The sequence below is a fragment of the Leuciscus leuciscus genome, assembly GCF_965113295.1.
Source record: "Leuciscus leuciscus genome assembly, chromosome: 3".
Taxonomy (NCBI): Eukaryota; Metazoa; Chordata; class Actinopteri; order Cypriniformes; family Leuciscidae; genus Leuciscus; species Leuciscus leuciscus.
Window position 1 is genome coordinate 14,622,154 of NC_138727.1, and position 288,358 is coordinate 14,910,511.

Below are 288,358 nucleotides of genomic sequence, written 5' to 3' on the forward strand. Positions count from 1 at the left end.
GCTAACACGACACCATTTTAACAGAAAACTCTTAAGTTCTTTCTGCACAAACTTCAAAAACGTGAACCCGTAAGAACGCTGATGGCGTGCACATGCATATTACGAGTTCAGTCTATAGGTATGCACAGATTGAATATATGTGCGCAGGCATGTAGTCCTTCCCTACAAACCAAACTACTTGTCTGGCCTTAATTTATAATACAGAATTTTTATCTCTTCCGCGTAGCCACGCGAACCGGAATTATCCCAACAACGCTTTATCTGTAGAGAGGTAAAGGGAGGGGAGGGAGGCCTTCACAGGGGAGAGACTAGTTGACACTTCAGGACCGTGTTGTCGTCGCGTCCAGGCGCAGGTCCTTCATCAGATCTGGATACGCCCTGGATCCGGCAGACTGCGGTAAACCTCGGGATAAACAGAGGGACTAATATTAGCGTAGACGCCATTAAAATATTATCATTACTATTGTGGAACAAAACAAAATAGATAGTTTAGAACTTTTAATATTTATTGCACAGACCACAATTGGCCAACAAATAAGTCAAAAAATAAATTGTGCTTGAAATGTACCAAAGTAAATAAATAGTAATAAAAAATACACATACACTCTTTGTAGTGCAAATTAGAAATTTAAACACACACACCTTTATATACTGTATAGTAAGGTGGCCCTTATTTTTCAAGTTTTGATTTATAATTGTCTGACCCCCTCAAGTTGTTCCAATACATGAAAAAATTATTCAGGCAAAATATGAGCTCATTTGAACAATATTTAGAGGTGGCTCGATGACGTTGAAATTTTGTATAATCAGTTATTATGCTCAATTTGTGATAATTACCACTTGCATAATTTTATCTAAACTATTTAAATTACATACTTGCTTATTTAATGGCAATTCTGAATTTACACCTATTTTGCACAAAATATATTTTATGCATTTCTTGCAGAAGCATAAATTGTGTTAACGACGGGCTAACAAAGCCACTTTCACAGAAATGCGTGGTGTTAAGAAACTCTGAACTATTGACTTTGAACTGTGCAAACTTAGTCCAGGCAAAGTAGCATTTTACGACAGACTAACTGTAAAATAATTTTTTGCAGCTTAGATCATTTCTATGAGGTGTTCAGAACAACATACTAAGTCCTAAGAAATCCTAGTTGAGGAAATATGTTAAATTCTCACCAATCCGAGATGTGTGCCAATAAGGCCAGGCAACAATACACCCCAATGGGGCTATTTTTTCCTTTACTCCTATCAAAATGAAACTTTACACAATGAAAGTACCCACGAAAAGTATATATTTTTTGTATTACAAGTTTCTTTGAAAATTTATTTTAACATGCAAATGAGCTATACACTAATCGAATATGCCCAAAATACACCCAAATAGGCTTATTTTTTTTCCTTTACTCCTACCACAATAAAACTTTACATAGTAAAAGAAATGAATTTTTTTTATTTTTTTATTACAAGTTTCTTTTGAAATGAATTTGAATATGCACATGAGTGCCACACTTATTGAATATGTCCTAATTTGCATATAGGCAGAAACACCATTCATATGCTGGGGGCGCTGTAAGGGGGGGGGGGGGGGGGGGGGGGGGGGTAAACGATGACGATTCTCTGGGTCCATGACTAAGAGGGGGCCCAGAGAAGCCCCCAATAAAATTGTGGTGCTAAAAAAAATATTTGATAGTAAAAATTATTAACTTTAAATTATTCTATTTGCTGTTTCCTGGTGTCTAAAAAAATTTATTTGTTTAGGAAACACAAACATCCGTGGGCCCCTCTCCCCCTCTCGATAATCATAAAATGGTTCAGTCCGCCCAAATTGTATCCAGGCAACACAAACAGATTAGGCTTGTTTGAGATGAGCAAAATCTGCGCAGAATCGATCAGCGGTGATCAGCGCGACATGCATATGCCGGTTAGAAATGTGTCCGAGTGCGGTCCGCCTTGCTCTGATGTCATGCTGACGTCAGTGACCTGGATCAGATCCACCACGAGAAGAGAGAACTGTCCGTCTTGCCTGCGCTTTTTTCACTCCTCCCCTATGGAGTCAATATAGGGCCATATATATCTGCAAAATAAAACAATGTTTTGCAAAAAAAAAAAATGTTTTGCAAAAAAAAAATGTTTTGCAAATAAAAATAAGAGTATTGAGAATTTTTTTTGCTTTTTTGCAAGTAAAAAAAAAATTATTGCAAAAGAAAAGTTAACCACTGAGAGAAAAAATAAAGTTTAGCAAAGTAAAACTTCAGCAGCATTGACTTTGCAACACATATTTCCCTTTGCGCCGCTCCTTTAAATCCGCGTTTCAGTCATCTGTGCCTCTGCGGCGCAAGCTTTCCTTTGCGCTTCATTTTTCTTTGCGCCTCGCTTTGTGTCCCTGATTTGACGTGGGGGGAGGAGTCAAGAGGTTGGGGTGTGTACAAGGGACGAAGGCGCGTCCCTCTCGTAACGTCATCAGCGCGAGCCCCAGACTATTATTGTCAATAATACATACCTGTGATCCATCACCCGGGCTGCGTTCCAGTCCAAAGTTGTCATGCCCTTCACTTGCTAACTTCCCTCCGTCTCGTTCACTCGGATGTACGTCATTGCGAGTGCCCACTACTGGCGGAAACTGCAATGGGCTGAATTGGAACGTCCTAAGCCCTTGATCACTTGGAATCAGCTGTGGAGTTGATTTATTATTTACATTTTGTTTCCCTTTAAGAATTTGTTTAATGCAGCATCCAAATGTTTATAGGTGTGTTTGGGTTGTTTTAAATAAATAAATATATATATATATATATATATATATATATATAATATATCATAGAGTTGTCTGTTGTGGTGGTGATAAAACGAGATCTGTGGTGACGTCACAATCGTACTGCATTGTGGGACATATAGGTGCCTGAAGTGTACATATGAAGTAGACTCGCTCCCTCGGTCAAAATCGAGGGAACGAGGGTCTGTCCATCTAAACTTCCCTCGTCCACTTCACGAAGTGGAACGCACTTCAAAATGGCGGCAGGGATTCCCCCGAGGGGAAGTGCTTAGGGAAGTTCGCAAGTGCATGTCTAAAAGTGGACTGGAACGCAGCACCAGTCGGTCTGGGGCTCGCGCTGATGACGTTACGAGAGGGACGCGCCTTCGTCCCTTGTACACACCCCAACCTCTTGACCCCTCCCCCCACGTCAAATCAGGGACACAAAGCGAGGCGCAAAGAAAAATGAAGCGCAAAGGAAAGCTTGCGCCGCAGAGGCACAGATGACTGAAACGCGGATTTAAAGGAGCGGCGCAAAGGGAAATATGTGTTGCAAAGTCAATGCTGCTGAAGTTTTACTTTGCTAAACTTTATTTGTTCTCTCAGTGGTTAACTTTTCTTTTGCAATAATTTTTTTTTTTACTTGCAAAAAAGCAAAAAAAATTCTCAATACTCTTATTTTTATTTGCAAAACATTTTTTTGTTTGCAAAACATTTTTTTTGTTTGCAAAACATTGTTTTATTTTGCAGATATATATGGCCCTATATTGACTCCATACTCCCCTCACTGCAGCCGCCTACTCTCGCCTACATTTCAGGCGAGGCAAGGCGCATCTCAAACAAGCCTCATGACTTCACTTATTATAGCGCCGGTGTAATGAAGTATCATAGAACCGAACGGTTCGTTGGACCATTTTTCCTGCCGACCAAAATTTCATTATTTCAAATGTAGGCGCGTTGCGCGTGGCAAGCGCGCTCATAATGTAAGAGCGCATTACCACGGCGCGACCACAACATTGTCCAACATCAAATGTGCAAACGTAATGTAAGCAGAACAAAACTGGGCTACTCGTTATTGTGTTGTTGAAGGACCGCTTATCAGTTTGGACCAGTGCAGCGCGAGCGATCTTGATCAAGCGACACTGTTACACAGCGGGAATAAGAGATCCAGTAAATAAAGCATTTGAATTCGCCACAGAAGTAATAACATCGCTGTGAGATCTAGTGAGACACATTCACATTTCTCCGTTATTAACGGATCAAACAGCGCGTGCAAGCCAGGAAGAAACATTGTGCCATGAACTATCCAGTGTCCACAGATCAGCAACATTCACCATGGATTTACTGTAGTAACACTAACTGCAACCATGGAAGTTTTGCAGGAATAGTAGGCTATAATGCCTTCAAGTAACATTACGTCGGTTTTATTTTGACATTATGAATACAATTGCTGCCCTCAAATGTTAATCTGAACTAAAAATAGACCTTTATAACTACTACAATATTAGGTTACATTTCATTTTTTTCCAAGGAGCTGTTTTGTTTATGCTCCTAAGAAGAGTCTATTATAGCTCCATCATTGGTCAAAGTGTGTTAGTTTTAATAAATAAAATAATAATAATAAAAAAAAAATTCTCTGGCATTTATTTCTTTTTGCTGTATCGAAAACGTACCAAACCGTGACACAAGTGTATCGTATTGAACCGAACCGTGAATTTTGTGAACCGTTACACCCCCACTATCTATATCTCTCTTACCTATCTGTCTACCCCTCTGAAGCAATGGTTGAAGCAATTTGAATGCTGAGAAACTTTACTAAGAGGATTTGAAAAGTTAGTTTATCTGTTTATTGTTATGAATGTTTGATATTTACCAAAAACATCACTTTGCAGTGTGTTGTTGAATGAGTTTTTTTATAATAAATGTATTTTTAATTAAAACATTTGTTAGTAATAGTCATTATTGGGATTTGATCTGGTGTTTTACGACTGCATAATGGGTGCGATGTAGGTCTTAATTTTCATTAAAGTGGTCTTAAAAGGGTCTTAAAAAAGTCTTAAATTTGGGGTGATCAAACCTGGGGAAACCCTGGAAAGAGGCAAAGGGTCGACAGTATGTTACCCAATATTTCACAAGAAAAGGTGGGTTTGTAAGTAGGCCTAAATTGTTAGTGGACCGCCCGTGACAATGATCGTAGCCTATACGGCACTTTTCTGTGCATACGCACGCTTTGTACATGAAGCCCCAGGTCTCTACGGTAGCATTTTTCGACAAGTTAGCACGTTTCGATAGAGCAGGGTGCAGCGGGTGCACGGCTTTGCCTCACATACAAATATATGTGAATACACTATGGGTAACACTTTATAATAACTGCACGCTATTAATCATTAGTTAAGCATTAGTAAACAGTTAATTCATCATTTATAAAGCATTAATAGACATTAACAAGCAGTTTATAAATACAGTTATAAATGCAGTATTCTTAATTTATAAGCATAATATAATGTGTTTAATAATTGTGTTTTCATACAGTTAATGATCAATTTATCATTTCTAAATGAAGTATTTCATTATTTACAAACCGGTTATTTAGGAGTTGTCAGTGGTTCATAAGATCACTTAGAAAGTGTAAGTAAATTATTAATAAACTGTTTAAATACATATTATTATTCAGACATATAGTAATAGTTACTTAGTGTGTTAATAAATGGTTTATTAACATGTATTTCTACTGTAATTCAGGGTTAATTCGGGTAGTTATAAAGCATTTAGTAGTTGTCAGTTCACTATGTTTGTGAGCTAATCTAAAGTGAGGACTAGTTATGCTTTGTAAAGCGTTTATAAAGAAGATTTAAAGGCTGTTAATATTTTTATGTTCTGTATCGCCGTGTTGTATTTGTTTACTTTTTCTGTTTAGAAGAAAACTGAGTCTTTAAATCTCCTTTATAAATGCTTTACAAAGCATAACTAGTCCTCACTTTAGATTAGCTCACAAACATAGTTAACTGACCACTACTAAATGCTTTATAACTACCTGAATCTACTACATTTACTTACACTTTCTAAGTGATCTTATTAGCCACTGACAACTCGTGAGCTTAGAATTATAAGGTTCTATCTCCACTTTTGGTCGAAATTGAGTTTTTGACATAATCTGATCCATTAGGTGTTTATTAATGCCTTTGTGGTGTTATTTTTGTAAAACAATATTTTGTTAGTAGTTATTAATAAAATAAAAAGGTTCCATCTCTCCATTGCCAGCTGGGATGTAAAAACTTTGATGCTCAATATCTCGGAACTACCCTAAACGGAGATAGAACCTTATAATTCTAAGCTCACGAACTCCTAAATAACCGGTTTGTAAATAATGCAATACTTCATTTAAAAATGATAAAGTGATCATTAATAAATTAAGAAAATACAATTATTAAACACATTATAGACATGCTTATAAATCAAGAATACTGTAACGATCACCAGCTGGAGTGCCCTCCAGAGCCACCAGAGGGCGCTCCACAATAGACTAGGATCACTTCCTCACAAACTACATATCCCATCATGCCGCTTACCTGGGACTGATTACACAAACACCTGCAGCTCATCCACACTCACCCATATAAACCCTGTTCACTCTCAAGTTCACTGCGAAGTATTGCATTGCCCTGGCTTTCAATTCCGAGCGTTTATTCCTGTGTTTGCTGTTCTCATTTACTGACCTTGGACTGTGTATCTCGACTCCTGATTGTTCTCTGCCTGCCTTGACCTGGATTGTCTATTGATTCCTGATTCTTGCTGCCTGCCTCGACCCTTGCCTGTTCACCTGGTTTGTCTCTGCCTAGCCTGCTTTGCCCTGTCTGCTGTTGTTTAACCCTGCCTGTCTGACCACTCTAATAAAAGCTGCAAATGGATCCCTCCTCGTCCGCTGCATCCTAACAGAATACTTCGCCACTACAAGGATCCAGCGGCTTTCCCTGTGAATATCGGCCAGGTTTGGACAATTCACTAATGTTATTAACCCTTAAGCAGGGCTCTCGATCGCTTGAGGATTATATCCAAGAGTATTTAGATCTCGCCTACTGTTCTGATATGCCGGACTGTGTGCTCATAGATTTCTTTTGTGACGGCATTAATCAGCCGCTTAGATCACGTTTAATCCGTGAGGGTCCCCGTTCATCGCTCAGTCAGTTTATGGACTATGCCTTGTTGACTATTGGTTCAGTGTTCACCGTGGGGGGCGCGGAGGAATGCACCATTACTTCCGTGCCTATAATGGCAGCCGCACCAGAGTCTTGCCAGGCAGGACAACCTTCGACTCCTTCCTGAGATCGCCAAAACACCCGGGGCTATGCACTCTGCCCGGCCGGGCGGAAGTGCTCGCAGGCGGCGTCGAGATCGTAAACAAAGGCGGGGGAAGCGCGGAGGACTAAGAGCTAAGCTAAAGCTAACACCACACCGGCTCTCTTTACCCAGCATTTTCCTTGCCAATGTACGGTCGCTGTTGAACAAAATGGAGGAGATTCGACTCAACATCACATACAGCAAGAGACTTTTGAACTGTAATGTTCTAATTTTCACGGAAACATGGTTAAACAGCGGAATACCGGACAACGCTATTGAGCTAGCGGGACGCCATACATTCCGGGCGGATAGAACATTAGATGGCTCCGGTAAGACCAGAGGTGGTGGATTGTGCATTTACATTAACAAAGCTTGGTGCACAAACTCTGCTATTGTTGGGAGACATTGTTCAGCTAACCTTGAGTTTCTCATGGTTAAATGTAGACCGTTTTATCTACCGCGGGAGATCACTTCCACTATTATAACTGCAGCCTATATTCCCCCGGATGCTGATGCCAAGTTTGCTATGAAAGAACTTCACGCAGCCATCAGTAAACAACAGACCGTTCACCCGGAAGCTGCGTTTATTGTTGCGGGTGATTTTAATCATTCAAACTTAAAGTCAGTGCTACCGAAATTTCACCAGCATGTTTCCTGTCACACCAGAGGAAACAAAACCTTAGACCATGTTTACACAAACATGGCTGGAGCTTACGTCGCGACACCCCTCCCCCACCTGGGACAGTCAGATCACCTTTCTTTGTTCCTCACCCCCAAATATGCACCTCTCATCAATCGCGTGAAGCCATCAGTGAAGACCATCAAGGTGTGGCCTGCGGGGGCAGATTCCTCACTCCAGGAAAGGTTTCTACACACAGACTGGAGTATGTTTGCTTCTCAAGCCACCAGTGGCTCTCACACGGACATTGACTGCTACACCTCCTCTGTACTGGATTATATCAATACCACCATTGACAGTGTTACAACCCAGAAGCAGATCACCACATACCCAAATCAGAAGCCATGGATGAACAGGGAAGTGCGACTCCTATTGAAGACACGCAACACTGCCTTCAGATCAGGAGATGCACAAGCCTATAGCACATCCAGAGCAAATCTGAAAAGGGGCATCAAAGAGGCCAAGCACTGCTACAAGCTTAAGATAGAGGGACACTTTTCCAACGCTGACCCTCGGCGCATGTGGCAGGGCATTCAGGCCATCAGTGACTACAAACCCTCTCACTCCACCCCCGCAGCCACTGATGTCAACTTCCTGAACGAGCTAAATGACTTTTATGCTCGCTTTGAAAGAGACAACAGAGAAACTGCCACCAAGCTCAAATCCTCAGCTGACCACCCGCCGATCACACTCTCCTCCACAGATGTCTGCAATGCACTGAGCAGGATCAGCGCGCACAAGGCTGCTGGACCAGACAACATCCCTGGACGCGTACTCAGGGCATGTGCGGAGCAGCTCGCTGGGGTTTTTACAGACATTTTCAACCTGTCTCTTGCCCAAGCAGCTGTACCAACATGCTTTAAATGCACTTCCATTGTGCCAGTGCCAAAACACTCCAGCCCGAAGTGCCTTAACGACTACCGCCCTGTAGCACTCACACCCATCGTAATGAAGTGCTTTGAGCGGCTGGTCCTGGCACACCTAAAAGACTCTCTTCCATCCACATTGGACTCACACCAGTTTGCCTACCGTAGCAATAGGAGCACAGAGGATGCAGTTTCCATGGCACTGCACTCTGTGCTCACACATCTGGACAATAAGAACACTTATGCACGCATGCTGTTTGTTGACTTCAGCTCAGCATTCAACACTGTCATCCCAACTAAGTTAATAGCCAAACTTGGAGACCTGGGCATCAACACCTCCATGTGCAACTGGATTTTGGACTTTTTGACCAACAGACCCCAGAATGTTCGATCAGGCTCCAACTGCTCCACGTCCATCACACTCAACACTGGTGTACCACAGGGCTGTGTGCTAAGCCCGTTTCTCTACTCCCTCTTCACCTCCGACTGCAAGCCTGTGTACGGATCTAATTCCATCGTCAAGTTTGCGGACGACACTACGGTGATTGGTCTCATCAGCAACAACGATGAGACTGCCTATAGGGAGGAGATCAAGCACCTGGCCACATGGTGCACTGAAAATAACCAGCTCCTCAACACCACCAAAACGAAGGAGCTCATCGTGGACTTCAGGAAAGTGTCAAGAGGCACACACGACACCATCCACATCAATGGAATGGCTGTTGAGCGTGTCTCCAGTTTCAAGTTCCTGGGGACCCACATCTCGGCGGACATGACCTGGACAACCAACACCTCCAGCCTGGTCAAGAAGGCTCACCAGCGCCTTTTCTTCCTGAGGACACTGAGGAAGAATCAGCTTTCCTCCACTATCCTGGTGAACTTCTATCGCTGTGCAATAGAAAGCATCCTGACCAACTGTGCTACAGTGTGGTATGGGAGCTGTTCTGTTGCAGAGCGCAAGGCACTGCAGCGGGTGGTGAAAACCGCCCAGCGCATCACTGGGACTCCACTACCTGCCATCGAGCACATCCAGAGGAAACGCTGTCTGCATCGAGCTCGCAGCATCCTTAAGGACTCCTCTCACCCAGCCCACAGACTGTTTTCTCTCCTGCCCTCCGGCAGGCGTTTCAGGTGCCTCCGGACCAGGACCAGCAGACTAAAGAACAGTTTTTTCCCCAGAGCTGTCTCTTTATTAAACTCTAACCCTCATTGATCCCACTCCCCTCATATACTGATTGACTCTCCTCTCCCTCCTCACACCTGCCTCCATTTTGTTATTTGCAATACTATAATGTTCATTTGCACTGCTGACTGTTATTACAGAAACAACTGTTTACATATGCATCTTGCACTACTACCTTGACTGGAATATGCTCAATTTGCACTGCCGACTGTTTATTTACAGTACCGACTGTTTACATATACATTTGCAATACCGTACTTTAACTGTAATATGCAATTACTTCCACTGCACTTTCACTCGGATAGCTTCTGTCCAAACTTTATTTGCACTACTTTAAATCCATTGTTATACTGCTCATTTTAGCCTAACTTATACATATATCTATTTGTAAAATTCTGTTTATAGTAATAGCCATCTGTATATTATGCTCACATTCTGTTTATAGTAACACCCATCTGTATATATATATTCATAGTACATATCTATCTGTAAAATTCTGTTTATAGTAATAGCCATCTGTATATTATGCTCACATTCTGTTTATAGTAACACCCATCTGTATATATATTCAGTACATATCTATCTGTAAAAATTCTGTTTATAGTAATAGCCATCTGTATATTATATTCAGTACATATCTAGCTGTAAATTCTGTTCACAGTAATAGTTATCTGTATATTATATTCATAGGACAAATCTATCTGTAAATTTTTGTTTATAATAGTATTCAACTCTATATTTATTCAGTACATATCCATGTTCTGCACTTATGGAACCACTGTATATCCTGCACTTGCTGCTATTGCACTTCTGGTTAGACCTAAACTGCATTTCGTTGCCTTGTACCTGTACTTGTGTAATGACAATAAAGTTGAATCTAATCTAATCTAATCTTGTCACGTCTCAGCAGATCTTCCAGAGCCCTGTCACTTCTCAGCAGATCTTCCAGAGCCCCGTCACGTCTCAGCAGATCGTCCAGAGCCCCGTCACGTTTTAGCAGACCGTCCAGAGCCTCGTTACGTCTTAGCAGAATTCCCCGAGCCCTCTACTGTTGAGGGGGCGTTTCCAGAGACCGTCCCCGTCACGCCAGCCATCAAGCTAGTCACCGGATCGGTCTATTATCGTCCAGGACTGGTATCCAGTGTGGCTGATTCCCCGCTGAGGTCAGTACGTGTTGCCATAAGGGCCATCGTGCAGGAGTCTCGTCCCGCCGAGACTATCCTGCATAAATCATCTTTCACCGAGACCTTCCTGCCTGAGTATCTTCCTGCCGAGCCTGCACTTCACGCCAGTCCAGCCGAGCCTGCACTTCACGCCAGTCCAGTCGAGCCTGCACTTCACGCCAGTCCAGAGCTGTGTTCACCGCAGGACCTGCCCAGCACAAAGCCTTCACCGCTGGTCCAGCCCAGCACAAAGCCTTCACCGCTGGTCCTGCCCAGCACAAAGCCTTCACCGCTGGTCCTGCCCAGCTCAGAGCCCTCTTCGCCGCTGGTCCTGCCCAGCTCAGAGCCCTCTTCGCCGCTGGTCCTGCCCAGCTCAGAGCCCTCTTCGCCGCTGGTCCTGCCCAGCTCAGAGCCCTCTTCGCCGCTGGTCCTGCCCAGCTCAGAGCCCTCTTCGCCGCTGGTCCTGCCCAGCTCAGAGCCCTCTTCGCCGCTGGTCCTGCCCAGCTCAGAGCCCTCTTCGCCGCTGGTCCTGCCCAGTTCAGAGCCCTCTTCGCAGCTGGTCCTAACCAGTTCAGAGTCCTCTTCGCCGCTGGTCCTACCCAGTTCAAAGCCCTCGCTGCCGCTGGTCCCGTCAAGCTCAGAGCGCACTGATCCTGATCCAGAGCCCGAGCCAGAGCTTCACGTCAGTCCTGCCGAGCCCGAGCCAGAGCTTCACGTCAGTCCTGCCGAGCCCGAGCCAGAGCTTCACGTCAGTCCTGCCGAGCCCGAGCCAGAGCTTCACGTCAGTCCTGCCGAGCCAGAGCTTCACGTCAGTCCTGCCGAGCCAGAGCTTCACGTCAGTCCTGCCGAGCCAGAGCTTCACGTCAGTCCTGCCGAGCCAGAGCTTCACGTCAGTCCTGCCGAGCCAGAGCTTCACGTCAGTCCTGCCGAGCCAGAGCTTCACGTCACGTCCGCCCGTCCAGAGTCTCGTCCCGCCGAGACTGAATCTGTTCCTGAGCCTGAGCCTGAGCCTGAGCCTGATACTGAGCCTGAATCTGATCCTGATACTGAGCCTGAATCTGTTCCTCTTCCTCTTTCTGCGCCTGTGTCTTCGGACAAGATGGCCGACTCCACGCCTGTGTCTTCGGACAAGATGGCCGACTCCACGCCTGTGTCTTCGGACAAGATGGCCGACTCCACGCCTGTGTCTTCGGACAAGATGGCCGACTCCACGCCTGTGTCTTCGGACAAGATGGCCGAATCCACGCCTGTGTCTTCGGACAGGAGGGCCGCCGCCGAGCCAGTGTCTCCGGACGAGATGGCCGCTGCCACGTTGCCTGAGGCCTCAGCAGAGATAGCCGTTGCCACGGTGTCTGTTCCTGTTCCTGAGCCGGTGTCTGTTCCTGAGCCGGTGTCTGTTTCTGTTCCTGTTCCGGTGTCTGTTCCTGAGCGGGTGCCTGTTCTTTTCCCGTGGCCGCCCTGGTCGCCGGCACAGCCTGCTCCGCCCCAGCCTGCTCCGCCCCAGCCTGCTCCGCCCTGGTCGCCGGCACAGCCTGCTCCGCCCTGGCCTTCCGTCCTGCTGCAGTCTCTTGGTCCTCTTCTGCTCCAGGGACCTGGCCCACCATCCCGCCCCCAGATCCGCCTCCGTGCCACCTCCCACCCGGTCAGTTTTGGAGCGTCTGGAAGCCGCTCTTTGGGGGGGGGCTATGTAACGATCACCAGCTGGAGTGCCCTCCAGAGCCACCAGAGGGCGCTCCACAATAGACTAGGATCACTTCCTCACAAACTACATATCCCATCATGCCGCTTACCTGGGACTGATTACACAAACACCTGCAGCTCATCCACACTCACCCATATAAACCCTGTTCACTCTCAAGTTCACTGCGAAGTATTGCATTGCCCTGGCTTTCAATTCCGAGCGTTTATTCCTGTGTTTGCTGTTCTCATTTACTGACCTTGGACTGTGTATCTCGACTCCTGATTGTTCTCTGCCTGCCTTGACCTGGATTGTCTATTGATTCCTGATTCTTGCTGCCTGCCTCGACCCTTGCCTGTTCACCTGGTTTGTCTCTGCCTAGCCTGCTTTGCCCTGTCTGCTGTTGTTTAACCCTGCCTGTCTGACCACTCTAATAAAAGCTGCAAATGGATCCCTCCTCGTCCGCTGCATCATTACAAATACAGCATTTATAACTGTATTTATAAACTGCTTATTAATGTATATTAATGCTTTATAAATGATGAATTAACTGTTTACTAATGCTTAACTAATGATTAATAGCGTGCAGTTATTATAAAGTGTTACCGACACATGTACAGCTATGCACAGTGTATACATTATACAGTACTGAAGTAGTGCAGTATTACAGAGGACAAATTACGGGTGTGGAAATTGTCTGATTGACTTAAATATATGAGAATGATAAACCATGATTTTATGTAAATTAATATGAAAAAAGTCTCAGCTGTGTTGGGGGCCCTGTCAAGATTCTTTTCATGGGGCCCACAATCCTTAGCAGCGCCTCTATTCATATGTATGACAAATACATCGACCCGATCTTCATCCAATCATCCTACTGCCAATGGGTGATGGCAATGCTGCTTTTAGACTGGACTCTAACCTGAAAACTGCCTGGCTTGGTAGTACCTGCCAGGGGTATAACCCCCACTGGTATAGTCTTCAGGGTCGGTAACAACAGGTAACAACAACATGGGGAGTTTTTTTTTTTTTCTTTAACTAACCTAGATATTGCTTTTGCTAGCTTCTCATAACACTGCAAAGCTACTTTACAATCGTGGAAGTCTGATGTGTGGCTCGCCTGGTCTGAAATACTTGCTGATTACAAAAAGAGAAGCAGTTTTGGTGTCTGGCAAAATTATTTTAAAGAGCTGGAATGTCTGGAACGTGTGTCTATCCAGTTTTTCATCTGTCTTCTGTGTGAGAGTGAATCGTTTAGTTGGTAAGAATGACTTCTGCCTGTAATCTCGTAATCTTACCAACAATACCAATCATTTGTAAATATACCAGCCCAAAATTTAATCTCACCACGTTACTAATGACTAAGATGGCTATTCTGACTTTCTTCTGATGTTATCTGTGGGGGAATGTCATTAGGTAAGGCTTGTGCGCAAAAAACAAAGACAAAAAAAAAAATTAGAAAGCAACTGGAGGCAAGATTGTGCAATAAATTCTTAAGGTCAATATAAGTCTTTTTGTGGCAAGTGACCCAGGTAAGTGTGGCAAGTGACTTCAAATTGATCGTGTTTATGCATAGGTTAACTTACTGAATGGACATGAATGTGTTAGTTATTTGGCCCCTGTTTTTTCTACTTGTGACTTTATGGTTTCTTGGCCATAAGTCAATTAGGCCTAGTGTTGAGCTCATTTGCATATTTAAAATAGATTTTTCAAAGAAACTTGTAAAACAAAAATGTTACTTTTCATGTATACTTTCACGGTGTAAAGTTTTAGTGTGGTAGGAGTAAAGGAAAAAATTAAGCCTATGCGGGTATATTTTGGGTAGCCTATATTCGATTAGTGTACAGCTCATTTGCATATTCAAATTCATTTTCAAAGAAACTTGTAATACAAAAAATTTGACTCTTCATGGGTACTTTCATTGTGTAAAGTTTCATTTTGATAGGAGTAAAAGAAAAAAATAGGCCCATTGGGGTGTATTGTTGTCTGGCCTTATTGGCAAACATCTCGGATTGATGAGAATTTAACATATTTCCTCAACTAGGATTTCTTAGGACTTTTAGTATGTTGTTCTGGACACCTCATAGAAATGATCAAAGCTGCAAAAAATTATTTTACAATTAGTTCTATTTTTGGCTCCAAAATTAGTTACTTCGCCTGGACTAAATGTGAAAAGATGCGTATCATCAGTTATCTTACAATAGTCAAATGTATGTTGTGTAAGATATATTTGGTTAAATAATTAATATAGTACTCACACTGAACTGTGATCAAGTAATAGGCTACAGTATGTGATTTGATGCATTCTGCAAACTGTGTATAGTATTGAATACAATGCTCAATGCTAAACGTTTTAGAATGAAGAATTTTGCTGACTTGTAGTATTGCCTAAAAAAAACGTGAACTTTGATGTGCTTGAGCTACCTCTAAATATTAATATTTTTGCCCCATTTCTTTTCTGGGGTGTTTTTAGCATAAATGGAACAAACCTAGCGGGTCAGGCTGTAGAAAAACAACAACAACAAAAAAAAATCCGTACATTTAAGGGCCACCCTACTGTATAGCCTATTTGAAGTATTTTCCTCACAAAAGTAAACAGTTTAACAAAAAGTGTTCTCAATATAATACTGAACAATTTATCAACATAAATAATAATAATAAAATATTATATTTTTGGGTTTTATTTTTATAACCTACAGAGAATGTCATCATCAGAGGTTATTTAAGTCAAAATCTAGTCATGTTTGCCGCATTGTTCACAACCGGTCAAACAAAAATGTTTTCTTTGAACGTTCCCTGCAGGTTATTTCACAAACACACCTCATAAACACCGCCTCATAAACACACACACCAGAGAAAAAACTTTGCAGGTCCTATGGCTGAGAGAGAGAGAGAGAGCCTACTCAGATGAAAACCATTTCAGTGAGCTCAATTACAGTAATGCCACATTTTATTATCAATAACGGTAACAGCGTTGTAACGGAGGAAACAGTTATTAGTTTGATTAGTTTCAGTAATTGCTACTGAAAAAAATAACGCCGTTTATTTATAACGCCGTTATTCCCATCACTGATGGTTACATGACAATAAGGGCCCTATTTTAACGATCTAAGCGCATGGTCTAAAGCGCACGATGCAAGTGCACTTAGGTGGTGTCTAAATCCACTTTTGCAAGTTTAACGACAGGAAAAATGGTTGGCGTGCTCAGTGCATGGTCTAAAAGGGTTGTCCCTATATCTTAATGAGTAATGGGTGTGTTTTGGGCGTAACGTGCAATAAATTTGCAAACGGAAAGACTTGCAAATCACTGTCAAAACACCATGCATCTCAGGGGCAGGGGAAGAGATAACAGGATTAAGACGGGATCTAAACACAGGTTTGACCCCTGGATACATGAAAAACAGGGTGAACCCGACCAAGTGAGGGAGGGAGCTTGAGCCTAATCGCCACTGGACTCAGAACCTTGGTGATGCGGTTTGGGCCAATGAACCTGGGAGCCAATTTATGAGAGGCTACCCTGAGAGGCAGGTTCTTGGTAGATAGCAATACCCCTTGACCACACACATAGAGAGGTGAGGGAAACCGATGACGATCAGCTGCTGCCTTGGTCAATCTGGAAGTCTGGGCCAGGACCCCCTCGCCCTTCCTCTGAGCGGCGGCAGCGCTGCGTGAAGGCCAAGGCAGACGGGACCACAGCGTTGGGTTTCTGTGAAGGAAACAGACGAGGTTGGTACCCAATAGAACACAGAAATGGGGACATACCCATAGACGCTACCGGCAGGGAGTTGTGGGTGTATTCAACCCATGACAACTGTTGACTCCAGGAACTAGGATTCTGGGAGATCAGGCAGCAGAGAACTCTCTCGTGATCCTGATTGTCTCGCTCACACTGCCCGTTGGTCTGGGGGTGAAACCCTGAAGACAGACTCGTAGAGGCCCCGATCTGTCAACAAAACTGTCCAGAAATTGCCCTCGGCCCCGGAGTCCACTGGGGCCTGGCAGTGGTTGGAGGAGCCCTCATGCTGGATGGAGACAGTTAGCAGGGTGCGAGAACAGGGGGAATTCACAAAAGGAGAGGCACGCACCAGGATTCTCCAGTTCACTGGTGGGCTTTGACTTTTAAAGGGGCACTTTATGGCAAAGTGCCCAGGCTTCCAACAGTACAGAAAAAGCACTCGAACCAGGCGATCTTGTTTCTCCTGAGGCGTGAGGCGGAGATGCCCCAACTGCATGGGCTCGGGGTCTGTGGGAGTAGGTGATGACTGGACAGAGGTGGCTTCAGGGAAGGAGCTCTCCCCAACCTCCAAGATGGGCGACCAGGTTGATGCTGGCGCCGACGAAGGATCCACCCTTCAATATGAAGGGCCAGTTCGACCAAGGAATCCAGGTCATAAGGCAGCTCATGGGTGGCAATTTCATCCTGGATGTTGTTATCCAGCCCCTCAAGAAACCTGGAGCGCAGGGCCCACTCATTCCAGTTGCAGGTGGCACCAGCCTGGAAGCCGCCTCATCTCCCCTTGCTGATCGGTCAAATCGTTTGATCATCTCCTCACGGAAATCTTCAAAATAGCGACAAAAGGGTGCTTGTGCATCCCAGACAGCAATGCCCCACTCTTGAGCCTTACCAGTGAGTAGAGTTAGGACATAAGCCACCCTGGAATCCTCAGAGGCTTAACAGCGGGGCTGCAGTGCGAACACCAGAGAGCACCGTGACAGAAATGCCCGACAGGAGTTAGGGTCCCTGTCATAAGGTGGTGGGCTGTTGGCATGAGGTCTGGGCTCGTGGTGGGGAGAATATTGGACAGGAGGACAGACTAGTCTGGACCCTGGGACTCCTTGCTGAGACTCGTAAGCTGGGTGACTTGTTGGCCTAAGAGAGCGCCTTGCTGGCAAGCAATGTCCGAACCTGGTCTGTGCCTGCTGAATCCATAGTGGCCAGATTGTTCTGTTAGGGATCAGGAAGAGATTCAGTTGCAGGCACAACAAAACTCAGTTTATTACTTGAAATTCAACAGCACACAACTGTGCCAAAGCAGTCAACAAAAGAAATAATATAATCCAGCAGGGGGCGCAGGGAGCTCTATCCCAGGAAGCCTTCAGCAGAATGGGAGGAACAGACCGCAAAATGGATCGCGGCACCCGGGTGGGCGGGGCTATACATCCAGCGGAGAGATCACTGGTGGGTTAAGAATGGAAGTTGGGGCGAGAGAGGCCGAGTCCGGGGAACAGGAAGCAAGCCAGGCAGAGGTGGAGGGCGAAAGCAGCCTGGACGGCAAGGAGAAAGAGAAAAAAAAAAACCTAAAAGAAACAAAAACTGGCAATTGAGCCTAAAACGGACACAAAGCACAATCCTAACTTGACAAAACAGGACATTTAGGATGACCAGAGCACTGGGTAAGCATACACAACAAATCTGGCACAAGACAGCGAACACGAGAGGAATAAATAGGGGGATCATGAGGAAATCTAATCAGTGACAGGTGAGAGCGGTGAGTTATAATGCTGATGGGATAACAAGGGGGTGGGGAGAACGCCACAATGACAGCGGAGCACATGGTGAGCTGTCAAAACACCATGCACCTCAAAACAACACACAGACAAAGACACGAGAGACAACAGAACAGGGTAGATCAAACCTAAGACATGACACAGGGAAGTCATAAGCATATAAAATCAAGTGTATATACAGTGAATAATATGCAAAACAGTATATTTTTTGTATATTTAACATTATATATCATTGGTTCTTGTTTGTTTGGAAAAAATGTCCAGGGCATTTGACAAAACAGCTCCTTCCATGACCATAATGGAAAATGTATTTTAAGTAAAGTCAAGTTCATTCGCACTTTTCACAATATAAATAGTTGTTCAAAACAGTTAAAAAATAAAAAAATTTAATAAAAAAAATTCCCTTAATACCCCCCCGTGAGCAACCCAAAGACGAATGTGTTGAGGAAAAAAATCTTCATAGGGTGATTAGGTAGCAGCGTGAGATAAAATAAATACCAATGCTAATTTCCTTCCACTGAACTGATGCCACTGAGAGCTAAGCCTTATATTTAAATAAACATAATATGTATTTGCTGATTATTCCACTACAAGACTGCAGGAAATGCTTCATTATGGATTCCCTACACAGTTCTCTCAATCGTCTCTATAGTGATATTTTAATAGATGCTCTAATTTTATCAATTAAGGTTCAACATGGCTGAGCAATGGGTATTAGAATATCGATCTTGACATTTCACAAAGCAAAGACATGATACTTTGATAAATCGCACGTACTATTTTCATCATAGGAGGAGGTCAGTCCCACTTATCTTACCATATATTTGCCTTTATATTGACTGCTTTCTATTGACTGCTCAAAGAGTGAGCTGCTAAATGTCTTTGGAAATTAAATGCACTGTTAAATCCAATGGACTGTCAAATACTTTCCTGTTGTAGGAACAAAGGGGGAAAGATTTTTGTTCTTTCTGATCCTCTGTCTCTCCTTTCATTGAAAAATAAACGTCAGTCTAGGCGTCTAGAGTCAGACAGTGTGAATAATGAAATTCTTGGGCAGGAATGTCTGGGCAAAGAGGAACTACACATTCACACAACACAGTATAAATAATGTCTATGAGCACAGTATCTCTCTCTCTCTCTCTCTCTCTCTCTCTCTCTCTCTCTCTCTCTCTCTCAACATAAATACAGAAATGCCATGTAACTTATAATTACTGCACACAATTGGCTAAGTGTTTAGCTCTCAGCAACTGACATCAATCCCAATGTATTGTTTGTTATCCTGCTAAAATGACACTGTTGTTATAGAGCAAGTGTTATCAGCCCAGTTAAACAGACCTTATCCTACAGTTCTCTTACGAGAGGTCTCTCGTACTGCGTAAGTATCTTACTCTAGGGGAAAATCCCTTTTCCGCAAGATATTGAAGCCAAAAAATTATCCTTAATTTTGAATTATTGTAAAATGCGTTGCGGCAGCATACAGACATAGGCAAGACGGCTCGTGTGCCTATTGGCTGTTCTGCAGCAACTGCAGCAGCCTATCGAGCGAGGCCTAGCGTGACGTCAGACCCAATGAGGGTGCTTCGCACCCACTGCGTCATGTCCCGCCGAAACGGGCGTGGCTTAGGCCTATAAATACAGCTCGCAGGCAGCTGATATCTGATTTTTCATCTCTTCAGCGAAGCACACGCATCGCTGGATCCGGAGAGAAGCTGCGCCGTCTGAGGAAGCACTTGCAGCGGGACGAGTCGTCACTGAAGTCGCTGGCCGCTCCGCCTTCAATCGCCTTCCTGCTGCGCTATCCGGCGCCTATATCCTTTACACTCTCTGTTGTGTGTGTGTTCGCCGCCGCTACACACACTGTCTAAAAGAGCTTGCGTCTTTTTAAAGATGCCTTCCTGCGGCTCGTGCAGGGCCACACTCAGCGACGGGGACCGCCACGTTATCTGCGTTTCCTGCCTGGGTGAGGATCATGCAGCTCTCGTGCTCGCTGACGGCGGCTGCCATCACTGCGAGCTACTGCCTATGGCGACTCTGAGGACTCGCCTGGCATATTTCACTGAGACTGCACCTCCGCCCGCTGTAGTGCCGCGCCGTAAAAAGCGCCGTGCTCAGCGGGTCCCGGAACCTTCCCCCACCCGTCAAAGCTCGCCAGTTCGGCGAGGCAAGCCTCGGCCTGAGTGGTCTACGCCTGAACAGCCTGCTGTCACGACACACATGAGGGAGACAGTAGATCCAAGTGCAGTGAGATATTTATTGGGTAATCCGTGAAACGTAATCCAGTCCAGGCAAGTGTCAAATACCATACAAGCAATCTAAACAAGAACAATGAACACAAGGAACAAGCAGGAACAAACCAAGAAGTATGAAACATTAACAAGGACTCCGTAACAAACACTAACACAGACAGGGCATATATACACACAGAACTAACAAGGTGATGGGAACCAGCTGAGTGCAATAATCAGATAAGTGACAGAACAGAATGCTGGGAATTGTAGTCTAATGTGAATGACACCGTGAGAACGAGGACCTCTAGTGAACCCCAGGGAAACACAACCAGACACTGTGACACCTGCTCACAACCGGCTGGATGGATATTTTCTTCCCGGGGAGCGCGCTTCGCCTGCGTCCAGACCAGCGCCCTTTCTTCCTGAGTTACACGAAGAAGTCGCTAAGTCTTGGAACGCCCCCTTCTCAGCTAGAATGCGCACTTCTGTTTCGCTAGCATTCTCCGCTGTTGACGATGCTAAAAACAGAGGTTACCATTCGCTGCCACCGGTCGAAGAAGCGATAGCAGCCCACCTTTGCCCGCCCTCCGCTGGACGGTGCGCTAAGCTGGCTCTACCTTCAAAAGCTTGCCGCATGACGTCAACCCTGCTCGGTCGTGCTTTCTCCGCCGCTGGGCAGGCTGCGTCAGCGCTGCATACTATGGCCACACTGCAAATTTTCCAGGCCGATCTCCTCCGAAAGCTGGACGAGAATGGACCAGATGCAATTTGCGTGCCAGACTTGAGAAGTGCTACGGACCTCGCTCTCCGCGCTACTAAGTCTGCTGCACAGGCCATAGGACGGAGCATGGCCTCTCTCACTGTGACTGAGAGACACCTATGGCTAACGCTCTCTGAGATGTCTGAGTCTGAGCGCGCCGCGTTCCTCGACGCTCCGCTTTCTCCCACTGGCCTCTTCGGAACTTCCGTCAATGATTTCACGGAAAGATTCGCCGAGGTACAGAAAGCGTCACAGGCTATGAAGCACTTCCTGCCGAAGCGCTCCAGTTCTGCAGCAGGCCGTACGAAACCGTCTGCTCAGAGCTCACAGCCTCAGCCTCCGCCCACCGCCGCCACTTCGCAGCGCCGACAGGCCCGAAGCGCGAGACCGCGCTCCCGCTCATCTGGCCGCCGCCCCGCCCCGCGTGGGCCGCGGCCCAGGATTGCGGTAAAGCCAGAGGCCCCGATGTCGTCCTAGCACACCTAGGGAAATGACGGTGTCCAAGTCCCGCTGCGGCCGGACTTCCACCAAAACTCATCGCTCGTTCAGTTCCAAGAAATGTGACTGTTCCAGTGTATTTTGCAGTCAACAAGCCGGTTCCACTGCCCACTTGCCTGCACACAAATGCCGTTTTTACGGCTACCCAGATAAATCCCATAAAGAGTGTATTTTCTGGTGTCCCGGCCACGGCCGATGGTGTTATGAGTGTAGACAAAATGCCCACTGCCCAGTTCCCATTCCTACACACAAGCACAGCCCATCACACAGGGCTCGCGCACATAAAATCGACCCAGTTCGATTGCGCATTAAACGTAGCAGATGTGCCCACTGACCAGTGCCCACAATCACTACGTCCTGCATGTCTCGAGGTTTCTGTAAAAACGAAACCAACGTGCATTCGCTCTGCTCAGGCGGACAATGCTCTCGGTGTGGTAAATGTGCCCGCTATCCCGCGCCCACATCCACACACAGACATGACAAGTCCTACGGGACTCGCCCAGCCCTCCCCCTCTCGGTTAACCACCGCAGAGGAGCCAAGCGCGGGCAATCTGCCCGCTGTTATCAGCGCGCCCTCTGCCTCGAATGTCATAAGTGCGACGCTTGTGTTACAGCACACCGAAGCCCCTCTGTCGCTGGGCGACCAGAGCGCGCTTCGCATTCAACCCCTAGCCATTCATGCAGATGCATGGACGAGGCTACCCGGGGTTTCGAAGTGGGTGCTAGACATTATAAAAAGAGGCTATTCGCTACAGTTTCGCCGGCGCCCTCGTCGCTATGCGACGCACGTCGAGACCATGGTAAAAACAGAAGTAGCACACCTACTTCGAGCCGTAATTTCGAAACTATTGAGCAAAGGGGCCATAGAGCCGTTATCTCTAGCTCAGAGCGAAGGAGGGCTATACAGCAGATACTTCCTGGTACCGAAAAAAGACGGGGGGTCTCAGACCCATACTAGATCTAAGGCAACTGAACAGAGTGCTGGCAAAACGACAGTTCAGAATGCTCACGACCAGAAAAATCCTCGCGCAGATTCGCCGAGGAGATTGGTTTGTGTCAATAGATCTGAAAGACGCGTATTTTCAAATACAGATAGCGTCACGTCACAGGCGATATTTGAGATTCGCCTTCGAGGGCCAGGCATATCAGTACACAGTCCTACCGTTCGGCTTGTCCCTAGCACCCCGTACATTTACAATGTGCATGGACGCAGCGCTCGCACCCCTCAGGCTACAGGGCATGCGAGTATTGAACTACTTGGACGATTGGCTGATTCTAGCTCAATCTCACTCGATGCTCATAGAGCACAGGACCATTTTACTCGATCACCTCGAGAATCTGGGTCTCAGAGTCAATTGGGCGAAGAGTTCTCTGTCCCCCAGACAGAAAATATATTTTCTGGGCACAGAACTGAACTCGCTGTCTATGATAGCGCAACTGTCACCACAGCGCGTGCTAGACATTCAGCGCGAAGCGAGCTCTTTCCGCTGCGGCGCATCTGTCCCGCTCAAGAAATTTCAGAGGATGCTGGGTCTCATGGCCTCAGCATCATCAGTTCTTCAGCTGGGCTTGCTTCGCATGCGCCCGCTACAGTTCTGGCTGAAAGCGCGAGTGCCACGCCGAGCGTGGGCTTCCGGTCTGCTTCGTCTCAAGGTCAATCAGAAATGCATCGCAGCTCTGAAACCTTGGAAAGCAAATGACTGGTACCAATCAGGTGTAAGCCTGGGGACTTCCTCGAGTGTGAAGGTGGTGTCTACGGACGCATCCACCTCGGGATGGGGAGCGCTGCTCGAGGGCAGACCGTTCTTTGGCCAATGGTCAGAACGGGAGAAGCTTCTGCACATAAACTGCCTCGAAATGCTGGCAGTAGACAACGTGCTGACGCGTTTTTGTCCCCAAATACGAGGACACCACGTCCTGGTCCGTTCAGACAACATGTCAGTGGTGTCCTACATAAATCGCCAGGGCGGCCTCAGGTCCCGAAACCTGCACAGGTTGACAGAACGCCTCCTGGTGTGGGCTCAGCGCAACCTGCTCTCGCTGAGAGCAGCGCATGTGCCAGGGCTCCTAAACGTAGGACCGGACAGACTGACCAGGAACAATGTTCCGGCAGGCGAGTGGTCTCTACACCCACAGACAGTCCAGCTGCTGTGGAAGAAATTTGGCAGAGCGGAAGTAGACCTGTTCGCGTCTCAAGAAAACGCTCACTGTCTGGAATTTTTCTCCAAGAGCAGGGACGCGCTAGCTCATGTATGGCCCCGCCACCTGCTCTATGCCTTTCCTCCCGTCTCTCTCCTGCCTCAGGTGATAGAGCGGATCAGGGAAGAAGGATGCTCATTGCTACTCGTAGCGCCGTTCTGGAAAAACCAACCCTGGTTCCCAGTTCTGATGCAGCTAGCGAGCACTGCCCCATGGCCAGTGCCAGTGAGGAGGGACCTCCTCTCTCAGGCCAAGGGCTCGATTTGGCATCCACGCCCAGAGCTGTGGTCCCTTCATGTTTGGGCCATCAACGGGTACCCGCTGACCTCCCAAGCGGAGTGTTAACCCCCTGAGGTCTACGGTATCGCCGGCGATACCAGCTCGCTTTTTTTTTATCAATGTAAAAGAAACGAAATACTCTGTTGACTTTGATTTTCCATAGGAGTTTCATACATCAATCGATTCTGTTAAATGTGTATTATTTTTGTGTATACTCACAATAAAAACAAAGTGTTGTGCTTTTTGCCAAATAAAGAAAAATAAACACGAAGCGAGTTCTGCCTTCTCTCTGCCAGTGAAGTCCATTCTGAAACGCGTCCGAAAATGAACAATAACTGAGCGAATACTCAGTCAAACAGGCATACAGAGACACAGGCATGAAGCTTGAATTCTCTTCTTTTAAATGAAGTAATTTATATAAAAAACAAATATTTTCATCTTGTGAAATCTGTATTAAAAGAGAGCGATTCCAGTCGAGCTCATCTCATCTCATTACGTTATAATCGGCCACGCCCACGGAGAGCGCGCGCTATTCAAACGCAAATGACTGAGACGATCCCATACAAACTGTGAACGCCCACATATCAGCTCGAGAAAACACATCAAGTTTATTCAGATAAGTGTAGTTGTCTACACTGTCTCGCAGCGCTGTGAGGAATAATAATAATGGAAAACTTACCTCAGAAGTGCTGGTATTTCGAGGAGCAACGGATGGAATAATGTAGTAAGTTTTTTTTTTCATTCTCAAGTAAATCGCGTTTCTGTGTGAATGAATGAACGAAAGAGATGCGCTGTTTACCACAACTCGCAAAAAGACGGTTTAAATTTGAATTGCGTTTCTGTGTGTGAATAAATGATCTGCTTTTAGCAAACTATTTTGCTATACTGAGTAAAATCGATTGAAATATGTTGAAATAAAATGTATTTGTATAAGCAACGTATTAAACTGCAAATTAACATTTATATTCCTTATAATAAAAACGAAAGACCTATGTTACAGACATATGAAAGACAACATTTCGTTGATTAGTTTTGGATAGATTACACATTTTTACTGTAAAATATCTGCCACCTCAAATAAGCTTTTGTTTGGCAATTTTTGCTAATATGTTAAATATAGTATGTTTTGTCAATGTAGGCTATATTCGAAGTTTGAAATATGTATGATAAAATGTATACTTTAGTTTTTACAAAGAAAGATTACACTTCAATTGTTGTTGTAATTGTAACCTTTTTAATAAAAAAATATATATTTACAAGGTAGATGTAAACAAATTTTAAAAGGTAAATATAAGCATTTTCTTTAAATAATTTTTATTGTGTTTTATTATTGACAAATTTGGGGAGAGGATACATATTCCAAAACTGAAAATACAGTATGAGAATTAACTGCACAATTAATAGACATGTTTTCCTTGGATATTATACAATTTGCAAGCAAAATGTATGAAAAAAAAAACAATTGACATGCTTCCAACTGTGAACCAATTTGGTAGAATATATATATATATACTGTATATATATTGCTCTTGCATTCTTTCTTGTGGCTATAGGTGACACACCTGAATGAATGGCTCATTAAGTATGCGGGCCCCATTGTCTCCTAAGGTGTGAACCACTACATATGCATGATGCTGTTGAATGGTTGACGCCCCTTGCGCATATTGCCTTTACAAACAAAAAGTGTTTTACAAGATTTAAATCAATGTATTGTGTTATGTGAATAAGGGCAGGATGATTTTCACATCATTTTGAAGAAAAAACTCTAGGCAAAGACATCAATTAGTCAAAAGTCTTATTGACACATATTTAGTATGTGTTTTGTGGCCTAATTTCAGAAACTTTAGTTTTTTGTTTTTTCAATAACCATGCATAAACATTATTCTCTCAAAAATACAAACATGTACATGCATGTTGCTCACATATTATGGTAGCCCTGTTTGTGCTAAATAGAGTGTAATTATACCTTTGCCATTAATATGTTTATAAGCAACTGAAAAAAGCACAAATGTCAGGGCATGTCAGAACATCTCAAGGACCCCAAAAACCCCTCAGACCTCAGAGGGTTAAACACGATTAACGCAGGCCAGAGCTCCGTCTACGCGACGTCTCTATTCCTCAAAATGGTCAGTGTTCTCCAGCTGGTGCACAGCTCGTGGCGTGTCGCCCCCAGACTGTGGGGTGACGGAGGTTCTCTCCTTCCTACAAGAGCTGTTGGACAAGGGCAGGTCCCCTTCCATGCTCAAAGTTTATGTGGCGGCCATAGCAGCGTTCTCAAAAACAACGCTTGGTCAGTCAATAGGAAGGAACGATTTAGTCATCCGCTTCCTTAGAGGAGCTAAGAGACTGAATCCTCCCAGACCTCCCTGGGGAGTATGGGACCTTTCTGTGGTACTGGAGGCCATGAAAGGTGACCCATTCGAGCCTTTACAGACGATTGATCTTAAACACCTGTCTTTCAAGACAGTGTTTCTTCTGGCTCTCGCTTCGGTGAAGCGCATAGGGGACTTACACGCGACGTGTGTAACTCAGTCAGCGCGACGTGTATGGAGTTTGGGCCTAATGACTCAAGAGTTATACTCAAACCTAAGCACGGTTATGTTCCAAAATCCCTCAACACACCGTTTAGGGCGCAGGCCATTTCCCTGTCAGCCCTACCGGTCTCTGACGAGGAAGGAGACGCGAGCTTCCTTTGTCCAGTCAGGGCATTAAGAGCTTATGTGTCTCGCTCATCTGTCTTCAGACAGACGGAGCAGCTCTTCGTTTCGTTCAGCGGACGTTCCAAGGGACTAGCCGCGTCGAAACAGAGCCTATCCAGATGGATAGTTGACGCCATTGCGCTGGCGTACACTTCCAAGGGTATGCAGTGCCCGTTGTGTGTCAGAGCGCACTCCACGAGAAGCATGGCTTCGTCGTGGGCCTGGTCAAGTGGGATTGCCTTGCAAGATATATGTATGGCGGCAGGCTGGGCCTCCCCGTCTACATTTATAAGTTTTTATAACCTAGAGGTTCCCGCCTTACAGGCCAGGCTGTTGTCGGTCTAAATATACCAGTACTGTCTGTTCTGATGCTATCGGTTCAGAATACTGTGTCTGCTGAGCACTGCTCGATGAGCACTGCCCGCTAATCGACCGCAAAATGCTTATGGGCAAATTAATAAGACCCACAATTTCCCATCAGCTCAGGCCGTACTCCGCCCTGTCTGTATGATGTAATTTGCGTCTAAGGGACGCTGCTATATGTGGAAGAGCGCGGCTCCACCCCTCCCTCTTCCCGGACTCCCTGTGAGTTCCCCTGGTGATTATGCACTATATGAACCCCAGGCTTTCGCCCTTGGGTCTTTGGTGTCAGATCCCAGCACGCACGGCGTTTTACATTGGGTCCCCTAGCGTAAGATACTTACGCAGTACGAGAGACCTCTCGTAAGAGAACGTACTCGGTTACTAACGTAACCTCGGTTCTCTCTAGAAGAGAGAACGAGTACTGCGTATCTTTCCGTGCATGCACACGCTCTGGTTAGCTTCGGCGATGAAAAACCAGATATCAGCTGCCTGCGAGCTGTATTTATAGGCCTAAGCCACGCCTGTTTCGGCGGGACGTGACGCAGTGGGCGTGAAGCACCCTCATTGGGTCTGAGGTCACGCTAGGCCTCGCTCGATAGGCTGCTGCAGTTGCCGCAGAACAGCCAATAGGCACACGAGCCGTCTTGCCTATGTCTGTATGCTGCCGCAACGCGTTTTACAATAATACAAAATTAAGGATAATTTTTTGGCTTCAATATCTCGCGGAAAAGGGATTTTCCCCTAGCGTAAGATACTTACGCAGTACTCGTTCCCTCTTCTAGAGAGAACCGAGGTTACGTTAGTAGCCTAACCGAGTACGTTTTTTTTTTATTTTTTTTTTTTACTGCTGTGGAACTTGAGGCTCACTCAGGCTACGTCTACATTAATCCGGATACATTTGAAAACGGCGTTTTCGTTTAGAAACGCTCTCCGTCCACACTAGCGTTTTCAAGCGTTTTCGGACGTTTCAGTGTGGATGAGAAACTTTTGAAAAACGCCTGAAAACGCTCAATTCACCTTTACTGCGCATGTGTAAAACCCCACAAAAGCTCACTGATATGATTCAGATGGAAAAATAAATAATGAAGTTATCGCGCAATTCTTCTGACAGGATAATTTTATTTAGTAAAATATCTCACCATTCACTGATGCGTCCAGGTCGCACGCAGACACCATATGGTTGGTCTAAAACGCGACTGCTCTCATGTATCACCGCAGGACAGCAAATGTGAGTAGGCTAAATTCTGTCATCTTTGCAGGACTGTGATATGAAGAGTGTGCAATGTAGAATATTTTTTAGCAACAGTGTGAAAGTGAATAGCACATAACAGGCACAATACTGGTATAAACATGAATATCTATTGGTACAATATGCGTCACATGACTATTTACGTCATCGTTTTTAAATCCCTCCGGTTTCACAGTCCACACTACGACGCAAAAACGGCGTTTTTAAATGTATACGCTTTGGAGTGCGTTTTCAAAAAGCTTCGTTTTCATTAATAAAAACGCCGTCTCAGTGTGGACGGAAGGCCAAAACGGAGAGAAAAAGATGCGTTTTCAAACGAAAACGTATTAGTGTGGACATGGCCTCAGTGAAACCATTTACGTACCGAATCGTCAGACCAAGTCTACAAAACTACAAGCACTACGTTCTTTACACTCAGTTTGCTATTGTAAAATAAACTTTTTGCAGTTCTCTTTTTGCTAGTTCTCTACATTACACACAATTCAAACAGCTCTTTTGTTTCATTTGGGAAATACTGCCACTTAAATGCCACATTAATTTCCTGATGACCTACTGATGACCAATGATCATGTGTGAAAACACTGATACATAAATTGATCACTTAGAAATCAAAACTCAGTGTTTTGAGAAAGAAAGAAATTATTTTTATCGCCTTGAATTTCTGTTTTTATAATGTAAATATATATGTAGACTATATTTATATGTACACACACACACACACACACACACACACACACACACACACACACACACACACACACACACACACACACACTGTAAAGCAGCTCTAACAAGCCAGTATAGTGTCATTATTCAGCTCAAGTCAGTTCAGTATTTATTTAGTTTAGTTCCATAACTATGTAAAAATTCATCAGTTGTGCATATATACAGTATACAGTGTATTTGTGCTTATAAGTGTACGTGTGACAAACTCCTGTACACTCACTTCACATTGAACAAGCAAAATACACAAGATAGTAGTGTTTTACATTTTTCTGTAGTTTGGTGTGTATGTGGCTAATCATTTGTGTGTAGAGCTACTACTCAAAAAATAACATTAATGGAAGAGTTACTATAAAATAGTTTTGAATTACAGTAAGTGTTTGCTTTTGGAAGAGATGTTTTGCATGTTGTGTGTGTGTGTGTGTGTGTGTGTGTGTGTGTGTGTGTGTGTGTGTGTGTGTGTGTGTGTGTGTGTGTGTGTGTGTATAGAGTTTCAAGAAATGGAACCATAGTTTCAGAAATTGTATGTAAGCAAATTTGAAAAAACTGTAACATTATATACATACAAAAATATGTTCATTTTTTATTTTTATTTTAATTGTTTAATCTAAAATGTATATTGTTAAATTGTTAATATTGTTTATAAAAAAAAAATACTTTTATTCAGCAAGGATGTGTTAAATTGATAAAAAGTGATACTAAAGATTTACATTGTTAGAAAAGTTAGAAAACAAATATTTTCTAATACAAATAAATAAATCCTGATAATTTACTTCTATATCTCGATATATCTACATCTAAAAAGAGTAAATTCTCAGTTTTTAAAATTCTGAATGTTTGGCAAGGGGTCATGGCCAGCACATCCTGCAGACAGTCTCTGCCCTGCCAAGCAGACGACCACTTTGGATCAAAGCATGGCACTGCCAATCTGCCAGCCAAATGCTTTTGCTTCCAAATGTTGTTAGAGCCAAGATGGAGACCTTGTGGTCAGGCAGCAAATACTTGTTTCCACTGTAGGTGTGGTCGACCTACCAAGAAGCTCTGAAATTCTAGCGGATGTGAACATTCAGTCATGCCAGACAACTGTTTGTATTTAATCTCCAACTCAAAAGTGAAGTTACAGATCTCTCGTAGGAAGAGAACATCACTTTCTGATAGACATCAAATGTGAATAAGCCGAGATCAAATGGACACATTGTCTCAATCTGTACACAAATTAACTAAGAATGAAGTCTACAATTAAAAAAAAAAAACAAACACACAAAAAAAAACACTCAAAAAAAAACACACACATTCAAACACTTCCAAGTTACACTATCCACTCTCATTTGGACCTATATTTATTGTCCTTTTTAGGAGAAGTTTCATTTATCTAACTAATGAACTCTCATTTAGTCTCAGGAGCAATAAAGAGCAACCTCTTGAGGAAATTTACCTTTGGGCTTTTTTTGTCAGCAATATTTTGTATCATGTTATTAAAGGATATCATTACCTTATGCAGATGTTATAAAACCAAAAGTCAAGCTTTGCAAGAAGCAGATACTATACCTTTAAATAACTCTTAATTTTATAACCAGAAACGGACAAATCAATTGGGGATGTCTTTTTGCATCAGCAATCTTTGATTCTGTGAAGCAGTTCAGGGCAAACTATTACTTGTTTTTACTCTTTAACACACAGATGGACAGATTCAAAGATGGACACACACTGGTAAATGTTTACATGCACTCACGCAGGCGAACGCACAGAGAGTAATGTTCATGGACACTGTAATGTCCTCTGCGAGATGCCTTTTACTGCTCCATTTAAAGTCAATTTAAGATGAAAAAAGAAAGAAAAACATTGTACGCCTTTGGCAGAAATTACAGCATAAAATACACACTTTCAGACAGGACTAGTGTTTGAGAGGATAAGGAGGACAACCACTTACTCTAGATCTCTGTGACTTCTCTTAAAAGCCCAACATTACAGCCAAAGCCCTTGAAAGCCTTTTAGCATACATCGAGCACAATCACAGAGGTACGCCTTACATCAGCTTTCCATCTTTATATGGAACAATATAGTACAAATTAAATTAAATGTGTTGTCCATGCAAGAAAAGGAAAACATATATATATAGTGATAAGTGTTTATTGAGCAGAGTGGTGAGAAACAGTGGCAACCAGACGATGGTGACTTGTTGACTGATGATGGTGACTTAGCTGGTGAAAAAACTGATGTGGATCCTCTGTGCAGGTGACGAGTGAAAACAGGAGATCTGGAACAGGACAACGGATCGAAGACGGACAGAAAACTGGAAGCTGGACAAGACGACTCACAGGTAAGTAGTCAGCGGTTAGTCCGTGTACGTTTTGATAGTTTGTTTTCCAATTTGAAATGAAATAAGCAGAAACGAGAAAACGGGCCCTTTATTCATTCGTTTTCTACATGTGGGCGGCCTGACACGCCCCCTTCCGCCGATTGGTCAAGCAAATCTGAGCATGTGACATCATCAGTTGTCGCTCAGGTCAGGTCTGTTCAACAAAATAATATAGTCCTCTACTATGGCTACAGATTCTTAAACTGTACAGGGCAGGTCCTATTGGGCTTTTTTCTGTGCAACTTTACGCGTTTCACAGAAATCTTTATATCAGAAATATTAATTATTAGTCTGCCACCAGCCTGTTTTATTTAGCTGTGCGGTGTTAAATCTGTGTGGTGAAGCTGCGCTTGACAGCGCCGAACGGGAGAGGCTCACTGACCAATGTTCAGTCAGCAGTCAGAACTTTTCTTTTAGGGCGCTTTCACACTAGCACTTTTGGTGCGCACCCGGGTTCGAATGACGTCAGAGTTCGGTTCGTTTGGATGATGTGAACGCTGTTTTCCGAACTCGGGTGCGCACCCGCAAACCGTACTCGAGTCCGCTTAAAAAGGTGGTCTGGGGTACGGTTCATGTGAACTCGGGTACGGTTCGCTGCTGATGTATAATCTGGTGCGTGCCTGCGTTCGTGTGTGTTTAACAACTGTAAAAGGGTCTATATACACTTACCTTGACGAAAAGCGGGATTGACACACTGCAAGCAGAGATGATTTCGGCTTGCCTCCACAAAAATAGTCTTCGGCGGGCGGGCGGACATCCCGCTGTCTTTGGAACGGTTTTAATACTTTTGCGGCAGACAGACTCAAGTGTGTTTCTGTATCTTTTCTTTGAAAACAAAACCAAAGGTTCAAAAAAAGAAGAAAAAATGTGAAGCGAGCAATTCTATCCATTTTGACGCCTTTTCATAGCGGTTACCAAGCAACACGAGTACGCGCCAGCTGCAGCTTGATGACATAAGCGTACCGCGGTTCGGATACAAATAATATAATGTGAACACAGTCCATCGGGGGCAGGGGGAGGGGGGAGAAATCGAACTCGGGTTCGGAACAGGCAATCGAACCAAGTGTGAAAGCACCCTTAGACGCTCCGTTTTGCCACGGGATGGTGATTGCAAATACTGTAATGCCAATCGGCTGAGGGTGAGTACCGATGATGGTGAAATACATTTTTACTGAAACTGTAATCATATCCGCGACCCGCGAGAATGAGACAGATGATTGACAGGACGATAGCGAAGGCAAGTAAAGGCGCAAGATAACTTCTGTTAACAAAAAAAAAGGAAAAAAAAGTGTTTCATATAAGTGATTTTGTCTTTGTTTTATTGTTTTTGTTGTTTTTAATCAAATAATTGTGAACCACAAACTGAGCCTTCGTTTTAAAGGGCAATTTCCAAATATATTTTATTTATTTGTTATAATATGGGTATTTTATAATACAGCATAAATAAAAAACAAACACACGTAATATGTATGCCTATAGGCAAAACACCACAGTTTTTTGGTTTTGTTTGTGTGAACTTTTATCCCCAATCATATTTCTTCATGGGCTCCACTCCAGGGGTCACGCTCAGCACCCCTACTTCCCATGGTACTAACTGTAATTAACAGTATGCTGACCCAGTTTATATAAAATCTTTGGTATATGTAATCTATATGTAATATCTAAAAACACTTTACAGTGTGATGGAAATAAACTTTTCTTAAAGCATGTTGTATATCACCACAGATTTATTGACACCCTTCTATCTGTGTTGTATACTGTAATAGACAATTGTCCTGCAAAATCATGAGGTTTTTTTTTTTGTAAGAAAAACATTGCGAGCAAATGTCGAATTGTTGTTTGAAATATAAATCAACAGCGTAAGAGGCTTTAGGCTCTCTGATTAACTCTGTATGAACAAACACCCGACTTTGCAGTATAGGTGGCACAGAAGCAGCATCTGACCCTGCATTTAGATGTACATTACACACTGTCTAATGCAGCTCAAAGGAGGCACTGTGAATTTGCATAGCAATTTCATTCTAAGAGGCTATTAAATGTCAAGTGACAACATGAAACACTACTTTCAATATATATAAAAACACCAGTAGTTGGTGGCAAGTTAGCCTGATTGAATACCAATTTACTCATTTAGGCTCACAATAAGCAGATTACATAATTATACCATGAATTGTGGTATATATATATATATATATATCTTTCACATGCACATAGAGTAGACACTCACTTCTAGCCTGGGTTTCCCCATGCTGCCTTGCTCGCAGCGCGATTTTATTCACGCTGCTAGGCAGCCTGGACACCATGGACCAGATTTTCCCCTGAAAAAGGGAACCAATCACAGAACGGGGAGGGAGCAGCAAGACGATGACGACACCGAAGCAGTTTGTTTATATCTATGGATCCAACATGGCATCAGACTCGACATTACCTTCTACCCTCATGTTTATCTTGCACAAACGGTAATATTCGCTAAACGCCATCGTGTACAAATAAATCTTTGACCCATCGTCTTTTTCCTCGTCGAATTTCTGTCGCTCTACATAAGTCATCTGGTATAATTGAAGCGATTGGCTATGAGCTACGTACAGGCGCATTTGATAGACATTCATAGCGCCCAATAAACGGCTCTGGGCATTCGTAAACCACGCCTCAAATACGAGAAAATGAACATGTGGTTCCCAGACCAAGTCTCAAATGGCTAACTCACTTCCACATTACACTGAGAGAGAAGGAGAGAATGTCAGAAAGAAAACATATTGTTGTGGTGATACTTTTCATCTGCAGCAAAAATATACAACAAGATGCAATGATATAAGATACATTGTTTATTTTATTCATATCTATATTGTTATAATAAATTACTTTATTCTTATTAAATCACAATATTTCTGTAAAATCCAAGATATTTTGTTTACACCTAATGATACACACATTTTTTATTTAATTGTGCTCATATTTGAGTTTGTAATAAATGTTGCCAGTTAACAAAATAAATCAATTGACACTGAACCACATTTAAGATTTGCTTTATTTTCTCTATTAATTCAATCAGTTGTTTAAATGTTCTTTGTTAAGATAATACACTTTATCTTGAGAATGCTCAATTCGCTCTGCAGCTTTTTTCTCAGCATAGACCTTGGCACGTTCATGAGCCTCCTTCAGCCGTGTCTGATGCACCACTAACCAGTCATGAGTCGGCTTAGCCCCCGATTCTCGTCCCAACAGTGCATCCACAGGCAAATGAAGGTCCACACCGAACAACAGATAGAAAGGAGAATACCCTGCTGTCGAATGCGGGGTAACGTTGTACGCATAGACCAGCTCGGCTAGATGTTCAGGCCACCGTCTTTTAGTCTCGGGAGGAAGTGTTTGTAGCAGCTCATGTAGAGTGCGATTAAAACGCTCACACATGGCGTTTCCAGTCGGATGATGGGAAGTGGTACGGCTTTTCTTAACCCCATACAGCTTGCACAATTCTGAGATTACCTCGCTTTCAAAATTGCGCCCCTGGTCTGCATGTAGCCGTTCTGGGACTCTGAATTTCATGAACCACTCCCTCAAAAGAACTTTAGCTGTGGTGTCAGCTTTCTGGTCCCTCGTTACGAAAGCTTGCATGAACTTGGTGAACACATCAGTGACAACTAAGACGTTCTCCCTTCCATCAGTGGCTGGCTCCAGTAAAGTGAAATCTACGGCCACCACTTCTAAAGGCCGGCTAGCAAGGAATGACTTAATGGGCGGGTGTACTTTAGGCTGAGGCATTTTAGTGAGAACACAGCGCTGACAATTCTTTATCCACTGTTCAACATCCCATATATACCCACCCAGTAACATCTTGGCTTCAGCAGTTGCAGCGTCCTTTCAATTCCCTGATACCCCATACCAGCATGCACGGCCTCAAGCACCTGGGTTTTCAAGCAGGAGGGGACTAACAGTTGGAAGCACTCTCCATGACGCACATCCTCCACTACCCGGTACAACAATCCCTCCTTTTCCCTTAGGCGGCTCCACTGCTTCAGCAACGATTGTACGGATTTTGACAGGGTTTTTACTTCCAAGCCTACAGGTTTACGTTTCTGGTCCCAAAAGATCCTGAACTCCTTCAGCACTGGATCTTGAGTCTGAAACGTGGCCATCTGCTCCTTAGAAAAACCAGGCCAAACAGCAGTACTCCCCTGTGACTCAGTGCTCGCCAACCCATGTGTTTCCACGGCGCGTATCTGCCGGACCTCGCACCTCTCTATTCCAGCTTGAATCAAATCAGCGTCAAGCGCTGTCCCACAAGGTGCCAGGCTACAAATAGTCACACAGTCATCATATTCGGCATCTTCCATGTCTACCACGGGCTCCCCTGCCAAGGGCTGCCTAGACAATGCATCCGTGGCTTGATTACACCGACCAGGTCGGTATTGGACATTAAAATCAAATGCTGCTAACTGTGCCACCCATCTGTGCCAGCTCCTAATTTGGCAGTGTTTAGGTGACATAGTGGGTTATTATCCATGATTACGGTAAATTTGGAACCCAGCAAATAGCCCCTGAATTGATCAGTTACTGCCCACTTGAGGCTCAGCAGCTCCAACTTCATGCTGCTATCATTTTTGTCATTCCTTTCAGCATTCCGCAACCTTCGGCTCGCATAAGAGATCACTCTTTTCTTGCCCTCTTGCTGCTGCAGAAGAACGGTTCCTTAGCCCCGATTGCTTGCGTCAGTCTCAAGGATAAATGGGGCAGAGAAATCAGCAAATCTGAGCACGGGCGCACTAGTTAGTTTATCCTTCAAGGCATCAAAGGATGCCTGACACTCAGGACTCCACCCATTGATTACCTTTTGGTTAACTTTAGCTGGAGGTCCCTCGTTCAGACACTGGTTGACTAAATCATGCAGCGGCCCAGCGATTTTTGAAAAGCCAGGGACAAATCTCCTATAGTACCTGCAGAAACCGAGGAATGACCTCAGAGCTTTCAGAGTAGTGCGTACCACCCACTGCTTCACAGCAGAGATCTTGTTAGGCCTGGTGGCTATACCCTCAGCGGATATCTGATGTCCCAAAAACGTCACTAGACTGTAGGAAGTGACATTTCCCTACTTTGACTTTTAGTCCGGTCTCCTGCAGCCTTAACATCACAGTCCGCAACCTCTCCAAATGCTCGGGAAACGTTTTTGAGAACACCAAGATGTCATCCAAATATACGAGCATAATCTGAAAAATGAGATCACTCATGGTGGTTTGCATTAATCTTTGGAAAGTGGCGGGACCATTGCACACCCCCATTGGCATTCTCAGATGTTCGTACAGCCCAAATTGTGTGGTAAAGGCTGTCTTAGGCCGATCCTTTTCTGCAATAGCCACCTGGTGATAACCACTGGCCAGGTCGATGCTTGAGAAAAACTGGGCAGCATCGTAATACATCGAAACTCTCATCCACTCGTGGCAGTGGAAAAGTGTCCCATTTGGTTTTCAGATTTAGCTTGCGGTAGTCCACGCACAACCTAATACTACTGTCAATTTTTTTCACCAGCACCACTGGAGATGCAAAGGCGCTTGAACTCTCCTGGATAACACCCTTTCTTAATAGCTGCGCTATGTGTTCCCTGACCTCTTTGTACTGGTTTGGAACTCTGCGATATGGCAGGTTGATCGGTACATCATCCACCAGGTTAATCTCATGTTGTACTCTGTCTGTATATCCGAGCTCCTCGTCCCCTATGGCGAACACATCGGCATATTCATCGAGTAATGCTTTCAACTCGGCTTGCTGCTCCACCGTACCTCCAATGTCCAGCTGGGATATCACTTTAGACCACTGCTCTTGCCTTGCTGGTGATTTGACCCCCATAGAGATGTATTCTGCATTCACAGAGATACGTTGGAATGTTACCTTGTGTCCTGAGTCATTATCCACCACCTTCACTTTCGACAGAACACCAATGCGAGTCCTAGGGTGCAACCACACATCTTCATTAGACAGGTTAAGAACTTGCCACAGTCGGCATAACCAGCACACCTCCTGGCAAGGCTAAGTGTGCTGGCTCTAACAGCCACTGGCTTTCACCTTTCGCACTCACCGACCACCCTTTTGCCATCACTGTCGATATGGAGCCCGCTGGCACACGCACCATAGTTCTCCCTGCTACCCGGGCCACCCGACTCTTAGGAACATCACAGGTCTGTGCTAGCTGGAACACGTTCCTCCAATCAGTCTCTAGCCCCTCTTCCAATGGAGCCTCGAATTCAGACTGTACTATCTGCCGGCACTGACTAATGATGTTCATCCCCACAATACAGGAAACAGCTTTTGAAGAGATCAGAGGATCCTTTACCACCAAGAAACCGCAATTTGGAATTTCCCTGCCCATCGTCTCTACCTCTAACTCGAGATATCCTAAGTAGGGTTGCAAAGGGGCTGAACATTTCTGATAAATTTCGTGAAAATTTCCAAAATAATTCTGAAAAGTTTCTGAATATTTCCAAATAATCCTGAAAAGTTTCCAAAAATTCTGGAAACTTTGCAACCCTAATCCTAAATAAGGGATGTCCAGCCCGTTTGCGGCAGTAAGCTTGAGCCATCCAGCAGTTGAAAGCATGTCTTCATCATCACCCCCCAAAGGCTGTCAAAAGAAACTTTCAGATATCATACTCACTTGGCTGCCTGTGTCTAGGAGACAGGATACTTATATGCCCAAAACCTTAATATCTACTTGAGGACATGTCCCCACTGCCCGCTTCAACAGTTCTTCTTGACTTGAGTCTACAGGTTGCCCCCGGATTGCTTGACTCACAGCAACCCGGGCGTCACATTTCCCGACTCAATGGAACGGGATGCAGGTTTCTTAACCCCCTGAGGTCAGCTGTATCGCCGGCGATACCAGCTCGCTTTTTTTTTATCAGTGTAAAAGAAACTCATAAATACTCTGTTGACTTTGATTTTACATAGGAGTTTCATACATCAATGTGTATTCTTTTTGTGTATACTCACAATAAAAACAAAGTGTTGTGCTTTTTGCCAAATAAAGAAAAATAAACACGAAGCGAGTTCTGCCTTCTCTCTGCCAGTGAAGTCCATTCTGAAACGCGTCCGAAAATGAACAATAACTCAGCGAATACTCAGTCAAACAGGCATACAGACACACAGGCATGAAGCTTGAATTCTCTTCTTTTAAATGAAGTAATTTATATAAAAAACAAATATTCTCATCTTGTGAAATCTGTATTAAAAGAGAGTGATTCCAGTCGAGCTCATTACAGCTCATTCAAATGTAATGTGACCCCGCCCACGGAGAGCGCAAATGATTGAGGCAATCCACGCAAACCTGTGAACGCCCCCATATCAGCTCGAGAAAACACAAGTTTATTCAGATCATTACTTGTTTACACCGTCTCGCAGCACTGTGAGGAATAATAATAATGGAAAATGTACCTCAGAAGTGCGGGTATATCGAGGAGAGAGCTGAGGAATACTGTAGTAAGTTTTTTTCCTTCTCACGTGAATCGGGTTTCTGTTTATGAATGAATGAACGGCAGAGATGCGCGCTGTTTACCACAGCTCGCAAAAAGACCGTTTAAATTTAAATCGCGTGTGTGAATGAATGAATGATCTGCTTTTAGCAAACTATTTTGCTATACTGAGTAAAAATCGACTGAAATATGTTGAAATAAAATGTATTTGTATAAGCAACGTATTAAACTGCAAATTAACATTTATATTCCTTATAATAAAAACGAAAGACCTATGTTACAGACAAATGAAAGACAACATTTCGTTGATTAGTTTTGGATAGATTACACATTTTTACTGTAAAATATCTGCCACCTCAAATAAGTTTTTGTTTGCCAATTTTTGCTAATATGTTAAATATAGTATGTTTTGTCAATGTAGGCTATATTCGAAGTAATGAATCCTTAACTTTGAAATATGTATGATAAAATGTATACTTTAGTTTTTACAAAGAAAGATTACACTTCAATTGTTGTTGTAATTGTAACCTTTTTAATCAAAAATATATATATTTACAAGGTAGATGTAAACAAATTTTAAAAGGTAAATATAAGCCTTTTCTTTAAATAATTTTTATTGTGTTTTATTATTGACAAATTTGGGGGGAGGATACATATTCCAAAACTGAAAATACAGTATGAGAATTAACTGCACAATTACTAGACATGTTTTCCTTGGATATTATACAATTTGCAAGCAAAATTTGTAAAAAAAAAATAAAATAAAAAATAATAAATTGACATGCTTCCAACTGTGAACCATGTCAATTTTGGTTGACGAAACGGCTTAGCTCCAGTCTATTTAACGGATCTTTTATCACCCTATAATCCATCGCGCTCTTTAAGATCACTAAATTCAAGGCTTTTGGTCATACCTAGGATATCCAGAACCACCAAAGGAGGGAGAGCATTCTCACATTTGGCTCCAAAACTCTGGAATAGTCTTCCTGATACTGTTCGTTGCTCAGACTCGCTCTCCCAGTTTAAAACTAGATTAAAGTCGCATCTCTTCAGCCAGGCATTCATATAATCCTACAGTTCAAACTACAATCCGGCCTCTAGCTCATAAATGCCAGAGGAGAACTGGCCCCTGACTGAGCCTGGGTTCTCCCAAGGTTTTTTTTCTCCATTAGGTCACCTGATGGAGTTTTAGGACACCATTAGGTCACTTAATGGAGTTTTTCGGTTCCTTGCCACTGTTGCCTTTGGCTTGCTCAGTTGGGGATATTTTGGGGATATTTAATTTAATTTTATCAATCAATAAATTCCTCTTGAAACAAACTTTGTTGTATTATTTTAATTTAATACTGTGAAGCTGCTTTGATACAATCTGTATTGTGAAAAGCGCTATACAAATAAACTTGACTTGACTTGACTTGAACCAATTTGGTAGAATATATATATATATATATATATATATATATATTGCTCTTGCATTCTTTCTTGTGGCTATAGGTGACACACCTGAATGAATGGCTCATTAAGTATGCGGGCCCCATTGTCTCCTCAGGTGTGAACCACTACATATGCATGATGCTGTTGAATTGTTGACGCCCCTTGCACATATTGCCTTTACAAACAAAAAGTGTTTTACAAGATTTAAATCAATCTATTGTGGTATATAAGGGCAGGATGATTTTCACATCATTTTGAAGAAAAAACTCTAGGCAACGACATCCATTAGTCAAAAGTCTTATTGTCACATATTTAGTATGTGTTTTGTGGCCTTATTTCAGAAACTTTAGTTTTTTGTTTTTTCAATAACAGTGCATAAACATTATTCTCTCAAAAATACAAACATGTACATGCATGTTGCTCACATATTATGGTAGCCCTGTTTGTGCTAAATAGAGTGTAATTATACCTTTGCCATTAATATGTTTATAAGCAACTGAAAAAAACACAAATGTCAGGGCATGTCAGAACATCTCAAGGACCCCAAAAACCCCTCAGACCCCAGAGGGTTAAAGTTTCGTTTCTGGGGACAATTTCTCGCAATGTCCGCGGCTTCTTGACATTTCAAGCATATGGGCTTACCATCCTCAGTGAATCGTAACTGGGCTCGTGTGTTACTCACCCGCAGACCCCCAGCCCCCTGTTGTTTATATGGTTTATAATGGTTAATGTCATGGTGCAATGAGCAGAAACTGCTCTTTGTAAATAATTGGAATCTGTTTTGGGAGCGTCCTAGACTTTTCCGTGCTGATGGCTTACACCCAAGCAGATTCGGAGCGGATCTTCTGTCAGATAACATCTCCAAAATGTTAAATACCCTTTGACTAGTAACCAAAAGTCCAAATCAAAGTCTCTGCTGCACCAATTTAACTGATATAAATACTAGTGTAGAACATTGCATAGAAACCGTGTCTATTCCTCGTTTAGTGAGATCAAATAATAAATCTACTGCAGGATCTAGGAAAAATCTAATTGTTATTAAAACAGAAAATGTTGCTATTGGTAAACAAAAACTATTTCTAAAGCTAGGTCTTCTAAACATTAGATCACTCACACCTAAGGCAGTTATTGTAAATGAAATAGTCACAGATAATAGCTTCGATGCACTTTGCCTTACTGAAACCTGGCTTAAACCAAATTATTATTTCGGTATTAATGAGTCTACTCCTCCTGGATACTGTTATAAGCATGAGCCCCGTCTGATTGGTCGTGGCGGAGGTGTTGCAACCATTTATAAAGATATTCTAAATGTTAATCAGAAAACGGTTATACGTTTATTTCATTTGAAGTACTTGTACTAAATGTTACGCTCTTAGATGTTAGAAAAACATCCCTATTATCTCTAGCCTTGGCTACCGTATATAGACCGCCAGGGACTTACGCTGATTTCCTAAAAGAGTTTGCAGATTTTCTCTCAGACCTATTAGTCAATGTCGATAAAGCATTAATTGTTGGAGATTTTAACATACACGTAGGTAATCCAAATGATGCGTTAGGAGCTGCGTTTACAGATTTATTAAATTCATTTGGGGTCAAGCAAAACGTCACCGGACCAACACATCGTCTTAATCATACACTCGATTTAATTATATCACATGGAACCGAGCCAACCGATATAGTTATCATTCCACACAGTGATGATGTCACTGACCACTACATGGTAACTTGCATATTACGTACTGCTGTAATATGTCATGCGGCGCCGCGTTATCAACCAGGCAGAACAATCCTCCCATCCACCATAGATAATTTCTCAAATTGCTTATCTAATCTGTCTCAGCTGCTGCCTGAACCCAAACAAACAGATGAACTAGAAGAACTAACTAGCACTATGAGCACAATTCTCTCTAGAACATTGGATGTGGTTGCACCTATTAAATTAAAAAAGGTCAGAGAGAAAAATAAAGCACCATGGTATAACAATACTACGCATGTTTTAAAGAGAGAAACCCGTATTTTAGAGCGTAAATGGAAACAAACTAATTTAGAGGTCTTTAGAATCGCGTGGAAAGACAGTATGTCACGTTATAAAAAGGCCCTAAAAGCGGCCAGGGCTGAGCACCTCCGCAAACTAATAGAAAACAACCAAAACAATCCAAGGTTTTTATTTAACACCGTGGCTAGACTAACAAATAAACAGACGTCACCCGAACAAAATATCCCGTTACAGCATACCTGTCAAGTTTTGGATTTGAAAATAAGGGAATTATTCCCCCCCCCCCCCCCCCCAATATATTATAGCCTAAATGAAAACACAAAATGGTGTATATGAAGAGCATTTATTTAAAGGCTTATTTGCATATTTTCTCTTCATTGCTTGTCTTTACATTTACAATTTATTTTCAATCCACACAATTTTTTCATTTTTCATACTGCTTTTCTTTTACAGTTTTTCATTTCACATAGCCTAACTTTTCTTTACTCTTTTAGTGAGTTATTGTACAAATTTGTTGCAGACTTTGCATTCACGGTATTTACATGAGGGTTTTGTTTTTTGGCAGGAGTGCCTTCAGTCTTTTTTTTTTTCTTTTTTTTTTAACGAACTTTATTATGAACAATGCACAGGATAATAGGTACAGAGAACACTACAAATACTGTGCGTGCCATTCCGTCTCTGTAGCGTCCATCATCCGTCTCTGTTTTTTTTCTTCTGTTTTTTTCCCGCGTTGTCACCATAGACTGTAAGGGTTGTCACTCATCATCTGACCTCAGACACTAACCTCGCGACAACTGCCACCTACAGTACCTGTAGTAGGCTACTGCAGGTGGCAGTTATAGCGAGGCTACTGACAGACTCAGATTAGGAATGTTTTGTTTGTTTTTTTTTACTCCGTCCGGGCCCGTAGCTATTATTATTTTTAATAAGGTTAAAAACCGGGAGATTTACGGGAAAATACTAATACGGGAGGACGGCGGGAATGAAGGGTAAAATACGGGACTTTCCCGGCCAAAACGGGATACTTGACAGGTATGCGTTACAGTTCAGTAGTAATGATTTCATGAACTTCTTCACTGAGAAAATAGAAAGCATCAGAACCACAATTGTAAACGTTCAATCTTCAATCGCGCCTTATAATTCAGCTTCAATTATCACCCCGCAATAACAATTACAGTGCTTTACAACTATAGAACAAAAAGAGTTAAATAAACTTATCACTTCATCTAAAACAACAACATGTTTATTAGATCCTATACCAACTAAACTACTGAAAGAAGTGTTACCTGTAGTGGAAGAGCCTCTCCTCAATATTATTAACTCGTCTTTATCTTTAGGTCATGTTCCAAGAACATTTAAACTGGCAGTTATAAAACCTCTCATTAAGAAACCACAATTAGATCATAATAATCTAGCAAATTATAGACCCATTTCAAATCTTCCATTTATGTCTAAAATATTAGAAAAAGTGGTGTCCGCTCAACTGGGCTCTTTCTTGCAACAAAATGATATCTATGAAAAGTTTCAGTCTGGATTCAGACCGCATCATAGCACTGAAACTGCGCTCGTTAAAATCACAAATGATTTACTTTTAGCTTCTGACCAAGGCTGTATCTCAATACTAGTTTTGCTTGATCTTAGTGCTGCGTTCGATACTATAGATCATACATTACTCTTAGATCGACTACAAAATTATACTGGTGTTCAAGGACAAGCACTAAGCTGGTTCAAATCATACCTATCTGACCGCTACCATTTTGTCTATTTAAATGGAGAAAAATCGATCATAACTCCAGTAAACTATGGAGTGCCGCAGGGATCTGTATTAGGCCCTCTGTTATTTTCCATATATATGATGCCACTTGGAAATATTATAAGGAAACATGGAATTAGTTTCCATTGTTATGCTGATGACACTCAAATATATATTTCATCACGGCCGGATGAAAACGCTAAATTTTCCAAATTGACAGAGTGTGTTAAAGATATAAAAGATTGGATGACGCGTAATTTTCTTTTATTAAATCCAGACAAGACAGAGGTAATACTTATCGGTTCAAAAAACCGCCCACAAAACCTCGCACAATACAACTTTAACATCATAGGATGTCCTGTTACTTTATCCTCTACAGTAAAAGACCTGGGTGTTATACTGCAACCTGTCTTTTGAAAATCATATTTCATATGTTACAAAAACAGCCTTTTTCCACCTTAGAAACATTGCTAAGCTACGTAATATGCTATCAGTTTCTGATGCAGAAAAGTTAGTTCATGCATTCATGACCTCGAGATTGGATTACTGTAATGCTTTATTAGCTGGTTGTCCTGCATCCTCAATAAACAAGCTACAGTTAGTCCAAAATGCCGCCACTAGAGTTCTTACGAGATCAAGAAAATATGATCATATAACACCAATTTTATCATCACTGCATTGGTTACCTATAAAGTTCCGTATTAATTACAAGGTATTGCTACTGACTTATAAAGCCCTAAACGGCTTAGCTCCAGTCTATTTAACGGATCTTCTATCACCCTATAATCCATCGCGCTCTTTAAGATCACTAAATTCAAGGCTTTTGGTCATACCTAGGATATCCAGAACCACCAAAGGAGGGAGAGCATTTTCACATTTGGCTCCAAAACTCTGGAATAGTCTTCCTGATACTGTTCGTTGCTCAGACTCGCTCTCCCAGTTTAAAACTAGATTAAAGTCGCATCTCTTCAGCCAGGCATTCATATAATCCTACAGATCAAACTACAATCCGTCCTCTAGCTCATAAATGCCAGAGGAGAACTGGCCCCCGACTGAGCCTGGGTTCTCCCAAGGTTTTTTTTCTCCATTAGGTCACCTGATGGAGTTTTAGGACACCATTAGGTCACTTGATTGAGTTTTTCGGTTCCTTGCCACTGTTGCCCTTGGCTTGCTCAGTTGGGGATATTTTGGGGATATTTAATCTAATTTTATCAATCAATAAACTCCTCTTGAAACAAACTTTGTTGTATTATTTTAATTTAATACTGTGAAGCTGCTTTGATACAATCTGTATTGTGAAAAGCGCTATACAAATAAACTTGACTTGACTTGACTTGTTGTGTCATCAAGCTATTAACGGCCTGTGTTAGCTCATGGATCTGCCTGCCCTGTTCAGTGACTACATCCATTACTGTGGATAAAGTGACTGGGTTGTGGCCCATGGCTTTCACTTCTGCACAGTAGAATCGCGTGGAAAGACAGTATGTCACGTTATAAAAAGGCCCTAAAAGCTGCCAGGGCTGAGCACTTCCGCAAACTAATAGAAAACAACCAAAACAATCCAAGGTTTCTATTTAACACCGTGGCTAGACTAACAAATAAACAGACGTCACCCGAACAAAATATCCCGTTACAGTTCAGTAGTAATGATTTCATCAACTTCTTCACTGAGAAAATAGAAAGCATCAGAACCACAATTATAAACGTTCAATCTTCAATCGCGCCTTACAATTCAGCTTCAATTATCACCCCGAAAGAACAATTACAGTGCTTTACAACTATAGAACAAAAAGAGTTAAATAAACTTATCACTTCATCTAAAACAACAACATGTTTATTAGATCCTATACCAACTAAACTACTGAAAGAAGTGTTACCTGTAGTGGAAGAGCCTCTCCTCAATATTATTAACTCGTCTTTATCTTTAGGTCATGTTCCAAGAACATTTAAACTGGCAGTTATAAAACCTCTCATTAAGAAACCACAATTAGATCATAATAATCTAGCAAATTATAGACCCATTTCAAATCTTCCATTTATGTCTAAAATATTAGAAAAAGTGGTGTCCGCTCAACTGGGCTCTTTCTTGCAACAAAATGATATCTATGAAAAGTTTCAGTCTGGATTCAGACCGCATCATAGCACTGAAACTGCGCTCGTTAAAATCACAAATGATTTACTTTTAGCTTCTGAACAAGGCTGTATCTCAATACTAGTTTTACTTGATCTTAGTGCTGCGTTCGATACTATAGATCACACAATACTCTTAGATCGACTACAAAATTATACTGGTGTTCAAGGACAAGCACTAAGCTGGTTCAAATCATACCTATCTGACCGCTACCATTTTGTCTATTTAAATGGAGAAAAATCGATCATAACTCCAGTAAACTATGGAGTGCCGCAGGGATCTGTATTAGGCCCTCTGTTATTTTCAATATATATGATGCCACTTGGAAATATTATAAGGAAACATGGAATTAGTTTCCATTGTTATGCTGATGACACTCAAATATATATTTCATCACGGCCGGATGAAAACGCTACATTTTCCAAATTGACAGAGTGTGTTAAAGATATAAAAGATTGGATGACGCGTAATTTTCTTTTATTAAATCCAGACAAGACAGAGGTAATACTTATCGGTTCAAAAAACCGCCCACAAAACCTCGCACAATACAACTTTAACATCATAGGATGTCCTGTTACTTTATCCTCTACAGTAAAAGACCTGGGTGTTATACTCGATTGCAACCTGTCTTTTGAAAATCATATTTCTTATGTTACAAAAACAGCCTTTTTCCACCTTAGAAACATTGCTAAGCTACGTAATATGCTATCAGTTTCTGATGCAGAAAAGTTAGTTCATGCATTCATGACCTCGAGACTGGATTACTGTAATGCTTTATTAGCTGGTTGTCCTGCATCCTCAATAAACAAGCTACAGTTAGTCCAAAATGCCGCCGCTAGAGTTCTTACGAGATCAAGAAAATATGATCATATAACACCGATTTTATCATCACTGCATTGGTTACCTATAAAGTTCCGTATTAATTACAAGGTATTGCTACTGACTTATAAAGCCCTAAACGGCTTAGCTCCAGTCTATTTAACGGATCTTCTATCGCCCTATAATCCATCGCGCTCTTTAAGATCACTAAATTCAAGGCTTTTGGTCATACCTAGGATATCCAGAACCACCAAAGGAGGGAGAGCATTTTCACATTTGGCTCCAAAACTCTGGAATAGTCTTCCTGATACTGTTCGTTGCTCAGACTCGCTCTCCCAGTTTAAAACTAGATTAAAGTCGCATCTCTTCAGCCAGGCATTCATATAATCCTACAGTTCAAACTACAATCCGGCCTCTATCCAATGCCAGAGGAGAACTGGCCCCCGACTGAGCCTGGGTTCTCCCAAGGTTTTTTTTTTCTCCATTAAGGCACCTGATGGAGTTTTAGGACACCATTAGGTCACTTGATGGAGTTTTTCGGTTCCTTGCCACTGTTGCCTTTGGCTTGCTCAGTTGGGGATATTTTGGGGATATTTAATTTAATTTAATCAATCAATAAATTCCTCTTGAAACAAACTTTGTTGTATTATTTTAATTTAATACTGTGAAGCTGCTTTGATGCAATCTGTATTGTGAAAAGCGCTATACAAAAAAACTTGACTTGACTTGACTTGACAGTGTGCACTTTCACTGTAGGAGCCATAAGTACCACTTCGACTTTTAGTGGTCCGAACCCTCCCAGACTGCTCCTCCCAGCCCCATAGATAAGCTTCCTCCCTCACTTCCACCATAGAAGACTCAGGCTTGTCTCTTACATACCGTCAAAGTTCCCGTCTGAGAGCAGGGTCTCGGATGCCCTCTACAAACTGGTCTCTTAACATTGTCTTTTCATCTCCCACAGCCTCTGGTGCATGCTTAGTAATCTGACTGAGAGCTTGAGCGAGTGCATGAGAGAAATCACGAACATCCTCCCCCTCTTTCTGTTTACGACTATAAAAATTCTGGAGGAGTTGGGCACTGCTGCGCCTATCAGTGAAAGCCTCTCTAAGGTAGGTAAATATATCAGTGGCTGCATCTGTGTCTACATCGCTTCACAGTCTAACCTCTTCTAATGCAGCACCTTGCAGCAAAGACATAACAAAATCACACTCATCATTTGGTGTCAAGTTTCTGGCTCGTAAAGCATGCTCAACCTCATCTACAAACACATCTACTGTTCACCAATCTTTGTCGATGTCCCCTGTGAAAGGGCTGATGTGACGTTCTCGAGGTACATACACATAAGTCTTATTAAACCCACCCTTCAAAGACTCAAGTGTGGCCATTGCTTCGTTGTGCTTTTGACTCAGTTCTCTTAACTTCAGACGAATGTTGTCCTCTTCCCCATCTGAATGGTCAGACATGTTGCAAGTCAAAGTCTTGAGCGTGGCAACTAAAAGGGACAGTCCGTGCCTACTTCAGAAATCCGTGGGAAACGCACGTCACCACTCCGTCTGCTCCGTCACGTCCTGGCCAATTTCCACGACCCATCTCCATTCTGCGTCAAACACTCCGTCTGGCGATCGCTGGCTCCCTCTACGCTGGAGGCTTCTCTTCACCACTACCGTGTTTGCTCACCTGTGTGCCACTAACACTTAACTGACACTGGCAATATCGATTTATAAAAGGACCCCACTCCTGGTACCAACTTTTGTTGCCAGTTAACAAAATAAATCAGTTGACAATGAACCACGTTTAAGATTTGCTTTATTTTCTCTATTAATTCAATCAGTTGTTTAAATGTTCTTTGTTAAGATCTTCAATGCTTTGAACTGAATGTTTCAACAAATATCAGGTGATAATTTAGTATCACTCAGACTCAACCACTCAATCACACTACTCAAATTCTCCACACGGGGTCACTATAATTATATAACCAAGTGTATAAACTCAAAATGAATAATTCACAAAATATATCTTAACAGAAAATTCAGTAAAGCCTTAAAAAGTGTCAATTTCTCAGAATTTCCCATAATTACGAATGTTAGGGCACACTTTTGGGGTGAAACAATACACTTCGGAGGCAAACACAAACACGGTAGTGGCACCCTACACAAACACAAAACCATTGTCAGCATTTATCATGTGCATTCAATCACCATTTCACGAAAATCAAATATAACACACACATGATATTATGCATGTCATCCACATTTGTTATGCACATACACATTACATTAACGACTTACCGAACTCTTTTATAGAGACTTCGTAATGCCGTGACATGCATCGATCAAACATCTTCGATCATCTCGAACTCTAACCACAAAATACACATTATACTGTACATACACAGGATGAAACGAACACAGCCTATTACACAAGATTAAATGATGATCATCACATTTACTCACATAGAACATCTATTAAATCAAGGATGATACTCAACTTGACAAACAACTGCATTCGTCTCTCATGCACTGCTTTTGCCGTCTTTCTCTGAATCGCGCTATTAACACGTCATCATCAGGGCTCTCTTTCTTATAAGTTCAAATACCACCCAGCTACATAAATTTGTTATTAATGCCCAGTATGTGTCGTGTAGATGTGATTTGTGTGATGAGCAAAAAAAAAAAAAAAAAAAAAAAAAAAAAAAAAAAACATTATTTAGAAAAATCACATTTTATCGTATCGGTATCATTAAAAAGTAACAAAAAGTATCTCATTAAAAAAGTTTGGTATTGCCCATCCTTATAGTGTTTCATTCCTTAATGAATCACAGCTTTTGAACAAATTGATTGAATGAATGATTCAATGACTTGCCCATAAAGACAGAGGCTGCATCCAAAATTGCATACTTTCCTACTATATAGTAGGCAAAAATAGTATGTGACAAAAAAATTATGTCCGAATTCACAGTATACTCATAAAAGAGTAGGCAAAAAAGTACCTGGATGATCTACTAGTTCGGGCAAGATTCTGAAGTGCTCATACGATGGACACTTTTTTAGCGGTCATGAAGTAATTACTTATTCAAAATAAGTACCTACTCAAGAGAGTATGCAATTTCAGACGCAGCCATTAACTTTTTTTGTACATGAATGATTCAGAATTTGTTCAGAAAGACTTAGTCATAAAGACGGTAATTTGCCCCCACTTACTGGTGTAATGATGTAACATGCTGAAAGAGTAACAAAAGTTCCTAAACATTTATGCAAATACTGACAGTTTATCGCATATGTATTAATTCAAATGCAATGTAAATATCTTATCTTATCTGTTTTACAGAAAATGTTGGACAAAAAAGATCTGCCTGACCAGCTCTTTCTTGCCAATGTTATGTGCAATATGCATCAGAAAGCCAGTGAGCGGACTGCAATGTCAGGTCAGGGGTTCTCAAAGCATTGTGCATGGCCTAACTGGGATTCTGCGTTTAATCCAATAATCTGGCAGGAAATAAAATGTTATTGCTATTGTCAAGTAAAGCAGGTCATTCTTAATCTGCCCAGTATGTAGAAACATCCTCCGTCCCTGTTCCTATAATAATCCCCGATAATGACAGTCCTAACAAAGCCTACTATGTTTTGTTTTTTTTCGTTTTTTTCTGTATTTCTCAGTGCATCTGTATATGATTTTTAAGTGGTGTTGAGAGCTTCAGCTGGTTTCCTTACATCATCCTGCGTATTTGTGACGAGTATGACAGTATTACAAATTCATGTCTGTGTTCAAAGAGCTTGTATGGCTCAATGTGTTCTTTGTTACAGTCAGCATGAAACAGAAGTGGCAATAGTATTTTCTTCCCTAATGTGGCATACAAGTAACAATGCAACTGCATGTCAACTAATTGTCATTAGAGTATTAGTAGACTGTTATTGTCAGGGTTCTGCCCTGGCAGCTTTGTCTGTGTTGTCTTTGTTTCATGTCTCTATGTTTGTGTTGTGCTTGAACATATGGCTCTGTCTTTGTTTGTATTGGCCATGTGCTCCTCTATTCCTGCCTCCTCTTTTCCAAGTACCACGCCCTCTTGTCTAGTTGAGTCCTTGTTTGTCTGTGTTGTCACCTGTTCCTCATGTTCTCTGCTCCCTTGTTGAGTCCTCGTTTGCCTGAGTGTGTTCACTTGTTCCTTGTCTGAGTGTGCTCACCTGTTCCTCTTGTTCTCAGCTGCCTTTATGTGTTCGCTTGCCCTCCTGTTTTGCCAGTTTGTTATATACTTTCTATGTGCCATAAACTTTGTGTGCTACATTCAGTGGTGGACGAAGTACACATACCATGTACTTGAGTTAAAGTAAAGATACTCAAGGTAAAATATTACTCAAGTAAAAGTAGAAGTGCTGCCTTTAAACATTCACTTGAGTAAAAGTACAAAAGTATTTGCCTTCAAATGTACTTAAGTATCCAAGTACTATGATTTTTTTTATTGCTATAATGTCCTATTATAATTTTTGTCACAAGACTCTTGCTTAACTCAGTCTACGTGAAGACTCTGTCACTCTTGGCACATCAGTCTATTAATAAAATGACATTAATTAGTCTACAATATATATATTTGAATTGAATACATTTTTTTGTGTGTTTAATTTTGGACGGAAGGGGTCAGTATTTACCGATAATTGCTGCAATAATAGCTGCTGCTCTCTGCCCCGCTTAAAATTATTGGCAACACAAATTGTTTGGAACTATTGAGAGCTACACGAATCACGTGACCGCGCGGCGGCGAGATCACAGTAGGCTTGTTCGAGAAACGGCGCACTGCACAGACCAATCGGTGAATGACATTAAAATACCGCAAGAGTGATTAGAGAGTAGACGGCTCTGTAATGTATGCTTTTCAATCGCTCTCGCGATTTCGCTCTATACTTTGATGTCATAAACTGATCGGTCTGTGCAGCGCCGGTTCAAGTCGAACAAGCCGTGTGTGTCGCAACCTCTTATACTGTCTATGGTCGCAACTCTCATATTTAACGGCTCTGGTTCGCACTTAGTAAATACCACCAAGGCAAGTTCAAAACAAAGCGCGCACGTTGTAGGCTACTGTGATAGGTGGCTCTTTTGACCAGTTAAGGCTTTATCCACTCATAAATAAAAAGGAACGACTGATTTTGAAAATGTAGTAGAGTAAAAAGTAAGATATTTGACTTTGAAATGTAGTGGAGTTAAAGTAAAAGTCTTCCCAAATTTAAATACTTCAGTAAAGTACAGATACGCAAAAAAGCTACTTAAGTACAGTAACGAATTACATTTACTTCGTTACTGTCCACCACTGGCTACATTGTTTGTTTGACAGTCTACTGTAGTTTCTAGCCAGAGCGTACTTTAGTCTCACCTTGTCTAGTCTCGTCGTGTCTTGTGCTTGCTGTGTCTTTTGTCTTCCCTAGTTTGTCCTCCAAACTGAGCTTCCCTGCCAAGCAGCAAGACCGGTGCAGTAATTGTGCATGCCCTGAGAGTTGATCCCCTTGTACTATGCGATCCTGCCTGGCACTTACTGTTCTCCTTCATTCTCTTGCTGCCATTCTGTGTCTACCCTCCATCCTACAGTCATCATGGGTTGTATTCAGCGGTTGCTCTCTCAGCCTGCTTGTCTTTGTGCCTCATCCCTGCCTACTGTTTGGACTGTTCACTTCCTCTCCCTCACAGTATCCTGTCTTGTCTGCTGTCTTTCAAATAAACCCCATATCACTCATTTCTGCATTTGAGTCCTACCTCATAGATCCGTAACAGAATGAACTGGCCAGCTCAGGACTCAGCAGAATGAGCATCAGAATCCTTCCACCTGCTATCACCCGGGAGATACTGGTCCGTCATCGTGGTCTCACTGCTCTTCGCCAGGAGGTCTTTGAGGTGGGGGGTTTTGCCCTTTTTTTTGGGACCATATCTGTGGGGCTAGATTATAATGACGCTACTCTCAAGGACATCTTTAACTCTGCTTGGATGACCCTCTGCCTGCATGGGAGATGGATTCTCTCAGTTTTCTGGGGTTTCTCCATGTGCCTTGGTCATCGCAGTAAGTGGGGAATGCCAAGTCGACCAGAATCTGCTTGCAACAATCACCCTGCCCTTCATCGCCTGTCAAGTCAAGTTTATGATCCTCTTCTGGCTTCTACCAAAAAACTAAGATCCAGAAGGAAGAGGGCAGTCCAGGTCTCCACAGCTACCCCAGAGTCAGTCAAACCAACTGCCATCTTCTCCCAGGCATCCAGGTCAGTCTCAGTCACTTCAAAATCTGAGTCAATTTCTGTTATTCAAGAAGCAGTCAAGTCAACCGCTGTCATCTCTGAGACATTAAAGTCAGTTGCAGCCACCTCTGAGTCTGTTGCCTCTGTCTTCCCAGTAACTCCCAAGAGTATTCCCCTACTGAGTCTGCCAGGTCTGTTTCAGTCACTGCTGAGTCGACGAAGGTCACTGCTATTCTGCCTGGGTTGGCTGAGTTAGCTGTAGATAATACAGAGGCAGCCCAGCACACAGTATCAGCCCGCCAAAAGAGGAAGAAGAGAAAGGCCCGTGCAGAACAGTCTACGATTCTCCATTCTCAAACTCCAGGTCCAGTGGTTCCTGAGGTACTGTATCAAGTCCAGTGAAATCATTTTCTAAGCCATTGACTAGTAATGTCATGCCCTCAGAGACAATATCTGCCAGTCCTGTCATTCACAGAGGCCATTCCCAAGCTGCCTGTTGTCATTGTTGAAAAAGCCTTCTCTGAATTTCTTGCAAATCTTGTCAAGTCCCTAGAAATAATTTCTGCCAAACCTGTCGTGACCACAGAATGTGAGGCTGCTGTGAAGCTCCCCGAGCCCGCTGCTGTGAGCGTTGCTCCAGCTCCAGAGAGCACAGTCCCTGAGCACGCCAGCGCAGCCCAGGAGGGCACTCCCGAGTCAGTCCCTGTGCATGCCAGCGCAGCCCAGGAGGACGTTTTTGAGTCAGGACCCTGTGCATGCAAGTGCTGCCCAGGAGGGTGCTCCCGAGCACACCAGTGCAGCCCAGGAGGGTGCTCCCGAGTCAGTCCCTGTACCTGATTCCAAGACCTTCACCAATCCTGCCAGTTCTGTATTTGTCCCAAAGTCTGTCAAGCCCAGTTGGAAGTCCAGATCAGTTAGGCCAGATCCTGTGTCCAATAGTGCCTCAAATCAAGTTCCCATTCCTCCCATCCCACCCTATGTGTTTCCTGGTTATGGTTCCCCTAAGCCGGCACCTCCTTGGTCAGCCTCGAACTTTTTGGCCGGTTCTGCTCCCACCCGCCCCCGCCTGGAGGCGTCCAATAGGGGGGTTCTTCCCTGCCAGCTTTGTCTGTGTTGTCTTTGTTTCATGTCTCTATGTTTGTGTTATGCTTGAGGGCTTGTTAGGGCTCTGTCTTTGTTTGTGTTGGCCATGTTACCCTAACAGTTATGTTAGGGTTAAGTTTAATAGAATAAGTTGACTTGTACTGTAAAAGTTATTTATAATCAGTAGAATGTCTGTTGGGGGACCATCGAATATAGTGTTAGCAGACAGTCTACTAATACTTTAATGACTAGTCCTTGACTTTGAAGTTGCAAAGTTACTTACAGTTAGCAGAATGTCTAAAATGGACTATTGAAATAAAGTGCTACTAGAAAAATGTAGGGCGGGACTTGAATTTGTCCTTCTGAAATTGATTGGATCGTTGTCGTTCACTCATGAGTGACAGGTTGTCCTGCCTTTATGCCAAAAACACGTCATCAGAGAAGAGAGGGGAGATCAAGAGAAGTGATGTAATCTTTAACCAAAATTACTTGCAGTGACAAGAGCACATGAACAATGATGTGCACGGATGAATCATGTAAAATAATGCAATATTCTTTAAAAAGAATTGTCCATTTTGATTTTATGGTGACTTTAAGTCAGTTTAAGTCAAATCTCATGGTAATAGACAGAAAAGAAAGGCCAAGATGAAGTTCTCACAGATGGGTTGTCCTACTGACATGGTACAAATCCAACATTACACTGTTGGATTTCTGACAATTTTACGGTGGGTAATTTGATAGGTGGTCTCAGCCCCAGATGTGCAGACAGATGGTTTGGACTGTGAAGGGATGTGTGTTTGTGCACGTGCCTGTGTGTCTGAGAGGAACAAAATGTAGAGCCCAGCATTGGTTCAGTACATACTGTACAGGTAAAGACATGATCAGCAGATGTTTAGTTTACAGTGTGTGTGTGTGTGTGTGTGTGTGTGTGTGTGTGTGTGTGTGTGTGTGTGTGTGTGTGTGTTCAATAATTTTGTTTCCCCAAATGGTCTTTAACAGGTGCTGTGAATACAGGTGCCTGAATTTAGCTCTTAAGATTATGACTGCATGGACAATCTGTTTGAGTTTCCGTCCAAGGGCATTGCAACAGAATATGTCTTGAAGTTTACATACTACACTTCTTAGAGTCATTGGGCAATTCAGTTATAGCAGTGTATATTACTGATTATACATTTTTAGATGCAACTCCATTTAAAGTTTATATTGCCTATAGGAACATGTCTTGTATAATTCAAACAGCTATACATAAATTGACAACAAAAATCGAATATACATTATGTATGGTAAACATTAGATTATTATTCAAAACTCATACATTTTGCAGTCACTTTGTGGTGACTCGTTTTGTCTTCCTGTTTTATTTAGGATGAAATGAACACTGACAAATAATCTTTTGTTGATAAATGTACTTGACCCTAAAATCTTTTTTATACATATTTTATCTTAAGCAATATTGTTCCATTGTCTTTTTAAAAATTAATATATATACCTAAAACAAAGAAAATACCTGTGAGCTGCCAGATTATGACCTCAGGATATTAACGCATAATGGAAGTAAATAACATTTAACATTTGTTGGCACTTGCTTTTGTAAAAGTCCATTAATTTCTTCAGTGCTTTTAACAGTGAATGTCAATGAGGTCCTAATTATTTAATGTGTGCATGACATGAGGATAATTGTTCTAGGTGAAATTAAGGACCATAATTTGAATAAACAAAAATAAACACATAACTCTTACCTACGTGAGCCAGACACAGTACTAAGTGCACAGGCAAGCAGTTACACATAAACTTGAGGAAGCTTGCTAGCTGTTAATGAGCATTTTAATGTGAGATTTTGAGATTTTATATTTTATTGCTTGTGTTGTTTCAAATATAGTGCGTATCGTTGATCTGAATTAAATTAAGTTCAGTGAATTGAAAAGTTCAGGTTAATGTGAGTCGCATTGAATTTTAGGCCTCTGTATACATAGAACTTGAGAATGATTCGGTTACGACTGCAACCCTGGTTCGAAAGAGATGCTTGTGTCATTAGTTGACTTGATGGGAACGCATCTGCATGAAGCACATGTGAAATCAATCCAATGGTATGGTGGGACGTCATCCCATTGCGTGTGACGTCATGACCAGGAAGCTATAAAGCGCTCCAGGACCAAACAATGTCAGCTTCAATGTCAATGCAGCATCTCGTTCCCTTCTCAGGGAACCAGTGTTACAGTCGTAACGATGGGTGCTTCTGATTTCTTATTTGTGCATCCTCGTTTCCTTTCCTCGTGTCACAGCTCCACCCCCTGTAGGACGCGAGGGAAGACTGCAAGGAAAGAAAATGAGGACGGAGGAATCGAAGGAGGAATCTTCACTGCGTCATCAGCTGCACTCAAAGGATCTGCTCTTATGTTGTTAAAGTTTGGTTATTTAATAAATTAATGAGTGATATATTATTTATTTGATCTGCAAAGGTAAAGCATAAATTCAAATTATTGTGACAGATGTGAAGGGGGAGGATAATTTATACGTGCATCAGGTTTCTCGACAAGAAAGACTTCCGCATAGGACCTGTGCATCCTTGCTCAGAAACTCGTCTGGAAGCTTCCTCACTCCTCGTTCTCCCTCACGGTGAAAATAGAGAAATGAGATGTCCTTCAAGATGTCTGAACTTGATTGGTTTCCGGGTCATAGGATGGAGGATGGAGGAGCAAGGAAACGAGGAGGGATGTTGAGAAGCACCCAAAGTGTTCCGCACACGTCCTGAAAAGTATTTCGACCACCCACTTGTGGCTGACTGCAGTATAGGTCCTAAAACCGGCACTCTCCATGTAATTAAATGGGATGCGAGCCAAGGTAAAAAAAAAATTCAATTGTTACTTTTTTTTCCAAAGAAGGTTACGGTCATTTTAGGTAGTTCTAATCATGCAGATGTATGTTCAAGTGTTCAATTTTTCCATTAAGTTTGGTTAGTTAGTTATCTGATGTAATAAAAAAGGGAAGTAACGTCATGATTGATAGCTGTCCTTAAAGACATAATCGGCAAGGGATTTGGGACCGTTTCTGGGATATTTTGGCTTCATTTTTCTACTGTTAAAGAAAGTGTCTGAAAGTGAACTGTCCATCTTTTTTTACAGTCTGTGCTCGTAACCAAGACGTTGCCTTTCGAGAGAACTCCACACTGCATCAGAATTTGATGCTATGGGAATGTTAATACCCACAACGCCATACTGACTAGTACCTGTCCTAGTGTGAATCATGCCCAGGTTATAGAGCCTCACAAATCAAGTTTCAAGTTTATAGTTTTTTATTTATATAGCACATTTAAAAACAGCAAAAATGGCTGACCAAAGTGTTGAACAAAATACAAGATAAAGAGAAAAGGGCAAACCACACATTCATGACAGCAGCTCACAATGAATTAAAAGCTAAAGAAAAAAAGTAGGTTTTAAGAGAAGATTTAAAAAGAGTTAAAAGACTGTGCCGATCTGATGTAAACCGGAAGGCTGTTCCATAGCCTAAGGCCGGCAATAGCAAAGGCTCTATCTCCTCTATGCTTTAATCGTGATCTGGGGACAGATAAAACTTAAAAGTCTCATATCACCAGACCTCAGATTTCGTGTGGGATTGTATGGACAGAGTAGCTCAGACAAATAGCTCGGTGCCAGATTATTTAAAGGGGTGGTATAATGCCCTTTTCACGAGATGTAAAATAAGTCTCTGATGTCCCCAGAGTGTGTATGTGAAGTTTTAGCTCAAAATACCCCACAGATATTTTTATATAGCATGTTAAAGTTGTCCATTTTTGAAGGTGAGCAACTGTTCCTTTAAATGCAAATGAGCTGCTGCTCCCAACACAGAGGGCGGAGCTTCAAGAGCTTGTGTCCTTTTGCTTCACACAGACATGCACTGGAAATTTTGCATGTTCAAACCGAAGTCAGAAAGATGGAGAGACTCAAGAAGAAGTGACAACATGTAGACAACCTTTCTGAATGGTTAGTTGGTGAATTTATGTAGCTTATGTGTAGTTATCTTCTAGTCATTGATTAGCATATTCTGTCTTGATAATCTATAAATCACGTTCCTGGGGGCAGGGTTTATGTACATTTTAGGGTTAGTGATGTCACTAACCCGGGAGGAAGCTCCTGTAGTCCCTACCAGCCATTTGTTGTAGTCCTTAAAAAGCAATTTCTTTAAAATAAAATATCTCCCTTTGCTTTGAACTTTGAGCTTTGTAACTTTGGAGATGTTGTTTATGCTTAAACAGCAACATTACACAAAGTTAAAAAAGTGAAATCATATTCAACCACCCCTTTAAAGGCAGGGTAGGTAGGATTTAAAAAAAAAACCAAAAAAAACATTCCAAATTTGTTTAAACTGTCTTTATATACCAATACATAATTAAAATGTAAGTACTCTGAAAAAGAGAGTATACAAATCGAGTGTCTGTAGACCTCTCCCGACTGTTGTAAACACAGCTTATTATTTCCATTCACTCCCACCCCCTCCCTTCTGGGCTCCTTCCAAAGCCACGCCCCCACGCCCCCAAAACACATGAACGCGTGACGCCAAATGCTCAGGCTCAGCTGGAAGACGCATTTATTTACTTACTTATTTATTTACCTGAGACGAGTGGAGAGGAAGGAGCGCAGTGCATGCAGTGACATCATGTCAGAATCACATGTAATAAAATACCTAACTTTATCACTATAAATATAAACAAATAAGATGGCTTTTAGTACTCACTATCAAGCTAGCATATCGATACTGGTAAAGTTTAAAATATATTTTGTTTGATTCGATAACGAGCTATATTTATAAGGCAAAGCTAAAAACAGGTTGCATTGATACATGTTTTTCCATTACCATCAGTTAAACTGTGATGAAGGGGAATTTCGTGTAAGATTCATAAAATATACTGTGTCTTTGCATGTAAGAGATGAAAACATTGTTGACTCTGATCAGGACTAACGTTACACTCCGGTGACAAGTACCGCATCGTCGGTTCGAGGACAGGTCCGGGGTCGAGGGCGAAGCAGACGAGGTCGTTCAAGAGTGCGGGCAACCAGAGTCCGAGGAAGTCGTTTTTGCCTTGTTTGCCTTCGCTGGCTGCATATGCAGGTGCTTTGAATTTTGAATGCTCTTTCTCTGCCATATTTTTACTCTTCGTAGGTTCCGCGCCTCTCTTGCACTCCTCAAATCAAACGGGTGCGCGCGCATATGGGCAGATCTTGTAGCAACAGGGGTGGTAGCCATGGTTGCGAGAGTGAGTGACAGTCGCCCAAACCAATCAATTGTTTCGTCCCGAATGGAAATAATGAGCTGTGTTTATTACAGATTAAAAGGTCTACAGTCACTCGATTGTTATACTCTCTTTTTCAGAGCACTTACATTTTAATTATGTATTGGTATACAGTTTAAACAAATTTGAAAAAAAAGTTTTTTATAAAAATCCTACCTACCCTACCTTTAAGGATTTAAAAAACAAAGAGAAGAATTTTAAACTCAATTCTAAAATGCAGGTAGCCAATGCAGCGATTTCAAAATTGGAGAAACGTGATCAAATTTACGTCAAGGAACATTTTGTACTAATTGGAGACGAGCAATAGAGTATTTGGACATGCCATAGTAAAGAGAGTTGCAATGATCCTTAATGAGATGTAATGAGCCTATGTATAGCAATTTCTAAGGTTATCTCAGAGAGAGAGGATTTAATGTAATGCAATTTTATAGACCGTGCCACATTGGTGGGTACCTTTGGCACGTAACCTGCATGGTTTATATTTTAACTCCACAAAGATGTATTAAATTGATCAAAAGTGAGAGTAAAGATTTCTGTTTCAAATAAATGCTGTTCTTTTGAACTTTCTATTCATCAAAGAATCTTGAAAAAAATTGTATGGTTTCCACAAAAATATGAAGCAGCTTTTTCAACAGTTTTTAAAATTAATAATAATAAGATAAGTTTTTTTTAAGCATCAAGTCAACATAATAGAATAATCAGAATATTAGAATAATTATAATTATTTCTGAAGGATCATTTGGAGACTGGGGTAATGGCTGTTGAAAATTCAGCTTTGCCATCAAAGGAATAAATTACATTTGAAAATATATTCACATAGATTATACACTCTTTACTCTTCTCTATAGCATACTACCATACTATATGTAGGACTATACTGATCCATGCACCATGTCTAAATTGTCCTGAAGCCCAGATTCGGATGTTGATTTCACAAACCTTAAATCAGCTTTTACTAATAGCTCACATGCATGAACTATTTCAAGACATTTTGCTGCTAAATTTGTCAAGCAGCTGCTGAAGTCATTAGCACAGTGTGAATTCTGAAGTGGCATTTCTGTTAAACATAGCAACCAAAACAACCGGTCAACATCAAACAGAAATGCCACAGTAGCCGGACATCGCCCTCAGTCCTACTCTGACTATAGAATCAGAATAGAAACATCTGACAGTGAGAAATGTAAACCTAGAAACCCTGGTACTGGTAGTGAAGAGATGTGTGCAAAGGTACAAGGTCATAGACCCCCTTTTTTACAGGCATAGGCCTGTTGGGACAAAGCCATAAATCACTGACAGTGGTTTAGGTGCAGAGTATAGGTCTTTTCAAAAGAAGTCAAGATTAAGAACCAAGGAGCAGAACACTTTAAACTTTTGCTTGTGGCTGAAGAGGTGCTTCAGGCAAAAAACAAGGGCCAAGCCATATTTTAATGAGGATCTAGGGGTTACAGTCACAAACAGAAGAAAGAAGAAAAAAAAGTGCCAGGATGATAAGCAGCATGTTATTTTGCAGCACGGATGTGATACTTCACCTCTGCATGCTATAACCCAAAATATGTAACATTTAATAGATGAAAAAAGGCCATGCAGTTGCAAATTTATGGAGATACGAGATACGTTTCTTGTGAGCACGCGACTGTTTCTCTTGAGCACGCGATACGTTTCTTGTGAGCACGTGAAAGTCTGTTTTTTTTTTTTTTTCAAAGGTCCCTTTTAGGGGGCCGTACAAATTAGTACTTCCTGTTCAATTTCATTTTCACAATCACATTTTGAACTAAAATAGACTATAATAAGTGTAACTAGAATATTTGAAATGGACATTTCCAGACATGTCCAAATGGACATGGACAAATGGACATGGAGCCCACGCCCAACAGATTGGATGGCTGTTTTATGCCAGGACGCCGCTCTACACCTGTTTTGAGGCCCGCTCCCTTCCTCCCCGAGCTGCACGATGAGCTCTCCAGGTCGTGGCCAGGCTGAGGTACTCTGCCAGGCTGAGGTCCTCTGTCTATTCGACGCTCTCAACGGTCGACGGCGCGAAAGACAGGGGATATCTCTCTGTTCCTCCGGTGGAGGAAGCCGTAGCGACGCACTTGTGTCCGCCCTCTGCGGGATGGCGGGCCAAGTCGAGTCTGCCTACCAAAGCCTGCCGGACCACTTCAGCGTTGATCGGCCGCGCCTACGCTGCCGCCGGTCAAGCCGCATCTGCACTGCACACCATGGCTGTTCTGCAGATTTATCAGGCCAACCTCCTCCGTTCACTGGACGAGGCTGGACCAACGAAGGAGTGTGTGACGGACTTAAGGAGCGCGACGGACTTAGCTCTCAGAGCTACTAAAGCCGCCGCCCAGGCCATTGGCCACAACATGGCCTCCCTCACCGTCACAGAGCGTCACCTGTGGCTAACGCTGTCCGATATGTCTGAGTCTGACCGTGCCACCTTTCTAGACGCTCCCGTTTTACCAGCCGGTCTCTTCGGTCCCTCGGTGAAGGGCGACCCACATAAATCTCAAAAAAGAGCATTATGTCTGGTCATATTCCGGCTCAGGCCGAAGGTGTTTTGAATGTAGGAAAGGTGCCCACTGCCCAGTGCCCACCCCTGCACACAAACACTATCCTCTCTGTGTGTCACACTCATCCAGGGTCAAAAACAATAAAGCTGGCTCAGGCCGCTCGACCGCTAAGTGTAGGAAAAGTGCCCACTACCCAGTGTTCACCCCTACACACAAGCACTACCCATGACGTGTCTCACACCACCACAGGGTCCATATCATTCAATCCGGCTCATGCCGTTCATGTTTTAAGTGTAGGAAATGTGCCCGCTGTACAGCGCTCACCCCTGCCTATGAAAACGACTGTATCTGCACTACACACACACATAACGCCTCCGCGTATGAATCTAGCTTGAGCTGGCAGTGTTTCGAGTGGAGATCACGTGTCTGCCTCTCAGCGCACACACTTTGTGGAAAGCACTCTGTGCCTCGAGCCCACACAGCTGTGTCTGTAATACAACATTTCCCCGTTTCTACGGCCGAGACGCCAGTTACAGAGCCACCGCACGAAGTGCCGACTGCCCCATTCAAAATGAACATGGTGAACGAAGTACGTCATCATGGCTGGGTCTCCGGGTCCCCGAATACGAGCGACCGGAGCCCAGATTTCATTCTACCCCAGGCCATTCACGCGAAAGCATGGGAATTGATCCCAGGGGTTTCAAAATGGGTGCTAAAGATAGTGAAACAGGGCTACTCGCTACAATTCGCTCGCAGACCGCAGCGCTTCACAGCCCAACCTCTGTGAATCAGGAAGTAGCACACCTACTTTGCATCGAGATAGCGAATTTGCTGAGAAAAGGGGCGGTGGAAACCGTCCCCTTGGCCGAGAGCGAGTCAGGGTTTTACAGCCATTACTTCTTAGTACCAAAGAAGGATGGCGGGCTCCGCCCTATACTAGATCTCAGACATTTGAACAAAGCGCTGATGATACGCTCGTTCAAAATTATCACAACCAGACAAATCCTTGCTCCAATTCGACCGGGGGACTGGTTTATATCAGTGGATCTGAAAGAAGATTATTTTCAGATCCAAATAGCAGCCCGTCACAGGCCATTCTTGAGATTCGCCTTCGAGGGCCAGGCTTATCAGTACACCGTCCATCCATTCGGCCTGTCTTTAGCACCTCGTACATTTATGAAGTGCATGGATATGGCGCTCGCTCACGACAGGGCGTGAGAATCCTGAACTATCTGGACGACTGGCTAATTATAGCTCAGTCGAAGGAGGATCTGATCTTCCTTCGACAGAGGATCTGTTCCCCATCTGGAACAGCTGCGTCTCAGAGTCAACTGGGCCAAAAGTGTCCTATCCCCCAGCCAGGAAATATCCTTTCTGGGGATAGAGTTGGACTCCAGGACTATGGTGGCGCAGCTGACACGAGAACGCACGGCAGCGATCCAGCGCCTCGCAGCGACATTCACTGTAGGGAAGAATCTTCCCCTCAGAGTGTTTCAGAGGATGATGGGTCTCATGGCCTCAGCCTCGATGGTGCTGCGGCTGGTCTGCTACACATGCGCCCCTTTCAGCGTGTGCCAGTGCGAGCATGGACATCAGGTTTGCTTCGTCTCACGGTGAATCAGACATGCGCAGCAGCTCTGAAACCGTGGATGAGAATCGGCTGGTACCAGTCCGGCGTGAACCTGGGCATCGCCTCACAAATCAAAGTAGTCTCGACAGATGCTTCCAACACGGGTTGGGGCGCCCTTTACGAGGGGAGACATTCTATGGGCCTGTGGTCAGACGCGGAGAAGCGTCTACACATAAACTGTCTAGAGATGAAAGCGGTCGAAAACGCCCTTCAGTTTTTCCTCCCCGTGTTAAGGAACCACCACGTTCTGGTCAGAACAGACAACACGTCAGTGGTGTCCTATATAAATCGCCAGGGCGGCCTCAGGTCCCGGAGCCTTCTTGCAATAGTAAAAACGCCTCCTCATATGGGGCCAGCACAATTTGTGCTCGCTGAAAGCGGCTCATGTGCCGGGCGTCCTGAACGTGGGCCCAGCTATGCTATCCAGGGCCAAGCTTTCCCCAGGGAAGTGGTCTCTGCATCCCCTGACGGTGCAAAACATCTGGGACATTTTCGGCAGAGCGGAGGTAGACCTGTTCGCGTCACAAACCAACGCTCACTGCCCGATGTTCTTTTCAAAAGAAAGGGATGTGCTGGCCCTAAACTGGCCCAGGCGCCCTCTCTATGCGTTTCCCCCGGTCGCCTTGTTACCACAGGTAATCAAGCGAGTCAGGGAGAGCAAATGCTCGATACTCCTGATAGCCCCCCTATGGGATAATCAAGTTTGGTTCCCAGAACTGATGGAACTGGGGAACACAGCTCCATGGCCGATTCCGCTGAGGAAGTACCTGTTGTCCCAGGCCCAGGGCACAGTTTGGCACCCATACCCCGAGCTGTGGTCCCTACATGTGTGGGCGATCAATTATCATCATTTCACCTCCTGGAGGGAGTGCTGAACACGATCACAGAGGCTAGAGCTCCGTCTACTAGACGGCTCGATGCGTCTAAATGGTCAGTGTTCGCTGAATGGTGCTCAGCTCATGACTTAAACCCGCTAGATTGTGTGGTAACGGTGGTGCTTTCTTTCCTACAAGAGCTGTTGGACAGCGGGAGAACCCCATCCACGCTCAAGGTGTATGTGGCGGCTATAGCGGCTTTTACGAAGCCTGTGAATGGCCAGTCGCTTGGAAAGAATGACCTCATAATCCGTTTCCTCAGGGGGGCTAGGAGGCTGAACCCTCCTCGGCCACCCTCGGTTCCAGCTTGGGACCTTTCCACGGTCCTAGAGGCCATGAAAGGTGGACCATTCGAACCATTACACGCGGTTGAGCTAAAGTACCTGTCCTTCAAAACCGCTTTTCTGCTGACACTAGCCTCAGTAAAACGGGTGGGCGACCTACACGCGCTCTCAGTGAGCGCTACGTGCCTGGAATTTGGGCCTAATGACTCTAAGGTCATCCTCAAACCAAGGCATGGTTACGTCCCGAAGGTGCTTGCGACTCCGTTTAGAGCGCAAGTTATTTCCCTTTCGGCCCTCCCTGCGTCCGACAGTGAGGTTGGGGTTAACTTCCTTTGCCTCCAGTCCAGTAAGGGCTTTAAGGATTTATGTGTAGTGCTTTGCTGCCTTCAGGCAAACGGAGCAGCTTTTCATTTCATTCGGTGGCCGCGTCAAAGGGCTAGCCATCTCGAAACAGACCCTGTCCAGATGGATAGTAGACGCTATCACCTCGGCTTATGCGTCCAAGGGCCTGGATTGCCCCTTGGGGGTTAGGGCCCACTCGACTAGAGGCATGGCCTCATCGTGGGCATTGACAAGTGGGGTCTCACTTCATGACATTTGTATGGCAGCAGGCTGGGCCTCACTGTCTACATTTGTAAGGTTTTATAACCTAGAAGTGCCCGCCTTACAGCCCAGGCTGTTCTCAGTCTGATTATACCATATTAACATTGTCTACCCAACTCAGTTTGATTAGACTTGATATGCTGCAACGTCCTGTGGGCTTATGCAGTTTCAAGGTTGATATACTGCCTTAACTGTATATATGTGTGTGCACCTATCTCACATTACTGAGTCGTCCCGCCCTGTTTTGCTGTTGCGACCGTTCCACTGTAATATATATAAGATAATTGTAGTGATTCTGACAGGTCAATTTAGCTCAAAAGGAATTATTAATTAATTTATAGGGAATTCAAAAGAATCACTTATTACAACCGAGCAAATGTCTCGTTCAGGGTTCATTTTTTGAAGTGGTTGTAGCTATCAGCTCTGCAACGGATACAAATATCCAAACTATAGTTGAATACTATTTGTTAGCAAGGTAACTTAGATCAGCAGTTTAAGACATTAAATTCGTAAGCACATAACACAAGTAACACTTCTCTTTAAAATACAAACACGACTTTATTCATTATTCTAACACATAAAACTAATATCTGACACAAACACACGCACACACATTCATACGAGTTGCAGAAAGAAAGAGAGTGAGGAAAGAAATGAGTTTCAAGAGTGAGATGATGAAATCTCAAGATTCTATGCACTTATAAGACATGACCTGGAACGAACCATCAATCATTAAGTTAACCCTTCTATCGTTTCTTAGGGTTATTAAATTTATATCAATACACCAGTTCAGCTTAAGAGTCTGGAGGCTACTTGCGTATTTGCGTTCCTTTTGGGGTTCCTTTTTGTCGGCGTAAAAGGGGTTTCCTGAGTTCGTTCTGGGTGTCCTCGTGCTGGGATGGATGTCTGGGGCGGCCAGTCACGTGGTGTGCTGGCGGATGAATGAAAGTCTCTGAAGCTGGAAAGCAGGCTTTGCAAGTCGAATCGTGGCTGTGCCGCAAAACTTAACTTAGAACCGAGACTCACAACGGAAAAGAAAGGAAACTAAGAAAAGAAAGGAAATTGAGACGAGAGTAGATGATGACTTAAATGAAGCTGTTGAACCCGTTCTTCTGATCTTGATTTGGGTTATTTTGTCTCTGTGCGTCTACATGGTTACTAGTCTATTACTCCATCATGGCTTCTCCATGATGGTTTTGAATCTACTTTTTCTTCATCTGCTTCTGCCCTTCTAACAAAGCTTTGTTCAGGTTTAAGATTTTAAACTCAAAAGTTTGTCCAGCCTCCTGGATGAGTTCTGACCAATTAGACACTGTCTTTATTTGTCTCATCGTAAGTAATGCGTTATCTGTGATATCCTTGCTCTCCAACACTTACAGAGAGAACAGATGCCACAGTTTATCATTGTGTGGAATAAATATACATTTATTAAAATATTAAAATATAAATGCCAGTGTGGAATCATTAGTATTATAAGAATACAAAACATTTTACACAGATTCAATCAAGCCATCTTTTGAATCAAGAAATAACGATGATACCTATATGAAACAAGACACACTTTCATTCAAACATCTAACAGTTTTAACAAATCATGACTTATATATGGGATCTAAGCATATTAGACACACATATGTGGTAGAAACAACATAGAATTATGTAGTTGCATGATGTTTGATTATAAGTCCATTGAAAATTGTTCTGGGGTGATTTTATGTATTGTTATAGGTAAAATCTCAGTTTTCTGTGGCTTGAGGAGATTTTACACCCTGGGTCATTCAGAGGTCCTTAAGAAGAAGGGGTCTGTTTTGTATATCTGTCGTGGGGGTCAGCAGCTTCTGCTGTTATCTTGATCGAGCACTGAGTGGTAACATCTCTGAACCAATCAGTCTTCTCAAAACTATCAAACGCTGACAACGTTCTTCCTTTAGTTGGGCTCATCTCTTTGAAGCTTGCATGGCCATAAAGTTCTTAGCTGGGGGTTTTCGTTGGTTAGCGCCAGGGCCGGCGCTCCGCACACGCACATCACGCACTGCGCGTAGGGCACCAAAAAATCTGGGTCGTGAAAAATCATCACAATAGGCTACTAGTATAAATAACAAATAAAATATGTCTAAAGCATGTTAATATACAAAAGAAATACAAAAGTAATTTAGGCCTAGACCAAATTAGTCGAGAAAAAGGTGAATCTCCTGTGCCTAGTCTCCCTCTGGTGCCCCCCTTCCCCACCTCCCAGTGGTCTGTTCGATTATGCCTCAATCAATGTCAAATTTGGCAGACACCGACCTCAGACATGGCTTCGAAAAAGCACCAAGAGTCGGGGGCGGAAAAAAGAAAAAAGAAGAGACAGCGGGATGATGCTCGCGCGTCGCTTGCAGGTAAGACAATGTTTTAAATAAAAATGTTAGTTTTGTAGCCCTTGCGTGTATGCATGTCGGGACGTTGCTAGTAGTGCAAAAGATCCGGGGCTTTAGCCCTGCATGTTGAGTGTTTTATTTTAACGGGGGTCCAGAGGTTTCTCCCCCGGGAAATTTTGAAACTTGGGCTGTTAAAGATGCAGTTAGTTTGTTTGAGAAGGAAAGGAAGGCAAATCGTTGGGGTCCTCATCGTCATATTTGAATGACAAATAAAGCTAATTTTCCCCCTAGGTAGGCTATTACATGTGTGCATAGGCTATTAGTGCAGAACGTTCCCTATTGTAATTTCTTCGCTTCAATACAATGTCTATCTGCCTCTTGGTAAGGTGAACTTTAGAAAAACCCTGCAACTGAACGTGATGTGATTTTGCCAAATTAGACCGCTTAGATACGTTTTTTCGTTGTTGTTCTATGCGGTCATTTTCAAGAGGTTCATAGGCCAAGGGCGACATCTGTTGGTGAAACTGCAATGTAAGATATTTGTATTTGTAGTGATTCGTCAATTTAGCTCAAGGGAATTATTAATTAATTTATAGGGAATCCGAAAGAGTCACTTATTACAACCGAGCAAATGATTCGTTCGCGGTTCATTTGAACTGGCTGTAACTATCAACTCTGCAACGGATATAAATATCCGAACTATAGTGAAACACTATGGTTAGCAAGGTAACTTAGATCAGAAGTTTAAGACATTAAATTCGTAAGCACATAACACAAGTAATACTTCTCTTTAAAATACAAACATGACTTTATTGATTATTCTAACACATAAAATTAATATCTAACACAAACAAATCCCAAGTTTCTATATGCACTTATAAGACATGACCTGGAACGAACCATCAATCATTAATTTAACCCTTCTATCGTTTCTTAGACAGGTTATTAAATCTGTATCAAATACACCAGTTCAGCTTAAGAGTCTGGAGGCAGTACTTGCTTGTCTTTGCTTTTGGGGATTCCCTTTTGTTGCGAAAGGGGTTTTCCCGGTCCGTTCCTTGGCTGGTCTCCTCGTGCCTGATGTCTGGGGCGGCCAGTCACGTGGTGTGCTGGCGGAATTAATGTCTTTGTTTGAAGCTGGCTTTGCAGAAGAAACGTGGCCCGAAACGAAACGACGAAAAGAGAGGAAAACTTAGAAAAGAAAGGAAATTGAGACGAGAGTAGATGATGGCTTGAATGAAGTTGTTTAACCCATGTTCTTCTGATCTTGATTTGGGTTCTGTCTCTTCGTGTCTACGTGGTTACTTGTGTGATTGAGATCTTCATCTTTTTCTGCCCATCTCTCTTGAGAGTGATAGCAGAGCGTTTCTTGAGGGTGAACCCAGAGAGCGAGAGCACAGAGATAGAGAGAGACCTTGTTTTTGGGTCTAAGATTTTAAACTCAAAGTTTGTCCAACCTCCAGGATGAGTTCTGGCCAATTAGACACTGGCTAAATTTAGGAGGTGGCATTCTTTTCAGTTCTGATCGTAAATTATCTTATCTGGGGGGGTGTCTGTTCTCTAGCTCTTAAGCAGAGAGAACAGAGGCGACAGTTTAGACATGATTTCTAATTAAAAGAAGATCAAAACATATTACACAGATTTCATTCCAGCCAACTTACTAGTTTTGAACGGACAATCAACCAGCCATGAAACGAGACACACTTTCATTCAAACATCTAATAGTTAAAACAATTACATGACTTGTATGTGATCTAAGCATCCATAGACACATATATAGATTGTAGACAACAAAGAATGATGTAGATGTTTGATTATAGGTCAGCCAAGAATTGTTCTGGGATGAGTTTTATGGATTTTGATATGTAAAGTATTTTTGGTGTGTAAAGTTTATGGGGTTTAGACATTCCAATCTGAGGTCATGGATAGTTCCTGCTGACGTCTGTTTTGTTCATCTCCTTGGTCCTTAGAAAGATGGGGTCTGTTAGTCGCAGGGGTCATGTGACCTCTTGTTAGGGCCCTGAGCTGTGCCATCTCTGAGCCAATCATTATTTTCCAAGCTATCTCAGATTGACAAGTTCTTCCTTTAGTTGGGCTCATAAAAGTTCTTAGCTGGGGGGTTTCGTTGGTTAGGTAGACTGGCAGGAGCCGGGATGGGTGATTTTATGGCTCTGGATTGCTGATTTGGGGTCCTGGAATGTTGAGTTCTGTGTGGAGTTACGTTTGAACAAATCACCTGGAAGATTAATTTGTGTTTGATTCGCCCTCAATCCTACAGCAATAAAAAAAAAATAAAAAAAAACACAATCTCAGTGTTTGTATATTTTCATATTCACAGAGTTGTCAAATTATGTACAGAATTATTATATTGTGCCTCATCAGACCTCTTTTAAAGGTAAAATAGAGTTTTGAATTTTAAATGTTCCAGTGACACATAGGTAGGGGTGCAACGGATCAAAAAACTCACGGTTCGGATCGTTTCTCGGATCAGAGTCACGGATCGGATCATTTTTCGGATCAGCAAAAAAAATATTTTTTTTGTTTTTATTAACACTTTAAAATTATTAAATTAAAATATATAAAATCAACTTAAAGTGCACAAGGCATAATATCTTCTTTTTAACATAATTAATGAAAAACAACTTAAAGTGCAACATAAAAAGGCATATCTCCTTCCTTTAAACATGGACCAATGCTTGATGTGTTTCCACTGCCATATAGGGCTGTCATAATTGCTCAAAAATGACGTTCGAATATTTCCTCTAAAAAAAAACACATATATTCGAACTATTCGAACATCTCTGGTTGCGCATTTTGTCAATGACGCGCATTACGTCAACAACAGGACAAATTAATACAAAGAGACATACTTGTATTGGTAGTTTATTTAAGTTTAAACATATTTGACAACGTATTACCTACACAAAAACAAGTAAATCAGCTAATGGCCAAGACCGCAGACCTCTTTCTCTCTCTCGCCCTCACCCATGCTGCGTTCACACCAAAAGCGAATAGAGCGTCTGGCGCGAGTGATTTCAATGTTAAGTCAATGTAAAGACGCGTTTACGCGCGTCTGGAGGTCTTGCGGCGCGAATGAAGCCCCGTTCACACTGCCAGCGACATGCAGCGACAAAGCGACATGATCCCATTCATTTCAATGGAGCGCTGGCGACTTCCAGCGACACGAGCGACAGTGACCGTTGGCGACAGAATGTGGGCGTGTCAAGCGACACGAGACGCGCGACAAAAGTTCAGAAATTTCAACTTTATGCAAATGAGAAGCGATTTTCGCGAGCGACAACCAATAGGAAAGAAGACTTTCAGAGGAGCTCAGCTCACGTTACCGTCTCGAGTGCAGGCAAGACAGAAGAGTTCGAGGGCGATTTCACTGTTTTATATGATTTGACTGTAACCACATACATGGATATAATAAAATGATGCATGGAAAAGAAACTGTCGACAGTCTCAGTGAGTTTAATTCACACATTTAGTTCGAGTGTTGTAATTATGATGCAAGTTTAGCACTGCTGCAGATAATTTTACAGTTTCCCCTGCATTATGTTGACTATTAGGGACAAGAAAATTTATTATTTGTCAAATTCGAATGACGTTTTAGTAATTTATGACAGTATGAGTTAATCTGTTGATTGATCGATCGTTAATGATTTAATCCACTGAACACTGCTGTGGTAATATAAAAACACTCTCCCAACAGCATACTGTTTCTTTTGAGCCTAAATCCTAGTCAAATTAAAATGATATAGTTGTATATATCACTTGTGATGGTATTTTGTATAGATATGGCCAGACGTGCAGTCTACCAGTCACATTAGAGCGACAGCACTATGAACGCCCACAAGCGACTTCACAGTACAGAGACTAGCGACATACAGCGACAAAATCGCTGGCAGTGTGAACGGGGCTTGAGGCGTCACGCTCTCTGCGGTTCATAACGGTTTAAATGAACAACAAATATAAGCAAATGTTGAGTGCTGATCAAGAGTTTTGTGCAAGCAATTTAAAGTTGCGACTCTTGTCCCAAATATAGCAGGCTTCATTCAGTGATTGAAACAATTATTATTAACATTAATTGAAGTTTTACAGTATATAGAACCGACATTGAACGCTCCGAGCGAGCTGTGCTGTGGTAAACATGGAACTTTTCCTTGACATGAAACGGTAAATAATCAAAACAGTGGAAGCCTGCAGACAGTGCATAAAAATGCTGTATCTAACCTACCTTATTCATGCAATATCTATTCAGTCAGTACAGTAGCATACACTTTAGTAATGTTTCTGTTTAGCATTAAATAAAATGACCTGTCCCTGATCCCTTGGTCCACTAATTAGGCAGCGCGCCCACTCGCAAAGCAGAAAGCCGCGCCTCTGCTACCGCGGGCGTGTTTTTCCACATTCGAATATACATTTTCACCTTAGATATTCTGTTTTTTAAAACTATTCGAATATATATTCGAATTTAGAATATTCGTTGACAGCCCTACTGTCATTATGGCTTTCTTGTGCCACAGTGCCTACACACCGTCACGGTTTTATTCACTAACCTCTTTCCTTCATCATTATATTTGACAGGGAAGCCAAAATGCTCCCATACAGGGGATTTAAATGACGCGGGGTGTTCAAGCTCCTCCGTTCCTCCGCTCGCCATGACCACGCTGTGTGTGGACTGAACATGCGCACAACTTTCTTTCTTTTTTCATAAATCAATCCGCGGATCACATGTGTGCCGAACCGAAGATATTGATCCGAACGGATCACGGATCAATGATGATCCGTTGCACCACTACACATAGGCCTATATAATAGACTAATGTGTGCAATGTTTTTGTATGATGGTTGATGGTTCAATCAAAAATGCATTTCAGTAGAATCCCTGAATATTTTGTCTTGTATTTCTGAATGCAGGGTCAATGCTAAAATACATGCAAGGAGCAACTCAAGGCCAGGAGGAAGAACCATCAACATTTGGTTTACATTATTCAGTTCCAAATCTGTGTTTTTAGTAATTTTGGTGGTATTTGGTATTTATAATTTTAACCTTTATATTATTTCTTTCTTTTCATGTTTGGTGCCATTGTTAATGTAAAATTATTTATTTGCAGCAGTTATTTTGGAAGTAAAGATAACCTAACTAAGAAATTCTGAATGGTTGTTATTTCTGGTGGTGGTGGTGGGGGGGGGCACCGCCAAGCATTTGTGCTTAGGGCACCCAAATGGCTAGCGCCGGCCCTGGTTAGTGCAGTCTGGCTGGAGCCTGATTTTATGGCTCTGGATTGGTGATTTGGGGTCTGGAATGTTGAGTTCTGTGTGGAATTATGTTTGAACAAATCACCTGGAAGATTCATTTGTGTTTGTTTCACCCTCAAATCCTACACCACTTATACATGAGCCTCAGGAACCTCAGCATGCACAGCGCTTTACATAGGGTTCCCGTAGCGTAAGCTAAACTTACGCAACATGAGAGTACTCTCGTTAGAGAACGACACTCGGTTACTAACGTAACCTCGGTTCTCTCTAGAGAGGGAACGAGTATTGCATAGCTTGCTTGTGCTGCGCTATGGTTTCGCTTCCAGTTGACTGAAATCATTGTGCAACCTGAGCGATGGGTATTTATAGGCTGAGGCCACACCCATCTTGGCGGGCCATGACGTAGCGCGAGGCGAGCCTCTCATTGGCGCTGACGTCACGACCAATGAATTGATAGGTTGCAGCAGTTGCTGCAGAGCAGCCAATAGGCGTGCGAGTTGTCTCGCCTAGGTCTGCTTGCCGCAGCAAATGCGTTTTACATTCTAAAAATTAAGGATCATTTTTTGCTTTAGTATTCTCGAGAAAAGGAGTTTTCCCTTAGCGAAAAGCTAAACTTACGCAACACTCGTTCCCTCTCTAGAGAGAACCAAGGTTACGTTAGTAACCGAGTGTCGTTAAGCCTCAAGTGATTTCTGGACAAACCTGCAGAAAAGTTTCCATCTCCCTCCCTCATGAGAATATTTGACAGATTACCTTGGTGTGATAATAAAGCATGATGATGAAGATGCAATTGCAATTTCCCATATTGCTTTCTTGACCCATTTGGTATAGGTGACAGGCTTGTGAAAGTCATTATCCAATTGATGCTGTTCACATCAATATATTTTAACATCGTTTACAACTTTACAACATCTTTAAAAATCGTTTGACAAGTCTTCCAAAAAATTCAGAATTTTCAACAGTTTGTATCAAAGAAAACATTATGTGTGCATGTTAAAATGACCTTGAATGTTTAACAATGGAATGTTTTATTCTGAAAGTCCATTATAGGCTTTTCAGAGTGGTCTGTGCACAAAGAGGCTTTTAAGAAAACGTTTTTTTTTTTTTTTTACCACCTGGATGGAGCCACTGATTACCTCTATCCATGCAGAGCTAACAGCTGTATGTGCACTTACAAACACACTAAAGCATTTAGGAATCACTCATGGTCTTTTGATAAAAGCCAAAAAATACACCCTGTTCCTATTGTCTGTAAAAAAAAAAAAAAAAAAAAAAAATCACATAGTGTAACAGCGGAGCGCTTCTGTGTTGTACGTTGGTCGTGTGTGTGAAGCGTGAGCCTACGTAGTGATAACACAGAAGCGCTGCGCTGTTACACTACGTGAATTCACTCAGAAGAAAATGAATAGTTGAATAAAGTCATTATTTTTGTTTGTTTGTTTTTTTTGCGCAAAAAAAGTATTCTCGTCGCTTGATAAACTTATGGTTGAGCCACTGTAGTGACTTGGACTATTTTACTAACTTGTCTTTACTAACTTATCTGGGGCCGGCAAGTTTCGATCCCATAGAAGCCTATGGAGGAGTGATCCAGCTCTCAGATTTCATCAAAAATATCTTAATTTGTGTTCCGAAGATGAACGAAAGTCTTAAGGGGTTGGAACAACATGAGGGTGAGTAATTACTAACAGAATTTTCATTTTTGGGTGAACTAACCCTTTAAGCATGCACAACTGTTTTCAACATTAATAATAATACAAAATGTTTCTTGGGCGCAAAAGAATGATTTCTGAGTGAAAATTCCGTTTTCCATGACAGGAATAAATGACATTCTATTATGTTAAAACAGAAAACATTTATTTAATTTCCACAATATTTCTGCTTTTACTGTATTTTTAATAAATACAGTAATGAATTAATAAAATAAATAAAAATAAATGTATAGACTTGGTGAGCATAAGAGACTTCTAAAAAAACTAAAAAAAACATTAAAAACTCCTACCAACCTAAAAAAATGTAACGTATATATTTGTGTGTCTTTAACAGATATAGCACCTATTATTATTTATATCCTAAATATTGTGATATATTTGGATATAATGGCAGTAAGTGTAGTTTGAAGTAATGCATCTCATTCTTAGTGTGAGCCATACACATGCTGTCTGAACCGCAGCAAATGGGGCCATTTTAAGAAAAAATACATGGAATGTCACTATCTAGTAGCAAGACTTACGTATATTCTTTAAAAATGAGACAAAAAAAATCTTATTTTGACAAATAAATAATTAAATTCTAAGTATCCTATGTTGAGTGATGATTATCTTTGGAAGCAGCCACTATAGAAGGAAAATATACCTGTCAGTAGTAACACGACAATGAGCATTGCTTCAGGACAAAGGCCTCTGATTGGTCTGGGTTATCGTGTCTCCATGTGATTGGTTTGTTATTCTGATGTCTCCCTAGTGTTCTGGTCCATCTGCACAGACTTGGAAGAAGACCAAGAACCCCCAGAAGTACGTCTGTTCCCTTCCTCAAAGATCAGGCAGGCAAAACAAACAAATATTCAGTACTGTAACACTGTAACTGTCCCACTGTTTACCTGTCATTGAGTGTTTTTTCTTTTCTTTCTTTCTTTTTTTCCCTGTCATCGAGTGTCCAAATAATCTGATGTTCAGAAATGAACCCAAATGCTTCTATGCAGAACTGTGCAGTATATTTACCCATCTTTTGCAAGTGGAGGACCCTTATATTTGTCTACATCCCAATATAATATAGTTGCATTGTACAAAAGGAAATAGCAAACTAAAAATGACTGAATATGAATCTATAGCATTTCAACATTTCAAGCCATAGTAGATCTCAACTCTGCCAAACACACACACACACACACACACACACACACACACACACACACACACACACACACACACACACACACACACACACACACACACACACAGTGAGAGTGTGCAGAGATGCCTTGAGCAGGTTCACAGTTTCATTGATGTTGCAGCTGCTACGTGCTGATATCACACACACATACATACAATGCTGTTCTGGGACATTCAGCCTGCCAGTATAATTCAGTAGCCTACTTTCCGCATTACAAATGACCATCTAGTTCTGCTTTTGTGAGGCAATTGAACATCTATTGTAGCTATAGTATTCAATATGTGGTCGCATTGTCCACTGAATCAATAATCAGACAGAATGCAGAGAAAATGGCGACAGTTACTTTATTATCTCATGAAATAATGGCTAGGATATTTAAAAAAACATTTTTACTTTTCTTGCTTTCTTTTATCTGCTTTTTTGTAACATGTGGTGTCCAATTTAACTGATAATTAATAAACTCCATTTATGGAGACTCAAAACAGTTAGTAACTAAATTCACAAGACGTCTTGGAGCATGGCATGGCAAAAGCCATGCATTTTAATGTTATCAAGATTAAAAGATGATAACAACATAATTACAATAAGTCTGTGTGCAGCCCACGCAATTATCAGATGACTGAGAGAGTATGTTCTAACTCAATAACAAGAGCTCCCTTCAGCTATGTTCAATCAATCAACACAAACTGCCATGACAGAGAAATATGAGCTCCTTGATATCACACATTTTAATCACAATGTTTTGCATTTGCATTTCAGCTACACTCCAAATAGCAGTTCAGGCAGTTTCTATTGAATGTTTGCTCAAGTGCTGGCATGTAATAATATCCTTTTTTTTTTACTTTTAGCAGACATGACAGAGCTAAGGTAGGGCCTACACAATCTACAGTATAGCAGGAGGGAGCAAACTAACCAGAAAAGACTTTGTAATATCTATTAAAAAAATACAAAGAGAGAGAAGTAGCTTTAGCTACTTTTGGGCAAATGCAATGTTTGACGCAAAATCAGTGTCTTATTGTTATACACTAACCACCTGCAATCCAAGGTAAACTTCTATAGAGGTACATGGGAGAAGATTATGGAGACAAAATCACGCCAAATATATTAAAGTAGTTGTAGTAGTAGTAGTAGTGTTAGTAGTATCTATGGAGAAGACCATAACAAATATTTTTTTATTTTTTTAAAGAGGAAAAAAATCAACTTTTTTGTATGCATACCTTTCTAAAAGAGGAAAACAATATAAAGAGAAAGATGTACAAATTTACAGTCAATCCCACAGCAGAAAACCTGAGGTTACCTGGTTTTGTAATTTAATGCCAAGGTATAATGTATAACATACAAATATAAAAAAAAAAAAAAAAAACGTTGCTATACTTACTTATAATGTAAATTATTGAATAAATGCATCATTGGGCCAGAGACAATTTATATAAGAGACATGCCACTTCCTCAATCCTCAATACAACTATATAAGGAAACCCCGTAACGGCAAAGATGGCGGTTGTATGCACATGTCCCGCCCCTCCCGCTGGAAAGCCAATCATCTGCTTTTAAAAGTCAAGCCGGGAAACATTTAAGCCTATCGTCTGGTTCCACTGACGCATGCGCACAGTTGAGGTTTTGCAACAGCGGAGAGAGAGAGAGAGCCCCAGTCGCGCGTGCGCACACTCTCTCTCTTCGGAGCCAGGCGAAAGTGTAAACAAGACTTCACCGTCTCCAAATTAAGTGCGGTCTTCCTCTCTCTCCCGCATGCATATTAATCAAAATAAAACGACATTATGGTAAAAGGTCGGAAGACCAACGTTTCATGTGGAGCATTCGGAGATTTTTTTTTTCCTGAATTACCGCTGGGTGTGAATTGTGCTAAAATACGTTGCCTTACCTTCTCTGAAATGCGTTCCGCACATTCAGCTGACATAAAATTACTCTCTAAATAAACGAAAAAACCTATCCAGTGATGTAATGTTTTCTGTGTTGACACTAACCTTGTGGGATGTCCTTGTCCTAACTGCTGGGATAATCCAACCGTATGACACGTCCAATTCGCGAACTAATGACTCCTTTAAACCGATTCATGTTAATGAATAGTTAAAACAACTGATCTATACAATACATTGTTATTACTGATAAAGTGCAAAGTGCAAACCTGCTTATATTTAAATAATGGAGAACAATATTGACATTGATTATTGCACAACACCGGCATTCTGGATAGAGACGTAAATGAAGTTGGTGTCGTGAACCCTTGCGCATGCGTAGTAAAGTATAACCTGTGGGGAAAAAGGCGTTTTAAACCTTATTTTGGGGCAAAGTCATCAAACTTTTTCAGCGATTTTTATCATATTTTATCATATTCATATTTATATTTTATCTCTCCTCTCTTCCTTTTCTGTTGATATTCATGCTGCAAAATCTTCATACTTCCACAACAAGATCAACAGCTCCTCCAACATACGATCACTCTTCAAGACATTCAACTCTCTCCTCTGTCCACCTCCACCACCACCCATCTCCTCCTTAACTGCTGACGATTTTGCAAACTTCTTCACCAACAAAACAACAACTATCAGCAGTCAGTTCTCAGCTCCACACACACAGGAACCCAGACTGACCACTTCCACAGCCAATGTCCCTCTGTCCTCCTTTTCTCTGCTATCCGAGGAAGAAGTATCTACACTTCTCCTCTCCAGTCATCCTACCACCTGCCCTCTAGACCCCATCCCCTCACACCTTCTACAAGCCATCTCTCCCACACTTCTACCAGCACTCACACACATCATCAACTCATCCCTACATACTGGCACTTTCCCTACAGCATTCAAACAGGCTCGGGTTACTCCACTGCTTAAAAAACCAACACTAAACACATCATCTGTAGAGAATTACAGACCTATCTCTCTCCTACCATTCATTGCGAAAACACTCGAGAGAGCTGTGTTCAACCAAGTAACATCCTTCTTGTCTCAAAACAACCAGCTGGATGTCAACCAATCTGGCTTCAAGAAAGGCCATTCAACTGAGACTGCATTACTGTCGGTCACTGAAGCCCTACGGATCGCAAAAGCTGCTTCCAAATCTTCAGTCCTCATTCTCCTGGATCTGTCTGCTGCCTTTGACACTGTGAATCATCAGATCCTTATGTCCAGCCTCTCATCACTGGGCATCACAGGAACTTCCCTCCGCTGGTTCGAGGGCTATCTCACAGGTAGATCCTTCAGGGTCGCATGGAGAGGCGAGGTATCCAAAGCACATCAAATGACCACAGGGGTTCCCCAGGGTTCAGTTCTTGGTCCCCTCCTCTTCTCCATCTACACCACATCACTGGGACACATCATACAGGCACATGGTTTCTCATACCACTGCTATGCTGATGACACACAGCTCTTCCTCTCATTTCAACCAGATGATCCCACAGTAGCTGCACGGATCTCAAGCTGTCTGGCGAAAATCTCGACATGGATGAAGGAACATCACCTGCAGCTCAACCTGGCAAAGACTGAGCTTCTCGTCCTCCCTGCCAATCCGTCTCTACAGCACGACTTCACTATCCAGCTAGAATCATCATCAATCACTCCATCAAGGTCGGTCAGAAATCTTGGAGTAACGTTTGATGACCAGCTGACCTTCACAGATCACATTTCAAAGACAGCTCGATCATGCAGGTTTGCACTGCACAACATCAGGAAGATCAGGCCTTTCCTAACTGAGCATGCAACACAACTTCTCGTCCAGGCCCTGGTCATTTCTAGGCTTGAGTACTGCAATGCTCTTCTGGCCGGACTTCCATCATGTGCAACCAAACCTCTACAAATGATTCAGAATGCTGCAGCTCGTCTTATCTTCAACGAGCCCAAGAGGGCCCACGTCACTCCTCTGTTCATCTCTCTGCACTGGCTACCTCTCGCTGCTCGCATCAAGTTCAAGGCATTGACGCTTGCTTACAGATCTATCACAGGCTCAGCTCCTTCCTACTTTCACTCAATCCTACGGGTCTACATCCCTACCAGAAGCCTACGATCGGTCAAAGAGCGACGTCTCGTGGTTCCATCACAGAAAGCCACAAAATCACTTTCCAGAACATTCTCATTCACAGTTCCATGCTGGTGGAACGCTCTCCCCACCCTCATCCGGAATGCAGAATCCCTGACAACATTCAAAAAACAGCTGAAAACCCATCTCTTCCGTGAGCACTTAACCTTATAAAAAAATAAAAATAATAAAAAAAAATCCTTCCCCTTCCCTTTAAAACCTCACTTGTCGGGTTTATGCTACTCTGAATAATGCCTGAACTTTGTTTTTTGAGCACTACTTGCTTTGTTTTTGCCTCTTCATGATGACTCGCTTAATTTTGTCTTAATCTGTAAGTCGCTTTGGATAAAAGCGTCTGCTAAATGACTAAATGTAAATGTAAATGTAAAAGGTGTTTTAAACCTTATTTTGGGGCAAAGTCATCAAACTTTTTCAGCGATTTTTATCATATTTTACTGCTGTTTCTATACATGCAGTTTTTATGTCCTGGTGACCAGTGAAAGTGCAGTTCTGACTCTCTGCCCATTCATTTAGATAGGAGCCTGGTCTTGTTAGTCCGAAATAGCTGCCCGGAGGCGTTGCCAAGATGGCGGCCGAGTGGCACGACTTGCCTAAAAGGACTTTGATTGGGCCCATTACCAACAATGGAAAGAAGACTGTAAACACATTTGTTAAAAAATTTAAAAGAGCCAATTTAGTTAAATCTTTTAAAACCTAACCCAGCCTGCAAGAACCTGGGGGATTGCAGAGTGCAAAAAAACTTGCTTTCTGTGTGTGCAATTCGGTGCCGTTTTCGAATGATTTCATCTTTTATTGTGCTCAATTTATTGTGCTCACACTTAACCCAGGATATTTTTGCTCTCAGGTATCGAAAAGCAAGTCCTGCTGGTGTAAAGCAGGACAGGCTTTTAGACAGATATTGCTTTATATTCTGCATCAATATCCTTAGGTTCAGCTAGCCGGATAAGTTAGAAGAAGCTTTGGATGGATGAAAAAAATTAAATAAAAATAAACGGAGGAAACTACGCAGGAACATCACAGCGTAACAGAGGGAGGAAACTCAGCCACCAACATCCTGCGGGCTCATTACGCTGATGGTGGGTGGTAAGACCCTGGTGATGGAAGTCGAGAGAGTTTGTAATTTAGTCAGACCAGATGAAAGAGCAACATAAAGAAAATGGAAACACCAAAAAGGTAAACACCACCATCTCACTCGCTCTCTCCCTCTTTTGCGCTCTGTTTATTTGTCATTACTGGCATTTCACATTCAGATGTTGCAGCATTAACATCAAAAAGCAGCTCAGAATCTGTACTTTGTTTCTGGCAAATCATGAAAGGACACACAAAAATGTATATGTTATGATGATTCAAACACACTATAGATGTTGTTCCATTGCCTGGTGATCACAGTCTGAAGTTACATAGAGCTCCACTGATCCATTCTCCTAAGCTTAATGGAAGCTCTCAGAAAAGAAAGAAGAACAGAAGAAATACATGTATAATTTCCCTTATTTCGGCTACAGAGTAATAGACCAATATTAAATTTCTCCTAAATTCAGTATTTTTCTGGCTTTAATCTAAAATAATACACCGTTGTGATGTCTGTTGGAAATTCAGGAGGACAAAGTAAGTTGAGAAAAATATCTCTTTTATCACTGATCTAGGATTAGGTTTCTGAAACCTAGGAGGCTACTTTGCTACTTAGTCTCGGTTACTGAACAGGGCAATGTTTTGCTTATTTCTTAGTAGAAATTATAATTTCTTAATAAAATAAGCTGATACAAGTACTCCTTTCATCTCTGAAAAAATGTCAAACCACTGTAAAAGAGAAACAAATGACGCATGTGTATCTGTGCTGTATCAGAGCTTTATTTTGAGTACCTTTAATAACAGAAAATGTTGTAATAAGAAATAAAAAATAAAAATAAATAAGAAAAAAATATAAGCAATAATCATTTATAGTCATAGTCAACCAAAAGCGTCTATAGTTTAATTTTATATCATAGTTATCTCATAACTATAAACAAGCATAACAAAACACACAATTCATAAACAATGAAAAAGTATAATTTAGACCATAACACACTGCCACAACACATCAGGTGTTGATGTTGCTTTTATACAAAAGTTAAATTAAAAAGAAGTTAATCTTGAGCAAATTGCATTTTGACACAATATGACTGTAGTACGGTTCAGTATGTAGGGAAGGAAGAGGACAGGGTCAGCTTGGGAGACTGTGGGTTTTAAAAAAATAAAAAAATAAAATGACTCGCTCGTAAAGACAGTCATTTGCTATTTGCTATTGGCATAACAATGTAATTTGCAGAAGGAGTAGCGCTGTCCCCAGAGTCAATTAAATCTCAGTTGCCATATTAATTTATCATGAAGCACTGGTAAAATGTAAAAAAAAATCTGCAAAATCCACAGAGCCTCCCGAAGTGTCATTTATTTCTGATGTATTGACTCTTGCAAAAGGAATTCCAGAAAACGTCTCGGGTTACATCTGTAACCCTTGTTCCCTGAGAATGGAACGAGACACTGCGCCGTAAGAACGACACTTTGGGGAAGCTCCCTAAGCGTACGCCTCTGAAGTATGAATGAAACTATTCCAATCCTGATTGGTGTTGCGTCATGACGTAACGTGACGGCATACCCGGAAGTATAAATTGACGCCGGCACACACACGCGTTATCCTTGCAATGAAGCACGCTGCTCCCAGGCATGAAGGGGCGTGGCAAGGCTATGCCCCTAGTGGAATGAGCCCTCACCTCCAAAGGTGATGGCAAATTGCGCACCTGGTAGGCAGAGGCACTATCATGTACAATCCAATTGCTAATTGTTTGTTTGGATGCAGGGAGCCCCTTCTTAGGTGACCCAAAACACACCAACAGTTGGTCAGACCTCCTCCAAGAAGAGGACCTCTCAAGGTAAATACTCAGTGCTCTGACGGGACAGAGCACATGGAGCCTTTTTTCTTCTGCCAACACATGTGGTGGAGGATAAAATGCCTTCAGGACTGTAGACCATGCCATACAGGAGGGCACCTTGGGCACATAGCCAGGTCTCGGATGCAAGACGGCCTTAACTCCTCCCGGGGCAACCTCCAAGCAAGCTGGCGATATGGCGAGAAAGGCCATCTTAAGCATCAGGTCCTTAGCTGATGCCAGCTACAGTGGTTCAAAGGGGGCCAGGGGCAACCCTTCAAGAACCACCGCCAGGTCCCAGATTGGAACTCTGGTCCTGGTTGTCGGTCTCATCCTCCATGTACCACGGAGAAAACGTATGACCAGCTGGTGCCTCCCCAGAAGCCCATCACTTAGTTGTGCATGGAAAGCCGCAATGGCAGCCACGTACACCTTAAGTGTGGACGGTGTGAGACCAGCAGAGAAGCGATCTTTTCAGATTTCAATTCCAGAACTGAAGTTAACTGGGCCTAACTCATGCTCTCTACACCAAGTGGAAAACACATTCCACTTTAGGCCATACAATCTCCTATTGGAAGGAGCTCTGGAACTAAGTATGGTCTCGACCACTGGCTGAGAGACCAGCATCTAGGTAATGAACCACTTCGGAGGCCAGCTTCCACAGCTCCGGGCGAGGGTGGAATATTGTGCCTCCCGCCTGAGACAGCAGTTCCCTCCTCAGAGACCTGCCAAGAGTGCTATTATGTATGAGAACCATACTCAGGCTAGCCAGGACGGGGCTACTAGAAGTAGACTGACTCCGTCTCGACGGACCCTCTCCAGAACTCCCAGGAGCAGAGCGATCAGTGGAAATGCGTACAAGCGCAGCCTCTGCCACACCTGTACTATGGCATCCAACCCCAGTGGGGCTGGATGTGTGAGAGAAATCCACAGTGGACAGTGGGACATCTCTCGAGACCCGAACAAGTCCACTTCAGTTGGGCCGAATCTCTCCCATATCGACTTCACCACATCTAGGTGAAGTCTCCATTCCCCGGGCCTCAGCCCCTGCCTCGACAGAATGTCTACTGCCTGATTCTGTACCTCCGGGACATACATTGCTCTGAGAGACAACAGTTTCCCCTGGGACCACAGGAAGATCTGATGCGCCAGTCTGGATAGAGGCCGCGATCTGAGTCCCCCGTCAATTCAGATAAGCGCAGCTGCCATGAGGCCCAGCAGTCTTTGAAATTGCTTTACAGTGATGGCGTGGTCTAGTTTCATCCTGGACACCATGGCCAGGATAGACTCGATACACGCGGGAGACATTTGTGCCGTCATCGTAGTTGAGTCCCATACCACGCCCAGGAACGTGGTCTCTGGGGTGGTACAGACTGAAGTGGTTCCAGAGGCTCCAGGGCATCCGTGTACTGAATTATATCGATGACTGGCTCATATTGGCAGTCAAGAGATGGCAGTTCGGCATCGAGATGTCATCCTTGGTCATAATCAAAGCTTGGGGTTGAGACTCAACACGAAGAAAAGCATGTTGATGCCCGGGCGTGCTGCACTCCCAAACAATTTACACATAGTTGATGTGTGTCCCCACCCATTAAGAATCTAGGGCAGGGGTGCACACATCGTCTGATTTGTTCACTCGCCATAATGATCTTTTTTCTGATATGAGACAAACACCAAATAGAACAGACAACAACAGAGAGCACTTGCGGAAGAGCGAAAGCTAACGCGTGTGAGTGCCGGCATCACTTTATACTTCCGGGTATGCCGTCACATGTTACGTCATGACGCAACACCAATCAGGATTGGAATAGTTTAATTTATACTTCAGAGGCGTCCGCTTAGGGTGCGTCCCCAAAGTGCCGTTCTTACGACGCAGTGCGAGTTCCTTCAAAAGGGAACTCCAAGGATCCAATGGTGAAATTTCCCCTCAGAAAACAAAAGGGAGAGGAAAAGAAAGAATGACGGGAAAGAGAGAGACTGAGAAGCAGGGTCTGTATTTTGTTCTGTCCCTTTTTAAGATGTTAGCAGTTTTCTTCAGCCACACATGAATAATAAATGCTCAGCCAATGTAAACCTTTGCATCAGATGACAGAGTATTCTGAATCCTTGGTTGACCCTCGTTCACATACCCTGTTATTAAAATATGCAATCATTAACACTTTACCTTGTGAAGTAAATAAAGATTTTAGTCATTTCAAACTTTTGTGATGACTTGTTTCTAGATGATGTTAATCTTCTCAGCTAGATTCTGTTTAATTTGGCTGGGGTATGGATTAACTGCCAAGATCTTCAGGGGAAAAGGAAGAGGAAAGAAAATCATGTCATGCTGTCTTTAAAAAAAAAAACTCAAAAAGCTTGAATATTTATACAATAAAAACTAAGAGCATTCTATTTTATTTTGTTGCACTTCATTACAGACAGAGCAAAATCTGGGGTTTTGTCTCAATGTCAAGCACAAAGTTTGAACCCTTCAGACTCACTGGCTTCCCAAAAATGTCCCTTTTACCACAGCCGCCTTTGAACATCTAGAAGCAGGCCATTTATGACATCCTGTTGTATGATCTTAAAAGGTTCTTTAAAGGCTTGAAAAGCTTAGCACTTTATCACACATGCTGTGGTCTGGCTTAAAAACTGAGATCAGCTTGAGGAAAAGTAAGCTCCAAATATATGATACCAGTTGGAGTGTCTCAAGTGACTGAAATAAATATATATATCTGGGTTTTAACCAAGAGTTTCATATAATTCATAAAATTATTCAATGTCTGTTGATCTACTACCGATTTCAGTGATATGATTGTTAAAGTGCTTTTAATGTGAACGCATACGTGTTGTGGTTTCACCTCTACTTGACAACGATAGACTATCACTAGCTTCTCTGTGTGGGCCCACTTAAAAACATTAGTGAGACAAATGGTAAAACATACAAGAGCATAGGCCTCATAATGAAAGTAAGTTCATCAGCTGTAGATTTTTGTGAATCACTCTTCACACCAACTCTCTCAATCACTATACAACTGAATAGATGTCAATTTCACTCATTAATTAAAATGTTTCACATCCATTCACAATTATTCATTTAGCAGTCTATTAATCACAGCAATACACACATTTTTACATTTTCTTTAGAAAAATATCTCTTTATAAACAAATGTGTGTTTCCGTCTGGTTAAAGTAATCAGCAGTTTCATATTTTTTTTACATTTTTCCAATACAGCCAGTTAGCTGTAAACAGAATTGTATGAACTTTAGTGTTATGATGGTTATGAACTTAATAGGCTAATGTTAAATATGAATAGTAAGCCTATCTCAAGTGTTTCAGTTTGGTTGATCATAACTGGACATGGCATTGTGAGTCAGACTGCAGTGTGCAATGTTTATTTGTGCCTACTTAATGTCAGTTATTAGCTTTTACAAATGCACACCTATGCATATGCAATATAGCCTGGAAATCCAGACCCAAATCCGAAAGATTAAGGGTCTGGCTTTGAGTAATGAAAATCGCCCAACTTGAGCGGCCGGTACCAAGCATGCATTTGAAAATCTCACTGCACGCAATTGGATAACACTACGACCAATCACTGTCGTGATTGCGCTTTCACTAGCGCTGTCGTCATCTGTTTAGCTCCCCTCTGGCCCGCCTATATCAGATACACCGATGTGATTGGTGCAGCTCGGCTACAAGGGCATAGTTAGTGAGCATCATTACTCAATGCCAGAGTAACTCGCTGAGCAAATTCAAATTGTGCTCTCGTGATGACTCTGGATTTCCAGGGTATTTGCAATATGGTCAGCCGCAAAAAATAACTGTCCACACCTTTTCAGCTCAAATTTTTCACTGCGTGTCTTTAGTAAATCCTGACAGTATTTTTTTAACGCCAAATGGGGGTTTGAGCTGGCGCAAACTGTTAGTAAATCTGGCCCTTGGTGTCTTAATAGTGTTAAACGTTGGTTGACGCACAACCCATCATAAGTGATGCTATCTACAATGCGGAAAACAAACAAAAACTTTATCTTTCAGTCGCTCAGGCACGTCATTAAAAATAAACTTCAGCCATGCATTTAGAAAGTTTTTGGAAGTGCAGTTTCTTTACATCCACTAATAGAACAACATCTGAGTTTGATGATCTTACTCGACATCTTTATCCAACAGCAGTCTCGATTTTGTGATTGATGGATAGATAGAGTTGCACAGATAAAACTTCCTTGATTAAATACAACGTTGACATGTTAAGGGGCGTCTAGGATAATCATGACTTCACAGTTCTCCCGATTTCAAATCTGAGAAGGATAGAGAAAGAATAATTCATATTTTAAATTGAGAAACCTCTTATATGTGTAAGTTGCATCTTATTGTTTTTTTCCTCTGCTGTCTGTAACCCAGTCAGAGCAGACCTGAGACCCACCTGTTGAGAACCACTATGTATGTCTGTGCTATCATCATTGAGAACCTTTTAGGAAAAACCCATGAATCCACTTTGTTCCTCCTCCATGTGTTCCGAATGATTCCCCCTGGTGAGTGCTACATCCTCCTAAGTGAATAGCTGTGGTCATTCCTGCTTCACTCACACACACACACACACACACACACACACACACACACACACACACACACACACACACACACACACACACACACACACACACACACACACACACACACACACATTTTTCCCTTTGTGCTCTACTTGATCACACATTAATCTAGCTTTGAATAGGAGCCCAATTTCCTTTCTAAATGTCAGATCATATTCACTGGCCCTTATTCAGCGTCCGAGCACATCTGATTTCCAAGTAGCCATTAAGGTAAATGTCGGTGCATAATAAAGCCCTCCCTTGGAAACAGAATTGTAATCTGCAGTTCCTGAACTCTATTGTAGTTCCCGAGTGCATTAGCCCAGCAGTGAAGGCAATCAGTTGAGCAATCAAAAGCTTTGATTGACAGAGCGAAAGGTGGGGAAGTCAAGCCATGTTAAACGCGCAGCCAAAATCAGTGTCGACACTAGAGGAAAGAGCGGAGAGGCTGAATGTGTGTACATGGACACTCAGATTAGACACACAGATCTGCTCATAGATTCCGCTATCAACTGCCAGTGAGTACATGGGACAAAAGAGTCTATTCAGCTGTACGTGATAATTGAGAAAGCTGGTCGAGAGAAACTCCAGCTGTTGACCTTAGATCTCAGGCTCAGAATGGAATGTAATCATTGTGCCACTTCACTGTCTGGACTCCCAACATTTAAAGGAATAGTTCCTTCATGTCATCATTTAGGGCAGAGAGGTGGGAAACATCCCCCTTAAGGTGTTAGAAAAGTAGTACATATAAATATTTGTACTTCAGAAATTATAGGATCCAGATGCAGCAAAAAGCATTTATTTAAAGGTCCCATGGCATGAAATTTCCACTTTCTGAGGTTTTTTAACATTAATAGCCTGTATTTGGTCCCCAAGTTTCAAAAAATTTTAATCTGTGTAAATCGAGCTTTTGCTATCTTTCTCTGCCTTTGAGAAAATGGAAGCTCAACCGGGCTGATCTTGAATCTCCTCCTCATGACGTCATAAGGAGAAATGTTACCTCCCCTTTCTCTGCTTTGCCCGCCCAGAAAATATTTCTCGCCCATGAGAAAATGAGCTAGGAAGTAGAATGCGCGTGCGTGATTTTAGTTTGTCCACGAGAGATATCATGGCTTTTGAGCGAGCAAAGCATAATAATTGCTCAATAATTGGATGTACAAATGAACATCGAATGGTCAATACAGAGCTGGGCTTGCTGAACGTCGGACAAGTAAGTCAACAAATTATATATAAGTGTGTTGCTTTACTGTTTATGGTTACCTAGCTTCTTACACGTAGAATGTGGCTGTAACATTAGCTATGCAGTTGCTTGCGCTAATGTAAAGGTAGACAGCATCAAGTTACACATACTGTAACGCGAGTGTTGTACATTTCTTTGTTATTTGGATAACCGTTTTCCTGTTGGTTATATGGCGCGCGCGATATCCGCATTTCAAGATCGCAGAGCTTGATGTAATTGTAATAAGATAAATTACAGACGTTACAGATCTCTCATGAAAAGGCAACAGTAGGTTAGCGTTAGCTACATGATGATAACTGTAAACCATCCGAATAAAGTACCGTATCCAGACATAATATTTTAAACTAACCATTCGGAAACGTCCTGCTGGAGCCGCTGAGTTGCAATTTCTTCGTTCGTTGCTTCTCCATCTGGATCAGATTCTGGGTCAAACTGAAATGCTTGAACGACTGCGTGTCTTCGTGCCATTGCAATATATCCAACATAAACAAACATGCATGGTACCGTTGCGCAAGATGGTCAAGGCCACACCCACCCTCCACCTTGCGCCGCCTTTCTCCTCCTCATTAGTATTTAAAGCTACAGACACCGAAACGGCCCGTCTGAAGGAAGCTCATTCTGGGACTGGCTTGTAGTGGCTATAATTCTGCACCGAGGCTGAATTTTTGGAAAGAGATTTCAGATACAGTACTAAGGACCACTAAGGACTATATTAAAGCCTACAAAAAGTAGCATGTCATGGGGCCTTTAAACAAACACAACAAAAGTAAATCCAGGCAGAGAACAGAGTAATCCAGACACTGGCAAGGTAGGCAAAATAGAACTGGAACAAATGTACATATACAGTACATAAACATCCATAAGGACAATACCAGGTACACAAGATAATACACAAGATAACAAGGGCAGGAATAAGGAGCAGGTGAAAGAGATTAGTCGCTATGGAGATTAATAAGTGTAATTATAGGCTGCATCCGAAATCGCTCACTTCCCTATTATATAGTAGGCGAAAAACAACATGTGACAAAAGTAGTATGTCAGAATTCACAGTAGGGCAACATGGTAAATGTAGTACGTCCAGATTATATTCATAGTACACACATTCATACTATATTGAACACTTTTTTCAGTCGTGAAGTAAATAAGCCTACTTATTCAAAATAAGTACCTATTCAAGAGAGTATGCAATTTCAGACGAAGTCCATGTAAACAAACCATGAAGTAAGGAAACAAGGCAAACACTGGAAGTAAAACACCGGAACAAAAGAACAGGATATATATATATTAGGGGTGGAGCCGAACCCGAATACGGTATTCGGAAAGGCACAAATAATGTGTTTTTTACAAATACTTATTTCGAACAAATACTTAAAAAAATATTTGTATTCGGGAACAAGAAAAACTTTATATCAAAAAGCTGCGTTTCCTCATGAGACATGGCGACCGGCGGCGCTGCTGATGTGGTGGCTGTAAATCCACTTGTTGATAAGAAAGGAGGAAAGAGCCACATATGGAAATATTTTGGATTAGGCTAATGTCACGTTGTCATAAGGGGCCGTTCACATAGCGCGTTTTTTTTTGCGCGTGCAGACTTCAAATGTAGGCGCGCGGCAAGCGCGCTTATAATAGAAGAGAGTGGCGCGCTCGTTTTTCCAGGCGCGCCTATGTTCACGGTTGCATAGTAACGACAGACGCCACGAGAGAACAACGCTTGTGGAAAGGAGAAAGCGGTGCGAACCTATTTTTTACAGTCTATGGTGCGAACTCATGTGCGAACTGCGCTCTCCATGATGACGAGGAAGTATCAGCAAAGAATTAATTGATTTCTAGCCCTTGCATTAGCTTTAGATATATTTATGGAGATGAGAAATGAAATAAAAAGCCGTCATTATGTAATTAATATCAGTCCGTCAGAAAAGCAGTTCTAGGCTTATTCTTGGCTGGATAACTCTTAGCAGGTTTAAAAAGCCCTTTTAAAATTAAATATGAATGCCGTTTTGAAAAAAATATTTTACATATTGCATATCCATAATTATTATAATAGATATAATTAAAGAATACTTACACTGTAACGTAAATTAGAAGTGTAACGCAAAAAACCTGAATTTTTACACCTATTTTGAATTTTACTCGAATACAAATACAAATACAAATACTTTTCCCCCCTCAACAAATACAAATACAGATACAAATACCAGCTGCTTTGCACACCCCTAATATATATATATATATGTCACAACTCATTGAATTAGTGAGAGAGGATTCAAGTGCAGGAAGGATCTTTATTAAACAAAACAAAACTACAAACCTCCTCAAGGGGGAAAAACAAGACAGGCAAAAGTCAGGACCAGAACACAAGGGAAACATAAATAACGAACCAGCACAGGACTGCAAACACAGGGAGACTAAATAGGGAAGCAAACAAGAGGATAACGGGGAAAGCAGGTGGGGCAAATAATTAAATAATCAGGTAACAAGATGGGAGGGGCTAGACAATTGACAGGAGAGCACATGGCGACTTCCCCTCGGGCGGCCAGGGCGGAGACTTCCCCTCGGGCGGCCAGGGCGGAGACTTCCCCTCGGGCGGCCAGGGCGGAGACTTCCCCTCGGGCGGCCAGGGCGGAGACTTCCCCTCGGGCGGCCAGGGCGGAGACTTCCCCTCGGGCGGCCAGGGCGGAGACTTCCCCTCGGGCGGCCAGGGCGGAGACTTCCCCTCGGGCGGCCAGGGCGGAGACTTCCCCTCGGGCGGCCAGGGCGGAGACTTCCCCTCGGGCGGCCAGGGCGGAGACTTCCCCTCGGGCGGCCAGGGCGGAGACTTCCCCTCGGGCGGCCAGGGCGGAGACTTCCCCTCGGGCGGCCAGGGCGGAGACTTCCCCTCGGGCGGCCAGGGCGGAGACTTCCCCTCGGGCGGCCAGGGCGGAGACTTCCCCTCGGGCGGCCAGGGCGGAGACTTCCCCTCGGGCGGCCAGGGCGGAGACTTCCCCTCGGGCGGCCAGGGCGGAGACTTCCCCTCGGGCGGCCAGGGCGGAGACTTCCCCTCGGGCGGCCAGGGCGGAGACTTCCCCTCGGGCGGCCAGGGCGGAGACTTCCCCTCGGGCGGCCAGGGCGGAGACTTCCCCTCGGGCGGCCAGGGCGGAGACTTCCCCTCGGGCGGCCAGGGCGGAGACTTCCCCTCGGGCGGCCAGGGCGGAGACTTCCCCTCGGGCGGCCAGGGCGGAGACTTCCCCTCGGGCGGCCAGGGCGGAGACTTCCCCTCGGGCGGCCAGGGCGGAGACTTCCCCTCGGGCGGCCAGGGCGGAGACTTCCCCTCGGGCGGCCAGGGCGGAGACTTCCCCTCGGGCGGCCAGGGCGGAGACTTCCCCTCGGGCGGCCAGGGCGGAGACTTCCCCTCGGGCGGCCAGGGCGGAGACTTCCCCTCGGGCGGCCAGGGCGGAGACTTCCCCTCGGGCGGCCAGGGCGGAGACTTCCCCTCGGGCGGCCAGGGCGGAGACTTCCCCTCGGGCGGCCAGGGCGGAGACTTCCCCTCGGGCGGCCAGGGCGGAGACTTCCCCTCGGGCGGCCAGGGCGGAGACTTCCCCTCGGGCGGCCAGGGCGGAGACTTCCCCTCGGGCGGCCAGGGCGGAGACTTCCCCTCGGGCGGCCAGGGCGGAGACTTCCCCTCGGGCGGCCAGGGCGGAGACTTCCCCTCGGGCGGCCAGGGCGGAGACTTCCCCTCGGGCGGCCAGGGCGGAGACTTCCCCTCGGGCGGCCAGGGCGGAGACTTCCCCTCGGGCGGCCAGGGCGGAGACTTCCCCTCGGGCGGCCAGGGCGGAGACTTCCCCTCGGGCGGCCAGGGCGGAGACTTCCCCTCGGGCGGCCAGGGCGGAGACTTCCCCTCGGGCGGCCAGGGCGGAGACTTCCCCTCGGGCGGCCAGGGCGGAGACTTCCCCTCGGGCGGCCAGGGCGGAGACTTCCCCTCGGGCGGCCAGGGCGGAGACTTCCCCTCGGGCGGCCAGGGCGGAGACTTCCCCTCGGGCGGCCAGGGCGGAGACTTCCCCTCGGGCGGCCAGGGCGGAGACTTCCCCTCGGGCGGCCAGGGCGGAGACTTCCCCTCGGGCGGCCAGGGCGGAGACTTCCCCTCGGGCGGCCAGGGCGGAGACTTCCCCTCGGGCGGCCAGGGCGGAGACTTCCCCTCGGGCGGCCAGGGCGGAGACTTCCCCTCGGGCGGCCAGGGCGGAGACTTCCCCTCGGGCGGCCAGGGCGGAGACTTCCCCTCGGGCGGCCAGGGCGGAGACTTCCCCTCGGGCGGCCAGGGCGGAGACTTCCCCTCGGGCGGCCAGGGCGGAGACTTCCCCTCGGGCGGCCAGGGCGGAGACTTCCCCTCGGGCGGCCAGGGCGGAGACTTCCCCTCGGGCGGCCAGGGCGGAGACTTCCCCTCGGGCGGCCAGGGCGGAGACTTCCCCTCGGGCGGCCAGAGCGGAGCAGACAGTCCATCTGGCGGCCAGGGCGGAAACGACCCCTCGGGCGGCCAAGGAACAGGCACCGGCTCAGGAACAGACACCACCGGCTCAGGAACTGGAACCGACGCCACCGGCTCAGGAACTGGAACGGGCGCCACCGGCTCAGGAACTGGAACAGACGCCACCGGCTCAGGAACCGGAACCGATTCCACCGACTCAGGAACCGGAACAGACATCACCGGCTCAGGAACTGGAACAGACGCCACCGGCTCAGGAACCGGAACAGACACCGGCTCAGGAACAGACACCACCGGCTCAGGAGCCACAGGTTCGGCGTCCGTCATCCTCTCCAAAAGCACAGGCTCGGCAGACGTGACGTGAACAGGCACTGCGGTGGCCATCCTGTCCGAAGACACAAGCTCGGCAGGCGTGACGAACAGGCTCGGCGGCGGCCATCTTGTCCGAAGACACAGGCTCGGCAGGCGTGACGGGAACAGGCTCGGCGGCGGCCCTCTTGTCCGAAGACCCAGGCTCGGCTGGCGTGACGTGAACAGGCTCGGCGGAGGCCATCCTGTCCGAAGACACAGGCTCTGGATCGGCAGACGTGCCAGGTCGCTGGGGTGGCGCCGGCAGGGCGAGCAGCTTGGGCAGGGCCGGTAGGGCGAGCAGCTTGGGCGGGGCTGGCAGAGCGAGCAGCTCGGGCGAGGCTGGCAGGGCGAGCAGCTCGGGTGGGGCCGGTAGGGCGAGCAGCTTGGGCGGGGCTGGCAGAGCGAGCTGCTCGGGCGAGACCGGCAGGGCAGGGTACCAGGGCGACGCGTCAGGGATGGCAGTCACCTCCGGGATGGCCTCCGGGTTAAGAGCCACCGGACAGGTCATTGAGGGGGCCTTTCTCTTCCTCCTCCGTCTCCGGACCACCGGAACTGGGAGCACCGGACACGGGACCACCGGACTCGGGACCACCGGACTCGGGACCACAGGAACTGGGTCCACCGGACTCGGGACCACCGGAACTGGGACCACCGGACTCGGGACCACCGGAACAGTTACGAAGGGAGCCTTTCTCCTCCTCTTGTGTTTTGGGGAGCGTGGTGTGGGAGTAACCGTCTCCATCGCAGATTCCACGGCTACCTCTGGGGGATCTGCAACTTCCCCAGCTGGTGGATTCCCTTGACGCTCTATGTAATTTAAGAATTTCTCAAAAGTCAGACGTTCCAGACCTATCATCGTCCAGTAACTTCTGGGCTCATCAAGGGCATAATTAAATAAGTCTTTAAGTGCTGCATCCCCAAGACCGAGTCCTTCCGCTGCCACGCTGAATTTCAGGGCGATCTCCTTCATCCTGGTCCCCTGTTGCCGGAGAGAGGCCAAATTACTGAACCTCATGATGCGCTCATAGTGAGGGCAGGAAACAGGGGTGATCGGTGGTTGGTGGGAGTCCTTCTGCTGAATCCTCATCTTGGCTGGTTCGTTCTGTTACGACTCATTGAATTAGTGAGAGAGGATTCAAGTGCAGGAAGGATCTTTAAAAACTACAAACAAAAACCTCCTCAAGGGGGAAAAACAAGACAGGCAAAAGTCAGGACCAGAACACAAGGGAAACATAAATAACGAATCAGCACAGGACTGCAAACACAGGGAGACTAAATAGGGAAGCAAACAAGAGGATAACAGGGAAAGCAGGTGGGGCAAATAATTAAATAATCAGGTAACAAGATGGGAGGGGCTAGACAATTGACAGGAGAGCACATGGCACAAGGAATACAAGACAAGCCATGTGCTCACAACAAACCAGACAAGACACATGACAAACCCAACACTGTGACAATATATATATATATATATATATATATATATATATATATATATATATATATATATATATATAAATAAATAAGAGTCCTAAGACACAACACAGGGAAATGCAAAACAATATTATACACTATTTGTACTATAATATATAATATATTAATACTATAATACTACCTTTGAGGTAATATTTTGTAATGTTTTTGAAGGAAGTCTCTTATGCTCACCAAGGCTGCATTTATATGATTAAAAATACATATTAGTGTGAAATGTTGTTATAATTTAAAATATTTTTATTTTATTTTAATATATTTTAAAATGCTATTTATTCCTGTGATGGACAAACCGAATTTTCAGCAGCCTACTCCAGTCTTCAGTGTCACATGATCCCTCAGAAATTAGTCTAATATACGTATAGTGGTGCCCAAGAAACATTTCTTATTATTATCATCAATGTAAAAAATTTATAATAATAATTGTTTGTGGAAACTGTGAAATATTTCTTTCAGGATTATTTGAAGAACAGAAAGTAAAAAAACTAAATGCATCCTTACTGAAAAAAAAAAAAAAACGTACTGAACCCAATCTCAAACAGCAGTGAATAATATATTATAATTGCATTGATTTTTCATTGATTACATCAAATGTGGTTCTTATGTAATAAACAATCTCAGTGCATCACATTTAAATATGTACACAATCAAATGAGAATGACTTGGAATATTTCTGGAATACTCTTGTAAACATCTTACAGAAAAGAACAGGTTGAACCAGCCTAACATCACATTTTGTGTTTGAAAAAAAAGAAAATGCTTTGGAACAGCATGAAGGTGAAAAATCGCATAGTTGAGAGCATGGAGTAAAATGTGATTCTGTCTGTCTTGTAGACTAACAGATTGGACGTTTGCTTTCATTGTTTGCATTTGAACTTAACTTGAACAATGATGACTCATAGCCTCCACACTCTTTGAAATGAGATAGGGAGATGTGTTAAAATGTTTCCCCATACATCTCTAAATTTGTGAACATTTCATCTGTTTTTGCTATCTGATCTTTTGATGTGGCTGCTGTTGAAACTCAAGCTACCCAGAGTTCCATGGTGCTGTTGTCTTAATTAGCCCATTGAGCCATGCTGTCATAAAGTACTCGGAAACACTTTGGCTTGCATAGCGGCATTGAGAAACATCAAAAGAATGTGAATTTTGAATGTGTGTGTGTGTGTGTGTGTGTGTGTGTGTGTGTGTGTGTGTGTGTGTGTGTGTGTGTGTGTGTGTGTGTGTGTGTGTGTGTGTGTGTGTGTGTGTGTGTTTATTAATGATTTCACTGCATAGCTGCTTAAAAAATAAAGTTCCAGTGATGCTGTTAAAGATAGGCACTGGTTGAAAAAAATGTTATGACACATTCAGAAATAAGGGGCTAAATCATGAAAATAGTGTAGGCCTACTTTGTAAGACAAAAGAAGGAAAAAGTGTGTTCAGAGTAAGGCTGCCAGTCTGCAACCTCTTATGCAACAGTTTATTTTGGCCAATATGTTCAAATGCAGATCATGGAAAATGTTAATGTTAGAAACAAGCAAGTAAACAAATAGTGTTAAACATTTTTTTTTTTTTTTTTTTTTTTTGGTTTGTTTATAATGTAGTTAAATGATTATCACATGCACCCAAATAATTCATTTATAATCATATTAATGGCTCAGTTGGTCTGAAAAGCCTTCATGTAAACACCTCAAATAAATTCGAGTGAGCTGAAGTTTTGTTCAGAATATATGTAATTCACATGTAAACGAATATGCAAATTGGATTGCAATGTTTAGGGTTCATATAAACAGAACTTTAAAAATCTGGAATCGGATTGCAGATATACCGATTGACAAAAATGTGTGCATGCATGTAAACATATTTAGAGTGACATTGTTATGACAGTAGGTGGTAATAATTGATTGATTGATTGATTGATTGATTGATTGATTGATTGATTGATTGATTGATTGATTGATTGACTGATTCATTCATTCATTCAATGATTCATTCATTCATTCATTCATTCATTCACACTGATTCATTCAGCAAAAATTAAGTCTTTATAAGTTACTAATTGAATCATTCACACAGATTAATTCAGCCACGAAACACAACTACTGTGTGTTAGACTTCGTTTCAATGGCAGAGTAAAAACAGATGAAGTAAGTTGTTTAATATTAACTTTCTTATTTATAACTGTTATATGCAAGCTGTAAGTAACACTTTAGTTTAGGGTCCAATTCTCACCATTAACTAGTTGCTTATTAGCATGCATATTACTAGGATATTGGCTGTTTATTCATTCTTATAAAACTCATATTTTTTGCTTTATTCTGTATGACCATATTCTACATCCCTTAATCCTACCCAATACCTAAACTTAACAAAGACTGTACTAACTATACATAAGCAGTCATTATGAGGTTAAAGAGACAAAAGTCATAGTTACTAGTTAGTTAATAGTGAGAATTGGACCCTAAAGTGTGAACAAACAGAATTATTATTATTATTTTTATATAATTTTATATTATATAATTATATAATTATATTATTAAATCATTCCGTTTTTTCTTAATATCAGCTTTCTGTGTACTTTTCATGTTTCTATCAGGAATGAAAAGCTGAACAATTTTGGATATTAAGCAGTTTAAATCATATTATGCCAAATGCATTAAATTCACACTTAACTACAGCCAAAAGTGCATCAATACAACTATCTTTCAAATGTTGGGTCTTATTTGAATGTGTCTGTTTTAAAAATAAAAAATAAGTAAAAGCATATGAAATAGAGGAAATGAGAAAAGTAAGATATTTTCATCATTATGATGAGACTCATCTTCACCTCCAGGTTTTTATCTTCCATTCCTCTACTTGCCTTTGTTGTGTCTGATTTAAGTGGCAAGCAACGCTTTTACATAATCTCAAAAGAATTCCTCCATCTGGATTTTCTTTTCTCCCTATAAAAGCTGGCCAAAGTGCTCCTGGTAAAAAACACGAGAGAAAGAAATGAATAAAAGAAGACGGCAGCCTTGCTTTCACTTAGAGGGCAATTCCAGCAAGAGAGAAGCTAAAGGTTGAATTTGAATTAAATGTAATAGCAATTGTACACACTATGCCCTGAAGGAGAAAGATAATGCATGATTTTGTTTATTCTGCTCTCCCCTCTCTAAATGAGTTTCAATGGAGATGGGGATCGCTGGATGTATCTTTCCCATATATTCTCTCTGCTATTCCTAAAAGCCTCTATACAGCTGTACTGAAACACACATACAGGATGACCTATTTATGAGACATGTACTACAAAGCAGAGCTGTCAAACCCTGGAGTTCTACCCTCTTTGTAATCTTTAACATTTAAACTTTAATATGTAGATACAGCATTAGCAACTGCTGCTGATTATTGCTGAATTGATTATCGAAAGGTCAAGAGCCACCTGTAAACACAAGAAATGTAAAAAAGACAAAAAAGACAAATGCAGTCTGGAACAGGCAGCAACAGTCTCTTTAAACAATATTCACAAGATTTAGTTAAGCATTTAAGTCATACAATTCTGTATATTGCTAAATTAAAAAATGAACGTAATCATAAAATGCTCTTACAAATGGCATTAACAATCAGAGCAGCCTGATTATAATTACAGATGTGGGAGTATCATTACAAATACTATTGCAATCCAAAAACCAAAATGTATGTATTTATTCAAATGACATATTTGTTATAAAACCATATTAAACTTCAATTATGTGCATAGTAATATCTTTGAATAAATATTTTAAATAAAATAAACTTGTATTAACAGATTGAGATAATTTAACTGAAAAAAGTATATAATGTACATGTACAGTTATGGTTTAATTGTATATTACCATTAATGTAGCTTTATTATAGCCTATATTAAATAATTACATTGTGGTGTATGAGACGCAGAACCCTACCACAGACCTAAACCTACCCAACCGAAGCGTCTCATATTGACGCTAGGGGGTGCTTTGTGCGTCGAATATTGACGCTTCCGAAAGCGTCAGTTACATGACGCCTAAACCTACCCATAACCGAAGCGTCACATATGGACGCTAAAGGGTGCTTTGAGCGTCAGATATTGAAGCATGGTTGAAAGTGACAAAAAGTGACGCCTTGGGTGTGAGAATGTGTTGCAATAATACATCTGATTATTTCTAATGAGTTCAACAATATTAAACTTTTCTAGAGTTTTACAACTGTCAGTAACTGTTGGAGGAGACTACAGTAGTGAGTGAGTATAGTATCATAAATAAACCCTAATTAGCACCGATGTAGTTAATTTATAACATGATGAAATATTACCCTACAAAAGCAGATGGCTTCGTCATTGTCAGTGACACCTGCGGTGTAGACAAATGCAACATTTAATACGTATGTTACATATTAATATGTACATTCCTGAAAGACTTGATAGGCTGGTTCAGGTGTGTTTAATAAGCGCTAAAGCATGAAGGAATGTATCCCACCTGCTTCAAGCAATGTGCTCAAAGATAATATTTGTTTTTTTTAATAAGTCATTGGATTAAGCATATCTTACGTAGTATTTCTTATGAATTTGTATTAGTATAACAGTGGAGAGATGACTGGAAATGATGGGGAGAAGAGGTGGGAACAGGATATGCTGCAAACCAGATTCAAACATAAGCACACTATACGTGCTAGAACAGATGGCCTAACCACCAGGCAAGCAGCTCGGACGTTGTTTTAGTAATACCGAGGACATGTTTGGACAGTATGTTCACCAGAAGTCCAGAAACTCTTAAGTCATTCTCGTGCTGTTAGCCTTGAGTCATATGACATCACCTCAGCTGCTCCAAATCTGCACCATAAGGATTCAGTTATTTTCTGACTCAACAGTTAAACACTACTCGTCACAACTAACCCCTCATCTTGGACAAACAAGAGTGTCAGTGAGTGTCACCATTCAAAAGGCCATTCAATCCAACATTACTGTTCAAGGAAACTACAGAAAATGTTAATGTTCTGATAAGGTTGCACAATTTTTGGGGAAAGATTATTGTTATTGTTCTGATAAAAAATACAATTGCAATTTAAAATGCTTTTTTTATTAAATTATGTTATTATTATTATTATTATACTAATACTAGCGTACTATTGTAATATTGAACATTTAAAGATTGTTTTATCAATTTGTTTTACATGTAGGCTACAACTGTAAAATTACAATATTTATTCTTAATATATTAAGACTACCAAGAAGGGATCTCTTAAAAGCTTCTATTTTGTTGACAAAAGCCAGTTTATAAGCACTTTATAAGTTTGGAAATAAGTTTGAACAGAGATTCTCTGAGACACTTAAAAGAACTGAACATGACCCACTCACGTGTAAATGAACAGTGCCAATCAAATCACCTCTGAAACACATAGGGCATATATATCTATACACAGAACTTGATTATTATTTACAAAATCTTCCGTTGTGTTCATCTGGAGTGGCATAAGTAAGTAAATTATAAGAGAATTTTCATTTTTGAGTAAAATATCCATTAAAAATATGGGGATATTTAGGAAAGGGGGGCTGTGCCCCAATACAAATAAAATGCTACAAAGCTCCCTTGGTTATTTTGACCAGGTTTCAATTTTTTTTTAAAACACCACGGCATCTAACAGAGATTTATATTTATCATAACAGTACTGGTGAAGCTGATTCCCGACTGAGAGGCGTTTTACTTTTTGGTTTTAGTTCAATGACCATCTGATGCAATATGCTAATTGTCAGCTTCCAAACATGACTCAGGTTTCTCTTTCAATATAGATGGGCATATTTACAACTATTTTGGGGTTCTCTAGTGCACATATGACATGTTAGCAGCCAAAGCCTGTTGAGGGATTGAATGAGATCAAGCTCCTCTTTGATCCTCACAGCAAAGTTACAATTGACACATCCACACGAGTATGTCAGAATATTCTCCAAAGCTTCATGATCAGGGTGAAGGATGAAGATGTATAGCTGAATTTTCACAGGGTGAAACACACTGCAGAAGACTAGGATAGATGTGTGTCATGTATGTGTGTGTGTGCGTGGAGAGGAATGGAACAGATGCATTTCCGTGTAGGTGGTGTTTGTGAGTAGGAAGGGGGTCTCTGAGGTAACACGCACTGTGGCACCTTTGATTGTGCTCCAGGTCTGCACAGATGGAACAGAGCCCCAGGAAGCAGTCACACTCCGAGATCAGTGTGAGGTGAACTGCAACAGTCACTGAGTGATCACTGTGGCTTGTCACAGTGACCAATCAGAAGACAAGGGTGACTAAGTTCCTGTTTTGGTCCACCTAGTAAAAATTGTCCGTAAGAATCGAATGTGTTTGTGTGTGTATTTATAATATAAATATGGCCATTTTTACTATACAAACACAACACCGTTCAAAAGAGTAGATAAAATGGTTTAATGTTTTTGAAATAATTTGCAAATGTTCATCAAGGCTGCATGTATTTGATAAAAAAAAAAAATTAAAAAAAGATAAAAACAGTAATATTGTAAAATAATATTACAATTACAATTTTTTTATTTTAATATATTTAAAATGTAATTTATTTCTGTATGTCAAAGCTGGATTTTCGGCAGCCATTAACCCATTCTACCCCAGCATCACATGATCCTTATGTCATTCTAATATGCTAATGTAGTGCTCATGATTTTTTTATTTTTTTATTATTAGCCATGTTGAAAACAGCTGTGTAGTTTAATATTTTCTTTGTGTGTAATGTTACATTTTTTCAGGGTTCTTCTTCAGGATTGATTTGAACTGCTTTTTATAACGATGTAAGTCTTTACTGTCACTTTTGATCAATTAAAATGCATCCTTGCTGAATAAAAAAGTTTAAATTTCTTTAAAAAGAATGACTGAATCCAAACTTTTGAATGGTAGGGTACATACTGAATACAATACATACAATTCTCCTCAGTTTGTTGCATTAGATCCATGCACTAACTATTTGATGATGCAAGTTATACATTTAATTTAGTTCCATTATATAACAACTCTCAATTTCTCAAATTCTCATTCATTGTTTTGGATGTGCACCGACGTCATTGTCAGCTGATCATTCTTTACAGTTCACACGTGTTTATTATTATTATTATATTACGTTATTAATGAAATATATATATATATATATATATATATATATATATATATATATATACATATATATACATATATACATATGACAAGTTATATCATTGTCATGATTACCCTGTCTCTGTTTTCATGGACTCTTTTTTTTTATATATATATATATTCTTGTTGTGCCTATGTTCAGTTCCTGTGTTTTTAGTTCCTGTTTCCCTTGTCTCCATTGTTGCCTTGTTAGTTTCCATAGATACCCTTGTTTGTTACCTTGTCAACTAATCACCTGTAACTGTCTATCATTAGTCCCTTGTCACCTAGTGTATTAAAGGTGCTCTAAGCATTGTCACGAGTTTTTTAGGCTGACATTTTTTTTGTCACACACAGCAAACATCTCCTCACTATCCGCTAGCTGCCTGTCCCCTGAACACACTGTAAAAAAACACGGTCTCTGTAGATAGCCCAGGCTCCACAAATGGCAACAAAAACAAACTGGGCCAACCTGCACCAAGAAACATATCAAACAGTGTTCCAGCCAATAACCAACAAGAATGATTTGGGAGTGGGGGTGGGTGGATTAGTGGCGTGCACATGAAGGGGGGTGTGGGAAGTGGAGGAGAGAGGAGCATGAAGAGGGAAGTTAGTTAGATGAGAGATGTCCTAGACAACGACAACGACTAACGTCAGAATTATATTCTCTTGAATTTTGATATGGCCGACACACGACCAAAGAGATGACGTTCCGATGAACAAATAGCAGAGAAGAGGGAAAAGGAGAAGGAACGCGCAAAGTCCCGAATTTACATCGGAAAAGTCTGTTTCAGGAAGCAGAAAGGAGGAGGAGGAGACGGGATGAAGAGGAGGGAGGGACGAGCTGTTTGACAATACTTCGAACGTCAACAAGAAGTGACATCACCCAACATCGCTTAGAGCACCTTTAAACCCTCAATCATCCTCTGTCCATAGTCTTGGGGTAACATTTTGTGCTGGTTTATCCCGTTATTGTATTTTGTTGACTAAATGTGATTTCAAGGTTTATCTGTGTCAAGCTTCTTGAATCTGAATTATATAGGAAATATAGTACTATAATGAAGTATATAATTGTCACGTACTGGCTTGTAGTCAGAATAGTCAAAATACACCAAAATAGACAAAATCTTGAAAGTCAAAATACACCAAACCTGATCTGACAGCTTTTTTTATTATTTTTATTATTATTATGGATGTTATTATTAGAAATTTCAATTACATATTGGCAAATTAACTTTTAACTATTGGCCAATAAACTACAAATGTTCCGTCTAAATGACATTTTGTCACCTTATCAGAAAATGGAAGATTATGGGAATTACCACCTCTTACCACCATATGAGTGGCATTACATATGGCATCCAATAACAAAGCATAATGATGCATTTGATTGTCAAAAATGTATTCACGATTACCAATGTACGTTGACGTATAAAAGTATAGAGCAGAGAGGATTTTTTATTGTATTTTCTCCTTCAGCATGCAAGGCAGAAAATATTCCATTTCTTCCTCAATACCTAATTAACAATCCATCTATGTGCCACAGAGACAAAAGGAAAGCAGTTTCTTGCCTGCAACAAATAGAAAACGACCTCTATATGGTTCCATTCAGAAACAAATGCTCCAATCACATTTATCAAGCTCCTTTTGCATTTACATATTTATATTGGCTGTGTTTGCTAGCGCTGGGATGCCATAACTCAATGTGTATGCGGTGAATTGTTTAATAACAGAGAAACACGGCCTTGCATATTGCAGGAGTGTGAGCGGGAATATCACAGCAAATCATATTTTACTTTCCGAAGAGAAAAAATGAGAATCAACATGATGAATCTGCCGAAATGATCATTCAACAGTGCAACCATGCCCTTTGAGCTGGCAGAAAATTGAGCTATGCTCGATGCGATGGATAATCTCAGAAAACCTAAGTATCCATGGTGTTCTGATAGCACACACCATATTTCTAACGGCCTAAAGAGAAACATGGAGAAACAGAGGCAATCTTATTTTGATTGCTTTTTTGCAGTTGATTGCGGCCAATTTATGGTACAGGCTAAATCTATTTTCACCTGTAATGTTTTTTGATCTTCTTCACGGTCAGGATTCAGAAAATCATCTGGGAATGGCTGGACATTTTACAATAAAGGTGCGTGATTCAACCTACCTTGCTATGCCTAATTTTTGGGATGACAAAGCCATCAGCAAATTGCATACAAAATTGCATGGAAGTTATCAAGCTTGACGGTGATTCACACAAGGAATTTCTTTGATTGGAAATAAAGTTAAATAAACCATAGTAACAGTTAGTAACAGTTAATTAAAAGTACATATGATTTTTTTCTTGTTTTTCTGCTTCTGTTGTTTGATGTCATCTGTTTAAGGTGGTGTATTTGGACACAAAGAAAAAAAAAAGATTATATTTTGCAGAATAATTCGAACAAACAACATTGGACACCACTGACTTTCATTGATACGAAAAAAAAACTAAAAAACACTGACCCTGAAAATCTTCTTTTGTTACTCTGACCATGTTAATACTAAATAAACATGTCAAAAATATTGTATTTCAAATGAAATGGCATCTGCAAAAGAATAACTTAACCCTTTAATGCCTACCGTATCTGATTCTAAACTTTCCAAAGCCTCCATAACATGATCAAAACTTTGCTGAAAGACCTGTTGTCATGTTAGGAAAAATCATGTTAAAAATCATCATTGTATTGCATTGTTTTGCCCCCCACAACAACACTACTGATCTTTGATCATAAAACTAATCATTCAAATATTATCTTAATGCATTTTAGTCTGCTATACTGTGCTATACTGTTATAAAGATTACATTGATTTACATTACAAGCTATCAGAATTTCATCTTATTTTTTGACTATCAGCAACTTCACCAAATTGCATATTTTTATGCATATATATATATATATATATATATATATATATATATATATATATATATATATATATATATATATATATATATATATATATTATGAGCTCTGTATTCTCCTATATACATTTCCTATATCTATGTAAAAAGTTTACATTTTCACAACAGAGTTATTATAATGATATGAATATGAGTATATGAAACTAAAACTAAAACCATATTTAACATTTTTGTTGCTTGAAATAAAATAAACGCTAACTGAAAAAAAGAAAACAAATTTTTAACTTTACTTACTGAAATAACTAAAACTAAAACTGAAATAATAAATAATAAAAAATATATAGATGTCAATTGTTCTTAGTTTAGTCTGTTTTGTTTTTGTTTTCAAGGACTTTTAGTTTGCTCATCTTTGTTTCCTGTTTCTTATGTTCCCCTTTGTAATTTGTCTCCATGGTTATTCATTATATGATTAATTAGCACACACCTGTTTGTATTAGGGTTCATTATCATAATCATAATTTTGAACACACACACACACACACACACACACACACACACACACACACACACACACACACACACACACACACACACACACACACACACACACACACACACACACACACACACACACACACATATATATATATATTAAGACAAAAACAACAAAATGACTAAAACCTTTAATACAATTAAAATGAAAACAGAAAATATAAAAATAAAAACAAATTAAAAACATGAATACAAAAACATAATAGTATCACAATGATACTAAAATAAGAGTTTGTCTTTGTATAATGTTCAGAAAAATATTATAGTACACTTTTGTATGTCACTGAACTTACATCATCTCCCACCTGTTGTATCCAGAGTTACAGCATGCAGTACATGCATAGAATCTGAAGTGCATACAACTCTTGACGTGGGACTTCCAGGAGATGTCAACCCACTTTAAGACAGCAGTGTTACAGACTTGACTACAAACAAACAAAAACCCCTAAGCACTCAGGCAGAAACACATACACACGCACATGCAGCAAAAGAAACAGCACAGGTGGCTTGTTATGATATATTAGACTCAAATTGACAAGTGTGTGAGAGACCTCTGTAACCCAGTCAGGAGTTACTTATACACACAAAGTGAACCGGGACAAGGGTGTACTGCACAGAAAATGCATAATTAAGCCTCTGTAGGGTTGTTTTCTCGTGTGTGGATGTTTAACAGGGTGTGCAGTCAGTCTGCTGTCATAATCTGAGTTTACATCAGGCAACATTTAGTTTATCTTCCTCTGAAGACCTGAAATCATTCAACAGTTTTGGGGGAGAATTGACCACTTGGGCATTTCTGGTAAACTGTTAGCTGTCATTCTGTACTTTTGCTGTGCATCAATGCAAAACCATCAATAGTTGACTTTTTAATGTTATATTTATATTTTAATGCAGTTATCACACTTACCAAATTTTCCAGTAAACCAGTTTTATTGATTGCAATAAAGACTTGAGGCTTATTGGAACGTTAGAATAAAAAACACTGTGTCTGTAATTGGACACGCACACTCAACAATTTTCCAGCACTTCAAATGTTATTTTTAATGTGATGACCAAAAACATTATTTGTTCATCCTTCTGAAATTGTCCCCATTTGTAAAACCGAACATTTTAAGATATAGGAAATCCAACATTTGATAGAAAACTTTTAAAACTATTTAAAAAATGTAAAAAATAGTTCATTTTCTTTATAAATAAAAACATAAACATGCGCATATATATATATATATATATATATATATATATATATATATATATATATATAATATATATATATATATATATATATATATATATATTACATGATACAGATGTTGTATTTTTTTTTACCAGTTTTAACATTTTATTTCCTCACATTTCGCTTTTGAATAAATATTAAACATTAGAACCGAACGTTTCAAGATGTAGGAAATCCAACACTTAATATAACTCACTTTTATTTTATTTTTTTTAAAAGACATTAAATGCAACTATAACCAGTATAATGGCATTTATTAGCTCATTTTAGCCATTTCCTGTAATTTATTAAACATTATAAAATCACGGTTTAAGAATAAATTCTGTCAAAGTGAAGTATGAAATACTCAAAGTCAACAACTTTTCTTGCGCATCAATTACACTGAAAGCGAGCACCGCGCTTCCCTTTATAATCACTGAAGCTGTCAGTCAGTGGCTTAAGTTTTCCAGCTGGCTTAAGAACGTTCCTTGCATATGGCCTATTACAAAAGAGTTGACAATGCGTCCCAAATGGAAAAAATGGTCCCCACACAGAACATCTGTGGCTCTTCAAATATTATTTATTAATTTCCTAAATTAAACTGCCAAAAACACCCCGCATTTTTTTTCCTTTGGAAATTAGGCCCCTATTCAGTGCTAAAAATACTCTTTTCAGTGAATCTTTTGATTCAGTTCATACAACTGGTTAATTGACATGATCGCTTTATCCACTAAACAGGCTTTCATTCACATACATACAAACGTTCATCAACACACACATCAGATATAGTAAATGGAAGCTCAACCACGCTTGCTTGACATGCAGTACCAATGAGGTTCATCCTTGTGTGTTACGCAGCATTTGAGCGTCCGCAAGAACCAATGAGGTTTGTACTTTGAGCTTCTGTTTATGTCCGCTGATCAATGTTTATATGTGAATAAAAGTCTAAATTCAATGTGTTCATCATTTACAGCATTCAAGTCTCTTTAGAAAATGTCGACTAAACTGCTCAATTCATGTGGATTAGTTTACAATCTCTTTATGTACTTTTTGAAGCAACAAAGAGGTAGTTGCGTGGGCTGTCAATGGAGGGACAGTTATCTCTCAGATTTTATTTAAAATATTTTCATTTGTGTTTCGAAGATGAACAAAAGTCTTGGATCAACATGAGGGTGAGTAATTGATGCTTTTTTTCTTCTTCTTTTTTTCCCTTTTTTATGAACTAGTATCCTTTAAATAAATGTTATTTTCATTTAAATTTGCATTTTATCTTCTGCTCCATCCATTTTATATGTGTAAAAACTGTTTATTTACTCCCCGATAGTGAGGAGATGTTTAACTGATATGAGCTATGTGGCCTCATACGCATTGCCATGTTCTGCTGCTTATTTATTTTTAAATGTATCATTTATTTTTCTAGAACTGCTCTATCCTTCTTTATACTGATAAAAATCACCAATAAATCTCCTGAATAAGATGGTTGTAAAACATATGCATGCTATTTGCTATTGATATAGTTGGTTTGCATATCTGACCGTGTTAACAATAATGAGGATGTTCTTTTTCTATCCTGACTACCTTGCTCAGGAATTTCATTGTTCACATTGTCTGGCTGAGAGGGTGTATTTTCTTGCACACAATGTTTCTTTTTCCATAATGCCAACAGCGAGACAGACATGGAGAGAGAGAGAATGAGACAGAAAAACACCACTTGGTATTTCAATTACAGCATAACTACCGTTTAGACAAAAAAAGTGGTGTTAAAATAGTTTTTGTTTAAACCAAACAATAGAATTTTCCCCAGAATAAACTTGCTTCAATGAAAATTGAACTGTTTTTTTGAGAGTTATGGTGTGGCAATAATATCAATTTCAGTACACTTCATTAAGGGTTGTTTTTGTTCTTGTTCTCACTTTATATGGTAAATCCAAGCCTATGAATAAGATTTAGGTCTTTTTATATAATCCATATGATGTGTCAGGAAATAGTCTTTGTACTAAAATAGTAATGTAGCAAAAAAAAAAAAAAAAAACTTGGATCATTTACACATACAGGTGCTGGTCATAAAATTTGAATATCATCAAAAAGTTTATTTATTTCAAGAATTCAACTTAACAGGTGAAACTAATATATTATATAGACTCATTACATGCAAAGTGAGATATTGCAAGCCTTTATTTGTTATAATTTTGATGATTATGGCTTAAAGCTTATGAAACCCACAAAATCAAAATCCCAGAAAATTTGAATATTACATGAAATCACACAGTAATTGCACAGTAATGCCATGGTCATTGAACCAGGTTTTGGTTCTTTTGGCAATGTGGGCAGGTGCAAATCCTGCTGGAAAATGAAGGAAGCATGAAGTGCTCTGAAAATGTTTCATAAGCTGTAAGCCATAATCATCAAAATTATAACAAATAAAGGCTTGAAATATTTCACTTTGCATGTAATGAGGCTATACAATATATTAGTTTCACCTGTTAAGTTGAATTCTTGAAATAAATCAACTTTTTGATGATATTCTAATTTTATGACCAGTACCTGTGTATCATATTTCTGGATCATATTTACAAATACATAGACACAATTTTGGGGTCAGAAATGATTACTTTTCCACCAAAGGAATAAATAATTGAAATATATATATATATTAATGCTTTTGCTTTCTCTCACAAAAGTTTGGCGTTACCCCAAGAAACTTTGACTTCATTCGCAAAGAATTCAAGTTTTGAGAGTGAATGCAAAGTTTCTTGAGAGAACTTCTTATTTTTTTTCTTTATTTTTTTACTGTACTGAAAGGCCTAGGTATATAATAGGTACAGCCTGATGTCTACTTCTAATTTAACGATTAAACTAATCAAGATCAAAATAAAAATATAAACGTGTATATATATTACATGCTACAAATTATTATTATTGTTTACCAGTTTTTAAGTTTTATTACATTTGTGTTCCTAAATTGATTGTATCGCAATCTTACAAAAAAATTTTTTAACAACACCAACTGATAATTGGATCCAGATCAAAACAAAGATTGGATTCTGTGATCTAATTCTTTCCGAACAACCCATTTTGAAGATTTGATCCAAATGGAGAGCCAAAATCCGATCAGATAACTTTTGAACAACTGGGCCCAGGTCTTCAATAGCATCACCCTCCATGGAAGTGACATTATTTCAATTATTCTGTGTTGTTGAATTTGTTGATTTGTCTTGCTTTAAAGTATTCCATCCTGGAATATTTGGCCTCATGATAGATCTATTCTTAAAATCTCTGGAGAATTTAAACCTTTCTTAGGTGCTCTGCTATTATTCTGAAACATGCTAAAACAGCAACCGAAGCTAATTGGCACCCACCAGACATTGTTCCTTCTGCAACGTATTATCATGCGCACACAAAGACTTCAGATGTTCTAAAGGATCCTTTGTTAGTCAGTGCTGTTAATAGGTAATGCTGGTATGGGTTATCATGGTACTTCAATTAGGTTTCTATATATGATTGCATCTGTGCGAGTCTGACTCCAAAGTGTTGATTATATCTCTCTATCACAGGAGGACTGCAAAGCTCTTGAAGCTGATGATAATTGGAAATGACTTTGTGATGGATTACAAAAGAGCATCAGTCATAAAACTGTGTGCTGAATTCAGCCAGATATGCGTACATTAAATTATTTGAGCGATTAATGTCACTTTCAGCAATAATGGGTCACGGGTCTGTGCTTGTTTTCACATCTTAATAGGCGTTATAGGATTTTATCTGCCCTTCCTTTAATGGAAATGGACACCAAGAACTTTTCTTTTAGCAGTTTTAAATGTCTAGCAGGTCTCTGGGCACATTCAACGTCCACTAAAGTAATTTGATGAACTGATGTATGCTGACCTGTTTGGTGCAACTAAATTAAGGTTTGTGGGCTGATTAGCATTTAAATTAATTGGCACTACATCAATATTCAAAGCAAGAAGAGCTCTACTAGACCACCTCTCTCAAACTCTCATAAGCCACTGAGCTGACAGAAACCTCTCAGCTGAGGATTACATACGCCTGCCAGCTGTGCTTGAAGCTATGAGATCTCCTCCATCTCCCACACGGTCTCCACAGAGAGCAAAAAGACAGATGATCGCTATATTCTTTTATTATGGACTTCTCATCTAGTGACGTATGAAGGATCAAAAGTCTATTGCTTTATTCAAAAACATGATCTCTCTGCTTTAAAAAAAAAAGAAGAATTATGTTGTTTTAACAGAAAATAATAATAATAATAATGAAAACAGCAGCTGTGGTTGCTGGAATTTAGAATTACTACTTTAGGTTACTAAGGAGAAACATAATTATTAAAATGAAAAAACATATTTTTTTCCCCCAGTAGGCAGGTGTTCACACAGAACGTGTTCTTGTATCTGTGCTGTTTTTAACTCTTTCGTTGCAAGCGGTTTTTATATATTTTTTATTTTTATTTTTTTTTTTAAGTTGGCAGCCACTGCCAGCATTTTCATTTTCACAAAAATGTCATGGCCCCCAGAATATTTTGTTGTATGAATATCTGAACTTGCAATATATCAAAAGAACAAAAAGCCTACATTTTATTCTAGCCTAAGGCATTATCTTTTTTAACAACACTTGAATGTGGTTAAGTAAAAAAAAAAGAAAAGAAAAAAGCAACATTTTGTGCAAAAACTGAGAAAAAAGTATTATAATTTTTTTTTTGTCTGGATTGGATTCGATGATTAAAAAATTGATGGAGTAGATCGAGTCCATCAACACTCCCAAAGCTTCACAGTCCTGGGTCAACATTTCATTTAGTAACGTTAGGCAGTTTTGATTTATATGCTGTTTAATGTTGATGATTATGTTATTTTCATAATGCATCTTCTTACATATGCTATCGCTTGTTTCAGCTTCTTCTTCACAGGTCTTTAGATCAGGAGATTCAGAAGTCTTGAATCTAGTGTGGACATACAAATTATTTCTCGCTGGAATCTTATGGCATGGCGTCTGGTTACACGGTGTAATAGTGCCCCCTACCATATAACAGTGAAGACACGGAAAGCCGGATATTTCTATCAATGGCGGGGAAGCGTTGTCTCATTAATGACGTAAATTTCCGTCAGTGGCGGGGGAAAAGTTAGGCTAAATTGTACTTTAGTGGAGATTTTCTTTGTTAACTTGAGCTAGAAGGGCATATTGACAACTGTGACTCAACTAGCTGTTTGTTCAGCGTGTCACACCATTTTTAAAACTCAAGGTTGTGTCAGGTGGTTGAACTTGAAAATGTCTTGAGACTCCAAGACACCATTCTGTTATGCAAAAATGAGTGAACCTCGAGTTACTGATTTGAAATGCCCTACAAAGGCAGAAACGTTGCACATTTTGTAATCACTTTGTGATTACAATGTGTTTGAGATTAACATGTTGCTAAGCTAACAACACTATACATTTATACATCTAAGTAATGTATAGCACACAGAACTTTGATGATAAACACACTTCATTTGATAAGAAATAAACTTCATGACCATTAAAAAATTGCATTCTGTATAGTATGAATGTAATGAGCGTGACTTAAAACTGGACATTTGTCATTGTCGTGTGACTATGGCATCAGTAGTGTTGCTTCACTGCCATTCACAACTCCTTTCTTAGGCCTCATGGGATAGAAAGTGTCCATTGGAGGCACTCTTCAGAATCTCAGCAGAAATAGTAATTTTTTAGCCTACTACTGAATACTATGAATTCTGACTCATTTCACGCTCTGTTTTTCGCCTACTATATAAGAAAGTAGGCATTATTGGATGGAGAGTAAATAATATATATAGCATACAGAGTTTGGTTAAATATTATTTTTTTTCTATTATTAATGAGATCCAAATGATTTCAATAGAGATTAGTGTTGCTAGCTAATATGTTCTATTTAGTCTAAATGCATACACACAGTGGTGTAGTCTAGTTTTTTGTAGTGAGTATACTGTAATCCCCCCCCCCCCTCCTCCCCACACACCCACCCCGCCTCATACTCGCCCGTCCCAGAGTGTCACCCCATAAGCACCACCACACTCACTAATGCATACAGTATGCATCGACATGTAATTGAGAGCATTATGAAATACTAAGTGTTATCAACATGTCAATTTATTATAAGAAACACAACTCAGCCAGTTAAGAGCTACATTTAGCCTTAGATGTTACATGAATATGGTCCCTGAACCACAGGTTTTATCAGCTGACAATTAAAAAAAAAAAAAAAAAAAAAAAAAAAAAAAAAAAAAACATTATACAAATACAAATTTGCTTTTAGAAATGGTGTTTTTGAAAAAAAAAATGGTGTTATTGTTTTGGCAAGTTTACTTTTGAAAACTTTGTGTGATATTCCCTTAAAATAACGTTTTAATAGATTGTATTATTATTATTTTAAAATACATTTTACTGTGCAATTTCTTTCTAATTTCTTTGAGTTGGACCGAACTTTTATTTTGGTGGGTTGTACACATTTGAGTTTCTGTGTGTTTTAATAAACTATTATTATTATTATTATTATTATTATTATTATTTATTATTATTATTATTAGGCCTACTTGAAGTATACTCTACTGTGCAATAGTAATATATTTCTGTTATAATTTCTTCAAGTTATACCGAACTTTTATTTTGACAGGTTGTCGTAAAGACATTACAGTCTCTTACGTGTGTATATGAAACGAATGAATGACGATAGTTTTATTTAATGAAATGGTGAAATTTTCGTGAAGTGACTTTCATAGCAGCTCTGCGATGAAGTGCACATGTAGCCTACATCATGTCTCAATACAGTGAAACGCTGAAAACACCACGAGCGTGAGTCACGCGTGCTTCAGTGTGTGTGTGTGTGTGTGTGTGTGTGTGGAGCACACATTGAGCGCTCATTCCCAGAGACGCGTAGAACAATTGCAGTCTCTTTTAACTTTAATATTCACAGACACTAGTCCATATCGAGATTTGATTCATTGTACAGCCCTACTTTTGATTTATTAATTCAAAAATAGCCAAATTCCGTGACTGGATTCCGCGATTCGATCCGTGTCGCTTCGCAAACACAGACGGGGTGAATTGATGAATGAAAGTGTGAAAGTTCTGACACAAAACGAAGTTGTTACGTATCCTCACGCTTTTTTTAAGTGGGTATACGGAAATCCTTGGCCTTTTCTAGTGGGTATACGGCGTATACCTGCGTATCACGTAGACTACACCACTGCATACACACAACTATTGGGTAAAGTAGTCATTTTTTATAATTTAGTGATTTTAGTCAATATATTTTAACACTGCATAAAATGTGAATATATTTACAGTATCTTCAGCATTCATGACACCACAGCTGTGTCCATAATCACATACTGTCTGAGTATGCACTACATTTGATGAGAAAACAAACTTTGCGGCCATTAAGGTGTGTTTTAAATAGCATAAATGTGTGCAGTATGAATGAAATCCAGATGTTCTACATCCCCCATGATGTCAGTCTTGTGACTTACAGCGACAGTTGTGTCACTTCACTGCAATGTTTTCACCTATGGCATATTTGGAGGAAAGGCAGCTTTTTCATTGAGCTCACTGCAATAGATTATAGGATTGTCTAGTCTGTGAAGGAATACGATACATGCAATTCTACAATGACATATTGCCAAAATTATGTCTCCTAGAAAGCCTTATATTTTAGCTGCCTACATTTAGGAACAGCCTTTTTGTTGGGAGCACACCTGTAACCTCTTAAAATTATGTCTTAGGCAGCTTATGTAAAAACCCAAAGTCTCTCTTGATTGATACCTCCCTTATATAGTGTTTTGACCTTCTGACATAAAATTACGCCATCATGTACTCAGCTTGTCAGTAAATTACAGCCCTAATAGACTACAGTAGGTGTAGAGAGAGAGCTGATTGCATATGTGTGTGTGTGTGTGTGTGTGTGTGTGTGTGTGTGTGTGTGTGTGTGTGTGTGTGTGTGTGTGTCTCTGTGCTAGTTTTCATGGTATGCTGATAGAAAACCTCATTGGAATATTAAATAACCTTTGATTTAAATTGATTAATCAAAGGTGACCCACAGACAGCAAAGTCCTGCTAGAATCCAAAATGATCTTCGCATCAAACACAACCCTAATATTTTTTATTTTTTTAAAAAAAAATTTGCAGCATTATGTAAAACATTCTGTGTGCTATTTTGTGTTAAAAGAAAAGGGACAGGGAAGTTGGAAGGAATATAAATTGTTTTATACAAATTAATTGGCCAGCATTCTATTTTTTTCTTGTCTCTCTCCAAGCCTCTATTTTTATTAAAGGCACTGTTTCACCCAGTTAATCTTGCCACAGAACCGAAGGAAACCTATGGTGATATGTGGAACGCTTTAAACGGCTTTGCCACGCCTGAACGCTTGATCTATTTTGCATAATTGGGCCTCTGAAAAGACTGTAAGGTTTGTGGCTCTGAACGCAAGGGCTTGGCCAAGGGAAATGATGCCTGAGGTACTGTAATGTACTTCATCATCAAAAACACATTACACTGTTATTTTGTCTCATATTTGAAATATGAGAATCCAATCATAAAAACTGCTCTGTCAGGCAGTAACTTCCTTCAATAATAAACTAGTACAGGGAATATAATTTTACTTTTCTTTAAATCCCCACAGATGCATTGGATAAAGTCATATACTTCTGCTGAATAATGCAACACCTATTTTGGGAAGGTGCTAAAAAAAATCAAAGTCAAATTTTTTTTGTTACCTATTTATCGTAAATTCTTACTATTTATAGTCATATGATGTTGTATTTACCCTGTCCCCATGAAGAAACTGGCCATACTGCAAAGATTTGAGATGGACAAACACATTTATTTATGGATATATATTCCATAAGTTATTGTTACACACTGACAAGAATGCAATAGGATACAGTTTGAGGGTGTAAAAAGGGCAGACTTCCCAAAACACAGTGGTCTTTTTTTTTTAACCATACTAGAGTAAAAACCATACAGAGACGGAAAAGATGTTTGGGGTCTGTAAAAGTCTTTTACAGAAGACAACTGTTTTCTATTTGTATATAAATATAATTTGACGAAGCTGAATTTTCAGCAGCCATTACTCTAGGTTTCAGTGTCACATGATCTTTCAGACATCATTGTGATATGCTGATTTTATGCTCAATAAAGATTTCTTATTATTATCAATGTTGAACACAGTTGTGCTGTTTAATTGTTTAAAATTTTTTAAACTGTGATACATTTTAAATTATTTGATGAAAGCTCAGAAGAACAGTATTTATTTGAAGTAGAAATCTTTTGTAAGATTATAAATGTCTTTGTCACTGCATTTAATTTACATTCTTCATGAATAAAAGCATTAAAAAAATAGTTAAAAACTTTTGAAAAGTGAAGCATGTAATTTAACCTTAAAATATACTGTAAAATGTATGTATGAAATAAAAAGTATTACCGGTAATTACCATAATATAAGTAGTAACTACCATAATAAATTACAGTAAAAAAAATAATAAAAAATTAAATAAAAAATTAAATATATATGCAGTTATATTTAATAAAAAAATTAATGTAGTTTTACATTATTTTAAAATTATTATTATTTTGTCAAAATATGAATGACCATTTACTGTGGAAAAATACAAGTACATTATTATGGTGATTATCATAAGATACCAACCGAATTTTGCTACTGAAAGTTAACATTATATCACCTAATAAAACACAATAACAAGTTGCGAAATGCAATTCCATAATACCTTAAAACATTGTGATAAGAGTCTAGTATTACTGGGGACAAAAAACAAACCTCCCATAACAGGAATTCTTCTTGTTTTCTGTACATATTACCACATACCTCCATGCAATGAAAACAAAAACTTTTACGTTCTCTTACGAGAGGTCTCTCGTACTGCGTAAGATATCTTACGCTAGGGGAAAATCCTTTTCCGCGAGATATTGAAGCCAAAAATTATCCTTAATTTTGTAATAATGCAAAACGCGTCGCAGCAGCAATGCAGACATAGGCGAGACAGCTCGCGCGCCTATTGGCTGCTCTGCGGCAACTGCAGCAGCCTATCGAGCGAGGCCTGGCGTGACGTCAGACCCAATCAGGGCACTTCGCGCCCGCTGCGTCACGTCCCGCCGAAATGGGCGTGGTCTAGGCCTATAAATATCGCTCGCAGGCAGCTATTATCTGATTTTTCATCCTTCAAGCGAAGCACACGCATCGCTGGAGCTGGATTAGAAGCCGCGCCGTCGAGAGAGAGCACCTTCAGCGGGACGAGTCACTGAAGTCGCTGGCCGCGCCGCCTTCCTGCCTTCCTGCTGCGCTTTCCGGCGCTTATATCCTTCTCTTTATTGCACTGTATTTCTGTGTGTGTGTGTCGCCGCCGCGACACACATTTCTAAAAGAGCTAGCGTCTTTTTAAAGATGCCTTCCTGCGGCTCGTGCAGAGCCACACTCAGCGACGGGGACCGCCACGTGATCTGCGTTTCCTGCCTGGGTGAGGAACATGCAGCTCTCGCGCTCGCTGACGGCGGATGCCCTCACTGCGAGCTGATGGCAATGGCGACTCTGAGGACTCGCCTAGCCGTCTTCACCGAGACTGCTCCCCCGCCCGCCGCGGCGTCGCGCCGTAAAAAGCGCCGTGCCCAGCGGGCCCCGGAACCCTCCCTCAGCCGCCAAAGCTCGCCGGTTCGCCCGCTTGCTTCCCCGGCTTCTTCTGTTTCGCTTCCTGACGGACAGTGGCCGCCGTCTGCCGCCGCTTCCGTTGATATCGCGGATGAGGAAGCCCTGCTGGGAGAGGATGATTCCTGCTCTATCCTGGCGTCAGGCAGTGAGGATTGGGCGGGCTCTGAGGACCCCGCGCCCCCTGCCCGCACTTCGTCAGGCAAGAGAGCTTCCATCGAGACGGAACTCATGCGAGTACTCGCACAGGCCGCGGCGAGCCTCGGCCTCGAGTGGTCTTCGCCTGAGCAGCCCGCTCACAACCGGCTGGATGGATTTTTCCTGCCTGGGGAGCGCGCTTCACCTGTGTCCAGACCGGCGCCTTTTCTTCCTGAGTTACACGAAGAAGTCGCCAAGTCCTGGAGCGCCCCCTATTCTGCTAGAGTGCGTCCTGCTGTTTCTTTGGCATTCTCCGCCGTTGACGATGCCAAGAACAAAGGATACCTCTCGCTGCCGCCGGTTGAAGAGGCGATAGCGGCCCACTTATGCCCGCCCTCCGCTGGACGGCGCGCTAAGCCGGCCCTACCCTCTAAAGCTTGCCGCACGACGTCGAGCTTGCTCCACCGCGCTTTCTCCGCCGCCGGGCAAGCTGCGTCAGCGTTGCACACCATGGCAACGCTCCAGATCTTCCAGGCCGATCTCCTCCGTTAGCTGGATGAGGAAGGACCTGACGCGATCTGCGTGCCGGACTTAAGGAGTGCCACGGACCTCGCTCTTCGTGCTACTAAGTCCGCAGCGCAAGCCATTGGACGGACTATGGCTTCTCTCACCGTGTCTGAGAGACATCTATGGCTGACGCTCTCGGAAATGGCCGAGTCTGAGCGCACCGCGTTCCTCGACGCCCCGCTTTCCGCCACAGGCCTCTTCGGATCCTCCGTCAAAGATTTCGCGGAGAGATTCGCAGAGGTACAGAAAGCGTCTCAGGCTATGAAGCACTTCCTCCCGAAGCGCTCCAGCTCTGCAGCAGGCCGTGCGAAACCGTCTGCTCAGAGCTCACAGCCACAGCCACCGTCCACTGCCTCCACTTCACAGCGCCGCCAGGCCAGAAGCGCGAGACCGCGCTCCCGCTCATCCGGTCGCCGCCCCGCAGGACGCGGCTCGCGACCTAGGATTACGGTGAAGCCCGAGGCCCCGAAGTCGTCCTAGCACAGCTAGGAAAACGACGGTGTTCCAGTCCCGCTGCGGCCGGACTCACACCAAAGCTATTCGCTCGTCCAGTTCCAGAAAATGTGACTGTTCCAGTGTTTTCTGCAGCCAACAAGTCGGTTCTGTCACCCGCTTGCCTGCACACAAATGCCGTTTTCACGGCTACCCAGATAAATCCCCAAAAGAGCGTATTTTCTGGTGTCCCGGCCACGGCTGATGGTGTTTCGTGTGTAGTAAGAATGCCCACTGCCCAGTGCCCATCCCTACACATAAGCACAGCCTGTCACACAGGGCTCGCGCACATAAAACCGACTCAGGTCGGTTGCGCTTCAAACATGGTGAATGTGCCCACTACCCAGTGCCCACTAACACCACGTTATGCATGTCTCACGGTTTCTGTAAAAACGAAACCAACGTGCACTCGCTTCACGCAAGCGAACGATGCTTTCGGTGTGATAAATGTGCCCGCTGTCCCGCGCCCACATCCACACATAGACATGACAGTTCCCACGGGAACCGCCCAGCCCTCCCCCTCGCGGTTAACCACCGTAGAGGAGTCGAGCGCTGGCAATCTGCCCGCTGTCATCAGCGCGCCCCATGCCTCAAATGTCACGAGCGACACGCTTGTGTTACAGCACACAGAAGCTTCTCCATCGCTGAGCGAGCGGAGCGCGCTTCGTATTCGACCCCTAGCTATCCATGCAGACGCATGGGCAAAGCTACCCGGGGTTTCGAAGTGGGTGCTGAACATTATAAAAAGAGGCTATTCGCTGCAGTTTCGCCGACGCCCTCGCCGCTATGTGGCGCGCGTCGAGACCACGGTAAAAACAGAAGTAGCACATCTACTTCGAGCCGAAGTGACGAAACTATTGAGAAAAGGGGCCATAGAACCTCTCTCTCAAGATCAGAGCGAGGGAGGGCTATACAGCAGATACTTCCTGGTACCAAAAAAGACGGGGGTCTCAGACCCATACTAGATCTAAGGCAACTGAACAAAGTGCTTGTGAAGCGACAGTTCAGGATGCTCACGACCAGGCAAATCCTTGTGCAGATTCGCCAAGGAGATTGGTTTGTGTCAATAGATCTGAAAGACGCGTATTTTCAAATACAGATAGCGTCCCGTCACAGGCGATTTTTGAGATTCGCCTTCGAGGGCCAGGCATATCAGTACACAGTCCTGCCGTTCGGTTTGTCCCTAGCACCCCGTACATTTACGAAGTGCATGGACGCGGCGCTCGCACCCCTCAGAATGAGAGGCATGCGAGTGCTGAATTATTTGGACGATTGGCTGATTCTAGCGCAATCTCGCGCAGTGCTCATAGAACACACGACCATTTTACTCAATCACCTCGAGGATTTGGGTCTGAGTGTCAATTGGGCGAATAGCTCCCTGTCACCCAGTCAGAAAATATCTTTCCTGGGCACAGAACTGGACTCACTATCCATGATAGCGCGACTATCACAACAGCGCGCGGTAGACATTCGACGCACAGCGAACTCTTTTCGCTGCGGCGCGTCTGTCCCGCTCAAAAGATTTCAGAAGATGCTAGGTCTCATGGCCTCAGCATCGTCAGTACTCCAGCTGGGTCTGCTCCGCATGCGCCCGCTGCAGTTTTGGCTGAAAGCGCGAGTCCCACGCAAAGCGTGGGCACCCGGTTTGCTTCGCCTCAGGGTCAATCAGAAATGCGTTACAGCTCTGAAACCCTGGAAAGCGAACGACTGGTACCAATCAGGTGTAAGCCTGGGGACTTCCTCGAGGGTGAAAGTGGTGTCCACGGACGCGTCCACCTCGGGATGGGGAGCGCTGCTCGAGGGCAGACCGTTCTTCGGCCAGTGGTCAGAACGGGAGAAGCTCCTGCACATAAACTGCCTCGAAATGCTGGCAGTAGAAAACGCGCTGACGCGCTTTTGTCCCCAAATAAAAGGTCACCACGTCTTGGTCCGTTCGGACAACATGTCTGTGGTATCCTACATAAATCGCCAGGGCGGCATCAGATCCGAGAAACTGTACAGGCTGGCAGAACGCCTCCTGGTATGGGCTCAGTGCAACCTGCGCTCGCTCAGAGCAGCGCACGTGCTCTGATCAGTTCAGGCCGTACCCCGCCCTGTCTGTATGATGAAATTTGCGTCCCTTCGACGCTACTTTATGTGGAAAAGTGAGGCTGCACCCCTCCTTCTTCCCGGACTCTCTGTGAGTTCACTGAGTGATTGTGCACTATATGTACCCCGGGCTTTCGCCCTTGGGTCTTTGGTGTCAGATCTCAGCATGCACGGCGTTTTACATTGGGTCCCCTAGCGTAAGATATCTTACGCAGTACGAGAGACCTCTCGTAAGAGAACGTACTCGGTTACTAACGTAACCTCGGTTCTCTCTAGAAGAGGGAACGAGTACTGCGTATCTTGCCGTGCATGCACACGCTCTGGTTGCTTCGATGATGAAAAACCAGATAATAGCTGCCTGCGAGCGATATTTATAGGCCTAGACCACGCCCATTTCGGCGGGACGTGACGCAGCGGGCGCGAAGTGCCCTGATTGGGTCTGACGTCACGCCAGGCCTCGCTCGATAGGCTGCTGCAGTTGCCGCAGAGCAGCCAATAGGCGCGCGAGCTGTCTCGCCTATGTCTGCATTGCTGCTGCAACGCGTTTTGCATTATTACAAAATTAAGGATAATTTTTGGCTTCAATATCTCGCGGAAAAGGATTTTCCCCTAGCGTAAGATATCTTACGCAGTACTCGTTCCCTCTTCTAGAGAGAACCGAGGTTACGTTAGTAACCGAGTACGTTCACAGCACATTCAGAGATTATCTAAAATACCCATAATCTATTTCTGTTCTAGCAAAAGGAAATTGTATTGTATTCCTAATGTGTTATATCGCTCTTGGGTTCTCATTTTCTGTGCCCCCACCCCCACCAACTCTATCTTGCCATATCTTTTTCCCTTTCAATTTTAAATAATCACTGTGATGTGGATAGCTCTGTAGGAACTCTGGGTAAGTTCAACTGTTGAGGACGGCAATTTAATCAGTCTGGGCTCACTGTGTTCTGGAGGAAAAAAAGTAAAGTGTCTGTCTGTAACTGGAAGAGATCGAGTCACCTTTGACTGAATATGTGCTTTAAACAACCACCTTAGATGGCTTTTTCAAAGAGAGAAAGGGCGAGCAAGAGATGGTGAAAAGATTATTATCTAAGCGCCCAATAAGGAGCATTTTGTACACTGGCCTCACAAGATTCACCTTTTCATTGAAAGATTAAATCGATGTGGTTGAGGATGTCTGCAGAGGAAGAATGGGACTCAGTGAGTGAGATTTCTTCATGTTTAAAACATAGTACTTTCCCCGTCTATAATTAGATGGAAATTCGTACATACCTTTTAACCTCTTCCGCTCTACTTGCCCGTGGGCGGGGCCTAGAGCTACTTCATTATATTTACACGTATAATTTTTTTAAGGTTTCTGGAGATACTATCACACCATATATGGTATCATTTTAAATCTAAAAATATCATCTTTACACAGAATATAATGACATTTGTGTGTATGGAACACAAAGAATTAATATAAAGCTTAAAAATACAATTGTCACAAAATCGCTCCTCCCCCAAATAGTGATGCAGAAATATAAATATGAATATGTATTTCTTACTTATTTCAATAAAAAGAAAAGTCGTATATCAAAAGAAAGCTCTCATTCTCAGGAATGTCACTGTGTAGTTTGTTTTATTGTTTTAACATTATAGTTCAAATTATCTTCAAAAGAATCGAGCAGTGAAATTTGATTACGTCTCATTTCTACTTCGATTACAGGTGCTCTTAGCTAAAATTAGACACACACGTTATATCATCTTTTACCTTAGGCTGTTTTCTTTCGAATGAACCCATTTGTACTTTTCTGTGAGCTCTTCTTGGTAAATAATCCACTGTTATGTCGCGGATGTCCAGAACACAAAACAAGCTCGAACGGAGAAACGCGCGATCTACACATCATCATAAAAACATGAAAACGTCCTCTAATCATGACGATGATATACATATCAGGCACGTGTTCAAAGCTGAGGATGTCAGCTTTCCAATCACATGTCAATCATGCATCTAGTCCAGTCAGATGCTGAAACAGCCAATTAATCAGTGGAGCAGGTGGGCGAGATCATGACGTTGTTGGTGAGAGGCGTGTCATGGTTATTGACAAGTGATTGGCAGTGACAGAGGCGAGTGAGGGGAGACTTGCAAGTATATCTGTATTTTGTGAGCGTTTTAGATTTAAAAATGGCATCTGGAGAGGGAAAAGCAGCTAAAAAGGTGTTATCTTATGTTGAAGTGATATTAGAAGAGCTTGAACAAGAAAGTGACGATGCATCGTGCAGCGACTAATGACTCTGAAGTGGAGGCCGCTGCATTTCGTGAGGGAGAGGACCCTGCGTTTGACGGGTAAGTTAATTTATTACTGCATTTACAATGCTGATAAGTATTTTTGAATTTTTATTTTGAGATTGAAAAGTACAGCAATTGAGCCAACTTGATTTAATTTGATTTGAAATGTGATTTAGCATTTATGTTTTATTAGCAAACATGAGTTGCGTATTCAGTATATATATAACCATGCAAACAAATAAAAACGATTTACTTTGTGTTACAGCTGAGACACATCCGAGAGATGGGCCTGAGACCCCCACACCCACCCTCATATTTATATTTATGTTTTCAGTTTGTACAAGTGGTCTGTTTTAATAGACCATATAAAATTTACAAGACTGTTTTGTAAGTTATTAGTGTCTCCTGAAAGGAAAATCTAACTTTTGTCAAAACTTTTTTTGCATTTGAGTATTTGAAAATTCCAAAGGACACATATGGGTGCTAAAAATGACACTTTGCCTCCCTTCGGTTAAATTTGAATGTGATAGAGAAAAAATCTTCAGGTCCCCAGAGCTAACAGAACCTGAATCACAGACTTTCAAAGAGAGGATTCTGGTAAATAAAATAAATGACTAATAAATTATTTATCACGATAAATAAAAATGGCCTATTTTTTATGTTTATAGTAATATTTTAAACACATACAATGCTATTTATGAAGTTTTGCAATCTGAATTAGTACATTTTTCAGGCGGAATTCCAAAATATGCCTTAGAGTGGAAGAGGCATATGAGGAGCTGGTGGAGGTGATCACTCGTGCCGTGGCTAAGGAGTGGCCGGCCGAGAAAAGGGGCGCTCGTCCTAAAAGAAAACTCGACGAGCGCTTCCTGTCATCAAATGTGTCACCTCCATCACGGGCCTTCCATTTTTTCCCGATCTATACTGTGAGCTGTCTAGATCGTGGAACAAGCCATATTCGTCCCGTCTTTTCAGCCCCCAAGTCCATGTATATTCCGATATAAGGGGGTTGAAAGAATATGGCTATGGGATGATGCCCAGGGCTGAACAGACGCTAGCCAGCTATCTGTCCCCTGGTTCAGCATCATCCCTGAAGGCCCCAGTGCTGCCCACTAAGCCACTCAAATCAACATCGAATTTAGTAGGTAAAGCATATACTGCAGCAGGTCAGGCTGGAGCATGCCTTCATACTATGGCTGTGCTTCAGGCATATCAAGCTGATCTGCTGGGGGATTTGGACAAAAGCGAGGGAGTTTGGCCCGACGAAGTTCGAGAACTGCGCCGGGCCACAGATATGTCTCTCAGGGCCACCAAGGAGACCGCCAGAGCAATTGGGTGGTCTATGGCAGCCCTGGTAGCTACTGAGAGGCATCTTTGGCTTAACTTAGCAGAAATCAAAGATACAGACAGAGTTTTTTTGTTAGATGCCCCGCTAACGCCTTCTGGCCTCTTCGGTGACTCTGTAAATACGGTCGTCGAGAGGTTCCAGGAGGCCAGAAAGCAAGTGGAGGCATTAAAGAAGTACCTCACTCGCCCGCTTATGTAGCTGCTATCCTCACAGCCACGAATGAGTTAAAGCTAGGCCAGTCACGCACTGTGAAACAGTTCAAAAGACTGTTAGACCTCATGGCAGCGGCGTCCAATGTGATACCCTTTGGCCTGCTGTACATGAGACCTTTGCAGTGGTGGCTCATGACCAGAGGGTTCTCCCCTAGAGGAAACCCACTTCGAATGATCAAGATCACGCGGCGGTATCTCCGCGCCTTGGTTAAATGGAGGAAACTTTGGTTCCTTTCCCGAGGTTTTCCTGCAGCCTGCCGGATCCGGGCCGTATCCAGATCTGACGAAGGACCTTCGCCTGGACCCGATGACAACGCAGTGCTGAAGTGCCAACTAGTCTGTCCCTATGGAGGATCCCTTTACCACTCTACAGATAAGGCGTTGTCGGGAAAATTCGTTTCGCGTTCCTACCCCTAAGCGACAAAATAAAATAAAATTCTTTATCAAAATTTATAAGGAAAGACAAGTACTTTTACTTTGGCTTTTAGGCTTGGCTTGTAGGGAAAATCCAAACCTGCGTAATTTCAAATGCACATAACTATAGAACCCATTCTAAATGCGCATGTGAACGCCATCAGCGTTTCTCACAGGTTCGCGTTTAAAGTCTGTGTAGAGGGAATGGTGTCGTCTTAGCGGCCCCTTATTTAATAACAAATGCTCGTTGCGACGGAAGCAAATCAATCAAAACTAACTTTAGATGGAAAATAACTTAACTCTGCTATAAAGCCAAAACAATCTCTGTTACCTTAAATTATACGCTTATCTCTGTGAAGCTGCTTTGAGGCAATCTACGTTGTTAAAAGCGCTATATAAATGAAGATGACTTGACTTGACTTGACTTTCCCAGGGTCCAGTGTTAGGAGCCCTTTGCCATCGAGTTGCGCCCTCAACAGATGCTTCCCTCACTGGTTGGGGAGCGGTAATGGAAGGCCGCTCAGCTCAGGGTCTTTGGAGGAGTCATCATCTTTCCCCACTCACATCTGTGAGGTTTGATAGCCTGGACCTGGACGCTGCCCTAGGGTCTCAGGTGCTTATGACTTAGTTGCCAACAGTTTCTCATAATAGGCAATTGTAAGTATGGCGTTTGGGCATCATCGACGCAGCGCAAGTTCCCTCGAAAGGGAACGTCTCAGGTTACGATTGTAGCCCTAGTTCCCTGAGAAGGGAACGAGGCGCTGCGTTGCCCTGCCATACTTCCTGCATCCCTGTGATCGCCTTGTTTCGGCTAATTTGAAGCTAATGCCGGTCAGATCGGATGTGCTTTTATCCTTTCCTGGTCGTGACGTCACCCGCCGTGATGCTCACTCTCGCCATTGAACTAAGTTGACATATGTGCTTCAGACGCAATCACGCAGGGGCGTTCCCAAAGCATCATCGACGCAGCGTCTAGTTCCCTTCTCAGAGAACTAGGGTTACAGTCGTAACCTGAGACGTTATAGCTGCATACAACAAAGAAATTGTATTGTAAATGTGCAAAGTAAACAAGTTTTTTGGTCACACTTTATATTAGGTGTCTTTAAATATGTACTTGCATCCAAAAATTGTGTTAATGTTGTATTGCAAAACACTTGTGCTGCTATTGAAGTGGAATACGGGTAGGCTTGGTGGTGTAGGTTTAAAGGCCCACTGAAGTTTTCCACTGAAACAGGAAGACAGGGCGGGACATTTTGAACAGCTACCCCTTTTTAAAATAGTCAATAGCATTTCGTTTATTTCACAGAAACACTCAGTTTCAGTCAATCTCATGTTAATCTTGAGTACCTATAGAGTAGTATTGCATCCTTCATATCTCCAAAAAGTCTTTAGTTTTATTATATTTATAAAAGAAAGATAGGCTGTACCGAGTCTTTACGTAAAAAAAACGAGCGGCTGGAGGCGGGCCGTGTGGGCGGAGCTAAAGAATCACGAGCGCGCACAGCTTTTGCGTTGAGAGCGTCTGGAAGCTGTGACATCCTTTACCGTGAGGAAAAAAAAACTTTATCCAAAACAAACCATGACTAACAATCAGATTCAGCCATACATTTATGATCCAGAATCAGATCCCGAGGCTGAAATTGAACACGAGCAGCAACAGCAACGACAACAGCAGGACGTCTCTATGTGGTGTGTACTGGAACTGTATATATTTGCTTAGCGGTTTTTGTAAATGACTAATTTCCACTTTATGTCGTCGTATTTTTCTTTTTTATTCTTTAAAGGTGTACATGTGGGAAGTGCAGTTTGATGCCAACTGAGGCGGAAAACGTTTGCTGCCAAGAAATAGAACCGGTTATACTTCTGTCTTGAAATGCATTATAATGTGTAAAGTTGTAGTTTGTAAGACATAATAGCATACAATTAGCTTACTAAATGTACTTTAGGACTGTCTTCATAAAAGATTTTACACATTATTCCTTCACCTTCATTTATAAACTTTGGGGATCATTATATAGCATTGTATTGCTGTACTGCTTTCGCTCTCTCGCTCTGGTCTACGGGTGCGCGCGCGCCCTTCCGGGAGAAGTGCCTTTAGGACCCGTTTAAGGAAATTCTGCCCCATCTGACGTCACACACGCCCATACTCGAAAAAAAAAAACTTTCTGAAACTTGTGACAAACCGGAAGGAGTATTTTTGGCACAGAAATACTCCATCAAATGTACAACTTAATTTTTGAAACTTTGTCCATGTTTAGCATGGGAATCCAACTCTTTAACAGTGTAAAAACTCAGTATGCATGAAATAGCATTTCACCCCCCCCCCCCGTTTAAGTAAATTTCACATGCATATTTTAACTGGGCTAGTAAAAGGTTGAGTAATATTTATTTAGTAGAAGTTTTTTTTTTCTGTTGTATTTACTTTACCACAAAATCATTTTGATCAGTGCATGTAGAAAATAGTAAATGTGTGAACAAGTTATAGTGCACACACGATTTCAATGCGCATGCGTCGCGTCTGAACGCGTTGTTTTTGGAGCTCTATCGATTTGATTTATAATTCTTGATTTTTCTCTTTAAACTCACTTACAACGAACATTTTCTACTTTTCCTCACTGAGAAGCACTACTGCTCAAACCTCATAGTTACAACGCGGACTGTTGAGCAGACGCGTCTCAAGCCTTTAGTGATCCAACTCTGGATACTCTTATAGGTTACTCTAGTGGATCACGGCTGAACGCGTCTTCTCCACACTCATTTACAAACAAAAATTTTTTCGCCTATCGTGCGTCTACTCTACTCCCTTACCACTAAAAAGATGGATTATATCCAATACTTCAGTCATAAATTAGTATTAATATTGATAGCATTACTGGTAGCTTCGTTGCTAACTCACTGTCCATCTGTTAAAATGGCGAATATATCAGATATAAGTAGTCTACCTTTTGGTGCAGGTGAGGACACATTTGAGCTGCACGCACTGCAGTCTGAGCTGGAAGCTGTTGAGAAACAGATCCACGACCTTTTATTGAGACAGGCCGAGCTGAGAGACCGCTGTTTAGCTCTTGAAATATCATGCGCCGATGCATACAAATCAGTGTTTAACGTTACTAACCCGCTGACTCCGACCGCGTCTACTCCGTGCATTCCTCAGCATCGGTCGCGATCAGCCATGGTCTCGTTCACTCCGGCTCCAACACGCCACCACGAAGCCTGGGTGGTTCCGCAGCGGAAGACGCGAGTCAGGTTTAGACCTAGACTCTCTCCGACCCTCCCGGTTTTCGAGTTATCCACACAAAACCGCTTCTCCCCTCTTCGCGAAACAGAACGCGATGCTGTGATCATCGGCGAGTCCATCGTTCGGCACGTACACGCTACGTTAGGTAAAAGTAAGGTGCACAGTCACTGCTTTCCTGGTGCTCGTGTTTCTGAAATCGCTGCTCGCGTTCCCGAGATCCTGAACGGTGACGAGCGCGTCGGAACTGTGGTCCTGCACGCGGGAGTGAACGACATTAGGCTGCGCCAGACGGAGATTCTGAAGAAAGACTTCAGGAATCTGATCGATACGGTGCGCAGCACATCGCCTGAAACAACGATCATTGTGTCAGGATCGCTTCCCACGTACCGACTAGGGCATGAAAAGTTCAGCAGATTATTTGAGCTAAATGATCATGGTGCAATGAGCAGAAACTGCTCTTTGTAAATAATTGGAATCTGTTTTGGGAGTGTCCTAGGCTTTTCCGTGCTGATGGCTTACACCCAAGCAGATTCAGAGCAGATCTTCTGTCGGATAACATCTCCAAAATGTTAAATACCCTTTGACTAGAAACCAAAAGTCCAAATCATAGTCTCTGCTGCACCAACTTAACTGATATAAATACTAGTGTAGAACATTGCATAGAAACCGTGTCTATTCCTCGTTTAGTGAGATCAAATAATAAATCTACTGCAGGATCTAGGAAAAATCTAATTGTTATTAAAACAGAAAATGTTGCTATTAGTAAACAACAACAATTTCTAAAGCTAGGTCTTCTAAACATTAGATCACTCACACCTAAGGCAGTTATTGTAAATTAAAAACTCACAGATAATAGCTTCGATGTACTTTTCCTTACTGAAACCTGGCTTAAACCAAATGATTATTTCGGTCTAAATGAGTCCACTCCATCTGGATACTGTTATAAGCATGAGCCCCGTCTGATTGGCCGTGGCGGCGGTGTTGCAACAATCTATAGAGATATTCTCAATGTTACTCAGAAAACGGGTTATAAGTTTATTTCATTTGAAGTACTTGTACTAAATGTTACGCTCTTAGATGTTAGAAAAACATCCCTATTATCTCTAGCCTTGGCTACCGTATATAGACCGCCAGGGCCTTACGCTAATTTCCTAAAAGAGTTTGCAGATTTTCTCTCAGACCTATTAGTCAATGTCGATAAAGCATTAATTGTTGGAGATTTTAACATATACGTAGATAATCCAAATGATGCGTTAGGGGCTGCGTTTACAGATTTATTAAATTCATTTGGGGTCAAGCAAAACGTCACCGGACCAACTCATCGTCTTAATCATACACTCGATTTAATTATATCACATGGAACCGATCCAACCGATATAGATATCATTCCACAAAGTGATGATGTCACTGATCACTACATGGTAACTTACATATTACGTACTGCTGTAATATGTCATGCGGCGCCGCGTTATCAACCAGGCAGAACAATCCTCCCATCCACCATAGATAATTTCTCATATTGCTTATCTAATCTGTCTCAGCTGCTGCCTGAACCCAAACAAACAGATGAACTAGAAGAACTAACTAGCACTATGAGCACCATTATCTCTAGAACATTGGATGTTGTTGCACCTATTAAATTAAAAAAGGTCAGAGAGAAAATTAAAGCACCATGGTACAACAATACTACGCATGTTTTAAAGAGAGAAACCCATATTTTAGAGCGTAAATGGAAACAAACTAATTTAGAGGTCTTTAGAATCGCGTGGAAAGACAGAATGCCACGTTATAAAAAGGCCCTAAAAGCGGCCAGGGCTGAGCACCTCCGCAAACTAATAGAAAACAACCAAAACAATCCAAGGTTTTTATTTAACACCGTGGCTAGACTAACAAATAAACAGACGTCACCCGAACAAAATATCCCGTTACAGTTCAGTAGTAATGATTTCATGAACTTCTTCACTGAGAAAATAGAAAGCATCAGAACCACAATTGTAAACGTTCAATCTTCAATTGCGCCTTATGATTCAGCTTCAATTATCACCCCGCAAGAACAATTACAGTGCTTTACAACTATAGAACAAAAAGAGTTAAATAAACTTATCACTTCATCCAAAACAACAACATGTTTATTAGATCCTATACCAACTAAACTATTGAAAGAAGTGTTACCTGTAGTGGAAGAGCCTCTCCTCAATATTATTAACTCGTCTTTATCTTTAGGTCATGTTCCAAGAACATTTAAATTGGCAGTTATACAACCTCTAATTAAGAAACCACAATTAGATCATAATAACCTAGCAAATTATAGACCCATTTCAAATCTTCCATTTATGTCTAAAATATTAGAAAAAGTGGTGTCCGCTCAACTGGGCTCTTTCTTGCAACAAAATAATATCTATGAAAAGTTTCAGTCTGGATTCAGACCGCATCATAGCACTGAAACTGTGCTCGTTAAAATCACAAATGATTTACTTTTAGCTTCTGACCAAGGCTGTATCTCAATACTAGTTTTACTTGATCTTAGTGCTGCGTTCGATACTATAGATCACACAATACTCTTAGATCGACTACAAAATTATACTGGTGTTCAAGGACAAGCATTAAGCTGGTTCAAATCATACCTATCTGACCGCTACCATTTTGTCTATTTAAATGGAGAAAAATCGATCATAACTCCAGTAAACTATGGAGTGTCGCAGGGATCTGTGTTAGGCCCTCTGTTATTCTCAATATATATGATGCCACTTGGAAATATTATAAGGAAACATTGAATTAGTTTCCATTGTTATGCTGATGACACTCAAATATATATTTCATCACGGCCGGATGAAAACGCAAAATTTTCCAAATTGACAGAGTGTGTTAAAGATATAAAAGATTGGATGACGCATGATTTTCTTTTATTAAATCCAGACAAGACAGAGGTAATACTTATCGGTTCAAAAAAACGCCCACAAAACCTCGCACAATACAACTTTAACATCATAGGATGTCCTGTTACTTTATCCTCTACAGTAAAAGACCTGGGTGTTATACTTGATTGCAACCTGTCTTTTGAAAATCATATTTCATATGTTACAAAAACTGCCTTTTTCCACCTTAGAGACATTGCTAAGCTACATAATATGCTATCAGTTTCTGATGCAGAAAAGTTAGTTCATGCATTCATGACCTCGAGACTGGATTACTGTAATGCTTTATTAGCTGGTTGTCCTGCATCCTCAATAAACAAGCTACAGTTAGTCCAAAATGCCGCCGCTAGAGTTCTTACGAGATCAAGAAAATATGATCATATAACACCGATTTTATCATCATTGCATTGGTTACCTATAAAGTTCCGTATTAATTACAAGGTATTGCTACTGACTTATAAAGCCCTAAACGGCTTTGCTCCAGTCTATTTAATGGATCTTCTATCACCCTATAATCCATCGCGCTCTTTAAGATCACTAAATTCAAGGCTTTTGGTCATACCTAGGATATCCAGAACCACTAAAGGAGGAAGAGCATTTTCACATTTGGCTCCAAGACTCTAGAATAGTCTTCCTGATACTGTTCGTTGCTCAGACTCGCTCTCCCAGTTTAAAACTAGATTAAAGTCGCATCTCTTAAGCCAGGCATTCATATAATATTTTTAATCTTACAGTTCAAAATACAATCCGGTCTTTAGCTCATAAATGCCAGAGGAGAACTGGCCCCCGACTGAGCCTGGGTTCTCCCAAGGTTTTTTTTCTCCATTAGGTCACCTGATGGAGTTTTAGGACACCATAAGGTCACTTGATGGAGTTTTTCGGTTCCTTGCCACTGTTGCCTTTGGCTTGCTCAGTTGGGTATATTTTACGGATATTTAATTTAATTTTATCAATCAATAAATTCCACTTGAAACAAACCTTGTTGTATTATTTTAATTTAATACTGTGAAGCTGCTTTGATACAATCTTATTGTGAAAAGCGCTATACAAATATACTTGACTTGACTTGACAAGTGACCGTTTTTAGCCGCAGCTTCAGCGTCTATTTATAATGTAGGGGGCGGGATGCTTAAGATTCAAGAGAGCATTTGATTGGACAGGAAATCTGATGCGAAGATGAAGTGCAGAGTGATGTCATCAAACTCATATTGGCGGAAATGAAAGACTACGTTTTGAATGCTTATACCTTCTAAATGCGAATTTTGGTTAATAATATTATAGATAACAGTAAGGCTTAAATATTTATACTAAAAGCCAAAACAATTTTGATTTAATGGGGATTTTAGGGGTGGTGTAAGGGCATGGTGAATGTTTTAGATGTAATTATAGAAATGATTTAAAGCTGTAATAACATGCAAGGATTTTTTTTCAAATATAAGTACAATGTAAAAACATATGTACACAACGAGTGCATTATTTCAAATTATTAATTTAAATGTTAGTACATAATTTATACACTTAATATAAAGTTTGGCCAGCAATTTTAACAAATGAAATCAAATACCACTATTGCAACATAAAATAAAATAATTGGCCTAGTAAAATATGATTAGTTACAGTGCAAAATAGCACAAACAAATTAAACAATCATTTTGTTTTATCTGTCACTGTCTATTGTGGTGTCCTGTCTTTTTAGGGCCAGACAGCATTGCATTTTGCATTTGTTTTCATGTTTGAGTTTCCTGTTAGGTGAAATGTTTCATGCCTTTCTGTCTCTCATGCTCTTTAAGCTTGGGTATTATCGTTCCCAAAGCGTCATCGAGTCAAGTCATTCATGCATTTATGAATTGGATCTGATCTCATGATAAATGCAAACCTGACAAATAACATTGGTAAGCACCAAAATGCATATATTGAATGAGTTGACATTTTCTTGATCCCCTTCCAGGAAATGAACTCAAGTCATTTAATTAAATTCATATGCTTTTTAGATTTACTGAAGATATACATGATTGTACATCAAAACAAGTGCAATATAAGTTAATTAAAGCAGGCTGAAAAGCAGAGCTTGTGTAAGAATGACAGTGAGGGAAAATGTTGAAAAGCAGTCTGTTTGTTTCTATGTCTTGAGGTCATAAGATCAATGAGATCGGATATGCTGTTGTCGTTGTCATCACACACACACACACACACACACACACACACACACACACACACACACACACACACACAAAAAAAAAAAAAACGATGCTAAAATGAAATAAACATTTATGGAAAATTGTCACCACAGGACTTCTTGGCTATATTTAACATCTCATAGATTTCATATTATATACATTCACAATAAAGAGTGTCATATTAAGTATGCTCAGCCTTTAGTTACAGAAACTACTGCAGCTAGAATATTGTTTAGATGCAAATTATTTATGCAATTTTAAGCAGGTGATGTATTATTTCCCCACAACTTTGATTAAAAAATATTGTGGTATATATTCAAAACTGACTTTGCTGGGTAGATTACTTACAAATTGTAGTCAGTTACTGTTTTATAATTCCATATTACATGACAAATTATTTGGTTAGTAATGTAATCTAGATTACATTTTATGGGTAATGTATTCTGACTACTTTTTGATTACTTTTTAGATTACTTTTGACCTAACTCGTTTATCACATTGAGTGACATTTGAATAGGATAATCTTGTACCATATTGATATAAAAATACAAAAAGAAATAAATATTTTATTTTACTTCTGTAAATTGTTTCTGTAAATCCAGTGGTCAAATGCTGTGTGGGTCTCAGTTTTCAGTGTTGGGCACATGAGTGGCTGGTCTGTGTGTGCAATTCCACAAACCTAGAAGACCTTCAAACGTATACTGTATAAGCAGTAGAATCATCTTTTTGCTATTTGTATATTCCGCAGTTGCAATGTGATCCGCCCACACTTCCCCAAGCATAGAAGTGAAACGTGAAACTCCACCTGTGTCTTTCCTAAACGGGTATTCTTCAAATGTACTATGGTGGATTATTAGTGTGCAGGTGCAGTAATGAGATAGTTGAGCATTCTGACCGATATGCTTTATAAAATGTGTTATTCCTCTATGTCTCTCAATAATTCACAGTCTTACTTTACACTTTTCTGTTATGTTAGTACCTTCTCTTTTTTAGTTTTCTATAACAGCAACAACCAGATTCAGTTTTACATTAAATACTTTGGTTACCAAATAGAACCAAATAGAACCATCTATGACGGATTTTGCAAATGATCTTAATACTTTCAGAAAGTGATTGATAATTGCTCTAACACCTGACAGACACAAGGAACTATTTGTATGCCCACGCACACATACAGACACAGTGAAAGTTCCCAGGTTTCTTAGTTGAATAATGTAATGTAGAATTAGCTTAAAGGAGTCATATAATGGTACATGCACTTTTACAAGCTGATTGTACTGAAATGTGTGTTGGCAGTGCCTGTACACAACCATCATAATATGATAAAAATCCATTCAGTGTTTTTTTTGTTTTTTTAATCTTCTTATATGTTTCCTCCCATCTCAAATCAAGCTGTTCGATTTTGTGACGTCACAATATCGACGCCCGTCCCACGATGGTTGATTGACAGGAGCGTTTCAACACAGATCCGCCCTCGTGAGCGAGCTGTCAATCATAGCCCGCGCCGACCGGCATGTTCAGTGTTGATAGCTGGAGCACTGAGTAGAATGGCGTCTAAGTTATTGTGGTGTTCTGTTCTTCGGTGCAATAACGAACACAGCAGTCATGTTGATGTTCCTAAATCCGTACAGCTGAAGACGCAGTGGCTGAGTTTGTTTTCGAAGGGAATATTACTCACGATCAACGTCAATGCTTTCATGTTTGTGCGAATCATTTCACACACCAGACTGCTTTACAAACGAGGGTCAGTAAAGGTGGTTATTTGCTAAGAAGCTGCTCCTGAAAAAAGGATCAGTACCAACTATTCGTGTTCCTGCTGCACCTTCAGAAGAACTGAAGTGAGTGTAACGTTTTATTGACCTTTATATTAATCTTTGCAAATCGCTTGCACGCTTCACGATGAATGCAGCTATTTTTACACTCAGGGTACATTACGGCATGTTTTCTATATACGACGTTATCAATATAATTCATAATCCCACGTTTATAATGAACGACGCGTTATGGTTATTGTGTTATTGTGTTACAAACTGTATGCACAGAACAGAGGGGCGGGGTGAGCAAAGCTCATTATCATTTAAAGACACATGCACTTAAACGGAGTGCTGAAAACAGAGCTGTTTTTGACAGGTAAAATTTGTGTTTTCTTACAATACTAATGAGAATTTTTAATTAAAGTATATTACAAACTTTTAATTTAGACCCTAAAGAATCATATTAGCTAGTACAAAAATGACATTATATGACCCCTTTAAGGCAGTTTAAAATAATGATGCGCTTTGTCTCTTATCGTTAAATTTGCAAAAATGGGGAGTCAGAGGTTAGACACACTGGTGCAAATAATAAAAGAGTTAATGTTTTAATTGCTTGTGATTTGGACTTTTTTTTTTTTTTTTTTTTTTTTTTTCTGTTGTATTTATTTTTATCGAAGCAAGTTCATCTTACTGACTTTTGATTATAAAGTGCATTTATTTGCATCCAAATCTATGAAGGATCCTTATATCCGCACACATTCATGCCCATCAAATGAAATACAAGGCTGAATCTTTTAAGACATATGCAAATGCACAGATTTTTAAACTGTAGGGAACACTTTTAAAACATAATCTAATGCCTGAGAAGTTGATCTTAAATTATGTCCATGTTCAACCTCTATACATAAGCTGATTAATTTGAACCAGCGTTGAATTGCCTATTCATGCACTGTGAAGGAGGAAACTGGTTGTCCTGAGGGCTTCCACTTTCAAAATTATCAAAAGAATTAAAATGTCTAAGGAACAGAGCAAAAACTCCTTACTGCTACAGTGAGGTAATAGAGTCTTAAAATATACATGCTACAACCTTTGTGAGCCAGCTGTATCAAACATTAAACATTTAAGTTCAGCCCAAAATGAAAATTTTGTCATTGTTTATTCATTCTCATGTTGTTCCAAACCTCTAAGTTTTTTCCTTCTTTCAGTGGAAGACAAAATCAAGTGTCTTCAGGTTGTCAAACTACCTTAAATGAAACTGTGAAGCTCCAAAATGAGCAACAAAAAGTCCTACAAAAAATGTGAGAAGAGAAGAGAAGAGAAGAGAAGAGAAGAGAAGAGAAGAGAAGAGAAGAGAAGAGAAGAGAAGAGAAGAGAAGAGAAGAGAAGAGAAGAGGAATTTATTATGAAATAAATGTTTTTCTCCAAAGCACGTTGGCCACAAGTATTCTGCCCTGCAAAGGCAAAAGACCTTAACTCTCAAGAGTGTGGAACTGAGAAAAATGACTTTAAAGATTTTTAGTTGTCCCACCAAATTAATTGTAGGTAGGACACTTGAAATCTGGCAATTAGATGTTTTAGTAATGAAAATTATATATCTACATAAAAAAAATATTGAGCTCAGATCTTGAGCCACTATTTTAAAGTTACTGTACTCTACCTTTGTATTGTCAGCAAAAAGTGAGAAGTCATGCCAAGGCAAAAGGTGGTAACTTCCACATGATCAATATTTGGTTGCTGATCACCATTAAAAAAATCATTATAGTAACACCTGTATAAAGCTAATGATCATGACATTTATGTTGTATGATTTACAATTACTTATAGCCATCTACTTATTGCTATCCTGTGCTTTGGTTGCATTCTGATGGCATTATTAATTGCCTACATTAGACATGACAAAATACCTCCATAGCGGTAAAGAGTTCAATTACCGGCATAAGACTTGCTAAGCGCGCGTTCAAAATGATCACGATAAAACAGATCCTCACACACATTCGACCCAGGGACTGGTTTATAGCGGTGGATCTGAAAGATGCATACACTTTCACATTGAGATAGCCCCTCATCACAGGCGCTTCCTGAGATTCGTGTTCGAAGGTGTCGCGCTCCTTGTACGTTCACGAAAAGTACGAACGCCACTTCCCCTTTGGGACTCAGTGTGGAGCGCGTTCTGGACTACCTAGACTAATGCAATTATAGCACAACCTTTCTGTGTTCTGCGTCTTTTCAGTATGCGGTGGTTTCAGCTGTCTGCCCTATTATTATGCTTGTGCACTTCGCTCGTCCCGCGGATTTAAAAGTACCCCATGTGCACAATTGAATATACCGTTGGATCTTTAATGTTGTGGGTATATTTTTCTGCTGGAGGTCCAGGACATCTTGTTCAGATACATGGCTTCGTGGATTTGATTAAATATCAACAGATAAAAAATCAAAACCTGATGGCTTCTGCCAGAAATTTAATAATGGGCCGTGGTTGGATCTTCCATCAGGACAATGATATAAAACAAACATCAAAATGAACACAAAAATGTGTTACGGAGCACAAAATGAAGCTTCTGCCTTGACCATCCCAGTTCCCTGACCTGATGAGTGGAGTGAACTGAAGAGGTGAAGCACCAACATGGATCTGGGAATCTGGAGGATCTGGAGAGATTCTGCAATTTTTTTGTTATTTATTTTTTTATTAAAGATCAAAAGGATAAACAATGTAGATTTATTTTTTACAGCCATTTTTGATCTTATTTACCAGGGGTGCCATTAATTCTGACTACAACTGTAACATATTGTTGTGAAAGTGTAGCCTACATACAACAGTAGTAATTGTGATCCCTAGCTAATCTTGGGTTTTGTATATATCCATGCATTTCCCATACTAAAATTACAGGAAGCTATTACAGTGTTTTACATCAGACTTGAGGCAGCTAGTAGACTTCCTGCTCTCTCTTATCCTGGTAATAGTGATAGAGTGTGACATTAAAAGAGGCACTTTGATGATGAAGTCATGGGCCTCCAATGAAAGCTGCCATTTCCAGCAGCTGCTAGCAAAACGTAACAGGCAACTCGCTCATTCGCTCTTTCTGAGCGACTGCTCTTCTATGCACTGATGAAACTATGATGTATTGGGTGATATGTATTTGCCGCATGTTTCTCATGGTGACATGCTAACTGTTTAAACTTAAAAATAGCATTTTGTTTGCTTGCTATGATTCATTTAGCAAATATGGCGCAGCACAGGAAGTGTGGGTGAGCTTTTTTCTTCATTAAAACGCGCATGAAATTTTCAGACACATCTGATATGCATCAATTAATATTCATGAATTATTGAAATACAGGCAGAGAAATTCGCCAAAGTGCATTGCGATGCAAAGGGGGAAAGAGGATGGCTTTTCATGCACCACAGCTAAAAATAGATGATGTTCAGAAAGAGAGAGAGAGAGAGAGAGAGAGAGAGAGAGAGAGAGAGAGAGAGAAAGTAGGGTAGGAGAGGAGGAGGAGTAGAGTGGAAAAAGAGGAAGGAGGAGACAAAAAATTAGGAGAGAGTTTGAAAGGAAAAGACCTATAGGATAAATGGGCAAAAGATGAAAAGAAAGATGGAGTAGTGAGAAAAGAAAAGGAATTGAAAAAAATATATAATTTCTGAAAGATTGAAACACTTTTTCTTTCAGAGGTCTGAAGGTTCCTCATTGTGGAGGGAGGGCTGCAGGATATGGGTATTACTCTAACTAAAAAAAATAATAGTAATAAAAAAAAAAAGTATCTCCACCTCTAATAGAAAACTAAGATTTTGCATATGGGCCCTACTTTTACATCTTACGACTTTGCAAACTGCAAATGAGACATTACACAATCTGACTGGAATGGCGCCCGCCAAAAGCACAACATCATTCAGCTATTTGAAATGGTGCTGCCATCACCTGTGGGAAAAGCTTTCAGTGAACCAGAACAAACAATGCATTATTGTACCGTATAATGTTTTCGGCCAAGATATTGAGCCAGCATTTTGGTGCATCCCTTCTAAAACAGTATTTCAAAATGCTGTTTTCAACAATCTGGCACCATTTATGGGATAGTTCAGAAAATTGAAAAGCAGAAGTGAATTCATACTCTTTTACCCCTTTTCCACCAACAAGAACCGGGTGCTGGTTCAGAGCCAGAGCTATTGCCAGTTCGGAGTTGGTTCGACTGACGAGCTTACTAAGAACCGGTTTGCGTTTCCACCGGCCAGAGAGCCACAACAGAGCTATATCTTACGTCACTGCATACGTATCATGTTGCCCAGCAACGCTATGCGGCAGCGCCAAACACAAACACACCAGACTTGTTCGAGATGTGATGCATCGGCTTCTCGCAGAACGATCAGCATATGAAATCAAAGCACTGCGAAAGCGATCAAAAAGCACAAGGAGTCGTATGATCTCCAAACACTCCCGCAGCTCTGATCGGTCCACGCTGCTCCGATGCATCTCGAACAAGGCATCAACAATAATAGACGTTGCGTTACTATGGATGCTCATGGGTTTGCGAAAATAAATCGGCATCCAAACACGGCGAATCCAACGCGTTCGTGCAGCTCGCCGTAACTTACATAGACGGATATTATAATCGAGCTGCTATTAGCTCGACTACACTGAAAAAATATTTTCATTCATCCAATTAAAAAATTTTAGGGTAATGGTTCACATCTATATTTTATAACTTGAGCCAATGAAAAATAAATAACTTGCCCTTACCAATATTTTCTATGTCTATGAAAACTATTTTATAAAACTTGGCACAAAGCATATTTTTCTTGTTGAAAAAAATCAATTAATTTAAATTCTATTTTTGATCTAAACAAAAATATATAGATTTAATCAAAACAAAAATTCTCATTTAATAAATATGTATTAGAAATTATTTGTTTTCTCCAATTAAATAGATATTGATTTAATAATACAATTATTTCTCATTTTTAAAAATACAAGTTAATAGAAATTATTTATTTTAAACAAACAAAAAGATATGGATTCAATAAAACATATTTCCCATTAAGGAACATTAATTAATCTTGTCCAAAATCAAATAAAAAAGACACATAATTTTCATTAAATCGATATTTATTAAATTATTATATACATTACTTCCACACATCCACAATTTCGTGTCAGATTTTCAACTTTTTCAACATTTGCGACAGACAGCAAGTCCCTCAGAACCTCTTGACCCTCAAGTATGATTCCAATGTTAGTGGGTATACAGCTTGTGCATCTCTGATGACAAATATTTCCATGGTTTCTTCTGAAGAGTGTTTTCAGCCTCTTCCTTCTCCAACACCTGGAAAAGAATTTAGGAAGGAGAAAAGAAAAAGAAAAAAAGAATAAGGAATCAATACAGCTTGGGTTTCCCCCCAAATTAGTTTACATAATACTAATACTTCTAACCAGGGTGCGATTTGTGAAAAAAACAGAGGGGGGGATGTTTTGAAACATTTTTATTCATAAAAATAAATCATGAGAACAAGAACTTCATTCACTGCATTTGCTGCTCTGGACCCTTTTCATTGTTCCCAGCTAGCTAACAAGAGTTTTCGTGCTGAAAAATTACATACTATTACAAATATTTGTACTTGGTGACATTCTGAAAAGCCGTACATGGATCAAAGCTAATGGACAGGATCAGATAAATCAGAGTTTAGATTCTCTGCCCGAGCCCGAATTTGACCCGACCCGACCCGGGCCCTTGATCCAGCACTTGTGTTACAAAATGCAACACGTCACGTGTCATGCTCCTCCACTCGCACGCATCACACCGGCCCGGGATAATAATCTTTAAAAATATTTATTTTGTTTAAAAAATATTCTATATTCTAAAACCTTGTTGAATTAAATTAGAGTTGTAGCCTACTAGGGCTACTCCTCCTAGGCCATCCAAAGTTCATCCAAAGTTCATTTTCTGTGTTCATCATTTTTCACGTTTTATTTTTATTTTATTTTATTTATTTTTTACGTTTCTTCTTTCAGATCCATTTGCGATCCATTTCATTCTGAATAAACAAACAAGGCAGTTTACATGATTTGTCCTTGTTGCATTATTCATTATGATAATAATTAATAAATGCACGCACAATATCCGTGAACTTGATAAATGTTGCAGATATGTTTTACTATGCACAAACAAATGCCTTTCAACTTATGTGTGCAAAATTCAGAAGCAGTAAATGAATGTGCAGCAATTTGTACAAATAGAGTGTCTGTATAGGCCTACTATATGTGTTGTAGCCATTAAATAAGCTCATTTAGTTTCATATTTGTTAAAATATTATTGTTATTTTTTTCCATCTATGTTGATTTATGAAAAGTGAACAGCAGCACGAGTAAGATAGGATGTGCAGTATATATCGGGAGACTTGGAGTGGGTTAGACATGATTTTGACTATTTCATTAAGTTTTGTTTTGTAGAAAGCCTTTCTTTAAAGTGAATTTCGTTCTGTATAAATTGTATCTTAATTTTAATAAATTTTTCATCAACGAATTGCGTGTATTTAATAAATAAGAAGCAAATATAGCAGACAAAGGCTATAATCAGAGGCGCCGCCGCGGTTACTTGCACTGCATGATAACTTGAGCGGATCTCATCATAAATTAACCGAAACTAAGTGTATGCCTCAAAGAGAATATTAAGAAATATATCTAAAGAACGCTTGAAATGTCTTTAAACGAAACAATTCAAAACGAAAAGAAATAGGCAACACTCTGATGTAATCCATGCATTTCTCCATATATGCGCATTCACTACGGAAATGGCGATCGTCAACTTCATCTTTGCTTCATCTCAACTTCCCTGGCGCCACCCCTGGGTTTAAATTGGGCTCGGGCTCATAACATACAGTTAATGTGTCGGGCCGGGCCGACAAAGTCAATTCGCCTCATTCGGGCTTCGCGTCTACCGCGCCGCGCGACACGCATCGCGCCGCAGGACCTCTAGACGCGCGTAAACGCGTCTTTACATTGACTTAACATTGAAATCACTCACGCCAGACACTCAAGAGTGAGTGAGTAATCAAAAAACCTTTGCTTAGCCTCAGTTGAGTAAAACACCGTATGTGCAACTTCAGCACTAACTCTGCTTGTCATCATAGAAACAGATAATCAGATTGTGATGTTTATTCCCGCTTCAGTAATATGCTGCATATGCAGCGTAAAAAAAGACCTGCAACCGTCTCGCAAGTGTTGATAGGCTATTACTCGTGAGGTGTAACCAATCATATAGCGCCGTGGGCGGGACATTGAGCAAGTCTGCAGAGTGGTGGTTACAGAGAGGCTGCGGAGCCAGTCAAAGTAGCGCATTTTAAAATAAAAAGGATTTTAATCAAACCACGGATCCGTGATAAGTTTTGTGATCCGCCTCGCCACTAGTGTAGTAGCACTGATCACTTTGAGGGGGGGATAAATTTATCCCCACCGGGGATAAAAATAATTAAGCAGAGGCAGGGATACATTGACCAGAAAGGGGGAAATCCCACGCATCCCCCCCGGCAAATCGCACCCTGCTTCTAACTAATTATAAAATTTACTCCAATTTGTTGTTGACATATAAATATAAGTTGCACAAACTTTCCAGCACATGGGACTCTGATTTTAGCTGAAAGTAATTGTTTCTATATTTGAAATTAGCCTTCAGACTGTTATCAGACATATATCTGAACATAGTCTGATGGCTAATTTTGAAGTGGACAGCCATATCTAGCATTTTCACATCTCTAAAGTAATCTGGCCTTACCAGGAAATCTTTGATGAGGTCCTCCACTGTTTCTCCCATATGGATGAGATATTTCAGTGCTCTTTGTATCGGTGTCAGTATCCTGCATCAAGATAGTACAAATTTGGCATGAGGGTACATTATGGTCAACAAACTTTAGCACAATATACGTTATCAGTTGATATAATAATTATTATAATATATGATTCAATAGTGTGTCAATCCTATTACTAACGCCACGAAAAAATGTCTGCCCCCCCCCCCCCAGTGTCCTCTAGCTGCTACTACACTTTTTTGAAAACCAACCGACATCAACCGATTGGCGCCAATGCAGCAATACTTCTATGCATACAATCCATAATTAAATGACCATTGTGAGTGTCGACAGTCATACGTGTTAGATAACGTTACCATTAATCACAAGTGAACGTCAGTCCTTTTACATGTAAGTTAACTTCAGCTCCTTAGTTGTTGATCAGGTTTCTATGGTTTTAACCAGAGAACGTCGTTCTTATGACGCTGCATCGAGATAACGTTATGTTCAATGATTAAACGTTCACGTTAATTACCATTGTAAAATCAAAATAAGCCAGGGGTAAACGTATATGTTCCCTTTTGTAATCGGTCAGGAATTGATTAACGTCGACACATTAACGTTAACTTGCCAAGTGTAAACTAAGCTAGCTAACACATTTTTAAACTAACGTAAGTTACATAACGATATCTAACAGATAAATTCGGCAGAGCAACATGTCTTGTACAGGCTTCTAGATATACAGCAGCACATTTAAATGGTTGTTTGTTTCACTTACTTCAGTTTATCCGCGATGAAATCTGATTCTCTCTGGAGCAGCAAAGTGATCCACGGAACGTAGAAGAGCGGTTACAGCGGTCTGCTGACGTGGTCGTTGTCGTCGAGAAGATTTGTGTTTGCTGCAGCTGGTTTAATGCCCATGCGCAATCCTGTGTGTAACCTTGAAATTGTACATTCGTCGAAACAAATATTTCTTATTTGAGCTCTTAATGAAAAATATTTATATTTAACTATGTTTTGAACGAAAAAAATATTATTTGAAAAATAAAACAAATAATGGTAAACTGAATTGAAAGACAAATTATTAATTGGATGAAGTACTGCTTGAAAACCTTTTTACAGTGTAGCTGCTATTTAAAAATGGCGGTCACAAGTTTCTCTTCAGTCTTGTTGGCCACGGTAACCCCGCCCCCAGCCTCTGACGCAAGCGGTTCTTTCTTGGCTCCGTTCTAGACCCTGCAATGATTTGGTGCTACTTAAGAACCAGTTTTACTGGTTCGGAGCTGGTGCTTTGGCGGTGGAAAACCAAAGAACCGATTTGAAACTAGGCTCTGGCTCCGAACCAGCACCAGCTCTGCCTTGGTGGAAAAGGGGTATTTTTTGCCTATGGTAGCCTCAGTCATGCTGGATTAGTAAACTGAATCAACTGATTAATTGAAAAGAGAAATCTAGCATTTCTCTCCAAGGAGAACTATAGGGTGGAATATTTTCACAATTTAGGTTTAAAAAAAAATTCCTCTCAAAAAGAAATGCTAAAAGAAAATATAGCCCACTTTTGATAGTTTCATGGTGCTTTTGCATCTCTTCTGAAGCCTTTAAAGCCCCAGTTCATTGGTATTGCATGCAAACAACATGAAAGGGCCTTTCCTTCTATGCACCACAAGAGAAAGGGGTTGAACGACATGAGGGTGAGTAAATTATGACAATTTTCTCTCTCTCTCTCTCTCTCTCTCTGTGTGAGTGTGTGTGTGTGTGTGTGTGTGTGTGTGTGTGTGTGTGTGTGTGTGTGTGTGTGTGTGTGTGTGGTGTGTGTGGTGTGTGTGGTGTGTGTGGTGTGTGTGTGTGGGTGTGTGTGTGTGTGTGTGTGTGTGTGGTGTGTGGTGTGTGTGTGTAATATTCCTTTAAGCCTTTAAAACTTCAAACAGGTTTCCCAAACATCTGCCATTGTTCGGTAAAACAGGTAATCCCTCCCCAATCTCAAACCAATGGCTGAGCCAGTGTTCCTGAGTTGGGCTGGTCAGGAATCTGAAATAAGTCATATTTTAAAAGTGTTTTAAGGAAATCAGCCTAGAAATTCATTACTCGCTTGTCTCTGCATATTAAGTTAAGGTATATGAGAAAGTATTTTAATAGTTTACACACTTCAGCTTTAAAGGCATTTAAAGCAGAATTGTGTTAAGTATTTACCCCTTAGGAGTACCTGACTTCATAGGCATAGATTAGAAATCCAATCCATGTCAGCTCCCTCTCTCTTTCCTTTCACTGGATTATTTTCTCACATTTGCATAATAAGCATCATTAAGACTTTTCTTTTCTTTTCATTAATTTATCACAGGTGTCCCAAATACGACCAGATGGACAAAAAATTGGCAGCGCTTAGATGAGGCTTTTCATGCAATTAACCAAAACATTGAAGTGCATAGATAATAGCAGAATCTATGCAGCTGCTTCATGTCCAATCTGCGATGAGTACTCAGAGACTTATACTAAAGGGCTTCATCTGATACCAGCACAGACTTTAAGTAGGCAGCAGTAGTAGTGAAAATACCTTCATGTTCCTAAAATGGGGATCATCCGAGAGCAGCTCAAGGCTAGATGATGACTCTGAGGAAGCCAGACCTCTTTAAAACGCTTGGTTGAACTTGTCTTTGTGTTAGATTGATTTAGACTGGAGAGATTAATGGAATTGTATTTTTCATTAGGCATGGTCCAACCACTCCTGAACAATGTCACATCCAGGTGAACCCGAGATTACCAGGCAATTGAGATCATTTCCCCCTCATACAGACAAAAGACCTCGCTTGTGTCTCTCCAAAAAGTGTCAGAATTTGTTTGAAAAAAAAAATCTCCATAACTGTGTTAGCACTGAGAGTTTGTCTACTCTAAGGATGTTTCCCAAAAAGGTAAAGATTTTCAGTCAAACGAAACATTAGTTGTGGTCTTCTTTAAATAAATTAATGCTTTTATTCAGCAAGCATGAAAACAATGAATCAAACGTGACAGTAAAGACTTACATTGTTTGTTACAAAAAAGATAATACTTTATTTTGAGTCCACTTTAGACCTTCTACTAACTAGAAGTAATTTTGCAACTACATATCAACTAACTCTCATTAGTGTTTTAGTAATACCATTAAAGGGATAGTTCACCCAAAAAATTTTAATTAGCCCATGATTTACTCACTCTCAAGTCATCATAGGTGTATATGACATTCTTCTTTCAGAAGAATACAATTGGAGTTATATATATATATATATATATATATTTTTTTTTTTTTTTTTTTTTTTTAATCAAATAGAATGCCCCAATTCTAAATCAGACTTTCTGGGAAAATATGTTTAGATGAAAACTGAAAGAGTTGTCGGAAGTTTAGTGACGGTGACATTGAATTTGTGGGACCATGGTGTAGTTCGTTTATAGCCTACCTTCAGCTTTTTACTTCTGGCGACTGCATTTACTCTTCAAAATTCATAAAAGTTGTGTTCATTTGTGTAAATTATCTTGATAGACAAAACATGTAGGTATCACAAACTTTTGTTTATCACAGAGCTTGTTTTTAGCGATAATCCAAAAGCCTATATGGAAAAATCCTATTGGGTTTTTGTCGAGGGAACCTGTGCGATGCTAACTGCTGGTTGGCCTAAAAAGTGTTGTTGTACCACTCTATTAGCAACACAGTGCTTGAGTGTGAATCCCACAATATCCATCTATGTCACCAACAGAAACTAAAAACAGAAAATGATCGTGACAATAAGCATATTAGAATGGTTTCTGAAGGATCATGTGACACTGAAGACTTTACTGAAGTAATTCAGCTTTACCATCCCAGGAATAATTATATTTGAAAATATATTAAAAATAGAAAACAGTTGAGAGAGAGATAAAAAAATCCTACCAATCCCAAACTAACACTACACCAAAACTCATATTTAAAAATGACCTAAGACTTATTTGTGCACATACTTTATGGATGGACTACCGGTATAAGTCATTCTAGCACAATGTGTCTGCTAATGAATAACTCTACACTATAAATGTAATAGGCAGACACTCAGTGCTGCACAGGAACACTCAGAAAGTTAAGGGCCATCCAAGTTAATTACAGTCAGTGCTTGATTAGACAAGTGCAACACTCCACAAAATTATAGTGATAGTGGCTCTAGCCATGCTATCGAAAGTGAAGTACAAATGAGTAAAACCAGATATACCAAGATATAAAATCATTAAAACAGCACATTTTACTTGAGCATTAATAGCCTATGTAGATACTTAGTGAGACAAACTTCAGGAAGCAATGAACGTTAAAACTTAGTAAACAGCTAAATACATACTTGCATGTGGCCATTTTCAGTTTTTGTTTGCATTTAAATTAAAACAACTTTTTTTGTGTGTAGCAGTCTGAAGCATATAAGCTATTTTGGCTTTGAAACATACAAATGCAGTTGCAGCATGCTCTTGATAACACTGTAATATTTATGAGGGAATATGTCCATAACACTTTTGAGAAACTGCTTGTGTACATGAGTAAAATCATCATGGAATTGGTCTCTGTATACACCAATAACTAAAATGAGAAACTTCATATTATGTCGGCGCACACAGCAAGAGCTTTTCAACCCTCATGCACAAAAAAAACTATTTCTGCACCAAGAAAAAAAGTAAAGAAAATAGTCAAGTCAAGTCAAGTTTATTTGTATAGCGCTTTTCACAATACAGATTGTATCAAAGCAGCTTCACGGTATTAAATTAAAATAATACAACAAAGTTTTTCTTTTCAAGAGGAATTTATTGATTGATAAAATTAAATTAAATATATTAAATGTTTTTTCAATTATGGGCACTTAATTATGTTTCACCGGCCTGTCTTAAAAACCTGTGCTGACCAGCTGGCCTATCTTCACACAGATCTTCATCAGATCACTGGAGCTATGCGAAGTTCCTTCCAGCTTCAAATGCTTCACCATCATCCCCATCCCAAAGAAAGCCAAAATCACAAGACTGAATGACTACAGACCTGTTGCCTTAACGTCTGTGGTCATGAAGTCATTTGAAAGTGCTGGCCTACCTGAAGGACATTGCTGGACCCTTGCTGGACCCCCTGCAGTTTGCTTATTGAGCAAACATATATGTGGATGATGCGGTCAAAATGGGGCTGTGTTACATCCTGCAACATCTGGACAAACCATGGACTTATGTGAGGATCCTGTTTGTGGACTTCAGCTCAGCCTTCAACACCATCATTCCAAACCTCCTCCTGTTCAAATTAACCCAGCTCATCTGTTAGGGGATCTCAAACTTTCTGACAGACAGGCAGCAGCTAGTGAGGCTGGGACAATGCTCATCCAACAAACAGTGGAGATGATTGTGGGCATTAGGAGAAACACCCCACTCACCATCATGTGGCAACAGTGAATTCATTCAGGTTCCTGGGCACCACCATCTCTCAGGACCTGAAGTGGTACAATCACATTGGACCCTATCATACACCCGGCACAATGCGGCACCAGGTGTGACGCAAGTGTTTTTTGCCAGTTTCAGCCCGACTCAGTCAATATTTTCATGTCCTGCGCCACATTGTTTAAATGGTTAAATTTGTGCGCCCATGGGCATGCTGGTGTGAAAACGAGGTGTGTTCAGGCGTATTGGCACGTTGCTATTTTGAGGCAACTGAAGTAAATGGCGCAATCATTTTTTTTTTTTTTTTTTTTTACGAGCATGTTAGTAATATGTGCCTATAGGTGGGTCCACAACGCGCGTACACTTTGTACCGAAGATGGTCTGCTCAAGCTTAACGAGCAGATCCGTTTCCTCTCTAGAGAAGCATTCAGATTTTCCGCTTACAAATTCCACCATGTAAATAGCGAATCCGCCATGGGGCGAGCGCAACTGGCTTTTAAAGGGAATGGGAGATTACGAAATACACACCCATTACTCATTAAGAGAACAGGGACAACCCTTTTAGATCATGCACCGGGTGCGCAGACCATGTTTCCCGTTGTTATACTAGCAAAAGTCGATTTGGACTCAACCTAAGTGCGCTTGCGCTGTGCGCTTTAGACCATTCGCTTAGATCGTTAAAATAGGGCCTATTGACTCCGTTGTGAAAAAGGCCCAGCAGAGGTTGTACTTCCTTCCAGCTGAGGAAGTTCAACCTGCCACAGGAGCTGCTTCTGCAGTTCTACTCTGCAGTCATTGAGTCTATTTCTATAACTGTCTGGTTCAGCTCAGCTACCAAATCAAACCTCAAAAGATAGTCCGGACTGCTGAGAGAATCATCAGTACACCCCTCCCCACTCTCCAAGAACTGTTCTCATCCAGAGTGAGTAAAAGGGTTGGCAAAATCACTCTGGACTCCTCACATCCAGGCCACTTTCTCTTTGAACTGTCGCCGTCTGGCTGTCGCTACAGAGCACTGAGGACCAGAAAAGCCTGGCACACAAAACGTTTTTTTTTCCTCAGGCCATCTACCTCATGAACAGTTAAATGCCCACACTGGGTAATAAACATGTGCAATTCAAAATACTATTTATTTATTAAGCACACCATACCTCTTATTTACATATCCTTACATTTGTATAACATACCTGTACATACACATGGTCTATTTTGTATATTTTTATATATTTTTATTATCTATCTGTCACTGTCATTCTATCTATGCCGTGGAAGCTTGTCATGATTCTGATTCTGGTTAAAAATAACAGTGGAATAAAATGTCACTAAAATTTGCTAAGGCAAATTTCAGCATTTTATGTATCCTAAATTATATTTTTAATTAAATAATATGAAATAATTATTTTTAATTACATCATATTTTAACTTTTTTTTTGCATATCCTTACAAGTAAAGCTTTACTGGAAATTATGCACAATAATATTAATATTATCCTACAAGTGCTTTATTTTCTTCACACATCAGGTCAAATATTTCTTCTTAAGCTTATTTTAAGTTTGAAAAATCTGGCTCTGAGAAAAGGATACAACAATTAAATCTATACATAAAATGTATTTGAAAAGTAGCAAAAATAAATGATGAAACCAAGATGAAAAGTTTCCAAGATAGCTTTAATAAAATAAATAATTAAATAAAATAATTTAAAAAAAGAAAAAAAAAGAAGAAAAAAAAAGAAAAATGTATTATTTTTTAAATAAATAATAATAATAATAATAAAATAAAAGTAAAATGAATTAAAATTATAATAGTAAATAATATAAATAAATGAAATGGACTGATTTTTCTCTCCAGTAACTGCTTTTTTTTTTTAACTGCCATTTGTTTAAATGGAAACAACTCAAGCAATAAAAACCCCAAATGCTTTTCACAAATTAGCAGTGATTACTTTCAATATGCAAGATGGTCTCTGTGTATGTGATCATGTGTACGTGTGTCTCTGTGTGTGAGTGGGTGGGTTGTAGTGGTGTTCATGGGGTGTATTATTGGAGTCCTGCTGTTCTCCACCTGTCTTTGTTCTCTGTTGTGAAACATGAAGCCAAATCACTGCTGAACCTCAGAGCTCACAGCAGGACACACACACACACACACACACACACACACACACACCATCAGCTGATCTGTGTTTACTGTCTCAGTTTCAAGAAATACGAGCTGACACAAAAGCACAACCAGCAAAAATGTCATTATGAATTTCTCACGCAATCATTCTTCATTCTTTTAGTTAATTTAAAACCACAAATATCATCAGGCCAGGCATTAAAGACGACAGCTGTTTTGATTCATGGCAATCTAAGGACTGCTGTCAGTGCAGCTGTACAACATTGTAGGTTCCACTGGTTTGTCAATAAGCCAAGACGACATTTAAAAGCACCTGTTTGATTTTTGCGTGCAGGTCCAGGTTCTTAGATTTTCTTACTTATTGATTACTGTTGGCTCTTTACTTAATGAGTTGGCATTGGTTGTTCAGTGTTAATTCTTGACTGTCATGCAAGAGGCTTTTGTCAATTCCTGAATACTACAACGTGTTCTTCCCAATGGGAATAAATAAGGTTAACACTGAGGTACAGTAGTGTGGGGGAACGTTAACACATTACATACTTATTTTGACACCCATTTTAGCAGGTTACACTATTTGCACTGTATGTCAGCCTTTTTTTGCCATGCACACAGCACTGAACTCAGCAGAAAATAGGGAGAATATGCTCTAAACTTTCTTTCAACAATATTTTACAATACAGACCTTTATGAAACCACATAAAATAATGGCGTGGACTAAACACCAACTAAAATATGTCTTTCAGGATTAAAGCAGACACAAAAACAGCAGTTCCCTTTCAGTCGAGAACGTCAGACGTAGTCGATGTCGACAGAATGGGATCACGCTAGGGAAACTATCTTCTTCGAGCATGCTTGAACGAGCCAACACGCGCAATGGCGACGTGAATTGCATCACGCGCTCCGCCCCTTGAGACGGGTATAAATACGGAAGCGGATGCATACACCATCTGTCTTTCGCTTCGGAGCCGATCGTTCTTCACGTCGATGTCTCTGAAGAGTGTACAACGAGCGAGTGTGTCGGTGCTTCTTCTAGGAAGACTCTCCCAACTGCTGGTGATTCTACAGCGTGAATACAGTGGTGATCGCAAGCTTTGAGCTCTCAACTGCTGTTTAACAGCATCAAATTTCTGTGTTTGTTGACGGCTGGTTAGAGGGCGGAAAAATGAGTGCTTCACTGTTTCAGTTCACTGTTCAGTGTTGCCGCGGTCATTCCCCTGTGTGATCCGGCACTGGTGATGGGTCCCATTTCCTGAAAGAGCAACACAGGTGCGTTTGCGTCTTTTTTTTAAGATGCACCCGTGCGTTTCTGGATGCGATCGTTCCCTGTCCCCCCATATGGACGGTCACAATGGTTGTATCACGTTTTTTGTAATATATATGTGTATATAATGTATGTGTATATATGCAGCACGTTGAAGCAGCTTTTGTGGATAGTTTGTTCTCATTGCGAGGATATGACTATTGCGGTGTTGAGATCGAGACTTTCCTTCATGCGTGAAGCTGGAGTCCCCATTACCACTGGTGCCGTGTGGGATGAGTGATCAGAGGATCATAGTGAGGCTTCCCCGCCCGGTTACCAATCCCTGTGGGCTCCTCACTCCTCTATCACATCGCAGCCGGTGGAGCCCCGTTGAGAGCACTGGTCCCTCTGTAATGGACCGACCAGCCTTTTCATTCCGGGCCTCTCCAGGGGACAGGATGCCGATTGCAGCATCGGAGGGTGAGCTGACCTCTGGAAATGATGACTCTGCTGCGTTATCTCTCCTTGGGAGTGTAACGTTGCCCGAGCCAGATCCAGTAACATCAGCTATGCTGAATTGGGCAGCCAAGGCTGTCGGGCTCGACTGGAATCTTCCACCGTGTCCCGAACAGTCTCGGTTGGATGATTGGTATCTCGGGACGGGCCGCGCTGGTTCTCAGCTCGCCGCCCCAGTGCCTTTCCTTCCCGAAGTGCATGGAGAGCTAACCAGGTTGTAGACGGCACCTTTCTCTGCCAGAAACTGCCTGTGCACCTGTGTCCGGCGGCCGCTGCTTTTTGGATGCGGCCCCTCGTCTCCCCCCTAAGGCCTGTGAGCTCTCGCCCGTTCCGACGGGCAGAGCTTACAAAGCCTGTGGGCAAGCCGCCTCCTCTTGCGTGCCATGGCGTTGCTTCAGGTCTGTCAGGCCAGGGCACTCATGGACATGCACGAGGGTAGTCCAGACCGTGCGCTCATAGGTGAGCTCCGCACCGCATCCGACCTCGCCCTCCGGGGCACAAGTGTCGTGGCGTGCGTGATCGGTCTGGTGATGTCCACGGTAGTGGTCCAGGAGCGCCATCGTTGGCTCAGCCTGGTTGTATGGTGGATGCGGACAAGGTTCGGTTCCTGGTCTCCCCAATTTCCCAGGTTGGGCTGGTTGGCGATGCGGTGGAGAACTGCGCCCAGCAGTTTTCTGCCGCCCAAGCGCAGGCAGAGGCCATCCGACACATCCTGCCCTGGCGGCCCGCTGCTGCCAGCCCGCCGCTGGTGGCAGTTCCTTCGCCTGCTCGTCGCCGAGGGTGTTCTCCTGCCGCCGCTCTTCTGGGCCTCCGCAGCAGCCTCCAGCCAGGCCTCAGCATAGAGCCGACCGCAGGTAGGGACACCCAGCCCGCTCTAGGCGCTGCCAAGCCAGGTGGCAAGCGACAGCGAAAGCGTTCCTGAGCGGGCCGCTCAGGGATGGAGGAAGGTGCTTTGGAGTGGGTCATCCACTCCCTCCCCCCGGATGAGGGCCGGGTGGAGTCTTTGTTTGTGTGTGTGTCTGTAGTGATATTCATCATACCTAGGTGTTGAGCAGAAATGCTCCTAAAATATATATTTTTAGTGAGATCCATCACACCTAGGTGTTGAGCAGAGCTCTTGTCCTGTGTGTGTGCGCCGCAATCCTACTGGCGAAGGAAACGTGCTAGCCGTTCCCTCCAGCCAGAATGGAGTTTGGCTTCAGAGCCAGTACTTCATTGTACCCTTATTATGTGGTGGGTACGACCATCTTGGTTCTGTGCCAACTGATACGGGCCCTTTTTCGAAAGCCTCCGTTCACTTGTAAACACAGAGTTGCATTTTCAATGCCCCGTCCCCAAGCTTGGTCTGCAGTGTTCGACCTGAAAGACGTGTATTTCAGATCTCTATCCTTCCGCTCCTCAGGCTTACTGTATTCTTGCGTTCGAAGATACGAAATATCAGTACATAGTCCTACCCTTCGAGTGCTCCATAGCCAGTTGGGTCTTCAGGTCAACTAGGAAAGAGTAATCTTGCCCAAATGCCGAGTATCTCTTTTCTAGTATGGAGGTGGTCTCGGTCTAGCGCATCTCTCAAGTGAGGTGTGCCAGCTCAGTGCTATTTAGTGAGATCCATCACACCTAGGTGTTGAGCAGAGCTCTTGTCCTGTGTGTGTGCGCCGCAATCCTACCATGGCGGTCATTTTGACCGTTTTGAATTTTATATCTGCAATAACTTTGTTGAAAAAATAAATACAATCCTGCTGGTTCCTGACTTTTCCTAAAAGTGTCTGTATTTTCATTTTAAATGTTTTTCATATAAATTACACATAAGGCAAAAAAACAAACATATTTCGGCCATAGACGGTCATATTGACCGCACGGAATTTCGCGGTATTATTATAGGCTATACCAATATACACAACAATAAAATGTGGTAAAAAATACACTAAACATATTCAACAACAAAACATTTAAATGTAATGATATTCAGAACAGAACAAGAATGAAAAAATAACTATAAACTAGCCAAAATGAAATACTTTATAAGCGAAAGTGAAAGTAAGCGGCGTTAGGCTCACGTAACACTCTAATTAGAATCAAAATGTTTCAAAATTTGCGATGTATTTGGATGGTAAACTATTCTTTATTATAGGCTTTGTAGCCTACTTCCGAAAAAATCATCCTCTTCACATGCGCAAAATGGTATTGTACTAGGCTACTGACAAACAGAGCAGTGGAATTTCTATACTGTATGTTAGGTTGACTATTTTATTATTATATTTTCTTATGGCTATAATGAACAGGCTGGAATGTCAAGATTACAATGCTGGAATATGGTGTGTGCGTGCGTGCGTGCGTGCGTGCGTGCATGCGTGTGTGTGTGTGTCGGCGGGCGCGATCGAACAGTGGAAACATAGGCTACTCCGTCATTTTATTCAGGACATCTACGGATATTTTTTATTTATAAATTTATAATTAAACTTGTTTAAATGTACAGTTTGGTGTTGTTTAGTTTTTAAAAGACATCCTAATACAATAAATGCATTAATCTCTCAATTGGGTATTTATCATTAAAGATATAGAGTTTGGAATCTAGCGGTCAAAATGACCGCTTGCGGCAGTTCTAGTAGTTATGGAATTCTGGCACTTCTAGTGTTAAAGGGCACCTATTTTGCAAAATCCACTTTTACACATAAAATGTATGTTGGCAGTGTTTGACCACAATTACCCTACAATGATAAAAATCCACCCATTCCTTTTTTAAATCCCCATTAAATCAAATTTTGATTCTCTGAGCAATGTGTCATCATACTGCTCAGTCCTCGCTGACCACAGCCGCTGACTGACAGTCCGGCATTACCATAGTTTCCGCCCTCATCGAGTTGTCCGCTATCCGTCATTTTCTCCGTGCTCGAGCACCTGTAGCGACAACAGTGTCTCTTGTAAGCCATTCCAACGCTATCTCACGACCAATTCGTACGAATTCGTACGAATGATAAAAAGTTGGCTAATTCGTACTAATTCGTACGACCTCACTCGTACGAATTTGTACGATTTGTCTAAACCCACATGATGGGTAGGTTTAGGGGCGGGGTCAGGGGTAGGTCATTCGTATGAATTCATACGAATTGGCCAATTCGTAAAATATGTACGATTTTGCAAAAATCTTACTAATTCGTACGAGTCAGGTCGTATGAATTCGTACGAATAAGCCACCTCGTAGAATTTTTACGTTTTCCCGTGAGATCGGGCTGGCCATTCTTGTGTTCTGTTGTGAACTATGTAAGAGTGAACATAATGGTCTTCATTTTCTCCCAAAATGAGGCACTGAGGACACAGAGAATTAGTTTTATTTTTGAAGGTAATGCGCCCCAAAATGTACCTAAATTTGTTTATGTCTGCGTAAATCATTTCACTCCAGACTGCTTTGTGAATGAGAGGCAATACAAGGTTGGCTTTGCTAAAAAGTTGTTACTCGAGGACGGATCAGTACCAACAGTTCGTGTTTCAGTTTATAGTCTCCGAAGCGGTACTGGTTTTAGCAGTAATGAAAGGGGTTGCACACACTTTATTACAGTTCATAGGAGTTGTTTTACGGATATAATGTTTACAGTTTATTAAGCACCCCCAGAAAAGGCATAAAGTCTGTATATATTTGATTAATGTTTGTTGTAACGAGGGGTTTGGTGTAATTCGCTGTGTATGTTGATGAAAATTAAAGGGAGAGAGAGTTTATGGATAATACTTTAATGTGCACTTCTTGTACTGTTTTATTCAGCTCTTACGGCGATTTTCCAGAGTGAAAACAGATGCTTCATCTTTTGTATGATGAACAATAAATTTCATAAAACTCATTAGTAAAGTTTAAACCATCATTAGGACGGGGTCCGCTACAACAGGCTTGTAGTGGATAAAAGCAAGGTGACAACATAAGTTATAACCGTAACTAAACTCAACTATACCTATACGCTGATTTCACGCAGCCGCCATTTTGAAATCGAAAGTGAGGCTCCGGTGGGAAAAACCCCGGAAGTAAAGATAAACAACAATGCCTTTGGACTACCAACTTGAAGCTGCTGCCGCGATTTACACTATTGGATGTTAATATCCAATATATAGTTCATTCCTGCTTCTTTTTTTACTTTTTGAATTATAAAAAAAAAATATTTTATTTATAAATGAATTTCACTGTATATAGTCTAAAGTATAAAAGAAATGTATGTACAGTTTTAGAATTGACACAACATCATTAAACACAACAATACGCCATCACATTCACGACTCTCCTGTGATTAAAGGCGACACTTCCGGTTTTCTTCCCACCGGAGCCTCGCTTTCGATTTCAAAATAACGGCTGCGTGAAATCAGCGTATTCTATCTCCATACAGCATATATTCTCTGGCTCTGTAGGCATCGTTGTCCGGTTCGAACTGAATACCACTAGTACAGTTTCTGACATTTTATTGCATGAGATTGTCCTGTTTTGTTGCCACCAGAGCATGAGCTCTTGAAGCTCCGCCCTCTTCTTGAAAGGGGGCTGGGACCAGCAGCTCATTTGCATTTAAAGGGACACACACACACACAAACGGAGCATTTTTGCTCACCTCCTAAAAGTGGCAATTTTAACATGCTATATAAAATTATCTGTGGGGTATTTTGAGGTAAAACTTCACATACACAATCTGGGGACATCAGAGACTTATTTTAAATATTGTAAAAAGTAGCATAAAAGGTGCCCTTTAAATTCATATTTTGAGTGACTTAAGTAGGACTTAAGTACATCTTTATATGTAATTACTTCTATTGTCTTTTGCTACTGCTGAATTCACGGAAACATTTATGATAAACTAAATGTTATTTAAAACTTGAATATCATGTCTTTCAATATATTTGGTTATAATTACAAATTTGTAACAAAGTTGTGATTTAGTTTAAAATATATTGAGTTTAAATGTAATTAAATAACACACTACTGTTAAAATTTTTGTCAAGTATTTTACATGTGCTTTTGTTAGTCAACACATCAAAATAAGTGCACTTATTTAAAGTACAACAAACTTTTAATTTGGCATTATTACAAAGTGCACTTTTTAAAACTGTACTTAAGTGTGTTAAGCATAGCTAAGTAAATGTACTCATTGAGTACACTTAAGTTAACTTTTATTTGTATTATATTATCTGAAAGTAATCTATTTCAAATCTTAAAATTATAATACAACTGCACACTCAATTCAGCACACTTCTTTTTCAAAAGGGGAATCTTGATGATTTCAGGAGTTTAAAGTGGCACATTGAGGGTTGGATTACATTTGGTGTAGATTAATTTGCATTTGGATGTAAAAGAAATCCCCTTCCATGTAAATTGTATGATTTTATGAAAGTGACGTTTAGTTTTGACTTGACAATTTGACTTGAAATGTGTGTTCTAAACAAGGAAAATGCATTACTTATGTGAAAATGTCTTATTCAAAATGCATTGTAGCGACAATTTTAAAAGTAAAGTATTATTTGTTACTTCCGGGAAGTATGACCCGATTTCTTTACATAGACTTTGGTCTCAAACCACATTTAACGGCATCTGATATCAACATTTATGTATTAGCAGATAAAATATAGTTGGAAGTCTGTAGAGCATGATGTGATGTATAGTCAATTGTAATGATTTGATTAACTGCTGAATCACTTCATGAGGAGATGCAAAAATAATATCAAAACGTGGAGCGAGGAAGCTATCAAACAACCAACGATTAAAATGATTCACAAGGCAGTGAGACTTATTTGACTAATTAATTGTCCAATTGACTCACACAAGTGAGTGCTGTGTACAGAGTTAAAGGCCCTAATTAAAATCGGGAGCTGATAATGAAGTGATTTAGGGAAGGATGTTGATTTAGGGAGAACAGATTATGAGAACCGCTTGAGAATGATGTCGATGTGTAAGGTTATATCCCTTCTGAGTTACAAGAAAACAGTAACATTTATTAATTAATGATGGAACAGGAATGGGGGACACGGTGTGTATAAATGCTCTCGACACGTGCACACACATTCAGAGCAGGAGTCACTGCACAGGAAGAGAAAGCAGAGTGTCAATATATAATTCATCTGCTCTTCAGCACTTTCTGGTTCTCTTACGAGAGGTCTCTCGTACTGCGTAAGATATCTTACGCTAGGGGAAAATCCTTTTTCCGCGAGATATTGAAGCCAAAAATTATCCTTAATTTTGTAATAATGCAAAACACGTTGCGGCAGCATGCAGGCATAGGCGAGGCAGCTCGCGCGCCTATTGGCTGCTCTGCGGCAACTGCAGCAGCCTATCGAGCGAGGCCTGGCGTGACGCCAGACCCAATCAGGGCACTTCGCGCCCGCTGCGTCACGTCCCGCCGAAATGGGCGTGGTCTAGGCCTATAAATACCGCTCGCAGGCAGCTATTATCTGATTTTTCATCCTTCAAGCGAAGCACACGCATCGCTGGAGCTGGATAAGAAGCCGCGCCGTCTGAAAGAGAGCACCTTCAGCGGGACGAGTCACTGAAGTCGCTGGCCGCGCCGCCTTCCTTGCCTTCCTGCTGCGCTATCCGGCGTTATATCCTTTCTCTGCTACTGTGTTTATGTATGTGTGTGTGCTCGCCGCCGCGACACACACTCCCATTGCACTAAAAGAGCTGGGCGTCTTTTTCAAGACGCCCCTTTTCCTGATCACGCAGCTCTCGCACTCGCTGACGGCGACTGCCCTCACTGCGAGTTAGTTACTGCCTATGGTGACTCTGAGGACTCACCTGGCATCCTTCTCCGAGACTGCTCCTACGCCCCCCCCCCCCCCCCCCCCCAACCCGCAAAGCTTGCCGGTTCGCCCGCTTGCCTTGCCTGCTTGGGGGACGATACCTGTTCTCCCTCTGTTCGAGCCGCGCACACCGCGCCGCTCACAGAGGATGTCAGGAGCGGGCGGTCACGGGGCTAGCTTTCTCTCTCCCTCTGTTCAAGCCGCGCAAACTGCGCCGCTCACAAGGGAGGCTGGAAGCGGACGGTCGGGGTTAGTTTTTTCTTTACGTTATAAGAAAGCTACCCTGCCTTCTGCGCCCCATTCATGCGTCACTCACCGGTGAAAGGAGAAAGGTGTGTTTTTAGTCCCTCCGAGGATGGACTGACCTTCAATTTCTCATACATTTCCCAGTTCCCTGATCATGCGACTGGAAATATCAATATTGCAGCAGGCGAGCCTGTTTTAATACAAGCGCGCCTGCAAGCATACGCCGAAGAAAGCATGTGACGCTCTTATATGCTCGTGCATCCGAAAACCTTTGTGTTCCCCCCTGTGGCTCAGTGGCGGAATCATTGGTTTTCCTCACGAGAGACCGGAGTTCGAATCCCGGTCTAGCGGCAGTTAAAATTATGCCGCCAATGCTTCGCTCTGTCAGTTCCCTGAAAAGCGACTGCAGATGTGCATTTTGCAGCCAACGAGCGCGTTGCACAACCCGCTCGCCTGCACCCAAACACCGTTTCTATGGTTTCCGTGCGTCACTGGCGAAAGGAGAAAAGAGCGTCTCTGGTCCTCCCGCGGACGGACCGACCTCCTCTTTCTCGTACATTTCTCATTCCCCTCTGAAGTTCGGGCGACTGGAAATGTCAGTATTGCAGTGAGCAAGCCTGTTGTAATACACGCATGCCTGCAAACAAACGCCAGCACGTTGACGCTCTCTTATAATACTCGCGCTAACTGAGTTACAATGTGTCTCCCCCTGTGGCCCAGTGGCAGACTCTCAGGTTTCTGCACGCGAGAGACCCGCGTTCGATCCCCGGGTCTACCGGCAGATAAAATTATGCCGTCAATGCTCGCTCTGTCAGTTCCCTGAAAAGGCGACTGCAGATGTGTATTTTGCAGCCAACGAGCGCGTTGTACAACCCGCTCGCCTGCACCCAAACACCGTTTCTATGGTGTTCCATGCGTCACTGGCGTAAGGAAAAAAAGGGAGTTTTTTCTGGTCCCGCTGCAGACGGACCAACCTCCTTTTTCCTATACATGTCCCATTCCCCTCTGGAATTCAGGCGACTGGAAATGTCAATATTGCAGTGAACAAGCCTGTTGTAATGCACGCAGGCCTGCAATAAACGCCAGCATGTTGACGCTCTCTGTTTCTATGGCAACTTCTCGGTCGTTCAGTTCCAGTAAATGTGACTGTTCCAGTGTATCCTGCAGTAAACAAGTCGGTTCTGTCACCCGCTTGCCTGCACACAAACGCCGTTTTTACGGCTACCCAGATAAATCCCATAAGTGTGAATTTTTCTGGTGTCCCGGCCACGGCCGATGGTGCTTTATGTGTAGAAAGAATGCCCACTGCCCAGGGCCCATCTCTACACACAAGCACAGCCCGTCACACAGGGCTCGCGCACATGAATCGACTCAGATCGATTGCGCTTCAAACATGGTGAATGTGCCCACTAACACCACGTTATGCATGTCTCACGGTTTCTGTAAAAACGAAACCAACGTGCATTCGCTTCACTCAAGCGAACGATGCTTTCAGTGTGGTAAATGTGCCCGCTGTCCCGCGCCCACATCCACACATAGACATGACAGTTCCTACGGGAACCGCCCAGCCCTCCCCCTCGCGGTTGACCACCGCAGAGGAGTCGAGCGCGGGCAATCTGCCCGCTGTTATCAGCGCGCCCCATGCCTCAAATGCTTCGTATTCAACCCCTAGCTATTCATGCGGATGCATGGGCAAAGCTGCCCGGGGTTTTCGAAGTGGGTGCTGAACATTATAAAAGGAGGCTATTCGCTACAGTTTCGCCGACGCCCTCGCCGCTATGTGGCGCGCGTCGAGACCACGGTAAAAACAGAAGTAGCACATTTACTTCGAGCCGAAGTGGCGAAACTATTGAGCAAAGGGGCCATAGAGCCTCTCTCTCAAGTTCAGAGCGAAGGAGGGCTATACAGCAGATACTTCCTGGTACCGAAAAAAGACGGGGGTCTCAGACCCATACTAGATCTAAGGCAACTGAACAAAGTGCTTGTGAAGCGACAGTTCAGGATGCTCACGACCAGACAAATCCTTGTGCAGATTCGCCAAGGAGATTGGTTTGTGTCAATAGATCTGAAAGACGCGTATTTTTTAAATACAGATAGCGTCACGTCACAGGCGATATTTGAGATTCGCCTTCGAGGGCCAGGCATATCAGTACACAGTCCTGCAGTTCGGTTTGTCCCTGGCACCCCGTACATTTACGAAGTGCATGGATGCGGCGCTCGCACCCCTCAGAATGAGAGGCATGCGGGTACTGAACTATTTGGACGATTGGCTGATTCTAGCGCAATCTCGCGCAGTGCTCATAGAACACACGACCATTTTACTCGATCACCTCGAGGATTTGGGTCTCAGTGTCAATTGGGCGAAGAGCTCTCTGTCACCCAGTCAGAAGATATCTTTCCTGGGCACAGAATTGGACTCGCTGTCCATGATAGCGCGACTATCACCACAGCGCGCGGTAGACATTCAACGCACAGCGAACTCGTTTCGTTTCGTTTCGTTTCGTCTGTCCCGCTCAAGAAATTTCAGAAGATGCTAGGTCTCATGGCCTCAGCATCATCAGTGCTCCAGCTGGGCCTGCTCCGCATGTGCCCGCTGCAGTTTTGGCTGAAAGCGCGAGTCCCACGCAGAGCGTGGGCATCCGGTTCGCTTCGCCTCAGGGTCAATCAGAAGTGCGTCACAGCTCTGAAACCTTGGAGAGCGAACGACTGGTACCAATCAGGTGTAAGCCTGGGGACTTCCTCGAGGGTGAAAGTGGTGTCCACGGACGCGTCCACCTCGGGATGGGGAGCGCTGCTCGAGGGCAGACCGTTCTTCGGCCAGTGGTCGGAACGGGAAAAGCTCCTGCACATAAACTGCCTCGAAATGACCCACAGACAGTCCAACTGCTGTGGAAGAAATTCGGCAGAGCGGAAGTAGACCTGTTTGCGTCTCAAGAAAACGCTCACTGTCCGGAATTTTTCTCCAAGAGCAGGAACGCGCTGGCCCATGTGTGGCCCCGCCGCCCGCTCTATGCTTTCCCCCCGTCTCTCTCCTGCCTCAGGTGATAGAACGGATCAGGGAAGAAGGATGCTCAGTATTGCTGGTGGCACCGTTCTGGAAAAACCAACCTTGGTTCCCAGTCGTGATGTAGTTAGCAAGTACTGCCCCGTGGCCAGTACCAGTGAGGAGAGACCTCCTCTCACAGGCCCACGGCTCGGTCTGGCATCCTCACCCGGAACTATGGTCCCTTCATGTCTGGGCCATCAACGGGTACATGTTGGACTCCCTAAAGGAGTATTAAACACGATCACGCAGGCTAGAGCTCCGTCTACGAGACGGCTCTACTCCTCGAAATGGTCAGTGTTTTCGGGCTGGTGCACAGCCCGTGGTGTGTCACCCACAGACTGTGGTGTGACGGAGGTGTTTTCCTTCCTACAAGAGCTGTTGGATGAGGGCAGGGCCCCCTCCACGCTCAAAGTTTATGTGGCGGCTATAGCAGCGTTCTCAGGAACAACGCTTGGTCAGTCAATAGGAAGGAACGATTTAGTCATCCGCTTCCTTAGAGGGGCTAAGAGACTGAATCCTCCCAGACCTCCCTCAGTCCCCGTATGGGACCTTTCTACGGTTCTGGAAGCCATGAAAGGTGCGCCATTTGAGCCTTTACAGTCAATTGATTTGAAACACCTGTCTTTCAAGACGGTGTTTTTGCTGGCTCTCGCTTCAGTGAAGCGCATAGGGGATCTACACGCGCTCTCTGTGAGCGCGGCGTGCATGGAGTTTGGGCCTAATGACTCAAAAGTAATACTCAAACCTAAGCACGGTTATGTTCCAAAATCCCTCAACACACCGTTTAGGGCGCAGGTTATCTCCCTGTCAGCCCTACCGGTCCCTGATGAGGAAAGAGACGCGAGCCTCCTTTGCCCAGTCAGGGCATTACGAGCTTATGTGTCTCGCTCGTCTGTTTTCAGACAGACGGAGCAGCTCTTTGTTTCATTTAGCGGGCGTTCTAAGGGACTAGCCGCATCGAAACAGAGCCTATCCAGATGGATAGTTGATGCTATAGCGCTGGCATACGCCTCCAAGGGCATGCAGTGCCCGTTGGGTGTCAGAGCGCACTCCACGAGAGGCATGGCCTCTTCGTGGGCCTGGTCAAGTGGGATTGCCTTGCAAGATATGTGTATGGCGGCAGGCTGGGCCTCCCCGTCTACATTTATAAGGTTTTATAACCTAGAGGTTCCCGCCCTGCAGGCCAGGCTGCTGTCGGTCTAAGTTTACCAGTATTATCTGACCTGATGCTATCAGCTCAGAATGCTGCGTCTACTGAGCACAGCTCAATGTTCGACAGTAAAAAGTAGCAGCACGAGATGTGCCTGGGCAGACTGTGTAAGACCCACATTCCCCCATCAGTTCAGGCCATACCCCGCCCTGTCTGTATGAAATTCGCGTCTCAGCGACGCTGCCATATGTGGAAGAGTGCGGCTTCGCCCCTCCCTCTTCCCGGACTCCCTGTGAGTTCCCTGAGTTATTGTGCACTATATGTACCCCGGGCTTTCGCCCTTGGGTCTTTGGTGTCAGATCTCAGCATGCACGGCGTTTTGCATTGGGTCCCCTAGCGTAAGATATCTTACGCAGTACGAGAGACCTCTCGTAAGAGAACGTACTCGGTTACTAACGTAACCTCGGTTCTCTCTAGAAGAGGGAACGAGTACTGCGTATCTTGCCGTGCATGCACACGCTCTGGTTGCTTCGATGATGAAAAACCAGATAATAGCTGCCTGCGAGCGATATTTATAGGCCTAGACCACGCCCATTTCGGCGGGACGTGACGCAGCGGGCGCGAAGTGCCCTGATTGGGTCTGGCGTCACGCCAGGCCTCGCTCGATAGGCTGCTGCAGTTGCCGCAGAGCAGCCAATAGGCGCGCGAGCTGCCTCGCCTATGTCTGAATGCTGCCGCAACGCGTTTTGCATTATTACAAAATTAAGGATAATTTTTGGCTTCAATATCTCGCGGAAAAAGGATTTTCCCCTAGCGTAAGATATCTTACGCAGTACTCGTTCCCTCTTCTAGAGAGAACCGAGGTTACGTTAGTAACCGAGTACGTTCTCTTCTGTGTCACTTCTAAGGACAACTACCTCCTACAACTATTTCATTAGAAGCTTTTTTTATTGTTTTAAAGTAATATAACTGAATTTTAAAAACATGTATCATTAAAAAATAATTTTATTTTCTGTTTTAAGTGTTTGATGTGCAATGTTAGCCTAATACTAAACAAATTGTGTGATACCCTAATAAGGATTAAACTACAGTATACTTCAAACCTTTTCCACTCAGACTATGGAAATATTGCAGCAGAAAACAAGAATTATCAAAATTATTCAAGCTCAAACCTCTTAAAAGTTACATTTGTAAAATAAAATTAAGCACATACTGTAATTTATTGGAAATATAATCACCGGCCACTTTATTAGGTACACATTGCTAGTATCGGGTTGGACCCAATTTTGCCTTCAAAGCTCCCTTCATTTTTTGTGACATATTCAACAAGGTGCTGGAAACATTCTTCAGAGACTTTGGTCCATATTGACATGATAGCATCACACAGTTGCTGCAGATTTATCAGCTGCACATCCATGATACGAATCTCCCGTTCAAACACATCCCAAAAGTGCTCTATTAGATTGAGATCTGGTGACTGTGGAGGCCATTTGAGTTTAGTGAACTCATCGTCATGAGTTTGTGACATGGCATGTTATTCTGCTGGAAGAAGCCATCAAAAGATGGGGAACACTGTGGTCATATGTGTATGGACATATGTATGGACATGGTCAGCAACAATACTCAGGTAGGCTGTGGCATTTAAAATATGCACAATTGATACTAAGGGGCCCAAAGTGTGCCAAGAAAACATCCACCACACCATTACACCCCCGGTAGCCTGAACCGTTGATACAAGGCAGGATGGATCCATCCTTTCATGTTGTTTATACGCCATATTCTGACTATCTGAATGTTGCAAAAGAAATCAAGACTCTTTAGACCTGGCAACGTTTTTCTAATCTTATATTGTCCAATTTTGGTGAGCCTGTGTGAATTGTAGCCTCAGTTTCATGTTCCTAGCTGCCAGGAGTGGTCTTCTGCTGCTGTAGCCCATCTGCTTTTAGGTTTGACATGTTGTGCTTTCAGAGATGCTCTTCATCAGACCTGTTGCCTTAATCAGATCGAAGCAGTCTGGCCATTTTCTTCTGACCTCTGACATCAACAAGGCATTTTCGCCCACAGAACTACTACTCACTGGATATTTTCTCTCTTTTTTTTAGACCATTCTCTGTAAACCCTAGATATGGTTGTGCGTGAAAATCCTAGTAGATCAGCAGTTTCTGAAATACTCAGACCAGCCCCTCTGACACCAACAACCATGCCACGTTCAAAGTCACTTAAATCACTTTTCTTCCTTATTCTGATGTTCAGTTTGAACTTCAGCAGATCGTCTTGACCATGTCTACATGCGTTTGAATTGCTGCCAAGTGATTGGCTGATTAGATATTTGCATTAGTGTGCAGTTGAAAAGGTATACCTAATAAAGTGGCCGGTGAGTGTATGTGAACCAATAACTACTGACCCTACAGAGTGACTACATTTTGATACCCTGTTTTTATTATTATTAAAAAAAAAAAGGATTAGAAAAATCAAACAGCACAAATAAAATGTGTATGTATCAAGGAAGCTTGTTTTACATTCTAATAAAAAAAATATATATAATAATAATAATCAAATCACAAAAAAATGACAATGTTTTGAGGAGGATCCCTTGGCAAGCATTATGTGAACTTAGAAATGTAATTAAATGAACTGTGCCAATTTAATAGTTCATATTTCCTGTCATGTTTCACTGCCTCTTCTATTTTAAATGTTCCTCATTTCTCTACCTGCATTTTCTCCATGACTTAATGACTTTTTCATTTTGTTCCCATTTCTCACCTCTTCACACGTACACACTTGATTTAGTTATTTTCCTTGTCTCAGTCATGTGTCTCAGCTCTGCTTTTTCTTTTGTTCCTCAGGCAAATTTGCCTTTTCAAATATTTCATCTGATTCTCCCCAAATCTTTCATGCAATATGAATTCTAGCTCTCTATGCAGCCTCTTCTTTCTCTCACACATACTGTGCATTTTGTTAAAGGTTTGTATTATTTCATTCTTCTTACCTCTGATTTTTCCCTTTTTTCCCCCTCACTCCCACTCCTTCACCATCTATGCTGTCTCTCTCTCATCTCATCCCAGCTCCAAAGCCGACAGGAGGCCATGCTACAGGAACACTGGGGTTTGAAATCTGTCTGTGTAGGATGTTGGCTGCCTCTGTGACAGTACTTCATTTTATTACCTGAGTAAGTAAGTCTCATATTCACATGCACACAACTGGCATAAAATGTGCACACAATCACCTATTAATATATGGCCTCACACATAAACATGTACTGTACAATACACTAAAGTTTTTAGTTTTTTCTTATTGGCATTGATGGTTCCATGAAGAATCTTTAACATCTATGGAACCACTAAAGGTTCTTTATAGTGAAAAAAATGGTCCTTCGGATTACTTGGATATTTTTAAGAGTGTACCACTATGGCTGGGTCAAAATAACGGTCCTATAAACAACTGGCCAAATTTGCCCCTTGGCCTCTGTCCATCATGGCCTCCTAATCATCCTCATATACTGATTGGCTTCATCACTGTCTCCTCTCCACCAGTAAGCTGGTGTGTGGTGGGCGTTCTGGCGCAATATGGCTGCCGTCGCATCATCCAAGTGGATGCTGCACATTGGTGGTGGTTGAGGAGATTCCCCCCTTCCATGTAAAGCGCTTTGAGTGCCGAGAAAAGCGCTATATAAATGTAATGAATTATTATTATTATATATTATCTAACTGTGGTCTATCTATTTAAAAAGTGAAGAAAAAAAAAGTATGAAAATAAGCACCAATAAAACAATATTTGTGGTACCTATTCAAGTTCTAAGGTTTGCTAAGATCTCGAATATCTCCCCCTGGTTGCTAGACTGAAACAGTTTGTCCCACATACTGCAGCAGCTATCAACACACAGGCTACCTTTGCACATGAGTAGAGGAAATGGCACATGTACTAATTAATCTCCTCTACCTAAAACAGATAAGAAGGCTGGGAGCTTTGATTAATGTCAAATCCAACTGCACTCATTAATATTCAATTATGAACTTGCCTCACATGAGTTTCAGTTCATGCTCCCAAACTAATTAGCTTCTACACCGCAAATGAAATCTGTGTTAAGCTCTGCTATCAAATTCAGCCTGAATGGCACGGGTTTGGACTCTGCCAACGTAAAGAAAGTGTTTGCCAGCATTCTGCTAGAATCCCTGCAGTCGGATCAGTGGAGTGTAGCCCAAAATCACATGTTGGGGAAAAAGATAATTACAACGTCTCGAAATAGAAATAGCTTACACTTTTATTCTATTCAGCCTGGATCTTTACTCTCAAACAGAGCTGTTAAGGCAAATAAAAGTTAATAAGAGAATAGGAAGGAATTTTACAGCACATACATCATGGTTGAGTCAAACTCACCTAAACCCAATCTGAGAAACTTTTGATGTGTGTAACGACCCTTTAATCATGCAATAGCTGCCTTTAATGTCGAGAAACGTTGAAATAAAGGATCGGCCACTATTAATTTGGAAACCACTGTACTGCTGATTGTACTGTAAGTGTCCATGTGTCCACCTTAAAGTCAACGTGAAACCTATTTTATTTTTGACATCCCAATGGATATTCAACAAGAAACACACACACAGTAACAAAATTATTTTGATTGTAGTTAACTAAAATTAATTTACTGTGTTCATCCAATTAAAGGTGGGGTATGTAATTCTACCATTCTTTCAAAATCACTTGAAATCCTATTCCTAACCCACTTACAGCCACTGAGTTAGAAGCACTGAAATGAACATTAAGCAATTTAATCATCTGTGGAACGGGCAGGACTCGAAAAACTCCAGCCAATCATTTCCAAGACCACCTTGAATCATTGGACAGTAAGTGCGTCAATCAAACGGTCGTACCATCCCCCCCTCCCCCATCCCCCTCATGTTCTTTGAATGGGTGGAGTCAAAGAAAAGAAGGTAGGACCATTTGAGTTGTGTATTTTCAAAATCTGCTGGCCGTTTTGCAAATCACATACCCCACCTTTAATTTGTCCAGTGTATTTGCTTAGAAAAAATAAATAAAATAAATATAAATAAATTATATTTATATATAAATCATATATATGTATGTATATATATATAAAGTTTTCAACTTTTGGTATCTAAACTTTAAAAAAAAAATATATATGCAAAAAAAAAATATTACAAAATTATTTGTTAGTGTAAAGTTAATGCATCTATGAATCATTCACAATAAGATCTGAAGCTGACAAGATCTGAAAGTAAATAATGTTTTAAATGAAGTAAATAAGATTTAGATTTTTAAATGTTGGCATTTAAGACTTTTATTATTAATATTATTATTATTATTACAATTTAGCTCATTTGATGCTTGGATTGGGCCTAACATTGTTCATATCAGTTATCATGACCCAATCCTTTAAATATATATACATATATTATTAAACATGATTGAAAGGTGGATGGAAATCCACTGTATACGTTTCAACATAATTAGGTCGACCTCAATTAGAGGATTCAGTCTTAATATGATAAACGACTCTGACTGACCGATTACAAAACAGACAGACAAATGAGCCTCCCCAAATCAGAGGCAGCGGAGGCCATTAGCACACATTAGCCTAACGCCATGCAGATAACACATTATCATGCTGTTGCATGCGTATTAAAATGAGTTAATCAGAACATATTCTCCACAGTGATAATCTGCCCAGAGTGATTATGGGAAATGGAGATAACAAAGTCATTTGGCTTTTCCTCACACGAGTTTACGACCACAGAATGCAGAGCTACACAGTGAAGCGATGCAAGAGACAATTTTTATATGACAATATGCTGGGTAGGGTGACCACCTGTCCCGAAATTGGGAGCTTTGTCCCGCAACCCACAATACGTATAGCAGTGTCACATATTTCAATAATGTGTGTATTATTTTATTTCTTTACAAGAAATTTCTTTACAAGAAATTACAAAACCACAATAAGAAATATAATTCAAAAAAATGCAATTGCCATTTAAAAATCAATTTCTCGTGTTGAATTCGGGAAAATAACTAATGCATTCATAGAAAGGGATTTTTCCACTGATGACGAATGCCTGGGCAAAGCAAATGAACCAGTACGGAAATCATTAAAAAGTAGGCCTATTAGATATTGGTACACCAGCCAGGACTTATTCTAGACACGTACTGGATAACATCCTGATGAAACCTTCCAGAAAATAAAAGTTTGAGATGCACAGAATCTGGTAAAACGCATTGTTTGCATAGTTTAATAAAGGAAAATAAACTAGTCGCTACTTAAAGACATTTATTTTAATATAAAATGTGATTTTTACCTACTTGCTTGTTATTTAGTTCATTATATTTAGTCAACTGAATAGGTCCCGTTGAGTAAATTACCACTCAAACCTGGGCAATTTGAGAGCCAGTCACAGAGCCGGTCTCAATTGACGAGGCTTATTGACGATTTAAAGTGTTATCATCCGACGTAATGACAAATAGGCTTTCCAACTAATGTAAGTCCATATAGTAGGAAATTTATCTCTCACATCTCACAATGTGTATCTCACATTGTGCCTGAAAATCACATCTACTTTTCTGCAACAGAGCAATAACCAGGTGGTCACCCTTCATGCCTAATTTTATGGCTTGCTGTCATTGTCAGTTGTAAAAAAATATCTAGTGTTTTATGATGAAAAATAAGGACAACATTACTCCAGTTTTGGATTTCAAACATACAGCAAACAAAAACAAAAGGCATTTTGATAGTCGTGACAACACTAAGCTGGATATGAGTTTCAAGCAAGTGGCATGTCACAATGCGACAAAACTAGTTTAATCCATTATATCCGTTGATGTTCATTGGGACAAACTAATTGCCCACTTCAGATGACGGATTGATTTGATTCACTGCACAATTAGCCTGCTCTCTCTGACTGAAATAATCATCTACAATGATACATCAAAACAAAATGTTTTTGGTCTCTGTCCTGCTAATTTATTTCAATTTTTGTTTCTATGTGAACTGTAGGCATAGTACGTAACAATACTATAATTCTAGTCATTATTAGTAAAATACCAATTTAAAGGTGCTCTAAGCGATGTTGGGTGACGTCACTTCTTGTTGACGTTCAAAGTATTGTCAAACAAAACGGAGGCTAGCTCGACCCTCCTTCCTCCTCATCCCATCCCCTCCCCCTCCTTTCCGTGCTTCCTGAAACAGGTTTTTCCGATGTAAATTCGGGACTTTGTGCGTTCCTTCTCCTTTTCCCTCTTCTTTGCTATTTGTTCATTGGGACGTCGTCTCTTTGGTCGTGTGTCGGCCATTTCAAAATTCAAGACAATATAATTAGTCGTTAGTCGTTGTCGTTGTCTAGGACATCCCCCTTCATGTGCACGTGCACGTGCACTAACGCTCAATGGTGTTTTAAGCCCCCAACGGCGCCTTCCAGGCAGCGAGGGGATGGGTAGGTTTAAGGTTGAGGGTAGGGTTAGCTGCCTCTAAGGAGCCATTGGGGGCTTAAAACACCATCGAGCTGCACTAACCCCCCAACACCCACCCCCAAATCATTCTTGTCGGTTATTGGCTGGAACACTGTTTGTTATGTTTCGTGGTGCAGGTTGGCCCAGTTTGTTTTGTTGCCGTTTGTGGAGCCTGGGCTATCTACAGAGACCGGGTTTTTTTCCAGTGTGTTCAGGGGACAGGCAGCTAGCGGATAGTGAGATGTTTGCTGTGTGTGACAAAAAAAATAAAAAAAATAAAAAAAATAATTCAGCCTAAAAAACACGTGCCATCGCTTAGAGCACCTTTAATGGATTTCTGTAAAAAAAAAAAAAAAAAAAAACTTTTTGATTGTGATATTACAAATTACTTCGTTGGGTAACAAGGGAACAACAATCCAACGATCCAATCAATTCCCTATGGACAAAATCAAGTCCCAGTCCCACCCTACATTTATTCTTGTTTGTGAAGCCGTTTCACTTGCATATATGTCACAATAGGAAAGAAAATACTATAACAACTTTATTACAATTTTAAGGCTTATCTTCAGATTTTATCCAACTGAGATACTATCTATTCATGGTGTAGGTAACAGATGTTTAGTTGTAAATATGTTTCAGATCAATTCGTTGTTGCCTAAATGGGCAGTAATTAAACAGATTCCTGAGATGAATTCAGTGGCGTGCTTTGAAATTCTGAAAGAAAAGAAGAGAGAGACAGAGATGAACTGAGAGGGAATGGAAATGTCTTTCATCATTAACCATACAAATCTAAAATGCAAAACATTACAGATGTAAAAATAAATAAATATATAAATAATATAATATAATAATAGTAAATAATAATAAAAATTAATATGCTTTGTTTATATATTGATTAGCTTAATTGGTAACACTTTATAATAAGGTTACATTTGTTAACATTAGTTACTACATTAGTTAACATGTAATAACAAAGAACAATTGTATTTTTATATTTGACTGATAAATACTGTAACAGATATATTGGTTATTGCTAGTTAATGGATTAACCTTTGGGACCTTATTGTAAAGTGTCACTACTTAATTAGACTTGCATGAAATCTGATATATGGTTATATAAAGCACTCAAAATTTCATTTAAACTCACATGGTCACGTGACACAAATGTATGATAACTTGGAATATTACTACATCTGCAATAGCACAATAAAACATTTGGTCAGCAGCATGTGATGTTCTGGATGCTTAACTAGAAAGATTTCATTGGTCAACCAGCTTCATGGTTGACAGGTTCCCTTTCAAGGGAACTCCCGTTGCGTCGAAACTGACGCTATGGGAACGCTTTGCGTGATGACGTCTTGAAGCACATGTAAAATCAGTCCAATGGTGTGGCGGAACGTCAGAGGCGGGTGACGTCACGTACCAGGAAGCTATAAAAGCCGGCCCGAAACAGAAAACGAAAGCTTTCTGAGTCTTCAGTTGCGCTCTGTGTTGAATCTGTCCTTGTTATTTGGTGTTGTCTGTCTATTAGGGGTGTAACGATATTCGAACCGAACCGAAAAACCGCGATACACCACCCACGATACGAATCGCGATACTCTCATGGCGTACCGAACACGCCCGCCCCGCCCCCTGCTGCCCCGCCCCCTGCTGTCCCGGCTCATTGGACCTCATGTCTTATGTGTACACAACGAATACAGCGTTGCCTAACCACCATTAACCACATTTAATCGCAATAAGCTCAGTGTTTTGTTACATTCGATAATAAGCAAGGTGTAATCTTTCAAATTCTGTCTATTTGATGACGAAATTCAAACATTAAATGTCGTTTTGGCGCTCTTTGATGTGGCGTGACAGATCACCGTAGGCTACTAGGCTCCTCATTTCAAGCGGCAGCGCGGAGCGCGAGTAAACGCGATTCTCTTCCTCAGTTACAGAATAAACATGAATGGACACCTGAAGGTATGTTGAAAGATACAGTATACTTACTGAAAGGCATCATAACTCGTGTAATCGCTCAGTCAGTGTTTCAACAGCGGAAATATGTCAATAAAATGCTTCTTTTTTCACATAGCTTTATTTACCTCAGGCAAGTCATTCAGTGTCCACAGCTTGTTGGTTTGCTAAGGAAATGAACTCTTTCACTAAATAAATGCACTATATTAGCCTATATATTATATTTTACTTAACCTGTTAATGACATCTTGATTATTTTATGTATGTTTAAAATATCTGTCATGAAAATGACAGCAACTGTGTAAATTATTATATTTCAATAATAAATTAGAGTAAAAACATATGTTAATGTAAAAACTGCCTTATGTGCAGTTTACATGTTTTCATACAATTTGTTACTTGAGTGTTGATTATTATTATATCTAAAAATAAATAGCAACTGAATTTAGGCTAAAAGTCTTGGCTCTGTTGTTAAGCTTTAATGTTATAGTAATGTGCAAGTAAGGGCTCCTATATAGTTTACAGCATTAGCAGATAATTAGTTTTATCCTTGCGAAACGTTTACTTGTAATTGAATTAATTTAAAGACAAGGACACAATTTGTTAATTAAATTATCTGTTTAAAAACAAAAACAATTTTAGCTTTCTAAACCCCCCACTCCACCTAAATGAACCGAACCGAACCGAACCGAGACGTCAAAACCGTGGGACGTACCGAACCGTCAGTTTTGTGTATCGTTACACCCCTACTGTCTATATTATATATATATATATTCAGTATGGCGAGCAAGCAGCAGTTTAGAGTGTGTGTCCATCCCTGCCCGCGTTATTTAACGGGAGGTGATACTCACACTCTTTGTGTTGTTTGTTTGGGTGAGGAGCATGCCCAGTCAGCACTCGAGGGTGGTGACTGTGTGCATTGCGAGGCGCTTCCATTGCGTACGTTCCGATCCCGCTTGGCTCGGTTCAATCCCGATCACGTTCCCCAGGGCTTGGGTCCCGCCGCTGCCGAGGCACGGCGTCGATCTCAGACCTGGGGTTCACAAATGGATTTATCAGTGGATGTTGAGACGGGCTCTGCCTTATCTCAACATCCTTCTGATAGATCCAGTGCCTCTCATCAGGGTGTGGAAGCACGCGCTGCGGTTTCTTCCCCCCCGATGGAGGCACCAATACTGCAATTGTCCAGCTCTGAGGAGTTGGACGTTGTTAGTATTGAAGCTGAGTCTGAGGATTCGCCACCTCAGTCTCACGCTTTTGAGGAATTGCTCGATGTTGTCACGAGAGCAGTTCACAGATTATCTATTGAGTGGCCAGAGGATAGGCAGGACGTTCGTTCGAAAAGTAAGCTCGACGAACGCTTCCTGCCATCTCGTACACAGCCTCAGCGAAGAAGCCTTCCGTTTTTCCCCGATCTCCACACCGAGGTGTCGAAATCGTGGGGAAAACCGGTTTCATACAGAGTGTATGCACCACAAACATCCCACTATTCTTCCATTCACAAATATAAAGAATATGGTTATGGGGAGATGCCGAAGGTGGAAGAGACGCTCGCGAGCTATCTCTCTCCAGCAACGGCATCTTCCCTGAAAGCTCCTTCACTTCCCTCTAAGCCAGTAAAATTCACATCATCTCTGGTTCATAAATCGTATGCAGCCGCTGGTCAAGCTGCAGCGTGTCTGCATACTATGTCTATTATGCAAGCCTATCAGGCAGAATTATTGGGGGATTTAGAGGAGGGCGGGGGAATTGGTCCTGACACAGTGGCTGAACTACGCAGAGCCACAGATCTGTCTCTCAGGGCCACCAAGGAGACCGCTAAATCAATCGGGCGGTCTATGGCAGCCCTGGTGGCCACTGAGAGGCATCTGTGGCTCAATTTGAGCGATATAAAAGAGAAAGAAAAGCACGTTCTCTTAGATGCTCCGGTTTCCACTGTTGGTTTATTTGGTGATGCAGTAAACAGTGTGGTAGCTAAATCTCAGGAAGCTGCTAAACAGGCAGCTGCATTACAAAAACTTCTCCCCCGCCGTTCTTTCATTGAGGCTGCTGAGCGGGAGCAGCCTCACTCCTCTAAAAAGAGCGCTGAACATCGTGCCACTCAAAAACAGAGTGTGTCCTCTCGTGCTCCCCCACAAAAATCTCGGGGACACGGAGGGCGCTCTCAAACCCAGCAGTCTTCGAGGGGTAAAACGGATCTGCGGACCGTTATTACCGCCAAGAAGGCTGCTGGGAAAAAGTCCTGATGTCTGAGGGCTCAGGACAAATGAGGGTAGTCCCCCCGAAGCAGAGCGGTTAACACCTCTTTTCACGGTGCCCGTCTCTCTTCGGTGCCCTCAGGGGACCGTTCTGCCAACCCTGCCACCTCTGGTGTTACAGGGCGCAGCGGTCTCCGGCGAGCACATATCTCAAGGTCCACCCGGAAACGTAGTGGCCTCGGGATGCCCGCCCCCTCTGAGGAGGGTGCTAGAGCAGTCTGTTTGGTCGTTCCCTGCCGGTGTGCCGTTACAGGGCGACGAACCGACTACTCAACAGCAGGAGAAAAATACGGTGCCGTCTCTCTTCGGTGCCCTCAGGGGACCGTTCTGCCAACCCTGCCGCCTCCGGTGTTACAGGGCGCAGCGGTCTCCGGCGAGCACATATCTCAAGGTCCACCCGGAAACGTAGTGGCCTCGGGATGCCCGCCCCCTCTGAGGAGGGTGCTGGAGCAGTCTGTTTGGTCGTTCCCTGCCGGTGCGCCGTTACAGGGCGACGAACCGACTATTCAACAGCAACAAAATCCAGAAACCAGTCTCGAGAGACTGGTACCTCTAGTAGAATCTTTGACAGCGTGGAAGCTACTGTCAAATGTTTCTCGTTGGGTCCTGCAGACCGTGGAAAAAGGGTATTAGATACAATTCTATTAACGCCCACCGCGGTTTATGGGGGTCCTGCCCACAGTGGTGGGCCCCGAGCAGGTTCTGGTTATGGAACAGGAAGTAAACACTCTGTTAGAGAAAGGGGCCATAGAATATGTACCCCCCTCCAACAGGGAAACCGGGTTTTACAGCCGGTACTTCATAGTTCCAAAAAAGGACGGGGGATTGCGTCCCATTTTAGATCTTCGAGTTCTGTACGAGCCATGCAGCTCAAGTTCAAAATGTTAACCTTGAGACAAATCGTGCCACAGATCAGGTCCGAGGACTGGTTGGTCACGATTAGGGTTGGGTACCGAAACCCGGTTCCAATAGGGAACCGGTTCCGACGTAAACGGTAGTAACCAGACCGAATAAGAACGAAACTTTCGGTGCCTGATTTCGGTGCCTGACTTTTTTCACCGCCCCCTATAAAACTCGCGGCACGAATGATCCAATAACAAAACATCTCCAGTTAACCAGCAGAGCATTCATTTCGTTCGTTTGTTAAATAAGAGACGATCTAGCGCTGAAAATTATTTTCTCTTGTGGCTCACGCACACCGCACTCGTCTCGGACGCGCGCTTCAATACGTTGCAGAGATCGATCTATTTATGAGGCGCCGTGAGTAACGTTATGTGCTTGGAGAGTTTGTGTGTGCGTGCTCGCGTCTCAGATGAGTATGTGCGCGAGTTTGTGTGTGTGTGTGTGTGTGTGTGTGTGTGCTCGCGTCTCAGATGAGCATGTGCGCGAGTTTGTGTGTGTGTGTGTGTGTGTGTGTGTGTGTGTGTGTGTGTGTGTGTGTGTGTGTGTGTGTGTGTGTGCTCGCGTCTCAGATGAGTATGTGCGCGAGTTTGTGTGTGTGTGTGTGTGTGTGTGTGTGTGTGTGTGTGTGTGTGTGTGTGTGTGTGTGTGTGCGCTCGCGTCTCAGATGAGTATGTGCGCGGTTTGTGTGTGTGTGCGTGAGCGACTTTAGATGTGACGTTGTGCATTTCATATAGTTGGAGCATTCAGCAGTATACATGTATGTGTGACTACTTAGTATATGTGTATGCAAGCGTTTTATGTGTGCGTGAATGAAGTTCGATTTAAGCCCTAGATGGCGCCTCATATCTTCGTTCTGGTGAAATCACAACATATAATGCACACAAAGTGTCCCTGCTTGATATACAACCACTGATGAGCATTATCGGTTTAAAAAAACTACGCATGCGGATTAGAACCCAAAACCTCTGACATTCTTGACTAAAGTTCAAGTTCAGCTGCAGTGTTCCTCTTCGGGTAAGTCTAGTATTTTAATACCAACTGCAAATCTTGCATATCAAGTATGAAGTAGCCTATATCAAGTATATTTATATGAGGCTATACTTTGTGTGTTAAATATTTCTGCTCAGTGTCAGATATTTCTCTGTTTTGTAAAAGTCTATAATATATAATATGTAATATAATTGATATATAATATATATATAATATATATAGCCTAAATAATATTAGAAGACAACATTTTTATCTTAACTTAAGTGTTTTCGGCTACATCAGCACAATTTTTAATTTAATCAGAAATCAGAAAAACAAATTCCGAAAACACACACAGATATAATTTTTTTGATAAAGTGTGTGCAGTTTCGTTTTCTTAAGTACTGGTTTAAGAACCGTTTAAGCACCGGAACCGTTTGAAAAATACCGAGTAGGTACTGGTATCGGATAAAACCCAACCAATACCCAACCCTAGTCACGATAGACCTCAAGGACGCATATTTCCATCCGTCCGTGTCATTGGAAGTTCCTGAGGTTTGCTTTCGGGGGCAAAGCATACCAATATCGAGTTCTTCCATTCGGCCTGGCTTTATCACCCCGCACTTTCACCAAATGCGTGGATGCAGCTCTGGCGCCTCTGCGCCTCCGGGGTATTCGCATCACGAACTACATCGACGATTGGTTGATTTTAGCTCAGTCGCATTAGATGGCGGTTCAACATCGAGATGTTGTTCTCGCCTATATGAAAGAGTTGGGGTTACGGCTGAACGCCAAGAAGAGTGTGCTTTCTCCATTTTAGAGGACCACTTTTTTAGGCGTGGTTTGGGATTCAGTGTCGATGCAGGCGCGCCTGTCATCGCCACGCTTCGATTCCATCCTGGCAGCTGTGAGAAGTGTAAAGCTAGGCCAGCTACTCACTGTCAAACAGTTCCAGAGACTGTTGGGTCTCATGGCAGCAGCTTCCAACGGGATACCTTTTGGACTGCTGCACATGAGGCCCCTGCAGTGGTGGCTCAGGACCAGAGGGTTTTTCCCCGAGGGGCAACCCATTTCGCACAATCAAGGTCACGCGGTGATGCCTACGTGCCTTGGTTATGTGGAAGAAACCTTGGTTCCTGTCCCAGGGCCCAGTGCTGGGAGCTCCTTGTCGTCGCAAACTGCTAACGACGGATGCTTCCCTCACGGGTTGGGGAGCGATCCTGAGGGTCGCTCATCTCAAGGTCTGTGGGAAGACCATCATCGTTCCTGGCATTCTATAGCCTAGAGATGTTAGCTGTCTTCCGGGCTCTGAGGAGCTTTATCACAGGTCTCAGGGGACACCATGTGTTAGTACATACGGACAACACGTCGGTAGTCGCCTATATCAACCACCAAGGGGGTTTGCGCTCGCGCCCATTATCCAATCTGGCACGCCATATCCTCTTGTGGTCCCAGGGGAAGTTGCTGTCACTCAGGGCAGCCTACCTCCCCGGGGTTCAGAATATAGGAGCAGACACTCTGTCGAGACAGGGGCAGAGGCCCGGGGAATGGAAGCTCCACCCCGAGATGGTGGAGCTGATATGGAGGGACTTTGGTCTCCCTCACGCATCCAGCTCCTCTGGGACTGGATGCTATGGTACAGACGTGGCCGAGGCTACGTCTGTACGCTTTTCCCCCAGTGGCTCTGCTCCCGGGAGTTCTGGAGAGAGTTCGCAGGGACCGGGTTTTCCTGCTTCTTATAGCCCCGCACTGCCGGGCAGAGTATGGTTTCCCGATCTTGTGTCCCTCCTCGACGGGCATCCTCTGGAGCTTCCTGTCAGGAGGGGCCTTCTGTCCCAAGCAGGGGGCTCAATATTTCACCCCCGCCAGAACTGTGGAACCTGTGGGCTTGGCTTCTGAGGGGGCCCAGCTCATAGAGTCAGGTCTCTCAACTGAGGTTGTTGAGACCATTCTACAGTCCAAGCTCCCTCCACGAGGAAACTTTATGCCCTGAACTGAAGAGTATTCACCTCTTTGTGTAGTGACCGTCGGTTGGATCCAGTCAACTGCCCAATTGGTACAGTTCTGGAGTTCCTGCAGGACCGGTTCACTGCAGGTCTGACCCCGTCCACTAAAGGTTTATGTGGCGGCCGTAGGTGCTTACCACAGTCCTTTGGGTGGAATGTCTGTGGGGAAAGACCCTTTGGTATCTCGTTTCCCTCGTGGCACTTGGAGGTCCTCCTCCCTTTCGAAATCGGACCAGGAGGCGAATAATTTGCTTTGCCCTGTTCGGGCGTTAGACGCGTATGTACACAGAGCTGCCCTGTGGCGTAAAAGTGACTTTTGCTCCCCTAACAAGGGAGGTCCAGTGTCTAAGCAAAGGATGAGCAAGTGGGTGGTTGAGACTATCTCACTGGCTTATGAGGCGGCTGGACAGCCTTCTCCTTTGGCTGTCCGGTCGCTCTCTACTAGGAGTATGGCGGCCTCTAAGGCCCTTATATCAGGAGTATCGTTACAGGACGTCTGTGATGCGGCAGGCTGGTCCTCACCGCACACCTTCGTCAGGTTCTACTCTCTGGATTTAGACTCTACTCCAGGGTCTCATGTTTTGTCTTCCTAGTGCTGCTCACATGATTACACACAGGACAGACATTTGTAGCTATGGAGGCGTTGGTATAGACGTTCCCATAGCGTCAGTTTCGACGCAACGGGAGTTCCCTTGAAAGGGAACGCCTCGGTTACGACTGTAACCTCGGTTCCCTGAAGAGGGAACGAGCGTTGCGTCGCCTTGCCATATCTCCTTCATGCCTGTCAGTGCGACTTCAGACTTTACGAAGCTTTCGTTTTCTGTTTCGGGCCGGCTTTTATAGCTTCCTGGTACGTGACGTCACCCGCCTCTGACGTTCCGCCACAACATTGGACTGATTTTACATGTGCTTCAAGACGTCATCACGCAAAGCGTTCCCATAGCGTCAGTTTCGACGCAACGCTCGTTCCCTCTTCAGGGAACCGAGGTTACAGTCGTAACCGAGGCGTTTTGCAGTTGGTCCACCATCTAGACCAGCAATAAACTATAATAAACCAGTATAAACCAGCCTGGAATAACAAAGACATTCATGCATTATACATAGTGAAACATAACTTAACACAAATCAGCTAACTTTAAAAGTGCTCACAGGCTTTTTGTTGTTATTGTTGCTGTTGTTGCACTGCTATACTGCTCATTTGGCAGAAGTCTTGAACTTATACTAATATAGGAGAAGGAAAAAGTATTGTATTGTTTAAGTATATGTATTAAAAATACAAACTTGCTTTAAGCTTTAACACATCTCATCTCATTTTCTAGCTGAAACTTCCAGGGACAGAGAGATGAAAGAGTGCTAAATGTCCTGTTTTTAAAATATTCTGACTCGTGTCACCTTGTCATTAAAGCTGTCAGTTCTGTTTAAACTGTCAGTCAGACACGGTTTCATAGCTCTATTGCGAACAGAACAGAGTGTCCAGGGGGGACGTACACTCTTGTGCCTCATCCTCCGGACACACCAGAGGACTTTCAGCTGTCATGTCTTTCTGCCCTTCATCTCACTTCAATTTCATTGAGTTTAATTAACAGGGATGTAGTCCTCCCCTGGGCCTGGTTAATGAGGTGAGACGTCATGATGTTGATAGGACGCGCATACACATTGAATGAGAAGTGCATTCTGTAGAACTTTACCTCAGATACATATACAGAGAGAGCATTTGACTGATGTACTCTTAACTGCAAACACATGTACCCTGGACAAACAGAACAAGATCTAACATTACGCTGCAAAATTAGAGGTCTTTCAGTTTATAAAATCACAAACAAGCATCTGGGTCAATGACATGTATACTAGAAGAGTGTCCACAATAAAGAAAGGGAAAATCCTTTAAAAAGAAGATAAAAATGCAGATTAAAACACGTGTTCCAAGTTCTTCATTTTATTTGTGTTGGTTTCACACGGTTTTGAAAAGACAGTTTCAATGTATTGATGCAGTCTCCAAGTAAAAAGTAATGTACCTTACACATTATGTTACATATTTTACAAATATCATAAATTATTCATTAATTCAGTAAATAACATTACATTTTTGTATGAATATGCACTAACTGGCTTTTAGGTCAGGTAAAATGCATATTTTAAGAGACTTACTGATGTTTCCAGGTTTTTATTTTATTTTATATATTGCTAATGTTTTCATTACAAATAATTTCAGAATGTGTTAGCATTTGGTTCATCCTCTCTTGCTTTAATGACGTGAATTCCATTATGTAAAACCTGATGACCATGTATGATGATCAGCTGGAAATCTGACCCTTTTTCACATGGTAATCTAATTAATGTTCTACAAGTAGTGCTGGATCTTAATTATTTTGTATTTATTATTGGCTACATCAGAGGTTTTCAAAGTGTGGGGGGCGCGGGAGTGTGTCATGGGAGGTGCGGAGTAGGGCTGGTGATATGACCATGTCAATAGATATAGATTTATCTGTATATAAATATATCCGTGCAGCGCAGGACTGCTTAAACACGATAGAGAAGCAAAGAAACATGGATGAATGAGAAGAAAGAGTGGGGCGTGCTTGACTTTCAGACGCCATCTTTATTTTTTAGCTTAACTGTCACAGAATGGAATACACAGGATTGTGGGATTTCAAAGGCAGTGAAGGATATATCTATGCTTCCTTCAAACATTTATCAGATGAAGGTAGGAGAAAGGAAGTGAAGCTAAGGATTCGGACATGCCTTAACGCCTTCCTGGAATTTATCCTCTGAAGGCAGCATTTTTAAGATTTCGAACACAACCCAAGTTTCTGTGCTTCTTCTGTGTGTGTGCAAAAACAACAAACAAACAAAACCCGCCAAATTATGAACAAAACTAGCCCAATTGTGTTCCGGGGTGGGGGGTGAGGGTTTGAGACCTTCCAACCAGTCAGAATTGAGTATTCAGACAGACCATGGAATAATTATTTTTTTATTACTTTTTTTTTGGCTGGAAAGCATGACATCTTGAGTTCCAGAAAAATGACTAGGCAGAACATTAAACAGAAAAAGAAATATAGTAACCGCTCAAGGCACTTTTATATTAATGCACATCATAGATAATTCAGATGCACCAAAGGCTTAATTTTGTCTAAAACATAAATCTATCATATTTAACTGCTACATGTTCCACCTCTAGCGCTTAGGAGAAAAAGAAGGGAGGAAAACGTAGAACACAATATTTTATTGCTCTATCCTTTTTTTTTTCTCACCACCTGCCTCAAATCAAGATTGGTGCAACATTCCCAGGTTTCAGCATTCATAAAATCATGTGAATGCATACAAACCTACCTACATACCTATCTATCTGTCTATCTGTCTGTCTGTGACACTAGCCACGTTTCCTTTACCCTTCAAATTGTGCAAATTGAAATTGTGAATTGAAAAGATGCCCAATGGAAACACGTCAATTTCGCAAAAACTCCCATTTATCTACAAAAAGTTTTTCCGCTCGCATGAGGTGGTTTTTCCAGGCAATTTGAAAAATAAATATTTCGCAAACCTGCAATGGAAACAGTTTTTGCGCATTTACAGGTCACCTGACGTAGATGACGCGGTATATTTGGACATAATACGAGACAGAGTTCTTTATTAAATTCATAAAAGACAAAGGAATTACAGGAATACTGGATTCTAAACCTCAAAGAAATGCCACAATCAAGACCTCGAAGCAGATATGAGGGAGAAACATCCAGAAACAAGTATAAGGGTCTTTCCTTACTATTAATGCTTGGATAACACCCATACGTCTCCTTCGATTAATAATAATGGCTAGTGCAGTGGCTGGGATATACGTAAACCGACCAGCATCCGTCGCCATGATTTTTGGAATGACTTATCGCAAGGGGAAAAAATGACCTTTTAGTCGCATAACATGGCTAATGAAAACGCCGTCATTTCTCATTCGTTTTTTGTTGACATTTAGACAAAATCGTTCTCTTCTTGTCTTCGTTTAGTTAATCTGTTAATTAGTCTGTTTAGTCTGCCTCCGCCCCCTGCCTCTTTGTTTCTATTGTTTCTACTTCATTGTTAGTTCAGTTCAGGTGTGTCTCGTTAGCCTTGTCAGCTGTGTCTCGTTTCTTCATCTGTTTCCCTATGTGTTTAAACCCTGTGTTCAGTCTTGTTCTGGGTCAGTTATCGTTGCGTGTTTGGTAGTTTTGTTCTGGGCATTGTTCTGTGTTTGTGAAGTTTTGAGTTTGCTTATTAAACTACACTGCACTTGGATCCTGCTTCTGCCTCTGCTTCAACCAAGTGTAATACTATCTACCTAATCAAAACATATATGGAAAATCAAGAAGGGTTGAATCAGACTCCACAATTTAGAAGAATGCATTTGAGTATTGCTAGTTTGCCCGGTTACACAACTGTGTAAAAAAATTAAATAAAAATACAATCATTACTATTAGTTACTCCTCAACATAGTGGAGATGCTGTATTGAGTAAAAAAAAAAAAAAAAAACTTATACTTTCAAAATGTACTGTTCAAATAATTCACAATTAGTTCCATGTTTGCATTTGTGTTAGTCTTTTCTCTCATTTCGATTACCTTATTTCTCACTTCATTGCCATCAAATAGATGCAAGGCACATTGCTTCACGTGCAAAAAATAAATAAATACAGATAAAATAAATAAACGAATGAAGGACGTTTAGATGAAATTAGTGAGAAAGACAAACAAAGAGCGGGGGAGAGAGAGAGATAATGAGAGAATGCAACAAGAAAGCAAAGAAAGTAATTAAATGCCAATCAAAAAAAAAAAAAAAAAAAGGGAATAGATAAGCAAGGCAACTTTGTGCTGAACTGCAATCAATACTAAACGCCTCATAAGACTAATTTAACTTTAGCTTTTATAGATAACAGACAGACAGGAAGTCTTTATCTCAAGGTTGAGGACAACCTCTGGCTCTGCCAGCCTGAATCAACAGAAATGAAATATGATTTCAACAGCAGGTTTGCATTGATGAATGAGTAAATGCAGACTGAGAAAGAGACGATCAGTCAGTGTGTTTATTCATTCAGAGGAGGCTTTTCGATTCTCTCTGGAAACAGTCACCAGACCCACTGACCAGAGACTGCATTTAAAACCCAGCAGGGTCTCTGGTGGTGTAGCTCTAGGCTATTTACTCTATTACTGCCTACTCCATTATTGGATCATTATTGGTGTAATTTATGAGTTAAATGCACAGACTTGCTTTTCGACCATTTGAGCAGACCACATGGGGCTTCAGAGGAGCTGGATTCAGAAAATTTGTCACAGGGCTTTATAGGGACGTATGTAAACATGCCAGTCACAGAATCAAGAACAACAAGCAAAGCCGGTTTACCAGTAACTTCTGCATTTTGCAGAAATGTGTGAATCTGAACCTTATCAGTCACATGAATTGTGTCAGTTTAATTAAACAAATTCCAGAATCCCCACATACTGGAGCCCTGGTAAATTCCAACCATTAGAACCTCATTAAGGTAAATCCACCTTCCTTGAGGGGTGCAATTAATTAAAATATCACACATTCTATTTCTAAATCATTTTCTGAGATTTTCTCACATTTCCTGTGAGTAAATAATCACTGTGTGGAACCACTGGCATATCTTAAAAACCCTCAAAATCTGAATTATTCTGTGGCATTGAGATATCTATACAAGTATTCTCCTGAAAGCCGACTAACTTTATTTTTTATTTTTTTTAAAGTATTTCCTTCCAGAATAAACCAGCAAATTATATATATTTTTTATAGGGCCTATAAAATTGCATTATAAAATCATGCATTCTCAATTCAAAAGACAAACCAGGTTTGGCCTCAAGTATGCATGGTTTCCAATCAGCCATGTTTATTTGTGGCTGATGATATAGGTTGGCAAGATTTTTCACACTACTTTCCTCAGGTACAAAGTCAAATGTGACAAAAACACCTTTATAATGTAAAACTATCTGCTTCTCCACTAGCAGGTACATCACATGTAAGCCTTTCAACACACACACTGAGAATGCAGGTGCGCTTTCAGGAAATTTGCACTATGTACAATTTGTTAGTGAACAATCAACACTTTTTGCTGCTGTTACTTTTGGCTGCTGTTACATATATCAAAAGCATGTCTGTCAACCCAACATAAACAAATCAGTGTGGTTAGAGAGGGACTTGACGCCAACACTAAGCACAGTATCAATATCCTCTGTACTACCAAAAATAACATCAACTGCTCTCAACAGCTGATTTTACTCTTATATGGACTACTACATTTTACTTGTTGACACACAAAAAGGAAAACACACACACACACACACACACACACACACACACACACACACACACACACACACACACACACACACACACACACACACACACACACATATATATATATATATATATATATATATATATATATATATATATATGTATATGTATATATGATGGGTATGAGTGGTATCTATTCAATTCTTGGTAGAACTTTACAATACATGTGTCCTTTGTTAACATTGCATAATGCATTAACTGACATAAACTAACATTGAACAATATATTTATAGCATTCATTACCTTTGTTAATTTTAGACAATAAAAATGTTCATGTTATCTGCACTTCTTTAGCATTTGTTAACAAATAAAACCTTATTGGAAAGTGTTACCAAAATCTTAAAATGGAATTTTAGCTATTAACGATATAATTATCAAATAATTCAGCCAGCAACAAAGAAAATGAAATGACCATCTGCAACAGCTCAGATATACATTCAGTTGATGGAAAGCAGCTTCTGCAGTTATGGCATATTGACATGCAGTTGACAAACACGTAGATTCACCCTCTGTTGACCGGTGCTCTGGATGATCGATATATTTTCAGAAGCTGAAAATTAGGTTAGAGACAGTCAGGGTCGAATGCGTCAGCATACTTATACAGCTGATTGCCCATAAAACCAACGGACTATTCAGAGCCATTACCTCTCCACAACATTGACTTCTGCAAAAGGATGCCAATTCCAAACCATAACATGAATTAAATAAAATAAATTAAACTGACAGCCGTCAGTCATAATTCACAATTGGTTACATCATCTTGTGTTAAAGATCAAGTCAAGTGATTTCCACATGATTTTACTTCACTAATAACATCTTTTAGAGTATAAACAACCTTTAAAGTGTTAGTTCACCCAAATATGAAAATTCTGTCATTAATTACTCACCCTTATGTCATTCCAAACCTGTAAGACTTTGGTTCATCTTCAGAACATAAATTAAGATATTTTTGATGAAATCAGAGAGCTTTCTGTCCTCCATAGACAGCTACGCAACTACCACTTTGACGATCCAAAAAGTTCATAAAGAGATCATAAAACAAATCCATATGAATTGAGCGATTTAGTCAATTTTTTCTGAAGAGACTCGATCGCTTTATATGACGAACAGATTGATTTTTTTATTCACACACATTCATCAACGGAATGTGACAAACGGAACACACAAAAACGGAAGCTCAAGCATGTTCGCTTGACATGCGAGAATGAGATTCTAATGGAATGAAAACGTAGAATTAGTTTCCACTGTTGTGCTGATCACTTAGATAATTTAGAAATGTCATCATGATGAATATATAAGTTGACAGAGTGTGTTAAAGATATAAAATATTGGATGACCAGTCATTTTCTTCTAAATAATTCAGATAAGACTGGGGTATTACTTATTGAACCAAAAACTTGTACAGAGGAGCTCTTAGAATACAATTAGCATCTATAAGAATGCACTGTTACTTCACCCTCTATAGTTAAAGACCTGGGTGTTACATTAGACAGCAACTTGTCTTTTATATATATTTATAATATTTCATTATGTTACAAAAACAGCCTTCTTCACCCTCAGAAACACCGCTAAGCTACGGAACATGGTATCTGTTTCTGATGCAGAAAAGCTAATTCATGCATTCATGACCTCTGGACTGGATTACTGTAATGCATATGTGGTTGTCCTGCAGTCTCAAAAAAAATAAAAAAATAAATACAGCTAGTCCAAACTGCTAGAGTTCTTACTAGGTCAAGGAAATATAACCCAATTTTATCATCTCTACACTGGTTACCAATTAAGTTCTGTGTCGATTACAAAGTACTGCTAGTGACCTGTAAGGCCCCGAATGGTTTAGCTCCTGTGTAATTAACCAATCCTCTGTCACCTTACAATTCATCACACTAAGGACACAAAACTCTGGACTTTTGCTAGTACCTAGGATATCTAAGTCCACTAAAGGAAGGAGAGTGTTTTCACATTTTGGCTCCTAAACTCTGGAATAGCCTTCCTGATGCACCACATAACCTTGCACTCCAGTTCTACCAGATAAAATGCACATGCACATATTTAGCTTGAAATGTTATGAACAGCAGCTACACTAATTATTTTCCATTTGCTTTTCTGTCTCTACCTCAGCTAGAAAGTACGCCAGCTTCAGTTAGGATCCTGCCTCTCTTCACAGGTGAAGAGATGACGCCAACCCCTGCCAGGACTTCAGATGACGCCAACTCTGAATCAACATGCACCACTATCACATTTTCTATATATTATAACCATTTTGATCACACTTGTACTAATTGTTCTAATGAGATTATTATTTCTGCATAAATGAATACATGATGTTAGCTAACTGCATGAGTTGTACATTTTCGACATATGGAAATTACTTTGACAGTCACCTCTGATAACGAATTACTCTAAATTGCAATGAAGAAACATGCATTTTAAAATATATGCTTTGTGAAAAGCGTTATACAAATAAATGTGAATTGAATTAATTGTGCGAGCGGTTTGGGTAAACAAAACAAATCAGTTTTATATAACTCCTCTGAGTTTTGGGGTGTAGGCTGGTATTGCAGTATTTCAAAAATAATTTCACATTAATCTGAACAATTACCGTAACAAAATAGTCTCCGTAAGATCTGCACAGCCAGGGGGTGTAAACACCCTCGCCAGACACACAAAGTTATGCATGCCTTTTCTACATAAATCTTAGCAGGGAATGTTTATATCCTTTCAGTCTTCGGAGCACTTTTCCAGAGCGTTTTAGAGGAATGCAGTTTTAATGGTCAGCTTGTTAGAAAGATGAAAGGATAATTTGTTTAGTGGTGCTTTAATTATGTAAAGAACACGGCCAAGAGAGGGCTTAATTATTGCTCCGCTGACATATTCTTAGTGTCTGCTTCATACTTAACAGGGATATATTTTCAGATTATGTGGCATATGGTAAAAAAAAATTAAAAAAAAGATTAAAAGATTAAAAGTCTAATATTATCCAAGCAAGATTGCTATTAGATTTAATATAATTATACCCTGAGAAAATAGTGACTACACAAAATTTGAATTATTTTGCTGCAGTTATTTACTATTTATTTAAAAAAAAAATTTATAGATAGATATAAGGCATTTGCAGATTCACATATGTGACCCTGGATCACAAAGTCACACGGGTATATTTGTGGCAATAGCCAACAATACATTGTATGGGTCAAAATTATAGATTTTTCTTTCATGCCAAAAATCATTAGGATATTAAGTAAAGATCATGTTCCATGAAGATATTTAGTAAATTTCCTACCGTAAATATATAAAACATTTATTTTTGTGAGTGAATGCAGCACAATCGAGAACATAAATGGGCAAATTTAAAGGAGATTTTCTCAATGTTTAGATATTTTTGCACCCTCAGATTCCAGATTTTAAAATTGTTGTTTCTCGGCCAAATATTGTCCTATCCTAACAAACCATACATCAATGGAAAGCTTAGCTAAGATGATGTATACATCTCCATTTCAAGAAATTGACCCATGTGACTTCTTTTTTTTTTTTTTTTTTTTACATTTTATGTTGCAGCCTTATGTTAAACTGCTTTAAATAATAATAATAATAATAATAAATCACATTAATCTCCATACCCTTTACCATAATGGCAAAGCAAAAGACAGATTTGTGACAACTTTGCAAATATATTAAGAAGGAAAGACTGAAATAAGTGCATTGTGCAAGTATTTGTTACTCAGTACTTAGTTGTCACCTCAAAGTCTTTTTGTGTATGATACAACATGCTTTTCACATCTGTATTTGGGGGTTTTCTTCTATTATTATCCTCGGATCCTCTCAAGCTCTGTCAGGTTGGATGGAGACCGTTGGTGGACAGCCAATTTCAGGTTTCTCCAGATATGTCTGATTGGGTTCAAGTCCGGGCTCCACTCAAGGGCTAGGCCACTCAAAGACATTTACAGAGTTGTCCATTAGTCATTTTTTATTTGTAATAAATAATCTTTTTTTTCTCTCTCTCTCTTTTTTTTTTTTTTGTTGCTTTGTCATTATGGTGTATGGACTGTAGCTTAATGTTGAAAAAAATAATTTAAAGCAGTTTAGCACAAGGCTGCAACATAACAAGATGTGAAGGGGTACGAATACTTTCGCAATTACTAAATTGGATTTTCAGTGGCGGCTTACTTCAAATTCTATTGTCAATTTATGATTATTACACAAATTGTTACAGACACAAAAGGCCATGAAGTCAAATTGATCTTTCGAGAGAAAACGTGCAGTGCACAATGAAAACATGCTATAACTTTTCCGTTTCAAATAAGAAAATGTATGGATCCAGCTGATTTTCATAACATTAAAGGGATAGTTCACTTTGAAAATTAATTTTTGGTATGTTTTAGCTTACCTCAAGGGCATCCAAGATGTAGGTGTCTTTTTTTCCACAGTAGTTTCAATTTTGATATTTTTAGCAGTGGTGGACGAAGTACACATACCATGTACTTGAGTTAAAGTAAAGATACTCAAGGTGAAATATTACTCAAGTAAAAGTAGAAGTGCTGCCTTTAAACATTCACTTGAGTAAAAGTACAAAAGTATTTGCCTTCAAATGTACTTAAGTATCCAAGTACTATGATTTTTTTATTGCTATAATGTCCTATTATAATTTTTGTCACAAGACTCTTGCTTAACTCAGTCTACGTGAAGACTCTGTCACTCTTGGCACATCAATCTATTAATAAAATGACATTAATTAGTCTATATATATATATATATATATATATATTTGAATTTAATACATTTTTTGGACGGAAGGGGACTGATCCCATAAGGTATAATACATTTACAGTATTTACTGTACATATTTTTCACAAGCGTCTATGGTAAATAGACGCTTTAATTATTTAAATAATAGACCGCCTGCATAATTATAAACATCCTAATGTTATGATACATTCACATAAACCTGCACAATGCCATTGAATATATATATATACACACTACATTATGGGAGCAGCCAATTTCCCTACAAAATTAAACACCAAAACGTATTAATGCAGTGTTTCTGCTACTCCTCAGAAAAAAAATAAACTATTATATGCAAGTAATTTTAGTGTCAAGGTAATAAGCAATGTTCATTATCAGCGCCGCCGCTCCCACCACGCGCATCACGCGCTGTGCGTAGGGCACCAAGTGCTGAGGGGGCACCAAAAATAGCCTAATGAAAAAAAATTATAATGCCGATATTATTTCATTAGCCTATAGAAATATTATTAGGCACACAGAAACAACGCAGAACACATCGACAGAAATGGCACAAATAAAGTGGCACACTTCCACCAATGCAAAAAACATCCACAATGCTAAATTATTTTGCTCACAACACGCGCACACACACACACACACACACACACACACACACACACATGTTGAGGAATACATTTTTGAGACTATAAAAACTGTTCTCTTATCATTTGTCAAATAAAATCATCCAAAATGCAGTACCACCACAAAAATAAATTGGTGGGGGGGTTCAGTGCTAAACTTTGGGGTCAAAATGCTAAACTTTGACAAAAATATTTTATTTTTGTTATAATTGTGATTTTATAATATTTAGATATGAATCCAACTGAATCCAACTTGTGAAAAGATATCTTTCAGGTAGTCAAATAGCAAATAGCATATAGTGGAGCTCTATGGCCATCTAGTGGTTAAAGTGATATTTTTTTTATTTTAAAACTGCATTTTCCAAAAAATGGGCATAAATGTTACATTAAACCATTTAAAATGATCCATGTTATCCCCATGAATGAAAGTTAGAAATCTGGGTCTTTTATAAAGTGAATTTTACATCATATGCTGTTTTTTTGTAAAAAGCTTATTTAAATAAATATTTATTTATTTATTTATAGAAATTTAAAAGATATCATAAATTCTCCAAAAACTGCACAAATGTTGAGTAAAAACATTAACAAACAGAATAAAATTACATTTGTAAAAAAAAAAAACTATTATCTTGTTACAAAATTAAATGTTATTGTCTGGGGTCTCTGGAGACCCCAAAAAACACGAGTGTAGACATAAATATAGACCATCAGAGGGTTAAACATGACCTATTTTACAAATAACTGACGCCAGCTAGCTGTTACTTTCTTTAGATATTGAGCAGTAGTTTATGGTTTATTTTGACGTGACGGTGGTTAATACTTTCTCAGTAACAGTTAACGTTAGCAGTCAGTGCAGTGCACATGGTAGGCTAACAATTCCTGTTAAATATATAAAAAATATAAAATGTCATTATGAATGGTATAAAGCAAACAATACTGTTTAATTGTGTGCATTATTGCACCTCATTCTATTATGCTTTTATATTATATTATATTATATTTATCAAATAGTTAATAAATAAATAATAAAGGGGGAGAACTCCTTGGCTGCCATGCTTTCAGTTTTAAATGTTTATATAATTTATTCAAAGTGACATTGAATTTGGGAAAAACATGTCTGGATTATTTTGATAATTTTTTTATTTTGCTATTCTGTTTACTGAAGAAAAGTTTGCACTTTCAAATGTGTAGTGTGTGTTGGCTATTCTACATATGTTTACAAAGTCAGCAAAGCTGTGAAGATTTTACTTTCTCTAATTAATATGATGTGGGGGGCATCATAAAGTAATTATGCTTAGGGCACCAAAATGGCTAGCAGCGGCACTGTTCATTGAGAGCTACACGAATCACGTGACCACGCGGCGGCGAGATCACAGTAGGCTTGTTCGACTTGAAACGGCACACTGCACAGACCAATCGGTGAATGACATTAAAATACCGCAAGAGCGATTAGAGAGTAGACGGCTCTGTATGCTTTTCAATCGCTCTCGCGATTTCGCTCTATACTAAACTGATCGGTCTGTGCAGCGCCGGTTCAAGTCGAACGGCGTGTGTGTCGCAACCTCTTATATACTGTCTATGGTCGCAACTCTCATATTTAACGGCTCTGGTTCGCGCTTAGTAGATACCACCAAGGCAAGTTCAAACCAAAGCGCGCACGTTGTAGGCTACTGTGATAGGTGGCTTGTTTGACCAGTTAAGTTTTTATCCACTCATAAATAAAAAGGAACGACTGATTTTGAAAATGTAGTAGAGTAAAAAGTAAGATATTTGACTTTGAAATGTAGTGGAGTTAAAGTAAAAGTCTTCCCAAATTTAAATACTTCAGTAAAGTACAGATACTCAAAAAAGCTACTTAAGTACAGTAACGAATTACATTTACTTCGTTACTGTCCACCACTGATTTTTAGGTCAAACCGTTCTTGTCTGTCAGTCATATAATGCAGGTCGATGGTCACTGTCTCAAAGAGCATGCACAGAGTCCAAATTAAAACAATTCCCCGTCGTCCAAATTAAACAATTCCCCATCGTAAGTACACATTGATGGCCTAAGACACGAAACGAGCGGTTTGTGTGAGAAAACGAACAGTATTTATATCGTTTTTACCTCTTATACACAGCTATGTCGAAGTGATCTGATCTGACGTGTACGCAGACTGGTGCATAGATATATACACTAGATGTCGCCTTAAAGACATTCGTTCCAATGAACTGGCGTAGACAAGGCGACATCTAGTGTATATATATCTACGCACCAGTCTGCGTACACGTCAGATCAGATCACTTCGACATGGCTGTGTATAAGATGTAAAAACGATATAAATACTGTTCGTTTTCTCACACAAACCGCTCGTTTCGTGTCTTAGGCCATCAATGACCATAGACCTGCATTATATGACTGACAGACAAGAACGGTTTTATTTAAAAATATCAAAATTGAAACTACTGCGGAAAAAAAGACACCTACATCTTGGATGCCCTTGAGGTAAGCTAAAACATACCAAAAATGAATTTCAAAGTGAACTATCCCTTTAACATTTGACTGGCCACATTATTATGCACGCATAATAATAATAATAAAAAAATAATAATAATAAAAATAAAAAAATAATATCTATGTAGGCTCTTATAGATTTTTTACATCTATACTAAAATGCTAATACCAGACTAAATAAAAGTATACATCCTTATACTTTCAAGTAAAGCCGATATCTGAATCAATGCAGTGTATCAAAAGACCAGGAACAATTAATATTATATTCTGCATCATTGTGGAATATATAATATCAGTGTAGCAATTCATATTCAGAATACATTTAGTAAATGTTTCTGTCATTCGTGCTTTTGTCGTTTGAATGGAGAGTGATTATGGTGTTGTACTAAACTGAACCGCATGTGTTTTTCTATGTTGTGTGATGTATTGGTTGGGGATATGATGTGATATGATAAGGCAGTTTGCTGGGAGGGTGCAATACTTTATGTGGTTCATTTCAGTGTTGCTAGACTCAGGACAAATGGCAGCGATTTGTGGTAAATTACCTGGTGGATGATGGTAGCCTTATAGTTAAGGAGCTGCTGATAATATAAAGGGCACAGATTTTATCCCAGGAAAGAAATGACGTAGAAATTCCGGGTTCGTGACTGCAAAGGAGTGTTTTACTCGCATTTGTGACTAAATATATGCATGAACTGTAAAATTTATTTAGGAGCATGTGTAAACAAAGAAATTTCCCCACCGGTCCTTAAAAAGTCTTTTCAAAAAACCAACTAGTTTTATGATTTTTAAGGCCATAAAAAGTTAATGTTCTAAATGGTATTACAAACATGTTGATGGTCATTTTAAGATGTATTAAATTTGGGGATAGAAAAACAGGAATCAGGATACAGCTTAATGTGATTATTACATTTCAAAAATCTATGATTTATTTAAATAAAAACGAGTGCTGCAAAATCAAAGTCAAAACACAGCATTGTTGTGTGTTCTGTAGACTCGCACTTTCTGAGCTGTTTGCAATTAATTAATATGTGAATGTACTGTATGCCAAATGATTGCTTATGGTTTATTGTTGAATTATAACAATGTTAACTTTAGAATTTTAGAATGAGCAGCCGACAATAAAGCATATACATTTCAAAATAAGAGTCCCATGGTATTTTAGGCTTTGTTTATAAGTATATAAAGTATAAGTTTATATTTAAGTTACAATTAAATAAATTAAAATTATAAATTATAAATATCTACACAATTATTAAATACAGTTTGAAGCAGAAATATGAAAAAAGCTAGTGTACTTTTTGTTTTCTAATTAGTTAAATCATTTTGCTGTTAAATATCTCCTAGTATCCCTTTATTAAGGAAAAAAAAATGTTTGATAAGTTTTCATTGTTTTCATTGGAAAAAAGTTTGACCAGTATGACCCCTTAGTTCTTACAATTAAACATATTAAAGGAAAGACACTGAAGCATAACATTTCATTTTAATTGTATTATTTACATTCTTTCTTCTCTGATTCATTATCGTAAAACCTTACAACAGCAACTACATTTTGGGAAGCAATTAGCTGCTTGACAGTCCTCTCATCTGTGTTTTTATTATCTGTGAAGTAATGCTGAGAGCATCCGCTCCTATCCAAACACCCACCTACACACTTATATTCTTGAACTCACATTCATCATTAGCATAACTATTATTTATTAGCTGAATTGCATGCTTGCTTGTATTGTTCAGTCTTGATTAAAACACTAACCAAATATGACAACAAATTCCAACATGTCATTTTTTTTCCACACTGAAAGAGACAATGCTACATTATGCAACAAAATCAGAACCAATCAAAACATATTCTACACATCAGCATGAACCATGATTTTGAACCACGAAAATGGCTCCTATATGGAGGATTTCCCTTCATCATGCCATTTCTGATTTTGACGTGGTGTAATCATTTCTGAACAAAAGAACACAAATTCTATGAATAAAAATAAATTACAGAATAAAAGTATTGCTTTTCTGTCACCCAACCCCATAGTGATGATATCTTATGTACAGTATTGCATTACAGATCGTTCTTGTCACACACACTACACACATAAATTGATTCTATTTCTTCCAGCTTATAACCCTAATAAGGGTTCAGTGTTTTCCCTCTCACATATCAAGCTCTCTCTCAGGGCAGTAGTTTTTCCTGCAGTTTACAGTAATGCACTATAAGCACATTATTCATGACTTCATTACCAAACCTGATGAGTGTAATTAATCTGCGCTATGTGTGGCTGCAAATTTAATCTGCTTCTCTTCCCATTAGCTGCAATCACTAACTCTGTACTGAACTGAAAGGAAGAAATGGACACATAATAAAGCCGAAATTAGCAGAGAAACTCGGTGACTGTGTAATTTAGAGAGCTCTGCTTTCAAGAGTTTGGTGGCTCACTAAATTACAGCCAAGCTTTGGAGTGTTCAGTTACTGGTTGATGGTATTTGATTGGTCCTGTCTGCTTGATTGTGTTCTCGTATGCACCAATACGTGAGTGAGAAGATTATTCAGTAGATTTGATTGGGCAGCATCTGCCAGTGTTTTAGCTGGATTAATAATGTGTCAGGGCTAATTTTCTGCAGTTGTTGCACTTACTAACATTCACCATACAAACGCTTACAGAAAATGAGCAGTGTTTAATGACTTTAGGTGTCTACATTATGTATAAATGAGATGTGTCAGTAACTGACATTGAATTCTGATTGGATGAGCTGTATTCACAGACGTTGTAAAACTGCACAATACTTGACCTCTATATTAATCTGCTGAGTTTCTTGGCTCCTGTAAACATACAGTCTAGGGATGTGCCCAAAGCCCAAATCCAAATTAGAAAGACATTGAAAATAACGCATTCTACAGAGCCCCTATAAATGGCGATGGTTAGGCTTGCTGCTTTAGTCAGTTATATTACAGTACATCAGATTTCACTTCTCACGGGAAGATAGTAAGGAGAGATGACTGACAGGACAATATCAGATGGTTTGGTGTGCAACAGATCCTGAGCGTCAGACAAAATATTATCTTGTAAAATATATGGTTAGAAAAGCCACGAGTAGCCTACGCGTGATCATGAATTCGAAAGTAAGAGTAAAAAGCGAGTGCACATTTAAAAGTGATTTCAATACCCCTCATATTAATAGCAGCTACCTGATACCCATAAATTATATATAAAATAATTGCCCAACTATATAATTGCGAGAGAACGCAAAAGCATTGAAATATATTTTTTCCTCCCATCTAATGTTTTTTTTCCCATCACCATGTCTATTTAGGGTCTCTGTAGAATGCGCCATTTCCTTTACAAACATAGTATTTGGCTTCGCACATCCCTAATATGGTCTATATATTGTGTGACTAGGCTAAATGGAATATATTATTGAATAATTATTTATTCTGATTATGGAAAGTAATTAAAAAAACGAATTGTTCTATGAATAGCACTTAAGAACCATTACAGTTACAGTGTATATGAATTATGGTTAGTGAATTAAGGCTAATGAACAAAGGTAATGGGCAAGGGGGCCTATTGTAATCATTGCAATGCCTATTGTAGCTAATTTCTTTAGTATTACAGGTTGTTTTTGCTTGTTTCTTTGGTTATTTTAGTTTTTATTCAAAGCACACCAAATCGCAGGGACAACCCCCCAGGAATTGACCTTGCTCAAGGGCACACTGGTGATTGAGAACTTTCAGTAGATTTCCAATTCAAAAACTGTCCCCATCTGGGATCAAACCTACGCCCTTTGTTTAACCACCCCATAGCCTTTACCCCCCTGGCTATCACCTCTGTCTTCCGCTCTCTTTGTCCTGAGCTTGTGCTGAAACAGCATTAACACACTCTGTTAGAGCATCCGTCCTGAATGACAAACAGAAAGATGGAAAAAGAGAGTGAGGTAGAGAATGATTTAATCAGAGACATTAAAACAGAGAGAACTAGGTATTAGCATGCATATTTTGGGAATCGTGTTCTTGAATCATGCAGTAAAATACGTTAATTCTACTTTTTCTACAACATTCCAGAGTTATAGATTGAAAGTATTTGCGTATGAGGTCATCAATATTATAAGTGTACTCTGTGAGTGTGTTGTTGTCTTAAAACAGATGGTTATCTGCATAATTCATATCGAGCATCTCTGCTGTGTCTGGACGCAGGAAGGTCAATCACAGTTTGGTCTTTGATTTGGCTGCTTGTTCTTATTGTTGGGGAATTTTCTGAATGTATAAGCAGTATTTAGATGAAAAAAATGTGTCCTCAGGTCATGCCCACCGAGACGCATCATGATTATTCATCTATCCAAGCCGTGAATTTATAAATGTTTGCCCTGACCTTTCTTACAATCTAAAAACACATATATAGCAGTATTTTACTGTCATTCTGAGATGCATTGCAGACTTGGCTCAAGATAGTATACTGTCATTAAAAATACACACAGTGCAGATTATAAAATAAGGCATAGTTTTTGATGTTAACTCTTTCTCTTTTGATTTTTTTTTCTTTTCTTTTTTTATTATAGAGTTACAAGATAGATAATTAAATCACTATGATGGCAAAAAAGCATGTTTCTTCATCGACAGTTATTCAAAAGTATTCAGGCTTAAGTATTAAAAAAACTCAGATATTTTACTAAAAGTCAAGATGTTAAATGACCTAGTAAATTAAGCATTTTGCCAAAAATTACTGCTGTGCCAATGGCCTAAAATTAATTCTAAGCCTAGCACGCAAAAGTAGGGAAAAACTCTGGATTAAACATTTGAAGTGGGGGCCCAACAATCTCATGGTGATTTGTAACTACAGTAGTCAACATTTGAAGTGGTTTAAAAAAGTTAATCAAAGTTGTCCTATTACAAGAACAGGTATTGTTCAAAATTCATGTATAACTTTGATGAAAGGTTTTGATCCACCTCAAATTTTGACTACTGTATTTTAAGTTTTTACAAATTGGTGGCGAATTTCAGTCATATGAATTCGAACAATTTCATTCATACACTTTTGTACGATCTGCTTGCGTCCCAGTGATAGGGTGGGGTTAGGGACAAACCTCGATGCTTAATTTGTTTTCTAACAATACATTTTCACATCATATGAATTCATAAGCAATCGCCACCTTGTAACAGTTACATTTTCCCATGAGATCAGGTTGGAGGGTCCCATTTCTCAAAAGCATCTGAGAGACTGCTGGCAGAGAAGAATTTTCACAATTGAATCAAATAAAATAGCTTCATGTCGCTTAAAATTATTAAAAAAAAATTTATTATTGAAGTGTTTCAAAATCAAAACATTATGAATTATAACCTTTTTGACTGGTTTATAATGTTTCTTATAAAGAGATATACAAAAGAATAGAAAGTTACAAAAAGGAAAGTGTAATTAATGTGTAGTAAACTAAGATATTAAAATTATTATTATTATTATTATTATTTTAATACCTTAGTTTACTACACATTAATTACACTTTCCTTTTTGTAACTTTATAACTATAGTTGTTTTTTTTTTTTTACTATTTTTTTTTTTTTTTTTTACTTTTCTTTTACTCTTAAAAGTGTGCATTTTTAAATAATTATCATTCACATATGATAACAATTTAAGCCACCCCTTGACATATCATGGGGCATGTCTGGATCTTTTTCAGTTATCATATTCATGTGGTCCTAATGACATCCTGAATTATAATTAGGCATATAGTTTTACATCTTCTTTATCCTTGAGGACAACTTACTGTAAGTAAAAAGTGCACAATCTCCCAATTCTGTTTCTGTTTTTTCAGTTACTCCCTCTAGATAATTACACATTAGAATGTGCAATCAAAACAAACCTAAGCGTTTTGTATCGGGGAGGAGAGATCAAATGAAATGACGTGTGATGAGTGCACTGTTCTATATAGATCAGTGGATGAGTGTGATGCCAGTGTTAATGTGGAACTAACATGGCGTGAACCATGTGAAGATATATGTGGAAAGAAATCTGTCAGGAACTTATGCAAATTGAATGCAGTGATATGTGTGGCCCGCTATGAAATGAGTTTGCAGGAACAGAGCCAAGAAAAGTAATGGAATATGTTCTCTATAACATACACACACTTAAACTATTCTTCTGTGTGCGTGTGCGTGTGCGTGTGCGTGTGCGCGTGCGCGTGTGCGTGTGCGTGTGCGTGCGTGCGTGCGTGCGTGTGTGTGTGTTTTTTGAGGTCAGCTTTATTTAAAGAGCAGGCGGACAGACTGCTGGAGCCAGTGCAGAGATTCTGGACAGAAGGGAAGGCCTGGAAATTTGATACAAGCACACATACACACATTTACACACATAGTGAAAATCCCTCTAATTCCTGACTTGGAATCAGAGTAACCCTTAGAAACCCTCAGAGTTATGGTGGTTTGGTTTGATTAGGTGTGAAGGACTTTCTGTGGGTGTGTTTGCCTGAGAGATAATTCTTGTGTCTAGCTTAACCATGCCTGTAATGTACACTGAAAAAAAGAAGAAAAAAAAAGTGTAGAAATGCTTTTCATTCAAAAAATTGCTGCAAAATTCACAATTACAAAAAAAACACACATTACACATTTAATTAAATGTAATTTGTTTATGCAGAAAAGATTAAATACTCCAATAATCTTTGTTCCCTTTCATAGGAACTCGTGAAGCACGTATGAAATCAGTCCAATGGCGTGACAGAATGTCATAGGCTGGTGTCACCATTAACCAGGACACTATAAAGAACACCCAAACCAAACAGTGTTAGCTTCTGTGACTTCAGCAAGCGCTCTCTGTGAAATTGTTTGTCTTTGGTGATTGTGTCTGTCTCAGTTAGCAAAAAGCATTGTCAGAATTTTCACCCTTGAAAAAACTGTCCTCGAACAACTAATCAGGGAGTGTTTTCATCCCTGCCCTTGTTTTATTACTGGTGATACACATGTGCGGTGTGTTGTTTATTTGGATAACCAGACACCAGCTTCTGGCAGCATTTATGAGGAATCTTAGCCCATTCCTTATGAGCAATGGAAGGTCCAATGACGCCCAAGCTTCAGCTTCCTCACTAACGGCATGACGTTTTCTCCTAGAATTTCCTGATACTTCAATGAATCCATCTTCCCTTCCACACACTGCAGGTTTCCAGTGCCAGAAGATGCAAAGCAGCTCCAGATCTTCTCTTAACTTTTTTGGCCATTCTTTTGACTTAGCCATATTTCTAACCTGCAGTCAAATGTGATACTCAACATACCTAACCAATTCAGGTATTTTATGTGTTCTAGCTCAAGCACAACTGGTGCAACCAATGAAGCCATTGATTAGTTACAGAATTGTTTTATCTTAGAAAGGAACAGCCTAAGAACAAGTCATTTTGAACTACACAAAATGGCTTCAAGTGTAAAACTGACAAAAATGATGCAGTTTTTGTTCAGGGTTTCTGACAAGTATGCAAATTATGCAGAGGAGTTAACTTATTATAATTATTATAATTATAATTATTCATTTTATTTTTATTTTTTTGACATACCATTCAAAATAGTAAGCAACTGGCCAGCATACTTTTGCAATGGTTATCAAATATTGGCAATGGGGTACATCAACTGTCTGGTTACCGACATTCTTCAAAATATCTTCCTTTGTGTTCAGCAGAAGAAATAAATTCATACAGGTTTGAAACAACTTGAGAATGAGTAAATGACCATTTTCATTTTCATATTCCTTAATTAATATTACTCCGCACTAATTTGTGTAATCATACTGTAACAACGTCACCTTAAAATAAGGTGCAACCTTCATTCCATTTCTGAGCATGAGCACTAAATCCACCTAATCTTATTTGCATGCAATGAGGTTGTGCACTTGTAAGAAAGCCAATTTGATAAATGGTATCAGTCAATTTGAAGAATGGAGAACCAAAAATGAGACACAATATCTATGATTTAAAAGTAATTAAGTAAGCACTGCACTAAAGCTTTCTATTACTTTTATCAATTATTATTTGCTCTGTAAGGTTTAGCTAGCTAGTGAAAATTCTGATGTAGATCCCTCCACTCTTCATTTCATACCCTTCGGTTTGGGCTGGACAGCAGACATAGTGCCAACTGTCACTCAGTTTCCTGCTGTTAGCTTGTCACTGTGTGTCATACAGTATGGCGTAGCAGGGAAGCTGTCGAGGGGATGTGTGGGTTGGGGGTCTCAGATCTAAATTGGGCCTACAGAGAAGGACTGTCAGTGAGTTATCGATCGCTTTTGTCCAATTTCTGAAGCATGGCCTTCCCTCAGCAAATGAGACGTCTAACTGCCACACTGTGAGTGGATTTGGGGGCAAATGGAGAAGATAAGTCTAGGTCTTGGCCTATGTTGGATGATATGTCTTTTAGGTTGTCCAAGTTCTGCTCAAAAAAGAAAACCATCCCAGCATGAAAAGTGGCATTTGATGGCGGACTATAACAATATTTAATTTAAACCCTATGAAGAAACAGAGACAGAGATGAAAAAATATGTAAAAACAGAGGAAAAAAATTATTCTCCAGTAGTTGCTTTTTCTAAGACTTTGATTCTCATATATCTCTCATTTTAGTATCAACAGTGTTTCAGATACTCTCATTTTAGTATCAACAGTGTTTCAGATACAAGAAAGGAGAAATACAAGTAGACAAATACAACCTGAGAAGTATCAGTAGGCACAAATACAACCTGAGAAGTATCAGAGAGAAATTACCTCAAAACTGAGAATGTGGTGGAAGAAACATAGAACACATTTTCATTGTCTTGCTGTAATCTCTTCCAATGCTCCATTATAGTAATAATTTATTGCTCAAAAGGTTACTATTTTTAAGCTCTGAAGACATTGTTAATACTTAAGAAATATTTGAGAATCTCAAGAAAGAGACATGAGACATGAGAAAGTTCTAAGAGAAATGAGTCCAAAATGAGAATGGGATATGTGACCCTGGACCACAAAATCAGTCTTATGTGTCATTTTTTCTAAATTGAGATTTATACATCATCTGAAAGCTGAATACATAATCTTTCCATTGATATTAGGTTTGTTAGGATATGACAATATTTGGCTGAAATACAACTATTTGAAAATCTGGAAACTGAGGGTGCAGAAAAATCGAAATATTGAGAAAATCTCCTTTAAAGTTGTCCATTTCCATTGGCGATTGTGCTGCATCCACTCACAAAAAAGCATTTTTTATATATTTAAGGTGGGATATTTACAAAATATCTTCATGGATCATGATCTTTACTTAATATCCTGATGATTTTTGACATAAAAGAAAAATCAATAATTTTGACCCATACAATGTTTTGTTGGCTATTGCCACAAATATACCCCTGCAACTTAAGACTGGTTTTGTGATCCAGGGTCACATATGAGAAACGTGGGAGATCTCTTTATTGCCACTTCATTATATATATATATATATATATATATATATATATATATATATATATTTAATTAAATTTCTCAGAGGTTGCTCTCTTTCTTTCTCTTTTATTTATTCATTGAAGTAAAAAAAAAAAAAAATCTTCTAAAACTTTGGAGGAGACAAATATGAAAACACCAGAGTCTTTAGTTGAGGAGAAAAATCTGAGCACAGTGTGTGATGATTTTATTTTTTATTATTATTATAATGCTTCTTGACAAGGTGTAAAAAACGTCCTGATATTGGGCGTAAAAAGTTACACCACATTTTAATCTTTTAGAAAGAAAAAATATGTCATTTCTAGACTAGTGAAAAGCACTGGTTTTGACTTTAGTCACCTTGAACTTGTCAACTTCACTTAAGGGATAAAATATTTATTGAATTCTTGAAAGCTTCAAATGTAAGTATACCAACAGTATACCAAAACACTGTAAACGGAGCAAAATATAATATGGCATAAATACTCTAAGGAACTGCATAATAATAACTTTAACAGGTCGCCACAATGTCTCGGCAGCTTACTCATGAGCAGAAACTCCAATAACAAGCTCCATACAAGACACTAGAAAAACACTTGCAGTTGATTCTACAGTTAGCATGTGGCTAAACTAACAGCTCAATACTCTGCAGTAAGTACACATTAATACACAAATTATATGTAATGATTTCCTTTGAAGAATGAGATTGAATTTTCTCTCGGCTCTGTCTCTTGCATTATTGTTTTCATGGTGCTCATCACGACACATTCTGGGATTGCTTTGAAACATACATGCAAAACTTCCTTTGATTTTTGGCAAAGCGGGGTATTTTAAAAGGAAGCATAATTTTACTGCCTAATTGTGGGCAGCTGGCTATGTTTTGGAACAGAGCGGCTGTTATCTCTTGCTGTGAACATTTAAGCATTTGCCAAAAAATCCAAAGGATTTTGTAATAAATTGCTAATTTACTTAGACCGTACTCCTAATCTGGGGTGAGAGAGACAGACATGAGTTGGCCAGCTGTTTGAATCGATGCACTCTAAAGGCCCAGATTATTCACAGCAAAGTTATTTTTCGTTGTTTACTTTGGGGTAAAAATGAGTCACCTTCTGGTGCATTTGTTCTGTTCAATCCCTTGAGGTCGGATGCCCGCAAGTTAAGACACAGTGGAGAATCGCTTTATAGTAGAACAAGTAGTTGTAATACTAATTGAAAGAGACACTGACACTGTTTTTCATGTTCAATATTGTAAAGCTGCTTGCTTTTAAAAAATATATTGTATAAAGTGGTACATAAATAAACGTGATGTGGCGTACCTGGAGTGCCAAATTGCAGAGCTCATGCAAACATCCACATCGCTATGATAAGATGCTTTCTTAACTACAGTTTTCTCATCGCTGTAATTTTTGTTGTGTTTATTTTGTTATTGAAAGGAAAGCGTGCAGCACATATTAACATATTCATGTAAATGCTGCTCTCAGCAGTGTGGACAGAGACAAGATGTTCGCTAACAGTAAAACTCTGCTCACGTATTTCAAACTTCTTTTTACACCAAAGCGCAGAACGAAACCATGAGAATGTCGGGGCTTTAACGCTCATCTCATCAATTGTGATTTGCAGAAGCGCAAATCACTGAAGAACGTACTCGGTTACTTAAGTAACCTCGGTTCTCTCTAGAAGAGGGAACGAGTACTTGCGTAAGTATCTTACGCTAGGGGAAAACCTCTTTTCCTCGAGATATTGAAGCCAAAAATTATCCTTAATTTTGCAATAATGTAAAACGCATTGCAGCAGCATGCAGACATGGTTGAGACAGCTCGCGCGCCCATTGGCTGCTCTGCGGCAACTGCACCAGCCTATCGATAGAGGCCCCTCATGACGTCAGAACCAATGAGGGTGCTTTGCGCCCATTTCGTCATGTCCCGCCGAACGCGGGTGGGGCTAGGGCTATAAATACGGCCCAGAGAGGCTGGTTTGGTCAGTTTTTCATCGCTGAGGCGAATCAGAACATGACGCATGCACAGCAAGATACGCAAGTACTCGTTCCCTCTTCTAGAGAGAACCGAGGTTATGTTAGTAACCGAGTACGTTCTCTTACGAGAGGTCTCTCGTTCTTGCGTAAGTATCTTATGCTAGGGGAACACAATGTAAAATGCCGTGCGTGCTTGAGACATAACACTAAAGTCCCAAGGGCAGGTGCCCGGGGCTCATACAGTGCCTAATCACAAGGGACTCACAGAGAATCCGGGAAGAGGGGCTAGAATAGCATCATTCCTGTAATATGGAGCTCTGATAAGAGCATGTTATATCCATGTTATATTCCACAGCCAGGGCGAACTCGGCCTGGACTGGTAAATATGGGGGACTTACGCACTGCCCACAGAAGTATACAGACGATCAGTGATCGACGCTCTAGCAGTTTCAGCATCCTGAGCCGATAGCATCGGGCGGGCAATACTGAAAAATTAAACCGAGAGCAACCTAGCTTGTAAAGCGGGAACCTCGAGGTTATAAAACCTTATAAATGTAGACGGGGAGGCCCAGCCTGCCGCCATACAGATATCTTGCAAGGCAATCCCACTGGACCAAGCCCACGACGAGGCCATGCCTCTTGTGGAGTGCGCTTTGACACCTATCGGGCATTGCAGGCCCTTGGATGTGTAAGCTAGCGCTATAGCATCAACTATCCATCTGGATTGACTCTGTTTTGATGCAGCTAGTCCCTTAGAACGTCCGCTGAACAAAACAAAGAGCTGCTCCGTCTGTCTGAAAACAGATGAGCGAGACACATAGGCTCTTAACGCCCTGACCGGGCAAAGGAAGCCTGCGTCCCCTTCCTCTTCAGATACCGGCAGGGCCTACAGGGAGATAACCTGTGCCCTAAACGGTGTATTGAGGGATTTAGGAACATATCCGTGCTTTGGTTTGAGTATGACTCTCGAGTCATTAGGCCCAAACTCCATACACGTCGCGCTCACTGAGAGCGCTTACAAATCCCCTATGCGCTTCACTGAAGCGAGAGCCAGAAGAAACACTGTTTGAAAGACAAGAGTTTCAGGTCTATTGACTGTATTGGCTCGAATGGGGCACCTTTCATGGCTTCCAGAACCGTGGAAAGGTCCCAAACGGGAACTGAGGAAGGTCTGGGAGGGTTCAGCCTCTTAGCTCCTCTAAGGAAGCGAATGACCAGATCGTTCCTTTCTAATGACTGGCCAAGCGGTGGTTCAGCGAACGCTGCTATGGCCGCCACATAAACTTTGAGCGTGGATGGGGTTCTGCCCTTATCCAGAAGCTCTTGTAAAAAGGAGAGAACCTCCGGCACCCCACAGCGTGAGGGTGAAGTGCCACTCGCTGTACACCAGCTAGTGAACACAGACCATTTTGAGGAATAGAGCTGCCTCGTAGATGGAGCTCTAGCCTGTGTGATCGTGTTTAACACTCCCGCTGGGAGGTTAACGGGTACCCGTTGATGGCCCACACATGTAGGGACCAAAGCTCCGGGTGAGGATGCCAGATCGAGCCGTTTGCCTGCGAGAGGAGATCCCTCCTCACCGGTATCGGCCACAGGGCGGTACTCGTCAGCTGCATCAGGACTGGAAACCAGACTTGGTTTGTCCAAAAATGGGGCGACGAGTAGCACCGGGCATCCGCTCTCCCTGATTCGCTCTAACACCTGGGGTAGGAGCGTGACAGGGGGAACCGCATAGAGCGGGCAGCGGGGCCACGTGAGCCAGCGCATCCCTGCTCTTGGAGAAAAATTCCTGACAATGAGCGTTCTCTTGAGACGCAAATAGGTCTATTTTCGCTCTGCCAAATGTCCTCCATAGCAGTTTGATTGTCTGTGGGTGTAAAGACCATTCTCCTGCCGGAAGATAGTTTCTGGACAGTCTGTCTGGTCCCACATTCAGATGGCCGGGCACATGCGCTGCCCTGAGCGAGCGCAGATTGTGCTGAGCCCAGACCAGGAGGTGTTCCGTCAGCCTGTGAAGGATTCTGGATCTGATACCTCCTTGGTGATTTATATAAGCCACCACTGACATGTTGTCCGAACGGACCAAGACGTGGTGTCTTATCTGGGGACAAAAAACACCTCAGCGCGTTGTCGGCTGCCATCATTTCCAGGCAGTTTATATGCAGAAGCTTCTCCCGTTCCGACCACTTGCCGAATAACGGTCTGCCCTCGAGCAGCGCTCCCCATCCCGAGGTTGAGGCATCCGTAGACACCACCTTCACACTTGAGGAAGTCCCCAGGCTTACTCCTGACAGGTACCAGTCGGTCACTGTCCAAGGTTTCAGAGCTGCGACGCATTTCTGATCGACCTTGAGGCGCGCGAGACCGGAGGTCCAATACCGAACCAATACTGCAGCGGGCGCATGCGAAGCAGACCCAGCTGAAGCACTGAGGATGCTGAAGCCATGAGACCCAGCATCCTTTGAAACTTTTTGAGCGGGACTAAAGCGCCGTGGCGAAAAATCTCTGTCATGCGCTGAATACTTAGTCTGCGCTGCGGCGACAGCTGTGCTGTCATAGACAGCGAGTCCAGATCTGTGCCCAGAAAATATATTTTCTGACTGGGAGACAGCGAACTCTTCGCCCAATTGACTGTGAGACCTAAATTCTCGAGGTGATAGAGTAATATGGTCCTGTGTTCTATGAGCTCCGACTGTGATCGAGCTAGAACCAGCCAATCGTCCAAATAATTCAGCACTCGTATGCCTCGGAGCCTGAGGGGTGCAAGCGCTGCATCCATGCACATCGTGAATGCGCGAGGTGCCAGGGATAGGCCAAATGGCAGGACTGTGTACTGATATGCCTGACCCTCGAAGGCGAATCTCAAAAATCGCCTGTGACGTGACGCTATTTGTATTTGAAAATAAGCGTCTTTCAGATCTATCGACATGAACCAGTCCCCTTGGCAAATTTGCGAGAGGATTTTCTTGGTCGTCAGCATTCTGAACCGTCGTTTCAGAAGTGCTTTGTTTAGTCGTCTTAGATCTAGAATGGGTCTGAGACCCCCGTCTTTTTTGGGTACCAGAAAAATATCTGCTGTACATGCCCCCTCCGCTCTGAGCTTGTGATAAGGGTTCTATAGCCCCTTTGCTCAGTAGCTTTGCTATTTTGGCTCGAAGTAGGTGTGCTACTTCCTTTTCACGTAGTATCGATTCACGCCGCTTTGCGTTGCGGGCGTCGACCGAACTGTAGCGAATAGCCTCTTTCTATAATGTCTAGCACCCACTTCGAAACCCCGGGTAGCCTTGTCCATGTGTTTGCACGAATGGCTAGGGGTTGAATGCGAAGCGCGCTCTGGTCGCTCAGCGACAGAGGGGCTTCAGTGTGCTGCAACATAAGCGTCGCGCTTATGACATTTGAGGCAGGGGGCGCGCTGATAACAGCGGGCAGATTGCCCGCGCTCGACTCCTCTGCGGTGGTCAACCGAGAGGGGGAGGGCTGGGCGAGTCCCGTAAGACCTGTCATGTCTATGTGTGAATGTGGGCGTGGGATAGCGGGCACATTTACAACACTGAGAGCATTGTCCGCCTGAGCAGAGCGAATGCATGTTGGTTTCGTTTTACAGAAACCTTGAGACATGCAGAACGTAGTGTTTGTGGGCACTGGGCAGTGGGCACATTTACCACATTTAATGCGCAATCGATCTGGGTCGATTTCATGTGCGCGAGCCCTGTGTGACGGGCTGTGTTTCGGTGTAGGAATGAGCACTGGGCAGTGGGCATTTTGTCTACACTCATGACACCATCGGCCGTGGCCGGAACACCAGAAAATACACTCTTATGGGATTTATCTGGGTAGCTGTAAAAGCGGCGTTTGTGTGCAGGCAAGCGGGCTGTGTCGCCGACTTGTTTACTGCAGAATACACTGGAACAGTCGCATTTACTGGAACTGAACGAGCGAGAAGTTGCCATAGAAACAGAGAGCGTCAACATGCTGGCGTTTGTTTGCAGGCGTGCGTGTATTACAATAGGCTCGTCCACTGCAATATTGACATTTCCAGAGAAATGTGTAAGAATGGAGGTAGATCCAGCCGCAGCTGGACTAGGGACACTCTCTTTTCTCCTTTCACCAGTGACGCACGGAAACCATAGAAACGGTGCTTGGGTGCAGGCGAGCGGGTTGTACAACGCGCTCGTTGGCTGAAAAAATACACATCTGCAGTCGCCTTTTCAAGGAACTGACAGAGCGAGCATTGACGGCATCATTTTATCTGCCGGTAGACCTGGGATCGAACACGGGTCTCTCGCGCGATAGCCTGAGAATCTGCCACTGGGCCACAGGGGAAGACACATAGCCATTTAGTTTAGCCATTTAGCGCGAGAATTATCAGAGAGCGTCAACATGCTGGCGTTTGTATGCAGGCGTGCGTGCGTGCATTACAACAGGCTCGCTCACTGCAGTATTGACATTTCCAGTCGCCTGAACTTCAGAGGGGAATGAGAAATGTATGAGAAATAGAATTCGGCCCAGCCGCAGCGGGACATAAACGCTCTTTTCTCCTTTCGCCAGTGACACACGGGAACCATAGAAACTGTGTTTGGGTGCGGGTTGTACAACGCGCTCGTTGGTTGCAAAATGCACATCTGCAGTCACCTTTCAGGGAACTGACAGAGCGAAGCATTGGAGGCATAATTTATCTGCCGTTAGACCGGGATTCGAACACCGGTCTCTCGTGCGAAAAACCAAAGATTCCACCACTGAGCCACAGGGGGGAAAACAAAGGCTTTCAGATGCACGAGCATATAAGAGCGTCAACATGTTTTCTTCGGCGTTTGCTTGCAGGCGCTGCAATATTTATATTTCCAGTCGCCTGATCAGGGAACTGAGAAATGTGTGAGAAAATTCGGGTCAGTCCAGCTTCGGCGGGACTATAAACGCTCTTTTCTCCTTTCGCCGGTGAGTGACGCGTAAAAGGGGCGCAGGGGCAGGGTATAGCTTTCTTGTACGTAAAGAAAACACAGTAGCAGAGAAAAGGATATGTACGCCGGAAAGCGTGAGCAGGAACCGCGACTGAAGGCGGCGAGTTGTCGACCGGCAGCTTCAGATGCAGACTAATCCCGCTGGGTGCTTGAATCAGACGGGCGCGGCTTCCTCTCAGGATCCAGCGATGCGTAGGCCCGCTGAAGAGATGAAAAACTGACCAAACCAGCCTCTCTGGGCCGTTTTTATAGCCCTAGCCCCACCCGCTTTCGGCGGGACATGACGTAATGGGCGCGAAGCACCCTCATTGGTTCTGACGTCATGAGGGGCCTCTATCGATAGGCTGGTGCAGTTGCCGCAGAGCAGCCAATGGGCGCACGAGCTGTCTCGCCCATGTCTGCATGCTGCTGCAATGCGTTTTACATTATTGCAAAATTAAGGATAATTTTTGGCTTCAATATCTCGAGGAAAAGAGGTTTTCCCCTAGCGTAAGATACTTACGCAAGTAAGAGAGACCTCTCGTAAGATAACTCTATTGTTGTGACTTAAAACCAAGATACAATTGTTAAAAGGGCTCATATGATATGAGCCCTTTAACAATTGTAAAAATTGTATTTAACAATTGTATTCGTATCATAAATTATTAAATAACTTTTTTCTTTCTTTCTTTCTTTCTTTTTTAGTGGAGGGTTCCGGAACCAAAAATAGAGCAAATTTTTTTGGCAAAATTCCTCACATCTTCTTGTCCTTGTCAACTAGAATACAATGAATAATATCGATAAAATAAACTCCAATTCTGAATCCTTTAAGGGTTTGTAGCACCTGGGCACTGGTGTAAGCAATAAGTAGCTGCCTATTTTCTCATCAGTTTAGCCTGATAAATTGCTGACCACATATTGTTGATGTGTGAAAGTTGATGGGCATTATGTTATATTATTTTTCACGTTCGTACATTTATAAATTCTGAAACGGAGTATGCCTTTCAAATGTTTTTTTTTTGTTTGTTTGTTTTTGTGTGTGTGTGTTTTTGAAAGTGTTTGTTTTTTTTGTTTTTTTTAACATTATGGAATATTATTAACATTTTAAATAATTGTTTTCTGTTTTAACGTATTGCAATTTATTCCTCTGATGGCAAAGCTGAATATTAATTTCTTATTATTACCAATGTTAAAAACATTTGTGCTGCTTAAAGGAACACTCCACCGTTTTTTGAAATAGGGCTTATTCACCGTCTTTCCTACATTTAGATAGGGGGTAAACACATTTTTGTCTAAGTGCATTCATTGTTTTAGTTTGGCAGCACCGCCGATAGCTTAGCTTAGCATAATAAATGGAATCCTTTGTTGCCAGCTAGCATGTCATGAGTAAAAGTGATAAAACATAAAAAAATAACTTCTTGTGGCCTGCGTATTCACAACGAGTACAAATAGCAATGCAAATTAAGACTAGGCAATTTCCTAGGCAGATATTGACTTGGGACTATATTGGGGGGAAGCACAGGCAAAGCACTGCTACTTGGGCTCAAAGATATCACACAACACCTGAAATCCCCCAACTTCCGTCAACATACCAGCGGGAATAGTAGCCGGCTAATTTTCCTACAGTACATAGTGAAAATGGCGATGAGCATGGCGGATTTTGTGAGAGACGAGGAGGGTGACTTCTCAGACAGTCAAGAGCCAGAACCATACCTCTATGAACCAGAGTTTTCAGAAGATGAGCTGCGTGCTTTGGAAATAGAACGACAGGAGAAGGAGGTTGCGATCGCTCAACAGCCTGAGGACGTGAGGATGAGAGTCAACACGAACTGGTGGTGAGTGTGATATCTCTGCGCCCAAGTAGCAGTGCTTCGCCTGTGCTTCACCCCAATATAGTTCCAAGTCAATATCTGCCTAGGAAATCGCCTAGTGTTAAAGCTGCCGTCGGCAAGTCTGGCAGATTGGGTCGATTAGCCAAAATTTTGAATATTTACAACTCTCATGCCCCTCCCCACTACCAGCGAGCACCCTCCCATCGAGGTCGTGCTCGTCAGTGCGTCACTGTGCGTGTGTACCTGATTTTCTGTGAACGCATCCGTCTCTTCAGCATCTATCAACACCATGCCCTGGCTAATCTATCCATAGATAGCAATAACCGAGGAATTGGAAGCTTGTTAGTAGATTTTCTCTCCGCCATCACGCTTCATGCAATCTCCAGGCGAACTTCAGGCGTGGCGTGTGCATGTGATATTAACGTGCGCGAGTGAGGGGGGATCTGTGGCGTGTGCACGACCTGTGATTGACAGTCAGATCTCACACCCCCCTGCGCTGATTGGACCTGATGAAGCGGGAGCGCTGGATTTTTGCTAAACAAATAACACGCTCCAGGTGGAGTTAGAAGCTCGGGTTTTTTTCTAAAACCACCTTATTTATGTTGTTCTGTCGGATTATAGTGTCGATTACACTGAATATGATCAAAAAAAATGTGCCGACGGCAGCTTTAATCTGCATTGCTATTTGTACTCGTTGTGAATACGCAGGCCACAAGAAGTAATTCTTTTTTTTTTTTTTTTCTCATGACATGCTAGCTAGCAACAAAGGATTCCATTCATTATGCTAAGCTAAGCTAGCGGTGGTGCTTCCAAACTAAAACAATGCATGCACAGAGACAAAAATGCGTTTGCCCACCTATCTAAATATAGGAAAGACGGTGAATAAGCCCTATTTAAAAAAAACGGTGGAGTGTTCCTTTAATATTTTTGTGGAAGCTGTGCTACTTTTTTTCAGGATTCTTTGATGAATAGAAAGTTGCATTTATTTAAAATATAACTTTTGTAATATTACAAATGTCTTGGCTGTCACTTTTAGTATCTTTCCTGAATTATTAAATTAATAACAACAATAATAATAGTGACCCCAAACATTTAAATGTAGTGTATCTCTAAATCTTTCATCACAGAATTTGGATTTTTATTTTTAACAAAATAGTACAAAAATGGTCATAAATTAGAATATTTTTGTGAAATCTTTCCTTTAAACTGTAATATTTTTTTTCTACAGCTGGTAAATGGACACAATAAAACCATACTGGCATACATTCCTACAAGAGGCAACTAAATAATTTGTAATGATTCAAAAATAATGATTTTTTGTGTTCCCAGGACAAGACACTTTTCATAAATGCAGTTGTTCCGCGTTCTGATTTTATAGAAATGTACAATATTTTTGTTGGATAAAAGGTTTTTTTTTTTTTTTTTGCTGTGTCATGAACTGTTTTGTGACATAACTGTTTTTTTTTAAATGACAAGTTTCACTGTGAGAACGTATCCCATATAGTTGTAAGGGTTAAGTCTCATTTGTTCTGTGTTTGAGGTTGACATTTAGATGGTTTTCATTGTTTCTAAATCATTTCATTGTCTGGGTTTTTTAGTTTGATGTCATGGTTTTTCAGTGATTGATTGAGTTGTAACACCTGTGTCTCATTTCTTTGATTAGTTTGCTTGTGTATTTAGACCCTGTGTTTGTTCTATGCATTGTCTGATCTTCTGTCGTACTTGATTGCAGCAAGGAGTGAGATGAGCAAGATTTAAACGCAGTAGTTAGTTTATTAATTTCAAACTCAAAGACCTGTAGGTTCAGGTCTATATTTTAAATGGTCAGCCGGGTCTGAGTCGGGTCCCAATCTATTACTTGGGTCCCGAGTCTTTTTAAGATTGTGTGTATTACCCGATCAGCCATGATCAGAGTCAGTTAGCACTGCTTGTGTGTTTTTTGTAAATTGCAACTTGTAATATTAGGATAAGAAAAGTGTGAGCAGGGAAATAAGGTTTAAAAAAAAGCACAAATTGCGCTAAAAAGCTATTCAGGTTTCTCCAGGCAGCTAACGCGACTGTGCAGTCTCAAGCTCGTCATGTTTCTATGACAACCAGAGCTTCTGCAGTGACACAATGTCTTGACAATTGACGATTGGCTCTTTTACTTAAAAGGCGGGACTTATTCCGCCATGCCGTGCTTTACACTTTCAACCATTTTTATAATAATTTGAATGAACCCTCTTGTTTAATCTTAAAGTTTTGGTGGTCAGACTTGGCGTAGAGAGCACAGAGATCATAGCAAATAAATAATGCTAACGTAAGTGGCCATGGCACTGAATGAGTAAATAGTTCAAAAGGACAAACAGTCAAAGTTATTATATGAGTTAATTTTAGTCAAAATGCAAATCTGCAAAGTCGCATTTGTCATCTGTCACCGTGACATCAAGTGGACTTTTGAAGCTGAAATAATGAGTGTATTAAGCTTGGAATAACGAGAGGAATAATGAGAGGAGAACTTTTTTGTTGGAGGATTGTAATGCATCACAATCAGTCAGGTACAAGGAAGGGAGACTACGTAGCCTGGTTAAAACCAGACCATTCTCAGTAGTAACTGAGTTATGGTCTGGCAAAGCTTCATTAATAACTCATTACCAAAGGGGCGTCACCAACAGACGTTGCTCAAATGCCTCTGGGCACAATTGGATAGACCTAAAACCAATCAGAGCGATCGTCATCGTGTAAAGCCATATGCTGCGTCCCAATTCGCCTAAGTTACACTACGCCATTAAGGTATGTACTCTTTTTGTGAAGAAAAGGTATTTGCTTTTGAATGTGAAGCAAAAAATAGGCAAGCTTTGGGACAGACTACTTCGTCATCTTTATCGGACGGATCTGTCGCGTGCATCCTGTCACGTAAACTGCCCTGTCAATCATCTTGTCACAGTTAAAATCCTCTATTAAATCTAATTTAATTTCCTACTGTTTCGGAGAGAAATGTAGCACGTTCATCTGCCAGTGGGTCTTTCATGGAGACTTTCCTCATGTGTTTGCAATTTGAATATAATAATGCACTTAAAAAGTTGCTGCGCTTCACCAACGGACGTCACTCAAATGCCTCTGGGCGCAATTGGATAGACCTAAAACCAATCAGAGCGATCGTCATCGTGTAAAGCCCGCCTCAACGTTTCTGATTGGTGCCGCGATTTGGATGGATTAGAAATCGGCTTGAATGGGCTCTTTGCCAGACTACTTGCAGAGCAAATATAAATTTGCCGGAAGTTTGTCTGGGTTTTCCCAGGCTAGAGACTACGGCTAACGTTACTAAAATTAGGTAAGACAAAAAGGTTTATTTTTCACAACTGATTTATTGACTTATCGGGTCAATAAACGATGAATATGTGACAGTCGGGTATGTGCCTTCCACCGGGTTCGTGTCCAGCTTTCAAATAATAGACGGGTCCAGGTCGGTTCCGGGTAGTACATTTATGGCATTTCTCGGATTTGCACGGGTCCGGGTCCAGCTTTTGAAATAATAGACGTCTAAAAATGCTGCATTATGCATGCCAGGCCAATAGTTAGTGTCATTTTGTAAAGAAACACTACGAGCCTATATATTGAACACGCAATATGCATGTGCATGACATCACTGTTTTCACAAATTCACATTTTTGTAGTTTACACCGAGACGATAATGGTACAGTTTTCAAAAGTTTGCATTTCCAGGCCCCCAAAATGCTGTTGTCAGGGAGATAATCATAGAACAGGTGTGTAACTCAAATCAGCAACCTAGGAAACAAACATGGAAATCAAACAGGCAGGAAACTGGAACAAAGGAAACATGCACAAAGCATTATATCAACATATAATCTATCTCTGTAAAAAGATACATAAAAAAAATCTAATTTGGTAAAAGTAAGCTACAGATAAAGCTTTAATTTGTAAAACTGTGAGAGGGGCCAGCATAAACAGAGTAGCTGACTCACAGTTTGTGTTGGGGGACATAAATCTGCTACAAAGACAGATTCCTGGTGATTCATGAACTGGGAGTTTTAATGTGTGTGTTTATAAACTCCTTCACACAAACTGTAACGACAGATTTACCATTGACAGATTTGTTGTTATCCGACAAATGAGCTTGTCAAATGAGGAACCAAGTTTGCCACTATCAAAGGCCAAAGGCGTAAACAAAAATATTTAATTAACTGAAAACTTTAAAACTTTCCTCACACAAAGTTTTGTCTTGTTGATAATATGATTTCTTAAACACCAAAAAACCCTAGGGGTTTGCGATATCAAATCCACAAATATATTTGTTGTACAGTGTGATATCTTTCTGAAAATTAACATGTTTTCTTTCTCTGAATAATTATGCCTTAAATTATTCATAATAATATTATGAACAGGCCCTAGATGAGTAATTGTTAGCAGAATATGTGTTGTAATGAACATAGTTGCTTAGAAATCCAGTGCACAGATTGCCATTGACAGAGGAACGGCCTGTGCATGAGTCAGCACTGTAGCCATATTTTCAGGGGGGGGGGGGAAGGCTGTTTATGTTGTGCTGAGATGCTATATTAGTTTTCTTAGAGTTGATCACCTAGGCAGAGCAGGATTAATCTTAAGCTGTCCATGTGTATATATACATAGCATACAACCTTACACACATGCAACAGTTACAGCGTTTGCACACACATTTGTGACAGATGGCATACACTTTCGCTTCTCTTCCAAAACCTAATGAGCCGTCTTCGCTGTCTACTACCTACATAGACAGCTGACTTCTGAGGCTATATTCTAACCATCATTCATTCAACTTCATAAGCCAATGCTTTGGAAGGCTCTACAAAGCAGCAACTCCGCACGGCACCTTAATTGCGCTCTACACGGGAGACTCTACTCAAAGTATTTGACTTTAGCATGTTGCTAAGCCAACAGCATGATACTCTAATGCTCTCGTATATTTCCATAAAAATAGCAGTTTACACATTTTGTGGAATTGTGGAGTGTTTATTTATACTGTAATTAGCAGTTCTCTTGCTTGGGGTGGCCCTTACGAAAAATAAGTTTATTCAAGTGTTCTATACTTCTTTTAAACTAAAAATAAGAAAGTATACTTTCACTCTACATTTTATGTACTTCTCAGAAATATACTTTATGTACTTCTCAGAATATACTTTAAATTACACTTAAGTGTACTTGACTCATACTGAGAGAAAAGTCCAAGTATATCTGTCCTGTACTTGTACTCAATCTTTTGATCGAGATATACTTAAAAGTTTAATTTTTCAAAGTCTACTTGGCTTGTAGTCGTGTTAACTCTTTTGATCGAGTAGCCTATTAAAAATACTTTTAGTTTTTCATATACAGTCTTATGAAACGTACATTGTATGAAAATATTGATTAGAATATTGTTATAAAACAGATATGTTTCTAATTCTGCATATCTGAATTTTTGTGTAGGCTAGTCCACTGGTAGTGTACATAGGAATTTACTCTAATTCTACTTTACTCTACTCTTTCCCCAACATTGACTGAATTTCCCAGCTATCCATGTTTTAACTGTTATACAGTAGGGGGCGCTAGATGACACCTTCTAGTACAGAATCTCTGGATCAAAACACAGGAGAAGAAGAAGCTGAAACAAGTGATAGAAGATTGCTCACTCAAACGTAAAATAAAATGATCATCAAACATTAAACAGCATGTAAATCAAAACTACTTAATATTACCAAATGAAATGGGGTGGTGTGGCGCAATGGATAAGACACATGCCTTTGGTGTGAGAGACCCGGGTTCGAATCCACTGTGAGACACCAATGTGTCCCTGGGCAAGACACTTAACCCCTAGTTGCTCCAGAGGCGTGCGACCTCTGACATATATAGCAATTGTAAGTCGCTTTGGATAAAAGCGTCAGCTAAATGAATAAATGTAAATGTAAATGAAATGAGGTGTAACCCATGAAGAGAAAACGACTGTGAAGCTTTGGGGGTGTGGGACTCGATCTACTCCATCTGTGTTTTGATCATCGTTCTGAATCTGATCAAGGCGTAGTCTTTGACAAAAATGTGATTTTCTCAACTTTTTTGTTTAAAATGTTGCCTTTCTTTATGAAATTTACTGACATTCAAGTGTTGATAAAAAAGGATGCATGAAGCTTATAAAATGTTTTTAAAAATAAAGTACAGTTAAAGGTATTTTTCAAGTATAAAAAATATCTACATTTGAACATAGTAGTATACTGCAGGTGCAAAAATAATATATAAATAGTAGGCTAAACTATAAGTATAATGCTGTGTTCACTTCAATAAAACTTACAAGTATACTTAGTTGCAGTATAAACTACTAGTAGTTTACTGAGAGTACAGTTCAGTGTGTACTTTCATAAACTATAAAATGTACTACTTGTATATAAAGTAGTATTAGTTGTGTACTTAAAGTTTACTACTGTTACACTTATTGTACACTTAAACGTATACTTTTATATACTACAAGTGGGCCAATTTAGTCCCAAGCAATATTGTTATAGTACACTGACAAGTTTACAAGTACACATTGATATTAGTATACTCACTACATGAAGCATCCCAAGCAAGATGCACAGTCTTGGGCATGACTTGAGTAACAGCCCGCTGCCTAGAAGTCTCGACTTTGTGTTTAGTCAAAATGTCAATGGCCAAAAGCTACGTAGAAATAAATAAATGAAACATGCACAAATGATCTGTTTGCAATAAGATATATAAAAATGCATAGAAAAATGTCCATTTCATGTTTACTTGAAGATTTTTAGTGAATAATGAATTGCATTTCTGTTACTTCCAGAAAGCAACCTCAGGCTTCAGAAGTTTTTGAAAACAGCCTGTGAGTCATATGGATGACTTTTATGATACTTTTATGGTGCTTTTTTGTCATGTTGGAGTTTGACAGCCTCAGTCCTCCTCCACTTTTATTATATTAAAAAGAGTGGGCAGAATATTCTTCAAAAAACCTTTTGTGTTCCACAGAAGAAGAAAAAAAAAGTCATATGGGTTTGGAAAGATGTGAAATATAATGACAGAATTTTTATTTTGGGGTGAAATATACCTTCAATGTTGTGCCCGTAGGCAGCTCAGTAGGTTTTGGAACAGACATGTTGTGTAAGCCTCAGTCTGTTTTTCATGTGTTACAGTTGGACTGAGTACAGACAGAGTCTGTATATGACAGAAATGTTAGCAAACCATCACAGATCACACACACACACACACACACACACACACACACACACAGAGAGAGAGAGAGAGAGAGAGAGAGAGAGAGAGAGAGAGAGAGAGAGAGAGATGAACGACACCACGTTTCATCCCTCATCGAATATCACACCGAGAAATAGCTATGATACCTCAGTGAACATTAGTGGAAAACAAATGTTGAAACTCTGTAAAGGTTTAGGATTATACATCATTAACGGCAGAACTCGTGGAGATACATTAGGTAGATTCACTTATTGCTCCAGATTAGGAACCAGTGTGGTTGATTATTCAATAACAATTTGATCAATAATAATTGATCAAAGTTTTATTAATGCCTTCACAGCCAGACCTCAGCTCCCGATGTCCGATCACTGCCAAACTGTGCTTTATCTGAAGCCCCCATGTCAAATAACCAAAACTGCTCCACCTGAATCTGAAAAACTGTTTCCTCTGAAACATAAACTCAAGTGGAATCAATCCAACTCAGAACAATTCAAAAAATAAATATGAACAATCCTACTATATTAAAAATGCTAGATGAATTTATGTCTACTAATTTCACCTTAGATATTAATGGAATAAATTTAGCAACAAAAAACTAAAATTACATATTCATAACATTGATAACTCTATCTAATATTAAACAGCAAACCAAACATAGAACCAATCAACAGAGAAAGAGAAAGGATGTCTGGTTTGATGATGAATGTGCCGGTCTCAGAAAAGAACTCAGGAGACTTTCTAACAAAAAGCACAAAGATCCGTCCAGCCAGACATTACGGCTTTCTTATTCAGACTGTCTGCAAAAGTACAAAACACTTCTGTGGAAAAAAAGAGAAAAATATTTTCAAACTAAAATTAAAGAAATTGACGATTCAATAGATCAAAACACTTTCTGGAACCTATATAAAAAACTCGAAAAACCCAAATTAGAGATATCACTCCAGAATGGCACAATTTGGAAATCTTACTTTGAAAATCTGTATCAAAAAATTATACCGGCTGACCTCAACCAACCTCAGAGTAAAGTAAAGAAAACTTAAGAAGACATGGAAAAAACTATTAAGAATTATCAAAATCCATTAGATAAATCTATAACAATATCTGAAATATTAGAACATATTAAAAATCTTAAATTAAAGAAAGCATGTGGACAAGATCACATTAATAACGAAATGCTTAAACTCAGCAGTCCCAGCATGATTCAAACAATAGCCAAATTATTTAATCTGGTGTTCTGCTCTGGACACTTCCCTGAGATCTGGTCTGAAGGACTCATCACCCCCATATTTAAGAGCGGTGATCGATTCGATCCCAATAACTACCGCGGCATCAGTGTGGGCAGTGCTTAAGGAAAACTGTTTTGCAGTATCATCAACAGAGGCATCGTCTCACACATATCAGCACACAACATCTTAAATAAAGCTCAGATTGGCTTTTTACCAAAACATCGCACATCCGACCACATCTTTTCTCTCCACACTCTAATCAACAAGAACATCAACGACAAACAAAGGAAAACATTCGCATGTTTTGTAGACTTTAAAAAAGCATTTGATTAAATTTGGCATGATGGTCTACTGTACAAAATCCTACAAATTGGCATCGGCGGAAAAACATTTGACATTATAAAATCTCTCTACACCAACAGTGAAAGTGCGGTGAAGATCGGTAACCACAGAACCACGTTCTTCCAGCAGGGACGTGGAGTGAGGCAGGGCTGCAGTCTGAGCCCAACTCTATTCAACATCTACATCAATGACCTGGCATCAGCGCTGGAGAGCTCTACTGTGCCCGGCCTCACTCTACAGGGGTCAGAGGTCAGATGTCTTCTGTACGCGGATGATCTGGTCCTGCTGTCCCGCACACCTGAGGGCCTTCAGCAGAGCCTTTCCCTGCTGGAACAATACTGTCACGACTGGGCCCTGACAGTCAATCTGGACAAAACCAGAGTCATGGTGTTCCAGAAGAAAGCCCGATCTCAGGGACACAAACACCAGTTCCTGTATAAAGGCCATGTCCTGCAGCACAGCTCTAGCTACAGCTATCTGGGCATCGACATCAGCGCTTCGGGACGCTTCGGTCTGGCTGTGAAAACACTCTGTGAAAAGGCTCGGAGGGCTTTCTATGCTATAAAGTCACGATGTGGACACTTAAAATTACCCATTAAAACCTGGATAAAACTATATAATTCAATAATAAAACCAATTATTTTATATGGGTGTGAAATTTGGGATAAAACATCAGTAGAAAAATTACAATTGGAAATTGGCAAAAATATTTTAGGAGTTCACAGAAATACGCCCACTGCCGCCTGTAGGGCTGAGCTAGGCTTGTACCCGCTGAACATCGAGATCCAGAAGAGATGTGTTCAGTTCTGGCATCACCTCCATCAGTCTGATCCAGAGTCAGTCCAATATAAAGCCCTCCTCGCCAATGAAACCTCAGCAGAACCTCATCCTCTGAACACACTCGCTCTTCAACTCGTCCATCAGACTATACTCCCCATCAACCCCAAACCTATCATTAACCAAATCCACAAACATCTAAAAGACACTCATGATGAATCACTAAAAGCACATTTTGCCCTCCAGAATAAACTCCAATGTTACTCGACCCTCAATAGAGCCACTAAATTGGCCAGTTATCTATTTATTAAACATTTTAAAGAAAGACAAATCCTCTCCAAATACAGATTAAGTGACCATGATCTAGAGATAGAGAGAGGAAGACATAGACAAACATGGACAGAGAGAGAGCAGAGGATCTGTAGACACTGTGATCTACAGCACATCGAGGATGAGGAACACTTTCTGCTCTTCTGCTCCAAATACACCAATATAAGAGAAACCTTTCTGCCCAGATTTGAAACCTTGATTCCATCATTCTTTGAACTGAGTAACACTGAAAAATGTTTCTTCTTACTGGGAGAAGATGATAGTACAGCTGCAATAGCAGCTAAATATGTGTTAGCTATTCACAACGCCAGAGTCAGCTAGAGAGACCCACTGTATATATTCATTTAGATAGATTATGTCTATTTATCTATCTATTTGTATATGCTACTGTACATATGACATGATCTATACATTTGTTTTATTATTTACATTCATTGTAATTATTATATATATGTTGATGCTTTGGCAACATTGTGTTACACAGTCATGCTAATAAAGCTCATTGAAATTGAAAGAGAGAGAGAGAGAGAGAGAGAGAGAGAGAGAGAGAGAGAGAGAGAGAGAGAGAGAGAGAGAGAGAGAGAGAGAGAGAGAGAGAGAGAGAGAGATGTACTCATTAGTCATGCTCAGTGCACTTGGTGATGACATTATCTGGCCACAGTACTAAAGAAGATGCTGCTCAGAGCTCATTTTAATATCTGATTAATGAATTAATCAATCATTAAAATCAGACCAGGGCACAATTTGAGATGCATGACCTCTCAAGAATGATGAACATTATGTATGTATGTGTGTGTGAGCGTTAAAAAAACATTGAGCTGTTCGATTAGAGAACATAGGACTAGAGTACAATCCTCTTTTATATGTACTTTTACAATATTTTCTGAACAAAAAAGATTGTCAAAAGACTAACAGCCATCTTGGAAATGCCCTAAGGTAGCCATTTCCTATGTAAGTGATGAATAGTGTTTAAAGCTGCTGTACAATAGCACAGGTGTGCACATACGTTTATTTCTATAACAATACGACAAGTTGCTTGGCAACCATACACCCAATGTTGCACAGTATCTACACTGGATGTGAGCAGACTGGTGTCAAAACTAAATTGTTCACATTATAAATCAACAATGCTGTCTACACTGGAAAAACTGGAAGATTCTACACTCCAAAGACTCCAAAAGGAGGTTATTCATGGAACAATAGATTCCAATATTTTTTTTTTTTTTTTTTTTTTAAGAGTATACTATCAGAACATATCGTCATACCATATACATGCTGTCTTATCCGATTTGTCACTCGTAAAATGAGAATCTAACTGTTTAGTATGCCAAAAGTTTGCTTGTGCCAGAATCAGTGTTGCGAGTTGAACTTCGAAATGCTCATTAATGTTTAAATATATTTATGAAACAGTGTCTTGTGTGGGAGGTGATGCAAACTACTTTAGTAAGATACAGAAGTTCTACTTTCTCTCAGCTATAAAACTAAAACAAATAAGTGAGTATGAACCAGACGTTTGAAAACTGCCATTTTTTAAGCTGGCCTTTGATTTCGCTGTTTTGTTCATGGCACACCTGGATTTGAACTGAGCGATGGCACAAACTGCATAAGAGACACACAGCCTAGTGGTTTCAATTTTGTCTTGTCTTAAGATGCCCTGTAGAGCTATTAGATTTCATAGAGACATGAACAGACTCCAAAAACACAATATCAGATATTATGAAACTTCACCAACTGCCATTAGTTCCACAGAATGGCTCTTTTGGTGTCTCCCTGACAACCCATTAGATTCAGACCGCTGTGATGGTGTTACAGTTATATCTCAGTTATCCTTAGAATGAGACACACACATACACACACACAGACACAGACTATTCCATCAGAGTTTTAGCCAGACTCAAACCAAATCCAATGGTCTGTGTCTCTCTGTGTGTGTGTGCGTGTGCGTGTGCGCGTGCGCATGCGCGTGTGTGTGTGTGTGTGTGTGTGTGTGTGTGTGTGTGTGTGTGTGTGTGTGTGTGTGTGTGTGTGTGTGTGTGTGTGTGTGTGTGTTCTTGGAGAAAATCCAGTTTGGCAATACGTTTTGAGCCAGGCAGATGCTTTGAAATGGACGATGGGATCAAAGTTGGGAAAATTAGCAGATTTTTCATTTAAAATCACAGCATTTTGTCAGCTAAATACATGTATAGTGATAAAAGCCTGAATGGAAGAGACCTACACTGGTCTTTTGTTGTCTCTTTGTGATTTTGTATTACATATACTGTTTGAACCAGGGTCAATTTGATACATTAAATTAGTATGATAAAAATACAAAAAATACAATTAAAGTGGAAATGAATCAGTTAAGTTAACATTATTTAGAAAATAGATTTACACTCTAATAAAAAATATAGCTGCAATTAAACCTCTGGGGTCAGCGGTCGCACCGGCGCCATTACCTCGCTTTTTTTTCTTTTCAGTGCGAAAGAGACTCAATAAATCATGTCAAAAACAAATATTTTCTTTTTAAGTAATCCGTATGAAAACAACGAGAGGTACATCAGTCTTCATCAGTCCTCTAATTTTCATCGAGTTTGGAAGACACGTTGTGACGTGCTGTGCTGTTTACCTTGGATTTACCTCAGTAGAATTAGAAGAACGCGATTTGAAGATGAAAAAGACTTTTAAAGTAAGAAATTCCCACTCACAATAGTAAGCATGTTATTGTTACATAAACTTTACATTGTAGATACTAGTTAAACTGGTGCCAGACTAAAATGTGTGTGTGTATATATACAGTATATATACTGTATCTATATAGACAGAAACATGTTGAAATATGAACTATAGACAAGTAGGCAACCTTTTAATGCTAAATTTATAAACATCTACGACATGAGGATGTTTTTATGTTCGATTAAAACATAGCATGATATTAAAGTAGGCGGGTGTTTACTCTACTATAGTGAATATTATAATGTTTTGACCAGTGTTTGCTGTTAAATACTGCGTTTGTGGATATCTGCTCAAACGTAGATATGTATAATGGGGTAACAATAATGTTTAATAGTTTGGAGCGGCTCGATCGCTTCAGTAAATGTTCTCTGCACGCACGCTGTGAGTTTGAGTCACTCGCGCTGTGCGTTTGAAAGGTAAAACGCGCCAAACATTAGGCTTCATGTTTTTACTCCAATCTCATAATGTCATAACGAATGGAAACATTTGAAGTAACATATGATAATCCATATTTTTTTCTCTATGGTAGTGTTACTGAAGTGTTTCTTTTTAAAGATTTATAGGCCACCTGCTATAGGCTGTTGTTATTATTATTTTATGCAGCCCTACACGTATATGCCTACAAGGCACAACAAACCTGGTGTTCATTTATTTATTTATATATATATACAGTGTATATATATATATATATATATATATATATATGTAACCGGCAGAATAATTGCCACAGCATGTTTGTCCTTCTGGTCTTGCCGTACCCCTCTTTCTTTCAGCCACGCCTTCTAGTTAGCTTGCAGGTGGCTAGTCATTCATTAGCGTCAGTGGCATGCTGTATAAAACCGGCATACCGGGTGGCAAACAAAGTAATTTCTCGGCTCATATATCCTCTTAAATTGGGTACGCTGTGTTGTTGCATATGAAAGGTATGTGTCAATACTCCATTTCGATTGCAACCATGTTATTGTAGCTGGCTGTGTGTATAGTGTAACTGTTTGACAACAGATGTCTGACTGTGTACCAGACGCTTCCGGGTAGCATATGGTTGATCTACCGAAGGTCTTGGTCGAAGACACTGTGCGCGCGCAGTCTGTTACTGTTTATGGGGATACGAGTTGAGGTAACAGTGGCTGGATGGCTCACAGCAGTATAGTAATGTTTGCCATGTAACATGTTTGTGTATGTATGTTTATACTAAGTTGATCGGCTATAATATGACCCACGGTTTACTGTAAATCCTGGAGATGTGACTAACTAATAACCTTAATGCCTATGGGCTATTTTGGATGTGAATTATGCTTGTGTGTGATCATTTCATATAGGTTGTCATACGGGGAAGGTAACCAGGGTGTCCCATTTCTGTGTATGTTGAGTGTGACATTCCAAGAGGTAAAAGGAAGTCTTAGTTATTCTACCTGTATCACTTATTAATGATTGTATATGTATGTTTGTATATGGATGTTTATTGTTGATCTACTAAAATTTTACTGTAAATCCTGGGGATGTGACTAACCAATAACCTTAATACATATGAGCTATTTTGGATGTGAACTATGCTGTGTGTGATCATTTCATGTAGGTTTGCATACGGGGAAGGTAACCAGGGAGTCTGAATTCCGTGTATGTTGAGTGTGATATTCCTAGAGGTAAAAGGAGATCTTGGTTATTGTACCAGTATCACTTATTATTGATTGATACCAGTTTAGGGTATTTACTGTATGTAATGGATTTTTAATTCTGTATTTAATGGATTTGTTTCTCCATTCAGAAAGATTGTCACTGCTGCTTTGCCTCCGGTGAATTTAATGTAATTGTAGCTTTTGTTTCATTTTGTTTTCTTTTTGTTATTTTGTGTTTCAGTAATAGGTGTGGTATTGGCTGCCCCAGTAGTTCGCTCTGGTAACGCTAATATCAGTTTTGCTTCTTTCTTTATCTGGTTTATTAGGTTTAATAGTAACATCAAACCTTTCTTCTCTGTTCCGGAGAACCAGAGGGTTGAAGCTGTTTCGTGGGATAGGTCGCCGGATTGAGCCCTCTTCACGCATTGCGCACAGTATTTGTAGTGGTAACGTGCACTTCACTATTTGCAGTGATCACTCTTTGTAGTATTTGTGCCTATGAGTGTGTGTGTGTGTGTGTGTGTGTGTGTGTGTGTGTGTGTGTGCATGTGCGTGTGTGAATAGGCCGCAGATTCAGCAGCACGGGTGGTGTCGACCTCACTGCTTCTTTAGGACAGGTACCCTCTCCCAAACAGCTGATCCATTTGATTATTATTTGTTTCTTTTATGTTCCTGGTGGCAGCCACTACCTCCCTCTGGCTGGTCTAGGGGGCTTAATTTGTATCGCCCCATACTATTCGGGGAAACAAACCCCAGACTGTTTTATTGAATTATTTGTTAATAAACATGTTTGTACTTTTATATTGAAATACTACGTCTCTGTCATTCTTTTAGTATCTGTGTGTGAGAGCCCTCTTGTCTAAATTAAGGTGTTGGAGGTCTAGGTAGTCTACATCTTGGTGTGAAAGGCCCCAGGTGGCGTAGTCGAGCACCCTAGAGTCAATACCTATATCATATGACTCGAGCCTCGAGCCGGTCACATATATATATATTGCTCATGTTACTCATGTGGACAGGAAGGTCATCTCTCCTGGAGCTGCACAGGAAACGAAGAATCTATGCCCTCAGCAGACTCAGGTAGTAAGGCTTGCCACTATAGAACAACTTTTTGGGCCCACCAGGGGTCAATGGCTCCCCAAATTCCAGTGAGACTGGCCAACCAAGACACAGAAGCCCTACTAGACTCAGGAAGTATGGTTATCTTAGTTCGGCCAGAATTTGCACTGGGCCAGAAAGGTCCCCCCATTGTGGTGTCTTGCATTCATGGAGTTCAGAAAAGCTATCCCACCGTGCATGTGAAGATGGTCACTCTCAAAGCTGCAATTTCAAAGTTGGGTTGGTCGACAGCCTGCCAGTTCCAGTCCCGATAGGTAGGGACTGCCCAGTGTATGACTATTACTGGCCTCTAGTCAACCGAAAACCCCCTGGAAGGCCTAAAAGTTAAGTCAAGTTCCAAGAAACCTCAGCTTGAGGGGCTGCCAGTAAAATGGGTTCTGATGCTGGGCTGATGTGACAGACCTTGTCTCCTGAGAATCACCCTGGTTCTTCAGTGGCCCCCCTCTTTCTCATCTGGTGCTGGGGCGGCCCATTCTGGGTAGGTCCTGATGATTAACTTTCATTACCTCAAATGTCACTTGATGGGTTGCCAACAGCACTTTCAGAGTCTCAACGTCAGTCGGACTCGTTTGTGCAGCATAGCACTTTGCCTCAGCTGGCAGGGAACAAATGCAACAGTCTAACACTATTCTTTCCATCAATGGGGGACCATCTCCGGAACTGAGCCATGCCTTAGTCAGTCAAGTCAATGTGGCTATCTGAGGTCTTACTGGCTGGGTTGGATCAAAAATCCATGCATGGAAACGTTGGGCACGAGCAGGGAGGCTATGCCCATTATGGGACAAGATGGCCTTCTTTAACTTCCCATAATCAGCTGCATCTCTAGCGGACAGATCTTGACAGGCCCTCTGGGCCTCCCCCGTCAAAAAAGGTGCCAACAGTGCACCCCAATCTTCTTCACGCCATTTTTCTCTGATTGCTGTTCCTTCAGTTACCTCCAAGTAGGCTTCCACGTCATCCTCTGTAGTATGCTTAGTGAGGACCCGCCCTGGGTCTAGGGTGGTGCTGGGTCTGGACATGACTTGACACATGGTAGTAACTGGCTCCTTAAGGGCACTTATCTCCTCTCTCTGTTTGGCATGACTGGTCAACAAGGATTTAATTGCTTCTTCCATTTTGTCCTTCTCAGGATCTAGTTTTGTGGCAACTCGGTCTGGGGCACTCGTGATAGCTGTGTTCCCATTGTCCACTTGAACACTAGGCCTCCTTGAAGGGGGAAGACAGAACAAACGAAAGGCAAAGTTGGTAAAGCAGAGGTTACAAGGTTAACTGTGTCTTTTCTTACTCTTCAGCCGGTCTCACTCTAGGCCTCCCTGTGCTTCTTCACCTCGTCTTGGGATTGTCTGCACCCAGGACCATCTTTTTTTTAGTGAAGCACAGATCCCAGATTTATAGTGACCTCCATTGGGCCATTATCGGCTACAGCTGTGAGTGGTTCCATGTTTGAAGGGTGAAGAGGAGGAAGTACTCATAATTGATGATTTTCCAAGCTGGGACCTACTACTTTGCTCCTGGGCTCCAACATTGGCCTGCCACTAACAATAATGTTTCATAGTTTGGAGCGACTTGATCGCTTCAGTAAATGTTCTCCGCACACGCTGAAGGTTTGAGTCACTCGCACTGTGCGTTTGAAAAGCAAAACGCGCCAAACGTTAGGCTTCATGTTTTTAGGAAAAATGGCTGGAAAATCATAAATACAGTCACTTATAGAATGATGTAATAGTTGATCTCTTTCGACCAATTGGTGGCGCTGTCACGAAATTTGTGTGGTCAGAGTAAGGTGACAATGGCTCATGCAAAGATTGGTGTCAATATACCCAAGTATTGCAAAGATACAGCCTCAGAGTCATTTTGGCATCATGACTCAACTTTGTTGAAGCGGTATATGAAAGCGGTTTCGTCTATCGACACAAAATCCATAACTTTTTTTCTGGCATGGTGTGAAGGTGTGAATTGGAAAAATGGTCTAGGAGGAGTTCGAAAAAGAAGGTTTGAAAAGAGAATCAAAATGGCAGACAGGAAGTTAAACCTACAATAGCAAAATTGGTATGTTTTCAGAAACCATTAGAATTTTTACATTTTCATCATAACTTTTGACCACAAGGTGACGCTGCCCCGAAACTTCGAGTACCTTCAGGGCATGGTACCGAAGACACATACAGAGTTTTGTAACAATACGCCAATGCGTTCGTAAAATATAGCAATTTAAAACAAAATTTTGATATGGGAAAATGTCTCAGGTTACAACTGTAACTCTAGTTCCCTGAGAAGGGAACAAGATGCTGCATCAATGACGCTTTGGAAACGCGCCTGCGTAATTGCGTCTAAGGCACGTATGTCAACTAGTCAAATTGTAAGAGTGAATGTTACGGGCGGGTGACATCACAACCTTGACCATCCCAGGTTCTAATTCAAGGCAGGCCAACTCTTTTTAGAGATGAAATAGCCAGAAGGAAAATGTTTGTAAGTTAGAAACTGTGTAGCAGGAAATGTAATCAGGAACCCTGGTTCGAGTTGCAGGCCTCAGCCTAAGTGCACCATGAAGGAAACTAATAATCAGGGGGTTCCTCCCCAGAGATGCATTACCACAGGGGCATGGTAGGCCACAATGGCCGCCATGTAAACCTTTAGGGTAGAGGGAGATAACCCTGCTGAAAAGCAATCTTGCAAGAATTCAAGCACTGAACCAACTCGGCAGTTATCTGGATCCCACTGACGCTCATTGCACCAAGAAGTGAAAACCTTCCACTTTCCTTGTGGCTGGAGCTCTGGAGTGAAGTATGGTCTCTACAACCTCAGTTGAGAGACCAGAATCTATGAGTTGGACTCCCTCATAGGCCAAACCCACAAGTTCCATATTCCTATGCCATATCCCATATATACTCCACCACCTCAGGGTGGAGTCTCCAATCCTCTGGCCTCAGCCCCTGCCTCGACAGGATGTCTGCTATATTTTGGTACCCCGGGATATACACTGCCCTCAGGGAGAGTATCTTCCCTAGGGACCACAGGAGGATCTGGTGCACCAGTTTGCATAGTGGATGCGAGCGCAGACCCCCCTGGTGATTTATGTAAGAGACCATCAATGTGTTATCTGACCAGACAAGCATATGATGGCCCCTCAGGTCTGAGAGGAAATGCTTCAGTGCCCTGATAACCGCCAGCATCTCCAGGTAATTTATGTACCAAGAAAGACGATGACTCCCCCACAGACACTGAGCTGAGCGGCCTTCCATTACCACTCCCCAGCCTGTGAGCGAAACATCTGTCGTGAGAGTAACTCGATGACATTGAACTCCTAACACAGGACCCTGGCACAGGAACCAAGGTTTTCTCCATATAACCAAGGCGCGGAGACACCGCCGCGTGATCTTGATTGTACGAAGTGGGTTCCCCCTCGGGGGGGATATCAAAGGGTATCAAATTTGGACGCCGCTGCCATGAGCCCCAACAGTCTCTGGAACTGTTTCAAAGTGAGTGACTGGCCTAGCTTTAACTCTTTCGTGGCTGTGAGGATAGCAGCTACACGAGTGGATATAGGAAGGCTCGCATCATGACTGAATCCCTAACCACACCCAGGAAAATGGTTCACTGTAATGGAGAAAGCACACACATCTTGGCATTGAGTTTCAACCCCATTTTCTGCATGTGTGCTCCGACAACATCTCGATGGCGAACTGCCAACTGCTCCGACTCCGCTAGAATCACCCAGTTGTCTATGTACATATAATTCAAAATGTGTATGCCCTGCAGCCTGAGAGGGGCCAGAGCTGCATCTATGTATTTGGTGAACGTACAGGGTGATACTGGTATTCTTTGCCCCCGAAAGAAAACCTCAGGAACTTCCTGTGTTGAGGGAGGATGGAGACATGAAAGTACGCGTCTTTTAGATCTTTCGTGACAAATCAGTCCTCTGATCTGATTTGAGTCACGATCTGCTTCAATGTCAGCATCTTGAACTTGAGTTTCTTGACTCGGATGGCTGGCTAATGTGTCTTCCGCCCTTGGATTCACCCCATAGCCATATTCTTTCAACCCCCTTATCTCAGAATATACTGTACATGTACTTGGGGGCTGAATAAACGGGACGAATATGGCTTGTTCCATGATCTGGACAGCTCACTGAGCAGATCAGGAAAAAATGGAAGGCCCCGTGATGGAGGTGAAACATTAGGGGAAAGGAAGTGCTCTTCTAGTTTACTTTTAGGATGAGCGCCCTGTTTCTCGGCCGGCCAGTCAATATTTAGTTTAGCCACGGGGCGAGTTATCACATCCACCAGCACCTGCCGCTGTTCACTCTCGCCTTTGGACTAGTTGACATACGTGCCTTAGAATCACGCTTGTCATAACACAAACCAAGTTTGGTCAGAATACGCTAAAGTGTTGTGGCGATATAGCCTTGCGTCCATTTTGGCACACGCTCTTGTCGAAATTTGTTTGTGCGTTACTTGAGAACGGTTTAATGAATCAACTTAAATTCCATCATTTTTTGTCAGCATGGTGGTTCAATTTTCATGAAAATCATGCCAAAGACTCCAAAATTGCTGTGGTTAAAGTTCAGACTGCCCTCTATCTGTGAGTCAAATTTCATAACTTAGAACTGCTTGCGGGAAAGTTATGAAATTTGGCTCACAGATAGAGGGCTGCTATAGACTTTCAGGGCCCTATCTTGCACCCAGCACAATTTACTTTGTACACCGACGCATGTATCATTCCTATTTTGCACCCGCGCCCAGCGGACTTTTCCCTCCACATACGCACGTCGGTTAACTAAGAAATACACTTGCGCTCCCGGGTGCGGTTCAGCGCAAAGAGGAGGCGTGTTCCGGCGCAAACGTTCCCTCATGCTATTTTGCAGGTTTAGAAAACAATTCCGCCACTAACCGAAAAAAAACTAGTTTAAAGTCAGTGGCGCGTTGCGCATGTTATTCATATGCTATTTTAAGGGCGCATGCTTGGCCATAATCAATGTAGCGTGTGCACAACACGCATACACTTTGATTCTCTCATCTACACAGAAGCAGCAGTTTTCATTTTTGCAAATCATACATTATTACGATAGATAGATAGATAGATAGATAGATAGATAGATAGATTATTATAAAAGCATACAGCTTATACATTTACCCAAATTATCATACGCCTGTTTAACCGAAGCTAATTTGGGTGTGTTTCTCCATCCCCAACGTCACTTCTCTGTGTTTTACGGCCCTGACGAGAACGTCGGCCTCCTCGGCTGTGAACCGCTCCTGGCGCGCGCCTGACAAATCCGCCGTTATAATAGGAATCCGCTTTAGAACAAGCGCGCCTGCTCTTAAAGGGAATGTGAGATGTCGCTCTGATTGGTTTATTTCACGTTACGCCCAAACCACACCTATGAATAATGAAGCTACTTCAGACCAACCCATTTTAGATTTGCGTCGGGCGCAAGAGTCATTTATCCCGCCGGTATAATAGCAACAGCGCCCAAGATCCGCCCACAAAGTTACTTGCGTTTCAGACCATTAAAATAGGGCCCTCAGAGTGATAGAAGAAGAAGAACGTTGTAAGCCCGTCTACTGGCCCAATGTCGGATTTCCAATAATACGGGTGAAGGTTTCTGCGTGTTACTTTCTTTCCTTTTAGGCAACACAACAAGATTAAATAAAGTACATTTTCTCATATGTATTAACTCGTTATTTCATCTGACTCTATAAATGAAAAAGGTTTTTATGATATTTGGGGATCATTAAAAGTGAGCGAATGTTTGATTTTTCTTTTTATTAACTCTTTAATTCAGTTGTACCCGCTCAGATTAGGAAACTATATCACTTAGAGGTCCTTACGTCTTTCGCAGGTCTTACGACACCATCTCGCCTGTTTTGGTCACCAAACAGGCTATAATATCTTAGACGGTCGGATTCACCCTTACACAATCAAAGATACTTTAATAGCCCCCATGCATGGAAATTGCATACACTTGAACTTAAAGGGCACCTATTATGCAAAATTCACTTTTACATGGTGTTTGAACATAAATGTGTGTTGGCAGTGTGTGAGCAAAACCACCCTAGAATGATTAAAAATCCACCCAGTGTTTTTTTTACAATCTCAATAAATCATAAGCACTGTCTCAGAATGAGCTGTTCTCAGATTCAGCGCAATGTGACGTAGAATTGTGCAGGCCCCTCCCACGACTGTTGAGTGACACTGCAGTTTGAGTATAGACCCGCCCTGAGTGAGCTGGACACAGAGTCCGCCATTGTTCGACGCTTGAGCAGCTGTAGACAAGAATGTCTCCTAAGCGATTGAGGTGTTTTATTGTTGGATGTCAGAATGAACATATCAGTCTTCCTTTACTCTCGTTCTTACTCGAGGATGGATCTGTACCAACTGTTCGTGATCCAGATTACACTCTCCGGAGCGACAGAACTAACGTTACTGACCACGGCAGAAATGAAAGTGAGAGCGCGCACTTTATGACAGCTCATCGAATAGTTTTACGGATTTACAGTGTACCAGTTTATTAAGCACAGACTGAAAAGGTGTGTATATATTTGTTTGCTGTTAGTTGTAACAAGTGTTTTGTGTACTTCGCTGTGTATGTTCCATGATAATGAAAGGGAGAGAGAGAGAGTTTATGGATAAGACTTTAATGCTCACATCTTATACTGTGTTTATTTAGCTGTTCTTACAGTGATTCTCTGGAGTAAAACTAACGCTTCATCTTTTGTGTGATGTACAATAAACTTCATTGAATTCATCCGTATATTTTGGTCATCATTCGGACGAGTTCTGCTACAGCAGGCTTGTATTAATAGTGGATAAAAGCAGATGACAAATAAGTTATAACCATAATTAAGCTAAACTATACCTGTTTAATCTATATATTCTCTGGCGCTGTGGGCATTATAGAGCTCGGGCGTAGATGTTATGGAATGGTGCATCGTGGGTAACGGCGGCCATTTTAGAGGCACCGCAAAAGCCGGATTATAATAAGATATCAGCGTAGCCGGCCGGTCTCCAGAAAGAGTTACTGTATGGACCGTGACAAAAAAAAGTTGGCTATACCATATACGGACAAACTTCATAATGAAGCCAAACAACGGTACTTAAAAAAAATATATCATTATAGGCGGAATCGATCCCTATGAACAAAGTATGGAGTAATAATTATGAAAGTTTACCAAGCCTCAGTTTCCCTGATATTTTCTCCTACCTGGTGGAGTGAGCGCTTACACCTCCGATCCAGGGCCGGATTAACAATTTCATGTACCCTCGGCAACAACATTTAAGCCCCATCACACACACACATTTTAATTGTTTATTAATAAACAAGTGATTTTTTGTCACAGTCGGCTGCAAAGATGAGGTTGACGATATGCTGACTCGCGATCTTCGCAGCAGTGACCATGCCAGAGAGAAATGCACATTTCAAACAGATTACATAAGCAGAGAGCAGACCTGTTTTCTTTCGTTTTGAATTGTTTGTTTAAAAGAAGACATTTCAATATAGATATATTTTTTCAGGTCTGTGAGGCAAGACTACCTTACATTTACATTTTTACATTTATGCATTTGGCAGACGCTTTTATCCAAAGCGACTTACATTGTGTTATCCTAATAGTGTTATCCTAATAGGATAATGCAGTGTAAGTCGCTTTGGATAAAAGCTTATTTATACATAGGTATGTGCAATCCCCTGGGATCGAACTCACAACCTTGCGTTGTTAACACAATGCTCTTACCACTGAGCTACAGGAAAGCTGTACTCAACCTTATATGCTGAGTTTCGGTTAATTTATGAGACCTCCAGTTCACGCACTGACACCTCTCTGCTAAGTTCTTATTTATTAAATCCAGGCAATTGGTTGATGAAACATTTATTAAAATTAAAATACAAATTAATGCAAAACGAAATTCACTTTTTAAGAAAAAAGTCTCTGCTCCGATCAATTAAAAAAGTTGTCACTGGAGGCTCACTTGCAGTTCACAAATGGATGAGTGCAAGATCTGCAGATCCTCAAAGTAAATGCGGAGTAAACAATCGTTTGCACCGTTAACCAAGCATCAGTGGTGACACAGATATCAGCTTGATATCAACACTTGTCAGATTCTGTGAGCTATGAAGATTGTCTATGCGGGTTTGTTACACTTCAGGAATAATTTATCATACGTGCAATAATCCACTGTTTTCGTCCGGTAGTATATTGACGACCAGCGGCGACCCAAGCCATCCGACGAAAATGGGGAAAACTGATATGATTTATGAGGCGTTTGCCCTGTCGATCATGAGACCGGTTACAGCAGTTCACAATACAGCAATACTGAACCATTTTCCCAAAAAATTACCTAAATTAATGACCAAATGACCAACGTTACCTACTGCCTACTATACGCTACTATACAGTAAATCTACTTCCGTACCGTGATTCCCACAATGCATTGCGATGTGACATAACGATCCCGAACTCTATTGTCCGACTCCGAGTCAAAATGAACACGCTACTGAGAGTTTCTGTTTTGATATTATCAGATGAGATTGTCCTGACTGAAGCGCGAGCTCGTGAGGCTCCGCCCCCTGGGCCGGCAGCAGCAGTTAATTTGCATTTAAAGGGATACACACTATAACAGCGCATTTTTCTGAGCCCCAAAAAATGACAATTTAAACATGCTGTAAAAAAATATCTGTTGGGTATTTTGAGCTAAAACTTCACATACATACTCTGGGGACATCAGAGACTTATTTTACATCTTGTGAAAAGGGTCATAATAGGTGCCCTTTAATTTAATCGTTTTACTTCAGTAGAGGTTTTGGCCACTATTAAAAGATGCAAGTCGACCAACTTCACTTCTCTTATAATAGCTTTGGATTTGGCCAAGCCAGTGATTTCTCTCGTACACTTACCTAAAGTAACATTAAATTAAGACAGAGGTAATTAGACAAACCCAGATTTAGGTTGATCAAACAGCGTTCGCTGCCCTAAATGGAATTTACTTGTCTCTGCAACCCAAGTCTACTTGAATTGATGTCAAATATTAGTCGGCACTAATCTGACGCAAGCTTGTGGGAATATACGAATCCGATAATCTACTTGGGAAAACAATCTTAGAGTCAGTCAGAATAAAATCAAATGTTTACAATTTATTGACCAGGTAATAGAGCAATAATTCAAAATCCAATCCATACAATAAAATCATCGGTCAATCAACTACAATAACAATAATTCGGAAATCAAGGAATTAAAGAAACATTTACCTGGCAACGAAAACTTCACACAGCGGTCGTGTGGGAAGTCAACCTACAGACTCCTCAAACTTGTTTTCCTTATAAACCCAGATAATTCAATATTCTTACCAAATGGTGGCGTCTGTCATTATAATTAGATTTTGGTCCCCTATTGAGGGGTTCACAACTGTGAGATCAGAATTTGTACTTGAATGGGTTCTTGTTTTACATACAGGAGGTAGTTTGAATAGAGGATCTGGGGAGGGAACACCTTTAAGGGACACATCACTTTTTCACATATTTTATAACTTATTTGAGCTTTTATTATAGTTGGGAGAATGAGACCATTTTACCAGGCACACTGAGACACTTTAAATGATACCAAACATGCATATTACTACATTACTTTTTGTACATCATTAACATTGCATAGGTTCTCAGTGAGTTTTAGGTGAGGAGGAGAAGGTGGGAGAAGGGGGAGATTGTCCAAGTGAGGTGTGAGCTGCATTGTGTGCTGCATCTCGGATGTTGCTACTACATATGCAGGAGAGAGTTCAAATGTTAATTCTCAGGAGAGCCTTCTGTTCTCTCGAGGGGTAGCCCAGACTTTTTGGTACCCGCCTTACAGCGTCAATGGATAAAATAGGTGCCTGTACGCTCCTTTGGTACTTGGCCTCTAATTATATAACAAACACGACAAACATAACCATTTAAAATAAAAATAAAAATATTTTGATATATCTTTTGTAAAGGGTGAAGATCTTTAATTTCTGACAGTCATTTTGGCAACATATTGTATATCCAAGTAGAATTAAGGAAATCTTGAGGCAGTGGGACTTTGTCTAAATGTGTATCGGGAAATGAAGCAGTACTGTTTCCCGTTTCAGCAGTCGTTGCACTTGTCCTTTGCTTTAACACTGTAAATCTAATTTTTACATCCAGGAGCAATGCAATAGTGGCCTCCCTTTTTTCTTCTGATGCCATGTGGCTGTCCAGTGTCCATCTCTCACTGTCTCTGTCTTTATCTTTCACTATCTGTCCTCCCCTGTCTTTCTTTACTGTCTATACTCTTGTTGTATCTGTTGAACTCAGGCAAGACAACCAACCCCGTTGTAGTATTGCAAAATGGGGGCATCCTGCTACAAAACCTTGCTACATTTTTTTTTTTTTTTTTTTTTTTAAGTGGTTACATTGAACATATATATTTTTTATATATAATTGTTTCTACCATCAGAACAATTGTAAGAACTGGTACTTATGTCCCATGGCAAGCAAGTCATTAGATTTCTCTTAATTATGTTTTGGCCTTGTTTTATCAGGGAAGGAATCAAAGAAAAGTCAGTTAACTAGAAATATTTGAAGACAAAACATACTTGGAATCTCTTCAGACTGAAGTGGAGATTTACAAGTCAACATAGTAAAAGGTTTATTCTGTGGGTGTTGGGCTATGAATGTTTTATTTCCAAATTCCTTGTGAACAGAAGAGACTCCCTTGCTTAATTACACCTGAATATAAATAATTCTTAGGTAAATGAAAGCGGTATAATAGTTGAAAAGATTTGTGTGTCTAGGGATAGCTACACTGTAAAGAGGTTGCTGTAAATTTTACAGTAACTTACTGGCAGCTGGATGCCAGTAAGTTACTGTAAAATGTTTTACAGTATTATTACTGTATTTTCACTTACAGTATACTGTACCATTTACTGTAATTGCATTTACAGTATTATTACTGTATTTTCACTTACAGTATACTGTATCATTTACTGTACTTGCATTTACAGTATTAGTATTGTTTTTTGTTTGTTTTTTTCATTTAAATTTTCTTTTTTTAATTTATGTTTACCCCACCCCCCAAAAAATCACAATAACTCACAAACATTTGTCCTTATAATATTCTTTTTAATCATTGAACATTTTGTTTTAGAAGTACAAATTACAAATCTTGACCTTTAGGAGCCACTAGCTGAAGAAAAAAAAAGGCAACATCTCCAAAGTCCATAGAATTAATCTCCTGGTGACCATTTATATCTGTAGCATGGCAAAAACGTACACACACTGAAAAGCAAAACAGGCCTTAAAACAATAAAATACAGTCAAAGTCAGTGTTGTGTTGTTACATTTCAGTAATTTTGCCAGTCAAAGTTGACAACCTCTCTGATGAGAAACACTGAGGGTTTCAGGCTGATGCTTTTCTTTGGACCTTTCCAGATTTCCATCTGATCTGTGCCTTTGGTGTTTGGTGCCATCAGGGTTGACTCTCAGAATGAACCTGCAAACACAAGCAGGGAAAAAATATATAATTTTTTCAGACCGGTGTTGGCAGAATTTTCCCTAACCCTCAAACTTGATGCTGCATGTACTTTGGCGTTAATAAAAGCACTACATCTGATTCTGAATCCACCTACAGTAGTGGTGGGGGAAAAATCGATTCTGTTCAGTGTCGCGATATTTTGCGCACGCAATTATATTGATACAGTAGCGCAAAGTATTCCAATATAGGTTATAAGGCTGTGACGGTGGCAGTTTTTTTTTACCACTGCGGTGGTAATGGACCAACTACCTGCAGTGGTTGGGGGGTTATTATGAAAATTGAAATAAAAAAATGTAGTTTATTCGAGCAAAAAAGTCTTTATTTGAGCAATTCCGTCAAAGAAGCAACACAAAGCCTGTAAAGCATTCAAATACATATCAGTAAATATTAGAAACTTACATAATAGAAAAGTTAAATCTATATAAAAAAAAAAAAAACTTTCGTTTAATACTTCCACACAAAGACACGTGATTCCACATGAAGCCATACCGCTCTGTGCTTTGAGAGGGATGACACGAGGAGGAAAGAGACCATCGATCTATTTTCTGATATCTTCATGTTTTCTACTTGTTGTAAAAGGTATGAAAAGTGAATTTAATCTTCCACAAGGGCAAGACATTTAAGCTATGTTTGAAATTGCGCTGCCAAAGAGAGCGAAACTAAAAATCAAATAAACTTGACGCGCCGTACATGTCTAATAACAAGCAAAAACTGTGTTGAAATGAATCTGACGTGCAAGTAAAAATGTAGGCTATCTGTCCTACAACGTTTTTCTACTTTACCACAGTAAAGAATGTGAATGTAATAGGCCTAAATAAAAGCGAACCAAGGAAGAAACGTTTATAATCCCCTTCGAAAATCGAGACGTAAGTGAAGATTTTGGGAAAAAAACAAGGTATTAAATGCAGGGATGAGTCACAATTTTTGGATATTCGATTAGTTTATTTAATTATAGAATTATAGTATATCGAATAGGTTGTGTAATTATTCTCTAAAATAAAATCTCCATGTTTTTGGTGCTAATGCGGTGGTGACGCGTTCATATAATTACGTTCTGTAATAAGGTCCTGTGTCCTGAATGTTCAAGGACAAAGTTTTTGCACTAGCCTCCAGTAAATGTGTAGAAGATGTTCACAGATTTAATGTGACATTTGTAGTGAGTTGAGCAGTCTTATTTTTTGTAATGTCTTTGAATAATATGGGGGACATGAATCGCAATATATCGCAGAATCGAATCGCAATACTTGCTGTATCGCAATGTTAGGAAGCGCAATAATATTGAATTGTGGCCCAAATATCGCAATACTATCGAATCATCACATTTTTGCCAATTTCCACCCCTAACCTACAGGGATGGTATTACCCCATAATACATTACATTAAAATCATTAAAGCTTCATTCTTTTTCAATATTCCTGTAGCTTAGATTTCCAGGGAATGGATAATTTAAATTAAACTTAATACAATGTAAGTTGCTTTGGATAAAAGTGACTTCCAAATGCATGCATGTAAATGTAATGTAATGTAAAAAAAAAAAATATATATATATATTGGTTTACCTGATTCTGCATTCGACAAAATAGACAGCTAATGCTGAAGAGTCGTCTGTTAGCAGTTGTAACTGGATGATGATTCTGCCCTTCATTGTCAGCATCCATGTTTTTGCTTTGAGAACAGACTCTCCTGAAACAGATAAAGTCACAGCAGCCTTTTAGTGTTATAGTTTACAGAAAAAAAAACTAAAATACAATAACAGAACTTATTACTAACAACAATAACATGTGGGGTGAAGATGAGGTAAGATATAATGTTGTATGGTGTTTATAGTTTTTAATCAATTAAACAACATTAAAAATATTAGTTAGCAAAACTTTGCTATATTGATAATGGTATATTGCTAACCCTTTCCTCCTCCTTCTCCTCTTCCTCCTCCAACGTCAACCCGTTCTGTGTATTAGTGGAGAGCGTCAGCAGTGATGTACAGTCCGGAGGGAATGGCCGCTGCAAATTCAAAATAAAGAACAGAAAAGAACATGTTTGCCTGCTTAACTAATGCATACTTCAGCTAATTTAGTTGATGTCATCTTACTCACCTGTAGATGTTATCACCATTACGAAGGCAATCACAAAAAAGACTCCAAAATACACCTCCGACATTTCAGACGACATAATTCAGACCACAAACTTGAAAATAAAACAAAAGATGAAATTAACAATGGTGTTGGATAAAGGGTTAGTTTACTCAAAATTGTAAATTCTGTCACCATTTACTCACCCTCAACTTGTTCATAACTTCCATTAAATTATTTAATGTGCTGTATACAAAAGAAGATATTTTAAAGAACATGAGCAACCAAACAGTTACTGGTCCCCATTGACATCCAAAGTATTTTTTCTATTATAGAAGTCCATGCGGACCAGCCACTATTTACCAACATTATTCGTATGGCCTAGGACCTACATTGCAGATATGCTCACTGAATATAAACCCAACAGATCACTCAGATCATTAGGATCATATCAGCTAGAAATACCAAGGGTTCACTCTAAGCATGGCGAGTCTGCTTTTAGCTATTATGCCAGCCGCAGCTGGAACCAGCTTCCAGAAGAGATCAGATGTGCTCCTACTGTAGTCACATTCAAATCCAGACTCAAAACACATCTGTTTAACTATGCATTTACTGAATGAGCACTGTGCCAATGTTCGTCCGACTGTTTGTACTGTATTTTATTTTTTATTTTTCTAAACTGTTTTAATTATTCTTATTTCTTTTTATTATTTTAATTTCTTCTATGTAAAGCACTTTGAATTGCCATTGTGTATGAAATGTGCTATATAAATAAACTTGCCTTGCCTTGCCTATTCAAAATATCTTATTTTATATCTTAATAATATCTTATTTTACATAAATGTTCAGACGAAAGAACTTCATGCAAGTTTAGAACACGTTGTGGGCGAGTAAATGATGACATACATAATTTTCTGTTTAAGGTGTACTACCCCTTTAACTAAGTTTTACTCAGTATTTACGCTGTACATCTGCCAAAAAGTTGTGAAAGAGGAGACAGAACATACCAAAGTTATTATGCTTCTCTGTTTAATAAGTTTACTTCGGCTAATTTAGGTGAAGGTGACCATAACGTTACATACCAGTTGATGTTATCACAATGAAAAGGCTCCAACACACTCCATCGTTGCAGATGGCATTATCCAGATCACAAACCTGAAAATAAATCATATAGGCCTACGTGAAAATATTGTTTAAAACCCGCACTTTAACAAGGGTTTCGTCTATCTCACTTTACCTCAGTATTTCACGTTGAGTTCGCTGTTAGCTCGGTTAACGTTACCGTCGACTCCGCCCGCCTGATGAGCTAACTTGCGTTAAAGAGGCAGAGGAACACACAACCATTATTTTTTATAGTTTTAACTAAAGAATATTTCGGCTAATATAGGTGAACTTAACTTACTCACCAGTTAATATTATCACCGTGACAGCGACCCGGCCGACAGTCAGGAAAAAAGACAGTAATAAAGGCACCAAAAAAAACATTCTGACGACAGTCAGGAAAAAAAGACACTAAAACCATTCAGACGAAAACAAAACGATACATCATGTTAGTTTGCTGTTAACATAAGTAAAAACATTTGAAAATGTTTATTTTACATAAAATAGAAATTATATATTAACCTTTTTGGTGAGTTACATGATCTTTTGTCCATGCATTAACTGCCACTTCACCCCTCAAAAAAACACTTGAAAAGAAATCCCTCTTGCCATTGGTCAGTTTTTCGCGGGCAAGTTCACTACTGTAAATTGATTTACAGTAGTGAAGAATTACAGTAGTGACCCTATATTTTCCCATAATCCTTTGCTGTTTACAGTAACATACTGTATACATATTTTACAGTATCTTACTGTACATATTACAGTAAAATACTGTTCAAATTACAGAAATCCGTTACAGTGTAGACTTAATTTAATTTAATCCAAGCCCAGTATCTACCCATTATTCAGAACTGTTTAAAAGCTTTACTGAACAATTTATTAGCTATTATCAGAAGCCATGACTTTTTTGAGTTTCCATTACTTACGAGTTTCTTAGATTTGTTATTTAAGCTATGTAATATCTATATAATATTTTGTTTGTTTGTTTGTTTTAATGTTTTTGCAAGAAGTCAAAGCTGAATTTGCATTAGTCATTACTCCAGTCTTAAAAACCATTCTAGTATGCTGATTTAGTGCACAAGTAACATTTCTTATTATTATCAAGGTTGAAAAAAAGTTATTTTTGTGGAAAATGTGATGCCTTTTTTTCAGGATTCTGTGATGAAAAGAAAGTTAAAAAGAACATAATTTATTTGTATGGCATGAAAATAAGGGTATTCAATTCTTTAAAAATATATATATTACTGACCTCTAATTGTTGAATGGCAGTGTACTGGATGTAAATTAAATAATAGATAAATAGATAAATTTCATCAAGAGGAAAAGATAAAGGAACAATAGAAAAAGCTAATGTGTTTAAGACAGAAAACGTCATTTTCACAATAAAATACATTATGCATCATGTACATTAAATTATATTACATTAGGGATGTCTCTACAATTATTAACCCAGAAAAACAAACCAAAACTATGCTCGACACACGTGAGTTTTCACAATTCCTAATTACAATTAATAATTTTCAAGTAAAATTTATAATAATAATTATAATTATTATTATTTATTTACAACACAAAATGTATATGTTGCGCAACCTTTTTTGAAAGCTATTTTTATCTATCTTTTGTGTCTAGACAATCATAAGACAAAATATATGAAGACAGCATCATAAATATAAAACAAGTCTGACAACAAACAAAACACACACATATATAAATGGATATTTTATATATATATCCATTTACAGATATGTAAAAATATAAATTTTTATTTCCCTCGGTCCCCTACATTCTCTTATAAATTTGCAGAAATGTAGCTAGGATAGTGTGTGTATCTAGTTCCAGTGTCTGATTTATATTAAGATGAATAAGAAATGGATTTCAGGTGTCAGTACAATTTTTATATATATATATATACAATTTTTAGATAGTAAATGACAAGTTGACCCATCAACAATCCAAGAGTCATTATTTTTTGTTACTGCGAAGCAATCATGCAAGCACAATGTAAAGGTCAAAAACTACATACTGTAAGAACACTTACATAACTCCAGTAAGATTTAATCTGATGCTTTTAAATTATTCATCCGAGACAAATCAGAAAGGCATTGAAACTGGTAGTTAAAAACAAATCTATAGAGAGACCATGAACAATCCACCAAGCAAAATGCTTTTGACCATGTCAAGGACCATTAATACATTCTCTTTGTGATTTTTGTATAATTTAGACAAACCATAAGAAACATGAGAGTCTTGATATATGAAGGTAATAATGAAGCACGCATGTAGGTGTGAATATCTATCACTCAAATGCGACTCTACAGTCAAATTATTTTGGTACTTCACGTCAAACAAAATCTCAGCAGGAAAACAAAATTTACATTATTTGGCTTTTGAATGTCTGTGGTGTGTTAGTGTCAACACTTTCAGTTCAATTATATTGTGTGAGCAACAAAAGTTATTTTGTCTATTAAAGAACTGCCATTCATTCCATTTTCAGGCAGTCTGTAAAGACATACGGGATGTAATCAAAGTGTTCCTCATGTACTGTCGCATACAAAGGTGTCTGCACAGAGTCAAAAGGCTAACAAGATCTGCTGCAGCAACATGAAAAAAACACACATTTGCATCATAAATGTGTCTGTTCTCTTACGAGAGGTCTCTCGTACTGCGTAAGTATCTTACGCTCGGGGAAAATCCATTTTCCGCGAGATATTGAAGCCAAAAAATTATCCTTAATTTTGTAATATTGTAAAACGCGTTGCGGCAGCATACAGACATAGGCAAGACGGCACCTGTGCCTATTGGCTGTTCTGCGGCAACTGCAGCAGCCTATCGAGCGAGGCCTAGCGTGACGTCAGACCCAATGAGGGTGCTTCGCGCCCACTGCATCACGTCCCGCCGAAACGGGCGTGGCTTAGGCCTATAAATCCAGCTCGCAGGCAGCTGATATCTGATTTTTCATCTCTTCAGCGAAGCACACGCATCGCTGGATCCGGAGAGAAGCCGCGCCGTCTGAGGAAGCACTTGCAGCAGGACGAGTCGTCACTAAAGTCGCTGGCCGCGCCGCCTTCAATCGCCTTCCTGCTGCGCTATCCGGCGCCTATATCCTTTACACTCTCTGCTGTGTGTGTGTGTTCGCCGCCGCGACACACACTGTCTAAAAGAGCTTGCGTCTTTTTAAAGATGCCTTCCTGCGGCTCGTGCAGACCCACACTCAGCGACGGGGACCGTCACGTTATCTGCGTTTCCTGCCTGGGTGAGGATCATGCAGCTCTCGTGCTCGCTGACGGCGGCTGCCATTACTGTGAGCTACTGCCTATGGCGACTCTGAGGACTCGCCTGGCATATTTCACTGAGACTGCACCTCCGCCCGCTGTAGTGCCGCGCCGTAAAAAGCGCCGTGCTCAGCGGGTCCCGGAACCTTCCCCCACCCGTCAAAGCTCGCCGGTTCGCCCGCCAGCTTCACCGGCTTCGTCAGTGTCTCTTCCTGACGAACAGCGGCCGCCGTCTGCTGCCACTTCCGTCGATGACGCTGATGAAAAAGCCGCATTGGGGGAGGATGATTCCTGCTCTCTCCTGGCATCGGGCAGTGACGATTGGGCGAGCTCTGTGGATCTCGCGCCCTCTGTCCGTGCATCGTCAGGAAAAAGAGCTAGCGTCGAGTCAGAGCTGATGCGCGTACTCGGCCTCGAGTGGTCTACGCCTGAACAGCCTGCTCACAACCGGCTGGATGGATATTTCCTTCCTGGGGAGCACGCTTCGCCTGCGTCCAGACCAGCGCCCTTTCATCCTGAGTTACACGAAGAAGTCGCTAAGTCTTGGAACGCCCCCTTCTCAGCTAGAATGCGCTCTTTTTTTTCTCTAGCATTCTCCGCTGTTGACGATGCTAAAAACAGAGGTTACCATTCACTGCCGCCGGTCGAAGAAGCGATAGCAGCCCACCTATGCCCGCCCTCCGCTGGACGGCGCGCTAAGCTGGCTCTGCCTTCAAAAGCTTGCCGCATGACGTCAACCCTGCTCGGTCGCGCTTTCTCCGCCGCTGGGCAGGCTGCGTCAGCGCTGCATACTATGGCCACACTGCAAATTTTCCAGGCCGATCTCCTCCGAAAGCTGGACGAGAATGGACCAGATGCAATTTGCGTGCCAGACTTGAGAAGTGCTACGGACCTCGCTCTCCGCGCTACTAAGTCTGCCGCACAGGCCATAGGACGGAGCATGGCCTCGCTCACTGTGACTGAGAGACACCTATGGCTAACGCTCTCTCTATGTCTGAGTCTATGTCTGAGTCTGAGCGGACACTGGCCAGGGCTTTCTCCCCTTGGCCTCTTCGGAACTTCCGTCAAAGATTTCGCAGAAATATTCGCCGAGGTACAGAAAGCATCACAGGCTATGAAGCACTTCCTGCCGAAGCGCTCCAGTTCTGCAGCAGGCCGTGTGAAACCGTCTGCTCAGAGCTCACAGCCTCAGCCTCCGCCCACCGCCGCCACTTCGCAGCGAGAGACCGCGCTCTCGCTCATCTGGCCGCCGCCCCGCCCCGCGTGGGCCGCGGCCCAGGATTGCGGTAAAGCCCGAGGCCCCGAAGTCGTCCTAGCACGCCTAGGGAAACGACGGTGTCCAAGTCCCGCTGCGGTGTCCAAAACTCATAGCTCGTTCAGTTCTAAGAAATGTGACTGTTCCAGTGTATTTTGCAGTCAACAAGCCGGTTCCACTGCCTGCTTGCCTGCACACAAATGCCGTTTTCACGGCTACCCAGATAAATCCCACAAAGAGTGTATTTTCTGGTGTCCCGGCCACGGGCGATGGTGTTATGAGTGTAGACAAAATGCCCACTGCCCATTCCTACACACAAGCACAGCCCGTCACACAGGGCTCGCGCACATAAAATCGACCCAGTTCGATTGCGCATTAAACGTAGCAGATGTGCCCACTGCCCAGTGCCCACAATCACTACGTCCTGCATGTCTCGAGGTTTCTGTAAAAACGAAAACAACGCGCATTCGCTCTGCTCAGGCGTACAATGCTCTCGGTGTGGTAAATGTGCCCGCTATCCCGCGACCGCTATGCGACGCGCGTCGAGACCACGATTAAAAAAAGAAGTAGCACACCTACTTCGAGCCGAAATTTTGAAACTATTGAGCAAAGGGGCCATAGAGCTGTTATCTCAAGCTCAGAGCGAAGGAGGGCTATACAGCAGATACTTCCTGGTACCGAAAAAAGACGGGGGTCTCAGACCCATACTAGATCTAAGGCAACTGAACAGAGTGCTTGCAAAGCGACAGTTCAGGATGCTCACTACCAGAAAAATCCTCGCGCAGATTCGCCGATGAGATTGGTTTGTGTCAATAGATCTGAAAGACGCGTATTTTCAAATACAGATAGCGTCACGTCACAGGCGATATTTGAGATTCGCCTTCGAGGGCCAGGCATATCAGTACACAGTCCTAGCGTTCGGCTTGTCCCTAGCACCCCGTACATTTACGATGTGCATGGACGCAGCGTTCACACCCCTCAGGCTACAGGGCATGCGTGTATTGAACTACTTGGACGATTGGCTGATTCTAGCTCAATCTCACTCAGTGCTCATAGAGCACAGGACCATTTTACTCGATCACCTCGAGAATCTGGGTCTCAGAGTAAATTGGGCGAAGAGTTCTCTGTCCCCCAGACAGATAATATCTTTTCTGGGCACAGAACTGGACTCGCTGTCTATGATAGCGCGACTGTCACCACAGCGCGTACTAGACATTCAGCGCGCAGCGAGCTCTTTCCGCTGCGGCGCATCTGTCCCGCTCAAGAAATTTCAGAGGATGCTAGGTCTCATGGCCTCAGCATCATCAGTACTTCAGCTGGGCTTGCTTCGCATGCGCCCGCTACAGTTCAGGCTGAAAGCGCGAGTGCCGCGCCGAGCTTGGGCTTCCGGTCTGCTTCGTTTCAAGGTCAATCAGAAATGCATCGCAGCTCTGAAACCTTGGAAAGCAAACGACTGGTACCAATCAGGTGTAAGCCTGGGGACTTCCTCGAGTGTGAAGGTAGTGTCTACGGACGCATCCACCTCGGGATGGGGAGCACTGCTCGAGGGCATACCGTTCTTCGGCCAATGGTCAGAACGGGAGAAGCTTCTACACATAAACTGCCTCGAAATGCTGGCAATAGACAACGCGCTGACGCGTTTTTGTCCCCAAATACGAGGACACCACGTCCTGGTCCGCTCAGACAACATGTCAGTGGTGTCCTACATAAATCGCCAGGGCGGCCTCCGGTCCCGAAACCTGCACAGGCTGACAGAACGCCTCCTGGTGTGGGCTCAGCACAACCTGCTCTCGCTGAGAGCAGCGCATGTGCCAGGGCTCCTAAACGTAGGACCGGACAGACTGTCCAGGAACAATGTTCCGACAGGCGAGTGGTCTCTACACCCACAGACAGTCCAGCTGCTGTGGAAGAAATTCGGCAGAGCGGAAGTAGACCTGTTCGCGTCTCAAGAAAACGCTCACTGTCTGGAATTTTTCTCCAAGAGCAGGGACGCGCTGGCTCATGTATGGCCCTGCCGCCCGCTCCATGCCTTTCCTCCCGTCTCTCTCCTGCCTCAGGTGATAGAACGGATCAGGGAAGAAGGATGCTCAGTGCTACTCGTAGCGCCGTTCTGGAAAAACCAACCCTGGTTCCCAGTTCTGATGCAGCTAGCGAGCACTGCCCCATGGCCAGTGCCAGTGAGGAGGGACCTCCTCTCTCAGGCCAAGGGCTCGATTTGGCATCCGCGCCCAGAGCTGTGGTCCCTTCATGTTTGGGCCATCAACGGGTACCCGCTGACCTGCCAAGCGGAGTGTTAAACACGATCACGCAGGCCAGAGCTCCGTCTACGCGACGTCTTTATTCCTCGAAATGGTCAGTGTTCTCCAGCTGGTGCACAGCTCGTGGCGTGTCGCCCCCAGACTGTGGGGTGACGGAGGTTCTCTCCTTCCTACAAGAGCAGTTGGACAAGGGCAGGTCCCCTTCCACGCTCAAAGTTTATGTGGCGGCCATAGCAGCGTTCTCAAAAACAACGCTTGGTCAGTCAATAGGAAGGAACGATTTAGTCATCCGCTTCCTTAGAGGAGCTAAGAGACTGAATCCTCCCAGACCTCCCTCAGTCCCCGTATGGGACCTTTCTACGGTACTGGAGGCCATGAAAGGTGACCCATTCGAGCCTTTACAGATGATTGATCTTAAACACCTGTCTTTCAAGACAGTGTTTGTTCTGGCTCTCGCTTCAGTGAAGCGCATAGGGGACTTAAACGTGCTCTCAGTGAGCGCGACGTGCATGGAGTTTGGGCCTAATGACTCAAGAGTTATACTCAAACCTAAGCACGGTTATGTTCCAAAATCCCTCAACACACCGTTTAGGGCGCAGGTCATTTCCCTGTCAGCCCTACCGGTCTCTGACGAGGAAGGAGACGCGAGCTTCCTTTGTCCAGTCAGGGCATTAAGAGCTTATGTGTCTCGCTCATCTGTCTTCAGACAGACGGAGCAGCTCCTTGTTTCGTTCAGCGGACGTTCCAAGGGACTAGCCGCGTCGAAACAGAGCCTATCCAGATGGATAGTTGACGCCATTGCGCTGGCGTACACTTCCAAGGGTTTGCAGTGCCCGTTGGGTGTCAGAGCGCACTCCACGAGAAGCATGGCTTCATCGTGGGCCTGGTCAAGTGGGATTGCCTTGCAAGATATATGTATGGCGGCTGGCTGGGCCTCCCCGTCTACATTTATAAGGTTTTATAACCTAGAGGTTCCCGCCTTACAGGCCAGGCTGTTGTCGGTCTAAATATACCAGTACTGTCTGTTCTGATGCTATCGGTTCAGAATACTGTGTCTGCTGAGCACTGCTCGATGAGCACTGCTCGCTGATCGACCGCAAAATGCTTATGGGCAAATTAATAAGACCCACAATTTTCCATCAGTTCAGGCCGTACTCCGCATGATGTAATTTGTGTCTGAGGGACGCTGCTATATGTGGAAGAGCGCGGCTCCGCCCCTCCCTCTTCCCGGACTCCCTGTGAGTTCCCCTGGTGATTATGCACTATATGAACCCCGGGCTTTCGCCCTTGGGTCTTTGGTGTCAGATCCCAGCACGCACGGCGTTTTACATTGGGTCCCCAAGCGTAAGATACTTACGCAGTACGAGAGACCTCTCGTAAGAGAACATACTCGGTTACGAACGTAACCTCGGTTCTCTCTAGAAGAGGGAACGAGTACTGCGTATCTTGCCGTGCATGCACACGCTCTGGTTAGCTTCGGCGATGAAAAACCAGATATCAGCTGCCTGCGAGCTGGATTTATAGGCCTAAGCCACGCCCGGTTTGGCGGGACATGACGCAGTGGGCGCGAAGCACCCTCATTGGTAGGCCTCGCTCGATAGGCTGCTGCAGTTGCCGCAGAACAGCCAATAGGCACACGAGCCGTCTTGCCTATGTCTATATGGTGCCGCAACGCGTTTTACAATAATACAAAATTAAGGATAATTTTTTGCCTTCAATATTTTGGATTTTCCCCCGAGCGTAAGATACTTACGCAGTACTCGTTCCCTCTTCTAGAGAGAACCGAGGTTACGTTAGTAACCGAGTACGTTTCCAATGTTGCTAAATACAGAAGTTACTTTAGTTATTTTTTAGTTTATCTATTCTGCCTCCTCAGTCATGTCTAAATCTAAAACACTAGCTCTACTTAGATGTGTCAGTTAACCAAAAACCAGTCAGCGTATCTTACTTCTTCAAAATATGTAATGGTAATTGGAAAAGATCTACACAAGTGCTAATTACCTTATTTTCACTGAAGACACAAATGCTGAGTTTTTTTATGTCAGTCTTATTGGAATTATTGGAAATTTCTTGCAGCCTCTGTATCACACAATGTTTGTGCCATTGATTCTGTCAGTATCTGATGAAAACTGCACATTTCCCAGTTTCCCTTGGTGTGTGTCAGTGCTGCAATGCTGTGACAGGTCTCAGTCACAATGACTCATGTTGAGTTATTTCCCTACCATAAGTGCTGCTCTTAACAATAACACACAAGCATACGTTTTAAATGTCATCATCATAACCAAAAAGTTCAAAACTTTCACAAATGGTGGAACTGTGGGTAAAAGCTCCAGAAAATACTAATGAAAAAAGCAGACCTATGCCTGTGAGGTCATATTAGCTCACCAATGTTTTACTTCTGTTAAAAGCCAAACAGGCTTTGTCTTTTATGCAAGACAAATACTTTATCAAAATAGTAATAACAAAACCCATAATTCTGTAAACAGTTTTAATGTCAAGCTTCATGTGTAACACTTTTTGGACAAAGTTTAAGGAATAAAATGTGCAAATGGGCAGAAACAGCTTGTTTCTGATACTGGTATGCAACTTTAAGAGGCAGATAAGGTACTTCCCCATTAACAAGCTGGAGGTAACATTTTTGCAAATTTTTCTGACAGTGTGGCTGCAATCACTGCAATATTCTTGCACATTCAGCATTTAACTATGCTACTTGTAACCTAAAGAAATAAAACAACATATACATAAACTAAAGTGTTTACAGTCATCCTGTACAATCATGCTCTTCAAAGAGCAACCACCAAGAGAGGAAAAATTGCGGTCTATTATAACTGAAACTTTTTTCATCACACTCAACAACAACAAGTGGCATATTATTATTATAATCTGACAGAACAGCACTTCAAAACTATATTTCCACCTTAACATAACCACCACAACAGTAACACATCGCTGCCTTATGCTTGAAAAAAGACAGTATAAATGTACGCAAACAAACCATGTATGTTTAGTTAGTTATTCCCTGCATACTGTAGATTAAAATCTTAAATCGACTGAGTATTAAAGACCGATTTCACACATACTTATGCTTTTCATGAAAAAAAAGTATTATACAACATTGTCTTTGTAAATAATTTCTGGAACCCTTTGGAACTACAGAAAGTGCTTGTGTAAAAGTGAGTGCATTTGAGCACTTTTTAAAATTATTTTATTTATTTATTTTACTACCAAGTTTTTTCTTTACTTTGTGACAAATGCTATTAATATTACTATATGAAATCAGGGATTTCTCTGTGGTGTGTGTGCATGATGTGTCTCTCTTGGCTCACTGATTCTTTCAGCCACTAATCCTACTTTCTGATGACTAGATGTCTCTGTGGAATCTGACCTAAATACAATATCTCAATGCAAAAGTTTAGCATTATGCAAATACTATTTGAGAGTAGATTGTATCCACTACTCTCTCTCTCTCTCTGTGTGTGTGTGTGTGTGTGTGTGTGTGTGTGTGTGTGTGTGTGTGTGTGTGTGTGTGTGTGTGTGTGTGTGTGTGTGTGTGTGTGTGTGTGTGTGTGTGTGTGTGTGTGTGTGTGTGTGTGTGTGTGTGTGTGTGTGTTTTATTACATTGTGAAGATTTGTGAGATCCGTTTCAAGTGATCTGATGACAAGTGGGCAGTGTTAAATATAAAAAGTGTCCAAAACTTTTTGTGAAACATAGGCTCATTGGAAAAGTGTGCCTCTACCTACATTTTAGCAAAATTCCAAAAACGTACCATTCACTGCAGAGTACAGTTGAAATTAACACTTGTGCCAGTAAAATACAACTTTTATTCCTTTTTGCACAAATAATGATACACTACAGAGACAGATTACTGATTAATAAAGACTTATTTTTGCACGGTTCCTTGCACAATTCTATGTTATGGCCTCAAAACATTTATCATAGTAAATGATTTGTAAACTAATACATTTTGATATTTGCATCACATAATCATCTTCATTTGTATGGCTTTTCTTCAACGCATTCTCATCCTAGGGCTGCAACGCATTCTCAGCCTAGGGCGTCATATACTGATGCTTTTGACATTTCGTCTACATCGAACGCACATGGCACCCTTTAGCGTCAATATGAGACGCACAGAGCTTTGTTCGGTTATGGGTAGGTTTAGGTCTGGGGTAGGGTTAGGATTAGACCGCTAGGAGGCGCTTTCTGGCCCATATCTATCTGCATCTCATATTGACGCTAAAGGGTGCCATGTGCGTTCGATGTAGACGGAATGTCAAAAGCGTCAGTATATGACGCCTTGGGATGAGAACGGGCTGCTTTTCTTACACCGTAAACTTGCTAGGTAGCTCACCTGGTCCAGCATAGCACTTGTGATCATGTGAAACATTAGTCAAAATAAAAGACCTCAGAGGCATGAATGCTTCAGTAAATGCTATTTTATTTCAAGTTTGCTTTTGTTAACACTGTCGGTCAAGTTTAGGGTAGGGTTTATGGTAGGTAGTATGTTTTTTTTTTTTCAAAATGTGAGAGTATTAATCTTTTTAGCACCGCTCACCGGACATTTCATTTCCGAAGTTTCGCGATACATACAACAACCAACATAATTTAACCATGCCAGATTCATTTTCAATTGTTTCTGAAAAAACTAAACTTGCTTTTTACGCCTGCCACTGGAACATTTCCAGTGACAGGCGCAATTGTAATACTATTTTGCAGAAATGTTGCTACAGGCATGTTTATTCAATGAGCCTGGGTTGCATTTGGTAAAATCACCCGAGACTGATCTTACAATACCAAATCCGAGAAAAAAGATGCAGCACAGACTGTTATTTTGCAGTAATTGGGTAGTTACATCACTGTCAGTAAGTGTAATAGGCGAGTTAGTATTGGCATGAAGGCCTTCAAGGTTATAATTACAAGTTAAAGATCCATTTTATAGTGTGATTGCCAAGTGAAACTGCCACAGAGCCAGCACTATTCAATAGTCACAATAGAGTCAAACCTCGGGCCAAGATTCAAGCCATCAATACTGCTGTCCAATATAAACATTCCACTGAAGGGTTAGCCACATTCTTAAAACTCGCAGTTGATGATGTAATTTGCATTTTGTCCTATATACTCTTGTAAGCTAGTGAGCTACTTTTGATGATGCAAGCCATTTCAATGAGTGCCTGGAATATGGAATAAGTATCCGGATTTATTTCACACACACACACACACAAAAAAAACCTAAATCTGCTTTCAAATGTGGGAGAGGGGAATTTACTGACACTGTAAACTCTTTTCAGCCCTAATGTTTCTGTTTTCATAGTCGCTGAATGACAGACTGATTTTACAAATAGCTTCAGTTTCAGGCTGTGTTAATACTGTTAATCCATCCCAGTGTTTGGAGCGCTGGTGTTGTGCTGGTAATCTATGCTTCATGATAGCCAAATATGGGTTATTACCATTTCAATATGTGTTTGATCTCTCTCTCTCTCTCTCTCTCTCTCTCTCTCTCTCTCTCTCTCTCTCTCTCTCTCTCTCTCTCTCTCTCTCTCTCTCTCTCTCTCTCTCTCTCTCTCTCTCTCTCTCTCTCTCTCTCTCTCTCTCTCTCTCTCTCCTCTCTCTCTCTCTCTCTCTCTCAAAATTGAATTACAGATGAAGATGCGAGGCAAAAATTATAATAGTTGCTACTGTGGATACAGCCACAGCTAAAGGCTATTATTTACCATAAAACCCTTCAGCCATGACCATTTTCATAAAAATTATACAACCCTAAGTACGGTTACAACAACAATAATATTATAATATAATTATATATATATATATATATCAAAATATAATCCTTCTGCTAGAGGGTTGAGTCCTTGACATGTAAATAATAATAGACCAGTATACAATTGGTCCTGTGTAGTGATACGTATAATAGCTACAGTGGATTAAACATGTGTTTCCTATTATGTTGTACATATTGTCAGGCCTTTTGTGCTTATTAAATATTTTGGGTTAATCTGCTCTCAGAACGTACTCGGTTACTAACGTAACCTCGGTTCTCTCTAGAAGAGGGAACGAGTACTGCGTAAGATATCTTACGCTAGGGGAAAATCCTTTTTCCGCGAGATATTGAAGCCAAAAATTATCCTTAATTTTGTAATAATGCAAAACGCGTTGCGGCAGCATGCAGACATAGGCGAAACAGCTCGCGCGCCTATTGGCTGCTCTGCGGCAACTGCAGCAGCCTATCGAGCGAGGCCTGGCGTGACGCCAGACCCAATCAGGGCACTTCGCGCCCGCTGCGTCTATAAATACCGCTCGCAGGCAGCTATTATCTGATTTTTCATCATCGAAGCAACCAGAGCGTGTGCATGCACGGCAAGATACGCAGTACTCGTTCCCTCTTCTAGAGAGAACCGAGGTTACGTTAGTAACCGAATACGTTCTCTTACGAGAGGTCTCACTGCGCGAGATTGCGCTAGAATCAGCCAATCGTCCAAATAGTTCAGCACTCGCATGCCTCTCATTCTCATTCTCCATGCACTTCGTAAATGTACGGGGTGCCAGGGACAAACCGAATGGCAGGACTGTGTACTGATATGCCTGGCCCTCGAAGGCGAATCTCAAATATCGCCTGTGACGTGACGCTATCTGTATTTGAAAATACGCGTCTTTCAGATCTATTGACACAAACCAATCTCCTTGGCGAATCTGCACAAGGATTTGTCTGGTCGTGAGCATCCTGAACTGTCGCTTCAGAAGCACTTTGTTCAGTTGCCTTAGATATAGTATGGGTCTGAGACCCCCGTCTTTTTTCGGTACCAGGAAGTATCTGCTGTATAGCCCTCCTTCGCTCTGAACTTGAGAGAGAGGCTCTATGGCCCCTTTGCTCAATAGTTTCGCCACTTCGGCTCGAAGTAAATGTGCTACTTCTGTTTTTACTGTGGTCTCGACGCGCGCCACATAGCGGCGAGGGCGTCGGCGAAACTGCAGCGAATAGCCTCTTTTTATAATGTTCAGCACCCACTTCGAAACCCCGGGCAGCTTTGCCCATGCGTCTGCATGGATAGCTAGGGGTTGAATACGAAGCGCGCTCCGCTCGCTCAGCGATGGAGAAGCTTCGGCGTGCTGCAACACAAGCATCGCGCTCGTGACATTTGAGGCATGGGGCGCGCTGATAACAGCGGGCAGATTGCCCGCGCTCAACTCCTCTGCGGTGGTCAGCCGCGAGGGGGAGGGCTGGGCGGTTCCCGTGGGAACTGTCATGTCAATGTGTTGATGTGGGCGCGGGACAGCGGGACACATTTATCACACCGAAAACATCGTTCGCTTGCGTGAAGCGAGTGCACGTTGGTTTCGTTTTTACAGAAACCGTGAGACATGTATAACGCGGTGTTAGTGGGCACTGGGTAGTGGGCACATTCACCATGTTTGAAGCGCAACCGATCTGAGTCGGTTTTATGTGCGCGAGCCCTGTGTGACAGGCTGTGCTTGTGTGTAGGGATGGGCACTGGGCAGTGGGCATTCTTACTACACATGAAACACCATCGGCCGTGGCCGGGACACCAGAAAATACACTCTTTTGGGGATTTATCTGGGTAGCCGTGAAAACGGCATTTGTGTGCAGGCAAGCGGGTGACAGAACCGACTTGTTGGCTGCAGAAAACACTGGAACAGTCACATTTGCTGGAACTGGACGAGCGAATAGCTTTGGTGTGAGTCTGGCCGCAGCGGGACTTGAACACCGTCGTTTTCCTAGCTGTGCTAGGACGACTTCGGGGCCTCGGGCTTCACCGTAATCCTAGGTCGCGAGCCACGCACAGTGGGGCGGCGACCGGATGAGCGGGAGCGCGGTCTCGCGCTTCGAGCCTGGCGGCGCTGTGAAGTGGAGGCAGTGGACGGTGGCTGTGGCTGTGAGCTCTGAGCAGACGGTTTCGCACGGCCTGCTGCAGAGCTGGAGCGCTTCGGGAGGAAGTGCTTCATAGCCTGTGACGCTTTCTGTACCTCTGCGAATCTCTCCGCGAAATCCTTGACGGAGGATCCAAAGAGGCCTGTGGCGGAAAGCGGGGCGTCGAGGAACGCGGTGCGCTCAGACTCGGCCATTTCCGAGAGCGTCAGCCAAAGATGTCTCTCAGTCACGGTGAGAGAGGCCATATTCCGTCCAATGGCTTGCGCTGCAGACTTAGTAGCACGGAGAGCGAGGTCCGTGGCACTCCTTAAGTCCGGCACGCAGATCACGTCAGGTCCTTCCTCATCCAGCTTACGGAGGAGATCGGCCTGGAAGATCTGAAGCGTTGCCATGGTGTGCAGCGCTGACGCAGCTTGCCCGGCGGCGGAGAAAGCGCGGCGGAGCAGGCTTGACGTCGTGCGCAAGCTTTAGAGGGTAGGGCCGACTTAGCACGCCGTCCAGCAGAGGGCGGGCATAAGTGGGCCGCTATCGCCTCTTCGACCGGCGGCAGCGAAAGGTATCCTTTGTTCTTGGCATCGTCAACAGCGGAGAATGCCAAAGAAACAGCAGGACGCACTCTAGCCGAATAGGGGGCGTTCCAGGACTTGGCGACTTCTTCGTGTAACTCAGGAAGAAAAGGCGCCGGTCTGGACGCAGGCGAAGCGCGCTCCCCAGGCAGGAAAAATCCATCCAGCCGGTTGTGAGCGGGCTGCTCAGGCGAAGACCACTCGAGGCCGAGGCTCGCCGCGGCCTGTGCGAGTACTCGCATGAGCTCCGTCTCGATGGACGCTCTCTTGCCTGACGACATGCGGGCAGGGGGCGCGGGGTCCTCAGAGCCCGCCCAATCCTCACTGCCTGACGCCAGGATAGAGCAGGAATCATCCTCTCCCAGCAGGGCTTCCTCATCCACGATGTCAACGGAAGCGGCGGCAGACGGCGGCCGCTGTCCGTCAGGAAGCGAGGCTGACGAAGCCGGGGAAGCAAGCGGGCGAACCGGCGAGCTTTGGCGGCTGAGGGAGGGTTCCGGGGCCCGCTGGGCACGGCGCTTTTTACGGCGCGACGGCGCGGCGGGCGGGGGAGCAGTCTCGGTGAAGAAGGCTAGGCGAGTCCTCAGAGTCGCCATTGCCATCAGCTCGCAGTGAGGGCAGCCGCCGTCAGCGAGCGGGAGAACTGCATGTTCCTCACCCAGGCAGGAAACGCAAACCACGTGGCGGTCCCCGTCGCTGAGTGTGGCTCTGCACGAGCCGCAGGAAGGCATCTTTAAAAAGACGCTAGCTCTTTTAGAATGTGTGTCGCGGCGGCGACACACACACACAAAAGTACAGTGTAATAAAGGGAAGGATATAAGCGCCGGAAAGCGCAGCAGGAAGGCAGGAAGGCGGCGCGGCCAGCGACTTCAGTGACTCGTCCCGCTGAAGGTGCTCTCTCTCAGACGGCGCGGCTTCTTCTCCGGCTCCAGCGATGCGTGTGCTTCGCTTGAAGGATGAAAAATCAGATAATAGCTGCCTGCGAGCGGTATTTATAGACGCAGCGGGCGCGAAGTGCCCTGATTGGGTCTGGCGTCACGCCAGGCCTCGCTCGATAGGCTGCTGCAGTTGCCGCAGAGCAGCCAATAGGCACGCGAGCTGTCTCGCCTATGTCTGCATGCTGCCGCAACGCGTTTTGCATTATTACAAAATTAAGGATAATTTTTGGCTTCAATATCTTGCGGAAAAAGGATTTTCCCCTAGCGTAAGATATCTTACGCAGTACGAGAGACCTCTCGTAAGAGAACTAACTACTCACAGATATGTAAAACATTATGTGCATATAAATCCATTCCGCAGATTTCCCCACGAAATCTGCAGTCAATGGAAAAATTAGAGATTCCCTCTGATAAGTTTAACCGAGAAGCAGCTATTTGTAATTCTATTTTTTTATTTTTTATTTTTTTATTATATTTTAAAATGTTATTCATGTGATGGTAAAGCTGAATTTTCAGCATCATCATTACTCTAGTCTTCAGTGTTACATGATCCTTCAGAAATCATTCTAATATGTCAATTTGATGCCCAAGAAACATTTATCATTATTATCAATGTTGAAAACAGTTGTGCTGCTTAACTGTTAATACCTTCTGGCATGAAACTCTAGATGGCGCAGGCTGATAAGTCTGACTCATTTGGTAACGATCACATTATCTACATGGCACAGCTGATTGATTGCGGTTGCATCAGCGTCAAATGAGCTGCGGCTCAACATTCAAACAAATACTGGGGTGTTGCTTGTAGCAGTATGCAGCACGCTTTCAGAGCACATCTGGTATTAACATCTAAGATAAGTGATTGACTTTTTATTCTACATCTCTGCGCATATTGTGTGGTCCAGTTATCAATTCATAAACGGAGCAATCTTAAGTTAAACTAGCTTCATGTTAGAAATGTTTTTAAATTGCATCATGTCAAGAGTGCACGAGTGAATCACTGAAGCATATCAGCATCAGCGTTTACTGCATGCAGCAGCAGCGGTCTATTGTATGTTGTTGCTGTTAGCATGGTTTTGAAAACAGTTAAAGTGATATATGCATTTGCGATTTAAACTGTGTTTACCATATTTAACGGTATAACTTTAATGACGCATCCTCTTATTTCCAAAAGCATTTTTTTCATTGCTAAATGTGTGTGGTTGATCCAGATGCTCGTGTGTTCGAGTCACACTAAAAGAACGATCAATACAGTTAAACTAAGCATCATGTTTATAGTCTTGTGGAGTGATTTACTAAGCATAAGTTGGGAGCATTATGCAGTTGTCTATGCAGCAGATAATGGCCTATTGTTTGTATCTTGTGAGTATATGCGATCTAAGCTATAGATGAGGTTAAAGTAAAATAAGCATTCACATTCAAAGGGATTACATGTTAGCAAAATTTTTTTAATTTTTTTTATTTCAAGGGTCATTTTTTATTAGCTATGCTAACATTTTTATAGAGCGTCAGCACAATGTCATTCATTATCGCTCCTAATGGCTTTTTATTTATCAAACAGCATTTCTAGTGTTAAGCCGGTCAAAAACTGATGAAGTGGGACGCAAGAAGCGGAATAGCTTATTTTCTTTCAGCTATGTCTATCCAACCTTTCACATACGAATTTGAAAGGAGCATACACTCATATCTCCACATATAAGTGTTAGGCAAGTGTTCTTTGGCATCGCAACTATTTCCTGCAGCAAAATGGCAAATGCCGGTCTATGTGGGCTCACAAAACCATTCAGGCTTGGAGACAGCATACCGAGTATCACCATATGCACACGGAGACATCTTGTAAATTAAAGGACAGTTGCGGACTGCTAAAATGAGCTTCTTCATCTTGCCTTGGCCCTGAAGAGCAACAGATCACCTGCACTCCTCTGACTGCAATCCTATTGGTTGTGCTCCCAAAAGTCGATCTTCATTTGCATAAAGTTGAATAGATCTCAACTTGTCGCTTTGCTGGACACAGCCCATCCGGTCGCCAATGGTTGGTCACTGTCGCTCGTCACACCGGAAATCGCCAGCTCTCCATTGAAATTGAATGGGATAGTGTCGTTTTGTCACTTATATTCATGGTCCCCGCGATCTGAACCTCGGCAAACATAGGGTCCAAAACTTGAGGTGCAGACTCTCAATTCTGATCCCTAGCAGTGCATGCATACAGCTCCCTCAAGAGCTGAAAGCACTCACTCTGCTCTCAAGCTTACATTAACAGGCAATATCTTCACACACACTTAGACAAGCAACTCCTGAAGACAAAGAGATGATGACGTCTAAGGCAGGCACCATTTTATACTCTCGGGCACTCCATGTGACATCATAGGGCTGCCCTCTGCCACTCAATTGATGTGTTTCCACACATGGTTAAGAGACTGGTCACACTTGGTGATCCCAAAGTGTCAATGTATGACACAGCGTTGAGTTCCCTCAAAAGGGAACAAGTTATTACAGTTTAGTCATTTAAATGTTTATATTTCACCAACAAACTGGAGTAGTAACAATTTTGTTATTTACAAGTTGCAATGAGTGCAATTAAAATGATTGTCCAAGTTTTAGCTATTTGAGCATTGATTATTAAACAAGTTTGGTTAATGCATTGATTATTAATTTAGTATTTATTTTCAATGTCGGGTTTCGGCCAAGTGCATCCTGAATTTTCGGTTTCAGGTTTGGCCCAGAAGTTAAAAACAGCATTTATTTGAAATAAAAATATTTTGTAACATTACTTTGTAACAACACACTTTCACATTTGATCATTGTAATGCATCCTTGCTGAAATGTAATAATTATTTTTTTCTTACCCCAAACTTTTGAACTGTGGGGTAAATTTAAATAAATAATAATATTGTATACTATATTATTAATTCATTCTAATAATTCTAAAATCATTTCATTTTCACATCCATGTTCTAAATTAATCCTATAAATCTGATGTTTCTGGGTGCCATGGAGCATTTTGGGGGACATTAAGGGGTCTTTTAAGCTGATGGGCAGCTCCTCTTTGATCCAGCTGCTCTCTTTCTGATTGGATGGCAGATGGCTGGAGAAACACTCCCCTCAAATGGCATAATCCTGTTACACACACAGGGCAAGGGCAGGGGTTACAGATCGGGGCTTGTTCATTTAGCTGATGACGGTTAGCTGATAGGGTTACCAGAAATAAAGCTGTGCAAATGTATGCAAATTCCCTTAGTTCTATTAAATGGACATGCAAAGCTGGGTATAAATGAATACAGACACTCAGATATTGTCTCCTTGTTAATATCAATGCATTTGAAAAACTTCATTAATATTTTAAAAACGCACCAAAGAGATATGTTCTGGATGAACTTGAAATAACGGAGCACTGCAAAAAAACAAAAAAAAAAAGGAAAAAAAAATACAAAATTTGGGCTCTCAGTAAATGGTATAAGACATTGTCTATACAGAGCTAAAAAGCCCCCTCTGTTCATTTTTCATGTTCCTGTCTTTGAAGCATCTCTGAATAGGTGTCATTTGTGTGATCCCACCACTTGAACCAAGAACAAGCCATTGTGAGTCACGCATGAATGCATTAAAACACACACACACACACACACAGTGACGCTCCATCAGAATCTAAGCGCAGTCCTTCATTCCAGATGTGTGGGCTTCAGTGGCGCCTCTGTTCTCTTACATTCCTACACAGATCGATGGAAAAGTTCAAAATGCTTTTTTCCCTCGTTTTTTTCTCCTGTCCTCCTCCACAGCACTGAAAGCTTTTTACATGGTCAGCAAAAAATAACCACCCAAGATTGATGTTGCGTCAGCTTGTTATAGTTATGTGGTCAATAAGTAGAAAAACAACTCACAAAGCAAGATCAGGCATATTTAGAGAATCAAATCTACAAACATTATACATATTTTCTCTGCTGACCGCTGAGGTGGGGTATGATTGATCGACCTGGACCTCTACAAACACTATTGAGCATCTTTAGGTCTTTCAGTTTGATTATGTTTTTACAGATACCAAGACTAAAGGGGAACAAAACTTGTTTATTTATCACATGCGCCATCCAACAAAGGCAAGCACGACTATTTCAGATCTCGTTCATGTCATCTGTAGGCTACATTTCTTAAGAATGACAGGATTTGGATTTTACCTCTTGGTTACCAGTCTGGATCACTTTAACCACTAGTCACACCACACACTTTTAGGTTTTTCAGTTTGATCAACCAAAGGAAAGGAAACATGTTTGCTTCTACTCCATCTCGTAAATAATAATTTGCACTCCATTTTTGCTGTGAATGTGAACAGGATTCACATTCCCTTTAACCAAGCTTCTCAGTCTATCTCTCTTCAATATGGTCATCATCTGGTCATTTTATCACAATCTGTAAGATTATATTGATTAAGAAACTACCTAACTACTAAACTACTAACAAGCACAACTACCTCCTCTTATAGCACAACTTGCCTTTCATCCTGAGGTTCTAGTGACATTTATATAAGTTTTAATTTTACAAAATGGGAAATGACATAGAATAAAAATGTTCTATTCACAAGTGTTTTTTGTTCATTCATTTCAGATCAAGTGTGCTCTTCACTCACAATTTTGTAGTATACACTATCTTAACAAAACAGCACCACAATTATTTCGACATACAAGGAATATTGAAATGGTTTATAATACATTTTTATTTTATTTTTTAGATCTATTAGTTATTTACACTCCTGGGCAAAAAATGGCTAAACCTTTTAATTGTCTTAAGCACAAATTATTGGTCAGGAAATTAGCTAAATTTAAGCAAATGCACTACTTAAAAATCCATTGCAGTTTTAGAAAAACATCAAAGATAAAAGATTTTGGCAGAATATGGGAAGTTGTGTGTGAAGTGATGAATCTCAATGAAACGTGAGTTGCATGGTGATGCTCCAGAGCGGTGTCTTTGAAAATCTGCTGAGAAATATTATACTATCTCTACCACAGTGAAGCATGGAGGAAGAGGTGTCACTGTGGAAGCCTTTTTAGCTGCTGGTATTGGTGAGCTACTTCACTGTGAAAAGTCATTTCATGCTTTGGAGTACAGGAGAATATTGCATAATGGCTTGCTTCCCACAAATGAAAAGTTGTTATCTAAAGAGGAAAGATCAGATGTTTTTTTTTTTTTTCAACAAGACAATGTTCCTGACCAAATTGCAAAGACAACCAAAAAGTAGCTAGAGAACGTCTCGGTTATGTATGTAACGTCTCAGTTATGTATGTAACCCTCGTTCCCTGAATGAACTGATTGGGATCACGCTTAGGGAGCCTATCATCTTCGAGTAAATGTTCTAGCAAATGTGCTAGTGTCGCCCAGCCCGCAGCTCTAAGATCTGTCAGCGAGGCGCTCTGTGTCAACGCTCAGGAAGGAGCAACACTCTCTCTTTGGAGGGGCTCCCTACCCAGGTGGGCATGGTGCACCTTGGGTAAACACACCAAGATGATGGCAACCACTTTGCAGAAGGTCAACCTCTGCATGGAAACAGCCTTCCCTTCTGCTGGTCTCTGTAACAGACAAGAGCTGGATGAGGTCCTGAGGCTTTGCATTCTGTCCTGTATAACTGCAAGGTGGAAGGAACAGAGAAAAGCCAGGGCTGGGTCTGCTTCCTCCGGGGCACGCTTGCAGGCTCACCACCTGGTCCTGTCTTAAAGGAGAGGTAGGAACCTTGGGCACGTATCCAGGCCGGGGTCTCAGGACACTGTGAGAGTTGGCCTGCCCGAATTCCAGGCATGATTCATTGACCGAAAATGCGTGCAAGTCCCCTACTTTCGTGATAGAGACAAAGCAAACAGGAGAACTGTTTCTTTAAAAACAGGATTTTTAACTCAGCTGCCTGCAGTGGCTCAAGGGGAGGTCTCTGCAGTGCAGTATCACCAGAGAAAAGTCCCAAGAAGGTATAGAGGGGACGCAAGGTCCCCTCTATTCAGTCTCCTTGCTCCCCTCAGGAACCTGACGATCAAGTTGTGCTTCCCCACGGATTTGCATCCACTGCATCATGAATGTGCGTTAATATAAAGTCAACATACATTTTGAGGGCGGAGGGAGACAGCCCTCGCTACGACCCATCTTGCAGGAAACAGAGCACGGAATGGATTGAACTCCTTCGGGGGTATTCTTGGTGAGAAGAATACCACTCAATGAACAGGTTCCACTTAAGGGCGAAAGCATGCCTCATCTTTAGAGGGTGCTCTCGCAGAAGTGATGGTCTCTACGACTTGTTTGTGGTAGATCACCTAGAACCTCCGCTTATCAGGACCAGACATGGGCTGAGTCCCAATTCGCCTACTTATACTACGACCTAAAAGTATGTACTTTTTTTGTGATGAAAAAGTACATACTTTTGAGTGTGTAGCAAAAGAGTATGCACGTTCTGGGACATACTTCGATGACGCCATGCAACGTAAACGAGAACGTGGTTGCCTAGTTACGCACACCTCGACTGTTAACAAAACATTTTACATTTCATTCATTCTTATATATACAATATAATTTTATTTACTATTCCCATCTTTTTTTCCACAATACATTTACAATGTGTTTAACCAAATGTATGAGTGAAGCAGGGCATCGTCGTAGATCAACCAAACGCAGGTCGTTTGTGAGACGGCTGGTTCTGCGACGTTCATGTGCAAATGTGTGTAACGACAGTTACTTATTTTCTGAGTTAAAATATTTAAAGTTTATAGTGTAACTATTGTTTAACGTATTTTATACTTAATCTTATACTTATGTATAATACTTAAAAATACCCAGATGAAAATGAACCATGCTTTTACTATAGTAAAAGTGTAGTAACCATGTTTCTTTGGTTGGACTGATAAAGTTAACATTTGTACAGCCACAGTATTACTACAAATAAGTCAGAAACATCAAAAGAAATACATAAAAAAGACACTTGCATGACACTAGAGCCTTTTTATTTATTGTTTTGTAGCCTGCAATGAGGCGCTCAGTATCTTCATCGGACCCTACAAGATAAACACGGTGCTTTATTGGCACAACATAAACCCATTAATATTACGAGACAATAAAATATAACTTTAATTAGGGTTAAACATTTGAATTCTTACACTTAAAAACTGAGGGGCGCATCTCCGCTGCTGCATCCGACTGCCTTTACATCACCACCATCACCGCAAAGCTCCTCCCTCCCGCACGCAATGGGTTGTGGGCAATATTAGCCGTTAGAGTGTGCATTGATCTGCACTTCGAATTCTAACCGGAAATAGTAGACCATCCGGGTATCTTTGGAATACTCATTTCAACATACTACGATTTGGGACGTACTAATTCTAGTTTCGCATACTATTTAGGACGGATAGTATGCGAATTGGGACTCAGCAATGGAGTTTCCAGAGGTCTGGACGCGGGTGCCAACGGTGCCCCGTCCCTGAAATGTCTCAGAGGAATGGGTCAGGAAGGGGCTGTCGAGAGGAGCATATGTTCGGGGGAACTCCGGTTGGGCCATTAACCCTCTGGGGTCTGAGGTGTTTTCTGGGCCCTGGAGGTGTTCTGACATGCGCTGACATTGGTTCTTATTTCTGTTACTTGTGACATTTTCATGGCTAAAATCTGATTACACTGTATTTAGCACAAACTCTGCTACTATAATATATCAGCAGCATGTATGTAAAAGTTTGTAGTTTTGAGATAATGACATTTATGCATGGTTTAAAAAAAACACAAAAAAAACAAACAATTGTCACTGAAATAAGATCATGAAACCCATACTGATTATTTCTTCACACAACTTTTGAAAATTGTATCACATAGCCTAGAATATTTGCTTCAAAACTATGTGAAAATCATCCTGACAACTCATTCAGATAAAACAATATATCGATTTTAAATGTGTAAGACATGTTTTGTGTAAGAAAGCTTTATGCAAGGAGGCGTGAACACTTCATTAATATTTATGGTTTTCACACCTGAGAAAGACAAAGACCCTCCCATAATGGCCCTATCAGGGGCTATCAGGCCCTATCATTCTGAGCAAACTTGCACAAAGAATGAGGATTTATTTACAGCACACATAATCCAAAGATACACAACAAATGACAAAAAAGCACATTATTTAACACACTGATCTAAAGACAGAGACTTGAACAGTCACACACCTTTGTGCCATTCCTGAAACGTACATACCTGTCATTTCCAAGGTGTTTGATTTTTCACTTTACCATGTTCATGTACAGAGACTCATGTGAATGTTGAAGTCAGCAGGACTCATCAGTGGCATCTGGTCCCTGTAAAAAAAAAACAACAACAACAACAAAAAACAGCTGTGAACATGCTGATATCAAGAGAAACTATAGGGCTGCACGATTTTGGGAATACATTTTTGATTTTTCTGGTTAAAATTGCTTTAAAAAAAATCACAAAATACACACACACACACACACACACACACATACACATACATATACATATATATATATATATATATATATATATATATATATATATAAAAACACCAGGTTTGTTGTGCCTTGTATAGGCATAGGCTGCAGTGCTGCATAAAATAATAATAACAATTGCCTATATCAGGCAGCCTATCAGTCATTAAAAAGGAACACTTCAGTAACACTACACTAGAGAAACATATATTGATTATCATATGTCACTTAAAATGTTTCCATTCGTTATGACGTTATGAAATGAGATTGGAGTAAAAACATGAAGCCTAATGTTTGGTGCGTTTTGCTTTTCAAACGCACAGCATGTTATTTACTGAAGTGATCGAGCCGCTCCAAACTATGAAACATTATTGTTACCATATACATATATACGTTTGAGCAGATATCCACAAACACAGTATTTAAAGGAGAACTCCGGTGAATTTTTAAGTTAATCTTGATCGTTTTACCTTTGAGTACTGTCTATAGAAAAAAAAACGAACCGGATCGGTGCTTGCAACGCAGAGCTGTTACAGTTAATGCCCAGAGCTCCCATTCAGCTAAAACGGCAGTTATGGGGGCATTGACCTAAAGAGTGTCTTTTTGCCTCTTAACAGACACAAAATGCAATTAAAATGTCTGTCCAACATGAACAGGGCCCTTACATGACAACAAGATGCGTTTAGCAACTTAGCCATTGTTTAAACTCACCTAAATAGTGTTTTAGACAGCTAGCTGAAGTCCCGTGGAAACTCAGTTGTAGCCGGAAAAAGTGCGCGTGATTTTTTTTTCCCCAAACCACTTCAGCGGAAATCCCGCCCTGCAGCTGATTCTAAGGTTTTCATTGGTCATGTCAATCGTCACTGTAACCTAAACCAATTAAATCAGCTGCAGGGCGGGATTTCCGCTGAAGTGGTTTGGGGAAAAAAATCGCGCACATAGTGCAGGTGGGAGGAGCGGGACTTCAGCGCTAGACTACAGCTAGCTGTCTAAAACACTATTTAGGTGAGTTTAAACAATGGCTAAGTTGCTAAACGCATCTTGTTGTCATGTAAGGGCCCTGTTCATGTTGGACAGACATTTTAATTGCATTTTGTGTCTGTTAAGAGGCACAAAGACACTATTTAGGTTAATGCCCCCATAACTGCCGTTTTAGCTGAATGGGAGCTCTGGGCATTAACTGTAACAGCTCCGCGTTGCAAGCACCGATCCGGTTCGTTTTTTTTTCTATAGACAGTACTCACAAAGGTAAAACGATCAAGATTAACTTAAAAATTCACCGGAGTTCTCCTTTAACAGTAAACACAGGTCTAAACATTATAATATTCAGCATATATCTAACAACAGTTCAACTGCAATGTGAAGTTTATGCAACATTAACAATAACTAATATAATTCAGAATACATTTCTTACCTTACATCTTTTTTGGTCTTCAAATTGCGTTCTTCTTCTTCTGAGGTAAATCTGATGTAAGCTGACTAAGCTCACAGCGTGTCTTCCAAACTCAACGAAAAGCAGAGACTGATGAAGTTTGGTGCTTTGTTTTTGAGGTAATGAGCGTGTTCACGTTCCTTAACGTGGATATTTGAATGTCAATATCTTTTGTGCGCGTGGGCATGGTCAAATTAAAAATAATGAGCAAGGGTTTGAGAAACTGGACATCTTGTTGGTTTTATACAAATTACTTAAACAGAGAATATTTGTTTTCATTTTGAATCTGATCATTTAAAAGTACACACTTAAATGTTTATAAAGATATATGGCTAATAAATGTATGACAAGTATTCGCTGAGTTTTGTTTCAGTTTATAGACGTGCTCAAGAAAAAAAAAAATCATATTTCTTTTTTCTGTAGGACCATAAATGACGAAGTATTTAAGTTTATTGTGCTACTATGTGAAGAAAATCCAGCAAAATGCGCCGGCGCGTTTGCCGACCCCAGAGGGTTAAGGGGGAACTAAGGAAGACCTGCTCCTTCTCCTCCCTGACTTAGCACAGAGAGCAAGAAGGCTCACTGGAGAAACGCATATTTGCGTAGTCCCCGGTGCCAGCTGTGTGCCAGTGTCTCCCTGCCAAGGGTTTCCCGCTCGATCAGGGAGAACAACAACTGGCAAAGGGACAAATCCGGAGAGGCAATAGACGTAACTGTGCGGTCCCGAAGAGGTCCCCTACCAGCTGGACCGCCTGGGGATGGAGTCTCACTCTTCCTGGCCACAGGCTCTTGTGAGGCCTCGTCGGCGGCACGATTGAGCAGGCCGGAAAATAAGTGGAATGAAGTGACCTCAGAAGCTTCTGACTCCAAGAAGGAGGTGGCGGGCGAGTTGCCACATGTGAGGGAAGCGTAGCGCAATGGTCGCAGTGTTGTCTGCACAGACCAGTACAGGCTTGCTAAGCAGCGGGGTCTCAAAGCAAGGTGTACTGCTAACAACTCAAGGCAATTGATGCCAATACAGTTGGAGGCCCGCCCAGACCCCCGCTACTGCATGCCCGTTGTACGTAGCCCCTCAGCCGGTGTTGGTGGACACTTGTTCTAGGGGTGGCTGGCCCGGAGAAACAAAAGGTCTGATCACGGGCTGAGGGTTTGGTGGCAGGCCAGGGTGATTGTCACACGGAGCGTGCCGCTCTGCCACGGCCACCTCGGGACTCGGCCGTGAAGCCAGTGCTGAAGCGTCTTCATATGGAGGAAGCCGTACTATTGTGGCTGCGTCTGCCATATGCCCCAGGAGTCTCTGAAAAGTTTCAGTGGGACCCTTTCTCACTTCTGAACAGCACCGACCGGACACACCCTTCTCAGGAGACGTGTTGGACCGAATCCATCTCTATACCGAAAAAAGAGAACCTCAGCCCGTGGACGAGTTTACTCTTTTCGGGCGGACGCCGGACGAACTGAATCGTATAGCCGAGTCTGTTGGTGAGGAGGAGCCAGCTGGACCAGTTGGGAGCACTTTCTAGGCTTCTACGAACTGGCCCAGGGGGACCAGAGGTACCATAGATGTACCCGGGGTGGGAAAGCGAGGAGGAGGGCCCGAAGGTGGCCCGAAGCAGGGTCTGAGTGTGCGGTGCAACACTTACCTGTCTCTACATGACGGCAGAGAGTGCGTGAGAAGGCGTTTGACCGGGTCATCGAACTGCACCCAGCTGCCAGCTGGCGATACAAGTGGGGGCTGAAGGGTGCAAGGCTTAACAGGGTTGCACACCGCCAGTCTAGCCCTCTTGGGACCCAGGAACAGAGGAAATTGTAGGGATGTCCCGATCAGGTTTTTTTGCCCTCGAGTCCGAGTCCAAGTCATTTGATTTTGAGTATCTACCGATACCGAGTCCCGATCCGATACTTCTATAATACATAAAAAAAGAATAAAGAAGAGCGAAAAAACAGATGCAGGATGTTCCTTATTTTTTATTTAATTCACCTTATTTTAACATTCAACAACTCTGTTAACAAACAGAGCACTTCTGTGAGGTAGCTTGAACAATCAAGTAATAAATAACATAAATTCTTCACTTTTGGACTTTAGTGCAACAGTAAATATAAAAAAAGTATAATATATAAACAAATAGCACCTCAACTTAAAATACCCGGCAGGCATGTAAACAAATAAAATATAAAAGTGCCACAGTGTTTGCAAAGCCAGTAATGCGCTGCTTTTAGGAACTGCACTCGTTTCACACTGCACGCGTTAGCAGAGCGTGCAGCGCGTATTTTTTTCGCCGCCCATGTTAACAGATTAGAGCATTCACACCGCACGCAGAGGTAGCACGGAGCAGAGCAGAGCAGCAGTGCCGTGATCGTTTCGGCGCCGAGTCTATTTTTGCTGCGCCGCTTATGCTGAATTAAAATGACAATGCATTGATCATGGCCAAAATACACCGCAGTTTTATCCAAAAAGTGCATTGATTATATCTATTGTGTTTTAAACAATCAATCAAATGACCAACAGCAATTTAAAAAGAAAACAAATGTCCAAAAACAAACTTGTTGCCAGAACAATAAAAACAAAGATGAACCAAAAGTTATATAAATGAAATTATTAATAAAATAAGCTTCTTGACAAGTCTTTTCTCTTAAATGTATTTGAAAACGAAAGAAAGCAATGCCAACTTATCCATTATAGAGTACCCTGCTACACACGCCGCGGTTCAGCCGCGCATGACAAACGCTGCCAGTGTGAAAGCAAAACGCGCGTGTCCTGCTCCTGCTCACCATACGCACTGCTCCTGAGCTGCTTACGCTCTGCTCGCGTGCAGTGTGAAACCGGCGTAACTCTGTGGCACCGTATAACTATAGATGTGTTAAAAAATAATGAGAATATATATACATATATATCCGAGTCCTGATCGGGAGGTAACGTCCGATTCCGATCGAGTCTGAAAACACGTGATCGGGCCCGATTTCCGATCACGTGATCGGATCGGGACATCCCTAGGAAATTGCTCTTTCTTTGAAAATGTGGGTACCACTGGCTCTGCATTTTTGCGAGCCAGCGGCGGAACAGACACAAACACAAACAAAGAACTCCACCCGGTCCTCTTCTGGGGGGAGGGAGTGGATCGGTGACCATCTCCAAGAGCTCCTTCCTCCATCCCTGAGTGGCCCGCTCAGGAACGCTTACACTGACGCCTGCCACCTGACGCTCCTCATGCACTTCAGGGAAGAAAGGTACTGGGGCGGTGGGCTGAGAACCCGAGAAACCAATCATCCAACCGAGACGGTTCGGGACACGGTGGAGGATTCCACACGAGCCCTACCGCCTCGGCGGCCCTTTTCAGTATAGCTGCTATCTCTGGATCTGACTCGGGCAACGCTGGTCTCCCAGAGGGAGGCAGCGGAACCGAGTCGTCATCTCCAGAGCCCAGCTCACCCTCCGATGCTGTGATGGACATCCTGTCCTCTGGAGAGGCCCCGAACAAAACGGCTGGCCGGTCCACTACAGAGGGACCAGCGCGTTCATCGGGGAGCTCCACCAGCTGGGGTGTGAAGGAGGAGTGAGGGACCCACGGGGCTTTGTCGGGAGGGGAACCCCTCACTGTGATCCTCAGATCACCCAACTCACGCGGCACTCCAGCCTTCTTCTGGCCCAGAAGAAACATTAGAGCGGGGCATGGGAATGGGAACTCCACCTTCCTGGACGAAGGCGAGTCTTGATCTCAGCACCGCGATGGTCACGTTCCCGCAGTGAGAACATGACTCATCCACAAAAGCTGCTTCAGCGTGCTTTAAGCCCAAACACGTGATACAACTATCGTGACCGTCAGAGGGGGACAGAGCCCTACCACCGCACCCAGAAACGCACGGATGGAATGGCATCTTGAAAGAGACAAAAACTCTATTTAACATGGAAAGGATACATTTTATTGCGTGCCACGGAGCATCTGCTTAGGAAACGGTGTAATGGTGTGGAGGATATTTTCTTGGCACACTTTGGGCCCCTTAGTACAAATTATGCATTGTTTAAATGCCACAGCCTACCCGAGTATTGTTGCTGACCACTTTCATATATTATGAACACAGTGTAACCATCTTCTGATGGTTACTTCCAGCAGAATAACACAAAGCTGTTCAATCTCACAAAGCTCAAATAATCTCAAAGTGGTTTCTTGAACATGACGATGAGTTCACTAAATTCAAATGGCCTCCAAAGTCACCAGGGCTGCGTTCGAAACTGCATACTCAATGAGTAGGTACTTAATTTAAATAAGCACTTACTTAATGAGCGCTAAAAAAGATCTCGATGCGATCCGACATCTGCCATGTTGACGTTATCATGTGACCTACGATGCGTTATCACAAGCGCAACAACTTAAAAAATGTGAGCGACACGTTTAATTCATCTATCTGTAAATATCTTGATATTGATGAAACTTGCTCATTTTGTGGTATTGTTGAAGAAACAGCTGCCCATTTATTTTGTGAATACATTTAGGGTTGATTTAAGTTGTTATATTATAATCCCTACTAATGTGACAGTTTTATCCTTATAACGATATAACTTTTATTAAGAAACCCAAAATCATCATCTCTTGAGTATGTTGTTAATTTCTAATTTATCTCCTTTAAGTTTTCCTCTTTTTTTAAATTAAATTGTTTAATGTTTTATGAAGAACTATTTAAAGATATTTAGCCTTGTCATTGTTCTTTTTTTCTGTGTATAAAATATCATATTATGATGTACACAAACCCATAATATTTATGTTTTCTGTTTTTGTCATTATGATTGTTCATTGTTAAAGATACAACTATGGTATCTTTCCCTGATCTTGTATGTAACTATAAATTAAATTAAAAGTTAAATTATATGAGCAACAGGTGCACTAATACCTCATAACATCAGTAACTCGACAGCCCTACCTAGAATGGTTTTCCACAACGTTTGTAATGTCTGCACAAAGGAGACGGGCAGCAGCTCGAAGATCTCACCTTTGATTTTATACTCGAAAAATGTAAGTATCACTCCTTAAAAATTTATATTACCTCAGAATGAATTGCATTGCTAGCCCACCCCAAAACTTAAACCAAATAATAATAATAAATGCTGACAGGCGCTGAACCCCATATCCTACTGCCATCTCAACACAGCGGTTACCATTCTGCGGCTTTATTCTGATGAATCAGCTGACCAACCTTCGTGCCGGAGGTTGTTGCGTGCTGCGCTGTGCTTCACAATCTGAGGCAATAAGAGCAGGTGGAGTGATGGAGGGTCTCATCCATGGCACCATTTTTCAGCTCTGGGCTCCTCATCCTCAGTGCTCACACCAGTCTGCAGACATTTCAGATCCTACAAAAATGCACAATGTAATTTGATTTATGTATTAAAAGTAACATAAATGACCTTACTTTATATTTTAGTAAAATCCTTAAAACCTTTTTTCCCCAACAAATGCTGCCATCATCTTTCCTTGCAGGTCCTGCTCCACCACAAAAGATCTGCAGCAAATGCACACAAATCAATAATCAGAAAAGTGTTGTAATATCTCTGTTTGAAATTACAATAATTAAAATAAACAACAACTTAATATTTAATAGATTTTGTTATCCATTTCTGTAGTATACTCAATCAAAGCCTTTGATGGCAGCATTCAGCTTCATGAGCCACTCTCCACTGGATAAACACACATCTGTTCATCTGTCCCTGTGACATCCAGACAATATTCACATTACCTCTGTGATTTGTGCTCAATACTACGTTTGAATGTTGAGGTTATTGCTGATGTGTTAACTCACTTTTTGTCCAACTTAAATGTTCCTCAATTTATCAACAGTACTAAGGGACAAATACAATAACTTATGTTAAGTTACTTTATAGATTTGTTTATTTACTTTACTTACAGCACATTTGTCTAATGTAAACAGTGTTGGCAACAGTGAATTATCCAACATAATAGCACACATTCATCACTCAGATGTCTATTTCATGTTGTGATGTGCTCATCTGCAATACTCATAGAATATTTTCCTTTCAGATGTAAATAGACATTTAAAATAAGCGTCTTTAAGATGTACCGTTATATAGTTATGTAAATCGTAGAGACGTACGTGTGCTTACTGCAGCTCCCCTGTTAGCTATACATAATAAAACATGTTTTTACAGCAAAATCACAACTATACTATACTGTCTAACTCCTTTACACCTTCAACAGATAACAAATTTAGGCTACTCTACAGTAGTGCACATGCAATTTTAACACAAGGAACTGTGTTTACTCAAACACTTGCCTCCAACATAACCTCTACCTCACTTATCCTCAGCACTGGCTCCCCCCAGGGCTGCGTGCTGAGTCCCCTCCTGTACTCTCTTTTTTTCCCATGACTGTGTAGCTACACACTCCTCCAACACCATTGTTAAGTATGCAGATGACACCACTGTTATAGGCCTGATCTCTGATGACGACGAGTCGGCCTACAGAGACGAGATACGATCACTGTTTCTCTGGTGTCAGGTGAACAATCTACAACTCAATGTCAGTAAGACAAAGGAGATAATTGTGGACTTCAGGAGGAAGCGGCGAGGAGAACATGCTCCCATTTTCATCAATGAGTCTGTAGTTGAGAGAGTCAATAACATAAAGTTCCTTGGGGTTAACATTAGCAATGACCTGACCTGGTCCATCCACTCTAATATGGTGGTTAAGGAGGCCAGAAAACGGCTCTTTTTCCTCCGACGGTTGAGGAGATTCGGCATGAACGCAAGAATACTATCCAATTTTTACAGATGTACTATTGAGAGTATCCTGACCGGATGTGTCACCGCATGGCACGGCAGCTGTACCTCCCACGATCGTAAGGCACTACAGAGGGTTATTAAAACAGCAGAGCCATAATGGGGTCTGACCTGCCATCCATGCAGGATCTTCACAACGAGAGGTGCAGGAGGAGAACAAAAAGGATAATTTCTGATCCTAGTCACCCGGGCCATCGATTGTTCAGCAAGCTGCCATCGGGCAGGAGGCTCAGAAGCATCCAGACCAAGACCAACAGGTTCAGGGACAGCTTCTTCCCCCTGGCCGTTAGGCTATATAACTCGTAATGCACTTCCTTTATTCTGCACCAAATATAGACTGTCTTTTATACTGTCATTTTACTTTACAATTGCTACTTAGCTAACTGGACTTAGCCTATTATTTGTATGGTCACTGGCACTTATTAACACTGTACATAGTTGTTTTTTTGTTTAATCTATTGTTATTATATTTATCTAACTGTTAGTATATTTATTCATTCATGTGGATGTGATAGGATGTTTTATTCCAGATAGGTTGTTAATTTTATAATTTGTATGGCAACGTTGGGTGGGGGTGGGATCTAAGCATTTTATTACATAACCTGTTATTGTAATGACAAATAAACTACCTTGAACCTTGTTTTTAAATCTAGGCTAAAAACTAATTTTTATAGTCTGGCATTTGACACTATGTGAGAGTTGCTTTTTTTATAGTATCATAATGTTTTCTTCTGTGCTGTTGACTGTTTGTATCATTGTTATGTGATATGTGTCTACAGCACTTTGATAAACACTTGCTGTTTTTAAAAGGTGCTTTATAAATAAACTTTGACTTTAATTAATGGAATGGCCCCACCACCCCTGGGGGATTTTATCAAAAAGAGAAATAGCGAGACTAGTACCAGATCAATTACCCGGGGGGATTGTGAAGTACAATTTAGAAAGTCTACTTTTGCACAAAACGTCCTCTCTATTAATAGGCTGCACAAATTGGAACAGTATGCCAACGGAAATTAGAGGTAGCCCCACTTTTGTTTCATTTAAGAAACAGCTTAAAAGATGGCTGAATAACAATCAAAAATGTGAACATTAGGTAAGAAGGTAGATTTCGATAGGTAGACAGATAGGTACACTGTAAAAAATTATCGTGATTTTAACAGTAAAAGACTGTAAAAATGCTACAGTGAAAAACTGTTAATTGGTTAACAGAAAGTTTCCGTACTATATACGGTAAATAACTGTGATAGATCTAATGGTACAATTTTACTGTAAAATACCGTTAAATTTACAGATTTTGGAAGTAAAAATGAACAAGTCACTGTATAATTTACAGTGAAAAAACGTGAATTGACATTCCCACAATTCCCTGCGTGACACTTCACATTTGATGTATTTTTGTTGAAATAACTATGTTTCGTCATAGTTTTCTTAGTTTTTTTATAATCACTATGTACATTAGGGTTTTAGATTACATTTAATGTTGTTAAATTAATGTTTATTGTATTTTAAAAATTTCATGTGTGTTACCATGATGGTGTTTAATGTCTGTGTGAATGACACTGTGCACCTTCTATATATTAATAGAAACGGTCTTGTGGAAAAACGACTTGTGATGAGCTTTGATTAATCATGTGACTCTCATTGCTGCTGAGATTGTTGGTTTGTCAGTGTAATACTATGGTACAAAACAGATATTAATACTTCAATAGGTCGGTAAATTAACATTATATCATATTACTGAAATCCAATGTTAAATATACATGTTTAAAATGTTAAATTTACATGTAACTCCGTAAGTATGTTTACGGTTTGATGTGTTTTTTACAGTATTGTTCTGGTAACCACAGCTGCCAGTTTTTTTCCGTAAAAACAACGGGATTTTTTTTACAGTGTAGATTTATATATTTATAACAACGGATGGAAATTAGCATTGTGCTAAATCCGGCGTATATTTATGTCAACTTCTATTGTACGTTCATTAGTATGCACTGTCCCATCCAAATAAATAAACAAAAAACTAATGCTATATGGACCAAAATCTCTGAGGAATGTTTCCAGCACCTTGTTGAATCTATGCCACAAAGAGTTAAGGCAGTTCTGAAGGCAGAAAGGGAACCAACCTGGAGTAATAGCAAGGTATACCAAATAAAATGGCTGGTGATTGTATACAATATTTTTGCTGCTCTACGCACAAACATCCACACTCTCATCCATCCAAACACATTTTAATAGATGACTATATAGAGGTCAGACATGCTCGATTTCTCAAGTAATGCTGATCCTCAGAAAGTATCTTTTCACATTTAGCGCCCTATTTTAACGATCTGAAACGCAAGTATCAAAAGCGAAACACAAGTAACTTTGTGGGCGGATCTCGCTGTTGCTATTATACCGGCGGGATAAATTACTCTTGCGCCCGACACAAATCTAAAATGGGTTGGTCTGAAGTAGCTACATTACTCATAGGTGTGGTTTGGGCGTAACGTGAAATAAACCAATCAGAGCGTCATCTCACATTCCCTTTAAAAGCAGGAGTGCTCGTTTCATGGCGGATTGCTATTATAATGGTGGATTTGCCAGGCGCACGCCAGGAGCGGATCATAGCCGAGGAGACCGACGTTCATTGTGCATTGTGCACACGCTACATTATGGCCAAGCTTGCGCTCTTAAAATAGCATCTGAATAGCGCACCACTGACTTTAGACTAGGTTTTTCCTGGTCTGTGGTGGAATTGTTTTCTGAAACTGCAAAATAGCACCAGTGAACGTTTGCGCCGGAATACGCTTCCTCTTTTCGCTTAACCGCCCCCGCGAGCGCAAGTTAATTCCCTAATTTACCAACGTTCATCTGTGGAGGGAAAAGTCCGCTGTGCATCAGGTGCAAAATAGGAATGATACATGTGTTGGTGTACAAAGTCAATTGCGCTGGGTGCAAGATAGGGCCCTTAAGCAATCACTTGAGCAGGGAATGAACAGTTAAACAGTTAGCGCTGCTTCTGATCAGTTCTGATGATTATCTTACAAGGATGGAGGATCAGGCTATGTGAGCCCTGCTAAAGGTCAGTAAAAAAGGAAGTATCCACTAAAAGAAGTTTTAAACCATCTCATTAAAGCCTCCTTGTCACTCTTTGATCTGATGTTGGATTAGTTGAAACCACCGGATTAGCCTTTAGGATTAACTCTCGGTTTTTAGGGTTGTTAATTGTACATGATGGTATCAAGCACATTCTGTCGATGCATACTACAGTGCAATATTTCTACATTGCTAATAGGGTTGGGTATCATTTCATTTTTAGCGATTCCGATTCCGATTCCGATTCTGCTTATCGAATCCGGTTCTTATCGATTCTTGTTTCCGATTCCAATATTTTTTGGAGGGAGAAAAAAGGGCAAATAATTGAAGAATAAATATTTCTACCTTTTATTCTTGCCAATTTTAAGCAATAACCAATAAAATGGCTAAAGTGAAAGGAGTCTCTTCATATAAAGGTGTTGATTACATTATTACTCCAGCAGCTGTGGCAAAAATCGACTGTTTTTTTTTTTTTTTTTTATTATTTATTGAAGAAGACTCGAGAGATTCGTTCAAAAACGGTGAATCATTCATTCATTAAACAAGTATTTATGAGACACTGAATTAATTAGTGTTTGAATTAATTATTCAAACTATTTTTTTTTTTTTTTTATAGACTATTATACTAAACATGTTATTCTGAGTAGTTGTCTGATGTATGTAATCGTGATCTCCATTTTAAACTAAACAAAAATGATTTTAAGCCACATAGATTCCTGAATTAGAGACCGTTCACATATCGCGTCTAAAAATACATGGAAAAGCACGTTGCAGCCCGATCTCACGGGAAAACGTAAAAATTCTACAAAGTGGCTTATTCGTACGAATTCATACGACCTGACTCGTACGAATTACGGATTTTGCAAAATCGTACATATTTTACGAATTGGCCAATTCGTATGAATTCATACGAATGACCTACCCCTGACCCCGCCCCTAAACCTACCCATCACGTGGGTTTAGACAAATCGTACAAATTCGTACGAGTGAGGTCATACGAATTAGTACGAATTAGCCAACTTTTTAGCCAACTTTTTATCATTCGTACGAATTCGTACGAATTGGTCGTGAGATAGCGTTGGCACGGCCGCACCGCTTTCTCCTTTCCACAAGCGCTTGCGCTCCCGTGGCGTCTTTCGTTGCTATGCAACCAACCATTTACTAGGCTACTAGATATATTTATGGAGATGAGAAATAAAAACCCGCCCTGTTCAGCTATGATCAGCTGTTCAGCCGAGCTTTTGATGTTACAGAAAGGTCGGTTGTTTTTTGTCACTTGACCTGCGCACCGCTTGCGCCATTCTGAAAAGTTGAGATGTGCTTGCGCCATTCTGAAAAGTTGAGATGTTTTCATCTCGCCGAGGCATAGGCGCGCCTGCAAAAACGAGCGCAACGCACCGCATGCTCGTCGCGCCCACGGCCCATGTCGCTTCTATTATGAACGTGCTTGCCGTGCGCCTACATTTGAAATAACGGATAGTCAGGAATCGATAAGAGGAATCGTAATGCGTGCGTCTTATCGAATAACCGTTTTTTCATTGCCTCCCTTACCATATGTACAGCCCTACTATCAATATTCTGTGAGCCTAAATGGTAATATGTACATTTAGTGTGATATGAAAATATATTGTAATTATTCAAAGACTGGGTCAAGTTGCAAAGCCTTTATGTAGTTAAACGCCAATAGAAATATCTATCCTCACGCAGCACAACACTGACAACAAGCAATATCAATCCAGCATGTCAGTAAAGGTTTTTTTTTTTTTGTTTTGTTTTTTTTTTTAGCAGTGCTCTTCTCAAAATTGTGCCATAATTCTCATTTATGTAATGAAAATAAGATTGAGCTTATTTTTTTTGATAATTTGAGTAACCTATTTATATAAACTGGCTGTAGCATTTACAAAACATTTACATACATTTTTGGAAAAACCCTAAAACCTACAATATCAATATAGACTTGCCAAACATATAAAATTCAAACCTTATATAGAGACATACAATGTAGATTAGAATAGAAGAAGAATAGAATGATTAGGTAATCTTTTCACCTTTTTCCACTACTAAAAAAAACATATGCATGTATCGAGATCACCAGGGGAAGTAGGTGCTAAAGACAATAAACAGATGGATCAGCCTTCTATCCCAGATCAGCCCTGATTACATCCCAAAGCCTTGCTGTTTGACCCTGACCTGAACAGGCCACCCTGGGTCTCAGCAGGGTTAAGTTGTTCCACTTTGCTGATACGCTTAAAACGATTAAGGATTGAACGTAAGAGAAGAAGGCAAGACCCGAGGAGGCTAGTCAGAAGGAAAGCTGTTGTTTACGACTCTTGATACTGTTGTATGGTGAATAGGTAAGCTGAGAAGTCTGAAATGAATTCTGCTTCATTGGTTTAAGGATGATCTGAAGCTAATCTCAAATAAGGAGGTGCACATAGATTGACTGACTAATTCGCTATTTATTCAGAGAAGCCAAAGGATACGCTATTAGGTTGATGTATTAAGACTTTTGTTTTACCGAAGACGGTTGTTCGTGGACCATCATTTCTGAAAGACTGGCTCCATAGTTTCCTTTTAAAGACAGAAGGAGAAAAAAAAAGAAGAGAGGGAAGGTAAAACATTCTGTTATGTTCAGTTTGAGTCTTGTTTGCTTTGTTTCGGTTTCCTGCCTGCCTGAGTTCTCAGTCTCCTTGATTGGTCTTATTGTTCAGCTGTTTCTTAATTTGTTCCCTTTGTTTGTTCCGTGTATTTAAGCCCTGAGTTCTCTTTAGTTCTTTGTCCGTTCTCGTTTGTGTTACATGTGTTGTATTTCTCCATGTTCTCCTGAGTGTTTGTCATTAAAGACTTATTTATTTTGATTCTCCTTCATTGTGCGATTCATATACACAACCACATAAATACACAATCTCTATTTAAGGCTCATTTAAAAACCTACTTTTGCAAGCGTGCGCTCATAAATTAGAGAAATTGTAGGTAAATATTTGATATTCTGTTGTTCTATACAGAAATTAATTAGCTTTTTATCAATTTACTATATTTTATCATTTTAATTTATAGTTTTGTCTCATTTACTAATTTTAATTAAGTGTAATGAAGTAATGATTAGTTAATTGTTGTTTTTATTTTTGTGCTACACCGTTTCTATAAAGACTTGTACAAATAAAGTTAATACTAATAATAATGTTTACTTACTTACACTTTTAAACTAATAGTTATAGGCCCAGTTTCACAGACAGGGCTTAAATTAAGACAGGATTAGGCCTTAGTTCAATTAGGGCTTTTAAGAGGCTTTTATAAATGTGCCTTAGAAAAAACCTTACTGGTGTCCATCTTGAAACAAAACAATGGCACTGCCATATTTTAAAATATATCAGTGCACATTGCCTTTAGTTAATACAGCTCAAACATGCATTTTAGTCTGGGACTAGGTTTAAGCCTTGTCTGTGAAACTGGGGGGTTAGATTTTTGTTTTTATCCATCTAGTTCCAAATAATATAAAAATCAAAACACTAAACAAACAACGTCCATATCTCGGATGTGCCCACAAACTTTTTTTTTTTTTTTTGTGCAACATTGCATTCAATATCTACTTGATAATGGTGGTATGTGCCCCTCAGTTTGAATAAGACATGATGCTAAAGGAATTGGTTTTGGAAACCAGGACACCAGGAACAGGCCTCCACATGATCTCTACACTACACTGACCTATTTGGCCCACGTCTGCTCTACCAGATAAAGTACCTTTCCTCATCCACAACACATTTTGTTGTGCCTCAGAAGGATTGGAAGCATTGACAAATGTCCTTTTTCATTCTGCTTTGAGAGATAATGGTTTAGTTGTTATGATTCATAGGATTCAACTCAATGTGTTGGCTGTAGCGGAGCTTTTTGTAAGATATTATCGTCATGACACCACAGTAGGGTATAAGTAAGATTCCTTTCATTTTCAACACAAAGGACTTGAAGACCTGGCAAAAGGGGACATAAGAGGAAATGGCAAAACAGCACAGGTTGAATTGGCCAATCAAATAAATAACTGATCCTAGCGTGAAGCTATATATCGCTAAATGAGACCAATTTGAACTCTCAGAAAAATCCCCAGGAGGGCTATGAGGTCATCTGCAGAGTGATCATAGATATGCAGAGAAATTGAGGGCAAAAGAGACAGTTGATGAAATGATGTTGAATTAAATCAATTCGTTGTGAATAAGCAGAGACATATTGAAATGTCAATGGACACTAGCATGTCTAGCACAAATTTATTCACAAGAAAGAACATTCACACACCCATTTTGATCCAAAAAATGGGCCCTGTCCCTTGTTATACATTGCTTTTCCATAACAGTGAAGAAAAATAACTGTTTAAACCCATGCGCAATCAAAAAGGAGACATTTTCCACAAATGTTACAAAACATTTTCTCACCAACAAATAGGTAGAAAATTGTTATTTTACAGTATAAAATGTTTCAGTATTTTCTATCAATAAATATTATATAAAAATCTAATTTAAATATATAACAGTTGTAGCATACATTACCAAATCAATTGAATATCAACTCTTACAATATAAAGTATTTTTTATTAATTTTAAATGATAGTATATTAAAGGTACCAATTTTTACCTTTTCATGGAAGGTTCCATACAATATTCTAAAATGTGATATGCATGTGTTTTAATAGACTGTCTAAACATGATTGTATTTCCATGACAATCTGTCAGTGGCAGGTATTTTTAATTTATTATATATTTTTTTCTCAGTGCAGACTCGCTCATACCATATTGTTACCCTCCACAGGTTTGTTTTTTTATGATTTATGACAGCAGTTGATTACTGTTTGGACATTATGTTAAATTAAGGCTCCATAAGCTCATAAACAGAATTGATGGATTTTATGTCTCTAGTGCAAACTAAATGACAGATAGAGGAATTAGATTTACTGTGAAATACTACACTCCACAAGACGAGACGAGACAAGATTCCAGTCAAAGCAATTATTTTTAATCTGTCCACGCTGAACGCGAAAGCAACAAAACACAACAACCCACTAGGCCACTACAGTGAATCTGAACAGAGCATGGACAAATCTGCGTGCCCTGTTTGCGTGATCTGTCACAATGCACTATTGAAAAGCATAAAAGTAAGAGCACATAAGCCTACCTTGCATTTTCTTTACTGCAGTGAAGCCTCCACATTTTGTTTTCTCTTCGAACTTTATATTTTTATGTCAGATGTTTTCCAACTTCAGCAATCAATCTCTTTTCATCCATGATTGATGTTTAATATTCATGAGGAGCAGTATTTTGTCTGATTTAGAAACCAATAAATAGTAACCAAACCACGGACAAATTGCAGCGTTGCTCGTAAAAAATGTTTACACACTGGCAGTGTGATTTGCCTTGACAAAGCCTTTTTCAGTGAGAGTTGTCGATGTTCTTTGTCATTATTAGGTATATGTAAAATAAATTCATTTTGTACTAATTTAATTATAACTAAAAAAGAAAATGGTCTATTTACTATTAAGCTTCCAATAGACCTTACTCAAAGCAATGGCATCTTTGACAGGAATGAAAGCGAGGCTGTAGGCATAGAGACATTGGCCCTGTCCCAAATGGCACACTTCATATGCACTTTCGGTCTTGTGGACTTACAAAGGCTGCCGCGTGTGAGTGCGCGTGTCCGTTCTGTCCATGAGACCTTAGGATGTCCCATTTGTCTTTAAGGTCTCAGAAGGGTGCTCGCGAGCGCCCCCTTTGCAGTCGATTTGCGCCCTCGATGCGCACTTTTGCCGAGCCCGCACTGATGCGAGCTCCGCAGCAGACTTCTTCCCGACAGTCAAAGATAGTACAGCGGATTCCATTGAAAACATGGTCTACCCCTTACAGCCTCGCTTTCATACCGGCAGAGGTGGAAAGTAACTAATTACAAATACTTTCGTTAAAGTACTTGAGTAGATTTTTCCATTTTTTCTACTTTCTTGGGTGTTATTAAATTGTGGTACTTTTACTTTTACTTGAGTTGAATAAAAATAAAGTATTCAACCTCGCAACATTTATTTTTCACCAAAAGTACAAAGTACTCTGACAAAGGTTCCGAGGGAGCAACAGGGCGAGCTGACATTTTTCAAACTAATGGGTGGAGCCCTGCACTTCAGCCAATAACAGACAGGTCTGAAGCACTTCAGCCAATAACTGACAGGTCTGACTCGGGTTCAAAACCAATGAAAACATCTAGTTCAGTGGGGGGGTGGGATGTTCAAACCACGCTTTGACAGTCAGTCACTGGCCCTGTCCCAAATGGCACACTCCGGACTTGTGGACTTCCTCAGAGTCCACACTTTGGTGACGTCATGTAGTGCAGACCTATAGGGCCCTTGGCGCGAGTCCACGAGGGCGCATTGAGAGGTATTTTTGGGACAGACTCGATCGTCAAGCCGGAAATAACGGTCTGGTTGTTGTTGGACAGGAGAAATATTCATACTATGTTTACATATGACTCGGTAAAGCCCTGACATTCGGTTCTATTTATTTAATGAATCATAATGTGATCGTATTATTCAACGCACTATTATTATGACCGCCGCTAGCGTAGCTAGCGAAAGCGGTCATATAGGGATTGTCAAAGTTTTTTTTTTTTTTTTTTTTTGTCACCCTACTGAATTTTTCGTCAACGATACCAGGGACACCGAAGCACAGGGGAACATGAAATTTGGTGGGCATGTAGCCCCACTAGACTTCTAAGGAAAAATTTCGTTTGGTCCCCGGGGGCCACTCCCCCCCCGCGCTGGGCCCCCCCAAACCCCCAAAAATGCAGTTTTTCCTAAATAACTACCTGAACCGTGGCACCGAGGATGAAGAAATTTTTATGGTATGTTGGTCTACTAGACTTTTACGGAAAAATTTCGTTTGGTCCCCGGGGGCCACTTCCCCCCCCGCGCTGGGGCCCCCTTAAATTTTTCGTCAACGATACCAGGTACACCGAAACACCGGGGAAAATGAAATTTGGTGGGCATGTAGCCCCACTAGACTTCTAAGGAAAAATTTCGTTTGGTCCCCGGGGGCCACTCCCCCCCCGCGCTGGGCCCCCCCAAACCCCCAAAAATGCAGTTTTTCCTAAATAACTACCTGAACCGTGGCACCGAGGATGAAGACATTTTTATGGTATGTTGGTCTACTAGACTTTTACGGAAAAATTTCGTTTGGTCCGCGGGGGCCACTTCCCCCCCCGCGCTGGGGCCCCCGTAAATTTTTCGTCAACGATACCAGGGACACCGAAACACCGGGGAACATGAAATTTGGTGGGCATGTAGCCCCACTAGACTTCTACGGAAAAATTTCGTTTGGTCCCCGGGGGCCACTCCCCCCCCGCGCTGGGCCCCCCCAAAACCAAAAAAATGCAGTTTTTCCTAAATAACTACCTGAACCGTGGCACCGAGGATGAAGACATTTTTATGGTATGTTGGTCTACTAGACTTTTACGGAAAAATTTCGTTTGGTCCTCGGGGGCCACTTCCCCCCCCCGCGCTGGGGCCCCCGTAAATTTTTCGTCAACGATACCAGGGACACCGAAGCACCGGGGAGCATGAAATTTGGTGGGCATGTAGCCCCACTACACTTCTACGGAAAAATTTCGTTTGGTCCCCGGGGGCCACTCCCCCCCCCCGCGCTGGGCCCCCCCAAACCCAAAAAAATGCAGTTTTTCCTAAATAACTACCTGAACCGTGGCACCGAGGATGAAGAAATTTTTATGGTATGTTGGTCTACTAGACTTTTACGGAAAAATTTCGTTTGGTCCCCGGGGGCCACTTCCCCCCCCCCTGCGCTGGGGCCCCCGTAAATTTTTCGTCAACGATACCAGGGACACCGAAACACCAGGGAACATGAAATTTGGTGGGCATGTAGCCCCACTAGACTTCTACGGAAAAATTTTGTTTGGTCCCCGGGGGGCTGTTGAGCGAAGGGTTGCTGGTTTAGGATGATACTGTCACACACACACATGCAGGAATACAAACAAACGCAAGCATGCACACACACTGACATACACACACATACAAATCCACATGCACAGACACACACACACAAACACACACGCGCACACATGTACGCACACATACATACACGCACAGACACACACACACACACACACAGACACACACATACACAAACACACACACATACACACACACACACACACACAGACAGACATGCACATACTATTACTTTTTTTAGGTATATACATAAACACGCAATACAGCCAAATTACTCCACGTCATTTATTTTTGTGGAAAGCCAGTGCAGGCCTGAGCGGCGGTCATATTTTGTACCGCGATGCGGTACATCTAGTTATGTTTGAGACATCAACCACTGGTCGATAACCATAAAGTTTGTATAAACTGTAGGTAGCAACTGGTAAAATGTACATCTAGGTCATAAAAAACGTACAATTTTCTTCTCAGCCATATCAACAATTATCCGTGAGCGAAATCTCCTCCCATCCGTTGTCTGATTGGCCTTTCGCAAGGATTCCTGGGTAGTTAAAGTGCGTGGAGCCTGCATCTATGCGGGCTTCTCGGAAGACCGCTTCAAGGGTACAAAGGGGGCGCTGCTGAGCACACTTCAGAGCGTTAAAATGCTGAATGGGATGGCCTACGGACTTGTAGACTCTGCAAGCACGCGCAATTTAAGTCCACGAGACCGAAAGTCCACATGAAGTGCGCCATTTGGGACAGGGCCACTGACGCTCACGTTTTGAATCAGTATTTGTGAATGTAAGTGAGCTATGCTCATATTCGGATTTTAAATTGAAATGAGTCATACCATTGATATTACCAGAGCACTGAGCATTTGAAGTAAATAGAAAACTCGGCTCATTCACGGACGCAGTTATTGCATGGATGGAGCAAGAACAATAAGTGTAAAAAATGCATGCACACAGTTGAGCTTAATGCTTATAGCTTTTTCTCTTTAACAATACAGTTAAACTAAATGTACAAAACAAACTTTGTACAAAGCTGAAATAACCTCAACATTAGCAACAACAGTGAAATAAGATCGAATGATTTATCTGTCAATCAGATGCACCTAAAAGTTTAGCTTGTTACTATAGCAACAGTGGACTCCCTGCACATTTTCGGTAGAACGAAAAGAAGAGCATTTTATTTTACATGTTAACCCGTACCCCACTTTATTGTTTTACTTTTCTATTCAAACTATTTTAATTCCACATTTATTTACTCACTTTCGGGAGTAATTCGACTCGGCGCAGTAAAAAGTCACGCCTGATCCTCTTCCTCTCACTTCTGTCAATAGTGGGAAGAGGATCAGGCGTGACTTTTTACTGTTATAGTTCGCCATACATTATAGTTATCCTTTTTAACCCGCTTAGAAAAGCGCCACGTTTTATTTTGTGTCACCATACTTGATCGTATAACTACTCGTGTAACTGTTTTTAAATAGGGAAAACGTTGATGTGTTTAGTCACTTCTAAATTCATTGCTGTCAGATACCATTGAATATACTGGACTAAGCTAAGTACTATCAAAGTGTCACCGCGCGTCAGAGCGATTAAGTGCACGCACTGAGATGAGAGAGGTATGCATCAACTCACCTTAGTTAAGGGAATAACATAGTTTAATATGAAAAAACGGTGGAGTATCCCTTTAACACAGAGTGGTCAGAAAATCTGACAAAGGCTATGTCAATTATCATTGCATTATAGATATATTGAATTTTATTAATTCAAGAAGAAGAAAAAACTTTTAGTACCAATCTGCATATGCGATGGACATCGGTTATGCTCATCTTTGCTCGCTTTGAGGATATCTTGAGTAAAACGGCTATATATTTAATGGAGGACTTACAAAAGACCTAAACCGGAAACGATTCCACTTGTTTTATATACGGAACTTTGTTGTGCATAACCCCCATAAGAAAGCCCATTAGCGAGCAACAGTGCACACCTGCTGTCGACCTCCAACAATAAAATTGCTGCCAATGTAAATGTGGACATTTGAATGAGCATGAAAGAGATATCATTTGTCAGTCATTTTTTATAATAAATTATATTAAATACCATTTACATTTACAGACGTCTTATTGACTGACTATTTTTGACAAAGTGCAATGTCTACAGGCACATAATAGTAAACTGTCGATGTGTGACTTTCATTTTGACAGACCCAGATCAGGAAAGGCCAGCCTGCTAGATAACAGGCCCTTGCCTAATTAGAGCAGGACTGAGTTAATGAGTGTGAGCGAGTCTGTCCGTGTGCAGCTCAGTCCTCGCTGTAAATAGAGGTCACCCAGAGAGCAGTGAGCTGTGAATACATGCTTCTGAATGCACTGTCCATTACAGCCCATGTGTTTTATTGGCTTCTTATCTAGTCATAGACAGACTCACATACACAACATATTTTGTTTACAAAAGTCAAAGCAGTTAGATCATTAAAATATTGCTCTTTGAACAGTTGCAAAATACAAGACAAGAAGTTAATTTACTTTAATGCAGAGATATTTATAGTTACATTCAGGAATATAAATATGTTTTAAATGTGTTAAAAAAAAAAAAAAAAAACTTCTGACTCTTAGCCACATTTTATGTCTCCTTTGTAAACAGATTGCCAGGAATGCGCTCACTTTAATTTTGAGTCATGTTCGTGGCAAATATTTGCTCTTGATTTCTAAAATCTTTTCATAAATTATGTTATTATGCAAAAACCATTGTTATAGAAAATACAAGATTGCAGAAATGCCATTCAAATGCATGGCTCGCCCACCATTTTCGATCACATTTCTTGTCATCATACAAAGATAAATTAATAAATTCCTGATTAAAACAGTTGAAGTTGTATATCTTCTCTTCCATTATGAATTCATGAATATGTTACTGGAGTGATTTGAAATGAGAATGAGGCAGAGAGAGAAAAGTGTGTGTCATTAGGCTTAAAAGATAAGATAGCATGCTGACAGGGATTCACGTTTGCCAATCAGAATGCTGCTTGTGTCGTAGGAGAGTAAATCCCCTCATTTGCCA

General features: G+C 41.3%; 2 long non-coding RNA genes across 6 annotated transcripts; one reads left to right on the forward strand and one right to left on the reverse strand.

The window, feature by feature from the left end:
- The first annotated feature begins 224,708 nt into the window (after positions 1 to 224,708).
- On the forward strand, positions 224,709 to 226,576 carry LOC309495307. Of its 5 annotated transcripts, XR_014204609.1 has the most exons (5): positions 224,709 to 225,116; positions 225,319 to 225,385; positions 225,576 to 225,642; positions 225,765 to 225,792; positions 225,942 to 226,576. It is a non-coding gene; the product is annotated as an uncharacterized lncRNA (long non-coding RNA). The 5 variants fall into 5 exon arrangements; XR_014204607.1 differs by having other exon boundaries at positions 225,576 to 226,145; positions 226,180 to 226,576; XR_014204608.1 differs by having other exon boundaries at positions 225,765 to 226,576.
- Positions 226,577 to 237,835: 11,259 nt separating this feature from the next.
- Positions 237,836 to 240,687, reverse strand: LOC309493616. The gene is made up of 4 exons (XR_014204016.1): positions 240,344 to 240,687; positions 240,153 to 240,251; positions 239,810 to 239,933; positions 237,836 to 238,208 (listed from the first exon to the last, which is right to left on the reverse strand). It is a non-coding gene; the product is annotated as an uncharacterized lncRNA (long non-coding RNA).
- Between the last annotated feature and the right edge of the window lie 47,671 nt (positions 240,688 to 288,358).